This window comes from Patagioenas fasciata, chromosome 1 (genome assembly GCF_037038585.1).
Source record: "Patagioenas fasciata isolate bPatFas1 chromosome 1, bPatFas1.hap1, whole genome shotgun sequence".
NCBI classification, from domain to species: Eukaryota; Metazoa; Chordata; class Aves; order Columbiformes; family Columbidae; genus Patagioenas; species Patagioenas fasciata.
In genome coordinates this window covers 176,035,896-176,305,377 of record NC_092520.1, presented here as the reverse complement: position 1 = coordinate 176,305,377, position 269,482 = coordinate 176,035,896, and the positions used below count along the sequence as shown (strand labels likewise).

The window sequence follows — 269,482 nt, the reverse complement described above, 5'->3', positions numbered from 1 at the left end:
AACACAAAACCAAAACACACTAAACAAAAAAAACCACACACACACATGAAAAAAAGAAAACCAACCAACCAACAAAAACCATCACACACATAAAAAAAACTCTACAAGCCATAAAAACTGTAATATTCAACTGCTGAGCATTGTCTTCCGCGTAGGCAATGCAATTTGGAAGGGAAAAAAGTCCAGCTTCATTCTGATCCACCAAAACCACACTTGAAATGGAGACAGGACCAACACAGGGTAGAGGCAATGGGACAATACCCCATAACGCTAAACTAGCCTCCTCATCCTTTCCCTCCTACTTTTTTTCCCTCTCCCCCCCCCAGGAGCTGGAAGCGCCACGCAGCAGGCAAATGTAGGAGCAGCTCTTCCTGCTCAGCTGGCAGAGGACAGGCTTGGAAGGAACATGTGAAGTCACCGAGATTCATCATTTATTCCCAGCAGGTGCTTCTGAAAATCAATTCCAATAGTTCGACAGAGCCTGCGAGAAATAGGCCTCTTGTCTGGATAGTGCAGGGAAGCCTAATTATAGGAGCAGTAATTTATAAATAAATCAGTATTAAAATCCCGTAACTTATTGTCAGACAGGTCAGGCAACCGAAGGAGGAGAAACCCAAACAAACCACACCACCACAGACACCAAAGCAGCAGGTGCTACTTTGCTGGAAGTTCAGCACGTTTGCATCAGGCACAGCGCTGTTGACGGGTACTCAGGGCTGCTGCTCTGACCCCTCTCCTTCCCCTTGCTCTGTGATTCGAGAAGCAAGCAATAAAATAGCAAATCCAGGGTCCACCTCTGTCAAATGGGGTGCATATCCAAAGCCAACAGCACGGAAATGCCCCATCCCGCTCTTCCTGAAGGCCAGACGCACAGAACACCAGAGGCTCAAATCCAGGAGTGGAGAGATCCCGAATCAGATTTCACATGGCTCCTGCTGTTCCAGGGCTTTGCCTGCAGAGATCACCTCAGACTTATTTTTAGGCACTCCAGCCCTGCGCCTGTTTTTTTTCCAGTAATTCTGATCAAACTCGTTCCTGGAACTGGGGAACAGGTTCAACCACAAGACAGCACTTCCTGCGTGTAAGACGTCACTCCCAGTGAGGATGCCAGGGAAGGAAGAAATGACAGATGCTGGCGTCACTTTATCATTTTCTACTTTATTACTTCAAATTAACAACCACGATAAAGCTCAAAAAAGTCCAATATTTACACAGGAAAAAAGTACAAAATCCCCCCCCAAAGTTCTTCAGGTTTTTTTTTTGTTTTTTTAAATTACAAAGTAATAAAAAGTTTTGCTCTTTAATTAAAAAAAAGAGAGAGACAGTAAGAGGGGTAAATAAATTAGGAAAAAAATAGGGAGGAAAAACAAAGTGTTAAATAGAAAGGATAAAAACAAACAAAACAAAGACTAACCCCACCCTCCCCGCCCTGCCAACAACCCATCGGCTCCACACTACAGTGACAGTGTGTCTGCTACAGGCCACAGGTCGCAGTGGTGATCGTTGTGTTTCAAAGCCCCAAGTGCCACAAAGCAGCTTGAGTATTCCTAAAATTATATTTAAAAACAACTAAAGGGGGGGGGGGAAGGAGGGAGATGGGTGGGAGAGGGCAGGAAGGGGTTGTGCATGTACGGTGGATCTTACTTGGGGTTGCATGAGGGAAGGAGAGAGCAAGAGCCATTGCTCCACGAGAACACCAACTCCAGTTTCTGTGTGCCGCTCTCTTCTCCTCAAGTCCCACACTCTCTCCGCAGGAATTAAAACAAGTTTTAATTAAAAAAAAAAAAAAAAAAAATCAAATGGAAAAACACGCACAGCCAGACGAAGAAAAAGACCCCGCTGCAGGGATGGGAAGTGGGTTCTCATCTCCCTGTATTTCAGCTCCAGCCTTCCCATCCTCCATGGGACGAGGTGCCTCTCCATACGGATCCCTCTGTGTGTCAGGACTGCTCCAATCAGGTAATTCTGGCACTTCTCCCAACAGCCAAAGAAAAAAAAAAACCAAAAAAAAAAACCACGCAGCGAAGCCACCCAAGGAAAGGAAGCCCGAGTCAATGGTTAGGCCATTGCCACAATTCCCCTCACCGCTTAAAATCCATTTAATGCTTGAGAAAATAAATTCTGTTATAATAATAAAAATCAGACTTCTACCATTGAGTGTGGCTGGAATCTGATTCCCTCCTGACCCACAAGGCTCCTGGAAGAAAAAAAAAAAAAACACCTACAAAAAAAGCCCCTGCCACAAACACCCAAACCCCCACCATCCCCTGCCCTCAGAAAAAAAGGAGAGCAAAGTTAAAATTTATATGGCTGGAAGCCATTATCTGAAAATTAAAAAAAAAAAAAAGAAGAGTAAAGCAGGAAAATATATCCAAGAAGACAGAAAAAAAAGAGAGAAACCAAAACCAGGAGCAGAAGAGTCAGGTGAAGGAGCTGGGGATAGCCAGTGGGGGTAGCTGTGGGGCCAGGGGGACAGCAGAGGTTTTCCACACTGCTCCCATGCCGTCGGCTTCTCGGAGATGCTTGCGCTGGGGGACGCAGGTGGTCCTCTCAGAAACAGCTCACACCAGCACGGGGGCACAGCTTGACTCCTCGTCGTTGGCAAAAAGAAATTCTGTCGGGGTTTGGTTTTGTGTTTTGTTTTTTTTTGCTGTTTTTTGTCTTTTTTAGTTTTTTGTTTGTTTTTTTGGGGTTTTTTGTTTTGTAAAAGAAAAATACAGTGAAGACACTAGAAACAGAAAAAAAAAAAAAGAGAAAAAAAGGGAAAAAGACATTAGGAGAAAAGGTTCTTCCCAGCAATTCCAATGCCAATTGGGATGTAACAAATCAAACCAGCTCTTTCTTCTACACTCCTGCCACCCCTCAGAGTAACCTTGTCCAGCCGCTGTTGTTTCCTCTAGAAGAGGCACTCGATAGCTGTGCAAAATCTCGCACACTTGATTACGTGCTCAGCACTCTCCTCCCCAGCACTATCATGCTGCCAAAAGAGCATTCACGAGGAATTAACAATAACAAAATGGCTCCCTGGCCCAGCACATTCTCCACTCTCCTGGAGAAATGGAAGCTACCTTCACACCCAAGATAATCCATCCCCCCAAGGTTTTTGGCAGCCAACCTGACTCTTCCCTCTGAAGCCAAGAACCATCTCAAAGTAAGGTGAAGGGAAAGGAACTGTACAGCCCCCCCCGCCCAGCAACAGCAAAGCCTTAACCTAATCCCTAATGCCAGCAATTCCCTCCTTGCGGTATCCCAGGCACAAGGGCACTCACCTAAGCAAACACTGGTCCAGTGGCAATTGCTCCTCACTTCCCAAGGTGATCAAATGGCACACTTGTCTACAACAGAAAAAGAAGAGTAAGTCAGGGATGGAGAGGAAGAAAAAAGCATGAAGGACACTGAAACAGAGAGGCTGTGCATTTCTCTTGGGACATCCTCCCTCTCAAGAGTTTACTGTTCATCTTCTCCAAACCACTGCAGTCTGGAAGACAACCCCATGAAGGCTTACTCAGAGCAAAGTAGAGCTAAGGAGACAGTACTGAGCACGGCCTCCAGAAAACATGTAACTGAGGAGCCAAGGCGTAACCTGCTACCACTCCGCACACCACACTGTAGACGCTTCAGGCACACACCAGCTCCAGCAGATCAGGTAAAAAACACTGTGGGGCCCTTAGTCCTTGTGGGACATGCAGGCCAAGGCCACAAACATCACAGCAGGGACTCACCTGTGATGCTGAAATCCGTGACACTTCTTGCCGCCCTGTGAGGTCAGATGAGGAGACGTTGGCAGGAGCTCCTCGGTGTAACCTCATGCTGACCTTCCGCTCCCTGTCCACTCTTGAGATTGCTCTAGGGGACGTGTTTCCTGTCGGTGTAGAGAAACGTGAGACAGGAACATCAGTCGACTGTTTCAGTTTTCAGCCAATAATGGGGGGGACACCCTCCCCCAGCTCTCCCACCCCACTCACCAGACTGTTGGATTCGGGAGGTGGGGGTGGAGGCCATGGGCTCGGTGACATTGCGAAGCCGGTTGGCAGTGGCTCCAGCAGGTGGGCCAGGGGGCAGCGCTCGCGTAGCTGAACCCCGGAGTTGCCCCATCCTCTCTTCTCGCTCATGCTCTCGCCGCTCCCGATCCATATCCTCAGGGTTCCGGGCTGCTCCCTGAGGAGTAGAGAAACCCCACCATGCCATGCATGGCTGTCAGGCAGGAGAGACAGCAGCAGCCCCAGACAGAAAACACAAAGTGCTCCACCCCACTGCGAAAGCAGAGCTCCCTCCCCAAAAAACATTTTCCCTCCACCACCTTCCACTCCACCCAGAGAGGGCCTCATTCTCTTCCATGAAGAAACAGGGAAGAAAGCATATGGTACTACAGCTGTTATTGCAAGCCATGTCTCCATCCCACCTCCAAAATATAGTTTTTTCCTGAAAAAATATCTCTACCTAACTATAGGTCTATTGACAGACATGCTCCAGACACACTCACAACAGCACATATAACCCCAAGGTAGCACCACCAAACAACTCTGCCTCTTTCCACTTTACCTGCTCCCCTTTCTCAAATTGCTCAGCAGGGGTAAGTCCAAATGGCAGGCAGATTCCAAACTCTCCTCCCCCATCTCTATGACATGAATCAAGTCCTGCCCATCCAGCCCTTTCCCCACAGACACTCACAAATTTAAGCATGTTCCAGTCAAAGACGTAGTCGTAAGAGAAGCCTTGGCGGTGGAAGAGGTTGCGGAAGAGCTGCCGCAGGTACGAGTAGTCGGGTTTATCGTCAAACCTCAGTGAGCGGCAGAAGTTGAGGTATGTTGAGAACTCAGCTGGAGGGAGCAGAGAACAGTTGGTTGATTAACACCATCCAACCCCCCCCCCGGTCCCACCATGGAGCCACCACAGCCTTTCAGCAGCAGAGTGCTAGATCCGGATGGCACAAACACACAGCTGTGTAACAAAAACTGAGCCTGCCGGCTGCTGTGCTCTGGCCACCAAGAAGATTCAGTCCTTATTTTTACCAGAGGAAATGCTCACACATCACTTTTTTTCTGTCTGCTTCTCCAAGCAGGAGGGAGCAAGTCACAGAGCCTGCTAAAGGAGAGTAAGAACGCAGGCCTAAAGAATCAGTGGAGGTAAGCTTTAGGAAGCTCAGAGCAGAGGTCCTCCTAGGTCTGTCTTAAGCAGTGGCCAGAATCAAACAGCTACAGAGGTGAAAGACCAGGGTGAGCACATCTGACATTTTCAATTACCATTAGCCCAGCTTCCACCTGCTTTCAGCTCAGGGAACTTCCTCATCTGGATGTGGTTTCTGATTATTTCGTAACCCTCGGTGGATCTCTCTTCCACATAGTTGTCCAGTCTCTCACTGAACTCCTGTAAACTTTAAGTATCCACAACACCACCTGGGAAGGAGTTCCACAGCTCTGCTACTGGCTGTGTGAAGAACCACATTGTTTTGTTGTGAATCTGGCAGGAACCAGCTTTATTTCTCTCCCAATATAAGAACTCGGGCTACCAAATAACCAGCTCCCATCCAAAATTCTGGAGGCATAGCAGGACTATAGACTTCTAATTACCTCTTTTCCAGGTTCCAGCCCCATTACTTGTTGCAGAAATCACCTCACCTCTGATCATCCTTTTGGCCCTTTCCTGGACCTTTTTCCAGTTCTACCGTATCCTTTCTGAAATAGTGGGATGGACCAGAGCTGCACAGTGTGAGTGGGGCATGGGTTTATGCTCACTGTTTGGGCTTTTTTTCTTTCCTAGTAATTCCTAACACCTGATCCGCTTTCCTCAGTAGACACCAAGTGCAAAGTTGATGCTTTCACTGCGGCAGCTTATTGGTGAGTGGCACTGGTCAGCTCAGAGCCTACTATTCTTCATGTGATATGAGGGCCAAGCCTTCTCTCTCCTCTCACATACATGACTTCATATTTACCTACAAAGAACTGCATTTGCCATTTCATTGCCTGGTTATTTCTGGTGTTCATCACAGTTGGCCCTCATCCTCGTTAACCAGTAAAAGCTCAAGATCATCAGCATACCTTCTCACCTAACCACTCACCTCCATTCCAGACTGTTTCTGAGGTCCTACAGATCCCCCTCAGCACTCTCATGCCCTTACTAACACAAGGTTCAACTCTTCACAAAAACATGTTTCCCACTTCTGAACCAAAACTGTATCACCACCAGTCTCTTATCCTTCTGATCACGGATGTCAGCAGTCCCTGCTGGTCCGTGGGTACTGGGCATTGGCCTTCAGGACTCGAGGTTCAATGGGATTTCAGCAGGAGAGCAAGCCATGCATCAGACAAGACAGCCATCAGGATCAGAGCACTTACAAGGGTACCCTTTGCAGAGCACCTCAATGGGCGTTGACATCTTTTTCTCACTGATCCTCTCATACTTTTGGCGCTTGGTGGCAGCCTTGAGGCCCTGCCAGGGCAGTGATCCCAGGTTGAAATACATGAGCACGTAGCCCAGACTCTCCAGGTCATCACGACGACTTTGTTCTGTGAAAAGAAGTTACAAAGGAGTTACAAAGAAGTTACAAAGGAGCGAGCAGCAACCAAAACTGCTCTGGCAAACCCACAGCTTTGGAGGCAGACATGGAACAAAAGAAACAACCAGTCTCTCTTCTCTGGTAGATTTCTATGGGTGGACAAACTTGTAGAAAGCATTCTAGTACAAATTCTTGTGGGGATGTTCATATTTAAGAGTTAAAGCACTGTTCTCTCCATACAGCCCAACCCACTTCGTAAATGAATAATTACTCTGACTACATCCCCACTTGGACAAGCCTTAATTCTCACAAGAATTCAACAGCTCAAGAAGCACTGCAGCAACACTGCCTACTTCACTCTCCCCAGTCCCAGAGGAAGAGCACCTACACTCCTCCACCCAGAATGACACTTCACCCTGGGAATTAGTCACTTCACCCTGGGGATTAGTCACGATGGAGGTAGTCACAGAAAGACAAAGTTAGCAGAGGTAAACCAAACATAACCCATTAAAAGACATCTTCTAATTAACATGCTGATACTCTTTACACAGGGCGGAAATGAGGAACTAACGACCCCTTCTTGTGGTAAATGACTTTGTTGACAGTTTACAGAAGCCTAACATATAATACCGTGCAAAGATCTTTCCAGATTGGTGGCATTTTTCAAGCCGTGGAGGAAAGAGGCATGAATACAGAGGTATATTTTGAACAAAAGGTTCCCCTCTAAATGGGGAATGACTCTCTAATTGGCATCACTACCAATTCTACTCAGAGCAAGGGTTGCCCTTAATATGTCTGCTTTTAGTCGCTTATTTACAAAACAACAACAACAAATGTTTTCCCAAACAAAAACGTTCCACACTGAACTTGTTCTCTGGAATGGCCAAGCCATTTTAAGTTTCAAGTTAGATCATGATGGAGTTGATGCAGAACCTCAGCAACGGAAAATGTTGACTGTTTAACTTGTGAAACTCCTTCCAGCTCCTCCAATATGCTTACAAACTCATCTATAAATTCTGCCAAGCAGCTTTTGCCCTTGTTTCCCTTCCAAATAAGATAAACACTTTGGAGAAAGTACTTCACATCTTGAGAAGAACAACAACTCACGGAGATAACAGAGAGGCAAAACATGGCTTGAGGGAGAGCACAGGGCTAAAGGAAAGACTAAAGAAATTAATCTCTTAATTTACTTCTGCAGCACATTTTGCTGGATTCAGTGCCATGTCCTGGAAGACACTGCAGATCACGTATGGGTCTGTGGGTTAATTCTCAGTATTAGTTACATGCCACCACCTGCCCCATTCAAAGGGCAGTGGATTACCCTGTACTCTGGTAGCTGAACTGAACCCTGATGAAGGACGAGCTGTAGGTCACAGATCCACGCGTCCAGATGTACTGACACAAGATATGGGTCACCATGGGACTTTCTTCCTTCTGCAGCTCTCTCAGAAACTCCTAGTTTTTGAAAGTGAGGGGGCTTGGCACGCTAAAAATATTAGGGGGAAAAAAAGCACTGCAGTTGCAGAAGAAAAGGAGGGTCTCATCACTCCATAACCCCTGAGTCTTTGGGTCTACACACACATTAAATGCCATAAAAATGCAGTGTTCCAAGACAGGAGTAGAAGAGAAAACAGCCCTGCAGATTCCTCAAAGTGTCTTACTCTGCAGAAATAACAGCATTTTTTGACCTCGCTAACTTACTGCCTCCAGGTGCCCATTTTAAAGGGGCTAACACTTCCTAATCTTATCAGGTTGCTGCCCAAGATAACTACATGACTGGTTGGGAAATGCTTAGATGCTATGGAGGAAGCAGGGAAAATAAACCCACAGTTTTGCATTTGTATTCTCAGAGGGCCCTGACTACACACCATGCATATAAAATAAATAAAACTACACAATATTTGATAATGACCTACATCCTGAGACAGGAGTCTTCAGGAAATGGAGTCAGAACACATATCCAGGGCCTGAAAGCACAGGAGATGAGGGTAACCTCAGTCCTGCAATTTGCCAGCCCCTTGACTTCTCTGTGTTGTAGCTTTAAAGCTTGTAACTGGGGTTCCCCAGTCTGGAGCACAGCGATGTCCCTCAGAGGAGCAGGGAAAGGCAGGACAGGAACCAGAGAAACCTACTCAACAAGTAAATCAGTGTTTTAGGAATAAATTGGGATCTTGCCTCAAAGATCTTCCTTGAACTTCACACTGCTTAGTGCAGGCTGGACCACTCGCCTCCACTTGCATGGAGCACAGCAGGTCACTAGTATCCATTCCATGCGTGCGAACACAGGTTAACTGGGCCTTAATGCAGCAACACCATCAAGGAAAAACAACTGCGAGCATGATGTCTATTTAATAAAATGCTGAATGATAAATGTTTGTGTTGCATGCTTGATGTCCAGTATCTCAGGCACATGTGGTCATTGTAGCCCACTTAAAACAATTTCAGTGAGAGTCAAATCTATGACAGGCCTGAAGCACCAACATGATGGGTCATAGTTGTCAAGCTAACTCAAAATATTGTAGCAGTCTTTCACCTGGAACTTAACTACAAGATCCTGAATTAAACCTTGGATGATGGTGAAAACCAAAAGTTCCTACATACTCCTATTCCTTTGTTTTGTCTTCAGTTACTATTACAAATATCCACCTTTTTTTTCCTAGCCTCATATACCAACACCCTCAGGTTAACATTAGATGGCAAAAATAATTGATTAGAGTTAAAAAAAAAATCACCTTTACACACCAAAGAAATATTAAATAATATCACTGCTTTCCACTTTTAGAAGCTTGACAATCATTGACTAACTCTCACAGGATCCCTGAGATGCAGAAAAAAGAAAAACAAACACACACCAAAAACAACACCAAAAAAAACCCACCAAGAACCAACAACAACCAACAAAAAACAACCAACAAAAAAATCCCACACCTCACTTTACAGTTTGTAAAGGGAAACACAAGTGACAGGAATATATGCCCAGAGCAGGTCAGGCCAGAAGCAGGATTACAGTCATGACCTGTGACACCACATCACAGTTCCTCTCTCCATTATATTTCAGCTTCTCAGCTCTCCTTCAACACATGGGGGGCTGCTGCTACTTTTATAAGACACTCATCTTTTCCTCCTGTTCTCACAAACTTCTTCCAACTGAAAACACAAGGTCACCTTCCCATACAACCCAGGTTCACGACAAAACCCTGTTTCTTTGCAGCCTGAAGTACCTCTGGTCCCCCAGGACAGGGCTCCCCTGCAGTCTAATCCTGCCCACAGCGATGCTGTTCCCATGCAGGACTCCGTAGAAATCTGGAGTCTTCACTGGAGCCAGCCCAGCTGCAAGCAGTCTTAACCACACAACAATTTCCCCACTATGTACTCAGAGCTGATTTTGCACATGCTGGGACTGCCCTTCCCCTTTCTCCCCCCACTGCATGGCAACAGCCTTGAAAGCCACATGGAAATGCGGAAGGGGTGACAGAGGGCAGGATGAGCAGAACTTTATGCTCTGCACAGCCCACGCTGATGCCATCTAAGACACACGTCTGGGAGGAACGGCCCCCCACCCCCAGACTCCTGTTATCCAGACAGAGCCCACTAGGCTTCTTCCAAGACTGTCTCCTGGGCACCCCTGGTCATCTATTTCAGACTTTACAAGCTCCAGAGGGTGCAAGAGACTCTCATCCCCAGAGCATGTGAAAATTGATTGGAATGCGTGAACCAAAGCCTGCACAGTCCAATGACTCCCCCAACAGCAAGTCTCCAGCTGTGGAAACCCTCCCAGATCTCGCCTCCTACTTTTTTCCCTTGGTCACTGGGAAAAGAATGTGTTTCCTCCAGACACTGGAATGCCCAACTCTTAGCTTGCAGATTTCAAATAAAGGCATTTATTCATTTGCTATTCCCGTCACACAAATACCCCAGCACCTGGTTCCTTCCTTCTCTCTAACCCGCATTAATGTAACACTAAGACATAGAATTTAGTCTCCAAAAAGTCAAAAATTTCAGAGTGATGGTTCCCATGGCAATGCTGGTAACTCAGAAATGTGTCTGTCATACACCCTGTGGCAAGGTCTTGAGAAACAGGAACTCCAGCTGCAACCCTGACACCCACACTCCCTTTCCCCCGGCAAGTCGTGTAACCTTTAAGCCATTCAGGAGAACTATCTGCAACGTGAAGATAATACACCCGAGACCTGTTGCGCAGAGTAACTCACGCCCAGACTTTCCCAAAGCAAAGGGCATGAAGAGAGTGACAGCTGTGCTCAAACCATCGATGGCATATGCAGTTTGACCTTGGATTAGTGTTCAGACATTGTTTATTCACCCTGATACACAAGCCAAGCAACGGTAAAGGGTTACGTTGGGGTGGGGTGAATAATAAAGCCCTTAAAAAACAAAAAAACAAACACAACTCCACAACCAGACATTTAGCCTCTCGTGATCAGTTCAGACAGAGCAGGCATGCACAAAAGAATTGACAGACACAGTAGTGAGAATTATTTTGTGCATGTCTCCTTGTGGCAGTTATCATAGCTGTGGAAATCTTGACTGAGAATTCAATGGAGAGTCAGTTATATATAAGCAGGTCAAGCCAAAACACAGAAGACCAACTTGGACAGCTCTACCAGAACTATTTTTACTACGTGGCAGAGGTCAGGAAACCACAGTCCACTTCTCAACACACAACAGTCCCCCTTTGAATATAAATAAAAAATTTTCAGTCTACAGTTACATAGTATTAAGCAAGGAAGATGGTGGTAAACTGCTTTATTTTCTGCAGGCCAAGTCTTGACTCCAGATTTATGAGAAACCACCTGCAAGAGAGGAGAATGGGTAGCTTTCCCTAAGGAGAATGAGGACATGAAATCCTGTGGAAGCTGTTAAATTTAAAAGGTTTGAGTTCCTTGTTCTGATTTGCAAATTCCCAGCTTATATATTTCAGAATAAGGTCTCCCTGAGATACAAAGTGAGCTGCCAGCACAGGAGCTACTTTCCTGGGTCCACAGGCAGGGCAGCTTCAGTGTTTCTGCTCTTCAGACTTGCCACCCAGTAGCACAACCAAATCAGTCTGCTCAAAACAGGCCCTGCGGTAACTAAGGAACTCTCACCCTGTGGACAAAATTTAGCCCACGCAGGGGAAAAAGGTCATACACTAGAAAGAAGTATCTGGTCAGGGAATGGAAGAGAAAACTGCAAGAGGCTTTTTCAGCTCTATTCCTCACAGTAACCAGGTATTGTCCCTCAGAGGTTCATTCCCAAGACAAGAGTTTGGGTGACTTCAGGAGCTTTAAGTGCAATGGTTTTTTAAGTGCACAAGGTTTTTACAAAGCCCGGGATGACAGCCATCACCAGCGTAAGACCTGACTTAACTCTCAGCACTCCTTTCCATCCTAGTTTTACCCCTACAGCCATAGACACCAAGGGCAGAGTCCCACCTCCCTAAAGCTGCCTCAGACTCTCTCAGTGGTGAACAGGGCAGTGTGCTTCACAGACACACACACTGTGAAGGCCCATGACAGCCAATCCTCAATCACAAAACCTGGATGCCCAGGCAGTATGAAGCCTCCCCTCATCTCAGCTTACTCTACATTCCCAGCACGTGGCTGTCCCCGTTCTCAGCAGAGGGTAACAGGAGTACGACCGCAGTGCAGTGGGCCTGTGTCCTCCAGCTCTGCAGCTACAGAACAATCACTGATGAAGGCACTTGGAAGTCAACAAGAGGTTTCAATTGCACACATCCCTCAAGGCTCAGTGCCTGTGAATGTCTCCTTTACATTAACCAGTCAGCCTGCAAAAATTGTGCAAGGCAGAGTTAGTAGCAGTGAAGTCAGGGAGGTCACAGCCTCAACACTGAAATAGGGCCCCACTGCATAAAGCAGTACACAAACACACAGTAGTAGACAATTTCTGCCTTCACGAGCTCCGAGTGCCAGAAAAGGCAGGCAAAGTAACACGGCCCTAACAGTTATTTGCCCAGCATCTCAACACAAGTCCGAAGTCGAGCCAGGCACAGAACACAACCCCACCTCCCCTGGAAAGCCCCACCAAGGGGCAGCAGCAGGCTCACCGATTCCCAGGTGGGTGTTGATAGAGGCATAACGGGCTGTGCCAGTCAAATTCTTGTTTTCCCGGTAAGGGATGTGCTGGTGGGTCCGGGCATCTCGATACTTCTTGGCCAAACCAAAATCGATGATGTATACTAGGTTGCCTTTTTTGCCGAGGCCCATAAGGAAGTTGTCTGGCTTCACATCCCGGTGGATGAAGTTCTTGGAATGAATGTACTCAATACGGCTGATCTGGAACAGGGGAAATAAACAGTGAGACAAGGGAGAGGGAAACTTACCATAACTACAGCTGTTAAAAACAGTACACTGGCCTGTCAGAGCAGGGAAAGGGACACTGCAGAAAATATCAGAGATGACAGCCAAGGAAGAGAAACCCTCTGGAAGCAGAAGGATCTGGAGATGGAATTCAACCCACACACCAGCCCAGTCATCAATCTAGGGAGGTCACCATTAGCATCACAGGGAAGGATGGGAAGCAGGTTTTTACAGACTAAAACTTTGATCTTCAGCATTGACACCAGTCAACTTTCAACCTTACCGAGGCTGGGAAAAGAGAGGGTCTGGACCAGTTAAGGGTCTTAAACCCAGGGCATGGACAGTTGAGTCAAGGCAGGTAGTGATACCAGTCATTCATCACACAGGCAAAAACATCTATGCATGCAACACTAGCAGAGGGTGAGCAGCAGGGGAAAGGAGGAGGGATGGAGATCAGGAAAAGTCAGCAATGCCTAGGTTCCAAGCCCCGCCACTTCATCAAGAAACAGAAACCTGGCAGCCACTTTCTCCTAAATGGAAAAAGCCTGGGATATAGCAGTTGAGTAGAGGGGATGGGAGAAAAACAAAACAAAATTAAAAAACAACAAACAAACAAAAAAAAAAAAAAAAACCCCAAAGGCATGGAAAAGGAGAGCAGGCACAAATGCTTCACAGGAAACTCACCATCTGGTCTGCCAGGAGCAGAACTGTCTTGAGACTAAATTTGCGGGAACAGAAGTTGAAGAGATCTTCCAGGCTGGGCCCCAAGAGCTCCATCACCATCACATTATAGTCCCCCTCTGCTCCACACCACTTAATGGAGGGGATACCCACTAGGGAAAGAGAAAGATTAAGCCCACAGAACAGAGGAAAACTGCTGCATCCCCTGCTGAGACCATATGTAACACCAAATCATCTCCTTTCTCAGGCCCTCCAGAATAATTTCCTTCTTAAACCACTCCCCTAGCCCCATCCTTTCCTCCTCATCTTACCTCCTCCCTGCATCATCTTGTAGAACTTGCTTTCAATGTGGAGCTGGGGATGCTTGGTTTTGACACATTCCAGTTTGATGGCCACCTCTTCACCAGTCGCAATATTGGCTCCTGCATAGAAATGAGAGTGAAATTAAGATTGTGCAAGCTTCCACTGAAGGTAAACACTTTTAACAAGGCTATGGCATCTGCATGGGCCTTAAGATTTGCCCCAGAATTTATTCTGTGACAGACATGAGATTCAGCCACTTCAGCTTCACACAGCGTTTCCAGTACTGCCATTTGAAAAGGCAAGCTGAGGAAGGCACACAAATAGAAAACCAGCTCTGATCCTGCAGCCAGGCTAGAACAACAATCCCACAATGTGTTAACTGCCTTGTTATGTCAAAAAGTGCCAGACTTTGGGAGGTCAATCTGTTTATAGCAGCAGTACCTAAACTGAATGGAAATTTTAGTTGTCTCTGATCATATACGTAGCTCCTGAACCCAAGTCAGCCCCCCAGGCAATGATATGGAGTACCTCTTCCCAAGCAAAATTACTGGTTACCTCAGGTACATCATTTCCATAGAGCAAATTAGTTCAGGAGGAGACATTGCTAACATTCCCAGCTACCTCTGGTTTCTCTACAGACCTGACTTGCTCAATACAGTCAATTCCCAAATCTCCAGCTTCTCCCTCTCCTGAGGGCTTTAATAATACCTTTATCTTTTGCCAACACAGAAACGTTTGCTATATCCTAAATTAGAAGCGTGAAGAAATAAAGTGAACCCAGTACTGAATTAAGCTACTCAGATGTCTTTGCTGAAGGTATTGCTAGATAGTTTGTCATGACACAAAACCACTGCCCCACACGCCTCTTTCTGAGAACAACTAAGCTGCCAGCCACGAAAGCCAGCACTCTGGTCCCAAAGCACACTGTCAAAGGAGGAACAGGCTGGTCTTTCTCCCATACTAGCCAAGAGGATTCCATATGTTTCACATCATCCTGAAATGGAAAGAATTAAGATCTGTACACAGGTCACGGGAACAACACTCGACTTGCTTGCTTCTCTGTCCCCATCTCCCATGCCTGTCACACACACACAGACAAGCCCTTCCTCATATCTGGAACTATTAAAAGTTGTACTCAAACACAAATCAGAGAGCAGCTCTGATTGTGAGCAGCTTATGAACACCGCCATAAAATAAACTACTCCAGTACACGCATGCCAAACATGAACTGGAGTCAAAGGTGACGTTTTGTAGATATCCCATAGTCAGTTTTGCTAGGTCTGGCTAATTCACACCTCCTGACCCCTGTGATAAGACTTCCAGAGTCCACAAGGACAGCAGCAGATAGATCTCTTCAACCATCCTCTTTCACATATCTCATCCAGAGCCACGGACCAAAGGTATAAAGGAAATGTTCAGACAACCGGATCCCTTCTGCCCCTGGATCCTAAGGAGATCTATCTCCTGTGGAAGAGTTCTGGCTTGTACACAAAGTTAGCCAAGAGATGCCTGCTAGCAAAAAGACGTCATCTAGATATTACAGCGTTGGATCGAGACAGACAAGCTGCTAGGAATTTGTAAAGAGAGGAACAAAAACGATCGGGGCCTAGAGGGATTGATTTACTAAGAAAGATTAAAAGAGCTAAATATGTAACCTAGACAAGAGATACAACTCAGAAGGGTGGGGAGGAAGAATGGGACATGACAACAGTCTGCAAATATTCGAAGGCTGTAAACACTAAGGAGGGAGACGAATAATTCAGGGTGCTCTGAGGAAAGGGAAGGAGGAGCAATGGGATTGAGTTTTTACTCAAGAGCCAGGAGAAGGGAAAGGGAAAAAGCCATCGTGAGAGCTAAAGTCATTTGTCCATGGGTAACTTCTGGAAAGATGCTGATGTTATCCACTTAAAAACTGCTGGTCAGCAAAACAAGTCTGTACTTTCCCTTCACTCCACCACGGGACCCTTCTTGCAAGCATCAGAAGTACAAGGAGGAAAAGAGCATGAAAAGGGGCTCAGATCACAGTTAAGAACATGGGTCTGGACTAAAATCTACCTTTTAAATTAGTGTTCAGTCACTGGCCCACATTCAGAATGGAAGCACCCAGGACTTCCAAAGAGATAGGATTGCTTTCTTCTCCTCCCTTTTTCCCCTGCCTTTATGAAGACTTCCCTCCAAATGCTCCACAGCAGCTCTCCTGTCCATTCCCCGGGGGAGTTCTTCCCTGTCCTAGTCCATCTGCTGACACACACAATGATAAGTCTTGTTGACTTTTGGCAGCAGTAGCATTAGCATTTCGAATGAACCCTACTTCCTAAAGTTTAACAGCGGAAAAATGAATGAGTTCTTGTCTCCACATTACCCTGTGTGTTTAGGAAGATGATGATGCATCCATCTACTAGGCTGTCTGCAGGTGGGGAATGTTATCTGTGGGCATGCAAAGCAGGAAAGGGAGGGCTAAGCATCAAGAAAACTTGAATAGCATATTCACATTTTGCAAAATCCAAATGATCAATGCAGCCTTCAGCCCCACACTTTCCACACCCCAAACACAGGTGTTAGTCTCTTAGAAAAAGAAGAAACAGCAAAAATAGGACCAATCAGACCTAGTGAGGAGCTATCCTTTGCTGAGGGGCTTACCAACTGAATACTTCAGGCTCACCTCCTCCCCAAACCCCATTATGTCTTCAGGTTGCTCCCTCTACCATTTTTTGGCTACAGATCTACCCAGACAGACACTACCACAAGGAAGAAGGGAATTCACAGGCAGAAGTCTCTCTGATCCTTTGTTCCACACTTTAACCACCATGTTTTTTAAAGCTGCAAGTACAAAAGCAACAGTTCTCTGCCCCCTCTCCAGACTGGAAAGCCCCACATTTCAGACAAACACAGCAGAGCCTGCCTAGCTCCAGCCACTCCAGAGACGTAGGTAGGATTGGGGATAATTCCCAGCATCCACACCCAGTCTCACTCCGCTGTGGGGCCTACACGAATGCAACTCATTCATCACGAGCCGTTTGAAACGGAGCTCCAGGGACAGAGGATGTCACTGGCTAAACAGGATCTTTTTGCAGTGAAAGCCTCAGTGCATGTCTGATACAATAAACGCTGCCCTCCCTGCACATCGGGCAAACCGACAAGCACATCCCCCTGCTCTTCCCGCTGCCCGCTCCCCTCTAGCCAGCCTGATGGGGGAAGAAAGGAGGGCTGGGAACAGATGGGAGAAGTCAGATAGGGCGAGAGAGAGTTAACAGGCCAGGAAACAAAGGGAAGGCACTCCCCTCCCCGCAAGGGAGGAGCCTGCCACCAGGAACTGTCCCCAGCCAACACAGGTCCCAGCATGCTTTGTCTGCCTCACCATCTCCACTGACAGTGTCCAGTGCAACCCAGCCCCAACCCTTCCCACTACATCCAGCAACCCTGCCCTGCCTCTTGGCCAACATCTCTGACAAAGCACCTCTCCTCTGATGGCCCAAAGGTCTCAGGAATTCCTCTGCAAACTGGGTTTTGCTCTTCTGAGTGGGCACTTTTTGAGACAAATATGGTAGCCAAGGCCCACGGCAGGTGGATCTCATTTCCTACCCTGCCAAGCCAATGCTGAGGGAATCCCACCATAGCAGATCTATCCTCCAAAGCAGAGCCTGGAAGCAAGACATTGTGCTTTAGGCCCCAGCCGAGGATTAACAGGAGTCTATCCTTCGTGTGTGCCCATGTGGGAATTCAAGTTTTCTTCTGATAGGAAACCCACAAGCAAACCTCAAAGAGCACAGCAGGTAGCACCCACTGGTTACAGAGTGGGTAAAGGCACTAACACTTCCAAAAAAAGGGAAATAAAGCCACTTGGATGCTGTAGCAGTAGTGAAATGGGTTTGCTGCCAATCCATGCTGTGCAAATGAAGGGAATTTTCTCTCTCCAAAGACTGCCTGTATGCCCACTGAAGTTGTTCAGGCTGTATGCTGAAGAGGTGAGTTTAGCTTAAGAGGGAGAAGCTGGGAATAAACTGTACAGCCCATGCTCGCCTTCAGAGGCAGACAAGGTTTGTCTATCTCCGCTCTGCCTCCACACCATTATCAAGAGAGAACTGTGAGGTGAATCTGGTGCAAGAGAGAAGTCCTCATGAATGAGTCCCTCTGTCTGCAGAACAGACTGTGAGAGGATAGCACAAGCATCCTCCAGACTCACCATCAGAGACTATGTGCCACATGCCTCCAGGCTGGGGAGTCACCCAGGCTCCAACAAGTCTCGCTATCACTGCTTCAAAACACACTGGCCTGCACCTCAGTGACTATCACAAGGGCTTTGATACTGCATTCAAGTGATTTGGTTCAACTTGGCAGCTGGAGGCATCCACTGCGCTAACATCAGGGCACCGGGGCTTCCTCTGCCTCTCGTGTTGTTTGGTTATAGGCAAGGTGGACACAATCCCTTCACTACAGCCTGTTTTCCATGTCCCCTTGGCACAGGTGTATGATCTGTTGTGTGAGGCAGAGGCCTTTCCATTCAATATCTCTCTTCTTTCTTCACAGGCTTGCCAAATGTTTTGCAAGATCCTGACAACTTCTACTGTCTTAGAGAGGGTCTGGATGGCTTCAAGCCTTAGCATAGGTGGAAAATGCTGTGTCTGGGCTGTCAACCATCAATCCCTAGTACCTGGGAATTAAAAGCACCATCACCAGAGACACTAACTGGCTGGAGGGCCACAGAGAAGGACATACAGGAGAAGACTGCAGTGAAAGCAGCACACAGTGGAATCTGGATCCCAGATCCATTATTTATCATCTTTGTTCGTGCTCTGGATAAAGGTGGCAACAAAGCCTGTTACTGATGATTCCCACAGGATACTTAATCAAGAGAGGCTGCCAACACCAATCAAGACAGAATAATAAAGCAAGAGGGAACTGGAGATAAAAGCCAGAGGAAGAAAACAGAAAGTGATTTACAAATACGGGGAAGAGCAATTTGAACTAGAGGTATTCAAGGAAAGAAATTCTGTGAGGGATGGGAGAACGTTGCAGAACCTAGGAGAGATGTCCTACAACACAGCTGACAGCGTGCTAAGGCCAGTTCTGCAACCTGATACCGTGTTGGTGATGGGGGAAGCCAAGGAAACCCAGAGTAGTCTATGCAGAGGCGTCACATGACAGATGATTCCAGGGCAGCCCTTCACTGCCAGGCACTGGAAATGCCACACCTCAAATGCTGTGTAGGCTCCAAGCTGCTCAGCAGATGGGCTAAACTGGAAAAAACTGAAGGAGCAGCAAGAGTGAGGAGTGGTGGATGTGCTGGAAAGCAAAATAAAACTCAACTGAGCAAATTAACAGCCAAGCAACATGCCATGACCACCTGTCAGTGCCCAAAAGGTGCAAACACTTGGTGAGAGGGCAATCTTTCTGCTGGCCTGCAGGACTACAGCTAAACAGGCAGTGCTGAGAACTAGATGACATGTAAAGCCATGCCAGCTCTCATGGAGGGATCAATCAGACTACTGGGTAGTCTCACCACACTGGCCCCACATGGTTTGATCCAATAAAACCATCAGCAGGCAAAGCATCAGGTAACTTATCTACGCATCAGTATGATGGCTTGGAAGAACTTCTCCCCAGGTGACCTGCCACGGTAAAAGGAAATCCAGTGTCTCATGGGCTCTGTCCATTGAGCTCCCAGCTCAGGTCATTCCAGACATTAACTTGAAATCCCATTACAGATTGAGCAGATCTAGGCCCCAGGAATTTAACCAGGCCAGCCTCTCTGACCTGTTTTACACCCTCTGGCCTCAGACCTCTCTCTGGCAGGTGCTGGACCTTCCACTACCAATCTTCCCAGAACTTTATTTATTCTACTCTGAAGGAACAGTTATCTCCTCCCTTTCCACCACCCACTCTTTACAACTCTGTTTTATACCCACACACCCAAGCTCAAGAAAAGGAAGCAAGAGAGCTGGAGTAGAGTGTCTGACAAATATGCCCTAAATAATCCAAATCTAAACCAGTCTGATCAAACATCACTGTGTCTCCAATATCTGCAAGGCAAAGCCAAGCTCATCCCACTTCCTTTGCCATCAGAAGACCAGCAGCAACCAGCAGTATTCCTTGAAGCACTTTTCTCTCCACCACCTCCAACCTTACAACGATTCCCATAAATATCAACAGGCAAGAAAAACAACCCCAAAACAATGACACAACTGAGAAGAACAACCTTGCAGGCAGAAGGACAGAGACTCACACTCACCTAGGTAAATGTCTCCAAATGAACCACTGCCAATCTTCCTGCCCAGCCGGTATTTGTTCCCAACTCGAAGCTCCATGGTTCAGTCGTGCTGAGAAAAGAAGCACAGAAAGCACAACGTCAGAGGAGAAAACAGGATGTGAATCATGTAAGACTACAGAAGAGACCTCCCCACTTCACCCAGAGGCTGGGTACAGTTTTTAATCTTGAAATACTTCACCTACACAGCCTCTATCACTTCTCCTGATCTCCTGGATGTCCAGGGACAGCATGAGCTAGAACCACTGCAGGAACATGACACTTTCAAAAATGTTTTCCACGTTCCAATTATGTGAATGAAGAAGGACCGAATCTGTTCCACATCATTTTGTTCAGAGACTTGAGGGGGCGGGAAGGGGGCAACAAATCCCTCCCAAGAAGGTTTCAGTGGGTGATAATTTCACACCACTGTGAGAGAGGTGGTGAAGCTCCTTGTAACCTACAGCACCTCACACCAGGGCAGCAGTAACCTTGTGAGACACTAGAAGGGACAGGTGTCATAAACCCTAAGAGAAGGAGCACTCGCTGGCCCAGACTTAGACCAGCACCTCTGTGGTGGCGAAACACAGGACCTGAAGACTCTGACTGACAGACAGACTCCCAGGAGCAAGTAACACCACCAGCCATGGGCGGGGGCCAGCACAGGGGACAGGGAGGCAACATTGCTGCACTGAACCCTGCAAGGCATGCACTGACAAGGAACTCCACTGGCTTATCTCCACACGCTTCTGCTGATGCGATCACAGCCTTTGGTCCACCTGAGCCTCTCTGTTGCCTGCCTAGGTGTGCCCGCTGTTTTTTTTTTTTTTAGCAGCTCAGACCTTTCCTCATCCCTTTACCCAAGGTGATTAGCTAACCCTTTGACCTGCTATACCCCATCAACATGCCCAGGCTTAGCCTACTCACCTTCCACAGAAAACCAACTAGGTGGAAGGACCACAGCCACAGAGTTTGTTCCCCCTGCCAACCTCAACTTCTGCTGCAACACCTTGGCCAAACACAGTTCCCTCGCCAGCAGTCCCCTTTCTCTTAGTCCTTCCGTGGCCACCAACTTATTCTAGGAACTGCAGCTCTTCCTAAGACAGCCAACGCGTCTCCTTTTAGAGGGATTTGCCACACTCCTAATTTATGCAATGCCACATTATTAGCGTACAAAATGCAGACACAGAGCCTGTTGGGGACAGGAAAGGTGAGGAATGATTCATGTTTTCACAAGTAGGTGAGGGGAACTTTCCCTTGCTGGAGCACAGTGGGAAGAATCACTGAAGGAAAGACAGGAAGAATGGCCTTGTGAGGCACAAATACACAAAAAAACATAATCCCAGCTACAAGATTCTGGGTATACTATAAACCCAGAGCTGCTTCTCCTGCCCCAGGAGATGGGATTACAGAAAGAGGAATGGATGGGCTGCAGAGACATACAGGAAAATAATCCTATCAAGGCATTCAGGGGACATTGTGAACCCTGAAAGCAGAGCTCCAGTCACCAGAAACCACACACAAAACACTCAAGAGGTGGAGTCCCCTCACCTAGTATTTACTTATGCATGTGGGTTTCTATGCGTCTAAAGTCTACAAAACCCTGTGGCTATTTCTGACTTTCTTACTACGAGGAATGTAGGCAGAGCCTTGGGAACCAAACCAGGAGGCAGGTGTACCTGGGCAAAGGTGCAGCAAACAGACATGATTTTTATCCACTGCCTGCTGTTCTGTATAACCACATTAACATACATCTGACTTGCCTACGCTCCTACTCCAACGAATGATCAAAGGTCTGTGTCCCCGGGAACCTGTCACACCACCATCAGCAAGACAGCTCTCAAATCTCCTTCCTTCATGGCTATGTTTGCCCAGGCCTACAATCCCTCAGTGCTTCCACTCAAGTCCAACTCCCAGCCAGGGCAACCACGGCCAAGCGAGCTGCAGAGGCCAGGCAACAGGTCCTGGCGGGGTCCCTTCCACACCAGGGCACAGCGGTCACTGCTCTGCAACACCACAGTCTCAAGCTTAAATTTGGTCCCACCCTTCTGGGACAGGCAGGAGCCAGGTTAAGAAGGGTTTTGCACACAACGAGGCAGCAGGCCTTCTGGCTGATTAAGCAACAGGCTCCAAAGGGGAATCTAAAAAATGCTCCAGGGTGAGGGGGTGGAAGCGGAGAGCAGAATAATGGAGTGAAAAAATCATGGTCTCGCACAGCTGTCATTTTGCCTTATCTCCCCCCCAACGTACACACAAAAGTGTGCTTAGAAAACATGGGTAGAGGCCAGCCAGAGAGCAACAGCCTGGATTCGTGGTAAGGGGGCAGGACGCGCACATCCCACCCCCAACAACTGCTCCAGGAGTTCAAACATCCACCACATTTGCTTCTACTTCACACATGTACCCTCACCCTCTACAGCTTCCGCCCTTACCATCTGATCTTCAGGTCTGTTACAAGAAGAAAGACAATTTATGAAATGTATATTACTCCCTATGTATTATTTATACACGTTAAATTTAAGAAACTGTCCCTCCCCCCACCAGGCTTAAGCCCCCCTGGCCTGCCACCCTTCTTGCGCTCTCCAGCCAAGGCAGGTTCCCAGGGGCTGCAGGGCAATCATTTAGTTAAACCATTTAGTTTTCCATAAGGGATTAACACACACACAACCTCAAAGTAAGTGTGTGCTCTGCATGAGCGTTTGCATACGTGAATATCCAACATTACGCAGACACCTACGATATACTACACAGTCTCAAAAAAAAAAAAAAAAATTACTATCCAGCCGCCAGCGCTGCTTCCCCACACACACCATTTTGCACCAATCCCCTTTTATATAATATAAAATACCCACGTACAGGCACAAAGGCCATTATATAAACACATGATAGAGTTGATCTCACACTGTTGTGCCAGCACCAATGGTGACTGAAGATGCGGGGATCATCTCGGGGGGTGTGGGGGTGTGTGGGACAGGAGGGCCACCTCAGTCCCAGCTGAGAGGGACAGGAGTAAGAAGACGCCCTGCTTAGCAAAGGCCACGCAAAATGCAAACCCACAGCTCCATAATGGAGGCTGTCGAGCCCAGCACCGCTCCGGCTTTCAGGAGAAGTGTGGGGAACAGGGGCTGCTTTGCCCATAAAGGCTTTACACGGCTTTTTTTTTTTTGTGTGTGTGTGTGAAGAGAATAAAGGAACAGGCTGGAAAAACAATAATTTGAACAGGCTTTCAGAAGAAAAAGGGAAGAAAAAGGAGAAAAATTACATTTTGATTGAAATGCAAAACATCAAACCCCTTCCCAGCCCCTTTCACACTTGCAAAAAAGGAGAGCGGCAAATAAGATGGGGGGGAGAAACCCCACATACAGGGCATTTGGACTACATTTGAGGAAGAAAGAGCCACAATAGGAAAACAGGGGGGGAAACAAAAAAATAGTAATAAATATGTCCCTTACACCCCCACCCCCTACAGGCAAAACACTACGCGAAGACAGCCTTACCCGGGCTGTTATTTTTCCGGGTAGGTAACAAAAAGCTGCCACCCCCGAGAACGGCGCTGAACTTCTCCTTGTACCCCCCCCCCCGGCTCCCAGCCGCGGACCCCCGCCCCCACCGCCCCCCACTTCGCACAAAAGGAAACACCGAGCCCCCACACACCCCACACAAACACAGACCCCCCGAAACAGCCGATGAGGGGGGCTGGAGAGGGTGACAAGGAGCATCAGTGAGTGGGAGGAGTGGGGGGTTAAACCACTCAGGGGGCGCCCCCCGCGGGGACCCCCGCACCCCCCGCCGCGAACGGCACGGCACCCCTTCCCGCTCGCCCCAGCCCCGCCGGCAGGCAGGCAGGGCCCCGGCAAGGGGGGAAGGGGAAGACGGGGGGAGCGCCCCCCCAAATCAGCCGCCGCTGGGGAGGCGACCCCCTCTCTGCGCCCCCACAAAGGGGCTTTTGTCCCTCGCTGCCCCCCCCCCGCCCCGGCCCGGCGCATCGCGTCCTGCCCTCCCTTCCCCCGCCCCCTCCCCCTTTCCCTTCCTCCGCGCACACAAAGAGCCGGAGGGGCCGCCTTTCCCCCGGGGTTTGCGCCCCAAGATGGAGGCGGGCGCCCCCCATACCCACCCTGACGGAAAGGGGACCGTGTGGGGCTGCTGCTCCGCCAGCTGTCAGGGGGCCAGGCGGCCGCGGCGGGGAGGATGACGGAGGATTGGGGAGGGCTGGTGGCGGCCGTACCCGGCGCGTCCCTCCTTCGCTCGGCTCGGCTCAGCGCGGCGCGGCGCTGCCTGCCGCCTCCCGCCCGCTCGCCGTCCCCTCCAGCCGGCGTGTGCTCGGCACAGCCCGGCTCTCACCCAGTTTCCATTGAGCCCCGGAGCCAAACCCACTGATGTCACCCAGCGCAGCCCCGTCCCTCCTCCTCTTCCGCCTCCGCCCGCCGTTAAAGGCGCAACCGCCCGCCGCTGCTCCTACTGCCTGTACGCCCGGCGACACCCTCAGCCCCAGCGAGGGGGAGGCCAACCGCCCCCACACACGGGGCGGGTTTTGGGGGACGTTTTTCTTCCGCGGTCGCTGGGCTCCCCGAAGAAGCTTTCTCCTCAGACAGCTGCTGGAGGCGGGAAGAGGGGAGAAGTGGGCAATGGCCCACCCGTGGCACCACACTGGGGTGGGGGGCCGCCCCAATATGGGGCTATTGCCACCATGTTGGGGGTCACCGGCCCTCAGCTCCGCCTGGCTATCCTCACCCAAGGGCACTGGGTCCCACCGCGATGGTGGTGGATGCCAAGTGAGGGGTCCAGCAGGAAAGTCCGTGAGGTGTCGAAGGAACCCCAACCCCACAGAGAGAGTCAGGGCTCCTCAGCCTGCACCCCTCTGAAGCTGGGGGTGCGACTTGAGTGAAGCACCTACAAATCCACACAAATGGTGCCATGCGTGCATTAGACCCCAATGCAGATGGACAGAGGCTCACAGGGCACCCACCAGTGGACAAGTACAAAGCCAGGGGTACCTCCCAGACCTCAGGATGTCTGAGTGCCAGGGGACCACTGCGCACCACAGTGAGCTGTGGAGCAGCTCAGAAAGAGCCAGTTGTGTCAGAGAGCGTCAATCAGGGTGTCTCAGACTGCGTGGGGATGTAGGAGCAGAGCCCGGGCTGGGGAAGCGTTTGGGGCTTGCCACGGGTGCAGGGCTGGGGTTGGATGGGCAAAGGAGGAGCGAGGCGCCGTTGTGCAGCTCTGGGAGCAGGAGTGTGGGGGGAAGCTGGAGGCCAGCATGGGGTGAGAGAGAGGGGAACAGCAGTGGGTACTGTGGAGCAAGAGCCAGGCATTCCAAGCTTCACAGGCATCAGGATGCCTCATTATGGAGGGGCTGCTTCAGCACAGTCATCCCAATGTCAAGAGCTGCAGTTCCTGTGGTCAGGCTAAGGGTGGAGGAGATAAGTGTGAACAGAGGAGAGCTCAAGAGCTGCCATACCAGGCCAGCCCCTTTGTACATCTAAGCCAGGATCCCAATGTCAACTTTCAAATGGCAGAACGTAAGCACAGGCTGCTGGCACTAAGAAGCCCAAGTTGCAGCCCTGCCGGCGCTGCGTGGTGCAGAAAGCTTCAAGTTGCTTCAGGTCATACCAAGATGGTGGGACGCAACGCTCTGAATCCTGCTGCCAGTCGGCGCCCGTGCCGAGCTGATGGGCCATTGAGACCTGAGAATGGCTCCTGGTTTATGCAACCCTTTGGGAATCAGCGCCATTTCCCTCTCTCACCACCGGGCCAGCTTTATCACAGAACTTTGTCTCCATTCTGAGAAGTTAAAATGTAATTGAGTTTCTCGTAGTAATGACATTTCCTTACACATGCTCCATTGAACCTCTGTAGTTTCACAGCTTACGTAACAGTGAACAGATGGGAAGGCAGGTAGTAAAGTACGCAGTCGTTGCTGAATCCAGCCGAGGGCTTGCCCTCCTACACTGGTGGGTGCACATCAGCCGAGAGGGAATTTGCTGGAGACCAGCACTGCTCACGACCTTGCTGTAAGAGGCAGGCTTGTATGGGCACTGAGCGAGGTGGGCTCTGCCAGAGGGGGCTCCTGGAAGGATGGATCTGAGTTGGATCCCAGGAGAGTCGGCTCTCGGTGTGCCAGGTGGGAGTGGAATTTGGGGTGACGCTGCCTGGCAGGTGGGTGCAGGGTTTGGGAGGATGGTGGCCACACCAGATCTGCCACTGTTGCTGGCTGCAGTGGCATGAGGAAATTTGATGAAATCCCAAACGTACACACAGCCCTTGGGGATGAAATCAGAATGTGTGTATGGACACCTCAGCTACCTTTATTTTAATCATTTAGGGCTTAAAATAAGAACTCTTTAATTAGAAACATTCCCTTAATTGAATTGTAATCAAGCTTTTAGTACTGTTAGCCAGGCTAACCATGTGATCTAATAACACCCACCTTCTTCTCTCCAAGCAGTGCCTAGTTACACCTCTTCTTATGGAGTGATTTGTTGGGGAGCCTGGGCCAGGGACTGCTGGTTTTGGTCATGTGTGTAGCAGTCAGTACAGCGGGGACCCTGTCTCCGTCGGGACTGTCAGTGCTTCAGTGGTACAACAGGTAACTCCTGCCCCACTGTCTAGAAAAGGTAGGTGTTATATATAATACAAGCAGCAGGACTCTGACTAGAGGGAGGTTGGGGTTGGGTTGAGAGGGGAAGAAATTTGAGGGACAGGCAGAATCCATACTCAGAATCTGTGCTGGGTTATCTCCATTCCTCTCCAGTTGCCAAAACAGTGTGCAGCGGTAGCCACAAGCATCTTTTCCGCTTTGTGTACCTCTCCAAAAATGAACATCCACTGAGGTCTAGCCCTATAGTGGGCACCAGAATACAACAACAAAGGTGCATTAAGACTTTATTTAAATGACAGCACCTGGAAGGATGTTTAACCTCCCAGGCCCAGCCGTGAGCTGTGGCCGCACTTGCAACCCCATGCCCGGATGACACCTCAGGAGGCCTCACCTCACCCCTTCTCTTTGGTTTGCCTGGGAAGGATCTTTGGTTATAGAGCATGAAAGGGAGTTGAGGCTCCATCCAAGCCCCTTAGCTCTGCAACTGGGGGATCTACACGTGGGACACCTCACATCTACCTTTTGTGGGGCTCAGACATATCCAAAGCACCCCGGAATGATCCAAGGGCTGCTGCTGCTGAAGGCAGGCAAACAGAAGATGGTTGGGCGGCTCCGCTTGCAGGTCTTTTGCCTGCTGTCCTGTTTGCATGGGAAGGACCTCGGGTAGTCCACGGTGCTCATGCTGCAGTGCTGTAGAGGGAACCCAAGGCAATGTGTCTTGGGCTGACTCTTGTGGGCTGGTGTATCCAAGGGGGTTATACCTCACTGGATACACACACAACCTCACCACTGCCTGCCATGTCATTCCTCAGGTGGGAAAGGAGAAGAAGGTCTAGATTAGCCCTGTTTGTTCACATTGTCACTGCTGGGTGGCCTTCCAGTGTCACTGTATATGATATTCAGAGCATCTAGTAAAACTCGTGGGAAAGCTGAGCTCCAGTGACCTAGCAGACCTCTGAGAAATGCCAGGTCACATTTGGCAGCTCTGCCTGATCCACAGTGAGCAGAATCCCATTTCACCCACTATCCAGAGAGAGAGGTACTGCTTTGAAGACCAAAGCCGCTTCTTCATGGACATACTTATCCATGTAGGAAAGTGCGAGGAAGCAGGGAAAGATCAGAGAAAACTTCAGCTCTGTGCTGAAATTCTACTTCTGCAAGGCCACTGAAAGCAAGAAAAGATGAGAAATGAGAATGAACACATTTCCACCTACAATTCAAGAGCAGAAGTTCCTGAGGAGGCAGGTACCTGTGGCTTGACACGTCCAACAGAGCAGGACAGAGTTGTTCAAAGCACTAACTCACAATTTACTCAGAACGTGCAGCCCCCACTCAAAAAAAAACCAGTGATTAATGTTCACAGGGTCTTTTTTTACAGGACACACACTCTAGTTTTTCAGCACTTCCCAAACAATAGTGGATTTGCCTTTTACATACTCATACCAAGCAAGAGAACAGTGTTTTAGAGATGACCCTGGATTTCTGGAGGGAAGGTGAAATGCAGCCTGCAAGGTGGGGATGCTGATCTGAGCGCTTTGCCAGAACACCCTTCATTTTAAAGCCTTTTCTACAGTCAAGTGTGAGTCCCCATTCAGATGCAGCAGGGAGCAATAAATACTCCTGCAAATGAGACATCAGGATCCTAGGATAGCAGAAGGCTAAAAACAATGCAAAACCCAAAATAAATTAAACATAGCTAATAGCTACCTCTGAAAAGGCTGCTGTGAGTGACTCGCTCAGCATCAGGTAGGAAATCCGCAGCAGGGGCAGGGATGCAGGCCAACACACAACTGTCTCAGCAATGAGTCACTCCTTTTTCTTCACACTTTTTGGGGAAAGAAAAAAAGAAAGATGATGCTGAGTCCAGGCAAAGAGCCTTCTTCATGACACAACCCAGAATCACCCAGAGCATAATCTAACCTGTGTGCTGCAGGTGTCCTGTGGAAAATAAGTCTGTGGCCACATAATTAAAGACTAAACCATAATTTGTATGCATGAGGACATTGAAGGGTGGTTCTACAGCCAGCCTGCGTGCTGCCATTTCTCAGTGATGAGAAATGTGTAATCTGATATAACAGATAGCAATAGTGGCTTGTTGCTCTCAGTGAGGAGCAGAGCTGGTGAGAGGTGGGAGACACTGTTGGGTGGTGTTTGAGGTAACAGCACTGGAGCAGTAAGACATGGGAATAAGACTTGGGAGAAGACTAGTGTTCGAGCTCTGGAGAAATGTGTGGTCCCAGAAACACAATCTGACATGGCTGTCCCCCCCACTCCCCTTGTCACCTGCAAGCTTTCCCACTGTTGGCTTCCCTTCTTCAGGCCTGTCAGGAAGCCCTTGGCTTTGGGCTCAGCCATTACCTCTCCGCGGACCCACCTCACCTGTCTCCTTGCTGGACCCCCAGCCCAGTCTCCTGCTCCCACAGTACCAGTATGGCTCAGCGTCATAACCTGGCCAGTCAGTCCCAGCGTTCCCACCACATATTGCTCCCTGTCACCAGTCCAAGCCTTCCTGGGCAGTGGGTCGGTGGCAGCCCCCCTCCATCCCCAGTCCCCATCTGCCACCAGGATCCCCCACTCCCCAAGCAAACAGTTTGGGTGCTGCCTGACTCCCTTCTGTTCCCCCTGCCTACCCTGTTGCTGATCCCCCTTCCTCCACTCTTCCCATTCTCACCTCCCTGCCCCAGCCAGCCCTGCTTTCAGCTCCCAATACCCCTGCTCAGCCAGCAAGTCACTCCAGCAGCTCCCAGGCAATAACCCCTCACCCAACCAGCCCCAGCATCTCCCTTCAGCTCTCTCACTCATCTCCCAGTCTCTTTTGCTTTGCCCCAGATTTTTGGTCCTTTCCCTTTGAGTTTCATCCCTTCCCAATCAAATCAGGGGCTTTCCTCCACTGGGCTTCCCAGAAGCCAAAAGAGAGGTGACCAGGTGTGCAGGGCAGAGAGAAGCACCGAGGGATTCAGCCTGGTGCCTGATGCAGAACAGCCCTAGAAGGGAAAACCCTCTCAGTTTCCTTTAGCCCTTCTCTGTGGGAAAGCCCATACATCATCACACCAGCCTCAGAAGCCAAGCGAGGGCTGGGCAGTTTAGCAGAGGCTGAAATCTTCGTAGCTGTGAAGCTGCGACAAGTCTTCCTCCTACCTTTGGCAAAGCCATGTAATTTATCCACGCTGGTGAGGGAGAGCAGCGGTGTTTCATGAAGTTGGCAAAACACAGTCTCTGTGACACAGTGTCCTGCTCAAGGCCAAGCACTTGCTTGAAAGCCCAAAGGATCTGCAGCTTTCATCCCCAGGGCCATATGTGTACCTCCTCCAGCCCAGAAAACCTAGCGGTTGGCCAACATTTTCAGAAAGAATGAAGTAAAAGTGCTCAATTCAAACTGAAGCAATCACTTTCCACAGAAAACTTCTGCTCCAGTGTTGAAACTTTGACAAAGTGAAAACAGGGTCTTAAAAGGGGAAGTGTTGGCAACCTTAATAATAGGAGCTGCTCCTGGCCACACCCATAATTAAGGGCCTTTATTGCTTTTCTTTCCATATACCTTGCCTTTTTTATCCTCATGGTATTTCCAGCTTCTCTCAGTTTGTAACTGACTCTTTGTTACACCCACGCTGGCTTGCTTTGGTAAAAAAAAAAAAAAAAAAAAAAAACTAATGGAAAACCAAAAAACAAACAAACAAACAGGAATATTCAGAGCTGCATATGGCCATGGCAGACTTAACAGAGGACTATAGAACAGGGCCAAGGTTCCTCGGGAGAAGCTTGGCTCAGGGCTGAAGCAGCAGGATCTTTACTTTAAGACGTGTAATTTCATCTTCCTCGCCCGCATGCCGAGAGCTCCCCAGGCACCAAGGCATCTGAGTGCCTGGGGATGGTCAAAGAACCTGGCCCAGCATCCTGGGCAAAATGAAGGGATGCAGGGGAGGTTCCACCTCTGCCTTGCCAAGTCTCATGGATTCCTCCTCACCTTGAAAGCAGTGTGTCTCCCTCTAAGAAACTCTGAGTCTCTTATTTTTTGGAGAAAAGGAGCTGAACTGGTCTCTCTCTCATAGCCTTTTGCTCCATGTCCTGTGGCAGAGCCATCAACTGAGGCAGCCCCATCCCATCTTCCTGCAGGGATGGGATCAGGCTGCTCTGCTCCCCTTTACCTTTTTGCATGGCACAAGGGCTGGCTTTTGGCAGCAGTGTGAACATCTCAGAGCCTCTAGTGAGAGGATGTGCAGCCCAAGGAGAAAAGGAGCAACCCTGGGGCTCAGCGACACAGCCCTCTCTCTGTCTCCCTGAAGAACAGCGGGAGCAAAGCAATAAAGAACTGAGAAGCCACATTTGCCCCTGCAGGAAGATTTGCACGTCAGACCAAATGAAGTATAGGACTGGTCAGATGGGAGACAATTCAGCTGTTAAATGACTTATGTTTGAGAGGCTGGCTGGAGGAGAAGCTAGATACAGAAGCACAGATCAGAAGAGGTCCCCCATGACTGGAGAAAGGCAAATCCTGCATTCTTCTTCAAAAAAACAGGCCAAAATGTTGATTCTGGGAACTACAGGCAGGTCACACTTGTTTGGGCCCTGGAGCGAGCCCTCTTGGAACACACACTTCTGGGCACGTGAAGAAGAAGGTGATTGGCAACTGTCAGTGTGGATTTAACAAGGGTAAATCCTACCTGAACAACCTGTTTACCGTCTTTGATAAAGTGACTGGATTTGTGGGTAAGGGGAGAACAGTGGAAGTTGATTATCTCTGATTCAGCCAGGTTTCCAACACCATCCCCTGTGATGGTCCTGTACCCAAGTAAGGGTGTTGTGGTCTTGATAGGTGGACAAGCAGATGGGTAAAAAACCTGGTTGGTTGGCCAGGCTCAGGGGTAGTGGTTAATGAGTTGTGCTCTGCCCAGAGGCTGGTTGCAAGTGGGGTGCCTGTCCTGGGACCTGTCATGTTTAACATGGTTCTCAGTGACCTGGAGGAGGTGATGGAGTGCACTCCTGCCAGCCTTGCAGATGACATCTGCTTGGAGAGGGAAGCAGCCAACATTCCAGAGGGCAGGGCTGCCTCAGAAGGACACAAGGAGGCTGGAAGGTTGGGCCTGCAGGAACATTCTGGATCCAGCAAAGGCAAATGCACTGCCATGCACCTGGGAAGGAAGGTGCCCTGGCCATGATATGGGCTGGGCGCCTGACAGATGGAGAACAGCTCTGTGGGAAAGCACCCAGGAGCCTTGGTAAAAGACAGATCCAAGCTCTTCACAGCGACGCATAGTAGGGAGATGAGAGACAACAAGTCTAAGTTGAAAAAAGGGAAGTCCAGCTTGGATACAAGGAAAATCTTTCTGTCCTGAAAGACAGTCAAGCATGGGGAAAAGTTGGCTGTACAGTCTCCATCCTTAGAGATGATGGACAAGATAAAGACAAAACCAGATAAAGCTCTGAATGATCTCATTTAACCTCTTTGCTGACCCTTCCTTGAGCAGGAAGCTGGACTAGAGCTGTCCTGAGGTCTCTTTCAACCTGAATTATCCTCTGACCCTATGATGCACAGTGCCCCATTTATGTATGGCCTGTGCTTGGCATATGCCAGGTACATGCCACACATGAGTGTCCGTGGCAGGGGTGAGCTGCAAGTCTGTGGCACGAGTACTGTGTGCAGGGTGCAGCTGCAGGAAGACAAAGTATCACACACATGTGATGGGCAATAAGTGAGAAGGAGCAGCTGGGACAGAGGCTCTGAACATGTGTGACAAGCACACTGGTTTTGCACTTCCTGGAGAGCTCACCGAGCATCACGCGTGTGCAAAGCGAGCTTGTGCTGTAAGCATGTGGTGGCAGCATGTGCCGGGGGAGCGAACATGGCCATAGTAGAGAAATGCATGTGCAGTGTGCAGATACTGCGTGCATCGAGGGGGGGAGCGCAGCGCTTGTGTGGGCTTGTTATTCACAGCGGCACAAACTGGCGGTAACTAAAAAGCCTCCCATGTATGAGCATCTCCCATGCGGATACCGGGGGTGGGGTAATGGGACGTAGTGCAGGCGGTTATGAAACCAGCTTGCCCAGTCAGGATAATTCACGTACTGCTGTGGGAGGGACAGGAGAGATAAACAACGCATGGGGAGAAGGGAGGGCAGGGACAATGGCTTAAAATGCAGCTTCCCGGCATGCCGTGGTGGATTAGTTTAGCATCTCAGCCCAGCTCCTCTTTAATTCTTATGCAAGGGGTTTCTCTGGAAGGGACAGCCTGTCCTCGCCAGCGGAGCACCAGGCACAGGGCACCAATTAACAAAAGGCCATCTCACCACCCATCCCACGCAGCCAAGGCAGCTGGGGACTCATTCCCTGCAAGGACAGAGGTTGTGGATTTTCACTTCTGCTTCGCATCGTGCTGTTTCTCACCAGAGACCTCAAAATATGCTCATCTGAGCCTGCCGTGGCTTCCTGTTCCCTTTTGGGTATGATTTGAGAGTGCTGGTTTGTATCTGTAAGGCCTCATGCAGGCCATTCTGGGGCAAGCACTGCACCCCAACAGCTCCCAGTTCTGGATGTCTGGACACCAAGGGTGTCTCGAGTTGGGAATATGCATAGTACTTGGTCCATCAGAGCTGTGATTTGGGGTCATAAGCAGTGGTACAAAAGTGATGGGTGTTGTGCACATACCTGGAGAGATCCAGTGTCCTGGCTGTGGCTTCACTGCAGCTGTGGATGTGCAATGGGCAGAGAGCTATTCTAGGAACACTAGTGGTTCATTTGTCACTTGAGACATCCCAGGCTGTGCAGAGAGGTGGCAGGTTAAACCCACAGTGGCCGGTTACCTTCCTCCTGGTGCCACTGACTGCTTCATGATCTTGGGCACGTCACTTAGCCTTGCTGTCAGTTGCTTCTGTTCCCCTTTGCTTTCTTGCTCACCAAGACTGGAATCCCTCTGGAACAGGAGCTGCCTCTTCTCTTGTGACTGCAGGAGCAAGCACAGTAGGGCCACGGAACAGCTGAAGGCTCTGGAGACTCCTGCATGGAATAAATGATCAAAAAATTACAGTAACTCAGAAATTCTTGTGTTTCTCACAAACTGCTCTTGCATTTTAACAGCTGACAATGCTCAGTGAGACCATCTGACCACTACAGGAGAGCTGTGTCCCAAACAGAGCAGCAGGGAGCGTGCAGCTTCATCTGGCCGGTACAACTCCACCAACACATCTTGTACCTCCTCTGCAGCAATTGCTGCTGGCTGCTCTTGTCCTGACTTTCCTCCTCCACAGACTTCATACTGCTCTGTCCCACCAACCCCTACCAGCTTGCTGAGCACTGTTGGCTGCTTGGGCACTCCAGTGCTCCCAATTACTTAACCCTGGCACTCCAGGTACAGCCAGTCACCCTGTGGCTGCAGCTCCCTGATCCAGAGCTGTTTCTCATCACAGCTCCCCCTGCTTCTCCCATAGCCTCATGCAGCGCTGGATGGGTCACCTAAGTTTCTCTATTCAAGGCAGCCTGGTTGTTAGTGAGCACAAAGTTGTGTCCTGGAGAGCAGCAGCCTGGAGCTAAATGGAGGCTCTGCTCTGCTTACATTTAGTCAGCTCCTTTTGTGTTGTACCAAGTGTTCTGCTATAGGTCTGCCTCGCCTGTCATATGCTCTCACCCACTCTCCAACGGATTCATTATTTTATCCCTGAGAGAAGCATGTGCAGGCTGCAGGTCATGTTATATAGATCTTCAAAGTCTTTTCTGGAGTTTCTGCAGCAACTTGTCCTCTGTTTGATACCGCAGGAGAGGTACACAGGCCTGTGTCAGGTCCCTGATAGACATGCAGAGTCTGTTGCTGGATGAGCAACTAAACCCCTGTCAAGAGCAATTTCAAGCTCCTTATTCTCTCAGTCACACGGCTGCTGTAACGAAGCTTTGTATCGTACAGGCATTCAGCTGACTCCTTCAGTGACTGTAGCGCTGGGACATCCAAACAACTCCATCAATGCATTAGAGCCAGGGCCCTGTATATTACTAGGTCCCGGGTTTCAAGACATGCTATTTCAAAGCTGGGGCCAGTACCAAAATAATCCTGCTAATTTCAGACGCCAAACAAACTTTTAAAGCTCAAATATCCAGTGTCTCACAGACTATTTCAGGATGGTGTTTATGTCCATCCTGAATTTCTTTTCAGGCATCAGAGTAGTGAAATCACATGGCTCCTCTTAGCAACATGCGTTTCCTCTTTCCATGCTGACCTGACTTTGACAGCCAGTCAGTCACTTGGGGTCTGTGTGCCCAGGCTGCCCAGGGACTGGAGGCAATGCCCCCACAAGGTGTTTCCCTCTGTAAAGGATGTCCTCAAAGGTAAGCAAATACACTGATGGCCCCACTGTCTGCTCTGTTGGTGTTGCTTTCCCCCTGAACTGAAAGAAGCCTAGGAGCTGAGGCTCGGTACAGTTTGCAAGCCAGGTTGTCATTATCTAATATCCCAAGGGGGCATGAAAAGTTTAGTTGCCAGAAGAGCTCTTGAGTCATTGCAAACCCTCTACCTGAGTGCCCTCATGCTGGTGTGGACGAGTTTGAGTGGGGCATTTCTCCACTTCCATGCAGTTTCACTGCCCATGGCCTGTGGCAGGGGAAAGAGAGCAGCACCCTGCTACAGGCCCCAAATTGCATGTGTCCTGTTGAGAGACTGAATAATAGGAAAAGGTGAGCAAATCTCCTACATTGAGCACATGCAACCAGGCAGGGCTGTAAGGCACTGACTGAAGGGCAGGCTGGCAGCAGGGCAGCAACCAGAAGGACCTGACTGCAAACCCAGATTGTCTCTGCCTAATTGGGTTGAACTAGGTGATCTCCAGAGGTCTCTTCCAATCCCAACCGTTCTGTAATTCCCAAGGCTGGACCGGCTTTGCAGGCTTCTCCCCAGGAAGAAATCAAATTAGTAGCAGATATCTGAACTGCTTTCAGAGTCAGTGGCCGCTCTGTAAAAGCCCTGGCCTGGCTGTCAGGTGGGCTGACCTTTATTGCAGGTTATGGGTGCAGTGTTGGGTGCCTGTCCTCTCAGAGCCTTCCTTGCCTCAGGATCAGACGTTTCCACCCTCAACACCCAGCTCTGACCCATGACACCGCTCGGGAAGCCAAGCCCCATCTCCAGTCCTGGGCCAGCCCGGGGAGCCGGGACCTGCGAGGATACCGGGACCTGCGGGGATGCCGGGACCTGCGGGGATGCCGGGACCTGCGGGGATGTCAGGACGCGTGGGAATGCCGAGACCTGCGAGAATGCCGGGACTTGCAGGGATACCGGGCCCTGGGGGGATGCCGGGACGTGGCGGGGCTGCCAGCCTTGCTTTCATCTCTAGATGGAGCTCCGAGGCCGGGCAATGTCCGGGCTCCCCGACTTGTGCGGTGCCGCTCAGTCTCCAAGCGCCGCGTCCTGCCGGCGGGAATGCACTGGGGCTGAGGAGGGCAGGACCCCCACCTTGCTGGTCGTGGCAGGAGGAGAAGCCTGTGTAACCCTTCCAAGAACCTGCTATCGTCTCAGCTCCTGCTGGTGTGGCATCCCCCAGCTGTGGGATACCACACTGTACGGACAGCCTGGCTCCTCTTCCTCCCCATCCCTCCACTGTCCCCTGTTACCTGCCCCAGCGGGGCTGCCCTAGCTGTCCCTACACTGCCCCATGTTTTCAGCATCCCAGCAGATTGCCTTTCCCTCTCTCCCCTCCTGCACAGCTGGCAATAGTGCACCTTTCAGCATCCCAGCAGATTGCCTTTCCCTCTCTCCCCTCCTGCACAGCTGGCAATAGTGCACCCTGGCTCTGCAGATTTAGCACAGGGCCAGTGCCTGCGGGTTTTTCCAATAGTGGTGCTGCTCCATTAGGGCCCAGCTCTGTTCTTACCACAGGCAATGGCAAAAGTCCCATTGACTTCACAAGGGCAAGAGCAAGGCTTTAATGGCCTGGGAAGGTAAGGCTTTTTTTTCTGTTAGAATTTTTTTTTTCTGGCGTGACATTTAAAACCATGACCACTTCATATTGCCCGTCCAAAGGCTGGGAGACACCTCAGGCTCTCCTTAAAGGCAAAGAAGGGCTGCTAAAGCTCAAACAGAAGAGGCATTTTGCCCTGCAGATCTCACAAGCTTGCACCCAGCTGCTTGGGCAGCGCCGTGCGTCACTCTGCTCCTGGGCAGAACCTGGACAAAATGGAGCTGAGTTGAAAAGGAATGCATTAGTTCAGTGGCACAGACGTTTTCAACACCATTTCCTGGTCGCGGAAGTCCAAACCCATTTTCTCCCCATTTGAAATTGTTGTTGTGTTCCTTGAAAATATTTTTAGTTGCAGTGTGTATCAAAATGTTTTGCTGAGCAAGACTTGAGTGAGTTGAAAGGTGCCAACGACAGTTTCTTTTCAAAAGGGCTGTCCAAAAGTGCCACCAAAAATAAAACTTGAAATAAGTTTCTGAAGTGTCATTTAAAACAACAACAACATTCATCTGGAAGCTGGGAAGAGTGACAGCAGCATCGTTAGTTGTCATGGGGTGGAGGATCTGAATGGGTGCCTGGATCTTATTCATAGGGAAAAATTCCTTCCTCTGCCCATTATCTTTCTGGTGTTTGAATAGATTTCAATAACGAGCCAAAGAAATTGGTCAGAAGCAAGACTGGGAAAAAATATAGGTTGTGGGCAGATAAACAAAAAAGCAGTGTCTTCTTCCTGAAAACCAGGTTGCCAGCCCCTTGGGATTAGGGACAGGTCTCGGGGAAACAGTCCCTCCGTCAGATCCTGGGGCAAGGAGAGAGCCTGGGGACATTGTGTCCTGGTGTGCAATAGAGATGTCCTCTCTGGAGAGCACAGGACAAGAAAGCACCACCTACATGGAAGGTGATGCTCCACATATCATATGCAAAAGCCAGACTATCATGTATGTTTACAGTTGTGAATCACTTGGGGAGCTGATTTGCAGACTCCTTAAAAATGTCCAGTGAACAGCTTTCCAAGGTGGATTCTCCTGGTGGCCTTTCATGGGCTGCATGAAGGAGTCTCCAGCACACAGCCAGAGAGTTGTTTGTTGAGATGGATGCTGCTGTTTCATGGCATTTGTGTCTACGTTGTTGGGTCTTTATGGCATGCAGTTCTGGTGCAGGATGGGTTATACCCGCATGTGTGGCATATGCACGTAGGTATGTGCAGTGTGTACTTAGGCATGACGAGCACTCTGATTTGAGTGTGCAGATACAGAAGCACCTGTGCAGAAGGATGTATGTACCACTGTGTACCAGCAAAGCCTGTGTGCAGATGTGCAGCTTGCAGAGGCAGGAGAGCACTTTCTACTGGGATGAGTGACTGCACTGTGCCATCGGATGGGCTACGTTCTCCCAAGGAATGTGTCATTTTGGCAACATAAGCACAGCTGCAAAAGTTGTGCCTGACACGAGGAGGTTTACCCATCACCTCAGTTCTCCTGCACTCTGTCTGCTTTCCTCCTTCACTCTGCTGCATCCCCTCTACCCGCTTCTATCCCTTGGGTCCTCGTCAGCCCTCTCCCCTCTCTAAGGATGTGACAGCATTGCCAGCTTTCTCTCTATTTTTCTGTGAATAGCAGGCATTTAGCTGGGTTTTCCTCAACGCCTCCATGTCTTCTCCACTGTGATGCCAAACATGACATGAAAAGGTCCAGCAGGTTCAAACATATGTAAGGAGCTGGGATCCCAGTGTGGCTGCATGATATTTTTTCCCTTAGCATTATTGCAACCTTTACCCATCTTTCCCCCAAGAGCCCTGCCGTGTGAAGCAGGGACGTCAGTGCTGACCTGTGTCCCATTTCAACCACCCCAGCTGTGCAGTGCCCATGACCCTGATGCACTTCAGTTGCTCCATCCATGCCCCTCACTCTTTGAAGATGAGCATCCAAAGAGCGAATAGGCTGTGGGCACTTCATCCCCATCAAGTGCTGCCATCTGCCTCCAAAGGATGCTGCACCTTGGCAAAGGGGGTGCCCAGCCGTGTGGGTTCCCCCTCTCATGAGGTCCACCACCCCAGTCTGTGTCCTGGATGCCCGTGTCCTCGCACAGAGTCCTTCTCTCTCGGTCCATTAGTTTGTTTCCACTGCCATGGACAGTGGCAGGCATCCGGCTCTGAAAGCTATATTAAAAGCCAGGTCAATACCAGCCCCTGCTTATTCCCTCTGGGGAAAATAAATAAATAAATAATGAAAGGAGGGAGAGACTTCATTAATTAGCAATGGGGATGAGAGGTGGGACAGGGACCCACATGGAAAAAACGAGGCTACATGTCAAGTCTTACATGATAAAGCCAGGAGGCATCAGGATCCATGAGCTCCTGTCCCCACTCTGTGCCTGATGCGGGGAGAGGGAGGCATCAAGAGTGAGGTCTTTCCTTTCCCCCTCCTCTCTCCTGATGCTCGGCTCTTTGGTTCTCACCTGTTTGCTCTTCTCTCATCCTCCTGCCAGCTCCTCTTCCCTTCTTGGCAAAGCTTGTCAAAGGTGTCAGACCACAGCATGGGTGCAAAGCAAACGCATGCAGGGCGGCTGTCCCCCCACAGGACCTGCGCACCAGGACATGAAATGGCCATGTCTGGGTCTAGACCCATCTTGTTAGTCTGTCCCTGCTCTTTCTCAAATACACTCCCATATCACCCCACTTTCTCTTCTTTTTCCCTTCCTCCTCCTCAGCTTGCCTGCTGTGCCTGCTTCTTCCTCTCACTCCTGCTATTTCCTTCCTTCCCCTTCTGCTTCTTCCCCCTTTCCCCTTGCTTCTTGAACCAATTCCAAATTGACATTGAGATGCTGTTTTTCTGCTTTGTAGATCATGGGTTGGGTGAGAGATCGTTTCGTCTGCCATTCCCCCAGAGCATAACCACAGCGTACCCCAAGCAGCTTCCCAAGCTACCTGTTTGTCTTTCTGTCCTCAGATCATCTACAGTTTTGAAGGAGTGATTCTGCTGCTCCTAAAGAAAAAGGCTCACCAGATTTTCACATCTTTTGTGACATGACAGGAAAGGATGTTACACATCTAGTTCTGGCTGACGTTTTCCCTCATTTCCCCTAGTTCTCACTTGCCTCTAGCAAAAAAAAAAAAAAAAAAAAAAGAGGTTTGGGGGTTTTTTTGAGCCTTACATGTAAAGCAGTGTCTTGCACATCTCTGTTTCTTCATCAAGCATATCTGTAATCCCAACCTGGGCAAAAGTCTCATCTCCAAAGCCAGCAGGATTGTTTGACCAATCCTACTGGTATTTTTAACGCAAGTGCTTCCCTCTCTCCATGCATTTTGTATGATCTTCTCCCCAAGCAAATTCTCTGAGCCTCTTATTGTAGGTCTTTACCAGGGAGGCCCAGAAAAGGGGAACCTTCATGGTGGAGCTTCCAGGCACCAACACCATACAAACAGCAGACACCAGCACTAATAACTCTCACCAGTCTCTATACCAGGCTGCAGCCTTGGGGTCTCTCCTTTGCTTCCAAACCTCCCCCTGGGATATTAGACTTTATTAAAAATAAATAGTTACAAATTCAGTTTTACAGGGAGAAGAACGGAGGAGGTGAAAGGAGCAAGTCAAGGGTCTGCTGTCCAGTCAGGTCACTTGTCTGTCATCCCGGCCATGCTGTGCCGGGGAGCAGTCCGGGTGTGCGAGCACAGGGCCCTGCCTCCTCTGCCAGGTGTCTCAGGAGAGGAGCAGGATGTGTTTTTCAAGAGGACAGGGAGAACCGGGTCTGAGTCTGTGGAGCCAAGCTGCTTCTGGAGGTGACAGATGCCAAAAGCCAAGGAGAGTGCAGAGCAGGCTCTGTAGAGTGTCCGTGTCTCCTGGCTTGGCATTTTGCAGTGGAAGAATATGGATTTCAGTTCTCATTCTGTTTTATATACAAAGAGAGAGTCATGTGCAATAAGCAATAAACATGCAAGTAAACCCCTCCCTTGAGATCCTTCCCCACTCCCCAGGAGTCCTAAACTCTCCCATCCATCCTCATCTGTCAGTGCTTAGATATCATGGCTCTCCTAGTGATGGTCATGACTCTCAACAGCCATAGGGCCTACCCACGTCAAGAGGGAACAGAAAGTCTGCTGTCGTCTCAGCAGAAGAAACCCTTGCTGCAGGTCCTGGTCTGTCTGTTGCGGGGACAGACTCCTGTCACCTCTCCAGAGATGAGAAACCAGGCGTGCTGCCCTCCTGTCTCTGGGCAGGAGAGGGATCCCAGCACAAGCTGTGCACACTGGAAGAGTCGTGTATACTCACTCCTCTTCCAGGCAGCATGACTTCATGGAAAATTGAATATATCAGAGCAGCTCCAGGCTTTGATTTACTCAGGGGCTGAGAGGCAGTCACAGGAGGCATTTTTTTGGTGGGCAAGGGGCTTATCCAGCTACATACGGGTGCAGAACAGAGGAGGAGACGGTGGGCGACAGGTGTGGAACGGGGAGGCTGAAGGAGTTAGATGGCCGACTCCCTGCGGTATGAGATTGTGTCTAGGGGCAGAGTTGCCTGGATCCGCTCTAGGTCCAGGTGGCTTCCAAAATCCATCATCTGGATGACACCTCCCTCCTCCTTGGTGTTACCCCCCAACACCACACCCACTTCATCATCATCTTCATCTTCATCTTGACTGACAAGAGCCAGCTCATTCTCATAGCAGAAGGCACTGGGAGGTGGGGGAGAAGGTAAGATAGTCATCTTGCTTTCTTGCAGCTCCCTGGCTGAGCAGCAAGGTGTGCCAGCTACCTCATAGGTCTTGTGAAAGCGCGAATAATCCACTTTGTAGTGGTTCTTCTCCTCAAACACAACTGGTTCAAAACGATGACCCCAAAGGATTTCACTAGCGAGGTAAGAGCTTCGTGCCTGTGTAGTCATGGCTGTGGCTTCCACCATCCCTTCCAGGATAACAACAATCTCAAAGTTCTCCGTCTCCAGCTCCTCCTTGCCAATCCCATAGAGCGGGCTCTCCTCATCAATCTCATGAACAATAATAATGGGTGAGACCAAAAATATACGATCAAGGCCCACGTCGTAGCCCACATTTAGGTCCCGCTGGTCCAGGGGGAGGTATTCCCCTTCCTCTGTCATATAGGGCTTGATGAGCTGGGCTCGGACATGGGCCTCTACGATGTGGCTCCTCCTCAGGTTGCCCACCCGCCACATCAGGCACAGTTTGCCATCCCGCACAGAGATGACTGCATGGTGACTAAAGAGAAGGGTCTGGGCCCGCTTCTTGGGCCTCGCCATCTTGGCCATGATGGTGCCAATCATGAAGGAGTCAATAACACAGCCCACGATGGACTGGACCACAACTGCCATGATAGCCAGCGGGCACTCCTCGGTCACGCAGCGGAAGCCATACCCAATGGTTGTTTGTGTCTCCACTGAGAAAAGAAAAGCCCCTAGGAAGCTGTTCACGTGCATGATGCAGGGCTTGAGGAGAGAAGGACCACCTGCCACTGCTGGTGCATTGAGGTCACCATGGAAGAAAGCGATGCACCAGAAGAGGAAGCCAAAGAAGAGCCAGGAGACCAGGAAGGTGGCAGAGAAGATCATCAGCATGTACCGCCAGCGCGTGTCCACACAGGTAGTGAAGATGTCGGCCATGTAGCGCTGAGACTTGTTGCTCAGGTTGGCAAAGTAGACATTGCACTGGCCATTCTTCTTCACAAAGCGGTTGCGGTGCTTCCGCCGGGGGGCATGACCCTTCCCATTCCGGCTGTGCCCGTTCATGCTGCCCAGCGCAGAGACCTTGTGTCCATCCTCTTCGGTCGAGACGATGCTGTACCTGCAAGAGAAGAAACAGGCATTTCCAGCAGAAATACATGAAGAATAACAGCAACCACTGAGACAGCGAGGGTGGGAGACATGTGGGTGGCTCACAGGGCTACAGTACCATGCTGCCAAATACCACAACCACGTGTTTCCGTGGTTATTTGCACCCTGACTGAATTGGTGAAGCTCAGCTGTGACATCTGTTGAGTCTTGCTGCCAGGAGGTTGTATTTAGCTAAGTCCTAACAGGGCAGCAAAGCAGGAGAAGCTTGTAGCACTGTGCTTCCTTCCAGTTTTTGTGGTGAGGAGGGACCCAAGGCTTCAAAACCGATGGCAGATGGGACAGCTGGGAAGGCTGGAAGCAAGCACCCGTGGTCTGGCCACATTTTAGCCCTGACATGATACAAGGCTGGGAGTTTCTATTTTCTCCTCTGCCTTCCTCAGTGATTTCATGGTGCATCGGTGACAATGTTTATACACTTCCTGCGCTCAGGACAATTCTGTTGCCACAGCAACATGTGTGGCTCCCAGCATCCTGCAGCCGAAGCCAAAGGTGTAATTTGGAGATCAACAGCCAAAATGCTGGCAGATTTTCCTGGGAGAAACTCCCCCCAACGTTTTCTGGGAGACATTTGCCCCTCTGGGTCCCCCCCCTGCCAGGTGGCACCACTGCTGCCCCTTATGTGCTGCTGGGTCTACAGATGCAGATACTCCTTGAAGACATGATGGCAGAAGATGCTCTGACCGCTGAGGAAATCAAGGGAATGCACAGACCCACCAAGACCACTCTGCCCTCATGACCACCGAGCTCTGGCTTCCCAGGGCCTGTTGGGCTGGCAGTACTTCCCTCCCACCTCATAGTGTTGACAGGTCAGCTGGAGCCCTCCAGCATGGCCTCCATGTCCCTTGTCCTCCTCTCATGGGAAAAAGGAGTAGGGGAAGCACACATGGCTGGAGTTGTGACTCCTGGGGACTCCTGGGGACAGGGGGCCTCTGCAGTACTGCTTGAATAGTTTTGGTTCTGAAACAGTGCTTCTATGCAAGAATTTCTGGTCCAGCACCACACAGGGCTTTGCTTCTCCTCTGCAGCACTCCTTCTCTGATCACTGCCCCATGTATGTTGTGTCTTGGATTGGAGAAGCAGAGAGGAGTCAATCCTTGAAGCAGGAAAGCCCCTGGCAGATAATTTGAGAAGAATATACCAAGAGGCAAGGTGAAGGTAGGGCCTGAGGGGCCACATGAGGAGAATTGGGGCAGCAGCCATCATTGAGAAGGGGGTCACTCACCGGTTGACACGGATGCTGCCCATGGCTCTCTGTATCATCAGGTGTCAGGGAGCGGTGGATCTCATGCAGCAGCACTCACATGGGACCAGGCGGCTCTGGGTTTCACCTCTGGTGAGCTGGGACCCGCGCTGCCATCACGATTGCTCCTGAGCATGCACCTTGCAGAGAAGGATGAAGCAAAACGCAGTCAGAGCCTCACTTGAAACAGCCATCCCAGTCCTGGAGCGGGGGTGCAGGGCTCCTAGCCATTTGCTCAGGAGGGATCTCACCGTGCCCATGGGCCACTGTGTCACAGCCTGCCTTGGGCAGGTGAGGAGCTGATGGACAAAGACTGGGTTGCACAGTCCGCAGCCCCCACACTCCCTGGCATCTACATCTGGGAGAGATGCAGAGCCGACTGGTCACCACTCTCCAGATCAAGGACACAACGACTGAGCAGCTTGCGGGGCCCTTGCCCTGAGCTATTGTATTAATATCATAGCTTACAATAGGACGAGAGCTCAGCCAGGCTAAATACCTTGCACCCAAGGACTAATGGAGCACAAACATGCATGGCAGCCCTCAGGGATCCCTATCAGCCCAGCCTCACCCAGACGGGATTTATTTCCAGGAGGGAAATAAATAGAACATCCCCCCCTGTTTCAAAGAGAAGTGAAGGATAGAGCCAAAAAGGAGGACTGATGGAAAGGAAGGACTCAGGGGTAGCCAAGGAGAAGCCAGTTAGAGCAAACAAACCTTGCGACGTGTCCTGTGTGGAGCATCCAAGGAGCAGCTCAGCAGCAGAGTCCTGGGCAGGATGTCCAGATGTTATGTCCTGACCTGGTCCTCCCCAGGTGAAGAACGGAGAAATGGAAGACTCAAGAGACACCCTATCCCGCCTGCCCAGAGCTGCTGGGAAGTGAAATGCAGTGAGGGGTAATGACTCACAGATTAGGAAAGGCTTTGTACACCCATGCTAATCCTGCACTGTAGCCTGTGGATTACAGCAGCCAGTGCAGAGCACAGGACACACACACAGCCAGCAAGTTTGCTGCCTCCCAGTCTCACCTATGAGCAACCAGTGATTGCCATATCTGGGAAAAAATCAAGGATTTCTGGGTCAAATCCAAGGTTTAGAGCTGCTTGTGAGTGGTCATGCACAGACAGCAGAGAGCAACAGCAAGTGATGTTGTCAGGGAGAGAAAAGATGGTGAGAACCATTCTTCTCTCGTCATCAGTGTTGCAGAATGGAGCTTCGTGTGGCTCAGGGTGACCACCAGCCTTCCCCAGTTAGAAGCACAGACTAGAAGGCAGCAAGTAAGGGTATCCAGACATCATCTCTGATGTGCAAGCGCTGCTGTTGTCATATCTGGGCTGAAGATTAACCAGTAGTCTCTCCTCCAGAGACCAAGGTTACTGAGGCAGTTTAAGCCCTGTGACAACATAAACGTGGTTGTTCAGGCCAGGGATATCATGGCACCAGGAGAAAACAGCAATCTCATAGTCCACAATTCACTGTATAGAGGTAAATGCAGTCAATAACCTAAATAAATGTTGAAGGATGACCAGATGATGACGAAAGGTCACTTCATGCCCACAGGTGGTCCCACTAGGATAAAGCTAAGATGTATCTTCAGTGATTATGTGATAAGTTTGGTATGCAGAGTCCCACAGGTTTTTAGGAGGTGACAAAGGCAGGCAACTTGGGTATACCCTTCTATATCAGCTCCAAACAGGAGAGGAAAAGCCTCTCCAGCCAGCTCATCCGTATCCAGCACAGACACTGATACTGGAGAAAGGCACTGCCACAGCTCACACATGGATACTTCACAGCTTCCTAAATGTTTCAGACCACCACTACCACGCCAGCTGCAGGAACAGGTTCACAATTGCCAGAGACTTCAGATTTCTGGCCCAGGTGGTGGCCAGCTCCAAAAGCAGAGGAAGGAAGACCTAAGGAGCTTCTGCCCACTGGAACCGTGTCTACAGCACCCAGATCTCTGCTCTTGCTTTCCCCAGCTCACCGAGAAGGAGCAAAGGAAGCAGATGAAATGCAGGTACTGCAAGGGCTGTGTTCACTTCTGATTCTGGCTGGTACAGCTAAGGAAATCATAGGATAGTTTGGGTTGGAAGGGACCTTCAAAGCCCATCTAGTCCAAGCCCCTGCAATGAGCAGGGACATCTTCAACTAGATCAGGTTGCTCAGAGACGCATCCAACCTGGCCTTGAACGTCTCCAGGGATGGGGCATCTACCACCTCTCTGGGCAACCTGTGCCAGTGTCTCACCACCCTCACTGGAAAAAAATTCTTCCTTCATGTCCAGCCTGAATCTCCCCTCCTTTAGTTTAAAGCCATGACCCCTTGTACTATCACAACAGGCGCTGCTAAAAAGTCTGTCCCGATCTTTCTTACAGGCCCCTTTTAAGTGCTGGAAGGCCACAATAAGGTCTCCCTGGAGCCTTCTCTTCTCCAGGCTGAACAACCCCCAACTCTCTCAGCCTGTTCACATAGGTGAGGTGTTCCAGTCCTCTGATAATTATGGTGGCAAGATGCAGAGCCCACCACAGCTGAACCTTGCAGCTCAGAGCCTGACAGACATTTGTTGCTGCCTCCACCCTGCCAGAATAGAGCACCAGCAGCTAAAACTACATCACTATCTACAATTTGTACTTAATCCCACGAAAGGTATTGCCATGGATAATAAAGCATAACCATTTGAACACACATATTGCAGCACATGAGAGCAAATGGTTTTAGTAGAGGCTGTAGTGAAAGACCAGTGGTTTCAGTCCGTACACTCTTCTGTAGGACCCACACCAAATTCAGCTCATAGCTCTGTTTCTGCTTCAAGTTCGGAAATTTTCCCAGTAGATTTAAGGACCTCAGCAACAAAATGCAGGGACTCTGCTCCAGAGGTGAGCTGTCTGATGGACCAGTTTGCACCAGTTATTATCTTGTGGAGGCTCTGCAAGGCGAAGTCTATGTTGCCCTTCATAGCCCCCAGGTCAGTCATTTGGCCCGCTCTCAGGTTTTCGTTTTCCATCTTGCAGCTCTCCAGCTCTTCCTGGAGAATAAAGATCTCTTGTTTCAGTTTCTCCACATTGTGTTCTGCCTCCAGGGCCCGCTGGGACATTACATGGAGGCTCCACTCCTTCTGCTCGACAAAGGACTGTAGCTCTTGGGCTTCCCTCCTCTCTTTGTCCAGGGTGACCTGTAGCCGCTTCTCCAGCTTCTGCATCATGCATGCCTGGGTCTCCAAGGAGTTCTGCATGCTCCTGACCACCCTCCTGAGCATGGTGTTCTCCTCCCTAAGCACATCATGGGTCAGCTGCAGGGATGAGAACTCTCTGTCCCCGATGGCCTCCTCATGCAGCATGTGTGGATCTGCTGACCTGGTGCGCTCTGGGTACCCTAGGTAAGGGTCACTGGCACGTCCCCATGGGGCAAAGGCGTCCATCCCCGAGTGCTTACCCCCACCACACTGGAAAGAGTCATAGGAGCCACATGATGCCACACTGGCAGTTCGGAGAACATGCGACCTTTGATGCACAGGAAGGTGGTAGGTCCAGCTGTGGTCCTCATCTTTAGAGAAGCTAATAAGATTTTCCGTGTCTTTGTGAAGTGGTTCCTGAAACTCCTGAGCTTCCTTCTCAAGCTCCTGTGCATGCTCAGCCAACTTCTTGGCATATATTCTATTTTTCACTTCTTCGTCTTTCACCATGTAAGAGTGCCTGGGATTTACGGAAAAGGGGTTGGGATCCCCCAGATCCTCTAACTGACTTTCACCTGAGCTGTTGTTGCTCTCGCACTGGGGTGGAGGGTGTGCAGACTGGCAGGGGTAGCTGAATTCATCGTCATTATCGTCGTTGTTGTCATCATCTTCCAAGCCTTGAGATTCTGGGCAGACACTCTCCATTTTCCCAGAGCTGTCAAGCAGCCATGACATTTTGCAGGATGCTTCGGGCTGCAGCAAGCAGGAGGATCCAAATTATCCTCCTGGAGCCCAGGTCACACAGGCAGGTGGCACTGACAAGCAGTGTGCCAACTTCTGCAGCCTCAGTGATGCTCGTAGGGGAAAAGGGAGTCACCAAAATCACTCCATTTAGATCACCAGGATGTTCAGGAGGGAATGGAGAGGGAGACCAGGCATGTCTGTGTCTTTGCTGTGAGGAGGAGTCACCAAGGTCTGTGATGTCATTGTGTGACTTCACTGCCTGCTGTCAGGTTATGACCAGGGGGGAGAGGAACCAATCAACTGCAAAACTGTTTTTTTGGCAGCAGGAGGATAAACTGGATCCTCATGACAGCAGAGCTGGCCCCAATTCAGGGATGATCCAGTGGGCAAAGAGGAGCTGATGAAGCCACCTGAGACCTCCAGCATGCAGGAGGGACAGGGAGCTGCAGGCCCCATGCAGGCAGAGTGGGCCGGAGGAGACAACCCTGCCATGCGGGCTACTGAGTCATCTCCAGCAGCAAAACCAAGGTACTGGCACTTTGGTGCCAGGGCTCAGCCTGGGCAGAGGTAAGAGACATCACCAGCGCTTTGTTCAGAGGCATCGCCCCAAGCCAACTGGCCAGTGAGGGGTCCACGCCATGCTACTGCCGATCTGATTCATCCCCTGATGCCAGCTGGCGCAGGGAAGTGTTCGTAATACCGGGCACCACAGACTTGGAGCGGCACGAGCCAAGAGACAAACAAAAATAAACCCACTTACCACTTCCACCCCAACACACCCCCGCAGCGCGCGGTGCCGCCATGGAGAAGGCAGACAGGCAGGTGAGGAGCCCTGGGCTGGGGACTGCTGGCATTAGCCCCCCGGAGATGCTGTGCCAGGAAGTGATGTAGCCACCATCCGTTCTCAGCAGCTGGTGGCCCAGGGCCATCACTGACAACCCTGCCAGAAAAATGGGTGCTGAGAGCTCAGCAAGGCCAGGGGCTGCACCAGGAGCCCATGCCCTATGCAGACTCTGTGCAAACATCCATGAAAGGGTCTTTTTGCTTCTTGGAAACCTGAAATGCCAATGTGATGAAGAGGGAAGGCTCAGGGATGCCTCCAGCAAAAGGAGATGCCATTCCCATCCTGAACAGGCAGCTGCCTTCTGTACAGGAGCAGGCGGAGGAAAGCCTGACCGAGGCCAGAGGTGCAAATGCCAGAACATGCCCGAGGACTTTTCTTGGAGCTTTCTCTGCCCCTTGGGACGTAGATGTGGAGAGGGAAGCTGGAAGGTCAGCAGCAGCTCTTGGGGAGTGGGATGAAACCTCACCAGTGGGTGCAGCATGGGGCACACCAGGAGATGCTAAGCAGGAGGCTGCAGTCCTGAGAGATGTGTCTCCATCCCTCCTGTCCCCAGCATACATGAACACCCACATATTTCATGGCCTGAGGAAACCCCCCAGCACTTTAGAAAGCTGCTGCTGGATGGGCATTACAGCCCCTGTCTTGCAGTGCTGATGCTGTTAGTCAGGTGGGTCTCCAGGGGCCAGCAGCAGCCTCCAGCCCTGCAGCCTCGGCTGCCCTTCCCTCCTTCCCAAACACTTTCCCCCTCCGGTGCCCTAGATTGAGTGACACTGGGGACACCACCACCATATGTAGTCATCCTGCCTGGGTGACACTGCTCTCCACAGCACAAGCCATCACACCAGCCCACACTGCCACCCTGGTGCTGCTCTGACCCCAAGCAGAAGCATGAGGCCAGGCTGCTGCCATCGCTCTCCAAGGGATCTGCAGGCTGATAATAACACCAGGGCACGCGGTGCTGGTGCAATGCCTCCGTCACTCCATCCCAGTACACGGTGCAGCACCTTGCACATCCCAAGCTTTCTCCAGCCCCTGCCAGAGTGGATCATATTTGACAATCCTTCCTTAAATTTGCAGTGGAAGAGTCTCATGAAACGGAACAGAAAAGTCCACGCTGAAGCACTCCCCCACTTCTCTTTTTATAACAACCGTATCTGGTGCTCTGGAATGCACACCGCGAACGACGATGATGGAAAAATCCCAGGGTATTTTTACACTCTTAGTCTTCGCTTTATCTGGAGTCGTCTGGCAAATGCATCTCTCCTGTCTGTGGTCAATACCGCAGCTGCTGGTTCTGCTGCACCTCGTGCCTTAATTCCTCTTATCAACTGGGTAGCACCTTCTGGTTTTGAGGACAGCATCCACAGACCCATCCTGTCAGCTCGGGCACAGTGGCAATATGGCAGACGTCTTTTCACCTCTTGGAGAGTCGGGGTAGAAACACCCGCAGCAGAGAGCAAACCCCTTTGGCTTTTTGCAGAGCCTTACAGACACACAACATTCAGTTTGTCCTCTTCGTAACTCCATCTTGCACCCTCTTCCTCACGAATACTCCTGAGCTTCATGCCGGGGCTCGGTGCCATGGTCCACGAGAGGCAGCAGCCGAGCTCTCCATCCTCAGTGCCAGCAGGGCAGGGTGCTGGGCACTGGGTGCTGGGTGCTGTGCGAGCACAAGCAAAGGCCTGGTCACCATGCAGGAGAGCTTTACCATATTAAAAAGGCAAGTGACATATGGAAGGTGAGTGGAGGAAGCTGTAATCAACTCCATACCATTTTTATATACACACTTCTGCCTTTTCGTTCAATAATTATAAATAGATCGAGTAAGTGCCAGCAGTCCCCATCTGCCCCGCAAGGCGCGATCTGCTGACCAGTTTCTCTCGCCAAAAGGTAATTTTATTAACATGCCCCTGTCCAGTTTATATTTTGGGGTGAAGGGGGGGGATTTTTCCCCTCCCCTGGTGAAGCCCTGGAGCCTGGGGATGGGTAATATGAAAACAAAACAAAATGATTTGAAGTTAAACCATCTCAGTGTGTGACTCAGAGCTATTCATAGCTCCCTGAAGCCAGCTGCAGCAACGGAGCCAGAAGGATTCTGCCCGTATTATTATTCCAATTACCATCTGAATTAAAAGTTTGAGCAGTGATCAGCCCACATACTGACGGGAGGGGGAGAGAAGAAAGCAAAGAGAGAAGGAGAGAAAGACAGAAAGGGAGAAAAAACAGATAAAAATGGGATCCACACAAAGGTCCCCGGGATGACAAAGTCGGGAAGAGGCACGGAAAGGTGACAGCATCACCTCCTGCCAGCTCCCACACCGCCCCGGCAATCCCTGCTCCGGCCACACCGGCTGGGCTACGACTCTGCAAGAGCAGCTGTCCGGTCCCCGGGATCCCGACCGAGAGCAGGGGAACCCCACAAGGGGCTGGTGGGACTGACACAGGTGCCCACCCACTTTCATCTGGCCAAAATGGGGCTGGGGGGCCAAGAGGCAGGAGTTGGTGATGACCAAGCAGGAGCATAAGGAGAGGATGCTGCTGGGGCAGTGGCTGGGGAGGAGTCCCTGCTTTTTCTTGTTGAGTGAGGTAGGTGGGTGTTATTCTTTGGGGCCAGCATCACAGGGAAAATTAAATGCTCAGAAGAAGGTCCCTGGCCTTCTTTGGGTGGTGTTCTTGGCCAAAGAGAAGCTGGGTTTTGTGGCACCCAGTGTGCAGACCACATCCCACCTGCTTCCAAGGAAGCACTGGGGCTGATGTCCACTCCGGCAGCCATCCTGCCAAAACTGTGGACTAGACCCTGAAGGGTTGATGCAAAACCCTCAAGAACTGAAAAAACAAAGCTGCTGGGGTGTCCCCAAGGTCCCCATGTCCTAGGTGTCTGCAGTGTGCTCAGGCCACCTCCTCCAGCTTCCCAGCATGACTACATCAGCAAAATGGGCATCTCCCCTAACCCCCCCACTCCAGGAGCTCCCTTCACTGAGCATCCTGCCCTGCGTCAGCTCTGCCAAAAGGCTGTCACCAGCAGTATCCCTGCGTCTCCACACCTCTCCAGCATGAAGCCCCTCCTGAGTCCATGCCAACCTGGCCAGGACTGCCTGCACATGGCCTGTTGATGGGTTTTAGCTAGTCGGGGAAGAGGGTTGTTATCGGTACTTACGAAAAGGGTGGTAAGAATGGCCAGTGTCATCTACCTGCCTGCTGCCACTGCACTCCCGACAGGACAGGGACTGTCTGCTGGTGCCTCTGCAGAGCTCCCAGCAAGGAAAACGCCTGCAAATGGGCTTTGAATGATGATAACAATAGTGACAGCAGCAACAGCAGCAAAGGGTGAGCAATGGGCAGTGCAAATCTTGCTCTGCACTGAGCCCCAACTGAGAGAGGCCACAGCCGCAGCTCTGCGCCCCGCTGCTGCATGAGGGCTGAGTTCCCCGCCTGGCCTGAATGCTCAGCACGAAACCATAAGCGACAGGGAAACAAAAATTGTCCCCCAAAACCCTTGTTGCTATTCTAACAAGGATCCCAGCAGAGCCACCGGCCTCCTGAGGGGGTCCCAGCTTCTCCCCTTTCAGTCACACCTGGTCAGCACCAGCAACAGACCTGAGGGACCATCCTGGGAAAGCTGCAAAACTGAGTTCCTGCAGAGAGTGGATTGACTATTTCAACTGCAAGCCTGCTGACTGCAGCTTGCTTGGACCAGTTAAACAAATGCACCTGAAAGATATCAAGCCTAAGTGCTGCCCAACACCAGTGGTATGCAGGACTGTCCCTGCTTCCTCCCATCTGTCCCCCGGCTCCCCAGCACAGCGGAGGCCACCAGCACAGACAGGCTCCAGCACAGGGGGAGAGTGGTGCGAAGCGGGACATGGCAGCCATGTTTGCACACTGCTAGGCCAGCGATATCCCCATCACAGGTTGCTGTTTTAGTCCTGCCCACCTGGGCTGCTATGCTCCCCTGTCACCCTACCTGCTCACCTGCCTCTGGGTGCTGCCTGTGGCTTCTGCCTGCTCACCTCCACCCGGACAGGGGGCTCTTTCTTGTTTGAACAAGGGACAAGGACAGGAGAGCAGAGGACTTCTGGGGCTGCTAGGTCTATTCCTGTAGCAGGCACCACCTCTTTATAATGCCATTGAGCTTTTTGGAGGGATGAAGCTCCTGCCTGTCCACCCTCTGGGATCCCTGGTACCTTCAGCCCCTGTGCTCACCATGCTGCTGGTGGGGCCAGTCTATAGAGCACTCATGGGGCTATAGGGCTGCTTTACCTTCCTCTATAGCACAGTCTCTTTTGACATCCTCTTTCTATAAGTCTCTTTTCGGCTGACCGCACTGCACAGATGCCTAAGCAGGCCTCCAGCAAATGCCATGGCCCAGGGCAGAAAGGGAGCAGACGAGAGGAGAGAGGGGACCAAAGATGAAGGCAGAGGAAGGGAAACATGCAGTGGAGGGGCAGATGGGACAAAGCTGACAGCTCATTGCACCAGCACTGGCACTGCTCACCAGAGCAGGAGGAAGGGAAGGAGACGAGGAGGGAGGCAGGAGAGGTGTGTGGGGGCTTTTCTGCAAGCCTTTCACAGGGGACAGAGCGCAGGACGCTGCCTCTCTCATTTTCACACAGCACCGGGCTCCCTCTGAAGCATTTCTGGAGAAATGTTGCCATAGAAATCAAGCAGCCGTCCAGATTGCGAGGGGCAGGCCTGCCACCATGGTGGCAGGGGCTGGCGCAGGCGCGGGCAAAGCAGCAGCAGGAGTCCCTGGCTGGAGGATACCTCATCCTCCATTCTCCGCTCCCCCATCTCTGCTGAGAGCGGCAGTGGTGCTGCCATGCCACTGTGGCTGGTGACCGCCACAGGTGGCATCTCCTCCCCACATGCACAGATGTGTGAATGTCAAAGCCACCCCTGCAGGCAAGCTGCCTGCCACCAGCCTCCCGAGAGGCCAGGCACGGAGGTGCATGGGTCTCCGGGACAGCTGGGACAGGGTCATGCTACAGCCGTCTCCCAACCCTCATCTGCTCAGGCCATGACACCTCCTTGACTACTGAAGAACAAGCCTGAGAGGTCTGAAGGCGAGACCCAGCTCAAAGGCAGCCCTTGACCATCCTGAGCCCACTACTGCCGGAGGATGAGCATGTCCCCCAAGAAGGGGCTTCAAGACTGGCCACGCCTGGTAAAGCCACCTTGTTTGAGGAGGAAAACCAGTGCTGGTGCCTCCATGGGCTCTGTGTGAGGCCTCTCCACCCCAGCAAGGGGCACAGAAGCAGCACCATTGGGGAACACGAATTTAGCCCGACGTGTCTCTGCAGTGCTGCGAGACAAGCGCAGACAGCTCCTCTCGGTCCTTGCCATTCACAGAAAAATGCGCGCCAGCGGGAGGCTGGGGAGCCACGCGCCTGTGAGTACAGGATCGATCGCTAAGACACGAGCATCCATCTATTGATCCTCGTCTGCGCTGCCGGGTTAAGCCAGCCCAGCGCAATAACGAGACAGGACAGAGGGAACTTGCTGAGGGCAGATTGCCATTAACCACTCTGCTCTGCGTCTGCACTGATGTCAGCACGCGGCAGGCACAGGTGTCCATCACCGTGTCCTCCTCCCCCTTGCTGAGACCATCCCACCAGCGATACCACCCCAGAAACACAGCTGCTCCTGGGGTGGCGGCCAGCGGCCGAGCTCAGGGTGGCTGAGCAACCAAGAGACCAGCAGGGATCTGTTCTGCCAGCTAAATCCATCCTCCCATGACCACCTTCTCGCTTTTTGGCTTTCCTTGCAAACTATGGCGAGGGGCTGCAAGGGGCACGGACCACTGTCAGTCCCTCGCCAGCACCAAATGATGTGGCACTTAGTCTTGGCAGCTGAGGAGGGCGAGAGATGGAAGAGGAGAAAGGTGGAGCGGAGGAAGCCCGACTTTCCTTCAGATCAGCCCTCTCCAGCTCATCCCGTCCATCCATTGCCATCCTCAACATCGCTCCTCTTCCTCAACATCCCCTGTCCCCACCAGCTCTCATTTCCCTTCTAAGAGATGTAATTCCCAGGGACTTATTATTGTTATCAGTGGCTACAAACAGGGGTGGGCATGTGCCAGGGTGACTCAGGCATCTGTGGTTGCCACTTCTGATGCCAAATGAAGAGGGGGTATGTCCCCATATCTTGGGTAAGTTGTGCACCCTATGCACCCCCCCATCCTCTTCCGGGCTCCAGATGACCCCAGTCCCCGGGTCCCTCTCCACACCTCCCACCTTCAGCAAACACCTCCTCTCAAGAAGCCAAGGAGGGCACGGAGCGGTGGTTGAGGGGAGACTTGGAGCCATGTTGTCTCGGCCACACGTCCCCCACATGCACTGTCACCACCTGCCCTTGGTAGCACGCTCCTTGAAGGGAGGAAGGGGAGAAGGAAGAGGCCCTGTAGCTGCCATTCACTTTGCCACAGATGGAGCCAGGGCTGGGCAGTGGGGATGGGAGACTACAGGCTCTTGGCAGAGGGATTTGGTTGTCTCCAGTTGATTTTCCTGGGAGGGAGGGCATCAAGGGCTGAAGGCAGGTCACCAAGGGTGTTCGAGGTGACCTGCCTCCACCATGCAAACCTGCCCGCTCCTGCCCCGGTGGGGACCCCTGGGGGCCTTGCCAACAGGGAGCAAAGAACAAGTTCCTCTGGCATTTTGCTCATGACTTCCTCCTGAGCTCCTTCCCCCAAATCCAGTACCCAGAAGAACCTTTGCACCATGCCTATCCGAGGGATGTTCAGCCACCACTGGCAGGATCAGCCACATTGGGGCTAGAAGAGGTGGAAGGCAAGGGAGAGGGGGTAGCTCTGGAGCCCTGAAAGCTCCATAGGTAGGGGTAGAACCAACATGGTTGCTTCAGCCCTGGTTGTGCCCAAGTGCTTGGAGAACAGGTCTCCAGTTCTGTTCTTCTCTGGGAACTGGCTGGGACCACACAGAGCAGGAGAAATGAAGGGTGAGTGACACCCAGCCCCAGCTGAGAAGGTGCTAAGGAAACATGGGGAGCTAAAAAACTGAGAAGTTACCTGCAAAGTGACTGAAGTCAGGGCAGTGAGGGGAAGGGAGGGAAGTTGGGGGGGTTCATAGGTGGTGCCCACCCCTGCCTCTCGGCCCATGGCCACCGCAATAGCTGCGCGTGCAGACACCATGCACACGGGCAACTTTATTATTCACTGGCACGCTCACATGAAGCCACGCATCTCTCCCTAAGTTATATTTATAGCTGTTCCTCAGAGCGAGCACAGATGAAACAATACATTATTTTCCTAAGGAAAAAAAATAAACCCTTCCGATCTGATGCCGGTGAGGGGAGCAGCGCACCCAGCGCTGCCTCTTACCCGGGTCCTGCCGAGGGCTGCCGCCTGCTCCGGTCCTGCCGAGCCAACATCAGAGGAAGGGTAAAGCGGCCGGTTTCTCCATCTCACCATGAAACGCCTCAGCCGGACCGTTGGAATCGGGGAGGTCTCTCTGCAGCCTCTGGCTTGGGTTTCCCCCCCAACACACACACCCGAGGAGCTACTTCTCCACCACGACCTGCTCCTCTCCTAACTCTGCCCTGCCCACGCCGGCGCTCTCCTCCTGCCTCTGCCTCTCCTCAGCATTTTTTGCTCCCGGGAGTGTCCATCCCACAGAGCTCTGATGTGCCTTCACGGCTCAGCAACGAGGTCAGGTCTCCCCATCCTGCCTGGCTCCCTCCTTCCTTGGCATTATTCGCCTGTGCCCCTCGCTGTCCCCCTGCCCTGGTCCCCAAATCCCTCCTTCTCTCCCTTCCACTCTTCCTCCCTTTGCACTCCGCTCCCTTTCCCTAGCTGCCTCTCCCCCTCGCTGATTGCTATGCAGTCTGTAGCTGAGAAGTCAGTAACTCTGTGGTAGGATCCAACAGCTTTCCGCTCTACTTTAGCCCATCCTCGCATGTGAGCTCAGAGCCACGGAGGCACCGCTGCTGAGCTGCCGTGGGGGAGACGAGAGCGCAACCATCAGCAGCAGAAAGGGGACGGCGGGACCACCAGATGCCCCAGGGAGGCAAATCCTCTCACTGGGCTGGCACAAGAGGCTGAAATATCCACTGTCAGGGTTTTTTTCCCACCTGGATTTGGGGTGCTGGGCTAACACCTCTCCCTGAAGAAGGACCAGGCTCTCACAGCTTTCGCAGAGCATTTGCTACAGGGCATCAGCTCCCCACATCCACAGCCCGGCCTCCCCACCCTGCAGCGCTGGGGCTGTCCTGCTGGGACAGGCAAGGATGCGGAAAGGGACATGGGTAAGGAGGGACCAGCGGTCAGGGCTCCAGGATGGTGCACAGCCACCTGGCTGGGAAGCCTGGATCTGGAAACCTTCCCTGGGTCTCTGTGGCCAGCAGCATCTCAGGGATTTTGAAGAGGTCACTTCTTCGTGGCAAGGCAAGGGACCAGGGGACCCTGTGGCAGTGAAGATGCCCCTTTGGTGTCAGAGGGAAGCTGGAAGCTGAAGAGAGCCCTGACCCTGCAGGCAGCAGCCGTAGGCACAGGTTTCCAGGGACAGCCCTGCAACAGCCTAGTGGTGTCCACGGGCATGGTTTCCATCTCAGTGTCTCATCTGCCATCTCCAGCATTAAGGTCTCTGCTGGAAAGTCAAAAAAGAGCAAAAAACCCACTCTTTGAGTGCTCTCTGGGTCCCAGTCCTGCAGCAATCATGACCCTCCCTGCCAAAACTCCTCCCAAGATCCCCTGGCGCATGGATGCCCCCTTGCACAATACACTGCAGGGACCTCTGTCTCTCACCTGTGTCAGCAAACACCACCATGGTGAGGACCATCTGCTCTTGCCTGGCAAAGCCACCCCGGGGCGAGGCAGAGGGTATTGTTAGCAGCTCTCTGCACTGATGAGCAGCTGCATGTGGGGAGCGTGGCAGCCTCCTGCACCAGCCAGCTTGCCCCAGCCCAATCGTGTTTGCCTCTACCCTGGGTGCCTAAGCAGGGGATGCTGGGGTGGTGGTTGTGCTTGTCTTCATCCCCAGGCAGGAGGGGGGGCAGGTAGTGCTTGCTCACCTTCCAGAAGCTCCTGCTTCCCCCTCCCCCTCCAAGCTGTGCCTACAGCCGCGCTTGCCTCTACCCAGCGCTCAGCCTGGGGTCCCAGGGAGCTGTGGTGCTCAGATGGAGCAGGGTCAGCCTGCTCCCTTCTAGCCGCTCTACAGCTGTCCCTACAGGGACCTTGTCCAACTTCAGGGAGGGGACTTACTTTCCCAAAAGCCCCATCCCCAGTGCCTGTGGGGCTACATCCGAAGAGCCACCACCTGAGAGCTGCACAGGCACCCCATGATAGAGCATCGCTGCCCTCTGGCACCACAACAGGCTTTTCCTCTCCATGTGGTAAAGGGATGAAGATGCTGCTGAGACATCTTGCTCCTTCCCCAGGTGGGTGAAGCCACCAGGCACCCACTCATCCCTGCAGCTCCCTCAGGTTCAGGCTGGGTTTCACCCTCTCTGCCTTTCACTCCTCATTGCCGGCGCCCCCCGAGACCTTGCTGTATTTCTCTCCACCTGGGCAGCAAGAGAAACATAGAATCATAGAACAGTTTGGGTTGGAAGGGACCTTCAAAGCTCATCCAGTCCAACCCCCTGCAGTGAGCAGGGACATCTTCAACTAGATCAGGTTGCTCAGAGCCCTGTCCAGCCTGCCCTTGAATGTCTCCAGGGATGGGGCTTCTACCACCTCTCTGGGCAACCTGTGCCAGTGTTTCACCACCCTCTCTGGAAAATGTTTCTTCCTCATGTCCAGCCTGAATCTCCCCTCCTTTAGTTTAAAACCATTACCCCTTGTGCGGTCATAACAGGCCCTGCTAAAAAGTCTGTCCCGATCTTTCTTATAGGCCCCTTTTAAGTACTGAAAGGCTGCAATAAGGTCTTCAAGAACATCAATAGCTGCACCTTGTGCATGGCACAGCACCCTAGCATGGCCAAGAGGCAGCAAGCACAGCCAGGGCCATTGTCAGGCACATGGGGACATTGCACCAAGGATGCGACCAGCCCCTCGCTGTCCTTGTGCCCCGGAGGTGCCGTGCCCTGGCCACCCCAGGCCCACTGGCCCCAGCAGTGGGGTGGCTCACAATCACCACCCCCGCCCGTCTCCACCAGCACCGTCTTTAATAAGAAGCGTGGAATATTTTAGCACCTATGGAAAAGCCACCACAGACGGTGGTGGCAGCCGTTGCCAGGGAGACGCTCCCAAAAATAGCCCCACTCCGCCAACCTTTCCCGATGCTGCTGTGGGGATGGAGGAGGCAGAGGGATGGAGGGATGGAAGGGTAGAGGGATGGATAGAGGATGGAGGAAAAGGGGGAAAGGGAGATGGAGGAATGAATGATGGATGGTTTGGAGGGATGGATGGAGGAGTAGACGGGTGGATGGAGGGATGGGTGGATGGAGGGATAGAGAGAAGGATTGAGGGGTGGAGAGATGGATGGAGAGAGATGCGGGGGCAAATGGAGGGGGACGCAGGAGTTTCTGAAGGGTGAGCAAGCACTACCTGCCCCCTCTCCTGCCTGGGGATGAAGACAAGCACAACCACCATCCCAGTTTTTCTGTGACACCAGCTAAGGCAGCACAAACGCTTTCTGTCCTGGGCAGGTCTGACTTCAGGTGTTTAAACCACACAACACAAATTTGGACTCCTTAGCACCTGTCAGGCTCCCTCTGCCACCCTCCTCCCATCATCCTTTCTCTGTCCCAAGTGCTCCAGATCTGCCCCAGCCCAGCTGCCCTGGTCACAGGGGCAGAGGTGGCTGACGAGGTTCGACCCCTCTGGGGATGCCAAATCACCTCCCACTCTGTGACCTCTCCAGAATGATTCCTGGGGGCTGCCCACCCTCTTAGGGAGACTGGAAGTGGCCTGAGATATGGCCTACAGCAGAAACAGAGGGGGACTCCAAGCAACAGCCCAGGGGAAAAAGCACAGAAGCCTTCCTGGTGGTAGGAAACAAATGCTTCAGCGAGAAGGAAACCTTCTTCTCCTGCCTCATGCCATCGCAGAACAGGCAGAGGTGGGGAAGGGCCCTCCATAGAGCTGCTGCCACCTGGCCCAGCGAAGGCAGAGAGCAAAACCCAAAAATAGAACTAAAGGGGTGGAAAAAAAATAAAAAGAAACACAAGAACCCCAAATTCCCATTTTAAATGCCAAACCCCAGCTTGCGCGCCTCCCTGTAACCCTGAGGACATTCCTTGTGGTCGCCATGGAAACAGGAGGCATGGAGAGAGCATCACCGAGCTGGGCGGTGGCAGCGCCCAGTATTATTTTGGGAGGCAGGGAGACACCCGGTGCAAGGCGCTTCGTGTTGTGGCAGGGAGGGAGGAGGAAAGGTTTATTTTTACTTGCTCCCACCTCACGTGCCATTTTTTCCTTCTCTAAGTGCCCGGGTGGCCCTCACCTTCCCAGCAGCTTTCCCACGGCGCTCCCGCATGCCACACAGGGATATCGCATGGGGAGACCCCTGCCCTACTACCTGTGTCACACCTGGATAAGCTGGGCTGTTCCCATGAAGTCCCTCTGATGGTCACCTCACATGATGGCTCCTGGAGCCACAGCAGGAGATAACAATGTGGCTCGAGGCCAATCAGCTCTTCTTGGGAAGGTGTAATATGAAGAGAGCAAACATTTGTCACCCACAACAGTGTTATCCCTCTGCAGGAGGCTTCATCCCTTGGGCAGGGCAAGAAACTGCAAAGAGGAGCAGAGGACAAGAGGATAACGAAGTGTCTCAGATGTTGTGCCCCAGGGGCTTGGGAGGGGATCTGTTGCAAGAGAGGACCATAAATCTCTTTCTTCCCCCAAAACCTCCCATCCAGCTCCATGGCTCAGCCCTCTCTCTGCCCACCTGTGAAAGGACCTGGGCCACTAGGGACCTGCTGGGTCACCAGGGCTGGGGCTTGGCTTTCACCTGCATGTCCTTGCAGGGCTCTGCTGAAAGCCCCAGCGGCTCCGCTCCAATGCCTGCAAACCAACTTTCAGCCAGTCCCTAACACGTTGCTCCTTTGCCGATGCTCTCCTTCAGTCTAACCTGCTCCGCTTCCACCGCACCCGCCTCTGTCTCGATGCCCTGGCAGGGCCAGGCAGGGCCCTCCCCAGTTTTGTGGATCTGAGCGGGTGTTTTCCAGCCCAGCCCGGGAACACGGCTGGAAAAGCTCAGTGCAGCAGGTGCTGGAGCAGCAGAGAGGGAAAACACGGCAGCCAGCCTAATGGGCAGAGAGGAAATGTATGCAAATGTATTCAGAAAGGAATCCGGTGATGCTAATAGACTTGTTAGTCCTCTCAGTAAGCACCAGGAATAATATTTTTACACTTTAACCATTAACTATTTTACTCCAAGTGAGCCCATAAGGACATGTCAAAGAGGGGGGATGTGGAGAAGATGGCCATGGGTGACAGCTGGGGACAGGGAGGGTGGTAGGCAGAGCCAGCCACAGGACAAAGTCACACAACTCTTGATTAACCAGATTAGACCCATGGCCAGATGCGATTTGCTAAGGGATGAGGTGACAAATTAAAACATCCATTTGGTTGCATTAAAGCAGCTTTATATTAGTGATTAGATAATGAATATCTAATGGCCCTGTTTCAACGCAGAGGTCCCTTCGCTGCTGCCATGAGACCTTCCTGTGCAACCGCAGCTGCAAGGACAAGATTATACCAGCCAGGCTGGTCCCCCAGGGCTGTTTCTGAATACATTAAAACTTTATAACCATCACTACAAAGTTCCTTTCAGTTAAATCTATAAAACCAGCAGTACCTACGCACTGATTCCACGCAAAGCATATATTAATATTACATTGTTAGTAATCCGTTTGCAGGAATCCAAGATTAATATTTTCAGCAAAGTTTGTTTCAAGCCAGTCTTTGGGAGGATCTTTTCTTTCCTCCGGGGCTGGGCAGTGGGATCTGCACCACTCCAGACAGGACACCCACAGGCAGCGGGGGCTGGCGGGGGTCTGGAGGAGAATGGCTGTGCATGACCTGCTGTGGCAGTGGGGTGTCACATACAGCCTGATAATTCAGATCTCTCTGCACTTCGTTTTGTCCAAGAGACAAGGTGGAGCACTGGGGAGAAGGTGCTGGATGCAGGACGGGGCTGGGAAGGGCAGAGGGCAGGAGGCCGCTGGCTGGGAGCAAGACAGAGGTTAATGCACACATGGGGACCGTCCCTGGAAAGCTGGTCCCTTGCGAGACTGTGTGTCCCCAAGGCCAGAGGATGGGGATCCCTTTCCCTCTGCCGTTTCCCCTTTAACAGCACTTCCGCGTGTAACTTGAGACAAGTTGGGGAAGAAAAAAAAAAAAAAAGAGGAAGGGAAAAAAAAGAAAAAAGAAAACGGGAAAAAGAGCGCAGTTATTCCCGCCTCCGCCTCCTCCTCTCTCTCCTCCCCGGCCAGCCAGGAGCCACGTCACCGTCACCCAGCGCTGGCTCGGGGCTGCTCAGGAGGCTCAGCCTGGGGCTCTCTGGGGGACAAACCCCAACTTTTGGCCTGGAGCAGGGAGAGAAAGGCCCTGGGGTTGGGAGGAGAGAAAACTCACCTTGGGGGAAAAGTGAGCAAGAGGGACGTCCAGCTTGAGCGCCTGGCAGGGGAAAAGTGCTTGTGACGAGGGGTGAGGGGAGCCTGAACTTTTCTCTGCTAGAAGAGTGGGATCCATACTCGGGGAAAAAAACGAAAGTTGAGCTGGAGGAGAGTGTCGGCTTGGACGAGGATCAGCGGTGAAACACTCCCTGCCTGCACTCCCCCCACCCGCAGAAAGCACCTTTGGTCTCCTTGCCCCAGAGGAGCTCCCCCAGCACCATGAACATCTTCCGCATCCTGGGGGACATCTCCCACTTGCTGGCCATCATCATCCTCCTGGTGAAGATGCAAAAGTCCAAGTCCTGCGCTGGTGAGTGCTCTTGTACCCCAGGGAAGGAGGGGGGGCTCTTCTCGGTGAGAGGTGCAAGTGAAATGGGTGCCAAAAGGGCTACCAACAGCCCAGGCAAGCTGGCAGCCCTCACCAGTGGGCTCACTGAGGGAAGACAGCCTCCTCTGGGAGGTCTCCCTGGCAGGATAAGAGGGCTGCGGTGGAAGGATGTGATGTGGCAAGGCGCACGGCCTCACGCAGGTGTTGGTGGCGAGACGGTGAAGGAAAGGGAAAGGCAGCAAGGCCAGAGGGAGGTGGAAAATGATTGTGAAAAGTTGTGGCAGCACCAAAACCGATGACCTCGAGAGAAAGGTGCTGTAGGGCAGCCAGCGGGTGGGCAGGTACCAGAGGCTGCCCCAGCCCTGTGTGAGATCAGGGCAGCAGCTTCCCAGAGGAGGACTTTGCTCAGAGTGCGTAGTTTCTTCCCCAGGAGGCTGTGTGGCTGAGCTGCGGCACCACGGCCACTGTCACAGGTAGAGAAATAGGTGGGTCTGACTGCATCTCCCTGCCAGCGGTGACAAAGCTCCATCAGGGCCCCTGGGCTCCCTGATCCCTGGTGTAGCAGATGTCATGTCACACAACCCATTGCCGAGGTGAGCAGGTGAGGGAGGGGCAAGGGAGGGAAGAGAAAGGCATTTTGATGACAGTAAGGATTGAATTGGCCAAAGAAGTGAAGTTGCCCATCAAGTGCCAGCCCCTACAACCCAAGGCGAGGCTCAGGAGTGTCATCAGGAGCCTGCCTCATTACTTGGAAGACTCCGGCCAGTCCTAGGGTAGGTCTAGAACTGCCACAGCACCTACGTGCCGGAGCAGGCTCACAAAGCAACACGCACATATACAAACACTTCCAAAGGCATAAGGGGGAACCACCATTGTAAAGGTCTTTCCTCTCACCTGCCTTACCTTCCTTTCTTCTCCCTGCCACACAGGTATCTCTGGGAAGAGTCAGATTCTTTTCGCCCTTGTCTTCACAACCCGCTATCTGGACCTGTTCACTACCTTCTTCTCTGTCTATAACACTGTGATGAAGGTAAGGAGAGAGCAGCGCAGAGGCAGAGGTTCCCCTCAGCTCACCATGGTTTCTCAGGGAGGGTATGTGGTCACTAAGTTTTCAGTCAGAGGGAAGAAGGAGCAATTCCATTTTCTTCACCTGTCACTCATGCTACAGGGGCTTATACACAGGAAAGGTGAATAAAGATGCTTCTTTTGGTGCCACTGGCCATTCACTGGCCAAAAAAATCCCCTCCCCGCAGTCAGTGAGCGAGCTGAGCCCATCACATTTAGTACCATCAAAACCAGAAAGAGAGGTCATGAATCAAGCCCGGGTGCCCTTGCGCAGCAGGAGCATTAACCAATGGCTACCACCAAACCAGCCTCTTCACAGAGAGCCCTAGAGGGCTCAAACAAGTGTGATCCTCATGGTTGGGCAATCTTCAGTTGACCACTAGAGTATCTCCAGCAGAAATCAGTTCACAAGCCAGTACAGAAGAAGCGTTCACCACCATCTCACCTTGGCACGTCCCCACCAGAACAAGGTTAACAGGTCTTTACTTTGGCAAAGCCTTTCTCTCTTTGGCCACAGAAGGTGCAATTCCGGTTAAGGTCTTTCTGTCTCCCTCCCTCCTCTAGGTCATCTTTTTGATTTGTGCCTATGTCACTGTGTACATGATCTACGTGAAATTCCGGAAAACGTTTGACAGCGAGAATGACTCCTTTCGCCTTGAATTCCTGCTGGTCCCTGTCACGGGCCTGTCGTTTCTGGAGAACTACAGCTTCACCCCCTTGGAGGTAAGGAAAACATGGGGCAGGAGAGGGGAGGGGAAGCAGCAGCCTGACACCAGGCAGCAGAGTTAGCAGCACATTGAATGGCTGAGGTTTTTAACAGCAGAAGAGCAGGCAGGAAAGGCAAGGCGGGCTGGCCCTGAAGACCCTACCATCTACAGAGCAGTTCAGTGTGGTCTTCTCCCTGTCACAGCACAGCAGGCTCATCTCCCCTGACACCAGCAGCACTACTCATCAGTGCTGTCCCAAATGAAAACCTTTGGCTCCTAACACGTGTTAAGCAGCACCAAGACTCTCCATAGCTTCGTTTTGTGTCTCACAGATACTCTGGACCTTCTCCATCTACCTGGAGTCCGTGGCTATCCTTCCCCAGCTCTTCATGATCAGCAAGACGGGGGAAGCAGAGACCATCACGACGCACTACCTTTTCTTCCTGGGCCTCTACCGTGCTCTTTACATTGCCAACTGGGTCTGGCGCTACTACACAGAGAATTTCTACGACCAGATTGCTGTAGTTTCTGGGGTGGTACAAACCATCTTCTACTGTGACTTCTTCTATCTCTACGTTACCAAAGGTAGGTGAAGGGGTTGGTATAAATCCAAAATGTTCATTCAGCACTCCTACAATGTATGGTGGAGCTGCAGCTCGCCACACATGAACCCTCACATAACTTTATTCTTTGTTGTATTTGCAATGCACATTGTCCACCTAAAATGCATTTAAAAAAAAACTCTAGTTGTTGAATTAACGTGGGTTATCTCCACAACAAAGTAGAAATTACCCCAAAGCTAAGTTTGGTTTAACCTCACCTTGGGAAGTTAACAGTTGAGATATATTCAATTCTACGCACATTTTGAAAGATTATGAATCACGCAGAAAAACTTTGGGGGGGGGTGGTGGTGGAAATAACTGTAGGCAGACGATGTACCTCAGAAAGCAACCGCAGACATATGGAGATATTATTAAGCCTACTTTTTCTTTTGACGGAAAAGATGTAACGTTCCCAAAAACTTATTCTGTAGGAAGACAGGCATCTGCACGGACAAAACATCTCTGTTTCCCCAAATCAGACACCCCTTCCACTTCTGCTTTGGTAAACGGCTGCAGACCAGAGCTACCAATTGCATCAAGGGTATTAAATCTGGTAGAACACGCCACGGCTTGCTGAGGCTGAAGTATGCTTTAAAGCACTTCTCTGTTGAGGAGGGTAGAATTTGATGAAATCTAGCTGAGCAAACAAATATTTTCTTCCTCCACACTCCCGAACTAGCCTGCCAAAAGCAGCAGTGACAGCCTGCGCTTGAGGGATGGATCTTTGGTGGCTTCATGCAATCTACCTGCTGACAGAGAGGTGACAGGAGCACTGAGCAGGTGGCTGGCCTTGGCAGATTAAGACTTCCTTCTGTCATTAAAACATTTTTGTAGCCAGAAAAGTACTTTGTGAAGCTGCCATCAAGGTGCTCCACGTCAATTCCTTTTTAATTTTTTTTTTTAACTAATTCCCATTTTAGCTTCACTCGATGAATGTGTCCCATGTCCTTCTGTATTTTGTCAGAAATCCATACCCTTTGTGGTTGCGGATTGTGGAACAAAAGGGGGAAAAAAAACAACTGCTGGCTTTCAGTCTCACATCGCTAGTGATAAAGCTGCAAAATTTAGATGATACGGGAGGCAGAAGAACAAACATTAATCCCTGGGACATCACAGCAGGAACAGAATTGCCTATTATTTTTTCTTTTTAATTTTGCACAACCGTTCTGGATCATGGGAGAGAAAAGGTGACTGAAGATATGCAAATGCTTTGCAGACATTTATGAAAACCAGCAACATTATAGCAGGTTGCATCTTACACTTTTGCAGAAAACCCATCTTTTCAAGACATTTCTAACACAGAAGAGCTCAGACAAAAGGGCAGCGATGCTGAAAAAAAAAAGGCAAAGAGGCGTTACATAAAGCAATGTATTTAATAAGATTTCAGAGCCTATACCAAAGCATTATAAAGGGATTTTTATAGAATGTAACTTCTCTTTATCTTGTTTTCAAAACTAGATGAGCTCCTTTCTGTTTAACACAGGGACCTGAAAGCTCCCAAAAGCTTCTGTTTCACAGAACAGCTGAGGTTGGAAGCAACTGAGGAGGATCATCTAACCCACCCCCCTGCTCCCAGCAGGGTCACCCAGAGCAGGTTCTTCAAGGTCCTGTCCAGTCAGGTTTTGAGGAGCTCCAGAATGGAGGCACCACAGCCTCTCTGAGCAACCTGTGCCCATGTCTGATCACCCTCACTAGCAACATTTATTCTAAAGTGGAATTTCCCATTGACCCATCACTGGTCACCACTGAGCAGTCTGGCTCTGTCTCCTTTACTCCCGCTCTCATGCACTTATACACACAGAGAAGATCCCCCTCAGTCTTCCCCAGGTTGAGCACTCCGCTCTCACATCAGATACTTGAGTCCCTTCATCATTCCCGTGGTCCTTCTGGACTTGCTCCAGGATGTTCCTCTCTCCTGGACTGGAGAGCCCAGAGCTGGACACAGCACTCTGGCTGTGGCCTCACCAGGGCTAAGCAGAGCTGAAGGACAGCCTCCCTCAACCCACCAGCGATGCAGCTCAATAAGCTGTTTGCATTCTTTGCCATGAGGATACAGTCATGGCTCATCTTCAACTTGGTGTCCACCAGCACACCCAGGGCCTCTTCTGCCAAGCTGCTTTCCAGCTGGGCAGTGCCCAGCATGTACTGGTGCATGAGATTGCTTCAGCCCAGGAGCAGGATGTGGCATTTCTCTTTGCTGATCTTCATGAGGTCCCCACCAGTACATTTCTCCAGCCTGGCACAGTCCCTCTGACCCCATCAGCCACTCCCCCTCGCTGTGCATCATCAGCAAATTACTAAGGGCATACTCTGCCCTTTCCTCTGGCATCAAACAAAGACCTTGAGCAGTACTGGACCCAGCTCCCCACTGCCCCTGGGGTGCACCACCAGTACCAGGCCACCAGCTGGACTCCACACCGACCACCACATGGCCAGGGCAGACCCTTCTCCATCCACCTCACTCAAGCCTATGGGCTCCTGGTATTTCTAAGAGGCCTTCCCATCCCAGCTTTTCATCAGATGGAGTGTGGAAGGCTCAGGGGGTTCAGCCACAGATCATTTATTCAGGTCAAGTTCTCTATTCAAAGGAGCAAGGGGCAGAAAGCAGTGAGAGTAAAACAGCAGACTCCATTTGACATCATTAAGAAAAAATGGGGAATTTAAGAGGGGTCACACATGACAAAGAGTAACCATGGAAGAGGAAACAAGAACCTTTTCCTTCAGCATGATGAAGAAAAAAATAAATTTAGGGAGTTTGCCCCCTTAGAAGCACTTTTGTAGTGGTTATCTCCCATCAAGGATCACATAAACCCTTTTCTTTTCTCGGGGTTCCTTAATTTCACCCTTCTCACTAAAGATGCTCCTTCCACAACGAGCAGGATTCTCCAGAGCTTAGTGTACAGTCGTAACAGAGGACAAGCAGCTGTGACCCCAAGAGAGCACAGCTCTGCTTCTACCAGCTACAGCAGCACATGGAGGATGCCTAAGAAGGTCCATTCCACAGCCATAATTTCATTGCCATTTGCAAATGTAGCAACCTGCTACAAGTTCAGAAAAATACTTGTTGAAACAATGGAACAGTTTAATTATGCCAAGTTCATTCATTACCTTCTCTTTCTCTTTGCACAGTCCTGAAGGGCAAGAAGTTAAGTCTCCCCATGCCTGTTTGAAGACATTTCCACAATACCACACCAGAGATGCCGAAGATGCAGCTCTTAAGACCACGGCTTTCCTCTCCTGGCCCTTTTTCACCAAGGGATGGCTCGGCTGTGTCCCATTCCAGCGCGAGGAAGACAGCGAGGCCTGGAAAGCTGATGCGCTTTTCACCTGCATGAGACTTTCCCTCTTTTTTATTTCTTTTTACTTGAATTTGGTGCTAGTAAGTAGTGCTGGCCAATACTGAAGTAGTGCAAATGATTCTCTCTCAGCTCTTCCCAGCATCTGCCTCCAAAACACGGCTCCACCCTGATCCTGAGGCAGCACAAGGAGTACAGGGGAAACTGTCACTACCTTTAGACTTCCAATGAGTGCCCACAGTAAAGGGAACATAGTAGTACTAAGTGTGATACCGTGCACAAGGTCCACTGACCCATTTCACACAGCAGATGGAACGAACTATTACTTCAACTCTGTATGAACTAAAATCCCCCTGGAAGTTAACTCTGTCTGATCCCCTAATTCTATTAAAATCCCATAACATTCAGGAGCAATACATTCCCTTTAGCTGACATGAATCTTCCAGTTCCACAGGTATTCAAACACCCTCCCCACTCACTTTCAGTGACAGCAGTTCCTCATGGTCTATAAATGGGGATCATTTCAATTAAAATCCGGTGGGTTGCCAACAGGTGTTTCCAACTCCTTGAATTTGACTTTTTTTTTTTAAGAACTGGGAAGAACAGGGGCAAAGATGGTTTTACACTCCAAAAATAAAAACAAAGTTCACAATTTATTGACAACAGTGTTTTTATTTATACCTACAAAAGAAAACAAGATGGTATCAAAAGGACAATTTACAAACTAAGAATAGTAACATAGCTCTTAGTATCCTGTGTCTGAACACCACAGATCTATGGATCTCTCAATTCAAGTCTTCATTAATACAACAGGAATGTGTTCAGAGACCAGCAGGTGTGTGAAACAAGCAGCTGATCCCACACAAAGCCACTAACCCTTCCATTGTTCAGAGAAGTCCAAACAGTAAATTGCTTCAGGAAGTGGGAGGGGAGGAGACACCCAACTTATCTGACACTCCCACAAGCTTTTACAGATTGAAAACAATGCAAACGATACTAGAAGTTAATATGCTTTATCAACATGGGCTCTCCAGCTGGTATACAGAACAGAGCAGCAAGCACCAGGTGGGACGGGGCAGCACGTGCCATGGTGCGTTCATGGATTCAGCAGTCTGGTTAACACTCTGAACTGAACCGAGACCCCGGGCTTCCGCTGACCTCAATGGCAATAAAGCACCGCAAGACTTGGCGTATGTGTTTACACGTGCACAAGTCCTCTCCCAAAAACAAGTGAAAGCTATAGCAGACTGTAAGGCAGCTTTGGCGGTCCAGAGACCCTTTATAAAGCCAGTCAGTGATATGTCCTACCCCTGCACCCCTCAAACACATTTCTGCATTTGAACTCGTAAATTAAAAATTAAAAAAACAAAAAAAAACAAAAAAAAACCACAACAAAAAAGTCCCCAAAACAGTTACACGTTTGCTTGTGAGGGAGGCCAAAGACAGGTCAGTGCCTGGATAAACAAAATGCTTCTGGCTTTCACTGAACACAAGCAAAGGAACTTCCCGTCCAAGCACTGGAATTAGAAGATGGGATGAGGGAACCAAAGTTCTGGAAGATCTCTCTCCCTTTTCCCTCTGTGTCAGCAACCTACCTGTGTATCGCACAAAAAAAAAAAAAAAAAAAAAGCACATTCGTCCCCCAAAATTTTACTATGGGAAGAAATTAAATTGAAAAAGTAAATCACTTCTGTATAAGCAAACTCTTTTCTTGGGCTCTAAGAAGTGCCACTCTCCTACAGAAGGAGCAGGCTACCTTGGTCATCCACATGCAAAACACCAACAGAAGAAAAAACAAAATAAAAATAATACCCTGCATTCTTGTAATACAAAGAAAATGCCTCACAAACCAGGAGATGTATCCATTCTTCTGTCATATTATCGGATCAAGAGCAGCCAACTCCTGTTATCATCTACTGTCTCTGAACCGTCTGGTATTAGAAATAACAAGTCAACAACATGCTTTACTAAAGGGGAACCCCCCCCTCACACCCACCTTAGCCAGTAAAACAAACAAGTTTTATTTACGTATTTACTAAAATTTCACTCTTCTCTAACATTTTCTAAAATGCTACCTACCTGCGAGAGCTCAGCTCAAAAGGACCAATGAAGCGGGGAAATGCACTCAAAAGCCAAGAAAAGCAATAGTCAGAGCAAGGTACAAAAGAAAAAAGCTTCAGAATCAAGATGCACTAACCAGCTCACTGCTTACCTCATGAAAAGGAGATTCCAGGCAATATCCCCCTCTTCCCTTCCTCCCCTTGCCCTCCCCCCAGCCCACCCTATTCAAACCTCTTAAAGTAAAGTGTGGAAAACTCTGTCACGTTTTATTCACTGCAGCAGAATTCAAAGCACTACCCATGGCAAAAGGTAGTTTGTTCACGGACAAACAAGATACGCTGTTCACCCTCTCTGTTCTGTTTAGTTTCTAGGCTCTCAAATAAGATTTCTCTCAATAAACTCAACAGGAATTTGAGAGCAGAAACTAATTTAAGGATAACCAGGTTCCACACATTTGCAATTCTGCAATTTTACAATCGTAGGGAAAGAACTTACTTGGCTAAACATTGTAGCAGTGGTACCTACAGTGACTATCTGGTTTTCAGGTATCAAATCCAAGACAGGTTTGGTCTCTGACACTGGGGTTTCAATCCCAGCTTCCTTACTGCAGGCTGCTACAAGTACCAGAAGATGGGGCCGCTGCTTCCAGAGTTGCAGCAAATACCAACATTGTACCTGGAGCATTACTCTGAACACTGCCCAGCTCAGAAAAGTGAGCAGAGTTTTCCTATAGAAAGTCACCTACGATATATTACAAGTAATACTAGTGAGCTTTTATAAAAAAAAAAAAAAAATTAAGATTAGAAGTGAGCATTGCTCCCTTGCATTTATCATTTTAAATGAAGTGCTCTTGGCTCCCCAAAGTTTCCCACCTCTCTTGATACTTCCTGAAATTAAGTTAACATGTTACAGAATAGAAACTTTCACCTCTCAAAAGCAAGTTTTCACACAAACCTTAGACACCAAGATGATCAAGCTGGGACCTATCTGCCTTATACCCATTTCTTTTAGAGAAAATAAGATTTGAAATTTCCTCAACATGCAAGACAAAAAAATTAATAAATTTTCCAGTCAACTATATATATCTCTTAAAAAAAAACAAAAGAAAAAGAGGACAGGGTCAGTAATGTGGACTGAGGGCCATTTTCAATGGGCTTGAGGGATCTGAATGGTGAATTCTAAGTCTAACCTGCATGAGAGACATCACAATAGGAAAGAAGAGAAAGAAAAGGTTCCTTTAAATGCAAGAGGTCTACACTGGTCACCACCAGATGGGGGAGTGGTCTCATTTGCGGGAGGGGGGTGGGGGTGGGGGAGGGGGCGGATACTGGTAGGTGGCAGTCTGTCCCATATAGCCCATCACGCTAGTGCCAGGGGGCTGCGGAAACTGTTGTGACATGAGCGGCTGTGGCTGCTGGCCCGAGCGCCCCACCATCCCTGCATACTGCTGTTGGGTAGTGCTCTGTGAGGTTCTCCCAGCGGTGGCAGCTGTGGTGCTGGCACCATAGCCACTAGCACTGTACTCTGCAGTGCCATAGCCACTCGTGCCATAGGCAGCTGCTCCATAGCTCCCTTGAGCGTAACCATACTGGCTCTGCGCTGCCCCAAAAGCAGAATTTGGGCTCCCGTAGGCACTGCCATAGGTCTTGTTGGCTCCGTTGGCATAACTGTCACCACGCTCACGGTCTCTGAAGCCACCCGAGTCTCTCCGGCCCTCTTTCACTCCCCGGAGCCTCCTGTCACACTCCTCCTGGTACATCAGGTTAGGGTTGTTTACCGAACTGCTCGTTCGGTAACGAGAACGACCTCCTGGCGATGGATATATTAAGATTTAGTACCATGAACAAGTTTTAAATGATGAACTCTGGTACAATTATTACCACCCTTCCTCCCCATTCTACAACCACAATTTTGCCCACAAGGAGCAAGTTCTCTTGACTGACTATAACTTCCCTACATCCATCTCTTTGTTTTGTTCAAGGTGTAAATATGAAGTTCAAAAAGGGTTCCTAAGGCGTGTGCTCAGAAACAAAAGAAATTCAGAACTAACTCAGAAATATAATGAAATTCACTACTGCTTCAGGGAATTGGAGGAAAAGTAGTCTCAGTCCCTGAAGGCAAAAGTCAGTGTATCCCTTTTGTGATTTCAGTTTTGCATGTGCATGCACGTACACCCTGTTGTCTGTGTTTAGGTAGGAACTGAAAGGAATCACAGAATCATTAATTCAAGCAAATTAGTTCTGTGATGACCTTATCAGAAATAAAAAAATAAATTAAAAAAAAAAGACAAAAATCCCAAACTTTCTAGCTAAGGCAGAACAGTGGACTACCTCTTTTGGACAGAAATACTACACCTATGAAACAGTTTTATTACTCATGTACTGTGTGCTACCTCAGACTTGGGCCTACTATTCTTCTACCCTTATCTAACCTTCCCTCCCTCAAAATGGGGACCCTATTCCCTGTGTAGCCCTTTCCCCATGTGCCTTTACCTCCACCACCACCTCCTCCTCCTCTGTGGTCCACAAGCTGCATCAGTTTCGGATTGATGGCTTGATTGGCTTCTTCCAACACTTTGATAAGCTCCCTGGCTTGTTTCAGGTTTCCTGGTGTGAAGAAGGTGTAGGCAGTACCTTTGTTGGTACTACGTGCGGTACGGCCAATACGGTGCACATAATCTTCAGAGCTGTTCGGGTAGTCGTAGTTTATCACAAATTTAACATCTTCCACATCTTGTGAAGTGCCCAGGTGCGAAGCACAGTGAAGGGGTGGGGTTGAGGAAAGGGGAGAAGAAGAGAGGACGTGCCAACGAAAGGTGGGGAGCACGAATGCAGGTGACAGTAATAAGAAAAAAAATACAAAAGTTAGTAATTGCATGGAATAAATACAAGACAGACTCATCCCAAAAGAGTAGAAGGCTCAAATTTAAGATCATCAGGAACAAAGATCAGTGTCCTGAAAAAAAGCGGCAGTTTTAAAGCAGTTTTGCCCTGCACTCAAATTCATCCTCCCTGGAATGCATTTGTCTTCCTGTGTCAAAGACACCAAGAGTTGTGAATGAGCTAATTGAATTCCATACTTTTTTTTTTTTTCTTTTAAAGAAGTGAAAATGCCACCATCAGACAGAGCAAACTGGGGTGGAAGAAGGGCAGAACTGCCCTGGTGCAGCTTTTACTCTGTTGGGAGAAGTCTAACAAATACTAACAGTAATGAGATCACTTACCTTCCACTTGGCAACATGAAATAAAAGGCAATCTTAAAAATATTTACTATTATAAGCCTAATAAAAATACAGTGAAGTACTTTCCCTAGCCTACAGCTTAAGACACTCCAATTGCATTATTATTCAGCCAACTCATTAAAAATTATTCAGACCTATAATATCTTAACTCAGCTTTCTAGTTATCACCAGAATGCATTGCACTAACATTTCACTGTGCTGTTCCATCCAGTTCTGGCAAGCTTTTGTAATTTGGACAATCCTGAGTTGCATTAGCAATTCCCTACTTCTAGTGTCAGAGGGAAGCAGGAAATGAAATTATCAAAATTGCTTATTAAAATTTAGGAGATCAAAACCGTGTCTCTTACATGAAGACAGACTTCACAAACTTTTGGGACAGAAACAAAGTAAATGTTAGTGTAACACTTCAGTGAAACCACCTCAAGTACCAGAAGCACCTAAAGCATGGTATTACAGTAAATGCCCTGACAGCTCATTAAAAAAAAAAAATTTAAAATCTGCATTTTAAGAATATTCTGAAAATATCCAAAATAAAACACAGATTTTTGTGATTCCTTTTTTTTTGTTGTTGTTTTAAATAGAGAAACATTCTCTGTTTGTTACCAGACCGATGCACACTCCCTCCTCCTGTGGGAAACCGCTGCAGCCGATCCCGTCTCTTTGCCTTTTATTTTTGGCGGCCTCCTTTCGAAAACTCCGCCCTCTGACACGGGACCACTGGAGCGCGGGGAGCATGCATCAAGGGTCCGTGGCAGCGAGAAGTCCCCACACACGCTCGCTCTGTGAACTGGCTTAGACGCTTCTCTGTTGCCCCATTTGGTTGTGAAGCGCCGGAGAACCTGGGTTCAGGTAAAAGTTTCAGGTCCTCCAACGCTTTTTGTCCCCTATTCGGGGCTCTTGGGGGCAATTGTCAAAAAAATGAAGATACAAAAAATTACATCCAAAGGGTCAGGCTGCATCTATTGCCCAGACTGCATCAATTTCAAAGGGGTTATAGGAAAAATAAAAACAAGAGGGTTGTAGTGACAAGAGGGGGACTTTACGTCTGTTTCTTATTACAGCAAAGGGGGGGCTCCTCAGTCTTTGCTGACTCCAAAGTCCTGAATCACACCAAAAAAAGGGAGTGAGAAGGCAGGTTTCACAGGGGGCTGCGCGAGTCTCCAGCTAGGGTCCTTGATGCAACAGTTTCTTTATAAAGGGGAAAGTGAAGTAAAGAGAGGGGTACGTGTGACAGATTGCATCTTCACAGGCAGGGTGTAACTAGTCTGACAAGCTGTAGGGTACGTGATCCTCAGTCAGTCCCGTTTTGCACATTCATCAGTAGCAAAGTGACTTGAGTTACCACAGAGGATACGAGGACATGCTTTCCCAGCAGAAAGCACAGGGAATTTCTAGCTACTGATGCAGACGGAACTGACTTGACTGGGGAGGAGTGGGAAGAATGGGGAGGCAGGAAAATGCAAGCGGTGATTTCCAGGCTAGACAGTGGTCCTGGTAGAGCACGCAGCTTGCTGAACGAAGACCAGAGCAAGACTCGGCTCCTCCAGTCTAGCATGCTCCAAAGTACTTGCACACATTCACAATCTTCCTGCGCTTTTAGAAGATAATGTAGCAGGATCAAGAACTGAAACTGTAGATCATTTTTGACAGCTACCGGGTAAACATTCCCTTTGTCAGACCATCAGAATACCTTATGGTACCCGACAGTCTCTGATAATTTATCAGGAGAAACATAAACTAGCAAACATGCCAGTCTAGAGAGCTGTTTAGACCACCAATGTAGATGTGCCCCAACCCCTGCACTGAGAATGATCTGCAGCTGATATCAAAGCTTCTGTTAAAGAAAACAAAACAAAACAAATTCAATGTTTTTAGTTTAATAGACTGAACAAAAAAATAAAGTAAAAAAAAAAAAAAAAAATCAGTGCAGAGAGAGGACCTCACTCCAGGGAATTATCACAAAGAAGTCGTTACGGGACTCGGAACTTACCTGGAAGCAGCTTTTTTGAAACCAGTGTTCCATTAGGAAGAGGGAAAGCCCTGGTGACTCAGCCAAAAGGCGCGCGCCCCTGTGTTATGTTATTTAGGTAGAAGCCTTCACTTGCCAGGATCTTGGAGGAAGTCGTCCAGAAGTTTGCCAGTTAAGTGACTTATTTTAAGAAGCAGCAAACTCAGGGCCCCAAAACAAGCAGAGATGTTGTTCAGTAACAAGAAACAGACTCTGGTACCTTTCCCCCTTAGCTCAGGTGAAGTGGAGGATGGGAAGTGGGGAGACTGTTTTCTGAAGTGTATTCCAATTGAGTACTTTTGCAAGGGGAGTGTCAGTTGGTTTTATTTTTTTTTGAGGTGGTGAGGCTGTTTTAAATGTCTAGGCAAGATGCACAAAGAAGCTACCAGCACATAGCAAGCCTGTTTAAAAAATGCTGCTCCATAAAGCAGCTCTCTTTCATATAAACTGGTTTCAGGCCTCAGTCCCTTCTCCCAACAGGCCCAAGTTCTAACTGCACAGGTCCAGACATGACCCTAGAGGGCAGAGACTGAAGTCCATATAATCACCTCTCTGAGGAAGTGTTGGATGTTTTTTGAGGGGGAGGGGAAGGAGGGGTGAAGGTTGTGTGAACAAAGGCTGCCAAGTCTAGTAATGGTCTGCCTGTATTAAAGTGACCATATGATGCACAGCACAGCCACCCTTTCAGCACGTAAAAAAGAGCTCAGATACATGAGGATTTTAACAGCTAGAGATTTTTCTGAGCTTATTTGCAACGACTTGCAATAGTATTATCTAAAATTTACTACAATGAGACATCAACCCCCAAGTAGTTTATCTGCTACCAGACTCAGGGAGGGGGCAATATTCAATGTCCATTATCAAACTCGGAGCACTTCAGAAGTCATCCTCCTCTTCTAGATGTATAAGGACTGTGCTTACTTGGCACAGAGTGTTTCACTATACAAATATGCTTATTAAAAAAGGGGGCACAACTGATGCATCCAGACAGATCATTTTCATACCAAGAGAATAGAGCTGTGCAATTTTGATTCAATTATATGTTTGGGTCACATGATGTTAAAGACCATATATAATCTCAGTGGTCCTGCCTAGAAGGAACACAGAGGAGGGAAGGTTACACGTCAAGATCAAAGTCTGGAGCAGTGCTTTCTCAGATGTGAATACATCTGTGGCGTAAACATGCGTGTACACTGGGGTTGGTATGTTCAAATCTGTGGTGTGTCATACGGGGAGAATATTAGCTATTGGCTGTTGAAATCTCTCCCACAACTTCCTACTTGAACTTTAATCTGGCACGCTCTGAACTGAGAGCAATCCATCCCTATCATCCAGCATCAAAAGCTGGATTTGGGGAAGAAGTGAGTGTGGTGGAAGGGTTGGGTTGCATAATTGGACGTCTCTTCTCCCTCTTGGCGATCGATTGGTCATGCCTAGGCCTTGCTGCAGACCAAAGCCTGTTCATTAGGAGCAGGAAGAGACTTTGAATATGAAAGAAAAAAAAAAGATTAATGTTAAAAAACGTATTTCACATGTGGGGGAAAATCACGCTTTGAATTTTTTTTTTTTTAAAGAAAACATATTTCAGTCCAAAGAAGAAAAATATGCAGCAGTAGGCAAGAGTGGTCTATGTGTACAAACCTAGCCCACGAGATGCAACGTCGGTAGCAATGAGGATAGGAGCCTTTCCAGAACGAAACTCTGCAAAATAAAGCATGCTATGAAGTAATTTTTTTCAAAAAGATAAAGTTACCTGAACTTGATTTACACTAAATACTTATTTTCCACAATCCCGGTAAGAAGGGTCAATGTCAGAAACCCCACCGAGTCAGATACAAGGTGCCAACTATTTTTCAAAATCCAGCTCTCTGGGTTAAGCAATTGTCTCACTGTGTCTTTGTCAAATGAAAAAAAAAAAAAGGCAATTACAAGTACCAAAATTAACAATACAAAGGTAAAAGGAGTTCTTGTGAAATGTATCTATTTGGAATAGAGAAAAAAAAAAGCAAAGAAAAACACGTCTCAGTAAATTAGGTACAGCAGCCCAAATTATTCTCCCCTCAGTGATGGACTCACCATTAAGCACCCAATCTCTCTCTGGCTGACTCTTGTCTCCATGGATACACATAGCTGGCCAACTGCCAAACAGAGATGCACATTAGTATAGACAGAAAGTACATACCATACCTTAAAGGCAAAAGGAAGCTCTATTGACATTTCAGGAGAAAGAAAACAAAATAGAAGACTTCGGAAATATTTTATTCCCTATCCTCTTCCGGCCTCTACCTAGCACATATACTGGTTTGTTTCCTCCATGTTAAACCCACTACCTACATAAACAACCATCTAAACCAAGTCACATTTGCTGTATTGACACAGTCCCAATCAGTGCATCTGTATCCTGATACACTAAAAGCTGCCCAGCTTTACAAATACTCCCTCTTGCACTAATGCTCTGAGGGACTGGAATCTTCTAGGAAACCAAGACTCAATTCAGACAGGAAAAGAACAGACAAGTTGTTCCCAGCAATAGCATCACGGACATTTAACCCTTCCTGATTTTGATAACAATTTCTGTTTCCCACTAGAAACAAGAGGAGGGAGGGGGGAAGCTAATCACCCATCTCTGCGCATTCTTCGAGTGAGATCATCACATCGCCTCTTTGTCTCCACAAAGATGATAGTTTTGTTTTCCTTCTCTGCCATGATTTCTTCCATCAGTTGTATCAGTCTAAAAGAGACATAAAAGCTAAGATGTATATCCACGTACACAAGGAGCACTCTCTCAGTTTATGTTGATAACATACACAACATACATCCACATAGATAAGTCAGTATCACACAGAATTTAGGTGTATTGTACAACAGTGTGGTTAGAATATACGCAATTGATTAGTTAATTACAGGAGTCACTTGTTTTATAACATTCAAAGGTTAAACAACACTACAAGTAACTTCACTATTCAGAATTCACATAAAAAAGAAATGGCAGGAAAATCAGCTTACTTGTGGTCTTTCTCACTTTCCATGCATACATCCACTATCTGCAGGATATTGTGGTTGGCACTCAGTTCCAGGTTTCCCACATTGATCTGAACATAGTCCTGCAGGAAGTCCTCAGCGAGCTGGCGCACTTCTTTTGGCCAGGTGGCACTCCACATCAGAGTCTGTCTGTCAGGCTAAGAAAAATGGAAAAGAGATTTTAAGTACTGGACTTGAATGGGAAACCAAAGGAGGCTGTCCTTTTACAAGGTACACGCACCCTTATCTGGTCAACAATTTTACGAATTTGGGGTTCAAATCCCATGTCCAACATCCTATCTGCTTCATCCAGCACCAGGTACGTACACCGACGAAGGTTGGTCTTTCCTGCCTCAAGGAAATCAATCAAGCGGCCTGGTGTAGCAATGCAGATCTCCACACCTTCAAAACAGAACGAGGAAAAAAGAGTAAGGCTCTTCATTTGAATGTCAATTGGTATTTTTAGTCTGAATGAATCACCTTCCAGAGCAAAATAGTTTTTGAAAAAAAGCAGCACCACCCTCATTCGTTCCCAAGATTGAGTCATTTCAGTAGAAGCCCTAGTTTCTTTTTTTTTTCCATTCTGAAATTACTGTTACAGTGCCATTAGAATAATAAATGCAGTACAGAAGCTAAAAGCTTACTGTCAGAAAACACCTGTGAAGAGTTGTCCAAAAATCAGAAGTAAAATAAGTTTCTACTCAAGTCTGACCCACCTTCATCCAGAACTATGCAGTCTAGAGAGCTCTCTAGAAAAATAAGAGCCAATTCCAGCTAAACTTCCCATTTTAATCAAACATGAAGTGCTCCTCTTGCTATACAGGTTAAACTACTTCCACTTTTTTTTTTTTTTTAAATATATAAAGCCAAAACATGGGCTTTAATACTGAGTAATTACGCACCAATGGTGACAGGCAACCATCCTGCCTGTATTTGTTAGCACAGAAATGGAACTCAAATATTCACAAACTAGTATCAGGTATGGCAATTTATACATTTCCTAAAAGGACAGACTGGTTTCCACCAATTCCCAAATCTTACAGGCAAGTCCTTCAGTGGCACTGAAACGTCCAAAGAAGGTAAGTTTAGGGAAGCAGCAGGGTGAAAAACACCAAAACCCCAATACCTTTCTCAACACTGCACTTGCAGAGTGTTTTGTGGCAACCCATATTTTTTGTCTGTGTCAACTTGGAATCCTCGGAGCTGACAGAGATGGGCACGCTGCTAGTTTCTATAAAGCTCACACAAGATTAGGTTTCTAATGGCGACTCGTCTGCCGGGGGACTGAATAAACTGCAGTCTCCGTGGTCAATGATGTATTCCTCTAAAGTAAATTCACTAAATACCCCAAAGATCACAATTGAGAAAAAAAAAGTTTTCTGGACTCTTAACTACTCGATAATCTTTGCTGCAGAAAATACTAAGAAATCATCCAAAGTAACACCTGAAACGACTGAAAGTACTTAGCATGCCCACATCAGAACACCTGTTTCAGAGTACTCCAGAAAGGCATGCAAAACCCCACCAAGCTGGTCCTCCCAAGGTCTCTTTGTGTAACTTCATGTAACATGCCTCTTCATTTGACTCTTCCACTGAAAATGCTACTTTTGAATTGCCATGCACTACCATTTTCTCGAACAGAGCTATCCCACAGCCTTCTAAGATGCATATCTTTATCTCATTACTGCAGTTTTCAACAATGACTCTGCAACCTGCAGTGGTAAGTAAAATTTTCTGATTTCTTTAGTAGATATATATATATATATATATATGCTTAACTTTATAATACTTCTTATATCTTTCCACGTAATTCTATTATTTATCTAGTGAAGATGAAAGCCATCAGCACATTTCTGCATTTGAAATGATGTGTAACTAGCCTTGAAGGTTAGGTTGCTTGAGCACTACTGTGGTACAGTGGTTGCTGCAGAACCATGGTTCCTCATCATTACCAACTCCAGTCCCTTGCTAAGTACAGAAAAGGCACTTACAGAATGTTATGAGATACATGAACAGAAATACAGCTTAGTGCTTGAGAACAAATGAACAACAAGAAAACAACCATGAAAAAACAAACAAAAATGCAACCCCCCCCAAACAAACAAAAACCCAAAACCACCAAATCCCATTGTCTTAAGAAGTTTCTATACATTCAGAAATTAAGTTTGATTATTTGAACAAGCCTCAGCAGAAAACTTGAAACCTGTTTTTTTTTTAAAAAAAAAAATCCTTAAACTTGCTGCTACTGCATTTCCTCAAAATAACCTGTTATCTTTCTTGTAAGTTTCCTTTTTCTCCTTCCTATATCCTGATGATCTCCACAAGTTCAAAGAGAAAACAGAAAGGAAATTTAATATCTGAAGTTGAAGTCACTATACTACAAAGAAGCAAACTACCTCATGAACTATCATTGCAACTGGAGAGATAGCCACTCGCCCACACATAAGCCCTTCCAAACAGGTTTTAAGGAGATTTTTTTTTTTTTTTTTAAACAGAGATTTTACAACACCACCTCCCTCCACCAGAAACTGCACACAGCTATTTTAAAATTACCTCTTTCTAGATCTCTGATTTGAGGACCTTTGGGTGCTCCTCCATATATGCAGGTACTCTTCAGTCTTGAACACTTGCCATAATCATCAGCTACCTGCTGCACCTGCTGGGCCAACTCTCGAGTAGGTGCTAGAACCAGACACTGCAAAAGAAATCGATTTAGGATAGCCAAGCTGCACACACATCTCAAATTTAATGGCTCCACAGATACCATAAGCAAAGATGGACCATCTGCTCTTCATTAGCTAAAACATTTAAGTATCTTTAGACTATGTCAGCAATTGCACAGAATTTTAACTAATGAGTGGGATGTTCATCACACTGTGATAGTAAACATTTCTCCACCTACTATTTTGAAATACCAATTAAACAAAGCGCACATTTCATTAACAATACCATGTCATACACACAAAAAGGAAGACAAATGACAAGCACTTACAATTGGGCCATCCCCTCTCTCCAAATATGGCTGGTGGTTGATGTGAACAATTGCAGGCAACAAGTACTGAAACAGAAGAACTTTAAGTCAAGGCACAGGACTTCAAGATGCAATGCCAACGACCACCTGACATGACAAGTGGATCATGGCAACAGCCCACTTAGCCAAAGACCCCTTCAAGAAGCCAAGACCTGATGTGAGGGACAGCAAGAAACCTTGGCTATCTAAAACCCAGGATCCTGCAAAACCAGAAAACGCTATCCAACAGAAGATTTTCAGACCTGCTGACCAACCACATTTGCTTTGACATAAGCACAAAATATAGCTGCTCAGCATCTCTGAAAGGAAAGCTCATTTAAATTTGGAGTTTCAGTTAGCAGAACTGAGCAACCCTGGCTCTAACCAATGTTTTTCATAAAGGATAAAATGCCTCCTTAACCACTGCAGATAAAATTAATGTATACCTTGAAGAATCAACTTTTTTGTATTTTGACTTGCATAGTTAAGAAAACAAGTATGCTAAAAAGCACTTACTATTTTTTTAAATCACAAGGTAAGCACAGACCAAGGAGAAGTGATTATGCATTCAAACAGAAAATGTACGCAAAATACATGCCTGTGAATAAGGCAGGCTAGTCGAGACTTAAGTATCACTCATGATGCAATAAAGTAAGATTTGAAAACATGTAACTATCTCACTTTATGCTTGTAGTACTGAGAAGCCCAAAAACTACTAACAAGTAGGCAAGGGTAATTTCTGCAAAGCGACTAGGAATATTAACTGCATAAATAAAAGGGAAGAATACATACAGCTAGTGTCTTCCCAGAGCCAGTCTGCGCAATGCCCACCATATCACGACCACTGAGGGCTAGAGGAAAGCCTTGGCACTGGATTGGAGTGGGTTCCGTGAAGTTCTGGTCCATCAAGGCATCCATCACATACTCTAAGAAATTTAAAAATTTCTTAAAGGATAATCAAGGCTTCAGAAGATCTTTTAAGACACAGAACAGGTCTAAACAGTTATTGTTTTCAAGTAATCCTCATTATCTTAAAGAATGGTAAAATACTTACGCGGAAAGCTACACTGGTGGAAGGCAAACACCGGCTTGGGGCAGCCTTCCATTCCTCTAATTGTTATCTCTTTCTTTCTTCGCAATTCTTCAACTTCATACTATTGGACGGGGGGCGGGGGGGGAAACAAAGACAAATGCCATATGTCAGCTGGGACTTAAAGCACATGATTATAACTATTAACTCACTTCACACTTCTAGCTAACAGCTTAGAGAAATGTGAAACAGATATCTAGAAAGGACTGCTTTCTGAAGGAGTCTGAGACTGAGTTACCACATAGCTTCTTCAGTCTCCAGAGGCATGACCTCTCTATATAGCCCAGAAGGACCAATGCCTCTGTCTTCATCCAACAAGCCCTTTTTAACAAAAAGTGTCTTGAAATATTTTTGTAATAATTCTACTCTTCTTCCAGAGGCTAGAAATTATCAACAGTTGCAAAAGTTATTAAAAGTAGAGGACCAGATAAGCAATGTAGTTTATGTGACAGTCCTAAGAACAAAGTAAACAGACCCTAATATACTACAAACAAGCAGAAAGCAGGGCAGTCCCCATCCTTCAATTAACACATTCCAGAGGTGGCTAAATACAGAGCTCTCGTGGGACAACTTGCAACTCAAATGCTGCCTCGAATATTTTCAGAATCAGCACTTTTTTCTGCATGAAAGAAGACCAGGCATCATCATAATGATACCTAAGACCTCACGATTTTTTTAATCATGGAACTCTTCAATTATTTCTGAAATGTCTGTATATGTAATTTTAGCAGTAGAAAAGCGTTTTATCTTTTTCTCGATTATCATGCACGTTCAACTGCACTTTGCAACAAGCCTCCACAATTCATGACCTTATTCTAATGCTCATTAAAAAAAATAGATACAATCCCAAACGCACACTTTATCCAAAGCAATAAATTTATTGTTCATGAACATCTATTGAGCTTGAATAAAAAGGTAAAAAAAAAAAAAAAAACACAACTTCTGATAAAAATGTGAAAAGCCTTTTTAGTTAGCTAAGGCAAACACACCTACAGCAGCTGATGCTAACTGTGATTCAGTAATTCAAGTTCTTTTTGAAAAGCCAGTGCATGATTTCCTTTATACCACACAAGTATCTCATTAATATTTCACATGAAGATTTGTAAGTCTATATAACTGGATAATAACATTTTGTTTGTTTGCATTGTCATGTTAAGAATGAAATATCTAAATTTATAAATATAAAAATACATTAAAGAGCGGAAAAAAGACTCCAGACGTAAGCTGGGTAGGAAGGGGAAATTACTGTATCTACAGAATAAACACAAAGTATCGCATCCACTTTTGAGCCACCAATGTAAGATGGGCATTGTTTATACAATTACGGGGAGAGAGCTAGAGGCTGAAGTGCAGGCAGTACAAAGAAAGACCAAGAGCACTGGATTTGTTTAGCTTGGCAAAGAGAAGACTAACAGGGGGATTTAACTACTATTTGACGGGTCACTATAGAGGAAATATTGCAAATAATTATATGGGGGGGAAATACCATGAGAAAAATTAAGCCCTGGGACATCACCCAGAGAGGATATTTCAAATTCAAAAGGACAAAGCACTAAAGAACCTGCTCTACTTTTGTAGATAACTCTGCTCTGATCAGAGGATTAAACTAGAGATCTTCCATGGCCTCCTTCAGCTTGAATTACTATTATGATGAAATACAGTGTTTCAGAAAGATGGACCCAAATTCAAAGCAGTATACTGGCAAACTGGATCCATCATTTTGAAAAACCCTGTATTCCTTTCATGTATTTCTGCCACTCTTAGTTCATTATTTTAAGTTCTTTCAGGGCCTGTCTAGTACTGCAGCTCTCAATTCCTTCAAGTCTTGTCTACACTGACAAATAGCTAGACCAGACAAGCATTACAATGATGAATTATAAATGACCAACGAAAAATAGCTCATATAAAAACAGCTAAGAGCAGAAGCATCACCTCTGCTAATGCTAAATATCAAGCACAACCAGAACCACTATCTTGCAGAGCACAGAGATACCAAACACACTTAATAAAGAGACAGTTCTATTACACACAGTCCCAGACTTCTTAGGACACATTTTTTCACTTGTCACATTTTCTGTTGTAGGCAAAATGGAACAGACAGCACCTGAAAACTTACCGGAGTAAGCCTGGCCACTTCTGGATGTTCCACATAAAAATTCTTCTCAAACTTGGGCAGTTCATTTAAATCCCATTTTTTCTTACGTAAACGTTCCCCTGGATTACCAAATTTCTTCGGAGGAAGAGGACCTCCACGACTTGCTCCAAACCTGGGAATGTCAATGTTAGTTACAAAAAAAAAAAAAAAAAAAAAAAAAAATTCATTACTCTGGAATTTTCAGGTTTCTTAAGCATTTTCCACTCTTTACCCACCCCCTAAGTTGACAAATGAGAACAATATTCTAGCAAAAGTCACCCCTCTAACAATCACTATAATGACAAACAACTTCTTGAAACAACATAAACCCACTCTAAGTCAGCTCTAAATCCCAAACCACCTTAAAGTTTCCTTCCAGTACAGTTATTTGTAAGTCACTGCCTTAAATTTTCTGTCTTTAGGTTCCTCAAGGTTCCCTCCCTCAGGACAACGCTGTGGGTGCAGTTATAGCATTTATCTTTTCTTCAAACTGACAGTACACTTAAAACATGGCTTCACAACTTCCTCATGGTTAGTTTTACACAAAAATAGCTACTTCACTGTCTCACTCTCTCTGTCTTATCAAGAAGTAGGGCTCAAATGAAAAACATAATAGTGAAGAACAGAAAGTAAACAAGTTCCAGCCAAGCCTGCAAGTTCATCTGCAATCCTGGAACCAAAGCAATAAAATTTTAAAAGAAGTATTTTTAGACCAGAGCCTAAGAGGGGGGGAAACAGAAGAAAAATTTTAAAAGTACCTCAGAAAAAATCATATCCTCTCTCAAATGCTTCTGATGAAGACTCATGAGAGTAAGAAGTTAATATTTATTCTGCTAAAAAAAACGCTAACTAGCAGAACTACTCAGAAGTTACTGCTCTTTTTCTCTCCTAAGTTTTCTTCATCCAGTTAATTTAATACACTTAAGAAGGTTAAGTACTACCTGTAATGACTAATGATGCATTAGACAAAAGAGTTGGCAATAATCTGTAAGAGTAACTGAAAACTGAGTGACATAAAAAATTATTTACTGTAAATATTATAAATTATGTATTTTTAAATGCCACAAAAAGTTATAGCTCTTTCATTAGTACCATACAAACACAGCAGAACGTACTTTTCCAAATGCTATCAGGTCAAATTTTGTCCTATTAGTAGTTCAGATTTTGGTTAATAAAGCTACAGCTTTTTGCAAAACATTCATTTATGAGAAATGCCTGTTCAAAACAAGACTTTTATTTAGACAGCAAATCCCAAGTGCCTGCACCTTACCAAGAGAGTCCACTAGTAAAAAATATGTAAGATCTGAAAGAAATTTCTGAATTATCTTAAGCACAAGACTACCTGTTCGGCCAGTAATAAAATTTGCTCTCATGAAATCACTTCCAAATCAAAACTACAAATCACAGTGGTTAAGAAAGAAATAAAAAACCAGAACTCAAATAAAGGTATTAACAGGAAAAAGAGATCAAAATAACAACTATTTCTGTATCCAAGTAGTTCTAACAAAACCCACAGTCTCACTGAAGTCAGCCGGAGGTTCAAAGTGCCAATGAGTTTCCTTATCAAAGGAAACATATTCAAGAACTGACTGCAAGACTGGACACCGAAACAGCTGGGTACTAAGAATATTTCCTCCACAGCTATCTAGAGGGAAGAATCAATCTATTTTACATAGAAGTCACATAGTTTCAGTTTTCCATTCCTATACACAACATGGCTGTATGCTGACCTGAAAGAAGCAAGCCCTGCAGCAGCCCTCACATGCTGCCTCTGCTGAAGTTTACCCACTAAACTGGCAGTAACTGACACTTTACATTCCGATTACAAGTAAAACAAGATTCCAGTTCCACCTAAGCTGATTGAAATCTATGGTTATTCCACCAATTTGCCAACAGTTCTCTTTTCAAGTGGAAATTCAGACTGACTCAAAACATTCTTCTCCAATAAAGTGTGTCATCGTTTCTGGGACAGAACAGAATGAATTTGTTAAATTCCAGAGCAAAACAGTACAACTTTCAGTTCTAAGAAAGTCACCTACAACTCCTTCCTGACAGGAAGAAAACAGAAAGCCTGCATTTGTTTATCCTACCAGAGAATCAGCACTGCAAAGCTGATAAACTTTTAACTAACATCCTAGGTAGCCCAAAATTTTATAGAGGTTATTTAGAAGTATGAGGGTTGTTAATGCTTACAAATATTTTCACACCTTAAACAGACATATATAACAACCTGAATCCCAATGCATTAAAGCTTCTGATATAATATGCCAAGGAAACTATTTTCCATGCAAATGTCAAAAAACTTCATAAAGCAGCATGTAGGCGCTCCTTTTACTTATGCAAAATCCCTGATCTAAAAGAGAACAACTCACCTATAATCAAAGTCTTTGCAGAAATAAGATTACACAAATTTTAAGGCATGTCAAGTGCTATGACAATGCTTTGGACAGTGTTCTTTCAAGTAACTGTATATAAATCTGCATACTCAAATTCACTCCCTAAACTCCAAAAACAGCTGGTGTCTGAACTACCTCAGACTTGCAAAAGCATTTACTCCAATGTCCCTGTGTTAAGCTGAGCTGGAAATCTCATAGTGGAAAAACACCAGAACTCTCCCGTGAAAAAAATTAAATTATCTTTTATTTTCACAGTGTGAAATGTGGGTGTAAGATAAAACAAGGATACAACTATATCTCTCTCCACAGATGACAAGGAACTAAATGTTAAAATGTATTGCAACATACAAACAAAATATTCCCGAATTTGCCAGCAAGGAGGAAAAACAAGAAGGAAAAATAAAAAAGGGGGGAAGACTCATTAACCAAGATCTAGTCTGCCACATTAAGAATAACAGAACCCAGATAACGTGTTTATTGTTAACTCTTGAGAATGGAAGGCTAACGACTTGTGATCTAAAGGACAGAAAATGCCCCTCTCCTAAACCACTTCTTTCTCTTTAAAAATGCCAGGGATGAACCTTTTAATACTTTCAACCCTGAAGAGGAACCTCAAGTCTCAAAATAGTTATATACTATAATACCATTGTATCTATTGTTGCCACCCTAGGAAGAAAAAAAAAAAAAAGGATAAGGAAAAAAGAAAGAAAAAAAGAAAAACCTGCAAAAACCTCTTCCAAGTCAGGCTTCCTTTAAATAGTATAATAAAGAATATCAAGCTCTAGGCCTCTGCAGTGCCACAGAGACAGCTCCAGTCTGGCTGCTACACAAGCTTGGCACAAGCTTAGCCAAGCTCGTTAAGTGTGGTCCAGGGCCATGTTCTCCGAGATCACCCTCCCGAGCATGCAAGTCCCCGGCATGGCAGCAATTTTCAATCTCATTTCCTCCAACGATAACCCTGGGAGCGCAACTGAGAAAGATCTTTCACCGCCTGCCATCTTTCTACTAAGTTCAGAAGGAGCAATGACAAACAGAAGGGCAGAGTGTCCAACCACTCCTTGCCAGAGCCGCCGAGACCTTCGTGGCTTGGGGGAGGTGGGGTATGAAGGGAAAGGGGGAGGGAGAAAGAGGCTGGAAGAAAATAAATTAAGAGTAGGGGAGAAAGAAAAACGCAGGCCTTAAAATTGCAAGCAATGCACACACGGTTACACACGAGCGATGGAAAAGCTAAATAAAAAAAAATTATAATGAAAACCAACCCACCCCTCCCCCCCTTGCTGCCAGAACAGTACTAATGAAATCTCCAGCTCCCCCCACGAGAACTCCAGAGGAAAAAGCTTCCCAAGTACCGCAAGCAGAACATAGCCCACTCGTCCCCACGGCCGCCCTCCACCCGTCCTCCCGCCAGGCCCCCACGGCGGGGTGACTGCTTTCCCCCTCCCCGCCCCCATGCCATGCCCACCCCCCCCAAACCCGGCCCGGCCTGCACTCCCCCCCGCCCTTACCCGCCGCGGTCTCGGTCGCGGCCCCGGTCCCCGAAGCCCCTCATCGCCCCCGGAGGGGTGGGAGAAAGGCAGCGGAAAGCCGGCCGTGGGGACGGCGAGGGGCTAGGGGTACGAGGAGACGGTCCAGCCAGGGGCGGCTGGGTCTCGGAGGAATCGCTTTGCGCCACCTCGCTTCTTTGGTGGGATACAAAAGGAGAAGAATTGGTCAGTGGGTCTGAGACCCGCTGGACGTCGGTGGAGGGAACGGCGGGGCTCTCGGTCGGCTCCAGGGCCCGTGAAGTGTGGAGACACCAGCGTCTTGTTCCTCCGTGCTCCCGGCACAAAATGGCTGCCGCTGCCCCAACCCGCTTCAGTTACGCTACGGACGGCCCGGCGCTGCGCAAACAGCGGCCCTCGAAAATACCTACGCCTATTCCCGGAAGCCAACTACGCCCTGAGCCCTCCTGGCGAAATACTGCTTTGCGCGGCAGGCGGGTTACGAAAGGTGCGTAGCGTTCTTTACGAGAGCCGGGCCTCCTCGTGAGGAAGAGAGGGAGGAGAGTAACGCTGTCCCTATTCCTCAAAGTCTGCTACGCAAGGAGTCAACGCCGTAACCCCTTCTGGACGGTAGGGAAAACCTAGGCCGAGGCGTACGTTACGTAAGTACACGGCGTGCGCAAGTTGCGTAACTCAGGCTGACGTAGGGCAGGGAGAGCCCGTGCGTTGTGCGTAAAATTCTTTGGCGGATTGTGGAGCCAGGGTTGGCGGAGCGTTGGAGTGTTACGTTAATTTTGCAGCGTAGTCGCGTTTGGGAAGAGCGGTCTTTCGCCTAGGCGCCCGCTGGCCCAGTGGAGGCTGACAGGGGCGCTGAGGAGACAAAAACGGGAGCGCAGGGCGACTGCGGAGACCCGGCCCTGCGAGACGGGAGCGGCCCCTCGGGCCTCCGCGGCGGTGGGGCCGCACGGGTCCGGCGGGGTTGAGTTTTCCTGCGCTTTTTTTCCTGGCAGATCATACGGGATTTTGGTGCTAGGGCAGGAGCAACAGCGGCCATGATGGTGGCGTTCTCCTGAGCGCCTGGAGGCCGGGAGAAAATGGCAAAATCGGCCTCAAAGTGCAGTGCCGGGTCACACGCACTCCTCCGCAGCTGCGGGAGGTTCATGGCAACCTCTCCAAAAAGTAAACTGGTACACAGTCACCCCCCACTGTGGCAATATTGCAAGTGTACAAATAAATGATTCGAAGTATCAAAGGACAGCGGGCACAGTGTGGGCACCGTGTTCGTGGCCTGCTGGTGTTTGATGCCCAAATCAACCAGAGGCTCCTAGATAAAATATAAAATAAGCCATGAGGCAGTTATGTGGCATGGGCTGTAAGTTCCTTAGTGCTGTGCATATACTTGTAGCAGCTGCTTCACTTTCAGACCCTTGAAACAAATAACAGCCCAAAATGAGACACAAGTCGTTTACCATTCTAGTTTTGCTTGCTGTATGTATGGGATATGTCAGAAAGAAAAAAACCAATCTTTGTGCTTAAAATAAAATATTGGAAGAAACTTGGGTGTTCCTAAGTAGGTGGGAGGGAGCCAAGTGACACTATCAGTGACACTTGGTACGTGGCCATTAGACATGAATGCCCGGTGTGGAAGAGACTGGTACACACATAAAACTGGATGTTACATGAAATAATAATGGCTGATCCATTCCTGGCTCTCTCAGATGAGCTGACCTCCCAGCCTTTGTCCCTCTAGACTTCACTGTGAAAAATAGTGCTTTACCTCAGGAAAAATAGCAACTATAAGAAACCACTCAACGAAGACAAACAAGGTGAAACCTGGCTACAGTGTCAGGCTTTTCTTGGATGAATTTAGGGTCATTGCTGCCTTTTTACTTTGTGTTATCTAACATGCATTAGTTAATCAAAAAGAAAAAATATCAGGACAAACTCTCTAACCAGACACGAAAGTTAGTCCCATACTAATAAGCATTTTTATACAACAGGACAAAGTAAGTGTCCAATATATAAATTGTTGTGTTTATTTTTAAAAAAGCAATTCCACAAGCACTGGAGGTAACATGAACTGAATTGGTATTTTGTCCCCGAATCCCTGATTTCTTTACTCCCGGCTTCACCTTTCCCCCCACCCCCCGTGATGTACAACTCTGGCTAGTTTGGAGCAATGCCTGTGCTGTCTGGCCAGACCCTCTCTATCCACTGGGTTTGTTTTCTTACGCTTTTTCATAATACTATTTAAAATTCCTATTCCTGTTAGGAGGCTGACAAAACAATTATATGAAGTGTGTTTCTTTTGAGAACTAGACAAAAGGTTTTAAAATATTGGGTTGCACCCAGTTTATTTCTCTCCTGAAAGACCAGTGAGATTATTGAGAGCAGGGTTTGATTCAAAGCAGCCAAACACGAGCAGAGTGCTGTTCTAATTCATAATCCTTATTTTTTACTTTAATAAGAACAGTTTTAAAACATTCTCTTCAGAAAGTAGAAAATGTTAAATAAAAGTACAAAAATTAGCTAGTAAAAATAAAAATGCTTGAAAACATATTTGTTAAAATAACTCATACCTCTATGGTACATGAGAGTCCATCCAGTTCTTGGGCTGTTCCTCCTGCCACTGTCTTTTCCATCTATTTATGTCAATTTTATAACTGAGGTTATTCCATTTCTGTTCCATTTTCCACTATTAAATTCTACCACATTGACCTTCTCTTTGAAAGAAACTAAAAAAGAGTGTATTAACCACGTGTGAAGGACAGCTTTGATTTTCACAAAATACACAAAAAGGATTATTTGAACAATTCACAAGCTCATTTCTTAAATCTTTGTCTGCTGGAAGTCCGTTTGAAAAATGAAGACCCTAAATGAACCAAATTCTATTCAGATCAATATAACTGAACTGTACAAAGTTCATCCCAATGTACTCCCGAAATACCTCAAATGTTTCACAAAAGGCAGAAATGCAGCCAGGCAGTCAGTGACCTTGCACAAACAAATCTTCATCCCAGCTGCCCAGGTGGTTTTCAGCTGTACATTTACATTGGTTTTCTGCCTATTCTTTGGCATCCCCAATCCCTCCAGCAGTTATTGCAAACGTGGCTTCGTTTTCAGGCATCTCAGGGCTGGGAAAAAAATAAAGGAAACAAAGAACTTGTGGGTTTGCCCATGGTAAATGCAGTTGCGAAGCAGTCCTCAAAATATTGTAAATGTAAGCAACCTGGAATACTTCAGTATCTTTATGTGCAAACTGTAGAATGTTACCGATATTATCAAGATCAGAAAATGTAAATCCACCTCTTGGAAGACGACAAACCCAAAGAAGGGGAATGAAGAAGGTGCAGGAAAGGGAGTGATTCTATCTATGCAAATTCTCATTTCAGTTTCTTAGTTCCTGACCAGAAACACTGGTCTCTCCATGCAGTTCCACTAGTACTATTTTTAATTACTTGAGTCTGCCACAACTTTCTAGGTAAACTGATACTAGTTGTGTCAGCAAAATTTAGTAATTTAACAGCTCTGCAATTTTCTTGCCAAGTGACCACCAGTCAAACTATGTGATGCTCTTCTTTAAGAGACGCGCATCTAATAGGATTTATGATGAAAGATTATGTAACTTAACATATGTGATATGCAAGACAACTTTAAGTCCATTAATTCATTTCTCCTTTCAGATCTTCTCTCCATTTACCATCCAGAAATGTGGTTAGTTTGAAACTTTGAATCGGCTGTCAAGCCGTTAAGTTTCAGTACCATGAACTTCACTGCTCGATGGTTGCTCATATCACAGCTTCTTTCCTGTGAAGGAAAACCGATTTACCTGTCGTATATCTTCGCAATACGCAGCTCCCCTCTCCCTTTCCTCAAACTAATCCTGGTAGTTGAAGCATGAGCAAGGATGTGGCCCCCAATAGGCTTTTTTGGGTCTGCCTGAAAGCTAAATTAGCAAGAAAATTATGGATGATTCACTGCACAAATTCCATAGGTTAATACTGTGTTTAATTTTCAGATGAAGCATATTGAACGCAGTGATGAATAATAAATAGGTAAATATATCAAAAAGGGACTTTAACACACTCGCCTCAAGATAGGATGTTCAAATGCTCAGTGCTGTCTTAATTTTCCTTTCATTAAATTCAAGAGGTTCAAGAAATACACAACTTAATCTTCACATAGATAAGCTACTCCAAAAGAAAATGGGGTGATTTTTCAATGCTTTTTATGGCTTGTTTGCTTCATTCAAATCACAGTGAAAGAAGCCATCATGCCAGGCAGCAGAAAAACATAAAAAAACTCATTACAAACACTGAAACATATAGGTGTCATCCATTAATGATCCATCATACCAGAGAGACCAATGACCCATCCAAACCTCCATTTCAGTGCCTCTTTCTCCACACAATCTCAGTTCTCATCTCTGTTACATAAGTAATACAAAAGAGAAGAAACTTGAAATAAAGAGAAAGATAAAAGGTATCTTACGTCATAGTTGCTCCTGGATCAGCAGTCATCTGGTTGGTCACAAACACAGCCACATTATATTCTGCAATACAATGCAAAGAAGGTGGACTATATCCAATTAGAATTCCAAAATATTCTCCCATCAATGGTAAAAGCAAGGCTGCTGCTGCTGAAGCACTTCAAATTTCAAATTAAAGAGAAGCAAATATTCTTTATGTCTCATGGCTGGAGTTAGTCAGGAGACAGCCTAAATTTGCTCCTGTGTGAATTCAACTGTAATACTTATGCAAAAAAATGTGCACTTTTCAGAATTTCACTGAACAAGTCTTTCTCAGTTCCCATCTCTGTTGGCTCCCTGCCCTCAGCCCCCTCTCCCTCCCTTTTTCTGTACCTCTTTTTTTTTTTTTTTTAAAAATTTACTGCATGACAAAACATTTTCTCATTGATCATCAATATTTCTGAGACATTCCAAAGAGGAGGGGCCCTGTTCATCCTGTCATCATCCCTCAGACCATTGCAAAGCACTAGGGCATGGCTTTCCTATCTCTCTGTGCCTTCATTCTTTTTTTGTGTTCTTCATGTTCTTGGTTATTTAGACTGTCAAAATCTAGGGAAGACAATTTCTCTTACTGGATATTTGCCCAGTTCTACAATCTGTTATCTCATTTAGGACTTCTCTTAATGGTATTTCTAGGAAAACTCTAAGTGTTGAATAGTTCTAAAGAATCCTTAATGTGTCATCCTGTAATAATACATCAGTTTGATCTTTTTGTTAACTGACAGATATGTATAAAGTGAGGAAAGATTCCTGGGCCAATGCCTGATTGACAATACTCTCGGACTCCCAGGTGGTCACACTACCAACAGCTACTGTTCCAGTAACTCCAGCCATGTTTTCCAAATTTTGCAATGCATCCCTTACCTTCTGATATTTTTTGGAGCCTGGACAGCATCTGAGCCAGTTTCTGTTGTCGTTCAGCCAACTCTCCACGACCACTGAAATCCACACGGAAAAGTGCCATTATGGAGTCAATGATCTGCATTGTAATTATGCTAGATGAGTAAGTATAGTGAAAGAAAATAGGAAAACATATTCTGAAAGAGGTAGGCACACAAAAAAAATTAGTCTTGTACCAGTAGCTTGAAGATACCAGCTTCCTCATGGAACTTGGCTGCTACATAGTCAAGCAATTCCATCTGGTGTTCACCTGGTGGGATGTACAGTTGCCAAAATAAATTAGGACCAGAAAGAGCTTTGCAGCAACAGAAGCCTAACATATAAAATCCCACTTTAAACGTTGCACTGTTTGTATTTTCATTTCCAGCAGTTTTAGATCCAGTGTCCAACAACAAGCTACCCCTACAATAACCAGCAGTGCTTGTGCTTCTGCAGGTTCCAGTTTCCACTCACTCAGCTAACACAACTTCTTTGTGAAAAGCTGCACAACAAACCTATGCATGAAGACAACTTTTTTGTTGTGTTAATAACTGAAAAGCATTATAAACATTTGAATTTAATGTTGAATTATGCACAGAAATTGTATTAATCATATTATTCATGTTCATACTGTACCCTCAAAAGTCCCATTTAAAACTTCCTTGAAATTTTAATGCAGTGTCTTGTGACAGAGTGAGAATTTCTCAACAGCATTTATAGAATTAGATTACATTCAGGTAGTCGTGGCTACATTAATTGGTGCTTCTCTAACTAAGATGCTATGCTGACGCTCATCAGATACATGGCAAAGTTCACTTAATGTTGCATCAAACTGCAAAACTTGATTGTTTATGTAGTTCAGCAGAGCTGGAATACTTACATTGTCTGCTCACTGTACAACATCAAAACCAGACAAGCTCACAACTTCTTTTGTTAGAGAAAAAAAAACATCGATATCATGCCACTTGCAATAATGGTCTTACTAGTATATGCACGTGCATAAAGCACGTTGTCAAGTACTGCGTCGTGGTCAACGTTGAAGCGATCAGCGATGTCACGGAGACGATCTGGTCGGCTGACATTAGTGAAAGTTAAGGATTTCTCTTTGTACAAACCATGCTCTGAAAATAATAAAACTCCATTCCAAAACAGAACTATGGCGAAACAAAGAAGAGCATTTATTTTTATCCTAGAGAAGACTGACTTTTTCTCTTCATGCTGTCCCACATACCCTAAAGATAGTCTAGAGCTCGTGATGATCATTGTTTTGTGTTTAGGGTTTGAGGCAAGTGGGGGGCTGACAGATGGATCTATGCACTCTAGCAATTTAGCTGTGAGCAAAACCTATTTATACACAGTCTACCACAGATACGAAGTGTTAAAAATAGTGTTTAGTACTTAGATGAATTTTCTTGAAGTAAATAGAAAAGCTTCTATCACCTGTATCATTACCAAGAAAGTATATTAGATCTCAAAATACCCAAACCAAAACAACACAACAACAAAATGTTAAAATAAAATCCTAACTCCCTTTTTTCCAGGTTGGATTACATCAAATGACAGAGAAAAAAGTCACTGCCTGTGGGTCACTGCACACCGTGCTCTCCAGACTTTCTGTGTCTGTCATAATGTTTTCCATGTATGAAGCTCTCTGGAGACTCCTACTTGCTTATAACAAAATGAACTGTCTTTCCAGTTCACCATACCTGTAGCTTTCAAGAGTCCAAAAGATACAAAGTGTTTTCAGTATCAATGAAGATAATCTTTCCGCCTGTGTAGCCATTTGGTCCTGGAAGCTGAGCTGTCACTACAGTGAGTCATAGAAGATCAAAACGAGAAAGTGGGCAAAATATTTTCTTACTCCCTCTATTATCACTTTTTAATAAACTACAACTGCTTTTCCGTATCACAACCAACAGTTTTAATCAATGTGGTAATCATGAGTATCTCAAGGGTTACTACAGCTTGATCAGAAACTCAAGCCACTTTTCTTAATTGGAGATCAGATCAGGTTTAACTAATGGTGTCAAAATTGTGCCTTACTCAGTACCATCACTAACTCTGTATATTTTGTATTGAAAATAGGTGAGGATATTATTGATAAATTCTTACACACAAAGCATCATATTAATCCTCTGCCAAATTAATGGTACTGATTTAGTAGGGTTGGTTTTTTCAGCTGTAACTCATATGATCAAAAATTCTCTGGATATAAATTTTTCCTGATATGTAAATAGTTACTCATTGGGGGATTAGTCTCTTAGGAATGAATGAGCTAAAATACTCAATTTGTTTGGTTGCAATCATGCATGCAAAAGGGTATGACTCTGCTGACCAGTCGACTGTACTAAACGGAAAAGGCCATATTTTTCCAGAAGGTGCCATAATTCCCTTTATAATATAGGGTTCATTTAAGGGAATGTTTGCCTATCCAGTGTCTGGTAACTATATTCCAGCAGCATTAGTAGTTACATTAGTTATCATTCACTACTATTTACACATTGAGAGATATGGTTGGGAAATCAGAGTCCTGCTGTATTGGGCACTGCCCAAATATGGTGACTGCCAAAATCTCTGTTTATCCAGTTACTGTTACCCAGTCACATCCTTTTAGTGTCCTTTCAGGAAGTTACGTTCAGCAAAACCTCTTGAAACCAGGAAATTAAAAGACTCGCTAAGAAAGAATTTTACCTTTGACCTTTTCTGAGCAATGGCCCTGTCCACCTGTAACCCGCATTTGTGCTCTGCTTCTCCAGACAGTGTGTTTCACTGGTTTCTCCAAGATAATCTGTTACCTTCTCTCTCCTTGTGGCAAAACTTAGGTTGATGTGAGCAGTATTAAAACCTAATAATTTCTATGATATCTCTATTCAAACAAAGTTTATGGAGGCAAGAGTCACCAAGGCCTGTTTCACTGTATTTCTAGAGATAAAATATTCTGACTTGTCTCTCATGTGTTTAATTCTGATATAATTTTAACAAGTGGATTCACTGAGAAAAAACGGCTCTGTTTTAAGGTTATGCACCTACCACAAAGGGTGTGAGATAGCTGGGTTTTGCCTGTCCGAAACTCTGTTAAATAAAGAAAAGAAAGGTCAGGGTTTATTTTTCTGAGTTTTTCCAGATTCAGGAGTTACTGCTGTTAGAAACACTCTTACTTACAAAATTCACCTCTATCTCTACCTTTTAAAATAATTTAGCTGCAGTTTATAAATCATATTCAGTGCAGTAGAAATGCGTTACGTGAAAAGCAAAATCGAAAATGCTTTAATTTGATCATGCTTGACTGCTAAGGTCATTTATTTTCTTTCTAGAACATAAAACCACATGACACCTCTGGAAAAGTATGAACTGAGGGAAGGGGAAGAAAGAAATGGTTGATTCCACTGACCTGGGCCAGTATTATTTTCAATAAATGATCAAGGAAAAGCATATGAATTTATTAATTTCATATCAAATCGTGTCAGTCTCCAGTATACCTTTTCTAAAGGGAAGAGTACTGTGTTTTGTGAACTGTTGTTGAAATGTTAACCACTAACAGATCAGATTTACCATAACAGTAGCTTAATTGTGATTTCAAAGCCTTATATGAAATGCAGTGTATCCTAAGTGTGCATAAATAAAGTATCTTTTGTGGCAGTTTTGTTACTGGAAAGGAACACAGATTGCATCAGCAAAATCTTTCCTGTGTGACCCATTAGTATTAATAATGCAATGTTGTACTGAATCTGTATGCCCCAAGTCTAATGATTACTCACCTCAAACTTAGACTACAAGTAAATGAAGAGGGAAGATGGGAAAACATTAAGAGAAGTGAATTCTTCTTACACTCATGCAGGTACTCATCTTTATGACTACAACATGATCATTTTAATTATCCATCTTGATTTAAATCTAAATTAAGTTGCAATTCTTTATTCAGTAATAGTCATTTAATGTGATTGTCTCACCTCCAAAGGCCTCAGTGATTGCCATGCTCTCAATACCACCACCCAGAAGTTTACTGGAGAAAGAGAGAAGATTATGATATAGCTAAACCCACAAAATCACAAGAGGGAAGTAAAAAGGATATGTTTTTGCTACTTTAAAAAAAATTATTCTTGCCTCAAAGCCCCTCACTTGATGCATTAAGTGCATGATCACTGATTCATCAAGAATTAACTGTATCTTAACCTTCCTTTCTGTGTGCAAGATCTATAGAAATTATTATAAGAAAGAAAGAGAGAGAAATTGGGAAAAAGAGAGAAACAAGGAAAAAGAGAGAAAGAGGGAAAGAGAGGGAGACAGAGAAAGGGAGGAGGAGGAAAAGGAAGGAAGGAAGGAAGGAAGGAAGGAAGGAAGGAAGGAAGGAAGGAAGGAAGGAAGGAAGGAAGGAAGGAAGGAAGGAAGGAAGGAAGGAAGGAAGGAAGGAAGGAAGGAAGGAAGGAAGGAAGGAAGGAAGGAAGGAAGGAAGGAAGGAAGGAAGGAAGGAAGGAAGGAAGGAAGGAAATACCATTGAAAATATAAAAGTCCATAAAAATATCTCAAAGGAGATCTTGAAGACTTATAATTTTGAACTGAAACCTGCAGGTTGTTTTGACTAGGTGTAAAAATGCTGATACATTCAGGATTTCTGGATGCAAACTCTGTTGATTTATGCTGACTGTACAAAGTCCAGTTTCCTCTCAAAAAAGGGGGTTGATTCTGTTGCTTACTGCTGCAAGTATTTTTGAGCCAGCACTAGTTCCAAATGCATGGTAAGCTGTGTTATAGCTGGATATTTGTTCCTTCATATTTTTGTGTCTCATTAAAGACAATAAATATGATTATTGGAACAATTTGGACTAAGGAAGTATTTAAGTAGACATGAACTTACTCAAATTCCTGGCTGCCAGTAGTAATGTGAAAGACCATCTTCCGTTTTTCACTGTACTCAAAGGCGGTCAGGAAGCCTGGTTCCTACGGCAGGCCACAGAGAACATGAGAGGTTGATTTTAGCTTTAATCTGAAGGTAAAGTGCAATATTCCACCTAAATAATTTTTCTCCATTCTAGCCACTTTTACACAGGTGGGGTATGAAAGGCACCACAGCATTTGTCTGGTTGTTGCAGAGTATAAAGTACTATCCTTTTAGAGTAATAAGCAGAATAATTTTCAAAATTATCTTGGTGATGTGGTGAGAAAAAAATCTGTAAAATGTTGCACGGCATCTTGGAGAAGCCAGAATAAGTTTAAACTGTCAGGAAAGTGATTGACTTACAATAAGCTTGTTTGCAGCTTCTTTAATCTTGTCCACTTTGGCTTCTGAAAGCCCTTTTACATTGCACAGTGCCCGTCTGGTGGTCATCTGGATTCCTTTGATCGTGCAGATCCCAACTGACTTCAGTTTTTTAATATCTGCTACGTTCTGTGAAGAAAGATCTCTTCTGTGAGAACTTGTGACAGTTAACAACTAGAAGGCGAAGTAAACGTTTGAAACATGTTTTATTATACATTCATATGCATGTGTATTTTTGCCAAGAAACAAACAGATGTACAGTAAACTCTTTGTTATGTAGTTTGTGACACCAACAACAAAAAATTTTGAGTAATGTTGGTGTGAGGGACCATGGTGCAGAGACTGGATCCTGGTGCTTTTGAGAGGAAGGTGTCTTGGGTCCAGTTGTATTTACTTGTCCCTGCTTAGTGTCAATGTTTGTAGATCCAAGCTGGTAGTAAAGAGGCAGTACAGATTATTTCAGATACTGTGGTGCCCAGCCTAGTAAACCGTACAGCACTGAAGCCCTCCTTGGTCCCTTAGCACAGATAATCTGATCATGGATAATTGGGAGCTGACTCTAACAGCTCTGCAGTTGCTGCTTGCTCACAGTGTGTCCAGTTTAAAACACACATATCTTCCAGATTTGACGAACTCTTTGGGCTGGAATTAATTTACTGTTTTTTCATAAATTGGGTACAGCATGACTTCAGTCAGGGCTCTGTGAACACATTTGCCTCCTCTCACCTCATTTTATGATTCTGACATCACTGGAAACTTAAAGGCAAGCAACAGATTACTCACAAGAAAATATACCATGTGAAAGCTTTGGGATAATATTTCAATTTACCAATTCCAGCCAAGTTTTTTCCTTGAAAAAAACTATGAACTAGATGTATCATCTATTCATCTAGAGTGTGTGGGTGCATAAGACATAAGATTGGAGCAAGGCTGTGTTAGAAATTAATCATGTTCATTGGAAAGCTTACTTCTCATCCTGTGATGTGTTTTTTGATTATTACATCAATAGAGACGGATGAGGTAAAATCGGTCACGAATAAAAATTGCTCTTACACCCAAAAGAATATCATAACCATATAAAAAGGATTGAGCTTTTTTTACTGTGTTTTTCTATTAAGACAACACACTACTGCTGCAAAGATCATTTTTCTGGACCAAAATTTTAAATGCATTACCCTGCTTCTGCATTTCTTCTGTCTTTCTTGTCACATCAAACTTAAGGCAGTTCTGCATTACAAGTCTCTGTGTGGCAGGCCTGGTTATAGTTCTTGTTCTTTCTCTCATAGATATACCTTTCACCAACAGCTTATGTACCCACCAAGGTTTTAGGATATTCTCCTCCTTAGTCTACACTTCAATGCTACACATTGTTCAGCTGTACTCCTGGGTAACGTACTGACACACCTGCCCCCTTACACCAGCACCTTCGTCCTGATCCTCTGCCTCATGCTGCAGCCCTGTCCCAGTTTTGGGCCGCTGAGGTGGAAAAGAAAGCAGACTGAGAATTTACAAAGCAAAAAAACCCTAAACCACATTTTTTGTTGCAATCATATTTGGACTAATTGATTCACTAGTCCACTTCACAGGGTGGCCGCAAAAGCAGATGTGCCAGAAGAAGGGATAGCATGCTCCATGGGCAGGAATACTCAGCAAAGGCTGTGGGGTCACAACACCTCAATTCCTACCTTTTGAACATCAAACCACAGCCTGCGTTGTGCTAATCTGACTCTTTTTGTGGCCACACTATCAGATCTAGTAAATATTTTTCTCTCCTAGGGAAAAAAATTGTAAACCCACAAAAAATATTTGTTTAAGCAAATGAATTTAACAGATATGGGTCATCATATGTTCATGCAAACATTTTAACTAGCATAGCTGAGAACAAAAACTTCCCCTGGGGTGTAGGAATAACCACTTGGAAGGAAGAAGAAATAAAAAAAAAAATAAACTCTTATTAAGCTAGAAGAACAGCCCAAGTCATTATTCTTTATTTTCAAGATGTTTCATACCTTAGTATCATTCCCTGCATACCATGCCTCATTTAATATTTACAGGCTAATACAGCTCCCTTCCGGCTAAGGAGGTCAGCCTGGTCAGCCTCTTTGGTCAACTTGTTGAATTTTTAACACAGGAATTTGTGTATTATTGATGTGTCGCCCCATAGTTAGAGCTCCCAACCTCATTATCCGTCTTCATAACTCTCTTTAAAACCATCAGTGAATTGCCAATAAAAAAAGTTGACAACAATTACACTGTTGACATGCTGACCCCAGTAACTATAGGGCTGACTAACACCATCTCATTGTGTCTGTATCCTCCCATCCATATCTGTCTGTTGTCATTTATATTAGAGTTAAATCTTACAATACTTCAGGCAAACCTAACTTTTTATTATGCTTCTGGATGTAATAGATTTCCAACCCACGAGCCAATTTCCTGGATAAACATATAATAATAGTAATTCAAATAAATAGGCGATGTTTATGTGATAATAATAACAATTATAGGAATTCATATTTGATTAAGAAAACTAACCACTTTTTTTTCTCTAGCTACTAATATTTTCTTCACTCCCACTCTCCCCCCTTCACCAGCATGCTGACAATAATATAGCAACAATTGTCACAGTGTAATTTCACAGGCACCAAAAATGCGGGAGTAATTACAAAGATTGGCAGGAACAGGAAGGAATCTATCACACAGTTTTCAAATAAATTAGCAACTAGCTGGTTTTTCACGAGTGCTGAGTGCTAAATACTTTGAATGTATTGCCACTTTATTTAGGAATCTGGTGGGAATGAGATTTTCTGAAAACCTGTCTTATCACTAAAGGCAAAATTTGTCTTTACGTGACTGATATAGAATTTATTGCATGGAGGAATTTCAGTTATTTGTATCAATGTGCATACGCTTTTGGAGAAGTAACCTTACACTAGCTTTATGTAGACGATTCTTTGTGGTTAAGTCATTGGTAATACTTACAATTCCATGCTTCTGCAGCAGGTCAATATCCTGAAAAAAAGATTCCTAAAAAAAATAGCAGAAAAAAAAAAAAGGTTTTTGCTTTTTCTTCTAATTATATCCATTTCATTATGTGTCTGTTTCAAATTCATAAACATTTAAATTATTTTCCCTAATAATCCATAACTTGTCGGACTACCCAAATAAGCAAAGCCACAGGGAGCCAAGAAGGCCTACACATTTCCTATCACTTTCTTCATAAACTGTATATTCACAGGCAAGCGATCCTATACTGTGCTAATAAAACTTGTGTTATGATCATCATAATCTTGATTCTTTCTGCCACAGTTCCTCAGCCTTTTCAAGCTGATGACCATTAATTGGAAGCGTAAAATTAATCAATAGTTCCCTTGCATTTAATGTAGAAGTGTAAAATATAAAGAAATAATGATAATCTCATTGAAAACTGAGCATAGCTTTTGAAAGGTTAATGAAGAGTACTTGAAGAGCAAGGTTGTACAGGCATTAGGAGAATGAGATTTTCTTGGTATTAGACTGGGACAAAATTTTAAATGCATTGAACTCCCTGATCATCGTTGGGGACCTCCTATCTCTTCTTGGATTTCATAATACTATCAAAATAACTTCAAACAGCATTTGCTGCACGTATTTTTCAAAGAACCATGAATTTACCTCATCATCTTGGTATCCTGGTTCTTCTTGGACTACTTGATCATCCATGGCCTTCATCATGAAAGAGCAGGCAATAAAGTATTGATCACTACTGGGAAATGCAAACAAAGATAGTATTGGGGTAGCAATAAATGCATAAATAAATGTAAAAGGACTTTTAAGAAGTCCTTGAGCTACAGAACCTTCTTAGTATGCCATTACATATGCATTTAAGCTTAGATTCTGCTTCCAGCTTTTTGTTATCAGACCTACCAGACCAAAAGGAGAAAATCTGTTGCGTTATTCTCAGACTAACCAGTTTGGCTAGAAAGGGTTTAACAGGTACTAGGAAAAGAGGTCTCATTTACTTGTAAGAACCTTGGGTCAAAGTGTGAGTTTGGAGGTGGGAACATTTTAATTGAGTTCTCAGTGGAATTTGGTAAGAAAGTGAAAGGCAGTCTGTATTTTTATAACAAAAGTCAGCACAGTTGCAGACAGAATGGGTAATAGAAAGGCAACATCTCAGCTTCCCCGTCTTTGAGTGACAGAAACCCCAAAGAATGGTGCTATGAGCAGGCTGCAACTCCTTAGTTACATATCTTGAGAGCAGACTGTAAAGCTGTATTTATTTTCAATTTCCTGCTGGAGTCCAGAATACCTAATAAATGCTGAAGACGTGCAAGTAACACCTGTAAGAAGTATGCTTGCATGAAAAGAATAAAAGAAGGGTGATGAAAATCTGAGGCTTTTATTATGCAAAGACATAAAGAGAGCTTATATCATGGTTTTTCATGGTTAACTTGCAGTACTTTTGGAGTGAAAATACGATGCAGTCACTTCTGTTAGTATTTAATGGAAATACTCCTATAAAGTCAGTTGTTTCTGATAGTGCCAGCATATACTTAATTTCTATTTCAAAACCCTGACAGTTATGGAATGAGAAACTATGCCTTCATGTCATGCTTTATATCAATCAGAAAAATAATTACAGTAAAATATTAATTAAAAAATACTTGAACAGATTTTAAAAAACCCTTAGCTTCAAATACTAAATGAAGAAAAGCAATGCTGATTAGGGGCCTAGAGCACCTTTCTTATGAAAAGAAACTGGGAGAGCTGGGTCTGTTCAGCCTGGAGAAGAAACGGCTGAGAGGGGATCTCATCAATGGTTATAAATATCTCAAGGGTGGGTGTCAAGAAGATGGGATCAGACTCCTTTCAGTGGTGCCCAATGATAGGATGAGGGGCAACAGGCACAGACAGGAGGTTCCATCTGAATATGAGGAAAAACTTCTTTACTTTGAGGGTGCCAGAGCACTGGAACAGGCTGCCCAGAGAGGTTGTGGAGTCTCTTTCTCTGGAGACATTCAAAACCCACCTGGACACCTTCCTGTGCGATCTGATCTGGGTGAACCTGCTTTAGCTGATAGGTTGGACTATATGATCTCCAGAGGTCCCTTCTAACCATTCAGTGATTCTGTAATGCAAAAGGCATTACAATTGTATTATGATCCCCTACTCCATTAAAAATATCCTCCTGAAATGCACATAATCCTGCACTTCAAGCACAGCTGAACAGGTTTTGGGATCGCTCTCCAACTTCCCATCCTTAGGCAACTGGCATCTCACCGCAGAAAAATGAGGCAGACCCAGACCTGTGCCTTCCCATAGGCTAGGAGGTAAAACTGAGAAATCATAACACACCCTACTAAAAGCTTTAGGGTTGAAAAAAATCCTCCTGCTTAGTGGAGAGTCCTCCTGCTACCAGTGTGTTGAAGCGCTGGAGACCCAGAGGATTCGAGCAACCAGTGCCTGCAATGAACCAGATACAAGAGTGAAAGTCTGAGACAACACAGTGAATCCACGAAGAAACAAGGATCTTTGTGAGGAAACCCAAACACTTTTGTGTCACCTCGGGTTCCCTGGCCCTGCCGTTACCGCCCTGGGAGCCACTTGTTAGGGTAGGTGAGCAAGGCCAATGTGCTGCGCTCCTCCCAACAGACACTGGCTGTCCTGACAGGGTTTAACAAGCGGGTTTTGAACTGACAGAAACATGGCAGCTGGCTTGACTGAGCTGAGTCTGTGCCCCGCATTAGGGCAGGAGGTGACCTGGCCTGCCCCGAGGTGGTGTAATTTCACAATAAATCAGTAATCGTGTATCAACACATAGATTTATTTGGCTTTTCCTCGCCAGCTGCCTTTTCAGAGGTTGGGAATTTCTGTTCCCAAAGTGTGAGGCGCTGCAGAATTTCGCACACACACACACATGCGGTGGAGCACCAAAAAATTCCTTGTCAAAATCACAACAATAATTAAAACGCAGCTCATCCCCTGGCACCTCCGGGACCGCGGGGCTGTCAGGGGTTACAGCACCCCAGCGTGTGAGGATCTGAGCTCGCCGCACCAGCCTGGCTGCGGTGCCCACCCGGCCGCCTCCCGCTGAAGGAACAGACCCGGCGCCTTTCCCGCCGCACGGGGAGCGGGGGAGGATGGGGGGGAGCGGGGGAGGATGGGGAGGAGGGGGGGGCGCTGCCTTCCCGCCAAAACACGGTGGCCGTTGCTGTTCGCCCGCCCGCCCGCGCTGCCGCCGCAGGGAGGGACGAGGTCTCCCCCTTTTCCTCACAGTTGAATTATCGTCTTCAATCCTTTTATCTTCTAAGATTTATCAGCCACTATGTTTGCCACCTCTAAGGAGTGTTACTACCCTTATTTTACAGCTGGCTTAATTAAAAAACACAAAGAGGTGGTGTTTTGGAGGGTGTTCAGTCCAACAGGGCTCAGCCTTATTTTTGGGGGGTGCCACACGCGTGTCTTCCTAAACAAGGCACGCAGCATTTTTGGACAGGACAGCCAAATCCTGTCAGAGCACATCTGCTTCCAAAATCTGGATGAGAAGCAACTTGCCTGAAGTCACAGGACAAGAAAATGAGGCTGAGTCATACACATGACTTAATCTGCCATTTTAAAAGGATGGAAAAGGTGCTTTTTAGGATACGAACACTTCTACAAGTCTCCAGTGTTCTTGGAAGGAGTATTTGGAAAGCAACCACCCGTTTCAGCTTTCCTCTGGTAGCACAGTTGGTACAGGCCTGTATATTAAATAAAGGGGATGTGGGTGCCCCCCTGGCTGCCCCTCGGCAGCGCTGCCCTGCTGGGTGACCACGTTTCAAATGGCTGCGAGGATGGGAACAGCATCTCAGCATCTTCTAAGGTGCTTGTGAAAACTTGCCCACAGGAGGCTGAGAATGCACACGGGTGCTAAGTTGGGAAACCACCCAACAAAACCCAGAGCCCCTAAGTACCAGCAGCACACTGCAGGAGTGCTCACAGGTCCCTATTCGAGACATCAAGCCATTTAGGTAAGTACCTAAAGCCTAACTCTGGGTGCCCAAGGCTTTGTCTATACAGAGAAACTGGCTGGCACTGCTTTTGAAAACTGCATTATTCCACGAGAGCTGTTCCAGAAGAGCACTTAGGCAGACAGTCCTTTAAAGATGAATTCCTTCACTAAGTATGCTTTTATTCCAGAACAGAATGCACATGCAGAGAGTGATCCTTGTGGTGCTGCTGAATGGCTCTGCAGTGGCTAATGCTTCTGTAGACAACCTTCCCTCCATTAGCCTTCTAGTTCATAAAGTAGTTCTCAGAGGGGTCAGTGAATACACAGAACCTGAAGATCATTTCCCACCCCAAAGTGCCACTTTGGGCGATAAATTACATTCTACATCTTCAAAATGTGTGATCATTAACTGTGCATGCAGTTTGCAGCTGGTGTTGTGCAAATAACCCAACATACCCCATCATGTTACACACCAGCCAAATGAGTTGAGGCATTCTGGAGTCTGCTTCTGCCCTCTCGCAGGTTTTGCTGCTGACCAGTGTGCCTCTGCCTGCGGGTGAGGCAACGAGACACACCACTGCGATTGGCATTTCCTCTCATTTGAGATCTTACACCAGTTCAGAAAATATAAGATCCAAGTCAAACCACTGCCATAAAATACTAAGTATCCAGCTGATTTTTTTATCCTTACAAACCATTTTTATCAGTGGTTGCAGTAGGGAAATCATGTAGGTTTTTTTTTGTTTGGTTGGATTTGATTCAGATTTATGTGGATCAAATGGACTAGAGTAAAATATACGAACCAATGCCTTCTCTGAACTTTGGAGTCGGCAGTTTGCCTGTTCTTAACCAGGGCAGATTAATCTGATATTTGGCCTTCCAGAATACAAGGCATGAAGATTCAGCCTGGGATATGAGTGTACATTCATGTCTGAACTGTTTTGGAAGAACAGTGCCTTCTGGTTTCCATAGGGATGCATTTCACATGGCAATCCAAGTATTAACGAGGTAAAAACTTTCTTATGTCTCCTGCACCAAAGCAATATACAGGGTAGAAGTCCAGCACTGCTTTGGAAGTTATGTTAGCTATTACCTCCCCCAAATGACCCAAACCCACAGATAGTGATAACCTTGCATTGACGTCTCACTTCAGCTACTCCCTTAGTCACATCAGAATTAATGATCACTGCTTCCAAAACAAAATCTGACTAAAACCTTTCTATGAGCAAGTACCAAGAAAGCAGATTCTGCTTCTGTCAGTCTCAGGGAAAGGCTGTGCTGCTTTTATGTGTCCCATGGAATTTGTACTAAATGCACACACACATTGCAGCTCATTCCTCTTTCTCCACGCCTGAAAGCTCTTCTGAAAGCCACTGTTAGCTAATGGGTTATACCTCTAGCAAAAGAAAAGAACAGCAGTATCAGATTCAGGTTATCAGAACACAGGAGGATGAATCCACACAAATTATTTGTACTTAAGGAATTCTTGCTTATCTTTCTGCCGCTTCTGCTCCAAATCCCTCATTTATCCACAGTGTCTCTGATACACTCCTTTGAATTTTGTGTCCATCTTGTGAATATGCCTGAAACTGTCTGCATATATGGGAGCAGACTCTCAGTTTGACATAAAGGAAACAGCCTTGTCTACGTTTTCCTTCTCTTTGGTTAGAAAAGCTGTAGGTGTACAGTGAGTCTTGGGATACGACTGGCAAAACATCAGACCAGCCAAACTTCATAGTTCAGACTGGAGTAACAAGAGGGCTACATTTGAAAAATGGAATTACTGGAAGGAATATAGATGGTACCGTGAGACTGAGTGATGTCTATGTCTCAGTCTTGAGATCCTTAGGCAAGGCCTTGACAAAATACTCAATACTTTGCTGTTGGGAGTGATCCTGCATTAAAAAGACACAGATTTTGGCACCTCTAATTTACCTTGAGTTAATCATTAAGGATGTGGCCGGTCAGGCACTAGGGCTAGGCCTGAGTGGAATAGGAGCAAGGCCAGCCTCATATATTCCCTCTACTTTCTCCTGTTGCAACTCTCAGAGTTGGCCAGAGCTTTGGTCTGAGCCAGCAGGGTGTTATGCTCTCCCCGATCTAAACGGATTTTCATTTCTCTTATGTGTATTCACTCCGGGCTCATCTGAACAGTAAAGAAGATGGGTACAGGCAGCTGGGGGATAGAGCAGAGACACAGGGAAAGACTAAGGACTACCTCAGGAAGGTGTCAGATCACCTCCAACACCAATGGACTCCCACCATTCCTATAGCCAGAGGGACTCCTCTGGGACTGAATGCAAAAACAGGAGGTAGAAATTGCCTGGCAGCAGCTGTACACATTCGTGCATGAGACAGGAAAAGAGAAAGAAGCAATGGGGATTATTGCTTTAGGAGCAAACCGAGGCAGAAAACTTGATTTAACCACAATAACTTACCAGAAAGGGTGTTAAAACAAGAAAATTGTTCATGCATGGATCTGCTGTGCTGCAGAACACAGGACTGTCTGTGTATTCTTCACATCAAAGAGATTCTGACTCCTACTACAAACAAGCCAGAAGTACTGCAAATATTGTCTTAACTGTTATGTCCGAAAGAGTCAATGCTTTTCTAATTTATTCACACACCAGCACTGAAAATTAATCTGAAAAAGACACAAAGCAAGGCCGCTTTACCCACAGAACATAGGAAAGAAGAGTTTTCAGTGTTACAGCTAAAAAAGGATAATTAAAGGAATTTGTTTGCTTTTTTTTTTTTCCTCTCCCTCTAATACATGCCAGCTCACAGAAGCTGAGTGCATCTGTTGTCAAGCAGGTTGAATAATGACTTCAAGTACTCTGCTCTGTTTTGTACTCAGGACAACATTTTCATTGGCATGCTTCAGAAAGAAGAGTATATGTAAAGTGCAGCTAGTAGAAAATTTTTAATTTGTAGGTCAGCAGAATTCACTGGTCGCCGCAAAGAATGGCGTTTTACAAGAAAAACATTTTTAAATGTACACTTGGAAGAGGTTCAGCACTGGTATTTGAGACATTTCTGCCTTAAAAAAACCCCAAACTTTGAAGAGCCTCAACTTGAAAAATTAATAATTTTCACAGTATTTCCACATACTTTATGAGTTTGGAAAAGTTAAGGGTTTCTAGCTCAGTTGGTAGCAACTTTTCTTTTAAACCAGCCATGCTGCAGAACTGAACATGCTCTTCTTTTGGCTGGTTTTCTACTCTTGGCTTTGCCTATTGCTTCTGCAAGTGAGTTTGTATATAAACCACAGAAAAAAAAAAAACCACACAAACAAACAAACAAAAAAAAACCCAAAAACAAAAACACCAAACCAAACCATAATCTCCTTCCATTTGTATTCTGTTTGTTTGCCAGGCTAGTGGCCAGAAGAGATCATGAGCAGTTTCTTTTTCAAACCCCAAAACTTGGATAGGCACCAACTGCATCATCATAGAGTTATTTTCACCTTAGCATAATTTTTAGAGCTCTCAGGAGTTGTAATTAACTTTAAAATACTGTGTCTGCTTGATTTTGCTACACATAGAGCCTATATTATCAGTAATGGTCTGGCTAATAATTTTCTTAAACCTTGCAGCTTTAAACTTCAGAGATTCATTAACCTGATTATTATTGTTTTATCCTTTGTTTCCCTTTCCTTGGATTATGCTGGTTTCTTTACCGGCCCTACTGGAAGTATGTCTATTGCTTAAACATTTCCTCTGTCCATATCTGAAGAAATCTTTTAATGTCTCCTCCTCAACCTTTTTTGGCCGAATCGGTGATTGAAAGTGACATACCAGTGTATCTGAAACTCAGTACAGGTGCACAACTCCCACTGGGTTCAATATATCCCAGTACTTCCTACTGCAGTCATCCTGTTTTGTCTGTGGTTTGTCCCCACTGTTATTTTCCCACTGGATTATTAAGGCATTAATTCCTACTTTTAATGGCCAGGCAATCCAAGACAGAAGAATAGATCAGTTTCTGAGACCAAATTTCACACATGGCCTCTGTTCTTAGGGTGATGAGTATGAGACGAGTAGAAAACCACATAACACTCAAATCTTTGATTTCAAAATAGTATTCAGTATTGTAACTGCAGCCATGAGATGTCCCTAACTGACCAGCCACTGTTGCCCACCCCCAGCTATCACAGTGCTAATGCAGCAAAAGCAAACTGCAATAAGAAGCTGAGGAGAGTAACAACCATCTGTCATCCCAGATATTTGTAAGGAGTGACTGAGTGTCTTTGAAGGATCTCTCTCTAAACTAAGAGCATCAGCGAATCAGCTCAAGAGTCTGAAATATCTGGGTGGAGGACTTCTCTGGGTGTTGCTTCGGGAGGAATGAACATATATTTAATAGGGAAAAAAAACCACAGGGAAGGAAATTCTAGGCACAGCCAGAATAAGTATGCAGTATATAGTTTGTCATGAACGCTATATTAAAGGTCCTAAACAGCAACTGCTAAAGGAGGCCTGTTGAGGAGCACACATTGATACAGACTTCAGAACTGTCATCATGAGATTAAGAATATATACAAAGCACTAAGGTTTGGAAGCTGTACTTGTCAATAGTTTAACACAACAGAAGTTGCTTAAACTCTCTTAGAGGACCTGCTTCCAGAGAAAGGATCAAAGTCCTCTCACCCGTTCTTCTCAGGAAGACAAAAGGTTTTAATGGGGGATGGGGAAGGGACCTTATTGGCTTACAGACAGAATCTGGAGAAAAACTGACAAAAACATTAAGTGCAAAGCAATCCTACTTACACACTCCCTTTCCAAGAGCAACTGCCCTTAAGAATCTTTTCTGTATTGCAGGGTATACATGGATGCCAAGAAGATCAGCCATGGCAACGGGAGAGAGAAAAATTTACTCAATGTTTCACATAATCTTCCATCCTTTTCCAAACACTGCATCACCTCTCTAGGATGAGGTGCTATTTTTAGTCTTCTAGTTTTAAGGATATGTTGAGACTGCTTCGAAACACTTTCATTCTTATCCTTTTCAAGCTTTGCATCTTAAGTCTGGAGGTCTTAAATATTAAACATTAGCATTCTGATTCCCCTTGCCTACCACATGTCAGTGAATCCACTACCTTACCTAAGGAAGTATTTGCACTAATTAGACTCACGCAAGAGGGTACACAAGCAGCTGTGATGGGTTCCAGCTGTCTAGGGTTGACAAATACATACACATATATGTACACACACTCTCCTGCTTCTGGTATGGGAAGCACATATTACAGCATAGCAAAGGCCTTCAGAACAATGAGTCTGCAGAGTCTTCATAAAATAAACAGCACTGTACCATTTCTTCCCCATTCTATACCTGGAAAAATCAGTGGTTTATATTTTACCTGTTTGGACTTGGAAAACTTTGCTTGTTTGATGAAGCGTGTACTTGCAAGAAGCTTGTCCATGTTTCAGTTCCTTCAAGTAAAATGAAAGGAAAAAGAAATTTTGAGTATTTTACCATGCTGGTAGGATTAATGCCATAATTTTCCTGTATTCTCTTTAAAAACTCTTGCCCATACACAAGTGAAATGTAGCTGTTTCTAGAACAAAATACAGCAGCCACTAGTGCTAGCAGCACCACATAGCAGTCATGGGAAAAGGAATAAAAGCATCCTCTCCTGCTGAAATGGCAGGAAATATTTCAGGGTGATAGAAGGCCATTATAGGCTTGCAAAATAACTATGACACCAGGGTAATGACCTTATATGGTAAAAAGTAACTGATGGAACTGTTCCATAAATGCCCAGCCAAGTCAGCTGTCTCTAACAGAAGCAAGTGTGGAAGATTCCTTCCCTTCAAGATTTATTGACTCCATAAATTGCTTTAACAAAACAAATGAAGCACAACACATGTGTTTCAACATGCAGATCTGGGTAATAAATGGCACTAACATCACATGGTTACTGTTATTTCTCTAAGCCAGTTTTATAAGTAAACTAAATTCTCCCAAATATCCACTCCCTGCATAATTACACAGGGAAATATTTTTCCCCTTGCCACTCCACAGTGACAAAGCAGCACTGGTGAGGGGTCATCTTCTAACATGCTGTAATGGCAAGACCCTTGAGGTAGTGAGACAAACTGATATGCTGGCAGTGTGGCAGTATCACTTTGATGATATTTAAATATAAGCAAAGACATGGATTCCAAAGAATAAAAGTGATCTGGACCCTGGCATGGTTGCTCTAATAGTGTACATTAAAAGAAAAAAAATACACCAAACTCAATTTATCTTTGTCAAGAGAAACAGAAGTTGTTGTCTCTACTTGTTGACAGATGTGACAGCACAAACTTTCATTACAAAAATAGTAGAAATCAGCAAGATGCAAGCTGAGTAAATTGTGCCTTATGCTGAGAGAAGTAAAAGTCCTCTGCAATACAAGTAAATACAAAAGAAAAATGCTTGATATAACTAATTTCAGATTTTAAGGAGAATAACTTGCTCTCCTGCCAGCTTGTTTTCTAGGACTTTAGATTTTAGCAGCACAGGCAGACATTATGACTGATCACTTATTTCTTTTCCCTTTTTTCAATGTACAGTACAGGAAAAACTCCACAAAGTGTATAACAATACACACATTGTTCTTAACTTTGATTTAAGAACAATATAATTCAATTTATTTCCAAACCATTTGTAGATAAATAAATTACTATAATTACCAACTTTGAATGTTCTCACTGGCCTCTGTCTCCCAGCCTCCTATTCCACGCAGCCTCTGTATACATTTACTACTACCATTCCTTCCACTGTTCATACTTTTTTCCATGCTACTTTGCACAAATACCCTTCTCTTGCTTTTTTCTTCTGCTTTACTTTGTTTGCTCTCTATGCTTAGAACTTTACCTTTCTTTGTATGACAAATAACCATATTTTCCTTTATCCTAAAATACTAACAAAAATATGTCTAGAACCCAGATGAATTAGACGTTTCAAAGTAATTTGCTGCATTGTATCGAAGTACAGAGGTAATGCTTTTGCATTAGTCCATCATCCAGGTCATTCAGCTCCCAAGATTTCAAAACAGGAATTCAATCAGAGGCTCAGAATTAAACAGCCAAAGCTGAAACGCCAGGCATCTGCCATTCCCATTTACTGCAAAGTAAATGCTTAGAATGGAACATTTTGGAAAATGTCACTACCTGTCTAGCTGACTAAATATCAAATGAGAATATTTGTTTTGGAAACGGCAATCCCCATTTTTTCACTGGCTTGATTATCCTTATTTGCAGCCTGTTGAACACTGGCTCACCTGTCCCAGTTTAGATTACACACTTTCCTATGTTCTACACAAGGCTTGACATACTAACATGATCCCTGACAACAAGTTATCACTACCAGTTGTTTAATCTTGGAACTGAAGTAGCACATCACTTTGGCAGTAAATGAATGGATGAATTGTGAGAACAGCCTGTCTGCTGACCCGTGAAAACAATTTAGCTTTCTTTCAGTCTGACAAGATTTAAATCTTCAGAGACTCAGATTTTCATCTGCTTTTGTTTCCAAAATGAATCAAATTACATAGATGTGTGAGCTGGGAACTATTTTCTAAATATGATACCACTTCCCTCCCAGTAAGGTTAAAAATACGAGATTCCTCACAATATTTAAGGACTTGGAGCATAAGTAAAAGTTAATTTTTCCTTGTGCCACATTCTTTCCTTACTTCTTTTCTAAAGGAAATGTCTGCTGTATCTTGGCTGGAGAGTATAATATAGACAACGAATGTTGCCTGTGGAATGATGACCTGCAATGAGCAAGAATCCCTAAACAACAAGGGAAGTGTAAAAAAATGCTCCTGGCGCATGTGATTGAAATTAGTAAGATCAAACTTAGAAAATGAGAAGAGTCCTGATGACTTCAAGGAAGTCTTTCTGAATGGTTAAGGAAAAACTCCTTTTTAGTGTTATCTGACAAATTGATCAAAAAACCCTAAACCAACAAACTTGTCCGTAATAGGAACAAGATGAAGAGGTCAGCAATGGATACTTTTAATTAAAGCCTTAGCTTCTGTGACACATCCACTTGCTGGCTGCACATCTTTGTGAACCTATTTTTATCTTACATTCTTCTACAGAGTGCCTACCAGTCTTCTCTGGACTGCTTATCATCTTGAAGGAATCTGGGGAAGGGAGGCAGAATGAAAAACACAGTTCATGTGTTCAGAATCCAAGACGTGAAACCAAGTTCACGCAGAGAGAGCATCCTCCATACAGCTCACTTTGCTTGGACATTCAGTGCAAATTCAAAATTAGTATTTTCAGGGTTTTCTTTCCCTTGTGAACTACTGAAGATCCTGCTTTACTGCTGTTGAACACATGGACACCATCCAGCTATTTATATGACAACTGCTGAGCTATCAAGACCACCTTCCACCTGGTTCTAGTATGTCTCATATTTGCACCCCTGGCTACTGCAGGGAACGACGCAAAATTAAGACAGGAAAACAAACCAAAACAACCGGATCTTCCATTTTCTGCACTACAGCACCTGGCCTTCATGGGTCTCATGGGAATGGGTTCTAAATCTCCTAGTGTCCCTCAACAGCTTTTACCTCAGGCTAGTTCAGGCCATCGGTGAACAGTCATCTGCATTCCTCAAAAGCCCAAAAAGCTACTTCATCTGTAGATGAACTTGTAGCAGACACTCAGCACTGGAAAGGATTTTTTGGGCCACGCAGTCCATTCTCATGCCACTTCAGACACCACATCATCTAAAGCTCACAGTATTTTCCATTTTTGGCTTTGGTAAAGGCCATCCACAGGCATACCTTTCTTACACAAAGAATCAGTATAGAGTAAGACCTGTAGATCAAGGCATCCTGGGAAGAAAAGTGATCACCTGGTTTGGATACAAAACACCTATTTAGATTAGCAGGCAGGGAAAACTGCTTACAACGGTGTTCTTACAACTCTCCTCTCCCTTTGGTGACAGCAAATTGTTCATTTGAATTTTTTTGGTTCCAACTGAGAATAGCCCCAGTTAGTGTAGCTTCTTGGGTTGGTAGTGTGCCAAAGTGGAGAGAAGGAAGGAACAGTGAAAGAACATGGAAGAGAAAAAGATACTTAGCACTTTTCTCCTGTCTTCATAGTGTGATAACACACCAAGCTTCACATTTCCTCATGATGCAGTTATCACTTTTTCATACCCACAAAGCACAGTTGACGTTAATCTAAGCCATGAGATAAAATAATCTTAGGAGGGGATTTAGAATGCAGGCCCTGTTTGCGCTCCCTTATAAATACAGCAGCTCAGCCCCAAGGCCCAACATCTTTTCTCCAGCAGCTGCCAGCTGTGTACGGTTACAACAGAGCATAAGAAACCAACCCATCCTGAGAGATCCTTTCTCTGGTGTAGCCTCCCTCCATCCACTAATAGGGAACTTACAGGCTAGAGGTTTAATATTTCATCATTTCCCAGAAAGGACTTCTTAAGTGACACACAGAAACAGATGGCTGTGAAAGCAAGAGATAAAGAGAAGAATGGGAAGACATAGAAACAAGGAGCACCCAGCTAACAGGAACAGAATGAAATAGAGCTGAACAGTGGACTGTTCAGGACACTGTATGTGTCCTCTGAATCTTCGGTGTCCCAGTCACCAAGGGCAGCCTCATGGCAAACTCTGTCAGGAAGCAAAGGATTCTATCCAGAGCACATGAGTGGCTGAACTGCCTGTGTATTTGCTTAAACTCTTTAAGGTGAACTATGATTGGAAAGGTTCTTTAGGGGCCTGGGATCTTTGTATACAACATAATGGCTTAATATACACTTCTCCTTCTTAGAGGATACACGTTTTGCACACCACTACATATAAGAAAGGCCCAAGTAAACAAATGTAAATGTGTGGAAAGTATATGTGTGAATTCAGGGAAGGAGGGCAGAAACAGAGTTTGAAAGACAAAGGATAACTCAATTTGCAGCCCGCAGATGGCACCAGCTGCATTGCCACTCTCACCTATCATCCAGCCTGAAACCGCATTGCAAAGCTGCGTCTTGGACTTGTCAGTACTGAAACATGACCTTGGGAAACCGAAACAGAAGCAGATATAGAGGGCTCGACTCAGCAGTTGAAGCACAAAAGCTAGGATTTAAGAAAATAAAAATTGCAACTCTATATACTTTTTAGTTAAGATATCATGGACACATGGTTCTTTTGAATAACAAAGTCTACATTTCACCCAAAGGAATGACTACAGCTTTGAAGAGCCAGTGATTAAGGAAAGAAGTGCACAATTTGGCAAAAAAAGGGATGAAAATATTTCTCCTTCCTCCTTTCTTTAAAGAAGGTCATGATAGCAAAAGAGAACAATTAGACTGTTAGTGCAGTTATTTAGAACTTTTAGGAGACACTAAAAGCCTGCTGTGAAAAGTGAAAGAAAATTAAGAACCCAGGAATAAGTAAGTAAGAAAGAAGGCAGAGGTGAACTGAGACAGGCATATTCTTTGAGTGAAAGATAGAGGACAGATGTGAGTAGAAATCAAAGCCATCTGTTACCCATTTTATTATTTTATTTAGTTATTAAGAGCTTTACTATGCAGAAGATAAAGGCATGAATTTCCTGGCTGTTTCTTGGTGATTCAATGCAGTGATAACACCCATGACACCCCAATACCCTCAGAAGTTACAGTACAACTAATGGATGGATATTAGGATTCCTGCAAGAATCAATTAATAGATGCCTACACAGCACTCTGAGAATCCCTGTTTATAGGACAAGTATTTGTTTCAAATGACTCCGATGGGGACAGGTTTCTCCATCTTATTTCATTGTCCTTGTGTTTTCTTTGCCTGGCTACAAAATCTTTACTGAGGGCCTCCTGGTGGTGGAATCTGCGACAGCCAAGCAGGAGTAACGTGTAATTCTTTGCAATGTGGTGAAACAGCTGTTCTCTCTCTTGAGTTGGCTATAATGAAAAGAAGAAACAAGAAGAGAAAAAGAGGTGTTTGCTTGGTCAATAAAATGTAGGCGAAATATTCTAATATCTAGGATACTACAGGAAGGGACGTAGTTAACTGCAGAGGACTGAGGCAATTCAAATTCTCTCACTGCTGAAGAAATTAATTGGGCATGGAATTCATTTCAATATGCCAAAAAAAATCTATTTTATAGGTTTTAAACTTAGTCTCGGTCTACCAGTCAATGCGGCAAGTTTCAAGCAGCAGTAATTCCAATAAATATTCGCCTTGACATCAGAGCGATCCCAGAGTAAGTCACTGAATTCACCAGTCAGCAGAGTTTACCTATAATTACTGGTATAACAGAAAACAATAATAATCCCACAGTGTATATGCAAAAAGGCAAGAGACACCACAGAGTTAAAAGTGGCTCTGAGACCACCTAAGCTATAGGCTCTGTATCGCTTGTGAGCCGAAAGAGACAAAGAGAATGCTCCAAACTAGGCTACCAAAAACTTTCCAAAATGTCCATGTCATCATGTGCTACAGCCCTATCTGCTGTCCTGTCTCTCTCTCAGCCTTCTGCCAGTGTTCCCAAAGATGTCATCATGAAAAGACTTGCAGTTTCCTTACACGATGGCTGCAACAGGGAGGTTCCTCACAGTTTAATGAGCTTTTCCAGATCCTAAGTGATATCTCTCGTTATTGTACTGGTAGAGAGAGTGCCCACTACGTGTTCGCTTCCCCACAAAGAAGGGCTCTGGAGCTCCTCAGGTCTGAGTATTTGTTTGGAAACTCAGAATTTTTCAGTGCATTTAACAACTAAAAATTAATGAAAGTGAGTGTTCAGAGCCCATTTCCTCACTGTCCTGTGTAGTCTCTGACTCTTCTAAGCACTTAGGTTAGCTACAGGATTTTTTTCAGTTCAAAATTGTAATTCTCCCAAATTTTCTTCCAAGGTTCTTGCCCTCAATTCACTTCTGAGCCTTTTTACTTTCATCTCTCTCATCCAATATATACACATGCACATACATATGGTGTTAAATGCTGACAGGAGCCACAACTATTTCACAAACCCCTTGTTCAGAACTGCAAGTTCTTATTCTACTTTTAAGGTTGCTGGTTCTGCCCTTCCCCCCCTCAGTCCGTTATCTTATTTAAAACCAAACCAAAAAATCACTAATTCCCAGTGCACAGACTGTAGTACACAGGGTCAGAAAGATACTGTTTTCATGGCATGTGTCCTGGAAGAATCAGATATTGCTTAACTGGGCTACCAGCAGATACTGCAGCCCCCGAGATTTTTTTGATCTATAGTCAGCAGGTTGGTACTGTCGTAGCTTTCAAATTCTCATTCCAAGTGAGCAGTTTTCTGGTTCACTTCAGGCAGGGTGCCCATCAAGCACTCTGAAAGACTGTTAAAAGAGCTTTTTTCTTTTGTGGAGTATTAATACATGTACAAACCAAACTAAAAGTTTGGCAATTCTCTTATTTTCTCTTCTTTCCAGATACTCCTGTTTATCAGCCCCCCTCCCTTTTTTTTCTCTTTCTTTATCAGCATTCTAATATCTCATTAATCTAAAAACTTTTAAGAAACCCTCAAAAAGTCCTCAACAGAAGTTTTTCTAACAAGGAAGCAAATATTTTCAGATCACTAAGTTATAACAGATTGGACAACTACTTTAAAATTTAGAAAAAGACTGGTATTTTGCCTCTGTGATATAAAAAAAGAAAAAAAAAAAAATCGGTGATATGTGCCACATACCCCTGCTGTTCATTCAAAATATCAGCCAAATCAACAACCAAAGTCACCTCCTACAGAATACAACCCAGCAAGTAACACAACAAAACCGAATTTATCCCAGCATGTGCTGAGATGGGAGGACTTTGCAACACGAAGAAAAATCAGGACACAGGCACTGCTTTGGAGAACGGTTTGTTCAAGAACTGCCTGCTCTTCTCTCTCCAACTTTTAACCCAGAATTCATTGTGTTCACGCAGTCCAGGACCCCAGACTTTCTCCACTTCTTCTCCCGTGTTCCCAAGCAAGGACAGATTCTCTGCCTTATGGCGTTTTATTGTTTATCTAATTAAAAAAAACAGTCTTGCGAACAACTCAAGCATTTTAGGAATCAGTGAGAGCAACATCACAAGCTTGCTGCAGCCCGACCACGAGAAGGGCCCCATCTCCACAGCCGCAGCTCCACCACAGCCAGCGGGGCTGAGCGGGGCTCAGGGGCCGGAGCGGGGCGCGGAGCCAGGACGGCAAGAGGCCGCCGAAGATACCCGTCAGCCAAGCTCTCCGGCACGGCCTCTTCGGGCTCCCGGAGCACCCCCTCAGCCACCGTCCTCCCGGGAGCTGCCGGCCCCGCGCCTCCCGGGCCCGCCGCGGCAGCGGGGAGGAGCGGCACAGCCCCGCCGTCGCCATGGCAACGCGACGGCCGCAAACCGCTCCCGGGGCATGCGGCAGAGCCCACCGGCGGGGTGAGGGACGCGGAGCGCCGGCTCGCCGGAGAGGTACTCTGCTTTCTCCCCCCGCAGTTAAGGCGAACCCCGATGGAACAGCCTGGCCAAGCCGCCCCCGCACCGCGGGGCTGAGCCTGCACTCCACTCTGGGGAGTGGGGGGGTGTTGCGGGTGTTTCGCATCTGCTCGGCCGTCGCCGACGGGTTTCGCCAGTGAGATGCCGAGGGGGCAAACAGGAGGAGGGACCATCCGTGTGGCGGGAACAGCGCGCTCCGCTCCTCCGCTCGCTACTCGGCGCTCCCGTTCCGTGGTACGGCCCGGTGCCGGGCCGCGTGGCGCTGAGGAGAGTTGCCGAGTGCGCCTGCGCGGGGGGCTCCGGGTTGGGGGGCGGTTTCGGGGGTGCTGGGTGGGTGGGTGGGGAGTGACGTCAGCAGCGGCCTGGCGCCGTTCGCTCCCCCGTGCCCTCCGGTTTGGTCACGTGGCGCAGAAGGCGCGAGGGGCGCCGTAGGCGGGCGGAAGGCGCGGGTCTTGGGACAGGGCGGCGGGCCAGGCCCCAACCCCTCCGGCACTGGCCTCCCGGTGACGGGCGGGGGTGCACGGCTTGAGGGGAACGGGTCTGGTTTTAGCTGGACACCGGCTGACGTCGGCGGAACCGCCAAGAAACGGGCCTCCATAAGAGACCCTGTCACCGCTGACCTGGCCGCCTTGTCACGTCGCTGCTTCTGACCCTCGGCCCGGCCACATCCCTCCTGCTCAGGGAGCAGCACCAGGTCCGCGGGAGCACCCTGGACCCCCGGCTGGCAGCACGCCATGCCGTTCTTCGGGAGCACCTTCAGCCCAAAGAAGACCCCCCCCAGGAAATGCGCCTCCCTCTCCAACCTGCACTTGGTGAGTCCTGGCGCCTCTGGCTTGCCGAGGTGAGCAGGGGCTCCTACTCTGAGCACCAGAACCCTTAGAAGAGCTCACAAGTGTGCCTTCCACCTCCTGTGGTGCAGCACCTTTTCTGATCACTGATGACTATATGCAGAGATGAAAATGGGATAGCCTGGGGAAGGATCATAATCGCCCCACACACAGTCAGAAACTTTCACCTAGAACTTCTCGCCAATGATCTCTAAGCCAAGGGAGATGAGCATATGTTTGGACGGGAGAAAGTGCAGGCATGGTGGTGAACTGGTCCTCTACTGCAGTAGTACGTGTCTGAATTAGGATTTCAGGGTCCAGGACCAGTGGGATTAGCAGATTCCATTGGAATGCCAATCACTAATAGGGAAGCAGGAGCTGGCTTTGGGTTTCTGTAAAACTCTGAGTGTGATTTCCTTCTTCCAGCTGGATCGATCCACCCGTGAGATTGAGCTGGGCCTGGAGTATGGCACCCCGACCATGAACCTCACTGGCCAGAGCCTCAAGTTTGAAAAAGGCCAGTGGGTGGCAGGTAGTGTGAAGCTCAACGTGCTTTGATCTGCAGTAGCCACGGTTGGTTGACAATCCATATTTTGACCATGTTCTTTACTTCCAGAATCAGGAAGCTTCACGGGGGATCGCAGGGAAATGCAGCGTTTGCGCAAACGGAACCAGCAGCTCGAGGAAGAAAACAACCTCCTTCGTCTGAAAGTGGATATTCTGCTGGACATGGTGAGTCTTTGCCTAACTGCCGCCTGCCCATAGCAGCAGAAATGTCCAAGCAAAGGGTGCTGGGACTGCCGAATGAGGCCATTCCCTCGCTTCATCCTGCTGCACAAGACAGTTGGCAAAGTGACTGTGGGGTTAAAGTCTGATCTCGTCTGCCAGAAGAGGGAAAGGTTCCCCCTCGCAGCAGAGCTTGACTTAAGCAAACACTGTGACCTGATTAGGGAGGAGCCCCTGCAAACACCACATCTCCTCTTCTGCATGGAGTGTGGCATTCTTACCACTCTGGCCTCTGCCCTTCCTGTGAAACTGAGTTATAGTCGCTGCTTCTGATCTCAGAAGATTAAAGCTTCCTTCTGCTGTGACAAGTGGTGCAACATCTATCCTATGTGTAAACCTGTGGATGAAAGAAATTGCAAGCCCTAAATAAACAGAAATTCAACCTTAGCCAGAGATCACAGCTTTCATGCTGAAAATCTGGAGACGTTTTCAGTGAAACAGAATACGGGTCTCAGCTTGTTGAGTGGTTTAGCCTTTATGTCAGTCTGAACAAACACTTACTCCTTCAGCATTTTCCTTCCTTACACTCTTCCTGTGTTGTAAAACTGGCAGGTGGCTTTTTTGACTGGAGTCCCAGCTGCTCCCCAGGTTTTCCAGGCGACCTCGGTGAGGTGCGAAATCCTGGCTTCCCAGGAACAAATTCCCTTGCACAGGGGCTGGCTCGTGGCTGTGCCTCTCTGTGTCGTCTCTGTAAAATGTCATGCTGTGAAACTGGAAAAGCTTATGAGGCACAGACGTCTCGCTGCGTGCCCTGCGGTGACATGAGGTGCTTCTGCAGAGAGAGAGCATCTCTGATGTCCCACCGCGCGTGTCTGGGTCCATGGCAGAGTGCCAGGCTGCAGACCCGGTGTTAGCCCCGCAGCGTGGGCTGCAGGCTGGAGGAATTGCTCAGTCTTGCTGTTCACTATGTGTTGCAGCTCTCCGAGACCACAGCTGAGTCCCACCTGATGGAGAAGGAGCTGGAGGAACTGAAGAACCACAGCCGGAGGAGGAAGTGAAGAAGGAGTGGTGGCTGGGTGGTCGGGAGCGAGGAGGCAGCTCTGAGTCTCGGCAGTGGCGCGAGGTCTGGCTCGTGCCTCCTTGCCATGTTGGTACTGTGCGTAGGTACTTTGTTCCACAGAACCATGAGTAAACAGATGCCCCCGGCATCGTGTGGTGCTGTAGGTACTGTAGCAAACGATTACCTTTGCAAATATAATATGCCCAGGCATGATCTCTCAGCAAAGCATATTTTAATAACGATTTTGCAAGATCAGGTGTTCTACCTAAAGGTAGGCACATGAAATAGGGCAAAAAGCCCCTGCTTATATCACCCTGCAAATCCCAGCCACAAATTCCCTCCCCGGTTTCCCATTGGTTGGTACTTCAGGGTTTACAGACTACCCGACACCTGCCTCAGTTTACCATTATCTCATTCATCTAATTCTAAGAACCCTCTCCCCTTACTGATTTATTTAAAATATGGATTCCTGGCTCTTTGGTTACCCTTCCCCCAGCTCAGCTTTTTAAATACAGTAACCAGTTTGCATTCCAGGATTAGTTCAAAGAGACTTTGTTTTACGTTAGGGATTCACAGTCTGATGTCTCGCAGTCCTTCCCCCCCAGCTGGGGTCAGGCAGCAGGTTCCCAGTTTGGTAAAAACAACACTCCTTTGTTAAACATTCCTTACAGGTACCGTGTAGCAGCTGTTGGAACACCCTGACATGTCACGTCATTACGCTGTTCATTAACACTCCGGGTGCTTTCTCAGAGCGCTTTGCTTTGGTTTCCTCACCGTGGCCCAGCGGTTGGTACCCTCTGACCTAAGGCAGCCTGACCACAGACAGTGCAGAAGATCCAGCCCCGGGGGAGCCTCACCCTGCCTGCTGTGCTTAAAACCACAGGGAAACTCCCGACCTCCCCAGACCTGTCCCCTTGCAGGGGCCCACAGGGGCTTGGACAAGTGTCACCGTTTGCCTTTGGCGAGCAGGATGCTGGAGTTGCTTGTACTCGAGGATTTTGCATACTGTACATAAAAACTTACACTGAAAACCGGATTGTGCAGCTGTTTGTTTTGTAAAGGGTCGTGCTGCGAGATAATGGGGGCGGGAAGGGACCCGGGGTGGCGTGGGGAGCCCGTGGAGAAAGGCGGGCGGTGCTCCTCCCGGCCGCCGGGGATCGCTGCCTCCTTCCAAGCCAGGGCAGCGGGAGCACCAGTCCACTTCCGGCGGCGCTCCAGCCGCCTTTCCGCTTCCGCTGTCTCTCCGTCCGTGTGTGGTGGTGATGGCTGCCGCTGCGTCCCTATCTCCGGAGGAGCTGCTGCCCAGGGGCGGCTCGGGGGGCGCCGAGGAGCTGGAGGACGAGCTAGAGGAGGACGACGACGAGGAGGTAGCGGGGCGGCAGGCGGCGGGCCGGGGCGGGCCTGGCAGGCCGGGCGGTCGGGGTGACCCTGGCGGGCGGGGGGGCCTGACGCGGCCGTGTCCCTGCAGCTGGACGAGACGCTGGCGGAGCGGCTGTGGGGGCTGACCGAGATGTTCCCCGAGAGCGTTCGCTCGGCGGCCGGAGCCACGTTCGAGCTGTCGCTGACGGTAGCGCAGAAGATGTACAGGTGAGGAGCGGCGGGCCGGGTGCGGGGCCCGGCTGCGGGCGGGAGGCCCTCGGGAGCGGGTCCCGGGGGAGGCGGGGCGGCTCCGGCTGCGGCTTCGGCCGTTGGTAGCGCAGTGCGGGGCGGGCCGCGTTTCTCGGCGGCGGGGGCAGAGCCGGGTGGGGAGCGCAGGGGGAAGACATTGAGGTGCTGAGGAGAGTTCAGAGAAGGGCAATGAAGCTGGCGAGGAGTCTGGAGCACAAGTCTAATGAGGGGCGTCTGAGGGAACTGGGGCTGTTCAGCCTGGAGAAAAGGTGGTTGAGGGGAGACCTTATTGCTGTCTACAGCTACCTGAAAGGAGGTTGTAGCATGGAGTGTGTTGGTCTCCTCTCCCAGGTAGCAAGTGATAGGACAAGAGGAAATGGCCCCAAGTTGCACCAGGGGAGGTTTAGATTGGATATTAGGAAAAAATTCTTCATGGAAAGGGTTGTCAGGCATTGGAACAGGCCACCCGGCAAAGTGGTGGAGTCACTATCCCTGGAGGTGTTTAAAAGGCATTTAGACGAGGTTCTTAGGGACATGGTTTAGTGTTAGAGTTAGGTTAGGTTATGGTTGGACTCGATGATCCTGAGAGCCTCTGCCAACTGAAATTATTCTATTCTGTAAGTTGCTCTGGACGGGTCACCTCGGAGGTGGAACTGGGGAAGACTTTTGTGTGGGGTGCAGAAAGGAAACCCCGGAGAAAGCTGGTGCCTGCAAGAAGCAGGTAAGGAGCCGATTCTTATTCCTGATGTGCTTTTTCTTCTCTAGATTCTCCAGGGCAGCTCTGTGGATTGGGACCACCTCCTTCATGATTCTGGTTCTTCCTGTTGTCTTTGAAACCGAAAAACTGCAAATGGAGCAACAGCAGCAGCTGCAGCAGCGACAGGTGAGGCGGGAGCATCCCAGTCCTCTCCCTCAGCCTTTAGAGTTGGCTCGGGGTGCCCACACCTCCTCCCAGTGACCAGCTGTGGAAACAGCTTAGGCAGTAGGAACCAGCGGGTCCAGTTTGTTGTACATGGTGGCCTCCTTCATCCCGCCAGATGGTATGGTTGGATTTTCCAATGGGATGATATTGCTGATTCTCAGTAACGGGCTGGTGGTAAACTCAGGCAAACGCGACCCGGCTTTTGCTGGGCTGAAACGCGCAGCGGGGAGTGCATGTGGGCCCAATGCGGCACCGTCTGGATCTGCCCCCTTTGCGTTTGGAGTGGTTGAGTGAAGAACCGACGCTGTAGAACAGTGCCGGTACCTGGCTGGGTGTGTGACGTGCCCGGTCCCTGGGGTGCCGCGTGTGGGAGGGCAGCCACCCCCTGTCCTCGCAGCTCCTCACCTGACTGTTTTCCTTCCAGATCCTCCTTGGACCCAACACGGGGCTCTCGGGGGGAATGCCAGGGGCCCTGCCGCCACTCTCTGGGAAAATCTAACTTGTAGGAGCTGCGTTGGATTTGTATAATGTGGGAAGACCTTGAGATTATGATATTGAACTGTTGATTTGTTGGGTCAGGGCATTTTTTTTTCTGGTTTGTTTGGTTTTGGTTTCGGTTCTCCTTTGGGACATTGACCTGTTCATAACTTGGGGGGAAAGCCCCCGCTCTGGACCTGATGACGGCTCCTGTCTGCATCCTCCCCCTGTAGAAGCTGTGAGTCTTTCCTTTTATTTGCTCAGCACACCATTACCAGTTATAGACTCAAATTGGGGGAGATCCTCTCCTGGACTCCTTGCCCCCCACAAAACCACCCTGGGGCACAGGTCAGGCTTTGAAAGGCCGACAGTCAAACAAACCCAATCCTTCCTGGCTGATCGGGGACCTGAGGACACCGGTGACAGGAGCTGCTTTCCCAGCAGGCGAAGTGGAAGAAGAAGGGGTGCAGGGAGCTCCACTCTCCAGGAAGACACATCTGCAAAAATACTGTCACAGCATCTTCGTGTGCATGTGAGCACCGAGGGAGCAGTGGGCCAGGTGCAAGACGATCACATCCATGCTGATCCTCATAAAGTAGAATTTCAGATATCAGCTGCATATTTTTTTGTATTGAATATTAAATAAATCCAACCTGAGCAGTGTGGTTTTAATAGATGTGCTTTAGGGAGGCTCAGTTCTTTTTCTTCGCAGGCAAGAGACCTTTTGGTTTCCTGCATAGTCTGGCAGTTGGGGGAAAGGGAAGGACTAGCAACCAACATTCAAGGTTCTTGACTCACAGAAAGGTTGCACTTTTATAACCAAAGAAAAAAAAATTTATTTTTCCTTTACATACTTTGTTACAGAACAATTCAGTTGAACATACAGAAGTGATAGGACATTTATATGGAAACTTTTTTTTATTCTATTTTTAATATTTGGTTAAACAAAATACATCTCTGTAAACAAACCCAAGACAAGGCTCTAACAAAACCAAACAAGCAAGAAAACAAACACAGGCTTTTCCACTCCCAAGTGGTGGGACTGGACCAGCTCGCCCACCCTCTTGGGCCCAACAGCCTCACCTCCTGGGGGGGTGTGATCGCACACCTTCCCTTTACCTGAGCAGCTGGATCACACTGTTCCCCCCACACAGGAAAGGTGCTGACATACAAGGAAAGTAGCCCCAAAATATTTAAAAACATCTTTGCATATTGTGCACTGATCCATTGGCTTGCAGTTTCCATGCAAACAGGGTTTCTCCAAAGTGCGACTTTTAATCAGCATAGAAAACATTGCTGTTGAGATTTATTTTTTTTCCCCCCTCTTGAAGAAATGGCTTCAAGTCATGAGCAGAACGCCTCCAGGCTGCACGTCCTGCCTGTAAAGTGTTTAAAAACTCTGCCAGCTGGTATTGGTCAGTGGAATGTGTTATGAAATAGGACCTTTTTATAGAAATGTTGGGTCTTTCAAATGTTAAGAGCCATTTGCCCTTGACTGCGGGAGGCTGTGCTCAAAGGACTGCAAAATGATGCTGGCCAGATGCCTGGGGGTCAGCAAACATTGTCTACCTGCTGCCCCATGGCCTCTGTTCTAAAGGTGCAAGCATGGAGGTGTCTCAGCTTCAGGCACCCGCTTGTGCTTTGTGGAGCTCTCAAGAAAAAAAAGACTGAGAAAAGGTAGTTATAACCCCTCTTTTTGCAAGCTCGCACACCAGAAATGAGACCTGCCTGCATGATGGAGCAGGACCCTTCAAGCTCCATCACATCCCAGAGATCACTGTTTAGCTGAGACATCCCATGCATTAAGGGTGGAAGCAAACAGCAGGAAGAGTTAAATGCAACAAAGTCTGTCCCAAATTCAGCATTTCCCCCTCCTGCTGCGGAAGGCATGACCAAGCTACAGCTCATCCAGCTGCCTGGGGAAGAGCCGGTGGAGATTCCTCTTAGCATCTCCATGTCTAGTCACCCTTCCCCGTGGAACGAAAAAGCAATTAGTCCACTAACGGAATGTTTGTTGGCCACCACTAAAGAGAGGCTGGTTGAGCTACCAGGCCAGTGTCTCTTAACACCAAAGGTTCCGGTGGACCCACATTATCAGCCAGCAACTATAAAAAGGTCAAAACCTGACTATTATAAAGTCTTCCCACCTCAACCAATTTTTGCTTTGTAACTTCTTTCTGGGATATTTTGCATGACATTCCTGACTGGGCTGGACCTCTGGAAAGAGGAAAATAAACACGAATGAATTCCTCTCAAAACCCCTCTAGTTTTATTCTTCTCTCCAAGCAGCCCCTAAACTATCGGGTGACCATGCAGAAAACCAAAATAGATATTTAAAAAGAAAAACAAGACAAAAAGAAATATTAAAAAAACCAACCACGAACAATGTAGCACAAAGAAACTCAAGCACACTATGGCCTCTTTCCAGTCCAGAAACTCAATACTCCTCAATTAGCCTGTGCTTGCTGTTTCCACGTCACCTTAGTGATGCTCATGCTGCCCAACAACCACTCACCTGACACAGTGCCTGAGACACTGCAGAAGAACCCTCTAGCTACCTGAAGAATTTCTTGCGAGATGACACTTATTGTTTTCCAATTCCTGGCACAAACCATCCCTAAGCAGCAGAGGGTTGTGCTGAGCACCGTACCATTCCTAGTGTTTGAGAGCGTCCCAAGAGACCCTCAGGAATTGTAAATGTCTTCACGACACCTTGTTTTGGAAGGAGAGACTTGGGAGGAGGTGGCAGTGTGCTCAGCCCCGGAGGGAGCAGCATCACACCACACATGGCCTTGACCGACATGGGGGAAGGGAGGCCAGAGGCTTCCAGACACCCTCACCCCAGAGCTCAGTTTTAAAGAGTGGAATAGCCAAAGGGCATGCAGCTCATCTGCCTTTGCAATTAGAGTGATTGGCTTCCAGTTTCCTCCACTCTGCCCTCAGTTCTGCCCCACCCGCCACCCCCAATGTCTTACACCGTTGCCCTATTGCACCAAGGAAGGAAGAGAAGAGCCTAACAAAGGAAATTCCAGAGGAGAAGAGTTGGGGCACCCATTATCCAGGTTTCAGGAAGTCAGGAGTTCAGTAAAGGGGAAGAGCTGTACTGGGAGGACAGAGTTGATCTGGGTCACACGTCAGCTCTCCAGCTCTGATGTGCTTCCACCTCCTCTGGTACCACCAGCAGGAGTTCACAGTTCTTTCCTCTCAGCTGGTGTTTCAAAAATTTCCTGTCAGAAAGAGACACAGAAACAAGCACTACTGAATGCAGAATGTTGTCTTCTACAACAACTAAATGCAACTAACTATGCAAATGTGACAAGAAATGGGGAGGAAGTCCCCACACATTGTCTATATTTTCTGACAATAAAAACCCACCCTCATGTTAAATTTGCCCCATGAGATCCAACACACCTCTACACAATAAGTTATGGCACAATCAGATAAGCATGATCTTAACTTCAGCAGAGAGGCCTATTTAGATATCACTTTCGAATTTTCCAAGGTGACAAAAACAGAATTATAACCAAGTTCAGTTTCTTCAGATCTGAGATCAAGAATGCCACTGTATTTTAAAATAATTCAAACAAATCCAGAATACTAGTGGGAACCCCCCTGCCCCATCACTTCAATGTCCTTATCGCAGGCCACAGCAGCAGTGTACCACCTGGTCATTTGACAAGGCTCTGCAGCCCTTTTCTGCCCATAAGCTTTTTCTAATACCAAACCTGGATTTTCTCCAATAGCTGTGACAGTCAAATCAATGTTTTCACTGATACCTTTCCGCCTAGATTCCAAAATTGCCTATATATGAAGCCCTTATTTACTGCTGAAGAACAGCACACCCAGGATAAAATCCACCAGAAGCTCTGCACAGCAGTTCCAGAACCATGTTACTTTACTCCAGAAGTTCAGAAAAGACTGACATTCATTTTCCCAAGACTTCAATGGCTTGGTAAGCTCTGCAAATACTGCTCATGTGCAATCCCTGCCTCAGAACAAGTCTGGCTGAGGCAGCAAAGCTGCTTGTGAGCTTTAGAACAGGATGGAATGGAAGATGAATGGCAAGTAAAAGCAGGTGAGACTTTATGATCAAAGCAATTACACAAACCATCTCATGTTAAGATTAAAGAGGGGAGGGGAGTCAAGCCAGAAGTGCAGTGCGTGCTTACATGGGCAGGTGACTCCCAGCAAGCAGCTTTCACTGTTGTCAGGGATATAGCTGCACTTTTAGTCTGGAAAGCTCTCTCGTGGGAACATACACCCAGGTGGCTACTAAAGAGGCAAAGGAATGCTGATATTCTCAGATTTGAGGAGAGGGTGAGAGCAATGAGCACATCTCATTGCACGTGTCACCCACTGATACCAGACTTGGCCTCTATCTCATCACTAGTGACAGAGGCAGCCACTGAGAGACTAAGGCTCTGCTGAGCTCACAGGGACCACCACTGCTGAAAGCATCTTCCTAGCTTCACATAAATAGGGTATAAATCTAAGTGGAGGCACAAGAACCTTATTACTTTCAAATCTTTGCTACTGAAAATCACCCCTAAATGTTTAAACTGGTAACTGTTCAGAGACAGCTTCCCCACCTCTAACAGGAAAGGATTTGAGGGTGAACAGAGTACAAGAAGTCCTACCTGAGCTCACTTTCACCCCCAATCCACTCGGGCACCTTGAGTTTGGAGTCGAGGTTGTAGTAGGTGCCTCCCACCTCCCGGACACAGATCCAGTGCTGTCGCTTGAGGGGGAGCTTCAAGGGGCCCCAGCAGAGGCTGGATGGCAGATTCATGATGAAGCCCATCACGTTGGACAGGGCAATGACGTTAACATCCCTGAAAGAATGCAAAAAAACAAGACAGTGATAAGATTATATTCTGGTACTTTAAGTTAATATCTTTCTTGCTTTTACAAACAGTGGCCACTTCCAGAATTACGTGACCTCTCAGTACCTGCGCTTGTCCCACCAAACCGCCTCGTAGCCTTTGGTCTGAAGCGCTGCCATGATCACATTCACATCATAGTTTCCGTTTCCCAACATGCTCTTCTTGTGGGGCGTCACCATGGTGTTGGGAGACAGCCTGCAAACAGAACAGGAGACTGTTGTAGCAGGTGTTGGCTGAACTTACATACCACAGCTGGAAGGGGCTACTCGCTGTATAACTTGAAGCCTGCTTTCAGGGCTTTTGTGTTTAAACACAAACTACCCTTTTCCCTCTTATCACTCAACAAAGGGGCAGAGAGAGTTAAATAACGCATTAACAATAGCTCTGATATACAAAACCTCTGAAGATCCTAGCTTTGATGTGAAAGAAACTGCAAAGCAGCAAGCTCTTTTCCCTTTCCTGGAACTGGTACTTCTGAAGGATGTTTCAATTATTTTTTTCCTTAACTCACGATTGGAGTAAATGCCAGTTTGCCATTTAGAACAACGGCTATCACTATTTCATGAGTTCAACATTCAACACCAGTCTTGAAGACTGGGTGAGATAACAAGAGGCAGGGCAGGTTCGCTGTGGAAAAGGTTGCTCTCCCTCACCCCCCACCACTTGTAAATGAAAAAAAATATTAAGATAACAAAGCTGTGAAGATATTTGGGTTTGGGAGCTTTCTAAAGTATTGCTGTTGTTATAAGATAAAAAAATATCTGTTGCTGTAGGTAACTAAACAGCTAACCATGTTGGAAATTAATCTCTTCAACCTATAACTTTGCCTAGATATCACTTACATTACTATAGCATCTAAAAATCCAAAATCATGCTCCATCACATTGCACACAAAAATGAGACACCCTTTGCAAAAATGTAGATAACAAATGCAAGGTATAAAACATAAGAGGGGAAAAAAAAACAGCCTAAACCAAAACAAAATGGTTAGACACTTTTATGCTTTATGTCTTTCCCCCCCCAAAAAAAAAAAAAATTGTAAGAAGGGGAAACAACAAGGGGGTGAATTAGTACGAAGGTGACAGGCGGGCTTCAACAGCTGGCAGAGTAATCACAGGGGAACACTGGGAGCAGAGAACAGCAAGGTTCTTGTGCCAAACTAAACAAAGTCAAGCCTGAGATATATTCTGTTGTGACGAGTTGCTCTTTTGATTGGTAAGGACTCCATTAGCTCTGCTGGCACAATGTTCAGATGTTTCATATCATCTGAACACCCAGGTTTCACCTACCTCTCCCTCACGTCAATTCCCTTCCCAAAATTCATGATGTTTCTGCACATTTTTCACTTGCAAGTGCAAGTTTACTTTTCACAGTGCAAGTTCTGCATGCATATTTCTTTTAGTGAAAATCCCTCAACCCTGCTGCATTCCTCCCCTGACAACATAAAACATTTGACAAGAAGAAGAAAGCAGTGGATTGAGTAGGGAGTTTCAGACCAAGCAAGGCTAGAGAGGCTATAGACAGGGAGCTTCTTGCATCAGCTGGGAGTTTTTTTGCAGTGGAGCAGACTGCAGAAGAACCGCCTGGGAAGTGACTTAACTACAGAAGGGAGAAGAGTCTGAAACAACGTGGTAATAGGAGAAGCTATTAATAGCCACCACTGGGCATTTCTTAGCCAGGCAGTGACATTTTCAGAGAACCATGGTTTCCAGTCTCTAAAGCTCTACTGTACTTTATTAATCACAGAGATGCTACTGTAGCTTGTTACGGTTCTTCCACCACCTTCATAAATCAAGATCACTTGGCTACAACTAATTCCTCAAAATCATTACATCAACCTATTGTGAGTGCCAGTGAGCTAGAAAATCCCCCAAATTAACAAAGCCCTTTGGGTTGCACAAGCACCTCTGGTGGCATCGTTTTCCAGACACAAGCTTATCTGAGAGCCCAACAAACACATTTATCTTTGTTCCTTCCCATAATTTTCAGAGCCCCAGAAATGAGACTTAGAGATCAGCAGAGGTGACACACTCAAAGAGAGTGGTACTCATCAGCAAACTTTAACCAAGAATTGCCTCAACATCCCTACACACACATCTAAGTAGGGTCCATAGCTGAAGGATTCTGATTATACAAGGAACTAAGTTGCCCCCCCTTCCCCCCCTCTCCCCAAGTGGTGGTGGGGTTTTTTTGTGTGTTATCTAGACACTAAGCTGAGGAAGATCAACAAAGTTGGACAAAAATGCAGGTAATAATCCTCCCAAGCTTTCTAAGTTAGAAACTTTTATCAACATGTTGTCTTAACACAACAGACTCCAAGATTCCTGTACACAGCTGTCCTTCCTAATCAGGTCTCAATACATAGACTGCAGTGAAGCAAAGAGATTTTGTTTGTATGTCCATGCAACGCTTGGTACATGCAATCTTTCTTCCTGCAATGAAAGCCAGAGGAACAGCAAAAGGTATTTCTTGTGCTAGAGGGAAGACAAGAGGAAGGACTACAAAATCAGAGGGGAGCTCGGACCAGGTTTTGGCATATGCTTGAGATTATAACCATCTGACTACACTGGCAATGGGGCACAGCAAGAGCGAAACTGATGGTTAAATAACATGGTTCAATCATTCTTCAAGAGACATGGTAAAAGCTAGAGAAGGTTTAAGCTTATTTGTGATTTTGTTACCTTGTCAACATCACGTTTAAAAATCACACCTCACCACATTTTGGTAGCTTATTAAAAATATTCATCAGTCCTTTATCAGAGTCATCAACACACAGAATATGACTAGACACAAGAAAAGCAAACAGAAAAGCAACATGTAAATGGCAACTAAATCCACACTTCTTAAAGGCAAGTCAAAGAGCTGGACATGAGTAACAACCCAACAGGGGTGCAAAGGTAATGGCAATTCTAATGCACAGCCAATAACTCATCCATTTCTGAGAGGAATTTCTACATACATTTCCATACTACCACGGGGCTGAATCAATCTGTGTATCTTGATCCAAATATTAGGGTGGAACAATACCAGACTGCAATCAAAGACAAGTTCTCCCTTGGAGGGCAAGAGGTGCAACAAGATTAGCATCCCAGCTCTTTCTGAGAGATTTCATGCTGCACACTAATTCTCCCTCACCAAACCAAAGGGAAGCCAACTAATTAGATCATCACACTCCTCCTACCACATGAACTGCCTTTGTTTGCTTCAGGCCAACAGCAATCCATCTGTGATTGAGATTCTGACAATTGCTGCTCCGGAACAAAACCACAGTGTCTTTGCATGGGACAAAGAGTGACCTGAGCCTGCCACAGACCAGCTCCACTTCCCCAACAGGAGCTTTGTTTACAATGCTATTAAAAATAGCATTTCAATCTTATATTTGCTGTTGTCCATCACCACATTTCTTTTGCCAAAGGAAGACAGGCAGGTGTTTGATGAGTCAAGCACCAGTTCCACAAATCTGCCGAATTTCGAGACAGCAGCAACAGGCACACGGTTCCCTGCTCCTCAGCACAGGGCACTGCGACTGCTTTGTACAAATGTACCTGAGAACCGCTGCCATGAAGTGCGATTTTCTACCTGTTAGAAACACAAGATGTTGCCAGCTGCTGGGTAAGGGGTATTCAAGTGTAACCTTTGTGATGAGTACAACATGCACAGATTGAGTATCTGAGGAGATTCCTTTTCCTATTTGACTGCTTAGCTTCATCAATGAAAGGGCACACACACAGGACAATTTCCACAAAGCATCAAAACAGCGAGAAAAGTATAAGCTACTGTATAGCCACATTAATAATTTACATTTAACCCAGTAAAACTCAAAATCACTTATTAATTATCTGAAGCTGCTGTGAAATACTTAGCAATACCACAGAAAATAGGGATCTAGCTACTGAAATTAACTCCAGTTTGAGACTACACAGGGTCTCGCTGTATTGAAAAAAAGCCCATAATATTTGAAGAATTTCATTTAACCACTTGAATAAGGAATCACTCACTTGGCAAAACTCCTGATTTCAAAAAAACTTAGAAGTGTTGCAGTACTATATCAGTAAGTTTTTATGATGACCCATTTGTTATTCCTGCTGTCTTCACTCTCTCAAGCCAGTCCCAAAATCTGTTATTAACATCAGTGAGACAGGGGCAAAAAATATGGAAAATGGGTAGATGATGCATTAAGGTTGGTGAGGGAGAAGACAGCAGTCCAACCACATGACAGTATCTGCAATAAAGCCCTTGGACCCAAAATTGGAAGCTAGAATAGTTTCAGAAACAAGGAGAATTTCTGCATGGAGGGAAAAAAAAAAAAAGGAAGAATTTTTAAAAAGCAGCTACATTCAGTTCAAAGCAGTGGCATACTCCGAACCCTTTCTTTGCTTTAATTCTCCCCCCAAATAAGATCTGAAAATTCCTCTGAGCAACAGAGGAAAAGTGGACACTAACAACGGTGCAGAGCATACCCCACCTCTGGAAAATCTCCTGCAGGGTTTCCCTAGTGAAGGCATTGCTGTCCTGGAAGACATTGTTGAGGGCATGCAGGGCACACAGCTCCCTACGCTGCTTCTCATGGTAAATATGCAGTGGTGGTGGCTGAGGTGGCTCTGGTGGTTCCGATTTGGTCTTGTCACCTTTCCATGGCATGCAACTCATTTTCTCGCAAGGTGGATGGAGAGTAGGTGGTGAGAAATGAAGGAGGCTGAAGTTTCTTCCTCCACAGTCACAACAGCAACCCACTGTCCCTTTCTTTTGCAGTCTAGCGCTGCTTTCAGCTCACAAACCCTCCTCTTCTGCTTCAGTTTATTCAGTAATTGCCTCTGATTGCTGGTTTTAAAAACCACATAAAGATCTGCAACATATTTTTCTTCCCTCCTCTCATACCCCATAAAATGTAGCACTCCCACACCCCACAGAAAAAAAAAAAAAAGTCAAAAGATATGAATCCCCTTAGTCTCAAGGTACCAAATGGAATTTATCACATCGCTCCTTTTCTTCCATCTCCTTTGGTCTGTAGTGCCACTAAAAAGGTACTGAGAGCAGGTAACAAAGAGGCCCACTCCCAAGGTGCCAAAGTGGAGAAGACGAAGATAGCTTTTGGTGCTGCTTGTGGGAGCACAGGGTGGTTAAGGACTTATCAGCTGCATTCCCCCATTCCTTTGGGAATGCCTGAATCCAGGCATGAAGATGCCAACAGTTCGAGAAAGGAAACTGCCTTTTGCTAGGCCACAAAAACACACAGGTCCAGGCTCCGGGGAAGGCGATTTCCTCACAAGTCACCCTGCACGCCGACAAAGGGAAATCTCCGTTAGCAAAGAGAAGAGGCGGCACAAAGCCCGTGGGGACGAGAGGAGGGCAGGGAGCGGGCGGGACCAGCCCCAAGGCCTCGCACTCCCCACCGCCCCGGGCCGCAGTCGTTGCCCACAGCCAAGGCCCAGCCTCGCGCCCCAGCCCCAACAGCCCCCCGGCAGCCTCGCGCTGAGGAGAGGACCCGCCTCACCTCCCCCCCTCCACGATCTCCGCCTGGCGGCACCCCCCCGCCCCTCGGGGCTCGCTGCCGGGCCGAAGCGCCCGCCCTTCCCCTCCGAAGGGACGCGAGGGGATCCGCCGAGCCGAGCCGAGCCGAGCCGAGCCGAGCCGAGCCGAGCCGAGCCGAGCCGAGCCGAGCCGAGCCGAGCCGAGCCGAGCCGAGCCGAGCCGAGCCGCCTCACCCGCCGCTCGGCCCCAGCCGCCCCTCACCGACACCACCCGCGTCTGCGCGCCAGGCCCCGCTCGCGCCGCTGTTACAATCCCCCCGACCCGTGACCCCCGCCCCGCACGCGCGCCCCCACCCCCTGACGTCAGCGGGGCGGCCTGAGGTGGGAGGGGCCCCGGCGCGGCGGCGGGACCGGACCCTCCCGCTTCCCCCCGCCCCGGGGCTGCAGCAGGACCTGCACTCGCCGCACAACCGCGGCCCCGGAGCGGGGCAAGCGGCAGGCTGGGTGTGCTGTGCTGGGAGGAGAATGCCCCGGCGTGCTGCAGCTTCCCGGCCCTTTCGCTACTGTGCTGCATGGCCTGAGGCAAGTTAATTTCCCTGAGCTTCAATTTCCCGTCCCTTCCCTTCTTGCTGCTTAATTAATAAGAGCGTTGAGTCTCACGCTGTGATAAATAAGCCGGGACGACTGAAGTGGTTTACCGCCTGGTGAATAAATATAAACCCACCCCGACTTCGCAGTGTGCCGAGCTGGAGCCCGCGGCGGCTGAGGAGCTGATGCGTGACCCGGCACAGGAACAGGACGGACCGCTTCCTCCCCGCCGCTCCGGGGTCACCTGCCAGCCTGCAAAACCCCTCAGCGGGAGGGATTTTCTCCTTTTCTCGGCTCTGGCGTCCTGCCGACGGCCCCCGGGGGCTGCACCTCACGGCCTGAGCGCCGTGGGCTCTTATGGCGGGCAGGCGGGGCGGTGGAGGGGCCGTTCCTGTTTGTACTGCGGGCGATGGGCTCCTTTGCCGATCCCTAGCCGACTCCGGGAGCCGGAGGTCTCCTGAGCAAGGCGAGAGCGCTGCCGGCACGCCGGGCCCCCGGCGCCCGTCACCTCAGCGAAGGGCCCGGGCGGGATAGCCTGGCCCGCGGCTTGCAGGCACACCGGGCGCGCTCCCTCCCTGTTCCATTGGCCTACGCAACTGTCCGTGAAAAATCTTCTCTTTCTCATTGGCTATCCTTAGAGAATATCCACCTATTAGGGCGGGCCCTGCCCCTGTGTGTGGCCGTGGCTTAATCCCACCCAGTCGCTAGACCTGTGTTATTCGATTGGCTCTTAGGGTTGTTTGTCACGACGGCCAGCTCTCCTATTGGTCAGGGAGCACCGGACACGTCGAGCGGGCTTTGTTGTGTGTGTGTGTATATAGAAAACAAGTCGAGCTGGCAGTGGTTTTCCCATTGGCTTCGCGCGCTTCGCAGGGGCGTGTCCCTCTGTTATGAATAACAGCGACCCCGCCCGCCGTCGTCATGGCTGCAGACTAATCGCCCCGTTCGCCCGCCGGCGATTGGCTGGCTCCGCCGCGCCCCGCCTTGGCGGGTCGGGGGCGGGGCCGCCGCGCCGCCCGGGGCGGAGGGGCGGGGAGGGGGTGGGGGAGGAGGAGGAGGGCCGGGGCAGGGAAGATGGCGGCGGCGGAGCGGAGCCTGTCCCCGATGGGGGGCTCCCCGGTGCCGGCCTGCATGTTCGCCCCGGAGCCCGGCTCCCCGGGCGGGGGGCCTCGTGTAGCGGCGGCCGCATGTCCCCTCGGCGCCGCTTTCGACGGCGAGGACGGCGAGGTGCTCAACGGCGAGCCGGAGATCGACCTCACCAGTAAGGTAGGCCCAGCGGGGGGGCGGCCGGCGGCGAGCGCCATCGCCTCGCTGGGTCCCGCGCTGCCCTCTCTCCGGCGGCTGCCTTTCCTGTGTGGCTGCCCCCCGTCCCGGCTGGAGCGGCGCGGCCCATCAGCCGGGACCGGCCCAACGGGCGGGCCCAGCCCCTCTCCTCCCCGCTCCCCTTCCCTCGGGAGAGCGAGGGACTGGGGACCCGCCGGCCTTCCTGTGGGCTGCAGTTGTGTCCCGGGGGCTCCCCCGGGCCGGGCGGCAGAGCCCGCCGTGCCGCGGGGAGGCGGCCGGGAGAAGCGCGGAGAAGTTGAGCTGCGAGGAGCTGAGAACCAGCTGTGCCCTGGTCGGGAAAGGTGGGTGCTGGCGGGCTCGTCCGCCCGGCTCCCTGCCCTCCTGGGCTCCCCGGGGAAGCGCCTGCAGCGGGTGTCGAAGCCTCTCGGCGAGCGCGGGGCTGGAAGCTGACAGCCCTTTGACGTCTCACCAACGTTTTTCCTCCTCGCCAGTTCTCTGTAGTTATCTCTGCTGCCAGTTGTACTGGTTTCCAGGGCTTTCTTCGCAATCTTAAAAGCAGGTCAGAGCTTGTAACTTTTCGAGTTCAAGCGCTCAGTGACAAGGGTGCCTTGCTCTTGCAAACCAGGTTGCATCAACACAAAAAGGTTTGTTCACCTTGCATGGTTGCTTGCTAGGATCACACAGCAGTAAAACTGTGTGGTGGTCTTACTCTGTCAGAACTTGTTTTTGCTTCCATCACACGCAAAGGTGCATTGTAGTAACACTCCCACCACAGGCTACATTAGCTGCCTTCCCATGCTGTCTTATGTTTTGTTGTAGCTGGCTCATCTCTTTAGCTGTGTGTCCTGTGCTGTTAAACATTTGATGTATCGTGATGCCATCTCCCATTCTAAATTCTCCTGAAAACTTGGTTCAGTCCACTTGTAGTTATGTGATCCAGAAGTCAGCATAGCTGGTGTTTCCTCCTGGTTTTCTGCCATTCATTCTCTTCGTCCTTCCAGCTGGAGTTGTTCCAAAGTCCTGGATTTTCTTGCCCTCTGTGATGAAATGAAGAGAGAGGAATTGTGGTGTGTGGATGTGGAACCATTTGCTTTTGAGGGGATGACTAGATATTTTACAATGTGGTACTGTATTAAAATGAATGTTATGAAGATGTCTTGTAAGAAAGTAAAGGACATAAATCAAACCTGCAGTATCTATTGAGCCGCCTGTTCGTGTCTTAATGAGCTGGACAAGATTTTGATACAAGATGCCAGTATTGATCTGTGCTTTGTCTTGGATGTGGCTGATGTGGAAGAAGGCACAGGAGGAAATGGAGAGCTGTGTCACCGATTCTTGCCAGCCAAGAACCTGACCAAAACTCTGACGAAGAGAGAGGAATGCTGTTCTCCCACAACTGTTTGTGTTGTCATCCCATCTTCCACTCCTAGAAATCTGCAGGTGCTATGGAGGAGATAGGTAAGTGAGTTTTTTTATATATTTGTTACAAGTTAGTTTTCCATACAGCAGTGTACACCTGCTGTATTTCCCCTAGACTTTTCATTCATCCCCATCTTGGATGAGAACTAAGACTACAAGCTGTGCCCAGTCTCTTAGTCTCCTGGTATGTGCTCAAAACAGCAATCCCACGTGGTGATAACGCAGTAGCTAACCTGCCAGCCCCTGATCTCCCCATCTTTTCTGCTTTCGAAGTTAAATTGCTTCCCTCCAATTCCTGCTTGAAATGGTGATTCCTACTACAGTCAGTTTGTTTGGAGCTGCTACTTCTGTTCTGACCCACCCCCTCACCGCCTTACATACTTTTCTGTGAGTCCTTCCCCAGTGCATTCATTGTGAAGTGTGTTCTTTTTTAGAGAGGAACACTTTGGGATTCAGTGATCAAGTGCACCTTGTCAGCTGGTCAAGCAAACAGTTCCATTCATCAGCACAAATTCATTGTCATGTCAATCTTCATGGGTGTTCGCTTTCCCTTCAGTACTAACACATTGCAGTAGTAATCACCTTTCAGGTCAAAACCGAATCACACAGGCTGTTAGTGAAGCTCATATATATATTAAATCTATATTGACAACAGACCATTAATAGCACTTGAACTATGTAGGTCCACAAGAAATAGAAAGCAAAATATGACATTACAGAAGGTGCCTTTCCCCTGATTTCCCAGTGGCTGGTGATGGCCTTCCAGCCGTGAAAAACGTCAGGCTGTGTTATTCCAATAAAGAGCAGCACTACGTACCACATAGTATTTGGCTTGCCCTTAATTTTTATAGTTTGTCCATCTTACGGATATGGGATGCTTCTTTTGTAAGGTCTCCTTAGAGAGCTGATACACACTTAGCTCAGTCTCAGTGGTGTCTTGAAATTGCTGTTAATTAATACTAAGGCCTCTTGCTTGCTGTTGGGCAGTGCAGCATGGTGCAGTCCAACTGTCCCCCTGGAGAAAGCTCAGTCAGTTGTAGCTACTACCTACCTGTGGTCTGTGTTCATCCCAAAACTGGTCAGAGGAAAGGTGGGGAAAACCACCTCACCCCAGAAGTTGGGAAGGGACTTTAGAGATGGCATTTCAAACTTGTGAGATATACTTCCTTCTGCCATCATGAGAATAAAACAATAACTGTTTGTTACTTTTTTTTGCCCTATAGGAAATCTGAGATTGCTAGACACATATGGCTCCTACTCTTAACTGCTCAATGCCTGGCAAAGTGGAAAGAACAAAAGTGAAAATTTTTGACTTGTGAAGAGTTCTGAAAAATGCAAATACGTGGTGCAAGCATGGAGGAAACTGCTTAAATGTGAAAAGGAAAAAAAGCAGAGAGACCAAGAGGGAGGGCCTCTGTCTGACCAAGGAAATGGCAAACAACAGGCCCGCTCTGTCCAGGAAGTGAAAGAGCTCTTCAAAACAGCAATTAAAATCGTGCAGTGATCTGTGAAACTGGTGTCATCCATGAAAGCTGCTGGGTTTCATGGTGTCATCCATGAAAGCTACTAGTTGCTCTACACATCCCTCTCTTGACATCCTGCTATATCAGATCAGCTGGAGGCCTCATCAGCCCTGGGACAGGCTTTGGAGGCAGTCTGCCACTGGAACACCCTTCAACAGCACCTTTGCGTGGCAGTGAAAGGTGCCAGGTGGAGGAATGGTGGTTTGAGCTGATGCGTGTGGATACTGTGCCGTTTCAGCCTCCAGCCCTTCTGCCTGGCACCAAGAAGAAAGGCTGCATGGAACTGCTCACCTGAAATGTCCCCTGGTACTTCAGAAAACACCCTGCCCCTCACACTGCTGAAGCATTTGGACTTGTAGAAAAACAAAGCTGGCAATGAGACTTGAAGAAACTGAAGTTAGTGTGCTTCTGCACTGGTGGCCCCTGTTATTTTATTGATCTTTATGTATATGGCAACCTATTTAATAGATATTCCTGAGTCCCTGACTTGTGCTGGTGCAGTAGCCTAAGCAGTGGGCTTGTCTGTTCTGCTTCCAGGAAGGAGTTCCTGAAAATGCTTGCTGGGCAAAACAAACCCTACACATCCACACACAACCTTCCATTCCTGTCCTAATCAAGCCTCTGAACAGTTGCTGATTTTCATCTCAATACATTTGCATCAGTGGTCTCTTTTAAGAAGAAAATGAAACCAAAAGAACAATTAGTATAAGGCAAAACTCAATCCTTTGTAGCTCTAAATAGAAATATTTATGTGGCCTTCCAGATCAGAATGTTTGCCACTTTGCAGACTGCACCAGGTGGTTCAAAGCCGTAGGGAGGGCGTGCATCTAAAGAAGGTACATGAAGGTGATTGTTCCTCATAGCTCCCTGGCCCTTGCAGACACATCCGTACTCTGTGTGACCCTGAACATTTGGGGAAAGTGTTGCTTTGGCTGCCTTAAGCCTTCTAACCAGAACTAGCTGCCTCTGCTTCGGTTTTCCAGATGCATGCGTCGCTGTAGTAGTTGTGAAAGCCGCTTAAGTTGTGGGGTTTGGGGTTCCCTTACACTCAAGATTTCTAATGAAGGTCTTCATTACTTTTGAAGTAGCAGTAGGTGTGAAAGGTAGTTTTTCTTTGAATGCACATTGTGTTAGCTGTGCTAGCAAGACAGGCTGTGTTAGTAGAGAGTGTTGGGCAGGCTTGAAAATGTGGTCATTACGAACTGGTATAAACCATATGTCTTAGGCAAATCTGGCACAGATTTCAGACTGGCTTTGGTGCATAGTGACTAGAAGTACATCTTTCTGGGCGTGACTTTGGAATGTGTAAGGACAGCTAGTGGAAGTATGGACTTCATTGAGCACTGCAGCGTGGCACAGGAGTGCTTATCCATAGGCCTGTTGGTAGGCGATAACTTTTATGACTCTTACTAAAGTGGCTTTTTAACAGAAAAGCATATCTCAATCACAGCAGCTGTTGAGCCACTGTACCAGGATGCTCAGCCTGCATCAGGTTTGTAAGACTGGACGCAGGCCGCTGTTGGGTCTTGATGGATGTTGAAGGTCTCCTTGGTCAGCCATAGCCACGCTACCGTTGTGGCCACTCTGTATGAGTGTTTTCAGCTGTATTGTATGAGTGGCACAGGTTTTTACCTCAAATGGTGCTACACCATTCTGTTCTAAGAAAAATCCTTTCTGAAACACTGTCGTCTTGCCCTCATCTTCTGATTTGTTTCTGTTTACTTTTTTCTTCTCTTGATGCCTCTGCAGGGAAGGGCAAAGGAAGTTGAGGTGATGCAGTAGCTGCAGTCAAAGCTTGTTGGTGACACAGCTGCTGGCTGGCAAAACTGCAGCTCTCCGCTCTTAACTTCCAAGTAGATGTGTACAAACTGCTTTGTATGTCTGCCTTTCAGCATTATAGTAAAGTACCCAAAGTCTTGTGAGTAGTTGGAAAATAATCCTCATTTGTGTTTTCTTCTGCCCCTTTGGAAAACAAAAAGAGAGATCAAGCATGTGAAGAACTTAGCAGATGCTCTAGCTTTTGTTGCCCAGGTGTGCTCTGCATTGAGATCTGCCTAGGTTCTCTGGCTGGCCTGTCATGCCTTGGATGAGCAGCAGCACTCTGTGCAGTGGAGATGGTGGAGCACCCACCTAAGGGATTTATTTGGAGGAAATCTCTCCTCCCCTTTCTGTTTTCCTTGCACGGAAACATGTATTACACAGAAGCAGAAGTGGGATATTCACTTAAATGTGGCTTTTAAACATTGGTTACTTCAAAATGAGGTACTTGGTATTCTAATTTGCTTTGAAGTAAATCTTCCGACATAAATGAATTCTGAGCTCAGACAAATAACCTTGTACAGTGTCATAAGGAAATAGCTGTCAGTGAAGCTGCTTTAAAAAAAAAACCACACAAAAAACAAAACACCAGAAAGCAGTCCTTGCAAAAGGGCCCTTGTCTTTCCATAAAGCACACGGATTGATTGCCCTTGTAAGTGCAGCTGGTTGTGAAATTGTTTGCTTGACATCTGCAAATTGGGTATTTATTTTCTTTTTCCAGCTAGTGATGGTGAGTCCAACTTCAGAGCAGTATGACAGTTTGCTCCGGCAAATGTCAGAGAGAATTGATGAGGGATGTGGGGAGACCATCTATGTCATTGGTCAAGGATCAGGTGAGTATAGCTTCCTCAGGAAAACAGCAAAACACATTCAAATTAAAAGAAAAACCTAGTTCATCTAACTGGCTGCTGCAAAAGGTAGTATTCCTTCTCCAGAATAACTTGGAAACCTCCATAAAGCATAGCAGACCATGTGAGACAGATTCTTTTTTATTCTTGCCAACAGCTGACTTATGTAGTAGATCTAACCACATTTTTGTATAAAATCATACATGTTCTTTTTGGAAATAAGGCATAAGTTGTCTGGGCACACTAGGAAGAGATGAAGGATCTGGAATTATAGTAACAGTTTTAGTGTAGATGTCTGCAATGTCTGATGGAGGTTCTTGTTCTGTCTGGTTTTGTTCACTTCTCCATTGTAAATAACATTATTTTTTACTCCACAGGAATGTATTGGAGATACTTTGTATAGTCAAAATATATGCTGCTGGCTTTCTTTGTTCATGTGTGTCTGTACTATGGAGAGAAAGGTTTTCCTTTTCTCGGCGTGAGGCCTTTATTGTTGCATTAACTCGGGTGTGACTATCGTCATTTGCCTTTGCAGGTTTTAGCAGTTAGTGTGGGTTACTTTTTTGTTCTTTTTCACAATTTGAGTGTTTGCATCTGATGCTGGTAGAACAATATGGAACGTGGCCATGCTTTGAAATCCAGATTTCTTTTCTGAATGCAAAAAAATGGTCTATGGCTGTCATAACGCTAAAGGCACGTTTGAAATACATTAGATATCAACTCAATTTCAAATTATTATGATCAAACATTCCCCTAGTTACTGCATTTGAGGAACAAGACAAAACTGTGGTCATCAGTGCCAGGGCTGGCTGAGATAATGGAGGGAGAGAGTTGTGTTGCCTCACAACTGTGTGCTTTTGAGGTTTTCCTGGTGTCTTGTGAAGCAGCCAAGGTAGAAGAGAAGCCAGGATTAGATGGCCAGTGGTCATGCAGCCAATGTCAGAGGGATAATGCTCTCGTGTTCAAGTGAGCTTCCAACATGTAATCTGAATTCTTGGTGTTTGGGATAATCACATCTGCAGGCTAGTAACTGCTTTCTCTTCTAGGATACCCTGTAAGTCTGTTAACTGGTGGTTGTTGCAATGATGCACTTAGAAGCAGGCATTTGTTTCTTAAAACGTGAACTAAAACTACTGACTTCGTTTTAGGTTTCTGCATAGTCAAGGAAGGTAGGGATCTCTTCTGTAAACTGGAAACAATAGCCAATAGAAAAAAAAATCTTGATATCCCTGCAGCCATCCCTCCTTCTCATTCGAATGTCTGTGATTTCATCACAGATGCCCAACTGAGAAGTGAGTGAAACCTGCCAGGAGTCTCAGAGCTTCCTCAGCAGTGACCCTTCCCTTTCTCCCTTGGCTTTTCCCCTCTCCTGTCTCCTCCTTCTCACTCCCCAACCATGGCACGTTTTGTTTTCCCCACCATCTCAACGGCTTTTCAGCCAGCTTATGAGCTATGTTGGGAATCACCCAGCAACTCTACTTGTAGAGCTGCGCAGTAGTTAAAATGCTGATCAGTTCATGCAAACTGCAGTTGCTGCTCACCAGCTGATGAGTCAGCCATGCCTATGAATGCATACACAGCAACAGTGTTGCTCATCCCGCGGTCATGTGCCTCTCCACCTTTGTTGGTTTTTGGTGGTTTTTTTTTGTTTGTTTTACCCACAGGCGAGATTCTGGCCTGAAATTTGTGCAGCTTCTCAGCACCTGAGTTGGGAGAGAAGCTGAGAGCTGTGGTGGCCTTTAAACTGTCCAGGTAGTTGCCTCTGGCTTGCTCTGTCAGCTTTTTGCTTGGGTGAGCTGTTTGGAGACAGCCGTTGCTTCTTGTTTTCTTTCTGGCCTCATATGCTGTCAGTATTGCTTTCAAGTGCCAGGACAAAGGCAGTGAGACATAACAAAACTATAATTTTAACTGGAGTATTTGGGGGCTAAAGAAATTGCCGTGCAAGCCAGACTTGCAGAAAAACCGCACTTGGGATGTGGTTTTATAAAATAAGCTGATTGTTTAAATTGGTTCCACATTCACTGGTTAATTGTGGTGATATTTCAGTTAGAGGTATCCTCTTGTTAATGCTTTTCCTTTTATTGCAATGCAAGAGGAGATGTTTTATCTGACCAAAGGAAGTTGCACGCAAAGTACCTTCAGCATGTGAAGGAAGGGAATTAGACAGAAATGTGTCTTGCTTGCCAATACCTAAGTATTTGCTTGTAGAAGTTGTGAAGAAACCTGCTCTAGATGAAAGATGGTGCTTTTCTAGTATCTTTTAAGACTTAGAGTGAAGACCATCCTTCTTAATTGTGGGCAAAGGGTGCTTATTCTGTTTACATGGCTGACATCTCCAGTCCACATACAAATCCCGATGGGTGTGCAAGTCCCAGGCAGGATGACATTGCCAATGGCCATTGCCAGGTGGTGCTCACTGACTGTCCTTTGTCTCCCCAACATCCTCGTAGACGGGACTGAATACGGTCTGAGCGAGGCAGACATGGAAGCGTCCTACGCCACCTTGAAGAGCATGGCAGAGCAGATGGAGGCCGATGTCATCCTCCTGCGGGAGCACCAAGAGGCAGGGGGCAAGGTGCGGGACTACCTGGTTCGGAAACGTGTGGGTGACAACGACTTCCTGGAGGTCAGGTGAGGAGCTGGGTGGAGACAGGGTTAGTCAGCAGCCCCAGCTGCATTTTTGCCCTGTGAACAGTCGGTGATGCTGAGCCAGCAATGCTGGTTCCAGTCTGGGTGTTGTAGCAACAAAGGGAATTGAGCTTGACCACTCCTTGCTAATGAAACCGCCGTTTTGTTGTTGTTGCTGTGTCTTCTGTGAACAAGCTGTTTGTGGGGATTTGCCTGTGTTTAGCTCTGAGGGCTGTTGATCTCTGGGTGACAGCTTTGCATTTTGGGAATTTTTGTGTGCTGGAATCCCTGTAGGGAGTCACATATGCATGTATCTGTGCATATGCACACCCTGCTGGCGTAAATTACTTTTGAATAAGGGTTAAGTTCTATTCCAAGACTGTGGTGATCCAAGTCACCTTTTAATGGACATAAAATAGCTTGTGCAACACGACTTGAGAGTCTGCCCAGACCTGGATGGAATGGATTTCCACCATTTGCCAATAGCCATAATAGCCACCTTTATCAGAGACAAGGAAGGAGGTTGCTGTAGGAGAGGATTTTCCCCTGAAACATTTCGTTGTTCTTTGAACTTTTCCTTTTCTGGAAACAGCAATTTATGTTTCTGTGCTCTCCCTAGCACCTGGTGCTATTGTAACATGAGAGATATGAGAAAGGCAGAGGTATTCTAGACCAAGCTGAGATTTAGCCTTTATTTTGATTTGCCACAGCGTACATTTTGGATTGCAGAGACTAGGAGTTGGTAGACGGAGATTGTGTGTGGCACCAAGTGATGTTGGGTTCAGCTGACTGTGTTCTGGACACCAGTGACATGTTTCCACAGTCTTCCACACCCCAGTCTCCAGAGTCTGGGCTCTCTGCTGCCAACTAATGACTGTGAAAGAATCTCTGCTCTGCTTGCGGAGGTCTAACATTTTGAATCTCTGTTTGAATGTTAGGGAGAAAAAGTTATTTGCACAAGCAGTGGTGTTTGGTGGTGGGTTGTTTTGTATTTGTTTGTTTGTTTGTTTTGATTGCTTGTTTGCTTCTTTGGGTATCAAATTTTACCAGGTTCCTTTTTGCTTTGCTCTCCAGGGTAGCAGTGGTTGGCAATGTGGATGCAGGAAAGAGCACGCTGCTGGGTGTCTTGACACATGGCGAACTCGACAATGGCCGAGGCTTTGCCCGGCAAAAGCTCTTCCGCCATAAGCACGAGATAGAGTCAGGCCGCACCAGCAGCGTGGGCAATGACATCCTGGGCTTCGACAGTGAGGGCAACGTGGTGAACAAGCCCGACAGCCACGGTGGCAGCTTGGAGTGGACAAAAATCTGTGAGAAATCCACCAAGGTCATCACTTTTATTGACCTGGCCGGTCATGAAAAGTACCTGAAAACCACTGTCTTTGGCATGACTGGCCATTTACCTGACTTCTGCATGCTTATGGTAGGTAGCAAGAAAGATGTGCAGTACCAGCATGAGTGGGGCTGTTCACAGCTTTAACAGCCTCAACTTCTTTCCTTTTGCAAAGTTCCTGTGGGGTTGTAGAGGGAGGCGGCATCTCCCAGAGCTGGAAGGCAGAAGCCATAAGCCAGGACTCTGACACAAGTGCCCCGGGGACTCTCAGTCCCAGACAGGCCCAAGATGTGTGATTCTTGAAAACAGAAATATTTCTGAATTCTAGAAAACTTTGTTAAAACTGAGATGAAATGAGTCCTTAGTCAGTGTCCAAGAGCACTTGAAATAAGCTGGGTCTGCTCATACAGTCCCAGCGATGCAGCTAAAACCTAATTACAGTCTGCTGCATGTCTTCTCTGTAACCCACCTCACTGCAGGAGGAACATTTCCATCACCATATCTTCTGTCCCTGGTGTAGGTTGGCAGTAACGCCGGGATTGTTGGAATGACCAAGGAGCACTTGGGCCTTGCACTTGCACTTAACGTTCCCGTCTTTGTTGTGGTGACCAAGATCGACATGTGTCCTGCCAACATCCTGCAAGGTGAGTCTCACAAGCTCTCTCCAGGGCTGTTTCTTACCTCTATATGTGCTGTTGTCCTCTGCTCAGGTTGAAAAATTACTGCTGGAAGAAAACTGTTTTATCAGGTTTTGACTGTGTCTTAAACACTTTCCATAAATCTGTCCTTTTCCCTTGCCAATTTTGCAGGCAGTTCACTCACAGTCACCATTTCAAAATTATGTGAGTTGGGGGGCTCCGCTGGGCAACCCAAAAGTGTTTTGCCTAGCTGAGCTCTAAGAGGTGAAGCAGGCAGTTGGGGTTGTGGTTTTACTTTCTGGGTGTTTAAACCTGGAGGGAAAGTCTGAAAGTTTTCTTGAAAGCTGCTTTCCTCCTTGCCCACAGTTTGAGTGTGATCTTAAGCTGTGATCAGACTTCTTTTCTGGCAGCTATTAGGTGAAGGGGCAGCTGCTTGTTACATTCTGTTCACCTGGGCACTTTTCAAATACTCTGAGAACTACAGCAGCTCCTTCCTCTCTGAACAACCAATAAGTCGTGATTCAAAGCAGCTACCTGTGGTAGCAGCGCTGAAACTGAGCACAGGCAGGAATGGCAATGAGCAGCAGGGGCTTGTGACTTTTTTTGCTCAGCAGCAGTTAAAACAGCAACTCTAAACCCAAGCAGTGGCCCTTTAACCGCTGCTTGACATTTTTTCAGGCTGTGACCAGCTCTCACCTTTAAAATTCTCTTGATTCATTTCGCACCCCTTCAGGAACACGCAGTGGTTAATTGGAACAGTGCTTTTTTTGATAAGCAGTCCTGAGAACCAGGAAAGTGAATGCTCCCGGTACTGTCTGTGGTTAGTTCATTATTGTAAAAATCCTAAATATGTTTCAGGTAAACAGACACATATGATCAAAAGATAATCTAAATATCTCTGTAATAGATGTTTGGCAAATAAATGTAAGGCCTGACCTCAACATAATAACAGGGAAGGAAGGAGAATGTTTGGCTTAGGGTGAGAAGAGCTGCTCTTGGAAGAAACCACTCCTGTGTCATGTTCTGTTTAAATTAAATAGACACGAGATTTGGCTCAAATGTATCAGTGAATAGCAGATGGCATGATTAGATGTTTGTGTTTCTGTATCCAAAACATAGCTTTCCCATAGGCAATCATTTGTTCACAAAAAAGTCTAATTGGATGACAATTGTAGAATATAAATTATTTGCTCTTTTAAGCCAGGGTTTACTAGCCTTATGTTTTTTCTTCATTTATCATAAGGCACTTTGCAGGAGGCTGTTGCTAGTGCATCAGGTGTTGCCCCTGCTGGCTGATAGATATGAGGCTTAGAAAATAAATGAAAAAGAGGCAAGAGATCAAAGTTGGAAGCCATGAGATTTGTCCTAAAACATTTATTTCTGGATCTTGTCCACCTACACTGTCATATTCTGTGGTGGTGATCTTTACCTCTTCCATGCTTCTCTAACCTTTTAGGGCAGGTTGATTGCCAGGCAAAGTGTGCTGAGGTTTGTTTGTTCACAATTGTTTTCTAATTCACATATTCTCAGTTATGTCAGTTCCTGAGTGCTCCTGGTTTTCATTTAAGTCAATATGGAAAATCCTTTATAATAATAGGAAACCCCTCGTAACTGCTTAAAGCTACTTAATAGACAGCTGTAAAATGTCTGCTTCACAGCATTGCACTTGCAGATGCAAATATGTGTGTCTGTTCATGTATGGTGTCGCTTGGCAGCAAGCTAGCTGGCATGAAATGGAAGATGGAATGGCTCCTGAGTCCCACCTGGGCTGCAGCAAACACATGGTCTCACTCACGCGCCTTTAGCCATCTTCTCCTGTCTATTTGTGGCAAGAGCACCAGTCTCCCCTTGAGGAGAGACCCCACAAAAGCGATTTGTAAAGACGGGAGATGCTGCCCTAACAATATTCATTTCACCCTTTAAGAAACCCTGAAGCTGTTACAGCGACTGCTGAAGTCCCCAGGGTGCAGGAAGATCCCCGTGCTGGTTCAGAGCAAGGATGATGTCATTGTAACAGCCTCCAACTTCAGCTCAGAGAGGTAACGGGAGTAGAGGAGAATTGTTTCTCTTTCAATCCTATTTGGAGACTGGGTGAGAAGGCTCAGAAAGAGAGTCACGTTGTCTAGATGTGTGAAGGTTGCATCTGCCATCTGGTGTGTTGATTCCATAAGAATGTGTTGCTTCTGAGACTGACCTGCTTGTGTTCCCCTCTCTGAGGCAGAAATGAGAGGCTGCTTCTGGGCAGTCAGCAGAAGGTGTCAGGGTGTTTGCTTCCTTCAGTCCTGGAACCTTACACCTATTCCTGAATGTCATTAGAAGGCAGAGGCAATGTTGCAGGGCTTTCAAACATGGGGTGTTGTGCATCTGACTGCTTGCCATGCTCTCCCTTCCTAGCACTATGTATTGAATTCAGTCCCAATATTTTGGATGTCTCCTTACACATGGAATTCCAGGCAGGGAGGTTACCTAACTCCATTTTCATCAATTTTCCTTTACAGGATGTGCCCGATTTTCCAGATTTCAAATGTCACTGGAGAGAACCTAGATTTGCTGAAGATGTTTCTTAATCTCTTGTCTCCACGGACCAGTTACAGGGAAGAAGAGCCAGCAGAATTCCAGATAGATGACACTTACTCTGTCCCGGTAAGAGACCCGGCATTTCAAAGAATTTTCCGCTTCTTTTCGGGTGAATAAAGTCTTTTAGAGCTCTTCTGCTAGCCTGATTGAGTAACCCCAGTTACTGTTTTTGATTCTTTGGCATAGGGTGTAGGAACAGTTGTGTCTGGGACAACACTGAGAGGCCTGATCAAGCTAAACGACACCCTGCTGCTGGGGCCAGATCCCCTTGGCAACTTCCTACCTATTGCTGTCAAGTCCATCCACCGCAAAAGAATGCCCGTCAAAGAAGTGCGGGGAGGCCAGACTGCCTCCTTTGCTTTGAAAAAGGTGAGATGATCTGCTCTAGACCTTCAGAACAGGAGCTGCCCTCCTAATTTTAGAGTGCTCTTGGAGTTCAGCTGCAGTAAGACTGCTTCTGCAAACCTCAGCTGCTTCGTTTTGCAGCGGAATAAAATCCCATGGAACCCCTGTGGTTCCCGTGTCCTGTTTGTTCCACCTGACAGCTGCCAGGTAATAGCAGTGGGACACAAGGTAATGAGGAATAGTGCTGCAGATGTGTAATGAAGTGGAGGCATTTCAAGAAAAATGTCCTCTTGTGCTGCAACTGCATTAGTATCCTCTACACTATTCCTCTCAGCTTGTAGGACCAGCTGCATGATTTGCTGGTTTAAAGTTAGCAAAATTTGATGCAATTGCTCCTCCGAAAGGTTTCTGACAATAGATTCTGCACTGACTTTAAGGGATTATGGATATAGCTATACCAGACTTCATGTGTTGAGACTTATCATGTTGTGTCAAGAGACATCATGCTTCTCGAGAGATCATCTGCTTGGATAATGTGCAACCAGGATGTATGTTTTGCTTTTAAAGGATCGGTGACTTAAAACTTCTGTGTAAGCGTCCAGCATTCCCAGCACTCTTAACTAAAGCTTCCTTAGAAACTTCAGCTGAATTTGGTTTTTGCAACCTTTGCATAACATCATCACATGCTGCTAAACAGCTCTCGTTTTGCCTTTTGGTGAGCACAAGTTAATATCTGTGAAATCCCTTAGGATACTTCTGGATGCAGTCAGCCAGCGAAGCACATTTCTTCCCCAGAGAACCATGCTAAGGTTTTTGTGTCTCTCCTTTTCAGATCAAGCGTTCTTCCATCCGGAAAGGCATGGTAATGGTGTCACCACGCCTAAATCCACAAGCATCATGGGAGTTTGAAGCAGAGATTCTGGTTCTCCATCACCCCACCACTATCAGCCCACGATACCAGGCCATGGGTACGTGTCTGAGTGTTGTCTCATCTTTGTTTCCCAGTGATAAAAGGTTGTATCAGCTCTAGCCTGAGATAATTTTGCTCCTGATGACTCTGTTAACATGAATATAAGCTGTGGTTCCTGGTTTTACCTTTCCCAGCAACATGTTGGAGAGAGGGAAGGGAGCTGACAGAGTGGGGGAGGTTGCAGGTAAAAAGGACGTGTGTGACTCCAGGTGTACTTGGAGCCTGCCTGAGCCAGATCTTTGTGGTGCAAAGATCCTTCAACTTCAAATGCTGATGGAATGACTTATTTTGGGTCCTACCGTCTGGACCAGCTGCTTGGTGTGTAGGATTCTGTTGAGGGTCCTTCAGGAAAGTCTCTATTTTAAGGCAACTGTTCTAGCTTATGTGTTTGCTTTCTGTAGACTGAATAAAGGCAGCCACATGAACCTGTATGGTCTTCGGTACACCATAGATTTTTACATTCCAAACTCGATGCCGTTAGCTGCAGAGTAGCAACAGCTGCCGCAGATTTCTGTCTGAACCTGTTGCTACTAATGGCACTGACTGCTGAAAGCCTTTGTACGTTACATTTGCAGTGCATTGTGGCAGCATCCGTCAGACAGCCACGATTCTCAGCATGGACAAGGACTGCCTGCGGACGGGGGACAAAGCCACGGTGCACTTTCGCTTCATCAAAACCCCAGAATATTTGCATATAGACCAGCGGCTGGTCTTCCGCGAGGGTCGCACCAAAGCTGTGGGTACCATCACTAAGGTAAAGGCTCAGGAGTCCAATTTTTTTGTTTGTTTGTGTGTTTGTTTTTTACCAATAAACTACTTTTGGCGTGGAGAAGCCAGCAGAGAATCCAGATGGCTCTGGAAAATTGAGGGAAGAAGACGTCCTATGATCACAAACGTCAGCCCTGACGTGGGTTGCTTTGTTGTATGGTGGGTCTTTAGCTGGTGTGAACCGGGGAATGCAAAGGTGGGGTTTGAGCCAGATGCCTCTGATTCTTAAGGCTCAGTCTCTTCTGACAGCTTGGTCCCTTTGAGACATGCTGTGGAGGGCTGAGTGTCACCTCAGCCCAGTGGCTCTTTCCACCCTGTAAGGGTTCTTGAGGACAGGTCAGGGACCCAGGTTTCTTTGAACAGCTGCTGCGGCGTTCTCCTGATGGCTATTGGTATCAGTTTTCTCAAGGGTTTTTGTTAAAAAGCAGCATTGGACCTTGCTAGGTAGGCCTAACTATTTTAATGCTGATTTTGGCCTCTCCCTTTATAATTTTCAGTTACTCCAGACCACCAATAACTCACCAATGAACTCCAAGCCACAGCAGATCAAGATGCAGTCAACCAAGAAGGGAGCAGTTACGAAACGAGAGGATGGTGTTCCCCCATCTGGGATGGCAGCTGGGGGCCCACCACTGGGGGATGAGGCCCCCTCAACAGCAGCAGCACCACCGACTCCTACTGCCCTGCAACCATTGGTAAGTGAGGAAAATACTGGGTCTGTCCTAGCTGTTTGTATCCAGGTTTCATCTGTTGGAGGAAGCGCAAGCATTATCTCCCCATACCCTTTGAACTCGCCTTGGGACTCTCTGTGCAACGGAAACAAATAGGAGTACAAGTACTCTCCACAGCAGAAATCGGAATTCTCTGATGACTGGATGACTCATTTTCTGACCTTTCAGCAGCTTAGAGTCCTGGGACAATTCAGGTTGCACCTCAGGAAGTGTCTAGTCAAACCTCCTGCTCTAAGTAGGATTAGCTATGAGGTCAAAGCAAGTTGCTCAGGGTTTGATCCAGTCATGTCTTGAAAACTTGTAAGGAGGAAGATGGCACAACCTCCCTTGGCAACCTGTTTCACCGCTTTACTGTGCTCATGGTGAGGAAGCATCTCCATATACCCAGTAGCTGAACCGGCATAGCATCTAACAAACGGTCACAGAATGAGTCTCTGCTGTCTGAATGAGAGGTAAAACATCCCTGCACTGGACAAACTACAACTTAGGTAGTAGTATTAGGCATAAGTTTTCTGCCTTATCAAGGAGGGAGGATGGAGACATCCAAGGAAAAGGAAAGGCTTATCTCTTTCTAGATAAATTTATCCAAGTTGTTTTGTTGGTTAGGACTTCTCAGCTCAGCTTGTCTGAGAAGAATACCTAGCCCTTCTGGTCTGAAAGCTATGAAAGCTCTAACTGCCAGCTTCGGGAGCTGTTTATCAGCTTTATTACATGGGTCTTCTCCTTTTAGCTTACTTATCTAGGAACTGACTCTGTCAAGAGACCTGGTCAGTGTTACCTCCCTTTAGTTTTAGAAATCTTAGTTGTCTTTGGTCAAATCTCACCCTATTGAGCCAGGCTGGCTGCTGAAAGAGGGCCCTCTGGCACGGGTTCTCTCCCTTTGCACTTGCCTGTGGCTTCTTACTGATCCCCTGTCTCCTCCTTGTCGTCTTGTAGCATCACTGTGGTTGTAAGTAGTGCTCCCAGCTTGCCCTTTGTTTCATCCCTGCCCCTGAGAGTCTGTGTTGCTTTTATTCTTGCTTACTTCTGCCTCTCTCTCCTCGCTGCTTCCCCTCAGCCTGCACTGGATGAAGAGCCCCACATCCGTGAGTGCAATAAGGTATTTGGCTGCTTTAAAAGAGAAGAGTTGGCGTGCTGGCCTGAGGCTGGGATCAGAGTCGGATCAGCAAGAAAGCCCTGGTGGTGGGGTGGGAGGGCTCTCCTTCCATTCTCCACAAAGCCAAGTAGCCTGAGGCCGTGGTTTGCTGGATGCTGAGCTCCATAACACCTGCTGATTCTCATGGGAGTGAAGCATTGAGAAAATTGAGAAATCCTCCCCAGGTTGAAGGGCTGAACTTCATGGTGTGTCTGTATCTCCTCCTTCCTCATGGTGTGTCTGTCTGCCTTATTGCCTTCCTGCAGTGGTAGGAAGCTGATCAGTCACAACTGCCCTCCCGCTGTCTGGACGTGTGTGCAGTCCATCTCAACTCTGATGTGTTGATGCTCTGATTCAGAGGGCACTGTGCGCTGAAGTGTTTCTTCTTGTTTTTCAGTCAAAGGTCGGAGGAGGAGGCCGGCGACGTGGAGGTCAGCGCCATAAAGTGAAGTCTCAGGGAGCCTGTGTGACTCCTGCCAGTGGCTGCTGAATTTCTTACTCCTTCTCCCTCTGAGGAATTCCTCCCCTTCCCTTCATTTCTTATCCAAAAGATCCAGAGCAGCTTAAACCAAAACCCATCCCAGCTGATTGGCTGCAGAAGAATCGTCCCTCCTCCCAGAAGGAAGCAACGGAGAGGAACATAATTTATAAGCTAATGAAGGTGATAAGATACACAGAACTGAGTAACTGACACCTTCCTCTTCCCCCTGTCAACACATTTTTGTACATCATGGGCTTAGTTTTTATTCTTATTAGTTTTTATTATATTTTGTGTGCATGAAGATGAGAGGAGAGTCTGAATAGAACTGGGAAGAGCCAGTTAGCTGCCTCCCTCCTCCCTCACCCCATTCTGTCCACAGGACTTGTTGCTCTCCTCCTATGGGCCGTCTCAGATCCAGAGGTTATCAAACACCTGAAATTTCAGACTTGCAAAGGTTAAAACATGTTGCTTTGGGTGGCTGCGTAGGGCATTGTTTCCTCACCACTGTGGCCCCATGCCAAGTATGTTTCTGGATTCCTTCCATCTTAAACTATTTCTAAATGGATTTAATGTTGTGGCAACTGAAGTTTGAAGGAGATGATAAGAAAATTCAGTAGTTGGAGACCTAAGAAGGAAGCAAGTTGGAAAGCAGTTCTTGATGTTGTCGAATCCTATACTAAATATCCTTCTCAAATACGTTGATAGCACTTAAGATTTTAAATAGAGACAGAATTAAATGGGCAGTCATTTGCCCATCCTGTTCCCCTTCCATTATGCTGCTTTTCCTATTGTCTGTTCAGTGCACATCGGAGCAAATCTAATCTGTCTCTCAAGGCAGTGGCAGCTCATTTGACAGTATTAAAAATACAGTGCAGGAGCACTCACTCTGTCCCTTGAGCCAGAGAAAGCTGCCTTGCCTTGACAGACGGAGATCACAGGTGGGAATATACTTTTTGGAACAGAGACACCAGGCAAACTTGACCTCCCCTTGGTTTTGTTTACTCCAAGATTTCCCAGATCTTTTCTGGAACTCACTAGCCAAGCTTTGCAATGGCAGAGGTATGGTTTGTCTCCTCCCCTCTTGGCCAAAGAGGGCAATGATGAATTGTTACCAAACTGAGAGAAGTGCTTTCAGGTTTGGAAATACGTGGTAGTTTTTCTGCCTTTCATTTAATTTTTTTTAAGATTTTTTTTTTTTAAATGATAATTTCTGATTTCTCCAGGAAGGCCCTGCAAGGACAGTCTATGAATTAACATTGTTATCACAGTAGGGTTTTTGTTTGCCTTTTTTTTCTTTTTTTTTAAACCCTGGGTTATGCAAGTGATCAGTCCTCTGTGTATTTTGATCTCTGTTCTTCTAACCCTGCCCCTTCCCTTGGCTCCTGTGAGGACAGGAGTTATCTGTCTGCCGGCTTGTGGTAACGTTTTGAGAAGGACATGGCATCCTCAGCAAACCGTTGCTCTCCCCAGCATGTGTGGTCAGTCTCGGTTTCTTTGAGGGGTTCATCCTCCAATGAAGGACTTGTATACTAATTAGAGGGAGACTGAAAAGTTGCTGTCCCTCCTTAGCGAGTTGTTCCTGTTTCTCACTCTGTGAAGTTCATTCCAGTGCACCTTGCGATTCGAGGTAGGCTTTCAAGCCGACTGACTGACAGCAGGCTCGGCGGGGTTGGGGCGCATCTCCCCATGCCGGCACCAGCATCCAACAGCATTAAGCGGCGTGGGAGAGGTGAGGAACACGGTTTGGAGATGAGGGTACTTTGCCTTAGAGCCTGCAAGGGCCTGAGTGTGGGTGGAAAGCGGGGGGAGGTCAGATAGTCCTTTCCAAGCTCCATGCCTAAATACCAGCACTCTCCTGGTGAGGGGGGAACTACAGGCGGCTACAACACTAATAGCACCCACGTTGTGAGGGGGTGTGAAGTGTGGCTAAGCAGAGCACCAGGGCCTGGTTCCTTGTGGCCCTGCAGCAGCATCAAACTGCATCTAATTTCACTGCCCTCTGCTTCCCAGGGGAGCAGGGAGCTGTGGGTAATGTTCTCTTTCTCCATTCCTTGTGCTCCAATCGAAGGAGACAGCTGAGACTGGAAGAGGGTTTACTTCAGTTTGTGCAAAGGAGGTGGTGTGATCTCTCTTTTGTGACCAGCATTCAAAGATCACTCTGCCTGGTGTGATCTATAAAATAAATTTTAAAGAAAAGTTTGTTCCAAGTTAAAGTATGCCTTTGTTGCTTTTTGTCCCTCTGAAAAACCAGTGCTTGCCACTTTAATGCCAAAAGTCAGACTGAGCGGGTTTGCTTGGCACGGTGCTCCTGTGCTGGCTGTGAGAGGAGGCTGCGTTCATGGTGAGAGGAGGCTGCGTTCATGGTGACAGCAGGAGAGGACATGCCATGTCGCAGGAGAGCTGCCACTGAGCCTCTGCCCAGCCCTGACAGCTTTTACACTGCATAAGACTTAGTGCTTCTTGGTGGCAGTGTTGGAATGAGACTGCTTGCATGGGGCAAGCTCTGGTGTGTGATGGGTACGTGTGTGTGTGTGAATAGCTGCTATAGCAAAGCATTTAGGGCCGGCTCTGCTGGAGACCCTTTGCTAGAGGACGCAGTTTTAGCACACCACGTCCCCTGCCTGCATGAACTTGTGCTCCCTGGGCCCTCACTGTGACTTGCACCTCACGTGTTTCTGCAAATAGAGGGACTCTCCAGTGTTTGGAATGGGCCTTTTCATGTCTCCTGTGTTGGTCTCAGAGGTTCATGAAGATTCTTCCTGCCCTGTGCAGCCCTTTTGCAGGTAAGTGTTGGGCTGGGAGCTGGTGGTAGCTACAACAAAGGCCCTTAGCCTCCTGGAGATGGCTGGTCCAGGGCCAGCAGAGAACAAGCCTTTCCCTAGGGTGACCTTTTGCAAGGAGCTACATGGGTCCTCCTCAACATGAGCCTGCCTCCAGCCCATCCTGGTTAAGCAGCCACCAGTGTGAGCCCTGAGCCCAAACCAATCCATTTTTTCCTTTTTGCAGCCTTTTTTTTATGCTCTAGGTTAAGTTCCTCATGCTGAGGACAATTAAGTATTTCCTTTCTACTTGCTCTTAGCTGCCTGTTGAGTAATTTACAGCTCTTGTTAAGGAAAAGACAGCAACACGCAGCTGCCCTTATTTGTGGTTTGCGTTAAGCCAAGCCTCACTTGCCACTCCAGGGCCCAGCTGGGTTCTGCTTATGGCCATGACAAGGCAGAGGGCAGGCTGATAGCCAGGGACAACTTTGAGGTCACTGGAGGATGGACTGAGCACACAGCCTTGGTCTGTCACAGACCTAGACTGCTAAAAGTCATCCAAAATGCAGTATTTTAAATGTCCCAAGAAATTCAAGTTTTTAAGAGAATGTCTTGTTTTTCACCATTGCTTCAAGCAGCTTTTGCATCCTAGAGCCTACCTCATGGCAGGGTGGAAACTGCTGACCCTAGGTTTAGTATGTCAGGCTGGAAAATAAGGATCTGCATTCTACAAGAGCTATAAAAATAGTTCTGTCTACCACCCATGTATTGTTCCCACCAGCAAACCCCCCTGCAACGGAGCCCAAACACAGCAGTTTTGATATAATTTATTTGTCTTGGTCTTTTTTTTTTTTCTTGCATAGGCATAAATTACAATCTGTTGATTAAAAAATAAAATGAACAAAACAGTGCAGCATTTGCAACAGGCTACAGCATCAAATACAAACTTGTCTCCTGCCTGTAACCATCTGTTTCTGCAGGGCTAATTCGTAACACACGTATGGGGCAAACCAACAAGGAGGGAGAATAGAGGAGGGAAATGGAGTAAATAAGGGAAATCTGCTCTGACAGCTGTTTTGTGTTTCTTCTGCCTCACCAGCTTCACCTTCTGCACCAGCACTGGCATTAAATATCCCTGGGCGGAGACGCACGGTGCTGAAGCAGCAGTTGAGTGCCCTCTTTTCCTTTGCAGCTTTGCAGCCACAGAACTGCTGCGAGCTGCTGCTGGCACAGGGCAGCTGCCTGGGCCCCCATGCTTGGGCTGCAGAATTTGGGGGCTGAAAAACTGGCTGCAGGTAGCCTCAGCACAGCCCCCTGGGGATCCTCCTGCAGTCAGCATGGCAAGGAGGCCTCTAAAACCAGCACTAGCCCCTGGAGAAGGGTGTAAACCCTGGGGGTGACCTCTCTCTGGTGTCTCACCCCAGAACAGTGTTATTTTCATCTCTAAAGGACGAGTAAGGCTTGCCATATAAAGCCAGATGCTCCCTACACCAGAACCTGTGGTTAACACCACCCCCTTGGAAGGAGAGGAGACCCTGCTCCAGCTCCATTCTCTGGAAAAGAGGTTCCCCCTTTCCCCACTTCTCACCAGCATGCCTGATTTACCATGAAACTGTTTATTCTTGGGCAAAGACCCAACAGCCCAGCCCAGAGGCCAGGAAGCCAGAAGAGCGGTAAGAAAAGGGGTTTTCCAGCCTCATGGTTACAGCATTTGCTCCAGGTACCAGAAGACCTCTGGGGAAAGCGGAGGGCTTCATGTCTGCTGTTTTTCATTCAATTAAATACAGGAGCTGCTCTGCTGAGCCCAGGACAGGTCTAAGCATTCATAAAAGCACAACTCTGTGCATGCAGGGCACTCACAGACATGACTCCAAGGCAAGCAGGCAGCTGCAGACAAGTTTAAAATAACTTTGGCAGCAGATGCCAAGAATTAAGACTATGCTCAATAGAGGAGAGACTTTATCCTCACTGGATCTGGCTGCAGGTCTGCTTTCTCCCAGCTCTGCAGGGGGCTCCACGGGGTAATTTTAACTTGTCAGAGATGGGGCTGCACCCTCCACAGTCACTTCCCTTGCTGGAAGGGAGGAGACCACTCCAGAAGGGACACGCCACCATCGCCCTCAGCCCTTTGGGCTGGCACAGAGGGGTGCAGGGCTTGGCCCCGCTGCCCAACACCCCTCAGGGCATGGTGAAGGGAGACGCTTCTTCAGCCCTTTCCCCTCCTCTACACCCCTCACCCTGCAGCACTTCAAACAGAGAAGACCAGAGCAGGGCTGGATTTGGGGTGCTCCCTCAGTGCTTGCAGATGATGCCAGCATCAGACAGGGCTGAAACACTGAACACCAGCCCTTTAGCTTTTCTTTCAACAGAACACAAGACAAATGTGGAGGTTGTAAACACCATCCAAGAACATAAGCCAAACTAATTGTGTGCTGCAGGCAGCCAAGAGGTGGAGTGGCCAGATGGCCCTGGTACTCCTCAGCTCGGGGAAGGTCCCTGTGCATCCTTCCTGTGGTCCCCTGCCATGGCTCCCCCATCACACGCAGGGCACAGGCAGAATTCCCTGTCCTGCTCCATCATAGCCCTTTGCAGCCAAGGCTGAGCAAACGGAAGGAGAAGGCAGGACAGAAAAGGGAGCACTTCCAAAAGAAAGGAGGCCAGCCTGCACCACCCATCTGCCACCGGGCACTGGGAGGTGACAGAGGCAGCCCCGAGCGCTGCAGGTGGGGGAGGCCCTGCTGCCACCACCCCGAGGTGCAGCAGCACACCTGCACCAGCAACCCCTGCAGACTGCCCCATCTCCCACCCCAGAGACCACCCAGGCACAGAGACAGTCGTGCAGAGCAGCAGCTCCCACTTGCTGTGAACAGTCACTCGCGCACAGGTGCAGCCACGGGTGACAGGCCACAGCCACGCGTTGCAGTCTCGGAGAACATCTCCAGAGCAAGGAGGGCAGCAGTGCCACCAGCACCCTGCCAAGCAGCAGTCCACAGAGGACCTTGTCTCCCAGGTCCAACCACCAAGCCACTGACAACCCAAAGCTTGTATTTAAGAGCTCTGCTCATCTCATTCTAGCTTATCTTACTGTGCATGTGCACTATTCTCCTAATAAACAAAGCTCTAGCCCTCTCCGCATCTAAGCTACTCGCCCAAGCGGCACCACGTAACATTCTCTGGTTAAGTAGAAATCACATGGAAAAAGATTTTTTTTTTTTCCTTTGTTACTACAAAAAAAAAAAATTCCTCAACAGCAACAGGAAAACACCCCCCTCCCCACACCCCAAAAAAACCCCAAAACAACCCCAAAACAAAACAACCCCATCAGAACAAACCCAAAAGGGGAAGCAGGCAACAGTAGTTTTCAATAGCATCGTCAAGCTTAACATGGGTAGGCCAAAGGCATCATCAAGACCCAACACGGCCACCAGCAGCAGAAGGGCTCAAGCAGAGGGACAGCAGCACTGGGGCAGGCTCTGTCACCAATGGCTGCTGACTTTCTCCCCTCCAGCTGCCTCAAACTGTTATGTTAATACTTCAGTAACACTGTCTTATTTCCCTCCTGCCAACCCAGCATCAAAGGTCTGGAGATCTTTACCTCACCAACACCAAGGGAGGAGAAATGACCTCGTGCATGGAGGGGAGAGACTTGGTGGCTGTGTCGGCTCCCACCTACTCTGGCAGCACCGAGCCAGTCACCACGGTCCCGTACACTGTGCCGCGCTCAAGCCTGCGTGAAGCACATCACAAAACTACATACCCCTTTCCCAAGCCCTGGCCACGCTAGGCACGCCATCAGAGAGGAGCAGGGTAACGGGGACTGGGGGTTGCGCAGACCCAATAAAAAAAATCAGCTTAAAAAGTTAAAAATGTCCAATACGCACTGAAAACAAGCCAGGCTGCGCTAGGACCCACGTAGGATGCTCTTGCCTCGCCACCCCGGTCCTTGGAAGAGTGAAAGCCTCGCCCCTTAAACACCAGCTCTTCTTCCCAGACGGGAGCATCTCCCCAGGGCGGCTGCTGGTACACCCCAGGATTTTTATGTGCGAAGCAGCAAGCCAGACGAATCTCCTCCTGCTCTCAGCCTGGCACCACCCTCATCTCATGCGGGAGCCGGGGATCAGTGCACAGGCTCTCCATGCACGCGGAAGCGGTAGATGCAGGTGTATTCAGGGTGGCCCCAATTGCTCAGGACCCGGAGCTCCACCAGCTGGTACGTGCCTATGGCATCACCCTTGGGGAGAGGAGGAAGGAAAAACCTAAGCTCTTGAGGGCTCAGAGACCCCAGATGCCTCATTGTCTTCTTGGGGTCAGGTGCTCCAAGGGCAAAGCGCTTACCTCCAAGTAAAATGTTTGGATGGGGTTGCCATCATGGTTGTAGGTGAACTGCCCCAGGAGAAGGCCCTCCTCCTCTCCTTCCTCCTTCAAGCCCTATGGGGGAGCAGGGAGGCAGAAAGCAAGAACCAGGATGGTCAGAGAGGGAGAACCAGAGTTGAAGAGGACACCCAGGATGGGAGAGGGAGATGGAGACACAAGCACACTTGGCCCCTGCTCCTGCTCTTCCAGACCAAAAGAGACAAATGGGGTTAGGGGTCAGTGGGGAGGGATGAAGGGGGAAAATGGAGAATTATGCCTTTCCCATTGATATTCCCCAAAACCCTTCCCGAAACCCCTCTCCTCTCCTCTCCTCATACTGCTTCCTCCCCCTCTTCAGGCTAACACATACCTCCTAGAGCACCCCACAGGTGCATACCAGGTATGGGGCTCACTAGCCTTTCTGTCCTGTGCCCTCCACCACAGCACCCTCCCAACATGCACCCCTTCTCCTCCCGGGTCCAGACAAGGGCACTCACATAGACAGCGAAGTCCTTGGGGGCACTGGGGATGGTCCCCTGAGGTGAGAGCGCTTTCGGGATGTGCTCCAATGTCACAGCTGTGGGGCGGATGATGCTGGAAAGGCGGATGACAGCGAAGCCCTGGGACCCGCGAAATGCCCAGCAGTTCCCAGGGTTGACATCTGGCTACGAGCGCAGGAGCGAGACACCAACGTTATCACCATCAGCACTGCTGTTCTCCCCCTGAACAGCAGCCTGACCTCTTGCTTGGAGTGACAGCGGGAGCCCAATAAAACCCACCAAACTCACATGAGAACCAGCCTGGACCATCCTCCCCCTCAGTGGGGTCTTGCCCCAAGGGTGCTCACCTGCAGGATGACACGGGGGGACTGCGAGTGGTACCAGAGGGGGATGCCGAACAAGCTCAGCAGTGCCGTCCGTGTCTCATAGGTTTCCGAGCAGCGGGTGTTGATGACACTGGCCCCTGGCACAGAGAGGGGACGGCAGCGTGTAAGCTGCACACAGCACCCTGTGGTCCCCTCCCCAGGATGGTAGGCTCATCCTGGGCAGCTGAGAGCCCCCACCACCTACCTGCTGACTCCAGGGCGTAGTCGACCATCCCCACGCGGTCCTCACTGAAGCGCTTCAGGGCCTGGTCCACGATGAGATGCACTTGCTGCAGTGGGAGCAGAGGGAACAAGAGCAGTGAAGGGCCAGGGCGGGTGTCCTGCCCCCCACCCGCCTGGGAACAGACTTCCCACAAAACAGCCGGGGGATGAATCACCGTGGCAAAAATGAGAGGACACACAATTGGCTGAGAAGCCTCGTTAGAGGTTGCTAAAAATACCCCAGATGAGAGGAACTGTGCAACCAAGGGGCAGTACCCAGGCACACTGGCCTTGCCTGTCCCCATCCTGAAAGAGGGGCTGACCCCCTGGGGAGAAGGGGTACCCCCAGCAGGGAGCAGACACAACCTGACATCCCACCCAGTCCTCTCCAGCATCTGCTGGTCCCTCCTGCCCCATCTTGCAGGATCAGTGGGAGAAGAAAACGGAGGGCTGGCCAGAGCATCCCTCTGGAGACAAACCCACCCCAGGAGCTGGGACCCTGCAGCACCACTCTAGGTCAAAACTTTGTGGCATGTGCAGAGCATGTGCAGACTGTGGGGACTGCTAATACCAGCCTAATCCCTCCCTCTGCTACCTCCCCAGGGAATTGCCAACAACTCTTTCCAAAGCAAGCAGGCTCATTTTTTCCCTTGGTGTCATTCTGCTGAAATGCTTTGCCCTGAGTGACTCAGTGGCGCTGCTGAGGACAGAGTTAAGCAAAACACTCAGCTCATGGAAACCTTGCTGGCACCTGCCCCACCTTCTGGGTGAAAGACGCATGAGCAGAAACCTAGATTTTAAGCCAACAAGAGCCTCGAAGGAGTGTGGATGCCACCGCTTGCAACCCCTTCCAGCGCAGGGGTGCAGCCCAGGGAAGGCTGGTGGCAGAGAAGGGATGGATGAGTTCCAAGGATGCTTTTGCCAGGTGAGACATGAGCCCAGGATCCATGTCCCAGCTGTAAGGGCTGTCCCCACAGTGCTGCTGTCTGCCAGGCACATGTCACCTCCCCCATACATGCACAATGGGGCACAGCCCCTGATCCCACACCTGTGGTCACCATCATGTCCCTGGGGCTCAGGCCAGCACTCACCTCCTCTGTCACCCCCGCAGCTCCCCCTTGCCGCAGGGCTACTCCGATACCAGCCTGAGCATCCTGTGCTGACAGCCTCCTGTCTTTCAAGACTTTAGCCACGATCTTGCTCTCCAGGGCCTGGAGCTCTCCTTGCAAGTCTTCCCGCTGGAGAATGAAGCCAGCGGTGCCATCCCGTTGGGACTGCGACAGGAACCGACTGATCCATGTCGGGAACTGTGCTTCCAACTGAAACGATGGGGACAGAGCTCAGCCCTGGGGCAGGGACTCTCACGTCTCCCTCTGCCAAACAGGGTGGGGACCAGGGACTCACATCAGCCCGCACTGCCTTCAGCTGCTCCAGCATCCCCTCCAGGTGCTTCCCCATCACCTCCTGGTCCGACCTGAGGCCCGCCAGCTCCCTCCTCAGCGCCGCCACCTCCTGCTCCAGCTTGCCCACCTCCCGCTGGAAGCTCCCTCGCAGGCTCTCCTGTGCCGAGCTGTGCCCAGAGAAAGGCAACAAAGCCTCGCACCACCAGTCCCAGCTCCCTTCTGCAGACTGGGGGAGGAGGTTCATCCCACATCACCTATGCTCAGCCCCATCTCCAGCCCAAAATGGTTTTAATTCCTGCAGCAATGACCTCTTCTACTGCATCCTGTGGGAGAGCATCCCCAGCTCTCCCCTTGGCTGAAGGGCCACAGCAATGCAAAACAACAGTGGTGAAGGTAATTTTCTGCAACTGCCCTTTGAACCATTCTACCAGCCAGGGTGCTTTCTTGCCAAGATATCCACATATCCATCTGTCCTTTCTCCCCCAAGACTGAGTATCTCGACCTCTTTCACCCCAAGCAAACCAGACCTGGAAACCCCTCCCTAAGCCCAGCTGTGGGGATTTCATGCTGCTACTGCCTGTCCCTAACAAAGGCTCTGCCCAGACAGCCAGCATTACCTCTGCCATTCTGAGTTCAGCTCCAGCAACCGTGCCTCCATCTCCTGCCAGGAGAAGGAGAAGGTGTGAGAACTGTGAAGCTAGTGGTGAGGATGTCCTGCCTGGGTACCACCGCATGCTTGTCCCCTTACCTGAGAGGCTTGTGCCATCTTCCCCAGGCGCCCATCTAAATCCCTCTGCACCTGTGCTCGGAGGGCGGCCAGCTCGCCCTGTGGGGTGCGGAACAGGGGGGAATGTCAGAGCCCAGCCCCACATTTCCCCATCTCCTTGTGTGCCCCCCACACCCCTCACCTGGAGGTGGCTGGTCATGTCACTGCGGAGTTGCTCCTTCAGCCCTGTGTCCCGGCGGCTCACCAGCCCCTCCAGCAGTGCCAGGATGTCCCCAGGGGGTGGCTGTCCCCCTGCCACCACTGCTGCCGCCCCCTGCTGCAGCTCCCACCGTGACACCTCGGCCTCCAGTGCCTCAAAGCGCTTCTCCAGGGCCTGGAAGCGAGCCAGGAGCCGGTGCTCACCCTGCAGCCCCTGCAGAGACAAAGACAGGGTGTAATGCAGCCCCATGGTGGGGTACAGACCCTCATGGGGGCAGCCACTCCACAGGGACCCTTGTGAGAGGAGATCCAGGCTACCCAGTCCTCAGAGTCAGTGACATCTTATTAATCTGCTGCATCCCAGGAGAGGGCAGATGCTACCCCTGCTCCATCCCTGGGACACCCTGAGAGCAAGATGGCCACAGCTGAAGAAGCCATTTCCACCAGCCTGGAGCCACCATCTGCCTCATTCTCCACCCCAGCACCTGCTGGTCCCTCCTGCCCCATCTCACAGGATCGACGGGAGATCCTTCCATCCAGAAAAGGGAGAGCTGGCCACAGCATCCTTCTGGAGCCAAACCCAGCCAAACTTCCCCATCTGCTGAAAGGTTTCCTTCAGCCATGGACCACGCTGTCCTGGCTCTTCCTGCAAGGCACCCACCCTACCTGGGCCACTGCTGCCCCTTCCCCAAGGCTTACCTGGTCCAGTGCAGTCAGGTCCCCTGCCCCAGGCACATCAGAGGAAGAAAGCTTTCCAGCTCCCCACCATGGGAAGGCGGGGAGGCTGAGCGTCGACAGCCCGTATGGGTAGAAGTACCAAGCTCCTGGGCATGCAAGGGAATGAGATGGTTAAAACGGCAAGCCAGTAATAGGCTGTAGTGGGGGACAGGGTGGATGTGCAGGGGCTCAGCCACCAGCACAGCTTGGGGTTACCAGGAGGACCTAGTGCAGGGGTGGGGGTGCATCAGGGTACCAGGAATCACGAGCTCAGGGCCATCCTATCCCCCGGGTACATTAGAGGAATGCTCTGTGCTGCCCCAGATCTCAGGGCAACAGATTGTGCTGGGTTGACTTACCATAGGCAGCAGCAGCAAGGAGCAGGAGAAGCAGGAGCAGAAGCAGGGACCTCTTCACCCGTGGGTAGCGCCTGGAGATGAAAGAGGTGCCTGAAGGACAGCAGCCACCTTCCCCCACCACAGCACTTCTCTGGATGGGGGTCAGAGGGAAAGCAAAGCCCAGCTGGGCTTTGGCACAAGATGCCCACCCCATGCATGCCAGGGTCTGCAGGGCACCCCCTCTCCAGCGTCCTGCAGGTTTTTCCCACGCCTCCCCCATCCTGTTGTCCCACCACCATGCTCACCTGGAGAAGGGGACGCTGCCCAGGCGGGGAGCTGTGCCGGTCAGGCGATGCCAGGCAGCTGCCAGCCCTGAGAACAGCCACCCCACGAACCGAACTGCCAGGAGAGAAACTGAGCCTCAGGTAGGGTCCCGCCAGAGACGTCTCCTCTGTCCCTGAGGATTCTCCCACTCCTCCACACAATCAGGGACCAGCACACACAGCGCATGGGGAGGGGAGGTGCTGGTGAGGAAGAAAGGTGCTGCTAGAAACCCACCCACCAGGCCCCCCACTCACCTGGGGAGGTGAACACCTGCCAGAGGAAGGAGCCCACCCGTGAGGCTGCGGTCCTCAGCCCCGACCCGGAGCTACTCTGGCCTGAGTAAAAGTGACCTGGACAAAAAGAAGTGAGGCATTAAGTCAAAAAACAGAGCCTGCATCCCTGGGCATCACCCAGGGCAAAGGCTGTGCACAGGAGGTGGCATGCAGGGGGGGCTGGCAGCACCCTGGGCACAGCCAGGCCCTGGGCTAGTCCCCCTGGGGAGACCTCTCCAAGCATCCCGGTCACCACAGAGAGGCTGGTGCGTCCTTACCATTATAGTCATCTTCCGAGGAGTACCCAGACGAAGAGGCGTAAGTGTCGTATGTCTTGCTCTCCAGCAGCCCGTTGATCTTACTGGATTCAGTGTCCCCTGTGCCTCTTCTTCTCCTGCTGGAGAGCTCCCCCCCTGCCCCCAAAACAGAGAATCCCCCTGAGAAACCACCCACCACCATCCCCACATGGGGCCAACCCAGTCAGCTGGCTTGTGTCCCGATGCCCCTTCGGTGACTGGGGAGGTCCCCAGATGCCAAGAAAGGGAGGGAAGGCTCACCCCAGTACATGCTGCTGTCCAGGGCATCATCCAGCATGGAGCTGCCCAGGGCGGCGAGGCCGCGGCTGCCTCCCAGGTAGGACTCGCTCATCATGGACTCGCTGTAGTAGGAGGTTTGGGTGCTGGGGGCAGGAGAGAGGCGCTTGGTGCTGCTTGATTTCCTCCTGATCGTCCTGCCCGGGGTTAGAACAGGCTCATCAGCCATGTGTGCTTACACAGTGGGAGGTGTCACAGTGCACCCACGGGGGAGAAGTGGGGAATTCACCCCAAACCCTTGTCCAGCATCACTTCCTTCTGCCCCACGCCCACCGTACCGGACGGTGACAGGTTTCGGAAGGTGCAATCGCTGCTTTGCAAAAGGCCTTCCCGCCCGTCCCCGGGCAGCTGCCGGCACCGCTTCCGCTCGCACCGCTGCGGTTTTCCGGCACTCACAGCAGCTCCCTCCCTCCCTCCCGCCATCGAGCTGCAGGCGGTGGCAACGGCTGGGAGGGGGCACAGAGCCACCCCGAGCAGCCCGTGGTGGCCTCCTGTGCTGGGGCATGGGGGGCACAGTGGTGCCAGGGGCGGGGAGTACAGGGCTTTTGCCAGAGTGGGGGCACAGCCAGTGCCAAGGTGGCCGGCAGCCATGCCGAAACGCAGCAAGCTTGCTGTCATGTTCCCTTCTGCAAGCTGCTTTGATGCCCCACCCCAGGAAGGCGCCTGGTCCTTGGTGTGGGATGGAGCGTCCTGGTCACGTTTGTGAGGAGGTTCCCCCCCCCCCGCCCCTGCACCCCACTAACCTGCCAGTGCTCTCCTTGAAGGGGAGCTGCTGACCCCCCAGCAGGGAGCTGCTGCTGGTCGTGGCATCGTCGTCCTCAGGGTAATAGCGAGTTGTGACAAGGCGCTGGCTGCGGCGGGACATGGTGGTGACACGGGGAGGGGGGGTGTCACGGTTCACCTGGGGGGCCCGGGAGAGAGGAGAGTGTCGGCGGGAGGTAACCCACCTGCAGCAGGGGGCCCAGCACACCCCGAACCCCCCCGCGCAGGCGGCTGTGGGGGTGCCCGCTGCGGCCGAGGGTGCTCCGAGCGCGCCGAAGGACACTTGCTGCGGGACTGGGCCGGGATGGAGCCGCCACCCCCACGCTGCCAGCGCGGCCGCCTCTCTTTATAGGGTTAAAAACCTCTTTCCAATCCTCTCCCACGGGCCACCCACGGCAGCACCCACCCGAGCACGGAGCCGCTGCCCCACCGGACCCCCCGCACGAGCCGGCCGGGCCACCCACCCGCCTGCCCTCCCTCCCCCCCCCCCCGCAAACCCCCGCCGTGCCCGCGCCGCACGCAAACCCACCGGCGAACCGCGCAGAGAAGGAGCGAAACCCCCACAGACCCTTCGGGCTGCTGCCGCTCCGCTCCCTTTTGTTTTGCAAGGGAAGGCGGCCGCCACCCCCGCCCCCCCATTCCCCCCCCGCCGCCGCCCCGCCCCGCTGCACCGCGCGCGCGCGCCGCCGCCACCGCGAGGGGGCCCCCACCCCCCGTAGGGGTCTCTTCCATACCCCGTTATTTTTATTATTATTACTACTACTACTACTACTATTACTATTACTATCGTAATATTGTTATCATCGTTATTGTAATATTGTTGTTATACTTTATTTTATTATTATCATCATAATTTGGAGGGGGTGATGGGGGTGGTCCATCCCCACTCCCTGGCTGCCCATGGGTCACCAAACGCTTCAGCCCCCGGGGGGGCTTCCCCGGCCCGTGCCCACCAGGGGCCACAGCCACCCACACTGCCAGGCAAGGGCAGCCCCCCCTAGCAGGTCCCATGGGTGATGCTGGCCCAAAATGGGGGCTCCCAGCTGCAGGGCTGCACCCCAGCACCATTTGGGTTTTGCTGGTGTGGCTGGTTTGACAGCCCTGGCGGGGCGGGAAACACCCAGCACCCCCACACAGCAGCTGCCACAGCCGAATCTGTCCCCATGGCGCGGGCAGCCCGGCTCGACGCCTGTGTGCCCACGCCGCCTCGACCGGGCAGGCGGGTTCTACTGCTCCCTGGGCCCGTGGCCTCAGACACCCTATTTACATCCCTCTCCCCACCCAGGTGGCTGGGCCGGCTCGGCAGAGGGGTGCGAGCCAAACCTGGCTGCTCCCGTGGGACCTTGAACGCTCTGCGGCAGCACAGCCAGGACCTTGTGCTAACTTGCCATGCTGAGAAAACAGCCACCCTCCCACGTCCTGATTTCTAAACCTGACGGTGCCTTGGAAAAAGATTTGTCTGGGGGGAGAACCAGCTGCCTGTGTCCAGACACGGTTGTGGGGCCGCATCCATGGGGCACAGGGCAGGAAAGGCCCTGCTGGCTTTGAGTACGGCAGCAAAAATGCATTTATAGAAAGGGTTAAAAAAACATGATGCCGGCAGAAGGGGAGTAACCTGTTGCAAAACAGCCCTGAAACCTTTTCTTCACCATGCTGGGGTTTGGTGCAAAGCTGGGGCAGCAGCAGGAGGATGTGTTGCCAGCTTCAGGGGGGCCACACTGCAACAAACCCCAATTCAGAGTCCCCATGCCGTTGTGTAATGCAGACAGATCCTCTTTGTCTCTTTTTTTTTTTTTCTCTCCCTTTGAGCTCATTTTTCATTCCAGCCAAAATCTCCGCCTGGCTTTTCCAGGGCAGCTCCATCTCCCACTGTGCCAGCTGCCCTTTTTCACCCTTTCCTGCGGCTTCCCATCGATCCGCGACTCACCAGCCCGGCCAGAGGACATCTCTCCTCCCCGGTGGCACCTTTATCTCTGGCCATGCTGATGCCAACCCCATGCACTACCATGGGGACACTGGTGGTGGCCGTGGCTGTGGCACCTGCCTTGGCTGACGTAAACCTCCTGCGGATTAACCCCCCTGGGAGGCTCAGGGGATAAGCTGGGTGCTGAGCCACCAGGCACTAAATAGGGTGCACGGCCCTGGGTCAATCTGTCCCCTCCCAAGAGCCATTTTTTTGGGCAGGGAGGGAGCCAGTGGCAGTTCCCAAGGAAACTGGGGAGGTGCTGGGGGGGGGAGTGGGGCCAGTCTCCCTTGCTGCACCCCCAGTGCTGCAACAGAGGTGGTGATGCCAGAGCTGTGAGGGTTTTCGGGTGGGTGTGGGAAAAGCGGGGCAGGGATAAGTGGCAAGTAGCTGGGAGCTTGTGCCTCAGTTTCCCCACAGCAGCAGCAGGGAGCCTCAGTTCTTTTTTTGGGGGTCACCAGGGCATTGCTGTGCTGGGGGGGGAGAGGGCATAAGGATCCTGCCAACTGCTAGAGTTTGGCAGCTCTTGCTGGGGAAAGGCAGGAAAAATCCCTACCCTTTCCTAAAAGGCTTTGGAGGGCTGAAGTGACGCATCCAGGCATGCAAGAACAGGCATGGGAAAACAGCCTGAGTGGGGGAGAACTCGGCTTGCGTCTCCTTCACTAGGCCAACCTTTTTATTTAAATACCCTCCACGTCCCTGCTATCCTTACAGCCTTCTTTCCTGGTGCATGGTGCCGCTGGCTCCAGCACCGCTGAAAGCTGACGATACATGGAGTCAGAGCTCCACGCTGGTCCCCCTCAGCGTGCCAAAACACCCTAATCCAGCAGGGTACCCACCCCCCCATCACACCCGTGACCCCAAGTCATTCACCAGCACCTCGTCTGGCCGCGCCGCCCCGGCCAGGCAGTGTCCCACCACTGCCAGCACCTTTCCCAGGCGGCGGTCCAGTGCCCACAGGTGGGGTTCAGCCAGGACAGGGGCCAGGGGGTCGGTGGCCAGCGCCTCCCGCAGCAGGTCACTCAGGCGGTAGGGCTGGGTGGCCAGCAGCTGCAGCCGCAGGTAGGTTGACTTCTTGATGCTGCCAAAGATCAGGAGAGAGAGGTCTCAGCCGGGGGTCCCTCTTCCCAACGGCCATCCGCAGGGAGGGCTGTGGGAGCCCCTTACCTGCAGCACTGCTGGAGTGGGGCCAGGATGGACATTTCATCACGTGAGTGTGTGCCAAAACTGGAGGGGAGAAACCTGCCAGTGAGTGTCAGGGCAGCATCACCCTGCAACTCAGAGCCCAGTGAGGGGCACATTTTGGGACACAGTTGGCGAGACCCATGGTCTCCCTCCTCGCCTTAGCTGGGATTGTTTTCCCCCATCTTGCTTTACCCGCGGCCATTGTCCAGGTGGAGCAGGAAAGTGTCATTCCCAAATTTCTCGAAGGTCTCATAGTGGTGCCGGTCCATGTTGCCTGTGGTGAGGCAACAAATCAGCTGTTGGGTGGTGGCCCACGAGGTGCGAATGGGGATGTGGAGCATCCTCCTGGTGCCAGATCGAAAGCGAGAGGCTGGGGACACCTCTAAGGTGCCCATCTGGTGGCCACAGCTGAGGAGGGCACCCAAGCTGCAAGCATGGGGCCTCCAAGTCCCTTCTCACCCCAGCAGCTCTCAAGCCACAGAGGGACAACAGCAGCAAATGGAGCAGAAAGTAATGGCACAGGCACGGCTGTGGTGGCTGGAGATGAGGAGATGGGAAGTTCTCCAAGTCAGAAGAGGGGGGACAGAGCAGAGAAGAAGGAGAGACCCCAAGGAGGGAAGAGGCAGCATGAGCATCATCACTGGCCCTCGCTCCACAGGGACTACACGTGGGAGCTTGATGGGAGATGCTTCCCATGCCCAGGGTGTTTAGCTGGGATATCCCCAGCATCTCTCATCCTTCAGCTTCTGCCCAGGATGTGTCAGAACTGCACAGACCTTGGCTTTCATTTTGGGTAAGAGTGTAACTCTCTGCAGCATGAGCAATGGTTTGTTCAACAAAACTCACAGTGTGTGGTACCACGGGACACAGAGCACCGTCCCAAGGAGCTCATGCAGCCCCTGGTACCAGCACAGCTGCACTCACCCATAAGGAAATCGAGGACTGTCAAGTCGATGAGGTCAAGCAGGCGATGGCCCCTGTTGTAGGGCGGTGTCTCTCGCACCTGGGCACAGTAGTTGGGGTTCAGCTCCCACCTGTGGGCAGAAGCCAGGGCGAGGGAAAGGGCTGTGAGAGCAGCTGTGGGGCAGCCCCCTCCCATCCCACAGCTCTACTCCCGTACATCCCCATTCCCTCCATGTCCCCTTTGTCCCAGCTCACTCAGCCTTCTTGCTCTTGTGGTAGGAGCGGCGCCAGGGGCTGCGCCAGGAGCGGCGTTTGGCCAACGTCTTGTCGGGCAACAGGGTGGCCATGGAGCCCTCCAGCTGGTCTGGCTTGCCACAGAGGGCATGTTCGGTGGAGCAGTAATAGGAGCACTCCCCGTAGAAGCAGACATTGCCAGCTGCCGTGGGGACAAAGCGAAGGCTGATGAAGAGCTGGAGGGCAGTCAGCCTCGTACCCCCATGCAAGGTGGTCCAACAGGCGGGCAAGGATGCTCCGTGCACCATGGCCACATGTCACCAGGAAAGCAATGGCAAGGAAGGACTTGAGGAGCAGAGCCCCACGTCAGGGGACCTGACGGGAGCTGGAGCAGTCCTGAAAGGGACAGCTTGTCCTGGTGCATGGGGAGCCAGGTGGGGGCAGACAGCTCCAGGTGAGCTCCACGTGGGTGGCCACAAGAGAGGATGGTCAGCATGAAAGCTCACCTGGGGAGATGAAGAAAGTCTTGGCCAGTTTCTTGTCTGTGGTGATGTCGCGAATCTCCTTTGTTATATTGACCAAACGGCCAGAAACTGGGGGGATTCGCCGGAAATCCAGTATCCTGAAACACAGAACTTGGAACCATTTCTTGACAACCTTGTCTGGTTTTCACAGCAAGTTATTAAAACTGCCATGAGGTGGAGGTATCCCTTGCAATGAGGTGGAAGAGGAGGGATGAAGGAGCAATTTCTCTGCCACTTCACTGTCACGGGAGGGCAGAGTTGAATGCAAAGCTGCCGCTCACCTGTCCAGGTGGAAGGCTGCAATCTCTGCATTGTGCCGCTCAAAGTCCGAGAAGTAGAAGAAGTCAGCAGGGGTCTCCTGGTCCCGGGTTTGCCTGGGAGGAGAGGGGTAGGTGGGGGAAATGGCCACAGACAGGGTCAACCTGAGTGCAGGCTTTGCCCCAAACCAGCCCTTGCCTTGTGTCCCCAGTGCCACCAGACATGTGGTCAGACCCAGTCACCTCCAGTTGCTCTAGGCTGGGTGCTGAGGCTCCAAAACCCCAGCCAGGACACCATGCACCTTCTGCTCCCAACCCAAGGGCTGGCAAGCCCTCATGGGCTGGGTGGTCCTGCATGGCCCTCCTGGACTATCTTCTTTCCACCACTGGAGGTCACTACCCCATCACAAGCTGCAGCTAACTTGCCGCAAGCATCACTAGGGAAGGCGAGAGAAAGGGGACCATCCAGATCATCCCGATTTAGGGTGGAGGGTGCCGAAGCGAGGCAGCACATGAAACATTTCACTGTTCCTCCCTCTGTGGTCTCCTCTGGCCGCTCTTCATCACCTAATGGGGCCGTACAGGTGGGATATGGGGTTGTCCCCAGTTCTACTCACTTCATGGGCTTGAAGAGGGCCTGGCCGTAATTTGGGAACGTCATGATGAGTTTGAGCTGGGTCCCACCGGTCTTCTGGACTGAAAGGGGGCACATGGGCATGAGGAAGGCATGCAACAGGCAGTGGGGCAGAGGTATGGGCAGGGCTGCAGGCAGGGAGGTGGTACCTGAGCTGACGATCTTCTGCGTGGCCAAGTCCCGGAGGAGGATGGGCATCAGGGGGTCCCGGCGGGGGTACAGCTCATAGCGGTTGATGCCAACGTGGAATTTGAGCCAGGCAGGGTAGGTGTCATAGGCTGTCTTCCCTGTCGGGAGGAGCGTCTCGGCTTTACTGCTGCTGACCCTGCAGCCCAACAGCCACCACCACCCCAACAACAACGACAGGTTTAGTTGGGATGGGACGGGTCCCACATCCCCAGGCCCTTCCCAGGAGCTGGCGCGTGGTGGGTGAGGCTGGGGGAAGGCCCAACACAAGCCCTGGTTGGTGGCAAAAGCTCCTGCCCCATGTGCCTTCCTTGGGGCTGCTGGCACCTGGGCAGATCCCACCTGTGTCTGGTGAGACCTGCTGGCATGGCTGGAGGAGGCTGGTGGCTTCCCTTGCAACCCCCACAGAAAAGCCCCAGGCTGATCCTCCTCCTCTCATCTGTGCCTTTTTCTTCCCTGCTGGAGCAGGTCATCTTGTTGTATTTGCCTAAGGGATTAGCTGCCAGTAATACCACTGGCTATACCCCCACCCTGTGCTTGCTGGGGACACACGTGTCCGTAAAACAGTGCTGGAGTGGGAGCTTCCCAGCCATCCCCAGCACTGACCTGAACTCCCACCCTCAATGTCCAGTTCCCCTTGGACGGTTTTATCACACACTATCCCTGTCTTGGTGCCTCTTGCAAACTTGCAGTTTGCTGGCATTCAAGGGGGGCTCCTGAGGGTATCTGCCCCCCTCTGCAGCAGCTCCTCCCATCACTGCAATAAGACAGTCCAGCTCGGGGTGTCTGTAACACAAATCCATGCCTCTCTCTCTAGGAAAATGCAAACTGTACCCTGATTTCATCAAACCAGACCCATCTCCCATGGTTATCTGTAGATGACGTGGTCCCCAGAGCCAAGGCAAGTGCCCATTTGTCAAAACCAGCTCTTAAATCAGCTTTTATTCTGTACCATTTTTAGCAGTCACCACATTTGGAAGGTGTGCTTTCCATAAGGAAGCTGCTACGTGTTATTGACGCTGGAGCTTTTAATATCTTCCCTCCTAATTAGAGGTTAGTAGACCAGTGATAAAAATAGGCTGTCGGCAGCAGTGAGTTCACCATACGGCCAAGCCTAAAGAGGTCAGGCAGTGTCCTGCGAAATGCAGGACGGTAATGGTTTCATGGTTAGAGCTAAGCTACACCTTCAGCATTTTTGGAGAAGAGATAAAACTGGTTAGAGATCTGGAGTGGGGACTTCCTCATATGTATATCTAGAGAGATCAAAGGCTAGAGTCTGCATTGGGGAAGGAAAGGAGATGAGGAGGTGACCTAAAAGATATCCTACATAATACTATGAATAAATCAAGAGTCTCCTTCGGCTTTGTCATGTTCTACAGGCTCCCAGGTAGCAGCCCAGAAATTCAGGGCTAAGGGAGGATTTGAGGCACAAGTAGAGCGCCTGCAGCAATTCAGGCTCCTCTGAGGTGGAATGCTGGTCTACACAGGGAAACAATGCTTTTGGTCCCTGCAACTTGTCCCCTCAAACCCGAATATCCCCCAAAAGCAAGCCAGGGCTGAGTTTGCTCCTCACCATTCGTCACTCCCGCTGCTGCGCAGGCTGAATTTCTCCATGGGGTTGACAACAAACAACTTGTCTTTCTCTGTCACTTCTGGGATTGGGATGTTGTAAAGAGGATGCTTGAAGAGCAATGCCAGCTTTGATCCCTTAGTCTTTCCCAGACTTCCATCTCCATGCTGGAGCCGGGCCCCCAGCTCTCCATGCCTTGGTTGTGACCCTGCTCCCTGCAGCTGGGAGCTTTTCTCCAAGGAGCTGTTGCTGCCACTGAAATCCTGAAGGATTCTCAGGCTCAGCTTTTTGCAGCCAGCAAGCACAGTGTTGCCTGATGGAATCTCTGAGCCTTTCGGTGCTTTTGCATCACAGCCACAGGATCTGTGGGCTGTGGGGTGAGACAGATCCACCACCAGGTACACCAGGAGGGCCAGGAGCAGGAGAAGGAGCAGGCCGTCTTTAAATTTCCTTTGGAAAAGCATTTGCAGCCGGCACCGCATTCTTCCTCACTCGAGACGCTCAGCAAGGGGTTGACACCCTTGTGGGGCTACAAGAGAGCTGATGCAGCTGTGGTCCCGTCTCTCCTCCGTGGAAAAATAGGAGCGAAGAGTCCTGAATTTAAAGCATTGCAGCAAAAAAAGCAACTGGTGCAAGGGAAAAGCCAGGGGAAGAAAGATCTGTCACCTTGTGGAGTGATGCTGCTGGGCTGACAGTGGGATGGGGCGGGAGCTTTTGGTGGGGTTTATCAGCGCTGATAAGGGGTGAGCTGTCACCCCCAAGGTTAGAGTGAACAGGGCAAGTTCCAAACCAATAGCTGCAGGGCTGGCTCAGGGACAGCGATGGCCAAAGATAACCCATGTACTGTCCCATCCCTCCATGCTGTCACTTTCATGGGGCTGCAGAACATTTTTGGGTGTGCAGGGCATTACAGTGGTTCTTCCTCTCTTCAGCACCCACCCTGTTCAGCACTACACAGACCCATTCCCTGTGTACATCATATCCACACACTCATAATCCAGGAGAGTTTTCCTGCTGCTGCTCAGCCAGAGCAATTTTATCATCCCCCCTATATATCCAAGGTCGCTTGTGCACACCCCATTTCAAAACCCACTCGCATTAGGCAAAATGAAGGGGACGTGAGTAGCAGCATCAGTGGGAGCAGCGTAAGCAAGGACTGCTAGAGGCAGGGATGCTGCCAGGGCCTCTGAACCAGGCAGGGAAGCCGGGCAGGCAGGAGCTGAGATGCTGTCCACTACCTCAGGCGTCAGCACAGAGGGGCAGCAGGACTCACTGAGCACTGGGAGGACCAGCAGCTTGTAGTAGGGAAGGGCAGGAGGTCTCTTACAACCCAAACTATCCTATGATTCTAAGATTTTTCAAGAAATTCACCTTTCTGGTGACAGCCAGGGTTACAGAGCTGGGCAGCCTGAGCAAAAACTGTTTCTGACTTGTGAGGAGGAAACTTTGGATTTGTTGAGGGACAGAGAAGGATGGGACCACCTGCAACCAGGACAGCACTCAGACAAGCCCGGGGCGCTTGGGCACAGAGTCCAGAGTGATGTTTTTCATCTTTTTGATTTCCCAAAGGATGCAAATGGCATGTGAAATCCTGTACATCAGGCAGTCCTTCCTCACTGCAGCCAGCTTGGACATCCTCACTCCAAGCCAGGGAGGGGAAGGTGAGCTGCAGGCCGCGGGGGTATGCTGGAGACCCCCATCCTTTGCTGCCATTCATGCACCACTCTCTCCACACCAGCCCGTGCTGGCTCCATTTTTGTCAGGTTCAGTCGCCTCCTGGGTGGTAGAACACGGTGTTCTCTCCCGATGTTCTCAGCTCCGTGTCCCACGACGCAACAGTTGCCTGGAAACTGCCTCTGGCTGACACCATCAGCCGTCCCAGATTCAGCCAGCCCCGCGTTCCCTTCCCTGTGCCTTGCACTAACAAGATGGCCGAGGGGAACCAGGTCTGCGGGGAGGAGGAGGAGGTGAGCTTTCCAGCCCGGTTGGCAAGCTCCAAGCCCTGCAGAAGGAGCCGGAGGGGAGCAGATGGCTTCCCCGGGGAAGGGAACGCGGCGTCTTGCTCCGGGAGGTTTGCTGGATCCAGTCCGGACGTATGGTTTGGAAAGAAGGCATCTTAGGAGGGGCTGTAGCTGGAACATGGGATCATTAGGTCATTTCTTAGCAAAAAGAAAACACCAACAAAACCCATGTGCTAATGGTTTCCATCAAAGGAGCTGGGCTGGGCTCGGCTCCTGGAACAGAGCCACAGATTTCTTCATTACAGAGCCAGCCCTGGGAGACTGAGGGGAGAAGCAGACCCCCTCCTTCAAATGCCCCAAACCAGCTCCAGACTGGGCTGGGGCAGGGGGGGATAGAAACCCCCCTCCCATGTCCTAGAGCAGCACAGGGACCCTACTGGCTGAAATCACCCTTCTGACCAGGAGTCCTACCCCTGGGGGAGGGGAGTTCACAATCCCCCCAGCCTGATTTAGCCTCCCCTCAGAAAGCAGAGGCAGGGAGATTAGGTGGGACACTTGCCACCCCTAGCTCTTCAATGCCGGCACTAAATATTAACCAAAAGATTTTTCATAGATTCAGACACAAGCTCACAGCAACAGGGAAGAACTGTAGAGCTTCAAAGCCTGCCTTGCCGGCCTGACAGCGTGTCCACCTTGTTGCCATGACATCATTACAGAGAAGCGGTTGAGTTTGCATCTCTTTCTTCCCATCTCCACCCCAACCTCAGCTCTGTCTCCATCTCCCTAGTGCCTTCCCCCCTTCCCAGCAGGTTCCAGTCACCCTTGGGGTGGAGGAGGAGCTGTACCTCTGAGGACATTTCCACTGCTGGCGTAAGTCCAGGCTCCCTGGCAGCCGATAATGATGTTGTCCATCTCCCCTCGGTGGGGAGGGATGAACTAATGAAGCACAGCCCTCTGAGCTGCTATCACAGCTTCCTGGGACAGGCAGATAAGGAAGGGTCATTTCGGCTGGCATCGATGCATCACCCTGTGTTTTTCATCTCCTTTGCTACATCTGACTCAGCCTGACGCTTTGATGGGTAACGGCAGCAATATGCAGGGGGCAAGAAATGAGAGGGAGAAGAGAATACAATAGCGAGCCACCTGTTGTCAACTTCCTCAGCTTTCTGCTGAAAATTTGTATGGTATAAACCTCCAGCAAGAGACTGCAGTTTTATAGTCAAAAGCAGATAGGCCCTGGAAGCTCCAAAACATCAATCCACAGAGGGGTCTTTTTTCGGGAAAACACAGGACAAGGGTCCATAACATCCTGGGCTGTATCAAAAGGAGCACAGCCAGCGGGCCAAGAGAGGTGATTCTGCCCCTCTATTTCACTCTGGTGAGACCCCACCTGGAGTCCTGTGTCCAGCGCTGGGGTCCCCATTACAGGAAAGACATGGACCTCTTGGAGAGGGGCCAGAGGAGGCCACAAAAATGATCAGAGGGCTGGAACAGCTCTCCTGTGAGGACAGGCTGAGAGAGCTGGGGTTGCTCATCCTGGAGAAGGCTCCAGGGAGACCTCATTGTGGCTTCTCAGTACTTAAAAGGGGCCTGTAAGAAAGAGGACAGACTTTTTAGCAAGGCCTGTTACGTTAAGACAAGGGGTCATGATTTTAAACTAAAGGAGGGGAGATTCAGGCTGGACATGAGGAAGAAATTTTTTACAATGAGGGTGGTGAAACACTGGCACAGGTTGCCCAGGGAGGTGGTAGATGCCCCATCCCCAGAAACATTCAAGGCCAGGCTGGACGGGGCTCTGAGCAACCTGATCTAGTTGAAGATGTCCCTGCTCATTGCAGGGGGTTGGACTAGATGAGCTTTGAAGGTCCCTGCCAACCCAAACTATTCTACGATCTCTGATCCATTAATTGTGCTCACCTGAAAACTACAGGAATGTGCAAAAACGTATCAGTTCCACAGCAAAAAGAGGGTGAAAATCTTCCTTCTAACACATATAGGCCACCACAGCATGGCTCAACTTGCAGCAGGCAGGAAAATTGATCTGTCTTACTGAACACTTGCCTCAGAGCAGGGGCCTTGACACGCACAGCTGAATTTTGGGAAGCTGAGGTTTGTGTTTTTGCATACAGCGCCAATGACAGGCACACAAACCAGCTAAGACAGGTTAGCTTCTTCATGGTAACTTCTTGTGGGAAAGCTGTTACCCTTGGAAACAAAAATAGCCCATGAGCCACCTTGCACTTACCTTGGGGGAGTTACAGCGTGGGAGCTGACTTGCTGCAAATTCACACCTAGCTCACCTCAATCTGTTTGCACACTCGTGATTTGAGAAGGCTGAGGAGCGGTCAACGTTCACCTATTGTCGATACAGGTCATGGAGACATTAGCTTTGGTCAGTTGGTGGCCAAAGAGATAACAGACTGGCAGCGAGGCCAAAAGATTGTGTGCTGAGGTAAGCAGGTCCCTATGACCACCTGCAGGTCAGCACGACCCTGCAGAGATGCCTATGACCAGCATGTCTGTGCGTATGCACACAGCAGTTAATTATTCATTAGTGTGAAAGAGGCATAATTAAAGCAACTGTGGTATGGCTGACAGTATCGTCATGCTCCAGCGCAAGGCCACTACTCCAAAGACGCTTGCTTTACCTTTCCCTCTTGATCTACAGGGGTAAAACCTAGAGGAGATAGGAAGTTGTGGAACAACAAATCAGCTTTTCCACCTGCCAGCTGCAGAAAGTGCCAGTCAACATGTAAAGGCAGCCAGCTGGAGTGAGTAACCACACCAAGAGACAGCTCAAAGGATTTGGACTCTTCTACACTGCACAGTGATCCTGCCACTGTGGTCCAGCACACAGAGCAGGTATCATGGCACCAGCTACCTTCTGATACTACCCTGTTTCCCTGAAAATAAGATAGGGTCTTACATTAATTTTTGCTCCAAAAGATGCATTGGGGCTTATTTTCAGAGGATGTCTTATTTTTCCATGAACAACAATCTACATTTATTCTAGAACAAAAAAAAAAAAACCAAAACCAACATTTATTAAAAAACAGTCATGTCATCACATTGTCACATCTGTCACACTGCATTCCAATTTTACTTTTTTACGTGCATATCTGCCTGGACACTATTTAAATTGACTTTTTAAATGAACTGTAACTAGGGCTTATTTTGAGAGTAGGGCTTCTATTTTGAGCATCCTCAAAAATCCTGAAAAATCTTGCTAGGGCTTATTTTCAGGGTAAGTCTTATTTTTGGAGAGACAGGGTAGTTACATGTCCCCCCTGCCTTGCATCTGATCAGTAAGGAATTGTGTGAAAGGCTGCGAGGCCCAGTCAGCACAGGGTCCAAATTTGAAATAATTTCCAGTTGTCTTCATATTATTCCAATTCCTGGATTATATAAGAGCTCCTGACATGCTGAAATGGAGGAAGGACATCTCTACCATCACACTGAGGTTCAGAAAAAGAACAAAAGGAACCATAAAACCTTCTGCCAGTTTGATCCACCACAGCCACTAATGCAGAAAGGTCCTTTGGAACTGAACTATGGACTGGATGGTGAACTCTCATAAATCACAAGGTGCCAGTGGTACTGCTGGTGATGTTCTCCATGGAAAGTCTGAGAAATCATGGAAGCCCCAAATGCAAGACCCCGAAGGTCAGAGCAGGGGTGCACTGCCTGGGCAGAGGACACATTAGCTTTGCTGCCACTGCTGACACCTGTGTGGACTTTGGCCAGCAGCACCACAGGTCTGGCAACCTTCCTCAGCATCGTGGCTTGTGCTGGTGAAAGGAACTGAACGGTGAGAATGAGAATGTGTCTCTGAACCCGAGTCACCCAGGAGCACATGTGATGGACACCTGTCACTGTCCTTCACCTGAGCTACACCACTGCTTGCTTACTTTCACATTTCCTGAACTACTATTCTTTCTCATCTTCCACTTTGGGATTTTCATTTTAGAACACACACAGAAAAGGACATTTTACTGAAGTTTTATTGTAAAAACACAGCTCCCCAGATTTATATAAATAAGCCATATACGTAACATATAATTATGTTCACTCCATCCTCCAACACCGACAGCTTTAAAAAACCGAAGCAAGCTAAAAGAATGCAAGTCCAAACAGACGTTAGGTTTCTGATGACCAAGTGATATCTCACATGGAGCCTCCTTCCTCTACCAGCCTCCAAACAAGATGCTGAAAGTACACAGCACTTGCAACACCCCCAGGAACTGACAGGGAGGCATTCGAGCTTTATGAAGAGTTCTCACCCACTCCCCAGGCATCGTCAGCCGCCTATGTTTTCATGCTGTGTCAGTGTGCGGTGGGTGAGAAAGGAGGGGGCAGTTTGCATAGCAACCTCCTACACCCAGGCAGCTCAGCTGTTGTACCCTCAAAAAGAAGAAGGGAAGAGCAAGCAGAGTCTGCTTCCCTGTGGCTGACACCTCCAGCGGCAGCCCAAAGGGAGACCCTTGGCACTGCCAGTTCTGTACGGATATCTGGGAAGCAGGGAAGAAGGTATTCTCAGCATTCAGAGAGAGGAGAGACAGGTGCTGGTCAGAGCCCATACCACATGATAGTGGGGAAGGCAAAGAAGAGAGGACACAATGTTGGGCAAGTGGGAGGAAAAAAAAATACAGGGCTAGACAGCATCTTTTCTTATTCGTTTCCCCCTCCTAGTGCTGCTGTACAGCTCTGCAGCGTGTCATGAGACTACCTGTTCCCCATCTCCTTCCTGCTTTGGCTCAAACACCAAGGAAAGAGCCACAGACAGATGAGAAATCCCACAAGCAAGGACTGGAGAGCTTAGCAAGTTTATACGCACGCACACACCAACTATATGTATCCCACGGAACTGTTAGTCAGTACGAAAAAAAAAAAAACAATCTTGACGTTTAACTATTAAAAATAAAGCCCCACCTCCAGATTGTACAAAATCTGTCAAGAGAATGAAGAAATCTCTTATATGAAGCAAGTCTGAGACCCAGCCAGATGTCAGGAGCACTTCCAGACACACACAGCCAAGCTGCCACCAAAGAACATGTACAGTAGATTCTTCACCTCATGAGTGATCTCAAAGCCAAAAGCTTCCCCGATCACCACATGCCAGGAGGACCCAAATTTCTTGTCCATCATCTCTTTGATCATCTTGGCAGCACTCTGGAGAATGTTAAGAAGGAGAGTGTAGGGTGAGACAGAGCAAGCAGTGAATTTTTATGCAAACAGCCCCCTAATCATCTTCTCCTTTTATTAGACTACTGAACAGGTACAGCAGCTGCACCGCAGGAACCAGGACCTCCCCAGAGCTAGGCTCAAGGGTAAACCAGATCTCTCTGTTCCCAGCAGCCCCTGACACAGCAGCCAGGAGAAATTAAAGAACCGCATCTCACAATCACTTCTCTTGTTCACACAGTCTGAAGTGAGAGTTCTGGTTCAGCTGCTGATGGAGTTATGCTGGGTGCAGCGAGCGTGAGAGGAGATTCAGGTCACTAAGCTGCAGCTATTTTTACAGGAGTCCATTTTTTTCCTCCAGCTAATTACCAAAACACTGAAACTAGGCTGACTTTTTAAAGGCTCGCTTCTAGATCACACCCTGCGTGATCTAAAAAAGGAGAGAGGAAGATCTTGCAATGACATGAGGTGTCTCAGGCAGGATGGGACAGAAGGAATCTCTGGTTTCATAGCTTTACCTTGCTCCAACACAAAACTGCTCTGGCAACAAGCAGTCTGTGCCCTGCCCATAGAGCCAGGTGTGCTTTCCTTTATCGTTGCTTCTCAAAGTTAAGGGCAACCTTTTTGAAAACTGTAAATTCTGCATCACACCCCATTTATACAGTCTCAGTAATTTCATTCAGGAGGCTGAAAGCCGAAAGGGAAGACTTAACAGACTGTACCTAAAGGTTCAAAGACTTTGAGGTACTCATCCTCAAAACAAGAGTCTCTTCCCCACTCCAGTGGGGATGGCCTTGCTCAATGCTGAGTAACAGTCGAGAAGGGCCCACCTCCACACAGTTCTGAACCAAGCCATCAGGACAAAGGGCACTTTATGAACCAAGTGGAAGCACGTCACAGGCAAGGCAGGATCAGGAAGAAGGTAAGGTTTGGGAAGTGTCATTGCTACTAATCTCTACAGCTTGCAGGAAAGCAAAATGCTGTTATGGGTCTTGCTGACAAAGGGAACTGAATCTGAGTTCTAGCCAAGCTCTTTGCTTTCTTCTACCCTTGCTCAGTGCAGAGAGAGAATAATAGGACGTCAGGATCTGACTCCACTCTGCCCAGCACACTTAACCCTGCTCGTGCAGGTTCCCTGAGCTGCAGCAGCTGAAGGCTGGCCATTTTGGGATTTAGCTAGTACCTCATTGTTGGTGGCATATTTCTCACATGCTGTGACACACAGCTCCATGGCCTCCACACGCATCTCCTCCGGCATGTCCGTGTGCTAGAAAGAGCAAAAAAACAAGAGGAACTAAGCAGAAAAATAAAAGCTAGACACAAGACAACAGCAAGTAGCCCTTACTTTGCCTAGGCTATAGCAGGGGTCTAGACTGCTGGGCATGGGAAAAAGGCAGCTGGTCCCTGTGACTTTTAATGCTTGCTTCAAGATGGGGGCATCACCAGCTGCACAGGCTTGTCTGTACATCGAGTATTTCCACTGTTTCAGAAAAGGGTACACATAAAAATGGCTTATTGCATTACAACTGACCCCTTCATTCCTTTGTCCCAGACAATGTAGAATTTTTCTCTACCTAGCATTAAGACTAGCACTAAGTAAACCCAGCTTAGAGGAGTAGATACATACTTTTTTCAGTTTTTCTGTCATAAGATGAAGGGAAAACATGTTAATACTGCTCTAACCACTGTACTTAACTATTGCTATAAGCATAATAAAGAACTCTAAGTTACATAGCCTTTTCTTCCTCTTCTGTTACCTGGCTGGCTAGCAGGATCTTTTACTCCAGCTCCTCTAGGAAAAAAAGAAAGCTGTATCCAGAACACAGGACAAGGCTCCAAATGCAGCATGTTCAATCTATTAGATGGATCACTTTGCCCCAGGCTTCCCCTGGCTGATGGGGGGAACAACGGTGCTAATAAATTTCCCTGGCAGAGGTCAAGGAGAGGTAGAAAGTAGTGGTGATGACTGGGATCCCTCCACAGGACCATCAGTACCCACATTCTCACAGCAACTTGTCAGGGGAGAAATTCTAGTTTGGAAGGTTGGTAAGAATCAGAGAATGTTAGGGATTGGAAGGGACCTTGAAAGATCATCTAGTCCAATTCCCCTGCTGGAGCACAGGAACCCATTCAGGTGGGTTTTGAATGTCTCCAGAGAAGGAGACTCCACAACCTCCCTGGGCAGCCTGTTCCAGTGCTCTGTTACCCTCACTGAGAAGAAGTTTCTTCTCAAATTTAAGTGGAACCTCCTGTGTTCCAGTTTGTACCCACGGCCCCTTGTCCTACCATTGGTTGTCACTGAGACGAGCCTGGCTCCATCCTCATGACATTCACCTTTTACATGTTTATAAACATTAATGAGGTCACCCCTTCAGTCTCCTCTTCTCCAAGCTAAAGAGACCCAGCTCCCTCAGCCTTTCCTCGTAAGGGAGATGCTCCACTCCCTTAATCATCTTTGTGGCTCGGGTAGAATTTCATATCTGTAACACTAGTAAACACATAAGGCATCTCTCCTCTTACCCTAATCAGTGGAAAGCTGTGAAGTCTTTTATAATCAGATTCCTCCTTTTTCCCCTCCCCGGTGTCTGCCATGGTCCTTCCACAGGGACCCCGGGAAGGGGTGGAGGGGCTGCCTGGAGCTCAGCAAGGTGCTGTGGCACTGACAGCTGAGAGGAACACAGCTCTGAGGGCACGGGCAGAGCAGCTTCAGCAGGAGGGGCTACTTCTTAGCTCAGAGGACACTGCTCGAACAAAAACACAGGAAAGAGAAAGCAAGCCTTGAATTAAAATGGAAGGTAAATAAAATTATTACGAGAATATTGTCCCATCTCAGTTATTTCCTGGTTTTCAGTACCATCTTCGCACACCACACACTTAGAGAGTTATCCTACAGATTATTAAAGTAAACAAATTTAAAACCCCTATAATTTTCCATAAATGAGGCTTCAAGATCACAGTACTTCCCAGAAACACCAATCGAGCTTGAGGTAAGAGCTGCATCAGGGTACAGCTTCCGACAAGGGATGAGGGAACAATACATCGGCCATTATGTCTATTGATTAATTCCAAAAGTATTCTCCCAGGATGCTATTATCTGCAAGGGTTTCAAACTGTGCTCAACAAGCAAAGGGTAAGAGTATTTAAGAATATGATCAGTGTACATGTCTGGACGGAAATGTTTAACAGGAACATCTCGGTCTGGTTTGTGCACTTGCTCCTCACATCCCCAAGCATTTGTCAGCTGGGGAGGACCATATGGGAAAACATTGAACCATGGCCCTGGGCCTAATTACCAACCAGCCTCTTCTTGAGCAATGCGGAGGCACAGCACTGTCTGACTGGCCTCTGCATATCACTGTGCTGTGCCTCTGGTACTCTCACTCAGAACTAAGCACCTTCCTCTCCTACCCAGAGGAAGTAAGGACGATACCATATTAAAGGCAAAACAAAACAAACACAGTGTCAAGCAACACCACCCAGATGAAGCATTTCTGCCGAGCATGTAGAGTTGCTGGCTAAAGCATCAACTCTGACAGACTACCGGCTCTCACAAGGGAACATGGAACCTGTAGACGTCCCCACCACAACCTCCACAGGACGAAAAGGCCACCTGTCTGGCACCCGCCTCCCACAGCGGAGCAAACCCCGGGAGCTGCTTCAATACCAGCTTCTCCCCGAGACGTGCCCGAGGTTACAGATCGAGCAGGTCGCCGGGGGCTGCCTCACGGACCGGCGGCGGCTTTCCCGGGAAGGAGCCGCCGAGGGGCGGCCGCGGCGGTCAGAAGACAGGGCAGGGAGGCGGTCTGGGGGCTGCCCGCCAGCCGTGAGTCCAGAAAGACGCCCACAGCCCCGGAGGTGGGGGGTGGCGCAGCCGGGATCGGAGCCACCGGGCACAGGGGCAGGAGGGGGCAGAGCACGGGGGAACCCCCTCTGCGGCACGACTAAGGGGGAGTGGAACACGGTCCGGGCAGGCCGCACATCCGAAGCAGCCCCCTCACACCAGCCCGCCGCTCTCAGCCCCGCGGAGTGAGAAGGGAGGGCTCAGCAAGCGGCCCCAGAAACAGCAAGGGGAAGGGGACGAGGGAGCTTCGGTCACAGCCTCACCTCCGCCGCCGCCGCCGCCGCGGCCCGCACCACCACCCCAGCGCCGGTTGCTAAGGAAAAGCCGTGCTTGTCGTAGCAACGGACGCAGGAAGTCCCGCCTACCCCGCCGTCCATTGGCTGTGAGTGCACTGCCTGGCGCACCTGATTGGTGGCCCGCATTGCCGGCTACCTCGCGGGGGCTTGGGGCGGCGGTGAGGTGTCTGTGGGCTGCCGGTTCTGCGCCGCCACCTGTTGTGGCCCGGTGCCCCTGACGGAGGCGGGGGAGCGGCCGCCGGCACCGCGGAGCTGTAGTCGCTAAACACCCCGTTGTGGCCTGGGGAAAGGCCCCTGAAAAGGGGCTTCCACGCGGCTCCGGACTTCCCGCCTTCCCCAGGGTTCAGGGGGGAGTTTGGCCACAGCGACGGGCTCTGAGCCGCATCCATGAACCCCCTTGTATCAGGAGACTTGATATTTTTCTGACTTATAACCCTTTTGGGGTCTAGTTCTACCTTTAGATTTAAACAGCAAAGATAAATATTGGAGCAGTTTGGGGAAGTTAAGGGGCTTTATGTGTTTTCATTCTACGGGACGGGCTCACGTTTGCATGTTGATGCAAATGGAGAAAATGATGCTGTGAGGGTGGGTCATGAGTTTGCAAACAGCTCCTGTGACACTGACCCCCATCTCCACTGAACTCGCCACCCCTCTGCTGCCTTCCACGGCCTTCATATTTTTAATGGCTGCTTTGGGTCTCTCAGCTCTCTGGGAAACCTGTGTTGCCTCTACATCGCAGTAGCCAAACACTGATTGCCTCTAAACCAGGGCTTAAACGGTTTCCTAGGGATCTAGAATTGTATTTGTCTGAAACCAATACAGGCGGAGAAGCAGCAAACTCCAGGATAACACCGAGGACAAAGACTTTTGCGCAAAACCCTGTCTGCTGGGCATGGTGCGTGGGTTTCCATCAAGACCAGTCCTTGTCTTGCAGAGTAGCTGGTGGGCCAGATCTTCCATGTGGCCTTCTGGCTGGTGTCTCTTTGAAATGTCCTCATTGCTGGCAGTCTGCTAAAAGAGTAATTGCTTTCTAGCTGTCTGAGGAGGAAAAGAGTGGGGGAGGAACAAGCTGGGCACCCTCCTGCCCCTGCCAGCTCATGGAGAAGTCCTCTTCCCTCACCATAACTTCCAAGCCCCCAGCTCTGCCCTATAACCATAGGGAGGACATTTTGTTGTCTCTTCCACCAGTATAACAGTGAATCAGACCTCCCGGTTGTCATTTGCCTGACAAAGCAGTGATGGAGGCAGCAGAGCTGCTTCTGGGCTCGGAAAGACGACACACACTGCAGCAATCATTTGTTTTTCTCTGCCTTTGCTGCCGGTGGTGACAGAAATGAAGTGCTGCCTCATGTCCCCCTTATTCTCCTACCGCTCCTGCCTCCTGCAATGATTCCTTCTCCTTCCTCCTTTCAGTGAGCGTTGGTCTCTTGCAACGAGGCAGGCACAGCACTAAAATTGTCAAGAGACAGATAAAAGCTGGGAGATTTTTTTTTTTTTTTTAGGAGATAATTAGGAATAGATTCTCTACGAGGAAGATCTTTCCATCATCATTACTTTATCTCCAGGCAGCTACTCTAATCTCTCTGGGGACACAGTGCTTTCAAGCACCGTATTCTTGCCGTGGTTTTTTTTAATGCTTTAATCCCTATGTAGTTCACCCACTTTTGCTACTAAGCAGCAAGTCGGCATGAGCTGCTGTGTTTGTGTGTGTATGGCTCTGGTCGTGTGTGTGGAGGGGAAGCACACATGCATGTGTGATTCTGGGTTCAATTAAATGTGTTTTTTTTTTTTCATTAGTGTGTCCCCAGGGAGTGTTTCCCTTGGGAAGTGCTGGTTGTAAGGACTATTAATCAGCAGTTCCCAGGTGAAAAGATAAGGAAAAATGGCCAAACCCAAAACTGCAGAGGACCCAAAGATGGGGACACTGGTTTTGACTGTGGTGAGTGATACAGCATGGATGCAAGGTAGAGATACCACCTGAGGAAGGAGAGCATCCTGCTGGCACGTCCTCATCTGTGATGGCTTCAGTTTAGGAAAATGCAGGTGGTTTGTTGGTGGACCCTCAAGTGCAGGGTTTCCATGGATGGCCTCTCTACAGTGCCACAAGCCAGTCAGAGCCTTGTTGGGCCAACACAGCCAGCACATACCCGTCCCTGTAGCTGCTAGTGTAAAAAGCAGATACACAGCTGGCTTCACATCACCTGATCTTTAGTTTCTGTAGGTGAAGGTGAGTCCAGAGCAAGTGTTTGATTTGCCTCTCTGGATCTTTAAGGAACTGCAATGGTTGCTGTGCTCTGGCTGGTCCTTTCTTACTTGCCACTAATCACAGATGGAAACTCTTCAGCCCTTTGCTCTCAGCAGCCACGGTGAAATGTGTTAGAACAAAGAAGTGCTGTTTGCTGCCTGACATAAGATTGTGTTGTACTCCTTAGCTGAGAAACAGAAATGCAACTGCTGACTGCAAAATACATGTATCTAGAACATATATACTACCTCATGTTTTCTTTTAGCTGTCTCCATCATTGATGGTAGAAGACCGGATGGCAGGCTAACTCTTCATCAGGCAGAGGGCACCCACAGACTCTTTCCTTGGCCACTTCTGGCCAGGTTTGGGACCTCCCCATCATCTCCATGGGCACAGACCCTGCCGTGCCCCATATCCTCTCTGCAATAAAGCAGGGGGCTAGAGATTGCTGTCCTGCCTATCGGCCACAGACCGGGATAGCACCAGAGGGCCTGGGGGCATGGGACACACCGAGCTCTGCCCTGCAGCTGCCCCAGGATGGGTAAGATGATCACAGCTCTCTGGAGGCAGGAGAAGCACTCTGGAGGCCCTGTGGGGATGCTAAAGCCACATTTCACTGGGATCAGAGTCACACCATGTTGTGTTGAGGTGAGGGAAGGCAGTGATGGGGACGTTGGTGTGCAAGAGCGGTTGGCAGCCAAAAGCAGCCTGGTCTGCTATGGGGGAGAATCATAGAATAGTTTGGGTTGGAAGGGACCTTCAAAGCTCATCTAGTCCAACCCCCTGCAATGAGCAGGGACGTCTTCAACTAGATTAGGTTGCTCAGAGCCCTGTCCAGCCCAGCTTTGAATGTCTCCAGGGATGGGGCATCTACCACCTCTCTCGGCAACCTGTGCCAGTGTTTCAGCAACCCCATTGTAAAAAGTTTCTTCCTCATGTCCAGCCCGAATGTCCCCTCTTCTAGTTTAAAACCATGACCCCTTGTCTTATTGTAACAGGCCCTGCTAAAATGTCTGTCCCCATCTTTCTTACAGGCCCCTTTTAAGTGCTGAAAGGCCACAATAAGGTCTCCCTGGAGCCTTCTCTTCTCCAGGCCGAATACACCCAGCTCTTGCAGGAGAGAGCAACCTGCTTTGGGAGAGCTGGATCCCCTGGGCTGCTGGACAAAGCAGTGCCCTGTGCGTGATCCTGTAGCTATAGTAAGAGCCACTGCTGCAGCACTGGTAGCCACATGGGGATGTTCCTGTGCCAGATCCTCTGGAAGCCCAGCCCATTCGCCATGCGAGTGCTGCACGAGTCTTAATGAACCTTCCTGGTGAGGGAGCAGAGGAGGCTCCTGGCGGGATGGAGAGGCACAGGACGGCAATTAGTGCAGCCCCCCATGGCTAGGGCAGTGCGAGGAATGGGGGCGTTGGAAGTGTCACCTCCTGGGGATGAAGTATGGGCTGGCTTGACCTGGTTTGAGGGGACCGGGACGCTGACACACCACAGGGAGCCATGAGCTGCGAGCATGGAGTTCCCCAAAGCACAGGAGCTCCCTGCAGCCCACCCTAAATGGAGGTCCCAGGGCCGCATGTGTCCCAGGGAGGCAGAGCCTGGTCGTGCCCTCCAGAAAACCAGGCAGGGGCTGGAGGGGTTCAGAAATCCTAGTGGTTTTCTTTTCAAACCTGATAATTAATAGCCATCAGGCCTGGAGGTTTCCTGCTGCCATATTTGACCTCATTGGCTTCCCTGCAGGATAACTCCCTCCAAGGTGGGTGGTGTTTGAGTCTGGCTGAGCCCTTGGCTGGTGGAAAGCCCTGCAGCAGCAAGACCCGCAGATTAGAAAGGGCAATGGCTGTCCCTCTCCTCCCCTTGAAGCATGTTAACAGCCCCTTGGTGAGAAGACAGAGGAGAGCATAAAGGCGGTATCCATCGCTTCTGCCTGTCTCCCCCAAAACCTTCTCCATGCTGTTGTTAAAATTTTCCTTCTTTAACCTCCCCTCAGGGTGATTTCGTTGTTCCTCATCTCTTCTGTGTGCGACGTGTTGTTTTCCAGCCGGCTCCCCTGAGAGAGATGCAAGGCTTCTCCTGAGTGCTGCTGGTTAATTTAGAAGCAAGCAATATGTCTAAGTCATTGTAATTACTCCTTCCAGCCAGCAACGTCATTGATTTGTTCTCTCCTCCACCTTTTAAGCTCTGTCCTAGGTTTGCAGCTCTTGCGAGGCTCGGCTTACCAAAAATAAACGGTCCCTTTTTGCTCTCCTCCTCCCCAGATGGGTGAGAAGCAGCTTCTGCTTCCTGCAGGGAGCCAGGGCAGGATGGAAATCAAATATTTATTCCTACTCTTCATTTTCTGTCTCCCAACCAGTTTCTAATCTCTCTGTAATGCCTTAGTTTCCTGAAGAGCCTTATACAGAGGCTTTTCCTGTAAGCTTTTAAAACGTCTGGATAAATTGCATCAAGTTTTCCTGCGTCTCCCCTGGTCTGCCCTGAGAGGAGAAGAGATCACCCTGCAGAAGCCGTGCCACCAGGCTCCTCCATTTCTCCTGTCCCAGCAGTGACAGATCCACATGTCCCAGGGACATGGCTGGGGCTGGGATCGCGCCAGCATTGTCTGGCAGGGAGGCTGAGGGCAGTGCCAAAGTCCCTGCCTGAGCATCTCCTGATGTCCCCTTTGTTTCTGCTTTTCTGATGGGGGTTCGCGCAGATTTTGGCATGGGCTGGGTTTCCAGGCTCCAGAGAAACAGGTTTGATGCCAGTAGCCCACCCCAGCAGCCAGGCTGTTTCCACCTTTGTACATCCTCCTGCAGGTCTTCTGCCATGGCTGGCAGCCCTAAAAGCCCCCTTCCAGGGCTCCTGCTGTTTCAAGAAGAGAGTTTCCCAGACCAATCCCCCCACTATTTCACCTCCTCCTAAGTTTGTGGCAACTGTTTTGGACATTTCCTTCTCTAAAAAGTGCCATCCTTTCTAATTATGCTGCTGTCACTTGGGCTCAGGAGCAGAGGTCACCTGTTGAACCCCCTCTTGTTAGCAACATGAGGGTAAGCCTCCAGCTTAGCAAAGCCCTTGAGCTTACGCTCCAGCTGAAGTACGTACTTGGAGTTGTTATTTTTTTCTTCAAAAAAACCCTACCAGCTTTGATGAGATGTGCTGAAGGTCAGAGCTCCAGACTTTGCTTTATGGCATGAAATACCCTTTAGAAGAAGTGGGAACAGTTCTGGCTCAGCAAGAAGACCCCACCAGCACATCAGCGATGTCAGAGACCTGGGAAAAACTGAGTCCTCTGGCTTTATGCTGTTTTCCCCAAATATTGGTAAAGTTGTGCTTTTCTTAGGAGGGACAGGACCCACTGAGGGGCAAAAGCATTGTGCAGAGCTGGCCACAGGTAGCTCTAGAATAGACAGCTCAAAGAACTGTGCCGAGGGCAAACCAGCTGGTGCCTAGCTAGGTCAGGAACTCATTACTAGTACTTAATTAGACTTATACCCAATGTGAGCTCCTCGCCATCACAGTCTGACCTGGAAGCCGTGATTTCCCACTGTTTTCTGCTTCCTTGTCATGGGGATGGGAGTTCCTCCTTCACAACGTGGTGCTTCCCCTCAAGCCCTCAACAGCAGCCTGTACATGCTGCTTCATGACAGGGTAGATGAGGGGTGCCCAAACTGTGACACCCATCCCCCAGAATGCAACAATACCCAGGTGCTCATGATGATATTTCTGTAATGCCAGATATGCAGCTGTGGGCCAGCTGTCTCCCTCCAGGGATGTCACCCTGAGCATCCTGGCAAAGGACACCTCAGCTCGGGCCGGCTGGTCCCCTCTGTCCCTGCAGCAACCTCATGCCCCATGGGAGGCTTGAACAGAAAATGTCACATTTATTGTCCACAATCAGCTTTACAAAAGAAACGTCCCAACACAGGCGCACGTCAGGGGCCCCTTTCACGAACGTGCACTGGAGAAAGCGTGCAAGCGAGCGAGGAAGAGGGGGCAGCTCAGCAGGGTCCACGAAGGTCACAGTGTTTCCCACTTGGCACAAGGGCTATAGCTGTCCCCACTGTGTCCCCCCCAGTAGGCTGAGCTGCGGCACCGCTGGTGGGGATCCTGCTGGGGGGGTGATGGTGGCAGGGCTGTCCTCTCTGCCCGCTTCATCTCCCCCAGTCTGTGGGGCAGCCGTTGCGGAAAGCACAAAGTAGGATTCGGGGTAGCGGGGAGTGCTGGAAGCTGGACATTGCATTTAGCAACCATGAGACCCCTGAAATAACCCTCACACCCCCCTAGACACACACACACATACACTCACATATCAAGACGTTGGTGACCACGTGGCGTGGAAACAGTGTATACTCAGGCACTCCACAGGGAAAATACCAGCCCACATCATCACCGCCAATCCCAAGGCTGGCAGAAGCCCTGTCCCTGGCTGGCAGCAGCTCAAAGCAGGGGGAGGTGAGGGCAGCAACCCCATCCATTGCCCAAGAGGCTGGGGGATGGATGCCGGGGCTCCTCCAGTGACCACCATCCTCCATCTCTTTTTCTTTCTTGTTTTAATGCCCTTTGATGGCAGTGCTGCACTCCCTCCACCCCAGCCAGGGCTGGGGAGATGTTTTGCTCCTTTCCCCCATTCCCTCAGTGTCCAACTGACCCCCCAGCTTGCGGGGGCCCCACTCTGCTTCCCTCTGCCTCAAAAGTCTGACTCCCCTCGGGCAGCCCTGCCCAAACAGGCAGCAGAGGCAAGGGAAGCAGCACAGGGGTGGAACACCACACCAGCGACCCTCCATCATCTTCCCTTGGCCTCCCCAGGGCTGTGTTTGAAAAAGCAGGGAGGCAGGAGAAGAGGGGATGGGGCCTGAGGGGAAGATGCTCCCAGCTGAGCCTTTGGACTCATTTGGAGTACAAGCTCACAAGACCAGACAGAGTGGCGCTAGAAATAAATAAGGAAAGGGGATGTGCTCGGGGGATGTCTGCACACTGGCCGGACCGTGCTTGGGGCAGATGGTGGTCTCCTTCCCATTCCCCACTGGGGCTGACAAGGCAGGGACCCTTGCCGTATCAGAGATACCTCCAGGTACAGCGAGGTCATCCTAAAACAGACACAGAGCAAGGCGAGACCCTGCGGCAGGTCTGCTGGAAGGGGGGACAAGCTGCACTGCTGGCATGAGGGCAAGAAGGAGGCTGCCAGTCCACCCCCCCATCCCAGGATGCCACCGCAGGGGGCTTGAGCATTTCCCCAGTGCAGTAGCAAGGCTTGGTGGTCTGGGAAGGAGGAAAGGGGCTCCCCGCTGTCCCCTCTGGGGCTGGTCCGGCTCCTTGGCACTGGGGAGGGGGTGAAGGGCCACTCACTCCTTCCTCCCTTCCTCGCAGGCAACAAAGCCTGCCTTGCTGGCGCCCCCGAAGACCTCCACCGCCTGGTCATCCCACTGGATCACGTTGCCTTGGAGGTGGGAGGTGCAGTTGGCCAAGCCCAGGATCTCCGCCGGTGCCAGCATGTGGTCCCACACGCCAAACTGGGCCAGCTCCCCCACGAAGGCCTGCGTGGCATCGAAGCGGCCACCCAGCGTGTCCTGGGAAAGAGCAGGAGAGGTGATGGGATGGGGATGAGAGGAGGGACACACATCCGGTGGGCAAACAGGTCAAGGGGTAGAGGGAAAAGATGGGGCGGAAGTGCAACAAGATACTCTGTGGCAAGGAGGGGAGATGGATGTGTGGGGAAGATGGAAGAAGGTGGGGAGCAAGCTGGGGACACAGGGGTGGAGAGTGGGAAGAGAAGATGACAAGTGCGTGTGCCACCCCCCGGAGGTTGAATGAGTGGGCAGAAGAGCCCCTGGCCCAGGCTGCCAATGCAATCTGCCTGTGCTATCCCCTGCTCTCACCCTGTTTGGCGGCTGCTCCCCTCATCTGGCTTCACACCAGAGTGATGTGAACTGGCAGCCCTTGGTGGTGAGCCAGCACGTACCTGCTCCTGGCCCAGGATGATGATGCCCTGGGGCTTGATGGCATGCCAGGAGGCCAGGTTCTCACCAGCAGCCCGCTGCTCACCGTCCTGGTACGCCGACCACTTGCCATCCCGGGTGGTCCACGCCACACAGATGTGGTGCCAGGCCTTGTCCTTCAGGCTCAGTGGCAGCTGAGCAACCTTTGCAAGAAATGCAAGAGCTTGGCACTTAGTGGGACTGCCAGAAGACTCCAGTGTTCCCCCAGTGCCTCACAGGACAAGTGGTACACCCCTATGGCAGCAGCATCCCAAATTCTGCAGACATCTGGATGTGCTGCTTCTCCCTCTCAAAACCCACCTTGGTGAGCCATCCTCCTCATCCTCCTGCCTCCACCTTGAGCCCTGTCCTCTCAGGTCCCCCACCCTGGTACCCCCAAGAGCATTGTTTCCCAGGGGGGTTGAAGCAGGGGAGATGAGGGCAAGAGCTTTCCCTCCTGTCCCCACTCCAGCTTGACTGACCTTGTCATTGATGAGCAGTTCCAGGGGGTTGCTGCCCCACTCCAGCAGCACAATCTCATTGGCTTGGCTTGGGACAGAGTAGGAGAAGGGGGTGCCAAGCCCACCCAAGGCCTTGGACTTCAGCCACATGCAGATGGTGAAGGCATACAGCTCTGGCAGGCTCTTTTTCATGCGGGCGTACATGTAGTTGTTCTGCACTGGGATGTTCACCTTGAAGGCATCAGGAGGGCTATAGCCTGGTGGTCCTGCACGCCAAGGATGGGGAGGAGAGAGGAGGATCAGCACCCATCGTTGAGATGAGGGTGGCTAGTCCCAGGAACCCCTGTGCCACCTCCATCCCCATTGGGCAGGACTCACCATGCTCCAGCTCCATCACCCGGTTCTGGAGGGAGTTCAGCTCCTTCTCAATGTTGTGCTGCTGCTGGGTGCGGTCAGTGCTGGCGGCCTGGCGCTCCTTCTGCAGGGTCAGGATCTTGGAGAGGAGCTGCTCCTCCAGCTGCTCCATCTTGGTGTGGAGGGCGTCGCGGGCAAGCGCCGGGGCGGTGGGCACCGAGCCGTTGGTGCGGGCTGGCAGCTCCTGCTGCGCTCGGCAGCAGCCATGACGGGGGGCAGGGAAGGAGGGAAAAAAGAGAAAACTCAGTGCAGTGTCACTGTGAGAGATTAAATAAGGACATGCTCAGCCCGTGCCACTGCTGGACCACAACCTTACATCTGCAGAGGGGTCTTCTTCGAGAGCCTCCAGCTGACTTTGTACCTCCCCTCCCAGAGCCCCCATTGAGTTCATTGCTGCAAAACAAAGCTTGGCTGCTCTTAATGACTTTCTGCTGCTCCAGAGACAGAGCCAGGACAGGACACATGAGTGCTCAGGTCATCCCTTGTCTCTGCTCCCATGAAGAGGGGACAACATAGAAAGGAGCTTGGGGCTCCCCTTTCCCACTGCACGTGAGGCAGCTTCACCACAGCCAGCACGTTAACATCACATAATGGGGCTGCAATCCTCCTTAGCTCAGCTCAGCTGGCACGTGGGGTGTGTGCACACGTGCCAGGTTGGGCAGGTAGCTCTCCCTAAGTGTAAGCCAGGTTCTGCTGGGCCATAAGGATGTCACAGGGAAGTGGGGAAAGTGGTAGGTCCTCCAGTCCTCAAGACATGACCCATTACTTGGGGATATTGAGTGCATCTTGTCCTATAAGGGTTAAAACCCAGATGAAAACTCTTCCCTTGGCTGATCAAAAACCCAGTGCCTGGCAAAGATGCTCCCAACCACTACTGTACCCTACAAAGATCCCAGATCCCACCTCACTGAGAGACCCCATTCCAGCTAGAAGAAAACCAGGCTGGAAGGGAGAAGGTGGCCCTTTGCCACAATCCCAGTGTTTCTCCATAAACAGCAGGCCTCTCTCCACCCTACGTCCTCGGGGCATTAAGCTCTCTGCCACAGGCTTGGAAAGGTGGTGACCGCTTTCTCTGTGCTGCCAGACCTTCCTGAAGGTGCCAGAGCAGTCATGGTGGCCAAGGCAGGGGCCACCACAGCCACTCCAGCACCAAGAGGGGTCTGCATGGCTACTTTAGCCCTGGACATTTGCATAGCTTGTGCTGGTGGGACACGGGGTGATGCCATCCCTACTGATCTAGATAGACTCCCCCCATCCTTGGAGCTGGCCTGGAGGAGATCACCATGTTCATATATAGTGTGGCTTCCAGCTTTTTATTCTTCCCTATATCCTGCTTTTCCAGGATGGACAGGACTTGATGATCCCACATACAAAAGTGCAGGGGGGGGATACCCCCCATGTCACCCCCAATCTTTGCTATCCATCATCAACAACAGAGGGGAGGGAAAGGCTGGAAGAAATCTGGGTTTGGCTGGGCAGGATGCAACCTTGGCAGATGGGAACAGCAGGGAGAAGGTAATAGGGAGAGGGGAAGTGAGAAGATGGTGTTGGTATGAGCACAAATGTCCCCATGCTGGGCAGGAACACTCAGGCTGTAAATAAGAGGACAGCTGTAATGCCCCAGGGTCTGCAGAAGCCTCCAGCGGGGTCTGCTGGGACAAACCCACAGGTTTTGTGAGGAAAAACAGTGTGGAGAAACAAAACCCAGCAAGAAAAAAGAGGTTGTGCAGGGGACATCTGCTAGCCCTGACCAAACGCCAGCTCTCACTGCCGGCTGGCTCTGGCAGCACTGGGGATCCTCTCGTGGGAAAGAGCAAAACCTCTCTGGGAAGGGAAGAGCACTCAGCAAAGGGTATCCTGTGTTTAGTATAGAACAGGGAGGGATTAGCTGACAGGGAATGGACTTTAGCCATTTTTTTGGGAGGGATCTTAGGGAACCACCAGTACAGCGGCTGAGACACAGGGAAGGGACAGCAGAAGGGAAGGAAAGAGGAGTGGAAAGGTTAATTCCCATCCTCAAGCCAGGATAATTCCCACCCGGGGTTGCCCATGCTCGTATCCACACAGAGGAGGCTGTGCTGGTGGGGGGCAGTGCAGGCAGGATGGGGGTTGTTTTCTCCTCTTTGTCTGCATCCCGTGGGCTCCGAGAGCTTTTCTCATCCCTTCAGGCTGCGGCGGAGGCTGGTGCGTGCCTGTCTGCCGCACGCTTTGATTGCTCGAGCTGCAGGTTTGGAGCCTACGTCCCTGCTTTCGTGCACAGCTCCATCTGTTAATGATGAAAAAAGAAAAGGCTGGGAGCTTTTGTCACTCTCGCTAGCCCCTGATAGCCTGCCCTACATTATTCAGTAGTGACTGAATGCCTTTTTTTTCCTCCCTCTTCCTCCTGCTTCTCTCCCTGCTGCTATTTTCTTCCCTCTGTAACTTTTCTCCCTGTGGCTTTTTTCATTTTTCTGGCTTCAGAGCATCTCCTGATGCACCCCTCTGTGCACATATACGCTACCTCTCCCCTTTTGCTCAGTTCCTTCCCCTTTCCCGAGCTTTTCCCCATCCAACCCTCTGTCCAGCTCTCCCTGGCCCCGCCAGCCCGACAGTTGGGACACCGACAGCCAGAACCATGTGGCCGGCTGAACCATTGCCAACCCCATGTTCCTGTTGGCAAGTGATGCAACTGGTACCCTTATCCAGCAGAGTTTGGGGGCCACCCCATCATCCTAGGAGCATCCCAGCAGCCATCATCCCCATCCCCGCAGCCAGACCATGGACCTCCAACCATCCTCCATGCCATGTCTCCATGCTGCCGCTTGAGCATCTTTCTCCCAAATCAAATTATTTGCAAAATTATTAATGTTAGCTGTGCAGCTGTTATCTACCAGTGACCTTTGGGGAGGGGAATGGAGGGGGAAGCGCCTTCTCCCTGGCTGTTCGGCAGGCACCCGGCTTCCCATCTGCTGCCGTGCAGGCAGCACGGTAGTGAGCAGCGGGTGCGGGGGAGGCTTGCTCGACGCTTTTTGGCCACCGGAGCCGGCGAAAAAGATTGAAAGATGCCAGGTAATATTAATCACGTTAAATGTCAGTGGCTGGGGGGGGGGCTAGGGAGGAGGAGGAAGGAGTGGGGGGCTGCAGGGCTGGGGCGGCCACATCGGCGTGCGCTCACTTGGGCTGTAGCCCTCGGTCAGCAAATGTACTTTATGTAAGGAGATCAGAGCCTCATTTACTAATGTACCAGCAAATCTGGGCCCCGCTGCTCCCCCTCAACTGCCGGCACCCGAGTGCCCACCTCAGCTGCTGGGATGGGGCAGGCAGGACCGCAGGACGATGCCCAGGGGATGATGCCCCAGCACATCCCAGCGAACACGATGCTGAGCTGGGTGTGTGCACGCAGCAGCCTCATTCCCTTCCCCGGACCCACAAATCCCTCCAGCCTGCCCACAGTTCCTCCATGGTCACCAACATGCGATACTCACTGCTGCGGGATGGTGCAGCTGTTGCACCAGGGTTTTTGGGGCCCTGCCACCTTTTTGGACCGTTTTGGACTCAGGAAAGAGCTCGGGAGTCAAACTCCAGGGTGGGGGTGAGCAGGAATGCATTGGCCTTTCCCTCCTCCTTGCAAGAGAAGTGCTTGCTGCTCATTCCTGGTCTTCTTAAACTTCGCTTGGGGCCCGGGGCTGTCAGGATTTGGGGCTCTCCATCCCTGCTTTGCTGGAGGCAGTGGGGAGGCAGCCGCCTCACTCCCATTCCCAGGCCCGTACCAGAGGGTTTCGCGCCAGCAGCCAGCTCACCAGCCACAGGGGCACAGCCACACGCTGGCTCAGGGTTCGGCTTTGTCAAGACCAGGTGTCCCTCAGGGCCCATCGGGCTGTCGCCCCTCTCAGACAGCCAAGGGACGATAGGGGTGAGGAGGGCAACTGTACCCCAGCACAGCCCAGGGGGTGATTCCCTCCCCCCTCCAAAACCACAGAGTTTGCAGCAGTAATTACAAGCGTGGAAAAGGAGCATTTTGACCCCCTAGCTCTGCAAGCCAAGCTGTGCCTGAGCATATGGATATGAGCACACATAGAGAACAGGCAGGTACCCCTAAAAACTGGGAGGAAAAAGCCCAGCCAGGCTGCTGCGCACAAGGAAAGGATGAGCAATGCCTCTGGTGGGGTTAGGAGGAGGTGATGGAAGATGTCCCCATGTGAACACCATGCCAGTGTTTGCCCATGCCTGACAAAACAGTGGAGAGCAAAGAGGGGGGACCTTCTTTGTGCTGTCCCTCGGAAACCTTGCCATCAAAATTAAGAATGAAATGACTTAATAGGTTTTTTGGCACATTGATAAATCTTGTTATGCCTTACAGCTGCGGCCGAGAGCACCCGGATTAGGTCAGTGATCTTCTGCCAGCCCCCTTCCCACAATCCTGGGTCCGGAGCCTCCGGCAGTAATCCCTGCCAGCAACCCCGTGTCTGTGGGGAAATGCCCTGGGATGCAGCCATCCCAGGGGGACCCACAGCATTTTGTGTCATCCCTCTCCCAGGATTAAGTCACCCCAAACTTCAACAGCGTTTCCTCTCCTTCATTTCTTCCCATGGGATTTCACAGAGCCTCCAGCGCACTGCAAATCACCCCGGGACCATCCCCATCCAGATCACCTTCTGGGGTGATTGTCATCTCACTTTAGGAGAGCTGGGAGTGCCCCCCATGCCATGGAGTACCCCAGGAAGGTTCTCAGGGCTGGCTGATGGAGCTGCATGGGATGGAGAGATGCAAGCAGCCTGCTGGCAAGTTTTGGGGTGTCTGCTTGTACAGGAGAGGGCAAAGGCAAGCCAGGGAGGGGACCACAGGCAGCCCTTGCCTCACGGTTGAGGTGTAACCCCAGGGCTCGGCTGTCACCAGGCTGACCAAAGTGACACATTATGACAGGCTGGGGTCAGGGCAGCCGAAGTCCAGGCGCCCTGCGACACGCTGCCTCATTTCTTGAACCTAGAGGGCTTGCTGAGCTGTGGGGTGCTGCATCTCCCCTGCAGAGTACCCTTCGGACACGGAGGTCACCAGCAGTGCAAAAGGGAATATTTTTGGTGACATGATGCTTTTCTTCCTTATCAGTATGTGTGTGTGCGAGCCTCGACCTAGCATTGCTTCAGGCTCCCATGGTGCACATGGGAGCCTGCTCCAGCTCTTGTGAACTTCACCTTCCTGCACCCCAAACCTCCTGCAAACCACCCCAGAAGAAGGGCCAGGGCAGCTCACAGCTGACGCAGCCCCTCAGGGTAAGGGAAGAGTGTGACCAGAGAGCAGCTAAATGCCCTGATGCTCCCTGAAGTTCAAACTGATGTGTCAGGCACTTTCCCACCGTGCATCATCAGGTTCTCAGGCACATGCTCGTGTGTGTGCAGGGGGTTATTTTTCCCCTGTTTTATTTCTGGATGAGCACATCTGCTGTCTGCACATCCATTTGTTAGCCCAGTTGTGTGATCCCACTTGTGGCAATCTACTTGGGGTTGCAGGAGTGTTCCAGGGTGACTCTGTCTCTCCCTTTGGCTGTATCAGGCTGTAGGCATCATGCTCAGCCAGGCTGCATGCCCCCCCCCCCCCCCCCCCCCCCCCCCCTCCCCATGTGTGCCTTCGTGTTTGTTTTCATTCATGTGTGTGCATTAGCCTGGCAGCTCACAGGTGCTTCCTCCAGTCTCCAGCTCTTTCCCTTCACATGTGCATGTGTTTACTTGCCTTTTCCTCCATCTTTCTGTCCCTTTTCATATCTCCATCCATTACAATAACCCTTTCCCGGTCTCATTTCTCAGTCTGTCATCACAGTGGCTCTGAATTTTCCAGCCATGTCCTGCTGCTGCTGTGCCCACAAGGCTGCAGTGAGGGGAGGCAGAAGGGCAAAGCTGGGGAGAGGGACCTAATGGGGTGCTGCCTGACCTCACTCTCAACTCCAGAAAGAAGTGGAGAGGGCAACAGGGAACCAAATTGGAAGATGAGGAAGTTGAAGACTCAGAGGAAGCTCCTTGCAGGTGGCTCTGGTCCCCAGTAGACCTCAGGGGACAATAAACCCCCCAGAAAAGACAGTACGTCTGGAGCAAACCAGACAACACCTGTCCAGCAGCTCTCATGTGCCCCAACTATTGCCTCACTACATGCTGCAAATTCTGCCAAGGTTCATGCAACTGCTGAGCCCACATCAGCCCAAATAAATCAACACACACATGCACCCTGTGATGGGTCCCATCCACGGCATCACCACAGAGCCCTTGGTGCTGCTGGTTCACAGTCAGGCCAGGGCTCAGCCCACCGGACACACGCTGCACAGATGCTACAGAGTGGGGAGCAAGGGTGCACACCCTAAATGCCAACAGCCCAATGCCACAGTGCTGGGCAGAGCAAGTGGCTCCGGCCAGCCCCTTCTCTACAGCTCCTACAAATCATGCGTGGAAGGGTTGTTGTGCTTGCGGCAGGTGGCACCAGCCTTTACTTTGTGAAATGTCCCATTCACAAACGCAACGGGATCAGATAAGATTTACCTTTCTGCTGAAGGGCAAGATCTGGTTCTGAGCCATCAACCTGCTTCCCTTGCTCAAGCAGAGACCTTGGTGGATGCTACAGAGTTAAGCGAGGTGCCCTACCTGGGTGCAGGCTGGGGGAAAAGCAGGGCAGCCCTGGCCCCTTGGGATCATGCTGCATGGAGGGAAGAGAGGGGGGTTGAGGGCAAGCCCCTCACCCCTGGGCAGAGGCCTCGTAGAAGAGCAGGGCAAGGACAACCTTCCTGAAGCCTCACAAGGGGGACGAGCTGGTTTGGGGTGCAGTTGGCAGCAGACCCTGGGAATGGTGTGTGCAGAGCATCCCCCCCAGGAGCATCTCCTTCCCCCCGACCCCTGGGAGCATCTTCCCCCGGGAGCATTCCCCCGACCCTAGCAGCATCCCTCGCACCTCTATCCGGTCGATGCGGTCCTGGAGGGCACGGACAGCCTCCTCCAGCTCCCGCACGGCAGGCGGCTCGGCCGGGGGGTGGCCCATGGTGCCGGGGCGCGGGGCGGCGCGGAGCCCGGCGGCAGGGGGGACGGCGGCGGCGGCGGGGGAGGTTCGCAGGCCGCCCTCGCAGCGGCTGAGCTTGCCGGTGAGCTCCCGGATGGTCTCCTGGTCCATGCGGATCCGCTCCTTCTGCTCCAGCGCCGTGCGGCGCAGTTCAGCCGCCGCGCTCCGCAGCGCCAGCAGCTCCTCGGGGCCGGGGCCGCTGGCGGGGCCGGTACCGGTCGCCGGGCACTCGGCGCTCAGGGGCGTGCAGACGAAGCGGCTGAAGAGCGGCGGCGGCGGCCCCCCCGGCAGACGCGGCCCGGCGCTGGCCAGAGCCTCGGCGGGGCCGTGCAGCGCTCCCAGCCCCTTGTCGGCGGCGGGCAGGAGCGCGGCGGCGGCCGAGTCATTGTCGGCGGCGGGGGTGGCGGCGGGAGCGGCGGTGCCGGCCGGGTGGACGCTGGCGATGATGCAGATGATGGCCCCCAGGAAAGCCAGCATGCCCGCCGCCAGCAGCACCGCCAGAAACTTCAGGGTGGCAGCGGCGTGGGGGGCCCGAGCCCGCGGACAGCGAAAAAACAAAGCGGGAGGGGACGGATGGAGGGACGGACAGCCCGGAGGGAGCCGGCGGGCAAGGACGGCACCGGCAGCAGCACCGACGCCGCGGCCCCGAAGCGCCGCGCTTATATGTGCCGGGCGGCGCCGCACGCACCGCCCCGCCCCCGCCGCTGCCCCCGCCCGGCCCTGCCCCTCTTAGGGACCCCCCCTTAGGGACTTCCAGCATCCTTCCTCGGGCTGCAAGTGCGAGGCGTCCGGGATGTGAGCGGGAAAGAGGAGTTAGAGACTGGGACTTGAGAGAGCACCGGGGCAGTCTTTCGGGCTGCTGAGGGACCTTTCCCGCCTTGCTTTTCTCCTAAAAATTGAACCAACAACTTTCCAGCTCTTAGAAATGCCTCCTCTGGGAGGACAGCGGGGTGGCTGCCCTGCTCTCCCACCCCAGACACAACTGTTGCAGGTAGCAGCCATGGGATGCCCTCACCTTCTGCCCTGCACGCACACACGATTCAGTTGGGAAATAAATACGTACATTTAATCTTCCTCTACCATCACTTTACCCTAAACCGCCTCTAAAGGAGATACTTCAGGCACCTGCTTTCTCCTTGCTCTGACAGAGCGCTTGCCCATCCAACACAAGCCCTGCCCTCTCCCCTCCCCAGGTACACTGGCTGGGACCTCAGCTATGCAGCCCAGCCAAGCAAAGAGGAGCAGTGGAGGGAAGGCAAGCAAAATCGATTTTAAGCTCGGCTCAGTAAAGGCAGGGAACCCTTCCTAGCCAGCAGGAAAGTGACAGCATATGTGTTTAAAACAGCTCCAGCGCTGGATATGAAACACTGGTAGGCATTACATCTTCTCCCCCACAGGCATGTATGAGTGGATTGCAAGGGAGCCAGAGCTACAAAGGCTTCTCAAATTTAGCTTCATGTGAGCAGGGAACTGGATGCTGCCGTCAGGGCATGGTCACCCTCTATCCTCAAAGAGTACATTGCACCCCAGCCCCCCAAAATCCTCACATGGGAGACACTAAGAGGTCTTCTCAGCTTGTGGTGCTAGGAGGCTGTGGGAGGAGGAGAGGAAGTCGGATGGGCAGTTTAAGGAAGAGAGAGAGATGAAGGGAACCGTGAGGAGGAAAAGCAGAGGTGGGTACGGAGGAGGGTGGGAAAGTGGATGTGGAGGAAGCCCAGGGACAGGCACCTGGCCCGGCAATGAGACCAGCAAGTGCTCCGGGCAGGTGAATGCTTGCTGTGCTGGAATGAGTGGGTACTGATGCAGGATGCACAGAAAATAGAATACTGTGCCCTGTGGAATAGAGGAAGGCCACCAGCCTCCAACCTGTCCCTTCCTAGAGGTAGCAAGGGATTGCATCCCCTGTGTCACCCCTTCCTGCAGCATGCCTGACACTGTCAGCGGCAGGCAGGAGCTGATTTGAAACGAAACCATGTGGATGCTGGACCAGCCGCCCCTATCCCACAGCATGCAGATCAGGGTGGGAGGGATCATAGAACAGTTTGGGTTGGAAGGGACCTTCAAAGCTCATCTAGTCCAACCCCCTGCAATGAGCAGGGACATCTTCAACTAGATCAGGTTGCTCAGAGCCCCGTCCAGCCTGGCCTTGAATGTCTCCAGGGATGGGGCATCTACCACCTCTCTGGGCAACCTGTGCCAGTGCTTCACCACCCTCTCTGGAAAAAATTTCTTCCTCGTGTCCAGCCTTAATCTCCCTTCTTTTAGTTTAAAACTCTGGCCCACTAACAAGTCTGTCCCCATCTTCCATCTCAGCCCCTTTTAAGTACTGAAAGACCACAATAAGGTCTCCCTGGAGCCTTCTCTTCTCCAGGCTGAACAACCTCAACTCTCTCAGTTTGTCCTCATAGGAGAGGAGGGATGTCCTTACTTGCAACTCTGCACAGAATATCCTGTATGCCTCTATGAGGCTTTTTGGTTCTCAGGCTGGGGGAAGCAATGCTGTGCTGGGGACTGTGCACTGGCCTGGCCAGCCAGATTTTACTGCCAAAGTCTGCAGGATCACGGTGGGAAGGTTTATCCCTCCAGATGATGCTGTCATGGCAATGGGTGGGATGGGTGAGCCCCTCCACATCAGCCGTGACCCACTTGCCCATGCCAGGAGGCGGATGAGCTTTTGCCACAGCAGGGCAGGGCTCACTGCTCCCGGGGTCCTGACCTCTCCCTCAGCAGGGGCCACAACTTCTTCCCAGAGACAAAGAAGTGGCAAAAATAGGTTTTCACAGGGGGTGATGACTCAGGCTGGGGAGTAGCCAGAGCAGCCTCCTTGTCCCATGAATAGCAATTCAAAGATTCTCAATAGGCAGCTGTCTCTGTGAGGATGCAGTGATGCCAAAAACCTGCCCTCCTATGGGTGACAGGGTAGGGACAGGCAATGGGAGGGCTTTGGGGAGCCCTATTTTTGAACAGGATTGGTGACAGAAGCTGGTTTTAACAAGAACTCACAGATTCAGCCCAGAACGATGTGGAGCAAGCAATTCAGGGTTTTTCTTCCATCTAACTAATGCCCAAATGGTGCCTTGGGGATGTCTGTGGACAGGTCAGGGTGAGCCAAGAGGCCATCCTGCTGTGGTCCCTGGGTGAGAGGGACATTTGGGATGGGCTGCTGGCATGAGGGGAAGGACACCCCCTGCTCTGAGCCTGGCAGACATGCTGCCCTTCATCCTACTCTCCCTGAGGGAACAAGGCAGCCCTTTGCTAGCCAGAGGGGAATGCTGACCCATTCGTGATGCTCAGGCCTGCACCATGGGTGTGGTGGGGAAAGGAGGGAGCATTTTGCCAGGGGAGGGTAACCCAAGGCTACTGCCCAGCTCAGGGGCACACCCAGGGCCACCCTAATGAGGCAGAAGGTTCCTCCGCAGCTGCCACTCCGCTCACCCAGCTCCACCTCCTCCTTAGACCAGGAGCCTTCAGTCCATCTCACTGAGGGATCTGCAGACTCCACGTAGCATAGAAATCCTGGCTTCTTTTGTTATCAGGTCCCACAGCCCCGCAGATGAGGCTTGTGTCACCTCACCCCTGATAAGAGATCTACCTGCACCAGCACACTCGTGCAGGACCTCATTGGATGTGTATGGCCGAGGCTGGCATCTGCCTCTCCAGCCTTCCTCCAGCTCCAGAAATCATGGAGGCATCTGAAGAACCTCTGGCCTCAGCTGACCAAACAGTGACCCTCCCCCAGGAATCCCCAGCTCAGCCCAACCTTTCTCTCCAGGGTGTTCCAGTCACAGCCATCTCAATGGTGACACCTTGCAGCTGTCCCCAGCTGCTGCCCTTTCCCAGCACCCAGAAGCACTGACTTCCCACTCTTCTCTCCTACCCGCCTGGAGTCCCTCAGCACCCAAAATCCATCCACTTCCCCTATCGCATCTCACACCAATAGCACTTCCCCACCCAAAATCTCACTGTAACCTTTTAATACAGCTTCCATGGGCTAGAGACTAATGGAGTGAATTTGGGGCTTTGATTGCACACATTAAGAGTATTTTTCACCACATTTTGTGGATTAGCATGTCATGAAGTGCACTTAGGCATGCATTTTGGAGTTGGGAAAAGCCTAAAGCATTTTTCTGCCACAAAGTGCTAGGTCGTGCTCAGATCCCATTTCATTTTTAAAAGGAAAGGATGTGTGAGGCTCATGGTAGGTTCTCCAAAGCACAGTGGAGGAAGATGCTCAGACTCCACTTGCCTTCCCAAAGTGCTCCCACCTCTGCTTCCCTCAGCATTACTTGTACGTTGTCAGAGCTTCTCTGTGTTCACAAAGGTCTGAAGACCCAAACCAGAACTGACCCACAGTGTGCAAGAAGAGACTAAGTGAGTTTCTGACTGACGCTGGCTTAGGGTGGGTGTTTCAGGATCTCACTACCAGCTCCGCAGGCCACTCAAACCTCGAGCAAGTCCCAGCCCAAGCAAGGAAGAGAAGACAACAGGTTTTGGAATGTAACAATTTATTGGGGTTAATTTTTATTTTTTATTTTTTTAACTCCCCATTTCTGGCATTGATACAATATCCAAGAGCAGCAGAAAGAACAAAAATGTACAAGAATACAAGAGTAATCAGCACAACCCCCACCCCCAAACCTGGAGCAAACCATTTTCTTGTGGGAAGCACCAGGGGAAGGGCTGATTCAATCACCCCTCCAGTGGCTACGCCTCCCACCCATCCGCTCTAGACAGAGTTTAGCCAGCTGGGAACTGGATTAAAAAACAAAACAAAACTGAACAAACACTATATTTAAATGAAAATTGCAAGACAAAAAAAAAATATATAGATATACAATTCATCCGTGCACAATCCTTAAATGCATTTTTTTCAAAATAAAAAAATTACAAGATACATATTTAGGTTTATTTTAAATTAAAAAAAAAAAAATTACCACCTTCACTCTGTATGCCAGGTGAGGGGAAATAAAGAACCAGATGGGTTGCACCAGAACCCTCAGCACTCTAGGAGTTAGGTCTGACCTTCTCTAAGAGAAAGGATAAGGCTCTGATGCTGCCAGAACTCAAGCACAGGCAGAATCTGAAGCACCCGAGTACCACAGAGCTCAGTGGGGTAACTCGCCTGTTTGGAGTTCAGTATTTGCAGGAATCTTCAGGATTTGAGCCTAAGCTTGGCACTGGGGAAGGTGAAAGGAAGGAACAGATGAGGCAGGCCCCTGCCCTCCACCACCATCGGACAACTTTCTATCCAAAAAGCAAACAAACGGGGGAAAAAAATCCCAAAATAGAGAATAGTCCTCTATTCTTGAGCATACAAGGCTTAATGGCAGGGGAGAGGATAAGAGGAAGAGAGGACAACATAACCAAGTTGATTACCTTAGGGAAGGCATGGGCACAAGTTTTTTCCTGAAGAAAGTCACCACGATGAGTACTTTTTTTTGTTGTTCTGTTTGAGAACTTGACCTAAGAATACATCCCCCTTTGCAGCCCAGGGCTGGAAGCAGCAGGTTCCCTCTAGGACAGCTAAAGAGCAACTGACCCGCTGCTCTGCCCAGGAGAAAACCTCAGCACCCCCAACAGCAGGGCACAGCTGGGGGGCTGCTTGGGGGCATGATGGGGCCCTGCTAGTCCTACAATGCCCCAGAGCCCCATGAAGTGCTTTGATGCACACCCAGCCGTGCTCCCACGCGTTAGTGCAAGCTCTAAGTGCTTGGCTAAGCAAGAACGAAGTCAAGAACCAGGGCCCTGCAATGGGAATTAACACTTCAGCTACTTATCCTGACCAAGCCCTTTCCCTCCCATCAGATACATCTATTTTCTGAGCTGCTGCTGACACTGGTATCCACCTTGACTGCATCTGGCTGCTCTTCTGTCACCTTGCTTCTTCCCCATGCTGTAGCACGGTGCTTGCTGCCCACTGCCCTGCTCGACCTGGGAGCACAGAGGACATCCCCACTCCTCCATCCCCAGCACCATGCCCTCCGACGGCCCTGGAGACCATCACTTCCCACCATACAGAAGCTGGAAGGGACAGAAGAGCTGCCAGAAGCTGCCCACCAACATATGGGAAGGGCAAAGTGACTACATCTCCCTTCATTCCTGGAAGGAGAAATTTAAAGAAAGGGAGAAAGAAGAGGTCAGGGCTCTGTGATGTCCTTATGAGCGAGGCAGGTGGGACACAGGGCACCCCAAGGATGCTGGCCCTGCGCAGACCAGGGCCACTAGATGCGTCAGCCTGATACAGGGCAACTCCGAAAGGAGAGAGAAGTAGAGGACGGAAGGGCAAAGGTGAGGATGGAGATAAGACTCCAAACATCTCCTCCCGTCTACACCCCCAAAAAGAAACCACACACATTGCACTCTGGGGAAGGACCTAAAAAACAGAAGAAAATGAAGCCACTTATTCACTCAACCCCAAAGCATTGATGCAGTTAAGATATTTGCTGGAGTTACCTTGGGAAGGAAGCACGGAGAGGGAGAGGGGGATTTCTGAAGCAGTACTCGGCACTCCTCTGGCGCTCCTCTGTGCAAACATCGCCGGGTCGGGCTGCCAGCACCCTTGGCAGGATGGTCCCATCCACCCACCACCCCCTTCGCGTGATGGAGATGGAGGCAGAGGGCAGTGACACGGCTGGCAGAAAGGCCACAGCAAGCCAAGAGGGAACAGAACCCAGGAGGCACCGAATCCCCAGCCCCAAATCAACCCTCTACAGCACCACCGCCTTCAGAGAAGACATCAGGAAGGCTGCGTGGGGGGTGAGACAGGGAGAAAAGAGGGGATGGGGGGAAGGTTTCTTTTATATTTATATATTTATGTATAAAAAGTAAATAAGATCCCAGCTCTTGCACGATTATTGGGCGATTGAAAAATGCAGCAAAAGCAAGCGACATTGGAGTAAAAGGATGCGCCAGGCAAGGAGGAAAAAGGTCTTGCTGGAAGGTGGGGAAGGAGGCAAAGGGAAAAAAGAAGCACTTAGCCAGACACGCACTCCAGGTTTGTTACACCTCCCTGGGAAGAAGGACCTGCTCCTGAGAAGCCCCATTAATGCCACAATGGAGGTGGGCAGAAGCGTGAGGGGTCTTGGGACATCATCCTTCAGCACGGTAACCTCTTTCTGCCAGGAGGTCCTCAGGAAGGTGACCATCTCCAAACACCGGGAGCTGCCAAAACCTCCTCTACAAAGAGGGGCTGGGAAAGGGAGTGAAATCCCTAGGAAGACTCAGCTCAGAGACAGCTCCTACCTGGTAAAAAGTAGGATTGTGGGGTTTTGTTTTTTTTTTTTTTTTCTTTTTTTATATCATAAAATCTCCCTGGGAACTTCAGTAAGGGGAGACGCAGAGAAATGCTCCTTTTCTCTTCTGAAAACAGAAATTAAGCAGTGGCTCACCACAGCTGGGCCTGCTCACCACACTATTTCTCTGTTTTCCATCCCAGAAGGAGCTTGCATCTCATTAGTTTCACGCCTCCCCAGTCCCGCTCTGCTCAGCGAGTAGACAGCAGGAGACAGGAGGCTGCCGCTCCAAGCTGAAGGCCATGGGAAGCACTGACAGAGCTCAATGGGCAGAGGGAAAAGAAGTTCCCATAAGCAGCCCAGGCTATGGGAGGCATCGAGACATCTGTCACCTGCCACCACAAAGCCAAGGGCACCAGAGAAGTCCAGACAAGAAAAGCTGTCCTAGTGTCCCCTGCCTGCCACCTTCTGTTCAGACACCAACATCTGGTGGCTTCCCTCTTCCCTGCAGTCACCCTACCTACCAGATGAATGCCCAGCAGAGACATCTTGGATGGGGAAGCCAGCACACAAGAGCTGCCTTCTTGCTTTGAAGAAACGTTCGGGCAGCTCTTCCCCACCACCCTGCAGGAAGCCAGAGCAGAAGGCAGCTGCCCTACTCGAGCACAGTCCTGCCGGGGCACTCCCCAAAACCTCCAGCATTTGCTGGCCTCAAGAAGAGGGTCATTCCTCACTCGGCAACACCTTCAGAGCACACAAGACAGCCCTCTCATCTGCCTCTGAAGATCCAACAGCTGTCAGAGATAGGATGTCGGACTGCAGACTTGGTTCTCTGTCCTGATGCGGTGAATCCTATATGGAAAAATGCCACTCCCCACCTGATGCTAGAAGAAGCTAAGAGACCCTACAGAGGGGAGGCATATCTGCTTCCCGGGAGATAAGCCCACTGTGTTTTATCCCACTTGGATATGGGGGAGGGAAAAAGAGAAGAGACAGTGACTTGGCAAGGAAATGTACATGCCAACCCCAAATCTTAGCAGCTTGCTGTGCATACAAAGTAAGTCAACTGTTTCCATGTCGCTGGCCCAATCCACGTTCTGGCAGAATGCAACCGGCCTTTTCTGAGGGCTGCTCAGCTGGAAAACCACTTGGAGACTCCACCTTAGCTCACAGGAGAGGTATGGGAGGGAAGGGAACTCACTCCAACACTTAGGAGGCAAGGACGGGAAGGGTTTGTAGACAGGGTTCCTCCAACATGCAACTTGCCTTCTCAGCTCAGAGATCGCTGCTCAGTCCCAGAATGCCTTTCCGTCCAGTTCAAGCAAGCCAAACACCATCCCAGACACACATGCTTCGATACTACAAAATACTCTTTTCTCTAAGGACCATCTAATACCACTACAGTTTGTGCAATCACTGCATTTATTATTCATTTTTAAACTCTCTCTCACTCTCTCCCTGTAGAAATTTTTTTTAAACTTTTCTTTTTTTATGCAAAACTAATCATTTCACTTTTTCCACTCCATCATAAAATCTCCTCTAAAAACACGACGACAAGAGAACAAACATGGCACAGACACAGAGAATATTTCCCTGTTTTTGTTTCTTTTTCTAGGGGTTAGGGGGAAGGGAAGGGGATACTTTCAAATAAACTCCTCCCTCAGTCCCATGCCCTTTTTTAAAGGGCATGGATGGATCTTCTTTCCCACCTCCATTAAGGAGCAAGGGCAAAAATTCAGAAGGAGGAGTGCAACCCACGTGAATACGAAGGTAGGTTAGTCAGCCCCAAGTGGCTTGTCCACCTGAGGGAACTTGAGGCTGCTGCTGCATTCAAGTTAGCAAACGTCTAACTCGAACCAGCATGGGATCCTCATTTAGGATCCAGAGGTTCAGGGTTTGGTTCTCCCACCTGGTGACCCACCCAGGGAGAGATTTGTCACACAAGCAGTTGACCTGTGTCTGCAAGCCGGATCATACTCCTTTCTTCCTCCACAAAGAGGATCTACTGCACGAGTTCCTCTGCCGCAACAAGTCCCCTCGTCTCCTCGCCACAGGAAGAAGGTCCTCACGGAGTATCCCTACAACGACCCACTGTTTTGCTCTTCACAGACAGTCCCCTTGCTTGTCACTCTGGAGAAAGGCAAAAACCCTTCAATTAAACAATTCCTGTCCCCTGCCCCCAAAGAACACCATACAAGAGACACTGGGGAAAAGAATTCTGCCAAGCCAACACATCTTGGCCAAAACACATCAAGAGTTTCCTATTAAAGTTCCCTTTTATCTCCCACTTCAACACTTCAATATTTTTTTTCAGAACCTCAATACCACGAAACAAAACACACCACCACATACACACCAAATAGCAACTTAACAACCTAAAGTGACTGGCCAGTTTGCATCCACCCCACAAAGGAGCTCCTCTTATCTCACAGCCACAGACTAGCTCTTGTTGAGAAAGGTGTTGGGGGGGAGTAGAGAAGAATCTCCTCGAGATTTCCCTAAGAAAGAGCTTTTCCCTATGCCTACAAACTGCTCATCTTTGAAGCTGCAGTCAAATGGATAGGCTACGCTAAAATAAGGGATCCCCGGGTGTGCCAGGCACAGGAAAGATGCAAAATAAAGACACAAAAAAATACAGGCAGGTATTAATACAGACACGCACACAAGTCCAACAAGTTATAGGAAGCCTTAGCTTGGTGAATGGATCGAGGAAATCTCCTTCTCTCTATCCCTAGCTTCAGTTGTGAATGCAGCAGCATCCCCAAAGAGTCCACAAAGCTCTATAACCAAGGAAAGAAAAAGAAAGAGGCGTGCAAAGGGTGGTGCTAACAGCACCTGGAATCCCCCTCGGACTGTCTGTGCAGACGCTTGGCTGCAGCTGGTGTGAATTCTCTGTGCCCCACGGCTTTGAACTCCACCCGCTGCGAGGCAAGGCTTGTGGGGAAGGCAGCGAGGATTTTATTACACCAACCCAGGCGCTGGAGGCGGGGAAGAGACAAGCTGTGGGCACAGAAGCCCTAATTAAGGTCAGAAGCTGGTCTATTCCCCTACCGTCCCAACAACACTCCTTGGGCAGACAAATATTACTTCTCTCCCACAAACTGCCTCCCTTCTACCCTCAGACCACCGAAACCACAAAAATCACTACTCCACACGAGAGCACTTCTCCACCGGCAGCTCCGGAGCATCCTCGTGTGGAAGCACCAGAGGGGATAATTCCACTCATGTTCACCCACCTGGGGCATGTTTGTAAGTAGCTGAGCCCCAGCGCAGGGGAACTTTTTTCCACCCTTCTCACCTCTGCAACATGTTATGTATAAGCAACACTCCTCTGCCTATCCCAAATTACAGGGGACAGGGCTGAGACGGTGAGGCTCTCCCTTAACTGATCAGCACCTCTTTTCCTCGCCCCTATGGGCCAAGCCCTGTGCGAGTAGGGGCAGAAGGGAGAGCACAGGAACAACATCTCACTGTGAAGCTCAGGACCCATGCAGAAATGAAACAAGCCAGAAATGGCAGGTGAAAGAGAGCTTATTCTGGATGTGAACAAGGGTGGCCAGGGAAGGAGGGAGCTGTGGGTAAAGAACGGCAAGCTGTGGTCTTGCTCGCTCCTACTTGCTAGGGGTGAAGAGAAGAAATTTCTAGATCAGCTCACAGGAGCTCTGGGGGAAGAGATCCAGCGCACACATGTACGATGTGAGACAGTTATTTCTTATTAGCACCTTTGGTTGACAGTTGTAAGGGCCATTTCAGATGCTGAAATGACAGAGGAGTACCCTCTTCCAGGCCATCCACCACAGGGAAGGGAGAGCCCGAGAGATGAAAGGAAGCAGGAAGAGCAAACAACCCACCTTAGCATCCATCCATTCCTTCTTACAAGGGAGCCGGGGAAGCAAAAGGAGTTGGAGGAAGCCCATGTGCAAGGCAGATCAGCCTCACCTGGCTGGGGCAGCGTCACGCTGTTGGCCTAGCTTTCCCCAAACTGAGAGATGGATGCACGGCCCACTTCCACCATGGTAAGGCCGGGGGAAGGGCTCTCCCTCAAGCAAGTGCAAGTGATGAACACCAGGAGGAAGATCTGGGCCAGAAGCAGGCTCCCATTTTTCTTCCCTTCCCCCTACCAAGCTGAGCAAGTTGGAAGATGTAGGAGAGGAGGAGGGACCAGGCCACCTGAAAATGCCCATACAACTGCCAAGGTAGCACCAATAGTCAAAGGAAAGGGGAAGCCAATACAGGGTGTATGCTGCATGGGGCACACCCCGCCACCCCAGCTTTGTCTCAAGCACCTTCCAGGTATGACGCTTCACCTGCCCCTCTCCCCCTTGCTCTGGAGGCATCTGGATCAACCACTGCCATGAGGACAGCAGAGGAGATGGTAGATCCAGGCCAGAAGCCAAGAAGCGGAAGGATGGCAGGATTGAAGTCATGGCAAGGGGGAAACATAGGAATGGAAGAGACTGCATGCACATTGTGGGAGAAGATTTGGGGGGTGTGGGCAAGGGCTTCAAGCCTCTTACATCCTCCCCTCAAGGGTCTAGAGCTCCTCTTGATTTCTTGTCACAGATGGAAGGGGAAGGAGAGGGAAGAGCACCTTCCCCACCACCCCCACAGGCACACAGACACTGTCACCCATCCCTCATCCCCAAAGGCTTCACCGCCCGTTGGACAACACCACATTCAAGGACAACCAACCACTCCCCAGCCCCACCACGACCCTCCCTGCCTCTCCTCTGAGCAGCAGGGACACCCAGGAACAGTGGGTGCCCCACTTCCCCCCCACTGACACCCTCCAGCCTCCAGGCAAGAGGGAGCGGGGCAGGAGGAAAGGAGAAGGAAGGGTGGCAGTGAGGGCAGAGGGACAGCCAAGGGGAGAAGGAGAGAACCAAGGACAGCCACTCGCACCACAACTTCTCACAGGTACGCCTCCCCCCATGCCCCTGGAGCTGGGGGGAACCTGGCTGCTCACTTGCTGCCTCCTCCGCCACCACCGCCTGCCGCCACCTTCTCGAAATCCTCTGCGTTGCAGAACTCCTTGATGGTGACAGTGAGGAGGTTGCTGGTAACATCTGTGACCACCACGTTAGAGCAAGGGGACATCTCGGGACGCCAATCGCCGGCCTCCTGCTCTGGGTCAGAAGAGGAAAGGGACAAGGAGGGCGTCTGCCCCCCGCTGCACCCTCCTGAGGGAGAACGCTTGCTGGTGGCGGCTGACTCTGGTGGGATCGAGAGGTCGAGGACCTCCGACTCACGCCAGTCGGGGATGGCCGGGCTGAGGGTCTCGGGGAGCAGCTTTGGAGGAGAATCATCTGGGTCAGAGGAGGAGTGGGGGACAGGTGATGGGCAGCCGGAGGAGCTAGAGCTGGGGGCATCATAAGGTGTGGAGCCCATCATGAGCCCGCAGGAGGCTGCCTGGGAGCCTTCAGCCTCCCCTTTGCCCTCCAGAGAAGGGGCAGGCGCAGTGGATGGCTTGTTGTAGAGCGAAAAGGCGCCAAACTTCATGTGACGGATCTGGGTGCGCAGGACGCTCTCGCTGAACTTTTTGCTCTTGCCAATGACGCGGTTTCGGGACGGGATCTTGGGCCGAGCCAGGCCCCCAGCCCCGTTGGCTGGCTTCCCACCTTTGTCAATGACTTTGAGGTTGAGGATGATGCGGCTGCGCTTGGGCTCACGGGGTTTCACCTTACGGTTGATGATACGGACGGTCTCCGAGAAGGGTGAGACGGGAGGCCGGATGCCAGCCCCACCACCCACACTTCCGCCATTCTGGGGGTCTGGACGGGGCAGGGGACGTCGGGACATGCGGTGGCATCGCCGGATGTCTTTCTTGAGCCGGTGCACCGCGGCGCTGGAGTGGAGCTTGGGAGAGGAGGTGCTAGAACCAGGCTTGACAGAAAAGTGTACATCCCCAATGTGGAGGGCCTCCGCTTGGGCCCGAGCCTGCGGTGGTGGGGAGAGAGAAAAAAAACAGGGTCAGAGAAGCTGCCTCTCTCTAACTTTTTTTCAACTTGCAAGTCTGTCTCTCTTTTCCTCCTATTCCCTGTCCTTAGTGTAGAGTGACAGAAAAGCATCTGCCATAGCTTGTCACCCTGCAATCAAATGGTAACATGCAGTCAGATCTCAAATCGGGCATTGCTCACCTCAGGACAAGCACTTACCAGCAATGCCGTGTCACATTTATACCTGCATTAATGACAAACACACATATGCACTGTTGATAGCTACGGCACAGCCTCCACACTAGCGCGGGGCACTGTCTGCATCCTTTTTGGGCAGCTTGTTATGCCTGGGCACTGCCCCTGCTGACATGTGCTTACCCCAGGAGGAAACTGCCACCCTCCAGCCATGTTTCAGGATTACAGTTAATGGTTTCCAAGGCTCCCTCCCAGTCATCATCAGACAATGAGCACAACCTTCCACTGCCAGCCAAACCAGCAAGAGTCCTCCTAGGTATTGGGGCTGTTACTGTTGAGTTGGCATCTAAAAATCACATACTAGTCCAAGACAGTAGACTGTATCCAGTCCTCTACAAAATGAGCACAAGACAAGGGGGAGAGGAACAGTAATGCACTTGATTTGCTCTTCCTCTCCCACAACCAAACTCGTCTGCTTTGGAAAGCATGGTAGGAAGGGGGCCTTGAGGTACACAGATGGGTATGGGAGAGGGTGGTCTGATGGAGCTGTTTTAGCTAAACACAAGAAATGCAGTGGCCTGAAACTTAGTTTTAACTAGAGACTACAACCAAACCGCGTATCTAAGCTCTGCTGTGGGAGTAAGGTCCAGTGTTTAATGCCAGAGACCAGGCCAGCTGGAACTCAAACAAGTTTTACTGCACCTCTGAAGAGGAGATTGTTCTTTTGAACACCACACTTGTTTGAAACCTGCTAATGGAACTGAGCAGGAACAGCACTGTCAACTGCTTGGTGCCAGCCCTCTCTGATAGCCAAAGAAGGTGAACAAGACTTTTAAGCTCTTCTGGAGCTTGGAGATATAGTGCCAAAGCCCACCCTGGTTCATGCACTAGAGACAGGAACATTTTCTGGCAGCAGGAGCAACCGTTTCGTGGGTAAGCTGCGGCAGTATGACCTGAAGACCCTGTGGGCATGCAAACCCAGAGTACACTCTTACATTCACACCTTGTCACAGTACAGTTGTTCTGACACCTGCACCCTACTCCTTGCCCAAATAAACCCCCTTCCTTAATCCCTCTCAGCAGCGGTCACAGGCAGAGGTCACCCAGGCCTGGAGGGGACAGACGAGCCCCGACTGCCCATTGAGCGAGCAGCTTCCCCCATCTCGTGGGCACATCAAGAACTGCAGTGCTGGAAGCAGACAGCTGCTTTTCCTCCCCAACTTTTCCATCCCGTTGCCCCCCCCGACACGCACGCCAAGATCGAGATGGCTTCTTGCCAGCTAAGAGCTTAAGCACTCCAACACCATCCCCTTTGTCACCCTTCAGGCTGTGCCTCCTACCAGAGAAATGCCTGGGAAAAAAAAAAAAAAGTGCATGTAAAGGCAGGGATCTAACCGATCTAAGCGAGGGGCCCAGGACAGCTCTTGCACAATAAGCTCAAAGCCCTGGCCCTACATCACCAGAGCTTTCCTGTCATCCTGTGCCCCTCTTCTCCCACTGAGATCCCCATGGGAACTGCAGGAGATCCTGAACGAGGAGAGAACAGGGATGTGAAGACATTTTGTTCCTCCCTGGCTGATGATGGATCATGCCCTGCAGTACTACTTGTATCCTGGCTTTAAAAAGACTACAAAGATGAGGCCTCCCTCCCCAACCATATGTGAAAATGCAGACCGAAGGCTTAACTGCACCAGGGACTCAAGACTTTGTATTAGTGACTGACAAATAAATAGAGACGAGTAACACGACTGCCAAGGCAGTCACAGGCACTCTCCACCTTAATCCTGGGCTGCACAGGGCTGTTTTACCTATCCAGAGGGAAGCACCCCCAGCCCAGGCAAACCCCAACACATCCTGCTGTAGCAGGGAGCATCCCAGTGTCCAGCCAGTTTCTCTTTGCTCAGCCTCACACATTACTCTACGGCCCAAAGTATTCAGAAAATGAATAGTTAGACCCAGTTCCTGTTCCAGGCATCCCACAGGCCGGAGCACAGCAGTAGCACCAGAGACTCCCTGCACCACGCATCAGCTCTCCCTCTACCATCCCAGTGATCTGCAACTTAAGACACTCCACAGATCCAGTCAGGAGGTCACAGGCACAGACATGCACATCTAGGGCTGCGCTTGCTCCCTGTCTTCACAGGTCACTCTGAAGCAGACGGCAGACACCAAGACAAGCTACAGTTTGCTTTCTGACATTACATACCAGCACAGCTTGTGATTAACCACTTTATTCTTTCTTTTTCTCCCCCTTCCCCACCACAGCCAGCCCTTCCAGCATGGCTGCTCTCATGCTTTGGGCTTCTCGCCAACTTATCACTGCTCAGCGGAGAGCAAAGTGCAACACAATGTCCCATTCCAAAAGGCTCTTACCTTTTGGTTACCCTCAGGAAAACCAGGCTGAAGGTACAGACAGATGCAAAAAACCCTGATCCACAGCTTCAGTGGATTGACATATGCATCCTTGAGGGCTCCCTCCTGCTGCCAACACCGCTTGTCTTCTAGATTAACTCCCTACCCTGTAATCATGGCTTGGAGTGAGGAGTTCTGCCCCCTCTGTGCCCCTCTGCTTGGAATAGTTTAATTGCCGCCTGCCCACATCCATCACCCATGTGAGAAAGCAGCAGGTCATGTGCCCCTCAACATTTCCCCAGAGCCACAGTTGCCTTATAAACACCAAAATTCCTCAACAAAGCTTCCCATCAACCACATTAAACGAAAAGTGATAATGCTGGGATGGTCACTGCCCAGCCACTTTCATACTGCTGCTGATCTTACTTTCTCAGCATGTGCACATTAATCAGCTCCTGTCCCATTTTGACAGAGAGACCTGTCTTGGTTTTGTGCTTACATGGCAGCTAGCACAGCACCGTGGCTAGGACTTCACCTGTGTGCCAGAACCACTAGGTCTCTTCTACTCGCTATGTCTGTGTTTCCAGTTACTTCTGGGGCACCTGCTAAAGCTGTTTCTCACTCATGTTTCAGCTCTCTGCATTGATTAAATTCGTTTCAATAGTCTCCAGGTAGACTACATGCACCATCAACCTCTTTGGCTAGACTTCTAAGAGACAGGGTAAGCTAGGACCCAACAGTTCCCCCCAGGAGCTGCACTGCTGTCCCCAGAGGCCAGCTTCAATGTGAGTTCCAAAGAGCAATATGCAAATAATGCAGCTTACCTCGAGCTTGTTTTTCCAGGTAAGGTTTCAAGAAAAATAGTATCAGATGCTTTATCTAAGACCAGCCCCCAGAGCCCTCTCACTTGCAAAGCTCAGTATTCCTACCACAGGATCAGGTTTATTCAGGCATTAACTATACAAACTCAAGTCTTCCCTGCAGAGGACAGCACATTTTCTGGGCTCTCCCTCACCTGCTTCCAACTTTACATTAAGTAAGAGAAGACTCAGGACTCAGTTTTATCTGTTGGAAACGTACTTCTCCCTGCTACGGATCCATTACTCGATCACACTCATGAACCACGTGAGCATGAGGTCTTTGAAAAACAAACCCATTTAATTATTTGAGCTCTGTCACCACAGCTTGCTGCTTAACTCAGAAGTTTTCGGAATGGAAACTACCTCTCTGGATTTTGCTGTTTTCACCTGCAGGATTTGCTCACTGCTGAAGAGGTACTCAGCATGTACACGAGTAATTCACTCTCTGCTTACAGCTCAGCCTACATCAGGATGCAGCTTCTGGAGGCTTGCTGCAGTGTTCTGTCACCAGAGCAAGGCAATTGCTAGGATTGCTTCCCTTCCCCCCCTTCCCTTTTGGGATATGCATCACCTTTATTTAGCTTGTACAGCTTTCCCTCATTGCCCCTGGGAACTAGTATATCTCTCCTGTTCCCTACTATTTCTGAATAAATGTCCCCTGAGGCCCAGCAAGCATATTTGTTCATTCATTCCCTTAACGCACTGAGGCACACAAGCACGTACGTGGACACGTGCTTAGAAAAGGCCCCCCTTACCTGATCTGTATCAAAACCTCTGCAATTTGGAAGAAGAACAAAAAAAAGACCATGTAAGGCAATAGATTTCTAGTTAATTATTTCAAAATCAAGTCATTTCCAGTAGCACTGCTGCACCATAGTAGCGTTAGTCTCTCATAAATTACTGGTTCTGCTTTGTCTTTTATTCTCCACCTGCATTCCCACAGTCCTTGCTCCAAATGGCATTCGCGAGAACTCTTCTTTCCCCTTTTTGGCTGCCATTCTGCCTTTTTATTGCCCTCTTTCTTGCAGTCTTCCAAGTGACAAGGCAACAGCAAGCCAGTTCATAGCACAGTTCTCCCAAGCAACAACTGCCATAAACTAAAGTTTCCCTACTGGATGGGGAACGGTCTTGTTTTCAAACTGCTTGGGGGATAATTTACGAACAGGGAGGAGATCAAAAGAAAGCCAGCTCCAACTTCAGAGTTCAAGAAAGGGCGAAGCGACAGAGCACCATGCTGTTCGGTTTCATCTTCCCCCGGTCTCCCACTAAGGCCTTCCCTTACTTTGCTCTCTGTTATCTTTTCATCCTCATTAAGCTTCTCCCATCTTTTCACCTCAGTATTTACAGCCACCCCGACCAGGGGTCTTCACTACCCACCCAATGAGCACGCAGAGCGGCCTCTGTCTCTTAATAGCACTTGCTGGACTTTATTAGATTAGTTGGCGAGTTTTGCATTCCTCTCAGCAGAGAGCCAAGGGAAGAGCAAAAAGAGCAACCCGAGCAGGGGGAAAGAGGAAGATCACTATAGCACGGGCTACATCTCTTTCTAGCCTCACACCAGCTTCCATTCTGACCTCCAGCTCACAGGTCTGTCCTCAAGGATGACTTCTGCCAGACACATAAGTAGCAAGGTAAGAGCCTTATATACAGTGCTGCCCGTTTCAGGTGAAGGATTCCATTCCCTGTACGCTCAGCACAAAGCCCGCAGCATACCAGCAGCCTCCCAAGAATTACAACCTCCCACCAAGCTCGGTCTCAGCTGTGGGAAAGTCTGCCCCTAGTATGCAGAGGATAAAGACCCATTTCCTGCCCAAAACTTTGCAGTTGGAGTTTGCAGGGGTCACTTTCAACGCCGGCCATCTTGATAACGATATTAGAAAGCCTGGACTGTAATTTCCTTTTACAGCCTGATCAAAAGGGCAAGTGTTAAGACAGCTTTCAGCAACAGAAGCCTGGCTTACAAAGGCAGCAGGTGGCTGAAGATGCAGCTTTTCAAAGCTTTTCCAAAGGTGTGGGCCACTAACCTGCTGGAATGCTTTCCACAAATCTCCCATGGTGCCTATCCGCAGCTTTTGAGGACTAATCCCAGGATAAACCTAGCCCCAACTGCAGACTAAAACATCCACACAAGCCAGGGGACTGACTGTTGTATCAAGGCACTTATTTCAGTGCATCACTGGAGGCTTGGAAGCCTACATTTGAGCACTGATACAAACAAAAAATCCTAGCGAACCACCGAGTTGAGGCCAGACTAGTTTACCAAAGCAGTCCCAGGCCAGGGTCCTGCTTAAACGTCATGGCATCCAGGCCTAATCTGTTCAATTAACAGATCAAAAAGAATATTGTTCTAACTGCCAACTCCAGAGACTCCCTCTGGGATGCAAGAGTCAAATTTCTTCCCCTGCTTCTGAAATTCTCACTGGCAAGAGATTCTGCAGCTGAAAGAACCGAAAACGTCGTTAGGGAAGCACAAGGCAGAACCAAATCCCGCTCCTCCCACAGCAGCACTGGTGCTGCAGGGCTGGCAGAGGTCAAACCTGCATTTTCAGCGGGTTAGAATAATTGACTGAGCGATGCGCTTGACACAGGCCATCACACTGGTCTCAGACATGCTTCTAGTGGTTTGCCTGAACAGAGCTCAAACAAGTTCAGATAGGGCTATAGCTGAGATAGGGTTACTTCTTGCTGCCTGGCCCAGGGGTGTTATTTTTAGGGTAGGATCTGAAGTCACAGAAAAACAGCAAGTCAGAGTGCTAACAGTTTCACCAGCTCTGCTCCCCAGAGCTGCAAACCAAGCAGCAGCGTTCAGCCCTGCCAGCCTCTCCCACAACGTGCCATCAGCCTTCAGGAGAGCTCATCTTGTTCCCTGTCGCGATCCATCTTCTGCAAAGTGCCGAGCCAGCTCTGCAAACCTATGGGTTTTCAGTAGCATTTGAGAGGCTGGCAGAAGGAAGATGTGCCACAGAAACGTGTCAGGGACGTGATTCAAAGGATGCTGTTGAATAATTCAGGTTCCAAATTTAGGGGGGCTTTAAAGGGCAAGGGGAGAGGAGGAGGAATGAGTGGGTTTTATTTTTGAGTTTGGGGGTTGGTTTTGTTTTTTTTAAAGGAGTGAAAAACTGGCAGTGGATTTTGCCATATCACATTCAGAAACAAAAAGAAAACAAACTGATTACACACAGTAATATTAAAAGCACACCATAAACACTCCTCTACTGCTCTGAACAATGTCAGGTGTTACAAATACCAGTATATTTTAAATCAAGCAGAGAATTATTTTAAGGTAGTGGTTTCCCTTTAAGCGTTCCTCTGCATTGTTGGAAACCTAAACACAAGGGTTTCATGTAATGCATGACTGCCAGAAAGAGAAAAACCAACTAGTTTAGTTTCCTGATTGAAGAATAACAGGTAGTACATATCAGTTCTGTTTGTAGTTCTCAGCCTGCAGTTACAGAAAACTGTTAGCAGAAAAACAGGCAATGAGGGAGAACAACTGTCCAATCAGGACTTTCTAGGGTTTGCTACAGTTCCATGGGGTTTTACTCAGAGCATCAGAATACGCCTGTTCCTGCATTTCTTCCACATGCTTCGTTATGTCCTCTTAAAGCAGAGCAGAGGTGACACTCTACCCCTCACCGCTCTTTCCGGTGCTCATACGGTTAAAGTGCTGCACTTACTTGAGTAAAGCTCCTACCACTGTCAGGCAAAAGAAAGTATTAACCTGTTTCACAGATGGGGAAACATGCACAAAGGCTAAATGACTTGCCCAAAGCCATAGGATGACTTAGTGACAGCGATGCCTTACCACAGGGTCCAGCCTGGCTGTTCCAGGCTGTGAACTCCCTCGTCCATCTTAACTGTACAAAGGTGTATGGTATTTCTATATTCATTTGAAAGTCAGATTGAGATAGCTGAAGAGGGAAGGAGGAAAGAGGAGAGCAAAGCAAAGAGTTTCATCTGTAGACTAGTAAATCCACAGAGCTCCCATAGTGATCACACAACTACCAAACTTCTTAATTAGACAAGAAACTAAAAAAATTGGGGGATGGGGGGGGGAGGGGGCTGCACTGTGGACTACCTTCCTTGTTGTTTACTGTAAGCAAGCAGAGATGCTATGACAATACCTTCTTGCAGAGATGCTGGGTCTGTCAGAGGGGAAGTGGAAACTTCAGCTGCTATCCTACACAGAGGTCAAACACTCCTCCTCCCCGCTCCCCCCCCAAAAAAAAGCAAAACAAGCCTGCAATTTACAGATCAAAACACGAACCCCTCATGAAACTCCCATGGAACACCTACATCCTGAAACAGGATCAGAGGGGCACAAGTGGCAACGGGACTCCCACCACAGCTGCCCCATCGCTCAGCGTGCTGTGAAGTTGCAGGATGTAGGCTGCATGGGACAGGTCGCCAAAGAAAGAAGGAGCGGGGCAGGCAAGCTCTCCAATGCAGCAGCAGAAGGCCATAAGGAGGCAGAGGATATTGGAAAGGAGATTGCAGCCTCCCTGTGCACATCCGCGTGTACCGACCGTCCTGCTGGGGCACCCCTTGCACGCACACATGCTCTCCCCTCGCACGCTTCTGTGTCCCCGCCCCCCCACCCGCTCTCCCGGCCAGTTGTCCCCGCATTCCCAGAGCCAGGCACAAGTCACTTGAACATCCAGCTCTTCCAAGGGCACGAACCAGTGAGGTCTGAGAGACATCTGGCAAGGCCTAAGTTATTTAATTAAGAGTTACCTTCAGGAGAAAAGTTTTAGGCTTAGGTCCTCTCTTCTTGGGCCCATACAGCTCACGTTCTCGTTCCCTTTAGGGGGTCAAATTTGTCAAGAAGTTAAAACTTTTCCCCAAGGGGGAAAGAGAAAAATACAAGTTTAAAAGGAGGAGGAAAAAAAAAAAAACACAAAAAAAAGCTCAGACGCCTTTTCCCGCTCATCCACCCACCACCCAAAGCCAAACCTGCTGCAGCCCCCTCAACCCGGCGAGGGGGCCAAGCACTTACTTCTGCTCGAAGGCGGCGATGAGGCGGGAGTCCAGGATGTTCTCCTCGGGCTCCCAGGTGCTGTACCTGCCAGAGGCACAGGCAGCGGTGGGGGGGACACAAGCGAAAGGGTCAGCACCCAAATCCCCCCGCGGTCGCACACAGAGACCCATCCCATCCCATGCCACCCGCAGCCCCGGGGGCGGCCCCTGCAGGGCGGCGGGGGCGCGGCAGCCCTTTCCCACCACCTCCCAGGGATGCACTCACTTGATGGCCCAGCCTTTCCATTTCACCAGGTACTCGATACGCCCCTGCAACACACGGGGGGGAAGAAGAGGGATGAGGCGGGGGCCCGGTGGGCCGGCGAGAGGTGCGGCCGGGGCCCGGTGGCAGGGAGCTGGGGAAAAGGGGGGGTCCACGGCCGCCCCCCCACCGGCCGGCCCCTCACCTTTCGGATGCGCCGCTTGATGATGGACTCGGCGGCGAAGACGCGCTCCCCCACTGCAGACAGCTCCATCTTGCTCCTCGGCGGCGGCGCCCACAGCCCATAATAATCCCGCCCGCCCGCGCCGCCCCGCCCCCTGCCCCCCGCCCCGCCCTCCTCGTGCCACCGCCGGCTCGCGCACGCCCGCGCGCCCCCTCCCGCCGCGGCCGCGCGTGACCCTCCTCCTGCTGCTGCTCCCCCGTGGGGAGGGGGCGGTTGCTAAGCGAAGGGGGCGCGCGCAGGCGCCAGCCCTTAAAGGGGCCGCGCGGCCGTGGGTGTGAGGGCGGGGGCTCCGCCGGGACCGCCTGTGGGGGGTGACCCGCGGCCCCTGCGCCGGGGGTCGGTGTTCGAAGCCAGGGGCCAGCGGGGGAGCGGGGCGGGAAACCCGGCCGGGCAGACCCTCGGCATGGCGGCCGTGGCGCCATGCCCCTTCCCACCCCAGCGGGCCTTTTTGACTTAAAACAATGGCGGCAGCGGGGGCCGCGCAGCCTTTCTGCTGCCTCTGCACACACATGCACCGTCACTCCCCTCCAGCCAGCGGGGTGGCACTGGGGGAGCAGGCGATCTTAAAGTACTTACCGAGGCAAAAACTAACAATAAAGGCGCTTAAACCTTTTATTTCTTTTTTTTCCCCCTTTTGGCTGGGGCTTTTATGTGGCCTTATTTTTGAACCAGTATAAGATACTGCAAGGTAAATGGGCCAAGTGTGCTACATAAACCTTTAAAAAAAATAGAAAAATGTTAAGTCACTTAAAGGAATTCCCTGTCCCTGAGTGTTACTGCAAAATCCTATTTAATTTGCAGTGTGCTTTACACTCTCTTGCAGGTGCTAAAAAGGCAGAAAGAAAAAACCTCAGTCACAATTAATTCTGTGCGATTCAAAATGGAAGCTCAGGGCCCTGCAGCTGACTTCATGTGGAGCTCACCGCCCTGCGTTGCCTGGCACACAGCAGAGCCGCGTGTTCTCCTGCGTTAGCTCCGCTTTTGCGTGAGGAGGGGGTGCATTTCAGAATTATGCCCTCTGGAAAAAGGGGAACTGTGATGAGGGCTGTAGGCAATGGTCATCCTGCTTTTGCTGCCTTCTCACCCCACTAGCTGCCTGCAGAGCACGGGCACTTCACAGCTACCTGCTTTTCAGCCAGCCTGGCAGGGAGCACTTGTAGCCCCTGGGGCCTTTGCTAGCCCCATTTGTCATTCCCTTTTCCTTTCCAGCTCCAAAGTTCCACCCAGAAGGAGAATATTCTGGAAATGGCTCTATATATCAGTACCAGCAGGGATGTATTTCCCAAAAACCAAGGTGGGCAGGCAGAACTAGCCCTTTCATCACTGCCTGTGATTCAGGCAAGATCTGTCACAGTGTTTTGTTCTTTTTCACCTTAGCAGCTGAAATGTTGCAGCCAACGCAAGCTCTCTGGTCAAAGTGACTCAAGAGAGGAGACATTCCCCACCACCTCATCCTCATTCAAAGGGGGGTGGATAGAGAGGTTGCTGAATGCTGACAGAGAAGAGCTGTCAAACGGACAGTCACACAGGCCCTGGTTCAGATCAGAATAATTCAGAGAACACCGTGTTTCCGTGGTCAGGGAGTGAACCACAGAGTACTTCACCACTGGTAATTCTGCATTTAGGTCATATCACTCACTTCATGCAAGAGGCCATTTCTCAGGTATTTACCACCATAGGCCAACTGAGAACAAAACCCCAGGGAGATCACTCAAGACTCTCACCTGGAATGGGACAAGTCTTTCTGGACTGCCCCATTTCTCTAGGGACCACTTTTTTAATCTCAGTTCTTTAAATGTCAGAAGGTGACTTGAAAAGAACAAGTCGATCACACCCATTGTGTTTTGCTTTTCACTTTTTAAACTGCTTTTAACTTTGCACCTTAAGTGTTCATTAACACCATCCACATTTAAATTGGCTTATTTCTTACTGTTCAATTTGTTTAAACTACTGCTTTTACACTTGTGGCTGAGCAGCAAATAACTGAACTTCCAGACATCAGTATCATCCACCCTATAGAGCAGGCACTCCCAAATATAAAATGGGGGGAAAGCTCTGACACAGCTGCACAAACACGCAGCAGCTGTGATTGGTGGCCTTGTCCCCAAACAGATGTGCATCTGATGAGCATCACACCTCACCTCAGGGCAGGCACACAAGGCAACCCCAATCCATGGACCAGAAGGGGCAGCAGTATTTCAGAGAACTCCATGTGCTCTTCCCACTTATTTTCTCCTTTCACCTGTCAGCAGGACCTTCTTTCCTGCCACAGAAGCTGCTCAAATCACAGCAAGCAGCCGTTGTACAGGTATTGCCCAGCCCCAGGCTCTTTCATCTAACTTGAACTATCAGAAAGCAAAATAGCAGCAGAGTATCCAGCTGTTCAGAGCGTTGTTGGTTATTTCCTTTGTTTCATTCACATTTCCAGTAAAACACTTAAGCCCAAAACAACCTCGGAAGATAGCACTCCCAGAACAGCTATTGTTCACTACAAGCACTGAAATAGAGTATTTTTTTGGCACCTCACTGCCCTCAAGATCATGGTGCCATAGGATGCACCATAGCACTTCTTGCTAGCACAGACAAACCAGAGCACAGAAGCAATAAGCTTTGTGGGAGCAACGAGACCTTTCTCAACAGAATCACTGGTAGGTGTTGTGTGAACGTAGGTAGAGAGCAGTAGGTGCAAGAATATTATTTATTTTTTAAATAGCATTGATAATAGGAAACTCACCTGCTCCAAGCCAGTAGCTGCCTCCAGGCTCATTTTTTGAGGACCTGTGACCTGACAGGAGTAGCAGCACTTATCTTCACTAGAACAACTCCAAGGGTTGATCAGCCAATTCTGCTGCTGCTTGCTCTGAGGAGGCTGCTGTCAGGAGCAGCAGATTTCTGTAAAGAAACGGTCATTCCCTCGCCTATACCGGGAGCTGGTGCAGCTGCACACACCTCAGCCCCTTGAGCAAACCCTCAGTGCTGTGGTCATTGGGTCAAAATGTGGTGAGATTTCCCAGCTGCAACTCTGAAACAGAGACGAGCAAAGACAGACCCCTCAGAGCTGACTGTGTCCATCCTCATGCAGCAGTTATGGGTGGCTCAGCACGACCCAAGCAGTGGCCAGAACAACCACCCTTCCAGCTTGCAGAGAGAAGAGAAAGGCCATGGGGTTCATGCAGTGCCCACACCACAGTGATACTTACGATAGCCCTGGGGCCTGCCTATGAAGTTCGCAAAGCAGACACAGCCACCCAGGCTGCCCCTGGATCAGGGTGATTACATGAGCCCCAGGTTTCTTCCATCTTCACTTTAAAAACAGTCACCTGGAGAACAAAATGCTGGGAAGAGAAGGACCAAGAGCAGGGGAGTTGAGTGGCACTGAACAGACAGGAGGTGACTGCCAGGTTCCTGGCAGCACTCGCCATCCTAGGGGCCACACACACTGTGTTTTGCTCCATGACTCTCAGGAACACTGAGCTGCCCAAACTGTGCCGTTTCCCCTCTTGGGTGCTGCCTACCATAGCAGGGCCCCAGGGGCTCGTCCTGTGGCACAGCTGAGTGACTGTGTTCTCAGGCATCGTCTCAGGAGAGCTGTGTGAGGCAAGCCAGCAGCACTGCATGGATCAGAGGGCAGCACAGCAACAGATTATTAAAAAAAGAGAAGTACTATCCAGATTAACCTTTAATCCAAGCAACACATGCATACACAAGGACAGGCTCTTGTGAGTTTCTAGTGACAGCCAGTCTCTGCAGCATTGGCAGGGGTAGGAAGAAACAATCTCCAGCATAGGCTTTCCCGTAACACTGCACTGCAGTTTCTTACAACTTCACCTGACTCACTAGCTGCTGCCAGAAAATAAGTGTCTGGCTGGAGTCCTGCTCCAATGCCATCATTGAAATCCAGCCTCCCTGGCTCTGGGAAAACACACTGACTGCACTTTGGTAATGCGGGCAAGACCTAACCATGCTACCTTGAGCCATGACTGACTCAGGAAACTCACCCCATTTCCTCCCACTTTCGCTTGATACATTTTTGTAGTTGATGTCATAGCTGCATTTGGACACAGGTCTGACCCTCACGTTACATCCACTGAAGACATCTTAGCCCCATTTGCTTGCTGATGTACCTCAATTAATGGCTAGCCTCCCCTCCACAGGAGATGGAGAGGCACACACCTTGAGGGACCACGGTTTAGACCAACACAGACTAAATGGCCCTTTGGGATTCTCTCCATGGAATATCCGCAATCCCAGGATTGAGGCTCCTCAGCCAACTCCTCATGAGCAGCAGTGAATCAGGGGCTCAACTTCACTCAGGAAGTGCTGGGCTCCTGGGGAGCTCATTGAAATCCCTGCAGGCCAACCCACTGGAGGCTTTGGCTTGGAGGAGAGCAGGCTTCCACACTGGCAACCAGTGTAGAACATGTTTTGCAGCCCAGGCCTTGGCTCAGATTTTCTCTTCCCAGAGACACAGGATTTGGGGCACACCAGCACTCCAGAAGAGCTGTCCTGGCACGGCAGCATTGTGCTAGGATGTCAAGAACTCCCTAATGCAGAGCAGCAGTCACCCTGCCATCACTGCCCTCCTCTTCAAATTCTAATCCATCAAAGAACAACTGTCCCCAGGTCACCTCTGTACAGCCCTAGCCCAGTGGGTTAAAAATTAGTAAAAACCTAATCTCCTCAAATCGAAGTAATGAGTAATGTCAGAAACAGCCTTTTGCAGGCTTCATTCTCCATCGATCCTTCTTAACTGATCGTTTCTCACGCATGCACACACACACATTTTCCATTCCTTTTCCAGCCACGCTGCATGTTTATACCAACAGAAGCGACCAGTGGAAAACAATTCAGCTGTAGAATTAAAGCAAGGGGAAGTAAATGACCACACGAAAAGACCATAAGGTAAATGTCAGTTCTCATATTTAATATTTTAATAATGTTGTTTGCAACATTTACCACATAAATCATCTAAATAAATAGATGCTGTACAGTCTCTTATCCATATCAGTACAAAAATAAAACCACACTTTGTGTCAAGTTATACTTGAACCTGCCCTCCCTTTGCTATTACAATCTCCTTTTACAGCACATACTCGCTCAGAAAAGGCATTTATATTCCAATTGGTTTGTTTGGAATTGGTTTACTCCCCGTTTCCCCCCACTCCCCAAATACATTCAGTTAGTCTGTACAAAAGCTAGAAGCTCATTCTGTGCAAAAGGAAGCTTTCTGTGTGCAAAGACTCAGATACTCTAGCGTGCTGACAGGAACAACAGCAGCAACTGAAGAGATAACAACAAAAATCATGGAGGACTCTCCCCTCTAACTGACCCCATCCTCCATTTCCCTTCCAACAGAAAGGAAGCATACCAAATCAGATGAGCCGGTGTGCAAAACAATCCTAACGATGTGCATACACCAAGGGGAAAGATTGGTGCTGAAAACCCAGCAAGAGGACTGGGGTTCCCACAGCTGTAGAGCTGGCTAGGTGAGGAAAAAAGACTCTTCTCTCAGCCTGCTCAAAAGGTTTCTGAGTTTTTGAGAACAAAAGCGCCATCTAAATCATTTTAGTTCTTTTGCTGCCATTCTGTTGGAGATGGGGTGAGGAAAATGGCCTCTGGAAAAATCCAGGAGGTACTGAAGACAGCTCCTGGTTCACCCTCCCTTCCTCACCCCGCCCCCTGCAGATATCTCCCTGTTCCTCAAATAAGCTAATAAGGTGCAATTTTTCAGACAGGAAACTCTAAAAAGATGTCTCCAGAGCTAGAAGAAGTGATCATAGTTCCAGACTAGGATCACTCAAATTGAAACTCAGCTTCATTTTTCCCTTTCCTCAGACAAAGGAGGTGGGGAGGGAGGAAGGCGACCTGCACCCTGAAGCAAGCAAGGGACTTTGCAGGTCTCCTCTCCTCCCTGAGGGAGCCCTCCTTTCCTTGGCACGGCCAGAATGCCCTCCTCTTCAGCCATGGGAGGGAGGCAAAGGGCTGGGTGGCAGCTCTGGAAAAATGATAAGGAGCAGCCAGCATCCTGAAACAGATACATCTTTTGCTTTTCAAATGCCACTTTTAGACAGACGATAAGGAGTACTTAGCACTCCTAGTGCTTTGCATTTCCAAAGTGCTTCAAAATATACTTCAGATTTAAAAGCAAAAAAAAAAGCTGCTTAACATTTTGACAGATTTGCAAAAAGCTTCTTTGTGCTGACACTACATTTTCTGGTTAAAAAAATAATAATAATAAAAAAGGCTTTCCACCTCCTCCTTCTGCAAAATCTCCCTCCTAGTCAAAACTCCGCTACCCCAGTAACGACATAAGTTGTGACAGAGGTTCCAAACCATCTTACGAGCTCTCCCCTTCAATACCCGTCTGGCACTCTCAGACCAGAACCCCCAGCATCCTTGCAGAGCAGCCCACGGCAGATGGAAACAACCTCAGCAGCAAAGCTTCTACCCCATACCAACTTGATAGCAATCCATCTCCCCCGGCTCAGCCATTACATGCTCCCACTGAGCTCTGCTCCTCTCTACAACACACAGTTAACTAGGGATCATCTCCCACTGCTCCCTGATAAGCCACTATACTTTAAAAATTTAAGAGTGCAAGGGAAAGAGAACTGGAAGAGAAAAAGGGGTCATCACTCCAAGAAGCGCTTGTTAAAGGAAAGGATTTGAAGAGTCTGAATTGATTTTTAAGTGATTGCTTCTCTCTCCTTCCAATTGTCCTGGGGCTGTTTTGTAAGCCTTCCCATCTTGACCAACTGCTTGGGTGGAATCCAGGTGGTTCGACACCCAGAAGGTTCACTCTGTATGAGGACAGCAAGTTCAGCAGGCAGAGGACAACAAGGTCTCTTGATCATAAGCTATTGTCTCAAAACAAATTTACCATGCCCTTGGGAACAACTGTTTTATGACAAGCATGGCAAAAGTGACATACTCCCTCTACCTTTATGTGCTAATGCTATACATTTCCACGTAGAAGTCACCCTATGCAAGGTGTCAATGTACGCATCTCCTTTGCTTTCACAAATGATAAAAGACAGCTACATAAATGCAGCACTGACCACCTCCTCTTCACAGGGCCCACTCAACTCCAAGGGGCATCCACCCACTGATGCAAGGGACCAGCTTCACAAGTTCTCTGCACTTCTAACATGCCTTCTCTCTCAACCGCACCCAAAAGCCTGTCCTCAGCCACCTTGCCACAGCAACTCTGAGGCAGCTGCCCCTACTATTTTTCTAGAAAGGCTCACTGCCTCCTTCTTCCTAGGCTACAGGTAAGCAAGGGAGGAACAGAAGATGGGTAGATACCAGTTAGATTTAGAAAATCAGGTTTTTGTACTTTGCCTAATTCAGAAAGCACAAACCTAAAGTTTGAGAGGAGAGGAAGGGGTGGAGAGGTGGTGGTAGATTTAGCTTTGCTTAAATACATGGATGTGGCTGACAACTCTTGCCACTGCCTTCCACACCCTGGCCTCTGTTGTGGCTACCACCGAGGGTCCTGCATGAGCTACCCTGCCTATTTTTTGACCTGTGTGAGGCCTCCCTTCTCTGTTCCAGTGAAACCATCAAACAGCACTAGCTGGCATACAGCAGGAAACAGCACTGGGGCCAAGGGCCCCCTGTGAGGTGAACAAACAATTTTATACATTCAGTCACAAAACACCAGAAGAACAATTCCGGACAGTTTCACAACACTAACAACAACAAAAAAAGCCACTCATTTCTCAATAAGCTTCTTTCTGTCTGAGGCTCCAACATAAGCAAGGGTCAATTCACTAACAAATTTGGGTTTATTTTGGCAAATGGAACTGCTTTTGGGTGTTCTCACAATAATATCCTGGCCTTGCTTGAAAAAGAAAAACAAAACAAAAACCAAAACCACCTTGGTCTGACTTCACAAGCAGAAGGGCCCCCAAGCAAATGCAAGACAATAAGGAGCATGCAGGAGCTAAAAGGCTACTTAATGCCACTACTATGTGTTAAAACTTGCTGTTCCAAGGTATCACATGTATCAGTACAATAACATCTAGTTTATAACCATCCAGGAACAGAGGCAGTCCTTTCCTTTTTTTTTTTTTTTTAAGACAGCATTAACAATAAAGGTTTCCCAATCTCATGAAGCCCCTCAGTTCTGTCATATCATATACAGTGAGATCACTGTGAGAAGATCTACAAAATAAAATTTTTCCGTCCCCAAAACGTGGCTGGTAAATTCTCACATGGAAACAGTTCTAAAAATCACTATTAGAACAGCTCTTCTTCAAGTTTGTTTCTTGCATACAGTTCAGTAATTTCCACTGGCTGAAGTTTGTTTTTCTTGTTTACAGCCATGGAGCCAAACGAGGTATGGGAGAGTTAACCCATTTCTATTCTTGGCTTGTGCTTTAAATAGAATTATTAAACTCAGCTTCAGCTGGATGCTATTCTGGCTCTTCTAATCAAACGGAATGCTTAACAAAACTCTGAGCACAGCATCTGATTTTCATGATATGTTCGTCCAAGAGGTCCCAACTCAATTTTCAGATTTTGGGTTGAACTGGCAGATGGATGGTGTGGGGGAGAAGAGACAAGTAAACCCAGACAACCTCTCTTGCCATTACAAGTAAAACCGTCATACATCTCTACACCTGCAGAAGTGGAATAAAGCTCATTTTAAAGTCCATGAGGACCAGCTCTACCATGGAAGTTTATGATATGTCACCAGATGATATGGAACGGAGCCACATTTTAAAAAGATTAAGAGAAAAATCTTTTCAAAAAGATCTTTAACATGAGCAAGAATTCATGAACGTCAAAAAAAGTCCACTCCAACACAGTAACTGCTTAGTTTCCTACCACAAACTCCTCCTCACACACACACAAAACCAAACCCACGCACATGCAACTTGTTGCATCTTAACCTGATAAGGGTTAACTCCTCATTGACCTGTACGCAAAGCAGCATGGTAGCCAGGTACTTTGTTCAACACTTCGTGTAGCGAGATGATTAGTCACCAGCAGAACGCATGCTAGATTCATCCAAAAAATGATTAAGATATGAAGCTGTGGGTGGATCCTCTTTGAAAGACAAACACAGGTCTCTGAAAACTCTACTGCAAGAGGAAGAAAATATGTTTAAAGAGAAATGCCAAAACAAACATTGAGAAGTCTCAGCTGGTGAGTGGCGAGAAAAGCAGAGGATGGAAATCCAGTTTATTAGGACAAGCTCTTTCCTGCTGCAGGATTGGTATTACTTCCAATGTTCGCCAAAGCCAGGAACTTTGGTAAACAGGAAGCTTTTTTTGGTGTATTTGTACACTGAGGTAAAGACAGGACAAAGGCGACAGTAATGCATTAGAATAAAGAAACCAGATTCTATAAATGCCAAGAAGATTTAGCAGGATGAGCTGGAATTCAAGACTTTAAAAAAAAAAGCTAAAATATTGTACTTCTGCAACCAGAACTACCTGACCTGCTACAACCCTCAAGAGCAGACCCAGATATGTGGTACATCCACTGCTCACACCCAAAGAAAGATGCAGGTATTCAGATTTGGCAAATGTTGGGTAGAAAGGGTATGTGGGTGTGTGTGGGGGAGTGATGATGACAACACAGTCTGACCCCACATCCTGCAAAAGAGGGTGCAACTCCAGATACAGAAGCCTCGCTCTGGACACCCACATTCAACAAACATCCGGAGCCTGTATGCTTACCTCATCAATTTGCCCTTGCTAGCTATTGCAAGCTTCTTTCCCACTCACTCTTCCTCCCACCACATAATTCCCCCCTCAGCTTCCACTTCTCACCCTCTCAGATTTCTCCATAATAAAACTTCTTTGGCAGTTATTTGGGAGACAAAAGGCTAGTCCAGAAATTCAAGATCTTCCCAGTGGTCCCGAAACTGTTGTGACACAGTAGAAGACAGGCCTGATCAAACAGCTCTCTGCGATGGAAAGGGAAATCCTAAGTCTACACTGAGCTGCCATACCCTATCTGAAGTAAAACCTGCTTTTAGAAACCACAGGGGCAGGCCAAGCACTTGGCAAAAAGCAGATGTGTGGAGGACCAGATGTCCCAGAGCTCCCAAATTCTGCAGGCCAGCAGCTAAGCCCTTCAAAGAAACACACTGAAGTGTCTTTAGCTCAGAGCTCAAAAGGCTCGTAGCTTCATATAGAATTAAGACAGCAGATATGAGATGCTTCAGGTGGTGTGAGGAAACAAAGGATTTAAGGACAGTAATAACAGTAGCCAATGTTACCCTGCAGCACTCTGTCCTGCAGTTCCCACCTTAAACTGTAGCTTACTTTTCTTGCTTTCCATAGGAAAAGGTCTATATTTAAAAATTAAAGTTATTTAAATAAAATTTGCTTTTAAAAATATGGAAGAGAACATGCATGTGCAAGAACAGATGCTATGCTAAACTACCAAATCAAAATACAGCAATTCTTCAAAAACCTCAAAGTGTCACAGGCAGTCCAGCACAAGGCATTTTAAGTGCAAGATCAGGCAGGGTCTATTGAAATACATACCACTTTCCTTGGCAAAGATTTTTAAGCCTTCCAAGGGGAAGTTCCCATCAGTAAGTAGTACAGGATCACAGATACTGTGAGGAGACTGGAGTCACGGAAAAATGTTACTTGGGCAGTACAATCCAAGAATTCTCATTGCTAAGATTTAAGATTTTTTTTAACCCTCCTCAAATCTAATACATGCCTTCCCCACACGTTGTTTACCTTGGATCTCTCAATGGGATCCAAGAACAGAATTTGCTGCTAATCAAAGGTCCATTTCTAGCTCAGTTCTGTCCAATTCCTGTGTCCTGGGCCTGTGCCAGTATCCTGGATATCTTTGCAGTGCCAGGCAATGCTTTGGTTGTCCTCTTAGCCTCTCCTCCCAGGGGAGAGGAGTCAGTTTTCAACCAACTTATTACCAGAGATTCAGGGCAGCATTTGTTATTAATACTGAATTTGGCTAAGGCTAAGAACACCCCACTTTCCATAACACATTCCTTACACAGCTCAGCCAAGACTAGAAATCCTGTTTAGCATACACAGAACGGTATGTCTCGACTGCGCTGCATTTCTGAGCATTTAATGAGGGCAAATTGAATTTATGTCGCCAATCTAGATTTCAGAGATGCATTTCAGTCTTTCCACATGATCAACAAACAAAGGGAGAAACCTCTGCTGTCTATACAGACCCATGCTGCAAAGACTGAGTTAACCACAGACATGCAAAGACAGTTCTGATGTCCTGACAGCAGGCCACAGGGAAAACAGTACTGGAGAGAAAGTCTTAACAGGCTGGAGTTATCTACACAGGTAGGATACATCACCTCTCACTGCTGCAGGAAGAGAGGGAGGAGGAAGGTGGGAAGAGCAATGCACAGAGAATAATCTTTATCCAAGGGATATCAGTTGCAGAGCAAGGCGGCAGGCTAGAGATCCAGCTCTCTTTCCACCTCCACATGCCCTCTCCCCACAAATGCAGCTGCCACCACTTAACAGGATAAAAGGCAGATTGTTCAGCTTGCTGCTTTCACATCTAGGAGGGGAGTCTTTGCCAGAGAAAGGGACATCAGTTTTTCAGATGGACAAAGCAATGACAAACACACACCCCCTACACTGCTTTTTTTTTTTTTTTTTTTTGCGTATCTGAAAGGGGAAAAAGGAAAAAAAAGAAAAAAGGTTTCTGTAAACATTTTAAGAGGAGACATTTTGGATTTTTTTTTTCTTCAGGGTAAAATAACCCTTCCCCCTAGCCCCACCCTAAAAGTACTGGTTTTGGGGAGCACTGAAAATGGAGATTCAGAACGCCGCGCTCCGGTCTCGGAAGAAGCCCTCAGCCACTTGTGCTTCTCTGAAAGTGACGGTAATGGAGTTTGCAGTGATGTCTGTCACTGTCACTTCGCTGGGGGGCACAGTGGGAATCCAAGGGAGACTGCCATCCACATCTGCTGCAGAAGGAGAGGCAGACAAGAGCATGTTAGTGACAGTGAGGGAGAAGGAGGAAGGAAAGGATGGAAAAGGGGCCTCCTTTCTGAAAAAAGGTAGGTGAAATCAGCTTGTACTGAGTCTGCACATACATGGCAAGAGAGAGCATGGGCAAGCCCTCCCCTCAGAGGCTCTAAGAAAATGGAGGATCACTGCAGGGAATAATGTGAAAATGAAAGAGTAGCAAAGGTGTCCAAACACAGACCAGCATTGCAGCAGACTACATAGAGGTCAAAAGACCCTGTAACACAACCCAGCTCATCTAACCATCCACAATTCCCCGACACCTCTCACCCCATCTTAGCCCCTAATTTAGCTCTGTGTCAACAAAGCACATCCACCCAGGTGTGATCTCACCTGCTTTTAAACGCTCTACCCTGCTGAAAAGTCAAAAATCACACACTCTTACACATGCTCTTCAGATACTTCTATGGGGGTCAAAGGGATCCAAAATGAACGGTCTTCCTCATACTGCATGTGCAACACAGCCTGGGCGCAATTCTGTCAAAAATCCATCAATACTGCTTCACGGAGAGGCTGCTCTCCCTTTCTCATACCTTTCCTTTGCTCACAGATTGCTCCACACAAGAAATCCAAGCATCCCTGTACTTTCTCACTGCAAAAATAATTATTAGTCCCTCACTTCCCTCCAGCTCCCAGAGACCACCACAAAAATACACAGAATGAGGACGGAAAGCATACCCTTTTCCTGTCAGTACACCTGTACTACAATACCTTGTTGTCCCAACCTAGGCAAGGAACAAGGGCCCCTTAAAAGTGTACTTTCTGGCACTCTTCCAATCCCAAAGCCCAGTGATTCGAGGAGTGAACAGCTCTACACAGTTGCCCATTGCCAAATGCAACATCAGGTTCCTCTGTGCTAGCCCAGTTGCTGCCTTGCTGGATTTTGGGTGCTGTTTGAATCCCTCTCAGAAACTAAGGGATAGCTTTGATTCCCAGCCTTCTCTCCAAAATCCTGCCTAATCCTGCCTGGCTAACAGCTGCTCCTAGCAAGGAGTAACAGGATTCCCTTAGCTACTACAAGCCACACAAACCCCAGTTTTCCACTCCTCAGGAAAGCTACGCCTTCAGAAGCTTTAATAATGCAGGGACAGAGTTTCCCTGGTAACTCAGAGCAGCAAGCACATCCCACAGACCTCCTGCAGAAGATGCTAGTATCCCTCCCCAAAATGCCAAATGTGCTTGGACATCTCTCATGCCTACAGCCATACTGCGTACCCAGTGGGATCAGGCAGGAGTTACCATCCTTAGCTCATCTCTCTCATCCCCCTCTCACATAGCTCCATAAGCAAGTAACTAGAGGATGGGTGGTGTGGAGAGGAAAGGGAAGGAGAGGACAGAAGAATGCACTCTGAGTTCCTAGCGACATTCCTGTGTGCTCCCCAGAGGAGCACTATGAGGAGTGGTGGGATCTGAGCTTGTTCACTGCCAGCCAAACTCCTTTTAGCAGAGCAGCAAGCAGAACATGTGCGGATATGTGGACAGAGGCAGAGTTCATCACTACCACACCTGCATGTCACCTCTGCTGGGAGGAAACTGAGAGTAGAGTAACTTGCAGTATCTTCTGCAAGTTTGCTGAAAGAGGCATCACTGATATAAAACTACAGAGAGGCAACAGCACCAAAAAAATAGGTTAATCTATGCTATTCATCCAAACAAGAAAGGAACTTGCAGACAAGAGGGCCACGTGAGCCAGTGAGAGCTGCTCTGAGGACCCAACCTAAACCATGATCCCAGGATGAAGCAAACAAGGAGGAAGCATGCAGAGCATCCTTCACATGTCCCAGAACTTCAAAGCCAAGGGATCTCTGGCCTTACCTTCTTTGCTGGTGTGCTGCATGGCCTCCCAGTCCTCAGAGCCCTGGCTGCCCTCTAAACCCACTGTATCATTCAGGAAGAAGTCATGCCTGCAGTTTCGGCTCTCCAGGCTCGCCATGCGGGGGAACTTCTTCCTTGACAGTCGCAGATACTTCTGATTTTTGCGTTGCTTCCGAAGAGAGAATGGCAGGACTGATCCTCCAGTCTTCTCTGAGAACTCTGCCTGTCCTGGCTTGGCCCCTGGCAGGCTATTGTCTCCTCCTCCAAACCTCCGCGCAAGCGAGAAACAAAGCTTGTCCTTTCCCTTGTGGGCGCTCCTCAAGTCCATGCCATACAGCCGCTGTCAAGACATGAACGCAGCAAGGCTCAGAGTGGAAATCTGATAATACAGTCGGGTCCCATTTGGGAGCCAGGAAACTACTCTTTGTTCAAGTCCCCAAACATCTAGATGAGCTAGGATAAGTTGTGCTGTTTCTACAACACTGTTCTTCTCACCTCTTGTACTGTCATCTAAACTCTTCCTAATATGTGCTTGCTAGGATTGGCTGCTTAGCTTGGCAATTCAAAGTGTGCTGGAACTCTGCATCCGACCAGTGGCTGTTTTTAACATGATGGAAAGTCCAAGCCTAACATGAAATTAAAAGAGCACACAAATCAGGTAACCTGCAACCACCCAAGCCCAGAGTTTATAAAATCCTAGTTCAGAAAGACAGACCTGTTGCTTTTTGGTTTGCCATTTTAAAGACAAGTTATCTCGCTCTTCAGCTAATAGGTTAACACTATCTGCCTACTCACTGATTTCATGTTGTTGTGTTAGCTTGTTACCTCTAATTTTGTCCACGCAACAGCGAATCGACAGTTTCTACCTCTCTGTGGGCAGAGGAGCAGCACAGCAGCTAACAAATTAGAAACACATAGAAGAGCAAGAGGCTACCTGCAGTAGGAGACGCTTTGGTTTGGGGCCTCTTTTCCTGTACCCTGATGCACGGTCTCTCTCTTCCCTGTAAAAGGGGAACACAGATCAAACTGAGTACTAAATACTGCAGCACAAAACCTACTCAAGACTTTCTGCCTTTTGCAGCACAACTCCCTCATTTCACAGAATCACAGAATGTAAGGGACTGGAAGGGACCTCAAAAGATCATCTAGTCCAGTCCCCCTGCCAGAGCAGGAACACCTAGATGAGGCTACACAGGAACGGGTCCAGGCAGGTTTTGAATCTCTCCAGAGGAGGAGACTCTACCACCCCCCTGGGCAGCCTGTTCCAGTGCTCTGTTACCCTCACCGAGAAGAAGTTTCTTCTCAAATTTAAGTGGAACCTCTTGTGTTCCAGTTTGAATCCACTGCCCCTTGTCCTACCGTTGGTTGTCACCAAGAAGAGCCTGGCTCCATCCTCGTGACACTCACCCTTTATAAATATATAAACATTAATAAGGTCACCCCTCAGTCTCCTCTTCTCCAAGCTAAAGAGACCCAGCTCCCTCAGCCTTTCCTCATAAGCAAGATGCTCCACTCCCTTAATCATCTTCGTTGCCCTGCGCTGGACTCTCTCCAGCAGTTCCCTGTCCTTCTTGAACTGAGGGGCCCAGAACTGAACACAATATTCCAGATGCGGTCTCGCCAGGGCAGAGTAGAGGGTAAGGAGAACCTCTCTCAACCTACTAACCACTCCCCTTCTAACACACCCCAGGATGCCATTGGCCTTCTTGGCCACAAGGGCCCAGTGGTGCCTCATGGTCATCCTGCTGTCCACCAGGACCCCCAGGTCCCTTTCCCCTACACAGCTCTCTAACAGGTCATTCCCCAACTTATACTGGAACTTGGGGTTGTTCCTACCCAAATGCAAGACTCTACATTTTCCCTTGTTATATTTCATTAAATTTTTCGCTCCCCAACTCTCCAGCCTGCCCAGGTCTCGCTGGATGGCGGCACAGCCTTCTGGCGTGTCAGTCACTCCTCCCAGCTTGGTGTCATCAGCAAACTTGCTGATAGTGCACTCTATTCCCTCGTCCAAATCATTGATGAATATATTGAATAATACTGGTCCTAGTACTGACCCCTGAGGCACTCCACTAGATAGAGGCCTCCAACTGGACTCCACCCCATTGACCACGACTCTCTGGCTTCTTCCGTGAGGATGCTGTGGGAGACTGTGTCAAATGCTTTACTGAAGTCAAGGTAGACCACATCCACCGCTCTGCCATCATCTATCCACCTTGTTATGTCCTCATAAAAGGCTATGAGGTTGGTCAAGCAGGACTTCCCTTGGTGAAGCCATGTTGACTGCCCCTAATGACCCTCTTATCCTTGATATGCCTTGCGATGGCACCAAGGATAAGTTGTTCCATCAGTTTCCCAGGCATGGAGGTGAGGCTGACTGGTCTATAGTTACCCAGTTCCTCCTTCTTGCCCTTTTTGAAGACTGGAGTGACATTTGCTTTCCTCCAGTCCTCACGCACCTCTCCCATTTCCTAAGACTTGGCAAAGATGATGGAGAGTGGTGTAGCAACAACCTCAGCCAGCTCCCTCAGCACCCGCGGGTGCATCCCATCTGTACCCATGGATTTATGGATGTCCAGATTGCTTAATTGCTCCCTAACCCAGTCCTCATCAAGTGAGGCAAACTCCTCCATTGTGCCGCCTTTCTCTGGGGCCTCAGGGGTACAGGATTCCTCAGGACAGCTTCTGGCAGAGTAGACAGAGACAAAGAAGGCATTCAGTAACTCTGCCTTCTCTGTATCTTCTGTCACCAGGGCACCCACCTCGTTCATCAGTGGTCCTACATTGCCTCTGGTGTTAGTTTTATATGCCACGTATTTAAAAAAGCTCTTTCTGCTGTCTTTGACCCCTTTCGCCAGGTTTAATTCTAAGGAGGCCTTAGCTTTCCTAGTTGCTTCCCCACACCCTCTGACAACAGCCTTATATTCTTCCCAAGTGGCCAGCTCCTCCTTCCATGATCTATAAAATCTCCTCTTCCATTTGAGCTTTCCTTCATTAAAACCCAATGGTGACCAGCGTGGGCTAAGAAAACATCCCAGAATTGCTTTTTGTAGGAGTGAAAGCCTTGCAATAAGGGAATTTTCCTGACTCAGCTGAACAATGATGGGTTAGAGAAACTTATCACCTCAGATCACTCCAGTCCAGCTCTGGACCAGAATAGAGCCTGAGACTGATTGCTCTGTGGGTCGGTGTTGCTTGTTCTTTGCCTCATTTCCTGAACAGTACCAATAAAAGCTGCTTTAACCCTGTCTTGTCCACCTCAGCCAACACCAGCGTACAGAGATCAAGCAGGATTCATTGCTATACATTTCATCTTTGGTCAAAGTAGGGCAACAGGGGCACTATATGCACACTATGAAATAAAGATCCTATTTCCTTTCCCTGTATCCAGGGAGAGAAAGAACATGCACCCTTACTTTTCTTCGTAAGCCACTACCAGGCGAGGGTCCAAGATATGATCCTCTGGCTCCCATGTGCTGTATCTGAAGAAAAACATAAGAAATATAAAGTAAACAATACTTTAATGAAACATTCTCTCTGCAGGCCTGCTACCAGTGTGCTGCAGCCCTGGATACTGTCTTCACAAGGGTTGGTGGGGCCTGTCACAACATTGCGAGAGCTCTGAGGAATCCCAGTCATTCCCTCCCCAACTTCCCGCATACACCACCTCCCCTTCCCAAAACAGGCAGGGCCAAGCGTCAAGCAGCTCTTTGTAGGAAACAGGGAAGACTTTCCTCCCCAGGGCCCCCTCCATGCTGTTTGCAAATCCTGTGCAGACATTCACAAACTGATTTTAAGTCAATGCCTAAACAGGTCTCATCTGCAGCACTCCCTCAGATTCAGTGAACCCCATGGAACAATTACACTTGATCTGATACAGCTCTCTGAAAAATAGGTCTCTCTTAATTTAGAGTGCTCGAAGAGTAAGTACGCTCTCTCACCTGCATTATTAATTACCTCTAATCACTGGAGCTGAAAGTATTCATTTAAGAAGAGTTTAATTTCTCTCCACTGATGACATTCAACTAAACATGCTTAGACCTGGGCCCTGAGGCAAGTTGATGGCCGCTTTCCAACTATTCCTCCCCTTGCTCAACTCCCCCTGCAGGTTATTTCTGTCTAGCAGAGGTCATCAGTATTTCTGCATCAGCGCAGGAGGAACACATCTGCGTTGTGGTGAGGGCTACCAAAACTACTCAAAAGAAGCTTGATGCTCTCAAAGTAGCCTGTGAACAGTGTCACTCTGCTTACTTTCCCTCCATTGCCAGACAGCTGTGACAAGAGTCAGATACTCAGGAAAGGACTGAACTCACCCAGCAGGCAACACTAAAACCAGTTCTCAAAGGGCACAGCTGCACTTAATACCAGGGAGAAGCAGCCAAAACCTCCTATCTGAAAGGATCACAAGGTGGTCCTCATGGCATGTTTGCTTCTAAGGGGTTATGTTTGCCCAGAAAAGGTGAGCAGCATGTCTCTACCATGCAAACTCAAAGGAAAAAAAGCAAGTCTGAAACCACTAATTCCTCAGAACATTAATTTTTCTGGAATGTGAAGTCCAGGGCCTGGAGGCAGAGCTCCTTGCAACCCTGGGGAGGAGAGCCAGAGAGAAGCCACATGCAGGTGGGCAAGAATACATTTGAATCAGTGACTTTAAAAAAGGGGAAAGCATTTTAGGATGTTTACATTTCTGAATGAAGCACAGGCTGTAGATGAGGGCACATGATACATGCATGTATGTACACAGGGAAGGTGGTTTGGAAGTGCTTTTTGCTTTCCTTTCTCCATTAGATAGAAGAATATTACTGAAATATAAGAGAGTTCCTGAAGAATGGGTCTAGAAATGGAGTACAATTCTTTTACAGAAGAGAAAAACAAAAATATGAAATTCAGATATCCCAAGGTACACTGTACATCAGAGAGTTAAGAACAGACATCTTTATAACCAGCTGATCCCTCTCTCTCCTTTGCTCAAACCTCCTGCAGCAACCTGGCTCTGAGCTGCCAAAGCCAAGAGGCTCTTTGAACAGAGGAAGGTTTCCTCCCAGCTGCAGGGATTCTGGCAGTCATTCTATAAATTTAAGAAAAATAATAACACAAGGGAGAAAAAAAAGACACTGGCTTTCTTTTCATGGGCAGGAGAAGAAAGGGGATTTACTTTTTTTAAAAACTGGTAGGTGTTGCCCTTTTCTCTGCAGCTCAATTTCTGGCTTCACTGCAGTGGCAAAACACTGCGTATAAAAAAACATGGTTCAGTTTGCCACGCGCGCGCACACACGCAGAGCTATATATACGGGTACACACAGCCCAGGCTGCAGCAGAACTGCAGAGAGCAGGCACTCTGGAAAACATAGATCATATGATCTTCCTTCCCCCTCCTCCTACTCCTCCTCTTCCCCCTCCCCTCTTAACTCCAATACAAGTTGTAAACAAGCTTGTAGCTGGAATCAGATTGTAACTCCTCCATTTCTTGACTGCAGTAGAATCCAGAAATATGAGGTGCAGGGCATAACAATAATTTTTTTATTAAAAAGGAAAAAAAAAAAAGAGTAAAATACTAATTATTTGGGAAAGCAGCAAACAACTGACTTATCCTTGTTCACTTCCATGAAGCCTCTAATAGGAATGGTGAGGTAACTGGCACAGGATTACAAAGAGCAATGCGACAAGGTTGGGGATGGGATTTAAGAGAAACGGGACCTGGGATGAGGAAACAGAATATACTGGAAGACAAAGATGCAAACAGCTTGTGGTGCTGCATGCCATCACAGGCATGTGTATGTTTAGAAACAAGGAACAGAGACTGCTAGCAGGATGAAAGCTACTTCAGTGCTCATACCATCCTGGTCTTAAGCAACTCAAACCACTGAATGAACAGTTAAAATGGAGAGGGGAGAAAAAAAAAAAAAAATCAGTGCTTTTCAGATTTGGAGTTTGAGGGAAGAGGGAAGGTATATAGACATGTCACAGCATCAAAAGAAGGGAACCCTGACATCCCCTTGCTCCCTGGGCAGAAGGTTGTGTTTTTAATTTCCAAAAAGAGTTTCTGGCTCCCCAGAGTTTCAAGGTGCAGGGCTTGGAGAGGCAGCAGTAAAAATATGGGCTGCTCTGTCCAAAGAAACATTATGCCATGCCTCAGCCCACCTTCTTAGCAAGTGACTCTACAAGAGAAGGACCTCAATGCATTTGCTCAAAGGAGAACGGGATAAACATGAGTATTCTGGCCAAAAGGGGGATGGTGCCTTACAGACTATGAATACATTTCCCAACATCTACCAGCGATTAAATTAGGCTTGGCTACTTAGAAGGCTGAAGGAGTCCAAGAACTGACCCACACTATATGGCAACTCGTGCTCAACAAGTGCACAAGATGACACTGTGACAGCGGAATTTATAATGAAGAACAAAGTCACCCTTTCCCACCATCACCACCAGCGAGGGGAAGCTGCTTTTATTCACACACGCCCTACAAACACAAGGATTAAGCATGAGGATTAGGCATGCAGGAACACATTTCAGCTTCTTGGACACCAGGTACGATCTGACAGGACCATCCTAGCAGGCCTTGCTTTGCAACTGCAAGTATGAACCCATAAAAGTAGCCCCCTTTTGCTTAGCAACACACAGTGCAATTGCATGTGTAATGTCGTTGTACCCACACACATTGTGTATGTACACACATGCAGTTCCAAACAGAAAAGCAAAGACAGCACCTCATATGGGTTGGCCAGGAGGCTGTTCTACTATGCTGCTAGCTAGCAGTAATATTCTCCAGTTACCTAATCCTTTTAATCTCAAAGCATTTTACAGATTGTTTATGCACAGAGCAATCACTCTTCTTCAGAGGCAGCTGTATTTTAACACGAGAAGTATCTGTAAACAGTAGACAGCAATGCTGCAATTTTTTTTTTTTTCCTTTTTTCAACATAGCAATCAAAGTGAAAGCAGAAAAGGCCCTCAAAATAACAGACGGTTTCAGACAAGGAAATGAAGGCATGGCTGTAATTTCCAAGTGACAAAGATCACCAGCATTTGGCTACAATCAATAAAACTGAAACATTGTCCCTCTCCATTTGCAAATTGTATGGGGGAAGCAGCAGGACAAGACGACATGACCATCAACTTGTTTTCTATTTCTAAAGACTGTCTATAGCTCTAAAAACAAAGTGGGGGTGCTCTTGATGCCAACTCAAAAAAGCAGGAGCCCTTCCAAGTTCGGAAGTCAGGGCTCCTTGTTGAACTCATAATGAAACTACAAACATAGGTACCTAGAAAGCATCTCAGTGGAATACTTCAGTGGTGGCAAAAAACAGTCAGAATAGACTGGCACACAGTTTGTATCACTCAGCTGCCAGTCCGGAAATAGGTTTGGTTTTGGTTTGTGGCTTTGTTTTTGTTTATCGTTGCTGGAATGAGGCACAAGAGATTACCCACTAAAATGAATTGCTCAGTTGCAGAGCAAACAGTGTAAACTACTACCAAATATTTAGAGGAAAAAAGACAAATAAAGCACAACTTACTTTGGAGGCCATCCTTTCCACTTCACCAGGTATTCTACTTTGCCCTAAAGGTGAAAAAATAAAGACGACAACAGGTAAACTCTGCAACCAAATATGGACTACCATAATATGCAACCAGTCAACAGGACTAAACTCTGCAACTGAAAAGCCTATTTCCCATTAGTTTATTTTCAAAACAAACCTACTTCCTCATTCAACTACACTTGCTATACCTTTTTCCCCAGAAAACGGGCACACAGCGGTATTTAAGCATGCTTGAACTGCCATCAGCTTGGGAGCACGCCTTTGCAGAAGCCTAGCAGGCAGAACCCCAGAAGCCAACTGGAGAGCAAGACTGCAACTATTCCTTCATTTACAGGCAATCCTACAAGGAGTCAGCAGGCATAAACGTGAAAAAGAGATGTATGCCAGGAGCAAGTGTCAGAGAAATTTTTTTAAGCAGAGAGAAGAAATACAATATTTCAGAACCTACGAAGCATCTCTTTGGCATGTTCCCTTCCAGCTGCTACACGCTTTACTCAAATACTGTTCTATCCATCATAGTCACTCAACCTTTCTACCTAAGCAAACAGGAGCTCATAGCTGAAGTTCAGTTATCCATTTATTTGTTCACTCTAAGTACAAGATTTAAAAAGAAAAATAAAAAGCAAACATAAGCATAGTGATTAGAAACCATGCTCAAGGGCTCCATGAGCAGTGTGCACAACTGTTAAAATCTTTAATAAGCGCTTCCCAAAGCATGGTAGAGGCCTTCATCCCTGCAGGAGGATCACACCTCGAAGTGCCGCTATTGCAGCTGCAGACACATTTACAGGACAGCACAGCAAGCAAAGCACTCGGGTACTTGAGCCAGAGAACTGTTTTTCTTTTCCTCATGGGGGGCTCACCAGCTTCCCAATGTTTGAAAACACTGCCCCTATAAGGAACTTTCCGCCAAAGGATCTCTACACTCTGCTTGTTTACAGGTTAATCCTCATAACACCCTGTGGGGACGGAGAGCACTTTCACCGCTGGGGAAACTGAGTCACTAGGCTGGGCCGCCAAATCTCGCAAACCCCCTCTGGATTCGGGCTGTCCAGTTTGTTGTCAGCAGCACTGACTCTGCAGAAACTGAAACCCCTCAGCAGTGACACCCTCTCCCTGTCCAGGCTGCCCCAGAACCTCCCCCGCGGAGACCCTGGAAGCACGAACGCACCCACCCACCCACCTCACGAGCAACTCCCGCCAACACGCGTGTCCCCCGCCCGCCGGCCCCAGGCAGGTGCCGGTGCCGCCCCTACCCCGCCGTCCGCGCGGGGAAAGAAGGCAGGAGGACCACGCGCGCGCCCACCACGCCCCCTGCCCGCCACGCTCGTGCAAGGCAGGGAGGGCGGGAGGGTGTCCCGGTGAGCGCCCCCTCCCCGGGGGGGCCCGCCCCGCCGCAGCCCACCTTCCGCACGCGCTTCTTGCGGATGCTTTCCACCGCGAACACCTGCTCCCCGATGGCCGACAGCTCCATGCAGCGGGCGGGACAGCGGCGCTGGCGCCGGCCACCGGCGGCCCCGCGGCCGGGGGAGCTGGCTGTCGCAAGGCGGTGGGCGGCGGGGCCTGCTTCGCGCGGCGGTGGCCGTTACCCGCTGGCGGCCGTTACCCGTCGCTCCCACACACACGCCCCCTCCCCTCCCCCCGCCCCGCTTTAGAACCTGCGCAACGTTTTCCCCGGCGCGCGCGGGGGGGCGGAGCGCGGTGCGGGTTGGGCGGGAACCGCCGGAGGGGTCGCTCCGCCTCACCCCGCGGCCGGCACTCGGCCTCCCCTCTCCGGGGGACAGGCTCCCGCTGGGCCCTCGCTTGCCTCACAGGAGGAGCCGTCGGTTCCCAACACCCCGGCGCTTGCGTGGGGAGCACCGTGAGGAGCCTGTGCCCACCGCCCGCGCGGTCTCTGGCTGACACGAAGCGTTTCCGAGTGTGTCCCGCAGGAATGGCCCTCGGCGATCGCGTGTCGTGGGCGACGGGTGGGAAACCGGCAGGTGACGGAGTGTGGGAGCAGGAGGAGCACGGTGCGGCTCGGCTGTCCCGCTTCTGCCGCCTCGTCGGGAAGTGCTAAGGGGTTTCATGGGCACAGCACACACACGTAGCTGTTTGACACCTTGAAACAGAAGGTGGCCAAGGCTTTCTTGAGTAAGGCAAGAGAAAACATAATAGGCACATGGTGAGCAGGCTTTCAGCACCCAAGCGTCCAGGCTCCTCTGCGCACCAGCCTGGTATGCAGAAACCTGCTTTTGCTTTCCAACCACTACACTAAATTACAGATTATTTTTAAAAGCCTCCTAGAGCATTTTTTCATCAGAGCAAGGACTTATTTCCATACGTGTAGCTACCTTTCCTCCCACAAGCGTGCTGAGTTGCTCCTCCACTGAGACTGGTCATTGCTGGATTTGTATGTGAAGTCTGAGATGGAATAAACCTTACTGTACAAATGGCAAATATTATATAAACAGGAGTCTGCAATGCGAGCATGTTAGTATTAGTAATTTAATACAAAAATGTTGATTTTCACACAACGTGCCCAGTTCCTAGCTGTGGGTGCAGCACATGCTTTATTCTTACTGCAGCCGTTTAAGAACTCAAAGTTCACTGTTGGGAATTGGGACTGTTGGGCTAACCATTAAGCAGACCTAGCAGTTTGTAACACAGTTTTGGTTCTATAGCAGCGTAGCCCTTGAATATTCAAGTTTGTTGTATTGCAAAATAATAATAAAGCTTTGATCTTTTGAATCCTTCCTTTCTTATATTATGTTTCTATGTTTAGAGGGAATAAAGAAAAATGTTGGAGATAAAATTACTTTGTTTCTCAAAATTAAGACCTTCAGAAGAAGCAGAGACAAAAGAAGAACAGAACATTTCTCTGAATTGCAATGAACTGTTTGTAATCCCTTTCCTTGCACTTGAATCCGATTACTGCGCTGCCAAACTGAAAAATGGAAGAAATTGTGCTCCAATGACCACCTTAGGATAAACTAAAAGAAATAAATAAATCACACAGTCACAACAAACTTGCAGATGAATCCATTATTGATAAACTGTTGCATTTCTTACCATAGGATATTTACAACTTGTTATTTAATATGTCTTTTTAAGGTCGAGGATCTTTTTTTTCCAGATGAAAGAAACTTTGTTAATGAATGCTAGAGGAATTTTCAAAATGAATCAACCTGCCTTTTGATCTCAAGTTATAATACTCTTCTTATAAACAGAGGTCTGCAGCAAGAACCTACATGCTCTATATCCCCAGTGGAATTTCTGCCTGCTTATTCCCCTCTTTCTTTCTGCTCTCCCACCACCCCAGGTTCCAGTATAGGTTGGGGAATGACCTGTTAGAGAGCAGTGCAGGGGAAAGGGACCTGGGGGTCCTGGTGGACAGCAGGATGACCATGAGCCAGCACTGTGCCCTTGTGGCCAGGAGGGCAAATGACATCCTGGGGTGTGTTAGAAGGGGAGTGGTTAGTAGGTTGAGAGAGGTTCTCCTTCCCCTCTACTCTGCCCTGGTGAGACCACACCTGGAATATTGTGTCCCTCAGTTCAAGAAGGACAGGGAACTGCTGGAGAGAGTCCAGCGCAGGGCAACAAAGATGATTGAGGGAGTGGAGCATCTTGCTTATGAGGAAAGGCTGAGGGAGCTGGGTCTCTTTAGCTTGGAGAAGAGGAGACTGAGGGGTGACCTTATTCATGTTTACAGATATATAAAGGGTGAGTGTCATGAGGATGGAGTCAGGCTCTTCTCGGTGACAACCAATGATAGGACAAGGGGTAATGGATACAAGTTGGAACACAGGAGGTTGGAACAGGCTGCCCAGGGGGGTTGTGGAGTCTCCTACTCTGGAGACATTCAAAACCCACCTGGACGCCTTCCTGTGTAACCTCATCTAGGTGTTCCTGCTCCAGCAGGGCGATTGGACTAGATGATCTTTTGAGGTCCCTTCCAATCCCTTACATTCTGTGATTCTGTGTGATTCTGTGAGATTCTGTGATTTTCTCATGTCAGTAACTGTCTCAAACGAAGTTTAAGCAATATTTGCATCAGTTATGTCACAGCTTTAAAAAAAAAACGACACTCCTTTGCCTGGAAGGATGAGTGACGAAATCTGTCCTGTGAGATGACATCAGCATGTGGTAAAGTTCTGAGCAAATTCCACGACAAAGCAAAAATATGTATTCCTTGTTTGCTGAGGGATTTTTTGCGTGCAAGTCCTCCATTCTGCACGGAGCAGGGGATGTTCTCCTGTGCGGTTGTACTGGCTGCAGGGAAACCTGTGTGAGCCAGAACTGCCGGAACAACCATGCTCCCCTGGTTCCGCAACTGCTCTGAGTGCCACAGCCTGCTTTCCCTTTTCAGAAAATGCTAGAAAGTGTCTCACTCGGTCTGGTCAGTTTTTTGCAGAGGTTGTTTGTTGTTTGGTGTTCTTGTTTCCAGCATTCTGGACAAAAATGTTACTTTTAAAAGCTGTTACATGGCAGTTACTTTTCTTTCTGCTAGTGGTAAGAGTGTAATTTGAGTAGGGTTCTTTTTGCATTGACAACCACAACGTGAACCCTAAAGGTGAAGAGCAAGAGCTTCTCCCTTCCTCCCTCCCCATCCGAAGTTCTGAATTACCATTAAGTGAATGTTACTAAGCCATTTATAGGAACTAGAAATAATTAAGACAAACAATTTAAGCAATCAAGTTTTTAAGATCTTACAGCCTGTTTTAGCAGTACTTTAAAAGCCATTCTGTGATAATAGACGTTTTCTAAAGTGTATCAAGAACTAGATTACAGAAATCTTTATTGGAGCTGTTCTTGTTACAGCTAATTGTATGGTCACACCAATATGTAGCAGTGAACTCAACGTGGAGAAAACCAAAGCAAATATTGAACCTTCCTTAGTACAAATTCAGAGACCCAGACCCAGGAGCCTTTAATCAAAATTCCAATTAACTTCAAAGAGTTTTGACTTGAGTAAAAATTGCAAGCAAAATCTAGTACAGAAAAATTATCATTTTAATTGCTACTAGCCTGATTAAGCAGTTCAGCTTCCAGTTGATACAAGCACTAAAAAGTTATTAATGGTCATTTATATTCTACAAAGCCTAATCCTGCCAAACTTTTTTTTTTTTTTTTTTTTTTTTTTCCCAAAGGACTGCAGCAGAGATCAGCATAGCTTCAAAACAACCCAGCACATCCCTGAAGAAATGCTGCTTGACGAAGCTTCAGGAAACCACCTTGCAGCAGAATCGAGCCTTGACAGCTGACGAGCATGGTGCTGCCACGACTCCATAATGTCACGAGAGCTGACAGCCATGAAGAGCCGTACTGCCGACGTCATTTGCCATCTATCAGTAAACTGGTGAGGGAACTGGCCTCTCTCTCTGCGGTGCTGTGTGTTTAATTATCAGTAGATGGCACTCACTGTGTTGCTCTGCAAGTGCAGGTCCATTTTATACGCAGATCACGATTTCGGTATGCGGCCTCCTAACACATCACAGAAATAAAGGACAGCAAAAGGGCACTGGAAAGCAGCCCCCTGGACCCCTGAGCTGGCTCAGCAAGTGGAGTGAGCTGAGGCACAGGCAGGATGCATGGGCTAGCAGTGCAGTTAAACCCACTGGCATCAGAAAACTACACTGTTGGTATGCCCACATCGATTAGTACTTTTAATGGAAGTGCAGCTGCCCTCGGCCAGCTGGCATCTCCTTGGTTTACGCAGAGGCCTTGCAACAGCAGCCAGCAAGCAAAGTGTTTAAGGCCGCACTTTTGCTGTGTGTTTGTCACCTGGCTCTGATCTGCTCCCAGCACAGGGATTTCCCAACAGTGGATGGATGGCCAGTGAGCCACAACGCCCACACAAAGTATTTCTGTGCCTCCAGGGGTTACACAACACACACAAGGAAAACAAACACAGAAGTCCTCTTGCTTTGGCCAAGGGAACTAGTCCCAGGGTGTAGAAGAAAGATCATCTGATCCAAGCTTAGGTCCCTCTGACAGCTCTGGTTGGGGTCTGCCATGAAGAAAAATACCTTCTGTGGTCATTTAACTTCCTTCTGTAGACCCTTTTTGCACAGCACAGGGTTTCTCCTCTCTGTACAAGACATACATGTGAGTTGTCTAATTCAGCCTTTCATCTTCTTTAGATCAGAGCACCCCACATTTCTCCTTCGTTGTGGCCGTGCCTTGGGCACAGATCTGAGGCACCTGGAGTACCATCTAAAGAGAATGGTGAGTACTGAATCCCAGACTGTGGTCCTCTAAACACCGCACAGCTGGCACTTTGCCCTTAGTTTCACCTCAGCTTAGTGGGCATCTCAGCTTTCCTCTGTACCATGGCTCACACCCAGGTGTGACTGGGAACCAGTAGGCAGGTGTTTCTTCCCAATTTTCCCAGAACAAGGTCAGTGCAGAAAGTTGCAGCTACTGTTTTTCTTTGAAAATGCTGCTGGAAGAGAACTTGTTTTCTTACCTGTTAAACAATAACTCAATAGTTACAGCACACACCAGCAGTGCTGCCAATCAGGGTCCAGTCCCTCCTCTCTCTTCAGGGTTGTGAAATCCCATCTTCTGCGAGATTGCCTGAACACCACATTATTATCTATCTCGGGAGCAAGGGGAGCACAAATTCAGCCACTGAAGATGTCTCACTCAGTGCAAAATGAATTCAGAGTTCACTGGACTAAGTAATGGATGTGACACATCTCATCTTCATGGTAATCTTCTTGGGCAAGAGGAGATTTTTGTCCCTGTCCTGATCCCTGACTGCGTGTACATGTTATCCGGTGCCTGACTCAGGTGAAATACCTAAACAGGTCCTAGTGAAGGTGCTGAAACACCCATCTCCGCTTCCCAAGATAAACACTTAGCTGGAGAATGATTTTCCTTTTCTCTGGGCTACCTTGACTGCTGGGTACTTCTGTGTCACAGCAAGAGCACTGATTTGGCACACAAAGTACACAATTCAGATAAATTCCTCTGTGGGAAACTGTAGTAGAATGTTCAAGTGCTCTGAAGCCTAGATGAGAATTGTGGGTGGGTAAGGGAAAATATGTACTTTTGTGTGGTGATTTTTTTGTTTGTGTTTTTGTTTTGTTTGTTCATTTGTTTGTTTTTAATATATATATAATTTGTGGTTTCGATGAAATTGAGATTTGTTGTTTCAACTAATCTGAGTTTTGCTGTTTTAGTGAAAGCCTGCCCATCTGTGGACATATGATATGTCTTTGAATAACCTTAGCTCCCACATTCTCTGTAGAAACTTCTTCAGCTGTTCAGTTGCTTAAAATTTCCAAAGACTCCCACCCTCACGTACAAGCCTCTTGTGGCATCTCCTGACTGCAGAGCATCCAGCCCTGAAAATGTTTCTTTTCACAGAGGACTATTTGCATTTGAGATGGTGTACATCCCCTGTTCTACCTCTGTAAAGGGACCAGAGTTGCATTGGTCACTTTCTTCATGCCCGAACCACCCTGAAAATTTTTAAATACTTAAAAACCAGGTAGAGGGCCAGAGAGTCTTGCAAATCTAGCTGAGGGGTTCAGCATCTGCACGGGTTATGATGTCACTGGTGTTTGAGTTCAGATCTCCTGCTTTGTTGCCAGAAGCAGGCACCCACCCTTCAAGGTAGGACCAGTCCGGGTTGTGCCCTTGGCACGCAGGAGCTGGCAAATGGTCTTCATTCGTATCACAGATGCAGCTCATGAAACCATGCCCTGCTATGCCAGGTCACACAGGGCAGAGCAGACAGGGCTGCTGGAAAGGGTGGGCTGCAGAACCTCTAGGCTGAGGAGAACGCTTAGCTCAGACCTCCCACTTTCCGAGGGGGAGGAGGAGGGATGCTGTGGCCGCATGGCTACCACTTTTATGCTGTGCTTTGTGACAGCACCTTTACAAGAGGCCTCTGCTTCAGTGGGTGCCTGACCTCGGGTGACAACAGAAGAGGAAGACAGAGGAGGAATGCACAGCCCTAACTTCTTAGCTCCAGGGAAGGACTGAACTTGCACATTTTCTGCCTGCTTCCTCCAGGCAGCTCCCTGCCTGGGTGATGGTTTGCCCTATACAGCAGAGTCCAGAAACCTGAATGCAGTCCTGGGAGGCACCTCAGGACCTCAGTGTCTTGCTCTCTGGGCCTGAGAAGGCAGTTGGTCCCAACAGCACCAAGCTCGTGCTTTGTGCGGGGTGTTCATTGTCCTTCTCATCAACAATTTCCTATGAAAAAACTGAGCATCAGCTGGTTTCATCCTGAGGGAATCTCTTTTTAGAGCCATGCCAGATTCTCATGCCTGACCATTGTCTTCACCAATCAAATGGAGCCCAAACTCCCTCTTAAAATATGAGAGTTCATATCTTGTCACTCAGAAAGGTACTGGTGGTACATGGGGAGCAAGCCGGTGAGTCCCAGGAGGAGGGCACAGGTTGCAACACTGCACCGTGTCTCTGCTCTGTCCCTTGGATGCAGCATTTCCAGAAGTGATGCAGAGAAAGGAGTTACTCTAATTTGCTACTCAAATACTATTGATTTCTCTGGTGTATTTGGGTTAGGCAAAAAGCTGCTCTGTGACTTGTCTGCAGGACAGGATTATTGTTATCTGCTGCCTAAAGGCTGGGTGCAAGGATCGAATAAGTAATTTTTGGAGCCCTGGAAGAGATACTAAAGGCATTAGAGAGGAACGAAGCACCCTACCGAACCCTTCACCTGATTTCCCAGCACGCAAGAGCATGCATGTGAACTCTGAATGGCACTTGTTCATTAGGTGGCACTACAGGCCCAGGATTTCAACAGCAAGTGCAGTTTCCAGAGGGCTCTTCCGGATCTGACTGCGGGTTTGTAGGCTCAGACTTTTTATTGCCCTATTTGCATTTTTTTTTTTCTTTTCCCTAGGGAAACGTGCTGTCCTAACAAATCCTGGAAGAACACAGGTACTGATATTGCAAAAGCAAAGCAGCAGCAATCATGACTTCCGATACAGTTACTCAGGCCTGAAGTCTCCAGGAACTGCACAGGAGGGCCCGGAGCTCCTTGGGGTAAAACCCACGCCAAGGACCTGCCATCCACCCACCCACCCTGACTGCAAAGGGCAGCGCTGTGGAGCAGCTGCTTTCCCCTGAACCGGGAGACAGCAGAGCCTGTCCTCTCAAAAATCTCATTCTTTCTCCAGTGGCCTGCGGAGGTGCCTTAAATGCTGCTGGTAATCTGGAGAGAGACATGAGCTCTTTGAGGAGAGGGCACCTTACTGCTGTGCCCATGCCTCCTGCCTCTGCTGTGGGGCTGGCAGTGATGCCCCGCACTTGCCCGGGGGCCTGGAGCCTCCTATGCTTCTAACTTAGTAGAAGATAGCAAACATGTTTCAGGTTGTGTCTCTTCCACTGCAATGTCCTGAGCTGAACTGGTGTAGGGAAGGCACCCGTGTTCTACAGTCCTCCCAGCCACCTTCTTCCTCACCTTGATTTCCTTGGCATTTCCTTGGGTAAATGTTTATACAAGTTTTCAAAGCCAGTGAACGTGCAGGTAAGATCCGGGAGTGCTTCCCTTGAACAATTTGGTTGAAGTATTTTAACTCCCTCCTCCAGTGCTGCCAGTTATTCCAGGCCTGGCTCAGTCCTTGCAAAAACCTGGCTCTACCAAGGCACACCTGACTTGGCTGGCAACTGCCACAACTATTCCTGTCCCAGAGCCCCAGTGGAGCTGGGCCTGGGCTTCTCCATCCCGACTGGTAGTTTAGTCATTCTCCAGCCCCAGGTCAGTAACCTGCAGCCTCCTCAGTGCCCCTCTGTCTGAAGCTGAAAGATAAATGCCCTTGAAATCTGAAGTAACCATGATAATTTTATTTTGAACAGGAAAACAGACTGTTTTTTCCCCTTATCTAATTGATTAGGAATGTCAAATATTCTTTTCTGTACACTGTGCATGCCTCTTATTTATGTAGGAAGCAGCTGGTCTAGGGATTGAGCCAAACACTTTTTTTAACTAGAAAAAAACTAAGCTTTCTTTAGGAGCTTGGGTGGGGGGTTGTCACTGTATTTCACCGTGAGCTGACAGATAGAATCCATCTCTCTGGTTTTCCCTCTGAGTCCTGACATGTCTCTGGGAAACGCTCACTGTGTCCGCGCTTCAAAGAAAACTGCAGGTGTCTGAGAGAACGGGAATGGGGAGGGAGCGCTGGCACATGGTCAGGTCGATGGGATATTTGCAGCTCAGGAGCCACGTCTGGGAACCTGAATGACATCAGAAGAAGAATCTTGGCTTTTGTCTGGGTAGATTTCTGACCACTTCTATTTCTGCACATTGCTGAGCAGTACTAGATGCAGCGGTTACTATCTAGAGGATGATATTAGCTTTGCATCCTCGTGACTCTCTAAGTAATTCCTTTGTGTAATGGGCTTAATATGGAGTGTATGTTCCCGTTTTTCTCAATAGGCAGTTACGCTTCCTATCTGAAATTATACAGCCTTAGACTGCATTTCAGAAAGTTTTCTTAGGAAGAGCCTGAAATTGCAGCATAGTTAGATTTGTTGCTGAGGAAATCTGTTCATTCAGCCTCATTGATGGATACACCACTGTCTATTTGCAAAACCTGACAGAAAGATGGTTCTTGGTACAATTTGGTCAAATGGGTGATGGAACCCGTCTAAAAGATGCAGGACTCTGTAGGGTCATCATAACAACCAAAAGTTCGTGCAAAGAAAGTTGCCAGTCAATAGAACTATTTTGTAGGATAAACATGTAAATAACTTAAACATGAGGAAAAACGGACAATCAATTCTAGGTGTCAACGTGAAGCTGTCGCTAGAGATGTGCCTCATCCCAAAGCAGCCTGCTGCGGCTCCGCATGAGCACAGCCAGTGGTTTTGGGAGTGGGTAGTTTGTTAAAACAGGGTGCACAAAAGAAATGGTAACAGAAACACTAAGAAAGGCCACATATTGCATAAGGAATGTAAAAATTTGTCTCCAGTAACACCTCTGTTCACAGAAGGTGAGGGCAGCGATGGGTCATACATTGGTGGATCATCTTTCATTCAATGTAGGGTTGGCATCATCTGCAGGAGGTTTATACCTGAGTGGAGAAAGCTAGGAGATACCAAATAAATGGAGTAGTGCCTTATGGCTCCTTTTAACAGTGTTCACATGACTTTTCATCATTCAGGCATGGCTGATGTCACCACCGTTGCTCCCCACTTTCTATGATACAGATCAGCTCAGAGGGTTTTCCTCACATATCCCAGATGTGTTCCTGCCTCTGTAACCAAAATGGGATCTTGCTGGACTTTGCTATTGCAGTTAGCAGAGCAGCCACAAATGGGATGCCAATGGGGAAGAAAACAGAGCTAGAGATGGACTTTTCCAATCAAAACAGCACATATTCCCTGTGACAGGTCGCTATGGGAAGTGATTGTTCTGATAGTCACCTTGAAAATGCCTCAGTCTGCTGAGCTGGCGTGACACTGATACAGCTTTCAACAGGCTTGCAAGCAAAGTGTCCCACAACCAGCCAAGCCATCACTTACCTACACAGGCTTCCAAGCTTGAGTCCTGAGACCATTAAAAATGGTTTGAAAAGCACGTTTGTAGGAATATTGAGACAACCTGGACTATACCAACATTAATATTTCCCTTTCTTTATCCTAGTTGTGCAGCATTTCCAAGGGCCATTTCAAAGCTGAACTCATGGCTGTCACTAGGGCTATGGCCAGAAGGATATTCTGTGCCCCAAAGCTGAACATTCATCAGTAACTGAGCTGCTGAATGCTGCTTGATGAGCTGGTAGGGACGAGGCAGCTGAAAAGGTTTGTGGTCACCTGGTCTGGCAGGAAAGGCTGGGATTTGTTTAATCAGCTACCCAAACAACCTCCAGCACCTGCTCCTTTAGCAGAGGAGGCCAAGCAACAAACAGTTTGCTGGATAAAAGTTTCCACCAAGTTCTCGCTGGCAGGAGGGAGATATGCCAGCAGCGCTGCTCTCCGTTCACAGGGGCTGACCTAGACATAGAGGCAAATATGGTTAACCTGGTTGTTCCCACAGGATGTGAGGACGCATACACACAGCAATTTGGGCTAAATGTTTGGGTTTGGCTATTCCAGGTTTATACTTGCGTTATCAGGAGCTGGTGAATTGCCAGAGGTTTGGCAGCTGATAAAAACAAGTGCTGTGCCAGACCCAGGGAAAACCCCACGCTCGGGAGCAAGTTGCTAGTCCTAGCAACTCTTTCCTACATGTTTCAAGGTCCCAGTGGGATGTATTCTTTGACAACACTGTTGGAGCACAAGGCATGCTCTGCATGTTGAGCAAGCTGGATTTTGCTGAGGCAGCGGTTCCCATGATCAAATTTTAGCACTAACTGTAGTTGTTAAATAAATCAAGACAGGCACTGTGCTCCCGGACTTGCTGCTGCTTGTCATACACTGGCACATTGTTCTCCTGAGGTGGGATTCACTGTGCTTGGTGTTTGCCAGCTAAATATTAAGCACCTTAAATTGAGCTGACTGAAAATTAAGCAGTAGAACAGTAGCAGCCATAGTCCCCTTCTCTAGACAAAGGAGAGCGTTGACCACTGCCACAGCGTGGTTCATCCCAACCTTAAAAAAATTAAACCAGGGAATTGACCTGCTTTCTGGACATGCCCATCTTGCTCTGCTGACTCTCAAGGGAGCCGAGATAGACGGCTGAGACTTAAGAGCCAGCGTTTAGATGTCTGCTGTGAGGTGAACCGCACTGTTGGCCAAGAAGGTGAGCTTTCTGCCCTGGTGAGTGACCAGGGTTACTACCACACATGGATGGGTTTGACTACGCATGGGGGGCACAGCAAGCACAGGGGAAGTACAAACACGCAGCCTTCTGCAGAGCCATGTGCTGCACCCCAGCTCTGCCCCAGTTTCGTGCCTAATCGCCTCCCACTAATCCATCTCCAAAACCTCTTGGACATGGCTCACATTTGCTCAGAAACCAGCTTTCACTGATGAAGATGTTACCCTGAATGCTGATGTCATTTACCACACACACCCCGTAGCAGGGGACAAGTTTATCTTCCGGGTGGGAGAAGAACAGACCAAAACAGTGCCAAGAAGATGTCACCTTCACAAGGCATTTATTATTACCCAGAACACAAATCCTTCACGCAGGGCCAGGACCTGACGTTGGAGCCCAGACAATGCAGGTACGTGGGACCTCGGATCTGGCATTTCTGGAATGTCAGTGCACAAAGTCAATCCTTGAAACAAATGAGTTTGCTCAACTGAAGGGGTCAGCGGACATGTACGTCAAATGCCTACTTAGATCTGCCATCTGCTCCTCAGCTGCAGAGCCTGCCCTTCTTTTCCGCTGCCAGGAGAAGGCTGCCCAGCTGTGCCCGCTATCAACTGGGCACTGAGCCTTCTCAGTAACATAAGTGTGTCGGGTCTGTGAGCACCCAAGAACTACAGTGTCCATCTTGCCCAGCAGCCCATGTCCTCGCCTAAGAAAGAAGAAATCTGAGGAGACACATATGCAGCTGAAGTAATGCCATTTTTTATACAAAGGGCCAATTCCTTTCTTCCATGCACCTGCTGTTTAGTCAGAAAGCCAAATAACCCTCAAAGAAACATATATCTGATCAGCCACCTTAAGACTGTTGATTGACAGTGCCAATAAATGAGAGATGTGGTGTCTCAGATGCTAAATTTCTCAGGAAATAAGTTAGAATGAACAAAACCAGTTTTACTTGGATTCCTCAGCAACATAGACATTTAAATTCAGTCGGTTGGGTGCCAGTGACACAGTCCTTGGGAAGAGAAATCCCAAAGAAAAGAAAGCTGAACACAAGCCAAATAGGAACTGAAGAGTCAAGGTGCAAGTAGCAGGGATTGCCCTTGTCCCTGCCTGGACACCTGGCTGGGGATGTCACAAAACTGTTCATCCCACCTGTGCTGTATATTGCTTTACTATTCTGTTTTATTTCATCTGGCAGTAAATTGATATATACGATATGAGTACTGTGATGAGCTTGTATGGATGGCTTCATAGCTTGGGTGTGGGTAGGCAGGGCTGGCTGGAGACGGCCACCTAGCTTACCTTGAGCAGATATTATCCTGCAAATTGGCTAAGCCTGGATCATGCTGGTGGGTAGGAGAGGTTTGGAGAAGCTCTGAAGAGCACCCCCGCTCCCTGCAGGAGAGGCAGAGGGTGGCGGGCAGCCCAGCTGCAGGTCCCTCGCTCCTCCATGGTACTGGGAATGGGAGATCTGTGATAGTGGGGGTCAGCAGAAGCCCCAAAGTGCCAATGCTGCCATGATGGGAGCCATCAGTGCTGACTGACCCCGTGCATTCGGGGAGAAAAACAAAAAACAGCCCAGGAGGGCCTTGTTGCGAGAAGGAAATATTATTTAATGTGCATTGTGTTGGGAGAGGAAAACAAGGGTCCTGGCACTGGGCCAGGTCCATTGGCCTCTTTTTTTTTTTTTTTTTTTTCTCTTTTCTTCTGGGCAATTGTTTTAGTGAGGCCATTTTTTTTTATTATTGTTTTTTTTTTTTGCTTTGTTTTGTTTTATTTGGTGTTTTTGGAGTTGACAATGCACGGGGCAATTTCTCGGCGCTCTTCCTGTGTTTTGGCACAGGGGCTGCCTGAGTGCTCAGCCTTGCTTCCTGCGGCAGAGACGCCGCCACCATGGCCACCAGCACCAGCACCAGTGTATGGGTTGCATCATCGGGGGCTTCTCGCCTGCCCTGGAGCCGGGGGGCAGGAGGGAGAGGCGGGAGAGTGGGCAGCGGCGTGAGTCAGTGTGGAAAGGCAGCGCACATTTCTGCAGGGTGACTCACCAGCCCTTAGGAAGAAAAAAAAATAATAAAAAATAAATTCCAGCCAAATTCTTTTAGGGAGGTAAACAAGGTCATGCAGCGCAGTGAGATCCTGTTTACCTGAGACAGGACGTCTTTGCAGAGACCGTACTGGAAACGGGGACGTGTTGGCATGACTCAGGGTGGCTGACGTTGGGAGATGGGGCTGGGGGCATCGCTCAGCCTGAGAGTCCCAGCTTCACTGTCATAAGGAGGGGGCGAACCCCCACCATGGCGCTGGATGCTCCCCTCCACAGAGGCTCTCCCTGCTGCCCTGCAGCTGTGCCAGGACGGAGGGCGGGGGGCAAGGGACCACCGGGTGACAGCAGGGCTGTACTGGCACTCAGTGCTCTCCTCCAGGCCCTGCCATGCTAGCAGCCCCGGCGGCTCTGACCCATGGCTGCCTGCCTGCCCGCACCCCATCGCGAGCGAGCACTTTGCCTGCGGCCCAGTGAGGATGCCCCGGTGGCCACACGGTTAATCAGAGCCCATTCCAGACGCTGACTGAGTGTTTTTTCCTGATAACAAGACGTGTGTGAGTGTACATCGCTCAGGCGAATATCCTGTTCTTGCGACGGGACAGAGAAGCGGGGGGCAGCCGGGGAGGGAACAACAACAGGGCACCGCACGATGATTTCACATTCCTGGCATTCCTGCCTTGGCCAGCGACTGCAAAACAGCCCAGCGGGAGGGACAGGGCATCCATGGGTGGCCACCCTGGCCACCTGCGCACCCACGTTTCACCTCCATCACCTGCCCACAGTGTCGGGGTGAGTGGTCAGCCTGGGCCACCCTTCCATGGCCACCAGGTCCCCAGATGGAAGCAGACCAGCCCTCTCAGCACCTCCTTTTTCCCTGATGGTCTTGGCCGCTCTTCTGTCACCTATCACTCAGTTTGTCCTTCCTGGCCATGTCCTGGAAGTGCCTGTTCCAGCATGGCCCCCACACTCCAGCCCTGCAGCAAAGCATGTCGACACGAGCCCATGCTGGGGGTTCGGGGTACCTGCTGTAGGATGAGAGGCTGTGTGGCCTCACCGAGTCCCCATGTCCTGCCATTGGCTACCCTGGCCAGCTGGCAAAGATGTACTGCAAAGACTTTGGGCTCAGGTCTCACAGTTTGGGGTTTCACTGGATGAGAAAGTCCTGCTCTCTTCCCCACTGGGGTGTTGTGCATGAGGAGGACAGGGATATACAGGAGTATGAGTTACCCTGGTCTGTGCAGTTTAATTTAGCTCTCAAAAAACACGATTCTCCTGCTCTTTCCTCTTCCACAATCCCTGACCCATCAGCCAGACTGGGCTTCTCACTTGGTGCTTCGCCCGGTCCCAAGTTGCCATTGGGAACTGACATGGTGATGGAGGAGTCCACAGGACACCCTCCTTCTGCTGGCTCTGCTTCAGCTTCTGGGGGTGCAGGAAAGCACCTACAGCCTGCTTCACCCCCAAACAAAGCACAGAGCCCAAGGCTACCCCTAAGCCAGCTGCCTGGACCTGCTCCCAGCCCCTCCACCCTTGCACAGGTGAGCCAGGATCTCCAATACAGCTATTTCAAGTGCTGCAGCAAGAAGAGCTTTCTTTCCCTCCCCCCCCCCCCCACCTTTTTTAATTTGACATGACAAACCAAACAGGGCTGATGCTGACCCTTGGCCAGAGCTACGTCATGGTGGTTTTGTCTCACAGTCAAATCAAGATCCTCGGGGTCTTGCACAACCAGGTACTTGGGAAAATAAAGATTTCTTTCTTTCTTTCTATAAAACACACCTTTATTCCACCTTCTCCCACTTCCCGCTTTCCTCTTTCACAACCTGCCAGGGTTTGGTAACTCTCTCAATGAAAGAGGCACACTTCAGGGCCACACTGACCGCTAAAAAGAAGGAGAAGGAGACTCCCCGGCTCTCATCACCAGCTGCACACACGTGTTGGTGGAAGTAGAAAGGACCAGGAGGAAAGAGGACAGTGCCTCTGGTCACACGCAGAACCCCGTTTTTGAGGAATTGAAAGCATGTTATATCTGCAAGATTTCAAAAAAGCCCAAGGGTTCTTCTGCATTTTAGGAAGCGGCCAGTGCAGCCATGTCCCCAGGGCCTGGGCAAGCTCTCAAGGGAGTCCCAGCAATGGCCCTCCCTGCACACAACAGGGACAAAATTGGGACACTCTGGGTGCAGGTTTAGCCCATGACTGGTCATGCAGCGGGAGCTCAGCCTCATCCCAGTGCCTGGTGCCTCTGCCCTGGCAAGAGGTGGAGTGAGGAGTTGGCAAGGTTTGGGGTTTCTTTGGGGCTTGTCTGTTGTGGGGTGGGGAATTACCACCAAGCCACTGCAGTTTGGGTAGATATATGCATTTCTTTGGTGTACTTCTGGTGGCGGAATACCCACAACACTGGGTCAGTGTATCTGTGGGACTGCGGTCACCACCAGAGAAGCTGCCTTCACTCAGCATGGAGGCAGGGCCTCGCCGCCCCAGGCCTGTCTCTGTAGGGAAGATCTGCCCTGCATCCATTCCAATTCTCTTCCCAATGTGAAGGGCCTTTTTATATCTCCCCAGAAGGGGACTAAGCCACACTGCAGATGAGCACACAGTGCAGAACAAGGCAAAGGGGGCTTCTGCACTTTGAACTCAGCCCGAAGTCTGTGCTCCATACAGAGCTCTATTTATTACTAAATTCTTAAATTCAACTTCTTTTCACAGCCTCTTACACGTGCAGCTGAGGAGAGCCCTTGTGTTGGGGAAAAGTGGGAAGATTCTGGACACCACATTGACAAGTACCTTATAACCCAAGGTTTGTAGAAGAACAGCATCAAGGTCTGACACTCACTAGCAAAGCCCATTCCAGCCCAAAATTATTTGGGAAGGGGTGTGCCTGAGTCCCGTGCTGCCCAGAGCAAAGGTCCAAAGATCAGTAGCCTAATCTGAGGAACAAAGCTCCAATTGCTCGAGGATGTTGGCCTTGTCAAGGGCTCTCAAGCGAACCATGTCCATGGGAATGGGAAAACTCCAGCAGGGATTCGCTGGGCTCCCAGAAGATTACAGCTTGCATGACTAAACCTGTTAGGTCACCCAAATGATCTGCTTCCTTTTATGGTCAAAGTCAAGTGTCAGAATCACAGGTTTCCTCTTTCCTTAGAATTGGGCTTTCTCGATACCACAAATCCTTCTTGAAATGCTAAAATTAAATGTCTGAAAGCACATGCATAGTGTTGCAATCTTACTGCTCTGCTTACTGGCCTGTGTAATGCATGAGTTGAGTAACAAACAATAGAGGTTGGAAATAGCCGGGACTGAGATTTCCTCTTTCAATTGCAGAATTGTTTCCTTGACTGGTGCGTGCATAAGCCAGGTGGCAAAATGCTTGCCCTGACCAAGTTTCCTGGCAAGCAGGAGGGGTCTTTGGGTGAGGGGTAGAAAGGAGTGAAAGAAAAAGCTCCCAAAAAGCAACTCTTTCCTTTCTTGGGCTTAGCTTCACCCTCCTACTCCTTTACAAGTTCACTGTGACTTTCAGTATCTGGTTCCTGCAGCTCCCCACGAACTTCTCAAGGCCATTTTCAAACCTGTGGATGGGAACTATTGCCACCCCATATGAGTGCTAGAGACCTGAGATGCAGATGGCCATACCCAAAGCACCTCTGATACTGCCAAAACCCAGTGCAGAAACCTCTTGGTGATACATGACCCAGAGGGCCAGGTCCTACCAGCCCTGTGGAGCAGCAGAGCTTGTTGTTCTTCCAAATTCCAGCACTGTGGTGACCACTTCCACCCTCCCTTAGACCACAATAAATCCCAGATGGTACCAGCTCCAGGCGACCATAGGCATCCAGGTCTCACCAGGCCCTCATTTCCTTCCACTCCAAGTCAATAAGGACTCATCACATTTGGGGTTCAGGGCCCATCTGTTGTAGCCATGGCTTGGTGGGAGGCCTGGCAGGGAAGTTGTCCTGTCCTGGACTCCAGGGGACCTTCCAGTCCACTGAACACAGGTGGGAAGCATGCAGTGCAGCAGCTTTCTTGGATGTTGTAGACCGAGCTGGGTGCTTCTGGTCCTGTTGTGCACCTGCACATATGTGTTCCTGCTTCCAAAAAACCCAGCCATTTGAGGTCTCCTCCAGACGCTGGTGTTTGCACCTTATCTGACTAAAATGACTGTCTCTGCTGCATTGTGAGACAAGAAAAGGACCCTGGGCTGGGAGGTGTAAGGTGGCTGCGTGTCAAGCTTGTGGCACTTTGGCTTTGTGGCCACTGGTGCCCCAAATGCCAGGGACGCTGTCAGCAGTGGTGACGTCCCTCCCCAGCTGCACCCACAGCCCAGGCAAAGCACCATGGTGGGCATGGCAGCTCCGTGCCAGCTCCCACCGTTTGCTGCCCGGGGGCCTCCACTTCCCAGATGGGTATTCACATGCATCCAGATTCCTCAGAGGTGTTTTCTTTTATTCCTTTTTTTTTTTTTTAATCCAGGTTCATAAATATTCATGTTTTCCAGCTCCCAAAAATCCCCCATTTCTGGCTGGCCTTCCATGGGGACTGGTGATGTATCAGCACCTGCTCTTCCTCCCTATGGCACTGAGAAGCCTACAAGCTCCCAGGGCTTCTTCTATACCCATCCACCCAACCCAGCACTCTCTCCAAAAGATGATGAAGTTCATCAACCACAGGTCCTCCAACCAGCTCACCTATTGCTTGGAAAAAAACACACAGGATGAACTTGGAATCCAATATCCCACTTTCTCATGGCCGGGTTAGAGCAGGGAGGAAGGGAATTGGGTTCAGCTCTGGGTTTGGGGGTTGCACTTGGTTCTGCATCTGTGTTCAGAACATAGTTGCTCCTTCCTGGCCACGAGCTTTGAAACCATCAACAAAACCTGAGTAAATAAGTAAGTACAACAATAGGTCACAGCGTACCCGGTGGGACTATCCATGGAAAAGGGAAAATTCATATCATGGGGAAAAAACTGCAAATCCTGTTCAGCTGCTTCTTTCTGTTTCATTTAACGCAGTTAAAGGCGGCCGTGCTGGGAAAATGCTTTATTCAATTACCAGGCTGTTCACACCAGCCTCAGCTGAGCCAGGAAAGCCTCCCCCCAGCCAAACCTGAATGCAAAGAGCACCCGCTTCAGTCCTTTTACAACAGCCATGCTGCACTTCGTTCGCGATGACCCCAGGCAAATGATGACCGGCTGACCAAGCTGTTGGGATGCTCTGACAAGCAGAGCATCCCCCATCCCTCCCCACCGACAAACCTGCACCACCAGCAGGAAATAGTCCTGCCCTTTGTGGACCGAGAACCTCATCTGGATTTGTGCATCCTTCTTGGGTGGAACTGCCCCTCGCCCAGGCTGGTATGCTCCAAAGCGGGATCCCCCACCAGTGAGAGGTGCGGTCCCCCTTTGCACCATCAGCCAGTGCTGCCTCAAACTTTCCAGGGCAAGGCTATGCTGCGATTGTGGTGTTTTGTCCATGGCCACCGGGTTTATGGGACACCAGGGAGATCCCCCTTTTCCTCCCCTCCCCCTTCCAGCACAAGCATTTTGTTTTTCTTCTTGATTAGTGGAAAAAATCCCTGAACCTGTCAGAGGGAAGGAAGGTCTTTTCTCTCTCTCTCTCTTTTTCTCTCTCCTCAGTCAATTAGTGAAATACAAACAATTTCCATGGTGAAACACTTTTTCCACCTAAACAACCCCTCTGCGGGCTTTAACAGTGCAGGCCCTTTTGCACAGCCCCCCCAGCATGAGAGATGTCCTCCTAGGGGGTGGCTGTTCCCTGTCCTGCTTTACTCAGACACGTGCAGCCAGCCCAGGGCTTGGGGTATTGCAGGCACCTCCCAGGGCTTTTCACAGAATCACACAGGATCACAGAATGGCAGGGACTGGAAGGGACCTCTGGAGATCTTCTAGTCCAACTCAGTGTACACTGGGCTGTGTGTGTGCCAGACCCACATGAGGTGATGTCTGATGTTGCTGGGGGAGAAGATCACCTACAGGGCAGCCAGAGCTCTCTGGTGAGCCATCTCCTGGGTGTCCTTCCTGGGCTGCAAGCAGGCATGCATGTCTGAATAAGGACTTCGTTCTTGGAGCACACCTTGGCTGATTAATCACACCCTGGTTCATTAATCACTGCTTTCTCTGTGCTGACTTCATTTGCTTTTACCTCTGACATCATCACTCACAGTCATCTCCGTGCTGCAGGGACCAGCAGTAGTCAACACCTTCTCCTCTGTTCTTCCCCAGGTCTGCGTTGGGATTCGTCCTGAAAAATAGTTTCTCCTCCCACAGAAAACACCCTAGAAGGGCCTGGGTTTGGGGAGCAGAGCTTACCTTTGCTGACTGCGTTGACCAGTGGTGGTCAGGGCCAAAGGTCAGGGCATTTGGGAACTTGGGGGTTTCCAAAGCTGCCAGGGCAAGACCCGCACTGGAGCTGCTTGCCCAGCATCTCTGCACTATCCGCTCTTGGTTTTTGCAGCGCGTGCAAAATGCAAATCACAGCAAACATTTTGAAATTCATGTTGACTTGTCAAGCCACAAACCTCCCTGCTGCCCAGCTCCCTGCCATGTTTGGGTTTCTGCTTAATTGCTTGCAAACAGCTTCTTTTATTGAGTTAGTAGGGCTTTGCTTCCCTGGAGGCAGCTTTCCTCCTGGCTTTGCTATGACATTTGCTGTGAACCCAAGGCAGACCATGGCACTGCAGAGTCCTGTTTGGTATCTGCCTGGCTGGGGATAAAAAATGGATGGCAGGTGAGCCCTGCCATAATTTATACCCTGATCTCTTCACCCTCCTGGCTGCTCTGCCAAGAGCCCCACAGACCAACCACTATGACTGAGGGTCTTGTGTTAACCCAGTGCCCACACCACTTGCAGGGAGGTCCCTCCAGTTCCCACTCTCCTTCTGCTCATTTTTTGGGGAACTCCATCATTTCTTTAACCTTGTGATGAAAGCTGAAAACAGCCGAGGCTGCCTGGCTTCCTCGCAATGTCTTTTAAGATGGGAAATTCCCAAGCCCCTAACAAGTTCAGTTGGTCACGGGCAGATCATGGCTCGGCGGGAGGCGATGGCACCATTTGGTCACAGGCTGCATGGAGGCGAGTGGGGAACAGCTGCACGCTTGGGTGAGGAGGTTTTGTTGTGGTTTTGTTTTGTTTTGTTTTTTCCTAAATATTTTTAAATTCTTCATGTTTTCCCCCCTCTTTTTAGTCTGCCTTTGCCTTGGCACAGCCAGCTTCTCCACCCCCAAGGCACACCAGGCATTCACACATGGACAGAAAGACGGGGCCACGCTCTGACACATCCCCATCCCACCCCAGGGTCCCGTGAGATGGAAACGGCTCCCACCAAACCCTCTCCCAGCCGTGTCCAGAGTGTGGGCACATTGGACAGTGGGACAAACTGTCATGGGGCCATGGCTTACACCAGGGAGGGGAATGCCCATGTGGGCTCTGTCCTGCATGACTGGGCTGAAGAAGGCTCTTCCTTCGAGCCATGACCAGCCGTGGGGGTGAGCTTAAGCTATTCGCATTCCTGAGCACAAATAAAATAAGCAAAGAGTCAAGGGTTTCCCTTGGCACAGCGATGAAACTCTTGTAAACTGATTTTTCACTTCATTTAGCCATGCAACGGCTTTAGCATTGCAAACCCTCAATGCTAAAAAGCCTGAAGCCTGGCTTTAAAACACAGAGGGTTTGCTTTTTGCACCCAAATAGCCCACGAGTTCCCCCTCCCATCTGCCTGCTGATTTCAGGAACTGTGCTCTTGCAGGAAGACCCACCGCCGAAGCCTCTCTGCGAAGGTTGGATGTGTTCCCTCCAACGAAAGATGAACCTCCTGATGAATGATATATCCTGAGGCTGGGCCTTTAGGTAAAGCAGCAGTTGAGCAATTAAACCAGGGAGAGCTTCCAAGGCTCCCCAGTTCCTCTGAAATCACCCGTAGCATCAGGCGAGCCAAGCTGGCACCCCTGAGCAGACAAAATGCTTGCTGGTGATGTGCTGCAGCCCTCCTGGGGCTGATTTTGGGATTTCTTTCCCGAGCCTGGCTTTACGGGGTGGATGTAAACCACCTGCTCCAGCCCTGAGCAGCGGTGCAGGCGTCCGTCTTCCTTCGCCCCGCACCGCCCCGTGCTGAACGCGTGCCAGGGAGCTGCGAGCAAGTGGTGCTGCTGAGGTGCGAGCTACAGGCACCTGGGCCCTCGGCTTCTTTCGGCACCGCTTCATTTTGAGCTGTGAAAAGCAGAGGCGCACGCTTGCAGCTGGGGTTGCACATCTCCCCTGGGGCCACCACCGCCAGGCGGTGTGCTGGCCCCTGCCAAACCCTTCCTCCCACCCCTGGTCCAGGCTGATGCACCCACATATCTTGTGCCTTGTACCCCTCCCTGCACCCCTTGCTCCCCAAATTCCCTG

The 269,482-nt window shown here is 49.1% G+C and overlaps 16 protein-coding genes and 1 long non-coding RNA gene across 36 annotated transcripts; 5 read left to right on the top strand and 12 right to left on the bottom strand.

Moving 5' to 3' along the window:
* Window positions 1–1,138: 1,138 nt before the first annotated feature.
* On the bottom strand, window positions 1,139–24,417 carry CSNK1E (casein kinase 1 epsilon). The gene is made up of 11 exons (XM_065843713.2): window positions 24,156–24,417; window positions 20,027–20,114; window positions 13,806–13,916; window positions 13,498–13,646; window positions 12,561–12,789; window positions 6,336–6,506; window positions 4,672–4,820; window positions 3,966–4,158; window positions 3,723–3,862; window positions 3,270–3,335; window positions 1,139–2,728 (listed from the first exon to the last, which is right to left on the bottom strand). The coding sequence occupies exons 2-10, from the start codon at window positions 20,100–20,102 to the stop codon at window positions 3,303–3,305; spliced, it is 1,251 nt and encodes a 416-aa protein (XP_065699785.1). The 5' UTR covers window positions 20,103–20,114; window positions 24,156–24,417; the 3' UTR covers window positions 1,139–2,728; window positions 3,270–3,302.
* Window positions 24,418–40,082: 15,665 nt separating this feature from the next.
* KCNJ4 (potassium inwardly rectifying channel subfamily J member 4) lies at window positions 40,083–56,109 on the bottom strand. The gene is made up of 4 exons (XM_065841413.2): window positions 55,747–56,109; window positions 44,370–44,522; window positions 43,635–43,792; window positions 40,083–42,362 (listed from the first exon to the last, which is right to left on the bottom strand). Exons 3-4 carry the CDS (start codon window positions 43,670–43,672, stop codon window positions 41,033–41,035), a joined length of 1,368 nt encoding a protein of 455 aa, XP_065697485.1. The 5' UTR covers window positions 43,673–43,792; window positions 44,370–44,522; window positions 55,747–56,109; the 3' UTR covers window positions 40,083–41,032.
* On the bottom strand, window positions 46,442–47,627 carry LOC136101234 (endosome-associated-trafficking regulator 1-like). Its single transcript, XM_065837192.2, has one exon. The coding sequence runs from the start codon at window positions 47,558–47,560 to the stop codon at window positions 46,442–46,444; it is 1,119 nt and encodes a 372-aa protein (XP_065693264.1). The 5' UTR covers window positions 47,561–47,627.
* A 5,670-nt stretch (window positions 56,110–61,779) lies between the features above and the next one.
* KDELR3 (KDEL endoplasmic reticulum protein retention receptor 3) lies at window positions 61,780–68,640 on the top strand. Its single transcript, XM_065843726.2, has 5 exons — window positions 61,780–62,298; window positions 63,246–63,346; window positions 63,946–64,104; window positions 64,421–64,673; window positions 67,820–68,640. Exons 1-5 carry the CDS (start codon window positions 62,208–62,210, stop codon window positions 67,858–67,860), a joined length of 645 nt encoding a protein of 214 aa, XP_065699798.1. The 5' UTR covers window positions 61,780–62,207; the 3' UTR covers window positions 67,861–68,640.
* On the bottom strand, window positions 68,639–88,785 carry DDX17 (DEAD-box helicase 17). The gene is made up of 13 exons (XM_065832231.2): window positions 88,453–88,785; window positions 84,534–84,684; window positions 82,382–82,481; window positions 82,120–82,253; window positions 81,310–81,375; window positions 80,871–81,012; window positions 78,559–78,719; window positions 78,303–78,475; window positions 77,917–78,027; window positions 77,373–77,434; window positions 76,938–76,997; window positions 72,540–72,779; window positions 68,639–71,856 (listed from the first exon to the last, which is right to left on the bottom strand). The coding sequence occupies exons 1-13, from the start codon at window positions 88,494–88,496 to the stop codon at window positions 71,333–71,335; spliced, it is 1,968 nt and encodes a 655-aa protein (XP_065688303.1). The 5' UTR covers window positions 88,497–88,785; the 3' UTR covers window positions 68,639–71,332.
* A 79-nt stretch (window positions 88,786–88,864) lies between these two features.
* On the top strand, window positions 88,865–95,747 carry LOC139826373 (uncharacterized). Its single transcript, XR_011736377.1, has 2 exons — window positions 88,865–89,090; window positions 95,377–95,747. It is a non-coding gene; the product is annotated as an uncharacterized lncRNA (long non-coding RNA).
* Window positions 90,467–116,094, bottom strand: DMC1 (DNA meiotic recombinase 1). 5 transcript variants are annotated; one of them, XM_065845942.2, is made up of 15 exons: window positions 116,036–116,094; window positions 111,425–111,497; window positions 102,747–102,837; window positions 102,075–102,119; window positions 99,075–99,221; window positions 98,691–98,773; window positions 97,786–97,838; window positions 96,866–96,907; window positions 95,570–95,642; window positions 94,819–94,910; window positions 94,033–94,106; window positions 93,821–93,935; window positions 92,920–92,980; window positions 92,258–92,374; window positions 90,467–91,562 (listed from the first exon to the last, which is right to left on the bottom strand). In XM_065845942.2, the coding sequence occupies exons 1-15, from the start codon at window positions 116,040–116,042 to the stop codon at window positions 91,493–91,495; spliced, it is 1,143 nt and encodes a 380-aa protein (XP_065702014.1). In that variant the 5' UTR covers window positions 116,043–116,094; the 3' UTR covers window positions 90,467–91,492. The 5 variants fall into 5 exon arrangements, with proteins under 5 accessions (XP_065702014.1, XP_065702021.1, XP_065702031.1 ...); XM_065845949.2 differs by lacking the exons at window positions 111,425–111,497; window positions 116,036–116,094 and adding exons at window positions 104,430–104,537; window positions 105,064–105,183; XM_065845959.2 differs by lacking the exons at window positions 111,425–111,497; window positions 116,036–116,094 and adding exons at window positions 104,430–104,537; window positions 105,064–105,183 and having other exon boundaries at window positions 102,747–102,834.
* A 3,291-nt stretch (window positions 116,095–119,385) lies between these two features.
* Window positions 119,386–123,162, top strand: CBY1 (chibby 1, beta catenin antagonist). Of its 5 annotated transcripts, none has more exons than XR_011736376.1 (6): window positions 119,386–119,494; window positions 120,069–120,330; window positions 120,772–120,877; window positions 120,962–121,077; window positions 122,049–122,194; window positions 122,803–123,162. XR_011736376.1 is itself a non-coding variant. In XM_065829509.2 (5 exons), the coding sequence occupies exons 2-5, from the start codon at window positions 120,253–120,255 to the stop codon at window positions 122,127–122,129; spliced, it is 381 nt and encodes a 126-aa protein (XP_065685581.1). In that variant the 5' UTR covers window positions 119,386–119,494; window positions 120,069–120,252; the 3' UTR covers window positions 122,130–123,162. The 5 variants fall into 5 exon arrangements, 3 of the variants coding, with proteins under 3 accessions (XP_065685581.1, XP_065685582.1, XP_071657951.1); XR_011736375.1 differs by having other exon boundaries at window positions 122,049–122,235; XM_065829509.2 differs by having other exon boundaries at window positions 122,049–123,162.
* Window positions 123,163–123,342: 180 nt separating this feature from the next.
* Window positions 123,343–125,812, top strand: TOMM22 (translocase of outer mitochondrial membrane 22). Its single transcript, XM_065839680.2, has 4 exons — window positions 123,343–123,498; window positions 123,600–123,718; window positions 124,505–124,622; window positions 125,086–125,812. Exons 1-4 carry the CDS (start codon window positions 123,394–123,396, stop codon window positions 125,158–125,160), a joined length of 417 nt encoding a protein of 138 aa, XP_065695752.1. The 5' UTR covers window positions 123,343–123,393; the 3' UTR covers window positions 125,161–125,812.
* Window positions 125,813–125,879: 67 nt separating this feature from the next.
* Window positions 125,880–136,644, bottom strand: JOSD1 (Josephin domain containing 1). 4 transcript variants are annotated; one of them, XM_065839653.2, is made up of 5 exons: window positions 136,217–136,644; window positions 134,487–135,296; window positions 130,088–130,216; window positions 129,776–129,970; window positions 125,880–128,365 (listed from the first exon to the last, which is right to left on the bottom strand). In XM_065839653.2, exons 2-5 carry the CDS (start codon window positions 134,669–134,671, stop codon window positions 128,266–128,268), a joined length of 609 nt encoding a protein of 202 aa, XP_065695725.1. In that variant the 5' UTR covers window positions 134,672–135,296; window positions 136,217–136,644; the 3' UTR covers window positions 125,880–128,265. The 4 variants fall into 4 exon arrangements, with proteins under 4 accessions (XP_065695725.1, XP_065695743.1, XP_065695735.1 ...); XM_065839671.2 differs by lacking the exon at window positions 136,217–136,644 and adding an exon at window positions 135,755–135,772; XM_065839663.2 differs by lacking the exon at window positions 136,217–136,644 and adding an exon at window positions 135,727–135,743.
* A 493-nt stretch (window positions 136,645–137,137) lies between these two features.
* On the top strand, window positions 137,138–156,791 carry GTPBP1 (GTP binding protein 1). Of its 4 annotated transcripts, XM_071801806.1 has the most exons (15): window positions 137,217–137,346; window positions 138,366–138,822; window positions 140,007–140,702; window positions 142,846–142,957; window positions 145,423–145,603; window positions 146,675–147,023; window positions 147,454–147,577; window positions 149,496–149,610; window positions 150,070–150,214; window positions 150,335–150,517; window positions 151,326–151,461; window positions 152,039–152,217; window positions 152,729–152,926; window positions 154,020–154,061; window positions 154,495–156,791. In XM_071801806.1, the coding sequence occupies exons 3-15, from the start codon at window positions 140,682–140,684 to the stop codon at window positions 154,585–154,587; spliced, it is 1,878 nt and encodes a 625-aa protein (XP_071657907.1). In that variant the 5' UTR covers window positions 137,217–137,346; window positions 138,366–138,822; window positions 140,007–140,681; the 3' UTR covers window positions 154,588–156,791. The 4 variants fall into 4 exon arrangements, with proteins under 4 accessions (XP_065694392.1, XP_065694400.1, XP_071657907.1 ...); XM_065838320.2 differs by lacking the exons at window positions 138,366–138,822; window positions 140,007–140,702 and having other exon boundaries at window positions 137,138–137,346; XM_065838336.2 differs by lacking the exons at window positions 137,217–137,346; window positions 138,366–138,822; window positions 140,007–140,702 and adding an exon at window positions 140,720–141,142.
* A 1,357-nt stretch (window positions 156,792–158,148) lies between these two features.
* On the bottom strand, window positions 158,149–168,743 carry SUN2 (Sad1 and UNC84 domain containing 2). 2 transcript variants are annotated; one of them, XM_065837699.2, is made up of 18 exons: window positions 168,680–168,743; window positions 168,093–168,250; window positions 167,314–167,486; window positions 167,035–167,169; window positions 166,739–166,834; window positions 166,466–166,559; window positions 166,182–166,252; window positions 165,805–165,929; window positions 165,089–165,319; window positions 164,929–165,006; window positions 164,798–164,841; window positions 164,182–164,347; window positions 163,869–164,096; window positions 162,761–162,845; window positions 162,538–162,653; window positions 162,188–162,355; window positions 161,673–161,765; window positions 158,149–161,568 (listed from the first exon to the last, which is right to left on the bottom strand). In XM_065837699.2, exons 2-18 carry the CDS (start codon window positions 168,212–168,214, stop codon window positions 161,455–161,457), a joined length of 2,139 nt encoding a protein of 712 aa, XP_065693771.1. In that variant the 5' UTR covers window positions 168,215–168,250; window positions 168,680–168,743; the 3' UTR covers window positions 158,149–161,454. The 2 variants fall into 2 exon arrangements, with proteins under 2 accessions (XP_065693771.1, XP_065693764.1); XM_065837692.1 differs by having other exon boundaries at window positions 168,641–168,742.
* A 254-nt stretch (window positions 168,744–168,997) lies between these two features.
* Window positions 168,998–181,378, bottom strand: LOC136106436 (extracellular serine/threonine protein kinase FAM20C-like). 2 transcript variants are annotated; one of them, XM_071801735.1, is made up of 12 exons: window positions 180,455–181,378; window positions 178,374–179,884; window positions 175,571–177,699; window positions 173,961–174,136; window positions 173,795–173,873; window positions 173,202–173,294; window positions 172,903–173,018; window positions 172,418–172,598; window positions 172,184–172,293; window positions 171,452–171,533; window positions 171,242–171,301; window positions 168,998–171,155 (listed from the first exon to the last, which is right to left on the bottom strand). In XM_071801735.1, the coding sequence occupies exons 3-12, from the start codon at window positions 176,047–176,049 to the stop codon at window positions 170,921–170,923; spliced, it is 1,611 nt and encodes a 536-aa protein (XP_071657836.1). In that variant the 5' UTR covers window positions 176,050–177,699; window positions 178,374–179,884; window positions 180,455–181,378; the 3' UTR covers window positions 168,998–170,920. The 2 variants fall into 2 exon arrangements, with proteins under 2 accessions (XP_071657836.1, XP_065702845.1); XM_065846773.2 differs by having other exon boundaries at window positions 178,374–181,378.
* Window positions 181,379–181,511: 133 nt separating this feature from the next.
* On the bottom strand, window positions 181,512–186,898 carry DNAL4 (dynein axonemal light chain 4). Its single transcript, XM_065846376.2, has 4 exons — window positions 186,814–186,898; window positions 185,230–185,450; window positions 183,893–183,976; window positions 181,512–182,697 (listed from the first exon to the last, which is right to left on the bottom strand). The coding sequence occupies exons 2-4, from the start codon at window positions 185,299–185,301 to the stop codon at window positions 182,533–182,535; spliced, it is 321 nt and encodes a 106-aa protein (XP_065702448.1). The 5' UTR covers window positions 185,302–185,450; window positions 186,814–186,898; the 3' UTR covers window positions 181,512–182,532.
* Window positions 186,899–192,928: 6,030 nt separating this feature from the next.
* Window positions 192,929–203,617, bottom strand: NPTXR (neuronal pentraxin receptor). The gene is made up of 5 exons (XM_065833212.2): window positions 202,827–203,617; window positions 195,882–196,104; window positions 195,525–195,769; window positions 195,027–195,206; window positions 192,929–194,634 (listed from the first exon to the last, which is right to left on the bottom strand). The coding sequence occupies exons 1-5, from the start codon at window positions 203,406–203,408 to the stop codon at window positions 194,410–194,412; spliced, it is 1,455 nt and encodes a 484-aa protein (XP_065689284.1). The 5' UTR covers window positions 203,409–203,617; the 3' UTR covers window positions 192,929–194,409.
* Window positions 203,618–207,419: 3,802 nt separating this feature from the next.
* CBX6 (chromobox 6) lies at window positions 207,420–225,052 on the bottom strand. Of its 2 annotated transcripts, none has more exons than XM_065833194.2 (5): window positions 224,930–225,052; window positions 224,749–224,792; window positions 224,503–224,568; window positions 224,241–224,307; window positions 207,420–216,100 (listed from the first exon to the last, which is right to left on the bottom strand). In XM_065833194.2, the coding sequence occupies exons 1-5, from the start codon at window positions 224,996–224,998 to the stop codon at window positions 215,126–215,128; spliced, it is 1,221 nt and encodes a 406-aa protein (XP_065689266.1). In that variant the 5' UTR covers window positions 224,999–225,052; the 3' UTR covers window positions 207,420–215,125. The 2 variants fall into 2 exon arrangements, with proteins under 2 accessions (XP_065689266.1, XP_065689275.1); XM_065833203.2 differs by having other exon boundaries at window positions 207,420–216,046.
* Window positions 225,053–229,871: 4,819 nt separating this feature from the next.
* On the bottom strand, window positions 229,872–247,957 carry CBX7 (chromobox 7). Of its 3 annotated transcripts, XR_011736329.1 has the most exons (7): window positions 247,723–247,957; window positions 246,294–246,337; window positions 242,193–242,258; window positions 239,711–239,777; window positions 238,777–239,116; window positions 236,275–236,900; window positions 229,872–235,547 (listed from the first exon to the last, which is right to left on the bottom strand). XR_011736329.1 is itself a non-coding variant. In XM_065840565.2 (6 exons), the coding sequence occupies exons 1-6, from the start codon at window positions 247,789–247,791 to the stop codon at window positions 236,752–236,754; spliced, it is 735 nt and encodes a 244-aa protein (XP_065696637.1). In that variant the 5' UTR covers window positions 247,792–247,957; the 3' UTR covers window positions 229,872–236,751. The 3 variants fall into 3 exon arrangements, 2 of the variants coding, with proteins under 2 accessions (XP_065696637.1, XP_065696647.1); XM_065840565.2 differs by having other exon boundaries at window positions 229,872–236,900; XM_065840575.2 differs by having other exon boundaries at window positions 229,872–236,897.
* Window positions 247,958–269,482: the final 21,525 nt, after the last annotated feature.

Excerpts from the sequence above, each read along its gene's own strand:
- CBX7 (XM_065840565.2), bottom strand. The coding sequence starts at position 247,791 with ATGGAGCTGTCGGCCATCGGGGAGCAGGTGTTCGCGGTGGAAAGCATC. Across the intron at positions 239,778-242,192 it reads GTAGTGGCTTACGAAGAAAA|GGAAGAGAGAGACCGTGCAT; the intron begins GTAAGGGTGCAT and ends CCCCTTTTACAG. Across the intron at positions 239,117-239,710 it reads CAAAGCGTCTCCTACTGCAG|CGGCTGTATGGCATGGACTT; the intron begins GTAGCCTCTTGC and ends ATGTCTTGACAG.
- SUN2 (XM_065837699.2), bottom strand. The coding sequence starts at position 168,214 with ATGTCCCGCCGCAGCCAGCGCCTTGTCACAACTCGCTATTACCCTGAG. Across the intron at positions 167,487-168,092 it reads TTCAAGGAGAGCACTGGCAG|GACGATCAGGAGGAAATCAA; the intron begins GTTAGTGGGGTG and ends AACCCCGGGCAG. Across the intron at positions 162,654-162,760 it reads CTACGCCCTGGAGTCAGCAG|GGGCCAGTGTCATCAACACC; the intron begins GTAGGTGGTGGG and ends TCTCTGTGCCAG.
- NPTXR (XM_065833212.2), bottom strand. The coding sequence starts at position 203,408 with ATGCTGGCTTTCCTGGGGGCCATCATCTGCATCATCGCCAGCGTCCAC. Across the intron at positions 196,105-202,826 it reads ACCGCATCGACCGGATAGAG|CAGGAGCTGCCAGCCCGCAC; the intron begins GTGCGAGGGATG and ends TGCCGAGCGCAG. Across the intron at positions 195,207-195,524 it reads AACTGCTCATCAATGACAAG|GTTGCTCAGCTGCCACTGAG; the intron begins GTCAGTCAAGCT and ends TTTCTTGCAAAG.
- GTPBP1 (XM_065838320.2), top strand. The coding sequence starts at position 137,155 with ATGGCGGCGGCGGAGCGGAGCCTGTCCCCGATGGGGGGCTCCCCGGTG. Across the intron at positions 152,927-154,019 it reads CTACTGCCCTGCAACCATTG|CCTGCACTGGATGAAGAGCC; the intron begins GTAAGTGAGGAA and ends GCTTCCCCTCAG. Across the intron at positions 154,062-154,494 it reads ACATCCGTGAGTGCAATAAG|TCAAAGGTCGGAGGAGGAGG; the intron begins GTATTTGGCTGC and ends CTTGTTTTTCAG.
- CBY1 (XM_065829509.2), top strand. The coding sequence starts at position 120,253 with ATGCCGTTCTTCGGGAGCACCTTCAGCCCAAAGAAGACCCCCCCCAGG. Across the intron at positions 120,878-120,961 it reads AAAAGGCCAGTGGGTGGCAG|AATCAGGAAGCTTCACGGGG; the intron begins GTAGTGTGAAGC and ends CTTTACTTCCAG. Across the intron at positions 121,078-122,048 it reads TGGATATTCTGCTGGACATG|CTCTCCGAGACCACAGCTGA; the intron begins GTGAGTCTTTGC and ends TATGTGTTGCAG.
- LOC136106436 (XM_065846773.2), bottom strand. The coding sequence starts at position 176,049 with ATGCGGTGCCGGCTGCAAATGCTTTTCCAAAGGAAATTTAAAGACGGC. Across the intron at positions 172,599-172,902 it reads GACTTTCTTCATCTCCCCAG|CTGGCAATGTCTGCTTCTAC; the intron begins GTGAGCTTTCAT and ends TCCCCACGGCAG. Across the intron at positions 171,534-172,183 it reads AGTCCTCGATTTCCTTATGG|GCAACATGGACCGGCACCAC; the intron begins GTGAGTGCAGCT and ends GCCTCACCACAG.
- LOC136101234 (XM_065837192.2), bottom strand. The coding sequence starts at position 47,560 with ATGTCATGGCTGCTTGACAGCTCTGGGAAAATGGAGAGTGTCTGCCCA.
- DNAL4 (XM_065846376.2), bottom strand. The coding sequence starts at position 185,301 with ATGGCAGACACCGGGGAGGGGAAAAAGGAGGAATCTGATTATAAAAGA. Across the intron at positions 183,977-185,229 it reads ACAGCTTTCCACTGATTAGG|CACACGGACATGCCGGAGGA; the intron begins GTAAGAGGAGAG and ends TGCTCTTTCTAG. Across the intron at positions 182,698-183,892 it reads AATATGCCACCAACAATGAG|AGTGCTGCCAAGATGATCAA; the intron begins GTACTAGCTAAA and ends AACATTCTCCAG.
- CBX6 (XM_065833194.2), bottom strand. The coding sequence starts at position 224,998 with ATGGAGCTGTCTGCAGTGGGGGAGCGCGTCTTCGCCGCCGAGTCCATC. Across the intron at positions 224,793-224,929 it reads TCAAGCGGCGCATCCGAAAG|GGGCGTATCGAGTACCTGGT; the intron begins GTGAGGGGCCGG and ends CGTGTGTTGCAG. Across the intron at positions 224,308-224,502 it reads ATCGCCGCCTTCGAGCAGAA|GGAACGAGAACGTGAGCTGT; the intron begins GTAAGTGCTTGG and ends GACCCCCTAAAG.
- CSNK1E (XM_065843713.2), bottom strand. The coding sequence starts at position 20,102 with ATGGAGCTTCGAGTTGGGAACAAATACCGGCTGGGCAGGAAGATTGGC. Across the intron at positions 13,647-13,805 it reads CAAGATGATGCAGGGAGGAG|TGGGTATCCCCTCCATTAAG; the intron begins GTAAGATGAGGA and ends CTCTTTCCCTAG. Across the intron at positions 3,863-3,965 it reads CTCCCGAATCCAACAGTCTG|GAAACACGTCCCCTAGAGCA; the intron begins GTGAGTGGGGTG and ends CTACACCGACAG.
- DDX17 (XM_065832231.2), bottom strand. The coding sequence starts at position 88,496 with ATGAGGGGCTTCGGGGACCGGGGCCGCGACCGAGACCGCGGCGG. Across the intron at positions 84,685-88,452 it reads CGCGACCGAGACCGCGGCGG|GTTTGGAGCAAGTCGTGGAG; the intron begins GTAAGGGCGGGG and ends TGACATTCCCAG. Across the intron at positions 71,857-72,539 it reads AGGAGGAGGTGGTGGTGGAG|GAGGTCGTTCTCGTTACCGA; the intron begins GTAAAGGCACAT and ends ATCCATCGCCAG.
- DMC1 (XM_071801820.1), bottom strand. The coding sequence starts at position 111,543 with ATGGTAAAATACTCAAAATTTCTTTTTCCTTTCATTTTACTTGAAGGA. Across the intron at positions 95,643-96,865 it reads GCTATCTCACACCCTTTGTG|TGACAGCTCAGCTTCCAGGA; the intron begins GTAGGTGCATAA and ends GACTCACTGTAG. Across the intron at positions 94,107-94,818 it reads TTATGCACGTGCATATACTA|GTGAACACCAGATGGAATTG; the intron begins GTAAGACCATTA and ends ACATCCCACCAG.
- KCNJ4 (XM_065841413.2), bottom strand. The coding sequence starts at position 43,672 with ATGATACAGAGAGCCATGGGCAGCATCCGTGTCAACCG. Across the intron at positions 42,363-43,634 it reads GGCAGCATCCGTGTCAACCG|GTACAGCATCGTCTCGACCG; the intron begins GTGAGTGACCCC and ends CTTCTCTTGCAG.
- KDELR3 (XM_065843726.2), top strand. The coding sequence starts at position 62,208 with ATGAACATCTTCCGCATCCTGGGGGACATCTCCCACTTGCTGGCCATC. Across the intron at positions 62,299-63,245 it reads AAAGTCCAAGTCCTGCGCTG|GTATCTCTGGGAAGAGTCAG; the intron begins GTGAGTGCTCTT and ends CCTGCCACACAG. Across the intron at positions 64,674-67,819 it reads CTATCTCTACGTTACCAAAG|TCCTGAAGGGCAAGAAGTTA; the intron begins GTAGGTGAAGGG and ends CTCTTTGCACAG.
- JOSD1 (XM_065839653.2), bottom strand. The coding sequence starts at position 134,671 with ATGAGTTGCATGCCATGGAAAGGTGACAAGACCAAATCGGAACCACCA. Across the intron at positions 130,217-134,486 it reads CTGCAGGAGATTTTCCAGAG|GCTGTCTCCCAACACCATGG; the intron begins GTGGGGTATGCT and ends TTCTGTTTGCAG. Across the intron at positions 128,366-129,775 it reads GGGGGTGAAAGTGAGCTCAG|GAAATTTTTGAAACACCAGC; the intron begins GTAGGACTTCTT and ends TCTTTCTGACAG.
- TOMM22 (XM_065839680.2), top strand. The coding sequence starts at position 123,394 with ATGGCTGCCGCTGCGTCCCTATCTCCGGAGGAGCTGCTGCCCAGGGGC. Across the intron at positions 123,499-123,599 it reads AGGAGGACGACGACGAGGAG|CTGGACGAGACGCTGGCGGA; the intron begins GTAGCGGGGCGG and ends GTGTCCCTGCAG. Across the intron at positions 123,719-124,504 it reads GTAGCGCAGAAGATGTACAG|ATTCTCCAGGGCAGCTCTGT; the intron begins GTGAGGAGCGGC and ends TTTCTTCTCTAG.